We start from the raw sequence: 247580 nt of genomic DNA on the forward strand, positions 1-247580 counted from the left end.
TCTCATGGGTAAGGATGCCAAGGGCCAGAGAGGTCGAGTACCTGGCCCAGGGTCACACAGCTTCAAAAGACCAGAGCAGGAATTGGAACCCAAATTCAAAGTTTCTATGACTTTTACGTCCAGTATTCCTCTGCAGTTGGTTCAATACCAAGATATATGCATTGCTGCAGAAAGCATTCCTTGAGGCTTTTGTGACTCTGGCTTTTCCTATTCATGATGTATTGATTGGAGGCTGAGAAACAACCATTTGCAAACGTATTTAGGAATAAAAAATAAGTCCCATGGTGTCGCTGGGGACACTTAGGCAATCAGAAATTACACGGAAGACTCACTGTTGCTTTGGGTAGAACGTGGACCCTTAGTTATGGAATCAATTGATGGTGACAACACTATAATGAGGCCATTGAATGGGCTCCCACAGCCTCATTCTGACCCTTGTGTATGTGGAGAAGCCAGATGTTCCATTTGAGCTCAACATCATCAAGTCCCATTGTCTCCCCAGCTCAAAGTTATTAAACGCCTGGGGTTGATGTAATTTTTAGAGGGTGAGATGGTAACTGTTGCATTTAATGGGGTAGAATTTGCAATTCTCGTTAAGCCTCGGGTAACTGGACAGACCCATGCAGAAACCCCAGCTCCGCCTCCTCCAAGCAGCATTGCTCAGGGAGAATGTTTCACTTCTCCAGCTAAGGCTCTATCCACTTGTCATCTCGACGGGATAAGGGTAGTGTCTACAACATAGCAGCACTGTGTACGGAGGCCTGCCCGGTGCCTCCTGGGTTCGTAGCAAGCCATCAGTAAACATTCACCGCTGTTATTATTTTTGTTGCCAAAGGTAGTGGCCGTGTGCATGTGTAAATGTGTGGGTGCACGTGCATGTCTTTTAAGGCCATGAGAATGGCTAGAGATTAGGAATGGGATCTCGGGGACCTGAGTTCTCATTTCCATGCGGCTCACTGGTGATTCTAAAATCCTGGGCAAGTTATCTTCTTTGGGCTTCCCCTTCTATGAAACGAACTTAACCTAGATTATCTGTAAATTTCCTGTCTATATAAGACATTCTTAGAGTCTGTAATTCTTGTTTCAATTCATACAGATGGCAAAACCTCACCGGTGGGGAAGGAGCTGGTCACAAACACAGATAGGCTGGGAGGGGAGACAATAGGGAGTGGTGGGGATTGTGGTGAACTGGGGAGGGTGAGTCCCATTCGAAGGGGTCACTGCAACTCAGGAACAGCTGCCTGCTGCCACATGGGAGAGTGGGCTCCTCACAGCCAGATTTCCCTGTTTGTTCAAGACAAACCAGAACAGAGATTTTAATACAGAACTTCGCAATTCTTAAGTGCTGACAGCTAATTAAAAAGAAAATGCAAATACCCGACATCCCAAACAAAAGTGTCTGAATGTCAGATTCAAACTTGGCCCACGTTTGTGGCCTCTGAACCAGCCATACCTCCAGGCCAGCATAATTCCCAGGCAAGATCACCCTGGGGACTGGGTGATCTTTTATTCTAACATTTTCTTTTAACATTAAGACCCATATTATAGTCTCGCTAGCACCAAGAAGGAGACAGAAAAAGGTCCCTGTTCTGGAAATGGTTCCTCTGTTTTTAGCCCTCTGGGCTCAACGTGGTTGATTACCTCATCCTGCGGGACTGCTCTTCTGGCAGAGAGCTTCAGGGGAACACACTAAATCTTCCTCACCCACCTCGATTTCCACCATTAGCGCTGGAGACCCTGACCTCCTTGGACCCACACAGAGTCTCCCAGTCTGTTACCAGACATTTTTCCATAGTACAGATGAGTTTGAGTTCTTTGGGGTGTTTTTTTTTAAATTTATATAAATAAAAATATAAATTATATAGATAAAAATATGCATATCCTAAAATTGACCATTTTCATCATTTTTAAGTGTCCAGTTCTATAGCATCAAGTGCATTCACATTGTGCAACCATCACCACCAACCATCTGCAGACTTTTTTTTCACTTGCAAAACTGAAACTCTTGTCACTATGAAATGATATGTCTCTATGAATTTGACTACTTTAAGTACCTCATATGAGTGGAATCATGTAGTGTCTGTCTTTTGCGTCTGGCTTATTTCACTTAGCATGATGTCTTCAAGGTTCACCCATGCTGCAGCCTGTGTCAGAACTTCCTTCTTTTTAAAGGCTGTATAACATTCCATTGTATGTACATATATGCCACATTTTGCTTATTCATTCATCCATTGATGGACTCTTGGGTTGTTCTTTTGGCTGTTGTGAATAATGTTGCTATGCACGGGGGTGTGTAAACATCAGTTCATGTTCAGTACTTTTGGATATATACCCAGAAGTGGAATTGCTGGATCATGTAGTAATTCTGTGTTTAATTTTTTGAGGAACCTTTATACTGTTTTTCCAAAGCAGTTGCAACACTTTACATGATTCCCAGCAGTGCACAAGGTTTCCAATTTCTCCACATCCTCACCAACACTTGTTATTTTCTGTTTTTTGGCTTTAAAAAAATAATAGCCATGCTAATGGGTGTGATGGGTGGCTTTTTTAAGGGCTCAAGATAAGGGGAAGAGGATGATAGCACGAGGGACCTGGGAGATAGAAAGTCCTTGAGAGGAAACAGTATAAACGGCTCCATCACATGCAGCAAGTGCTCCAGAGCTGTGCTGTCCAATAAATGCAACCAAAAGTCCAGTTTCTCTATTGCAGGTGCACGTTTCAAGTGCTCGGAGGCACATGTAGCGGCTGGTGGCTGCCAGGTTGGACAGTGCAGATCTAGAGCACTCCATCATCACAGAAGGTTTTACTGGCTAGAGCTGCTACAAAGTTCACAAAATGCATGTACACAAATACGTCTCATTTTGATGTTTGGGACTCCAATGTTGGCCCTGCTGGTGACTTGATCTATGTCATGCAGCCTCTGGGTGGCAGAATCAAAAGGGGAGTCCCTCAGATTCCTGATCTAGTGTCCCATGTTCCCTTCCTCTTACCCTAAGTTCACGCAGAGCATGGAGGGTGGTTGGGGGGGGAAAGGGGGAGGGAGTTGATTATAAAGGATGCTGGTCCCACAGCATTTCCCAGGATTTGTTTTTAAAGATGAGTAGGCTGTGCTAATATTTCTTATTTAGTGGTTTATTAAAAGTAATGCACCAGATGCTCCAAAGATTATATCACCCTCATGGCCTGGTGGCTCTGACAGCCCTTAATCAGCTTCCTGACTGCAGCAGGCTCAGGAGATTCCATGACCTTGTGTAGCCAATTCTCTCTTCTTCCACACTAATATGTCAGCTGGGCACGTGGCCATGCAGAGCAAAGACTACATTTCCCAGCCTCCCTTGCAGCTAGGTATGGTCATGTGACCAAGTTTTGCCAATCGGATGTCAGTGGAGGGTCAAACTGGCAGCATCTGGGGATCTATTTTAAGAGATGGCTGGCAGGCATGTGCCCTCTGCCCCTCCCTTTCCCCCTTATCCCTTTTTCCATTCTGCCATCTGCAGCTGTCACTTTGGTTCCTGAGGACAAGGTTGAATGTGAGGGATGGAGGAGAGGAGCAGAGCCACCATGCAGCCCTGAACTGCTAACGTTTGGCCTTTTATGTGAACATGAACCAAGCTGCTGTCTGGGTTAATTTTTGGTCAATGTTATTTTTGGTCACTGTTATTTTTGGTCAGTGCTACTTGCAGGCAAACCCAGTTTTAACTGATGAGCTAGGTGATAACAGTGGCTAACTATAGGTCAGGCCCTCCCTATAAACCCTTAACCCTCAGAACAGCCTTAGTAAAGTAGGGATTCTCATCTGGGGATGGTTTTGTCCCGGAGGGGACATTAGGCAATGTCTGGAGACATTTTTGATGGTCCTGACTGTGTGTGGGTGTGGAGTGCTACTGATATCTCCTGGGTCAAGGCCAGGAATGCCGCTTGACATCCTACAATGCACAGAACAGTCCACCCCACAAGAATGATCCGGTTCCAAATGTCAATAGTACTGAGGTTGTATGCTCTGCTTTATGTTTTGTTTTGTTACATATAAGAAAACTGAAGCCAAAGGGCATAAATTACTTGCCTGTGGTGACAGAGCTTGTAAGTGGCAGAGTCGGGACTCAAACCCAGGCAGTTTCAGTGCAGAGGTGAGGGTTGGCATGTACCATGGGGCAAGGTGTGGGATGCACCGAACATGCCCCCCCCAAACACCCTGCACAGTCCCACCTTGTCTCCAGGAGTCTGGCAGCTCCTGGCTTTGCCACTCACTGAAAGAATGACCTTGAGCTGGTCACCTCCCCTCTGGGTGCCCCAGTTCCCTCTACGATAGGGGTGGGGGATGGTAAAGCCCAAGTGCCTGTTGCGTGTATTGGTGAGCCCAATGCAACACCTGTACAGCGGCTCTCTGACCAATCAGAATGGACTTAAGCTCAATGCAGCACCTCTACAGTGGCCCCTGGCCAATCAGAATGGACTTGAGCTTAGATCCCAGAGGCCCCAACTGTGCAGAGCCAGCCCGTTAGTTGCCAGACCACGGGGGAAGCCGAGGAGGGGGGTGGATCTTGGAGGCTGGAGTTGGGGGGAGGCACTTGAGCATGTGCTGTTTGCTAATTGGTATGGAAAGATTTCAACACTTCAACAACCTGTACAGTTAATTCTGGTACCATCGGCCACATGTCAGCATGAGTAGGAGATGTAGAAATCGTTCAGGTCGGGAGGGAACCTGGCCTCGTTTGGAAGAATGAATCTGAAGAGCTGGTCTCCTTTAACCTCCAAATTATCCCACCCATCTTGGGTTTAAAGAAATTAAAACACACCCACCATTCAAATGAAAGGTTAGGGGTGAGAGGGGACTGCCCGATGAGCTCTACCTAAGACCAGGAGCTTTGCTATCATTTAATTCATTTCATTCCCACAGCTGTCCTGGGAAGCGGTGTGTTTATTATTTCCTCCCATTTTACAGATGAGGAAACTGAGGCCCAGAGAGACTTAGTACCACTTCTAGGATTTTGTAGCTGCTAAGCAAACTCAGGAGTTTGTTTACACAACCACCCAGTTAGAAGGCAAGAGGTGGGATTTGGGGGCCTGTGGCCATCTCTGATTTGTGCGGATGGGCAACTTTTTTTTTTTTTAAAGGATATTTATTTTAATTTTTTTTTTAAAGGATTTCCTTTATTTTTATTTCTTATTTATTTATTTATTTACTTTTGGCTGTGTTGGGTCTTCGTTTCTGTGCGAGGGCTTTCTCCATTGGCGGCAAGTGGGGGCCACTCTTCATCGCGGTGCGCGGGCCTCTCACTATCGCGGCCTCTCTTGTTGCAGAGCACAGGCTCCAGACGCGCAGGCTCAGTAGTTGTGGCTCACGGGCCTAGTTGCTCCGCGGCATGTGGGATCTTCCCAGGCCAGGGCTCGAACCCGTGTCCCCTGCATTGGCAGGCAGATTCTCAACCACTGCGCCACCAGGGAAGCCCAGATGGGCAACTTTTAACACTCAGAAAGAAATAGGGAAAGGACTGGCCTCAAAGGGCATTTGGCTTGCTGAGTTTGCTCAGTTGGGCTCAGCACCTAAGTTCACCAGGGCAGAAACTGACGCATTCCATTTCCATTTCCTGCCACCTGCCTCACCTTGACCCCTAGGACCCGCCTACCCCATTTGCACTCCCTGACTGGTGCCCTGTCAGCACCAGCCCAGGGTCTCCATGCCCCTCCTCCACACTCCCTGGCAGGTTTGAGCCACCTCTGGATTAAGGAGGCGCAAATGATTTGATATCTCAGCCTGGGATTTAACTGACCTCTTAGCTCAGTTGGAAAAATTTCCTCTCTCAAATAGCTGTTTTATCTTCCGCCCCTGCCACCACTTTAATTATAGTAACTCCTCATCAGATGCCTCAAACGAGAGGGAAAAAAAAAGGCAAGAAGACAAGACACTGGGACAGGCTGAGTTTCCTTTCTAGACCATTTGGAACACAATTGCTTGTTATCACCCTCTGAATCACCAGCTTTCACCTGGAGATTAAAAGGCATCCCTTGAGACCACTTGAAATGAACAATAAGGCATGCAGAAGCTTAATCTTCTCAATGGTCATGAAACCTGGGTTTTATGGGACATTGCCTCCCCCAGCCTCCAGTTTCCCATCTCAGGCCATCAGTTCCCTGGGCAAAAATGGTGCCCTGGGAAAATTCACACCTCCACAAAGTGGTTAATGGCGCATGAGACCATTTCACAATGTAACTAGAATGACATGTTTCCAACCTTAAGTTAACCTTCAGTGGAAGGACACCACTGACTAGACTTGGAACTTTTGAGTTCCAGAAGCTTCCGGGGTGAATGCTTTGCTTTGCTCTTTTCCTCCCTCCCTCCCTCCCTCCCTCCCTTCCTTCCTTCTTTCCTCCCTTCCTTTCTTTCAATAAAATTGAAGACTTCTATTTAAATTTTTTGCTTTAACATAAATTATAAATCTTAAGCCTTACTATCAACTTGCCTTTCACAAAATTGGAAAAACCACAAGTTGAAACAACATATTGATACTAATATATAATTCAAGAACAGTTTCAAGAGAGAACGCATTTTTAATACAACTATTTTATAATCGGTGTGGTGTCACAGAACCCAGGCATCCGAATGCAGTTTCTTAGGGTTCAGAGGGATGTAATAGGGCTTGACCTTCTGAGGGCTGATACAACTTAGCTGTATGAGTTCTGGAATAAGAAACGTTAAGTGCTAATCAAATGTTCATCTTTAGCAGTCAGTATTTACCAGTGTGAATGGGTTTTGATGAAAGGTGATAGACCCAGGTTGAGAAAACGTGACAATGGCCTCAGCAATTACAACTCACATCTATACAGCACCCATAACCCAGGAACTGTGCTAACTGCTTTCCAGGCATTATTTTACTTGATCCTCCCCACAACTCAGTGTAAGAGATGTTATTACTGCCCCATTTTACAGATGAGGACATTGAGGTTCGAGGGGCGGACAACTTGCCCATGAATATGCATGCTGCTATTACGTTGCTTTGTGACCTTGGACCATTCGTTAGTGGAGTTCTTTTATGTCTCTAAAAATGTAGGTCAGATTCTGACCTTGGCAGCTCGCAGCCAGGGTATAGCCTGTAGGAGTGTTTTGGGTTGGCCCTCAGAGTGTTATTAAAACTATGTGAATAAAGTGGAATTTGGAACAAACACTTTGGGAAACTGGCAGTTTCTACTAAAGTGAATTCATGCCTACCCTAGAACCCAGTAATTCCACTCCTAGCTCTTTCCTGAAGACGGTAAATACTCTTGCCAACCAAAAGACACAGACCAGAAGAGTGTCCACGGCAGCTCCATTTGGAGTAGCCCAAACGTAGAACCACTCACATGCCCATCAACATGGATAAATTGATTACTCCATTGTCGTACAATGGAAAACTCTACGCCAGAGAAGGTGACCGACCCACTGCTGTGTGTCAACATGAATCTCACAAGTACCGTTGGGTGAAAGAAGCCAGGCATGAACGAATGCACACTGAATAATTCCATTCATAGAAAGGACTAGAAAGGCAAAACTAGACTAGTCTAGTAGAAGTCAGAATCGTGGTTACCTTTTAAGAATGAGAGGAGAATGCAGTCGTGTAGTGAATGAGATAGAGCGTGGGAAGGCGTCTGAGATGCTGGCAGGGTTCCCCAACTCCTCTGAGTGGCGGTTACGTGAGTCCAATTGCTTTGTGGAAATTCATCAAGCTCAATACTCTTTTTTTTTTTTTAATATCCCTATCATTTTTTGGAACAGCTTTATTTGAGATATAACTCACATATCTAAAATCCACCCACGTAGAGTGTAAAATTCAGTGGTTTTTAGTATATTCACAGAATTGTGCAACCACATCTAATTTTGGAACATTTTCATCTCCTCAAAAAGAAAATTGGTACCTGCTAGCAGTCATTCCCTCTGTACCCGCATCTCTTGGCCCAGGGCAACCACTAACCTACCATATGAGTTATATACTCTTTTTTTTTTTTTTGGCTATTATTATTATTTTTTTAACTTGTCTTCCAATCTTTATTTTTTAATTTTTTTTATACAGCAGCTTAATACTTATCTATTTTGTACATATTAGTGTATATATGTCGATCCCAATCTCCCACTTCATCCCATCACTGCTCTTATTTTTTTTTAATTGAAGTATAGTTGATTTATAATGTTGTGTTAGTTTCAGGTGTACAGAAAAATCATTCAGTTATATATGTGTATATATAATATATATATATTCCTTTTCAGTTTCTTTTCCTTTATAGGTTATTATAAGAGATTGAATATAGTTCCCTGTGTTATACAGTAGGTCCTTGTTGGTTATCTATTTTTTACATGGTAGTGCGTACCTATTAATCCCAAACTTCTGATTTATCCCCCCCCCTTTCCCCTTTGGTAACCATAAGTTTGTTTTCTGTGTCTGTGAGTCTGTTTCTGTTCTGTAAATAAGTTCATTTGTATCACTTTTTTTAGATTCCACAGATAAGTGATATCATATGCTATTTGTCTTTCTCTGTCTGACTGACTTCACTTAATATGATAATCTCTAGGTCCATCCATGTTGCTGCAAATGGCATTATTTCATTGTTTTTATGGCTGAGTAACATTCCATTGTATCCATGTATCATATCTTCTTTATCCATTCATCTGTCAGTGGACATTTAGGTTGCTTCCATGTCTTGGCTATTGTGAATAGTGCTGCTATGAACATTCGGGTACGTGTATCTTTTCAAATTAGAGTTTTTGTCTTTTCTGGATATATGCCCAAGAGTGGGGTTGCTGGATCATATGGTAGCTCTGTTTTTAGTTTTTTAAAGAACCTCCATACTGTTCTCCGTAGTGGCTGCACCAATTTAGAATCCCACCAACAGTGTAGGAGGGTTCCCTTTTCTCCACACCCTCTCCAGCATTTATTATTTGTAGAGAGTTATACACTCTTAAGTGTGTATGTAGTTATATTTAAATGAAAAAGTTACTGAATAGCCAGTGTACCTGGTAGGAATTGCACTGAGCTCCTAATTCCTGTGGTCTTACACTTGCTTGTCTTGTACATTTACATCACCTGCCTGGGTTCCCCAGGCGTTCAAATCTGTGACTTTGGGAATAAACAATCTTGAGAGTGTTTTCCTACTGGAGTATCTCTTGTTTCTGGTTTCTTTTGCCTGGGAGCAGGTCTGGGTCAAATCATCCCTTAATTTAGACAACACAGTGGAGATATATTTGACAGCCAGATGTTGAAGTGGGTCAGGTTCCTTCTGTACCCACGTCACAGCTCTCCCTGGAGAGTGGACACCCATCTGGAGGGAGTCATTTCTCTGACTCCTTCACTGCCCCTGGGACCTGCTGCTCTGGGTGAGTGGGAGATGGCCCTCCCCGATGTGCCTGGCCAGTACGACTGGAGCCCAGCACCAGGCTGGTCTCAGAAGGACAAGGTAGGGGAGGAAGCAGAGAGTTGTATGTCTGGGCAACTTGAGGATATGAGAGTGGCCTGGCCTTGGGTCACAGTGGATGGGGGAGAAAAGTCGAAGGGAAGAGTTGTTCCCTTGGCTGATCCAAAATTAAAAACTGGCAACCAATCACTGACCGTCTTCCTTAATTTCTCACAACAAACATGGAAGGTAAAAATTGCTCTCCCCATTTTTCAGATGGGGAAACTGAGGCTGAAAGATGAACCAGGCCAGGGACTTAAAACAGCAATGATTTGTGATTTTCCCACAATCCCATGCATTGGCTGGGGCTCTACTGATGGTTCTGGCTGGTCTCCCCTGAGCCCAGTCCTGCAGCCGGGAGCTTGGCAGGGAGCTCGGCTGGGGCTGGAATGTCCAAGGTGGCCTCATTTGCTGGGGCATCTCTCCATAGAACCCCTCCTTGGGAGGTAGTCCAGCCTGGACCTCTTCAGAGCGTGGCAGCCAGGCTCCAAGAGATGTTAGGGGCTATGCTCGGAGTGCCAGCTGGGTGGGAGCTCAGACAGCAGGCAATAAACCTGGACTGGGGATAGACAGAGGGCTTTCTTGAGGATGTGGGACCTCCTCTTGCGTGGCTCCTTAGAGAAATGGTTAAGAGGAAGACTCTGCAGTCAGACTGCCTGGGTTCAAATCCTGATTTCAATTGCCAAGAGCTTGGACCAGACACTTGAGCTCTCTGCCTCAATTTCCTCATCTATGAAATGGGCATAACAATCATCCTTGCTTCATAACCCAACAGGATGTTCCTGTAAAACACTTAGCACTGTGTCCACACATAGTAAGTTCTCAAATTTAGCTGCCGTTGCTATTATTGTGGTTAACATCATGATGATGATGTGATATTGACAATGCAGAGGATTATCCAGACTAAGGGGGATAGGAAAGAGGGTCCTAAGCAGAGGGAACAGCCTCTGCTCCAGCCAGGAGCTGAGAGAACCTGATGCCCAGAAAGAATTGAAAGGAAGCCTATATAGCAGACGGGCAGAGTTTGGGGGGATGGTAGTCACAGGCTGGAGAGGTAGGTGGGGGTAAACCAGAAAGCCTTTGTGAGGTGAGGAAAGGATTGGGGATTTTATTCTAAGGGTAGCAGAGGCCCATAGGACCGGGGGCCTGCTGGAGCCAGTTTAATACTCTATTGCGGTCCTGTTGGCTGCAGTGGGAGTGGGCGGAGGGAGCAGGGATGGGGGTGGGGCAGTGAGTGCGGGGGCCTCTGCCTCATCCATGGTAGAGGGAAGGGGCCTGGGAGCTGGCGGTTGCAGAGGGTAATAGGCCAGGAGAGCTTGAAGGCTGCAGGAGCAGGAGTTGCTGACACTTGGCGTTTGATGGGATGAGAAGGATGGAGGAGAGGGCAGTGTCCTGGATGCCTCCTGAGTCTGTGGTCTGGGGTACGGGGTGGATCCTTTAAGAACATGGACAATACAGAAGGACCAGTTTTGGCCGGAGGTGATGATGGCTTCAGTTGTGAAGACACTGTGTTTGAGGGACCAGCGCTTCCATTCCCTGACAAGTGAGCTTCTAGAAGGAAGGACATGCCATAGGTGGAGAGAAGGGAAGCGTATGTGCTGGGTCAATAGCACGTATGGGGCTTGGAGGCCTGAGGGAGAAGGATCTGTCCTCAGACCAGAAAGGAATTTCGTATGATGGCAGCACAGGGGGTTTAAGCGACAGGGGCAAGAGGAGGATGAGAAACGAGACTGGAGGCTTGTGCCAGGACCACGATGTGAAGGACTTTGAGTGCCCTGGAATTTGCACCTGTCCTGTGAGTCACACATTGCTTCCTGAGGTTTTTAAGCAGGGAAGCGATGTGAGCAAATCTTTTTTTGTTGGGAAGGAGGCCAGAGCGCAGAGGGACCCCACTGGTGGCAGGAGAAGTTAATGCTAATGCTTTGAACCGGGATTATCAAGCCCTGTGATAAAGCTGCTAAGTCAGTAGTTGGGCGTGGGTGGGGAATTCATTAAATATAGATATTTGCTGATGAGTTAAGATGATTATGGAGTCTGGTTCCAAGGATTAGAGGTGCAAACAGCCTGTTGACTTCTGTCACTTGGCAACAAAAGTCCTCATCAGAAAGGTGTAGAGCAGCCGGGCCCCCTTCAAACACAGATGGGAAGTATTTAGCATCAGCAGTATCTAGCCAGCTTAGTCTGGCAGCCACCTCATGAAGATTTTACATCTATCCTTCCTTCCATCCATCTACTCATCTTCTACTCACCCATCCATCATTCTATCCATTCCTCCTCCTATCTTTCCTTCTACCTATATCCTTTCATTCACCTATCCTCCCATCAGCCCATCCTTTCTTCTACCCACTCATCCATCCATCCATCCATCCACCCATCCTTCCAACCATCTATCCTTCCATTCATCAACCTTTCAAGTTTCCCTTTCCTTTACCAGTTTTCCACCCACCCATCCTTCCATCCAACCATCTACCCATGCTTCCATCTTTCCTTCCATCTCTCCATCAATCCATTTTCCCACTCACCATCCTTTAGTCTTTCTTTCATCCACCAGTCTTCAATCCATCCCTCCTTCCATCCACCCATCCATCCATCCATCCATCCATCCATCCATCCATCCACGCATCCTTCCCTTTACCCATTCATCATCCTGTCCATTCATCCTTCCATCTTCCCTCCCATCCACCTATCCTTCCCACCCAAACGGATTTTTTCATCCACCCAGCAATCCTTCCATCTACCCATTCTTCCAACCACCTATCTTTCCGTTCATCAACCCTTGCATTTTTTTCTTCCATTTACCAGTTTTCCACCCATCCATCCTTCCATCCAACCATCTACCCATGCTTCCATCTTTCTTTCCATCTCTACATCCATCCATTTTCCCACCCACCATCCTTTTGTCTTTCTTTCATCCAACAGTCTTCAATCCATCCATCCATTTATCTCCATCCATAAGTATTTGAATGCCTACTTATTTCAGGTTCTGTTCTAGGCACTGGGGAGTGACCAGCACGCAAGATAGACAAGGTCTCTTCTCTCGTGGAGCTGACCTTCTTAAGCAGGAGACAGGCAGTAAACAAGAAGATAGGAGAGTGATGGATGCTGGAGAGACAATTGAAATAGGGCAATGAGATTGACTGGGTGACTGCTTTTGCTAGAGTAGTTGGGAAGACCCCTCTCTCAGGGGGTGACATTTGAGCTGACACCTAAATGGTAAGGGTACAGACATGCACACTTTTTTTGGTGGTGGGACGAGAGCATTCTAGATGGAGGGAATAGCAAGTGAAAAGTCTTGGTCCAGGAGTGAGTTCGGTGCGTTTGAGGCACAGCACGGCCAGTGGGGCTGGGAAGGGAGAGGCGGGGAGAGAGCAGAGGGTGATGATCTGCAGGAGGATGGAGCCAGGTCTGAGGACGCTAAAAGTCAGCTAAGAAATACATAGAGTGATCACCACCAGATCAGGAGTGTGACCTGATCTGACCATATGAGTGTCTCCAACCCCATCTTTCCTGCCTTAGTCCTGTATTATTTTCTTAGTGTTGCTATAACATTTTACTGCAAATTTAGTGGCTTAAAACAACACAAATTTAATATCTTCCCGTTCTGGAGGTCATGAATCTGAAGAGGGTTTTACTGAGTTAAAACCAAGTTGTCGCAAGGCTGGTTCCTTCTGGAGCCTCTAAGGGAGAAGCTGTTTCTTTGTCTTTTCAGGTTTCCAGAGGCACCTGCATCCCTTGGCTCGTGGCCCCTTCCTCCTTCTTAAAGCCAACAGTACAGCATCTTGACATCTCTCTCTCTCTGCTTTCATTGTCACACCTTCTTCTCTGACACTGACCCCCACCCCTGCCTCCCTCTTATAAGGACCCTTATGATTACACTGGGCTCACCCAGATAATCCAGAATAATCTCCCCATCTCAAGATACTTAGCTGAACCGAATCTGCAAAGTCCCTCTTGCCACGTAAGGTCACACATACTCACAGGTTCTGGGAATCAGGATGCAGATGTCTTTGGGGGGTCTTTATTCTGTCAAGCACAGTCGGGGGGGGGGTCCCATCCTCACAGCCTTTTGCCATCACACTCTTGTCCTTTCTCCACAGAGTTATCAGAAGAGATTTTCTGGGAAATAGAATGGTATAGATGAACTTGTTTGCAAAGCAGAAATAGAGACACAGCCATAGAGAACAAATTGGACACCAAGGGGGCGGGGGTAGGATGGATTGGGAGATTGGAATTGACATATATACACTATTGATACTATGTATAAAATAGATAACTAATGAGAACAGACTGTACAGCACAGGGAACTCTACTCAATGCTCTGTGGTGACCTAAATGGGAAGGAAATCCAAAAAAGAAGGGATATATGTATAATGATAGCTGATTCACTTTGCTGTATAGCAGAAACTAACCCAAGAGTGTAAAGCAACTATACTCCAATTAAAAAAATAAATAAATAAAAACTAAATTCCTTTAAGGGCTTCCCCTTGACCTCAGGATAAGGTTCCAGATCCTGAGCACATGCCCGAACCCAAAGTTCAAGTCCTCGCCCATTTTCCTGTTACCCCCGTGACCCTGGTAAACTGATGGAAACCCCCCAAGCCATGGTCTCTGTACTAGATGTTCTGCCCTCCAGAAGCCCCTCACGACTAAAGGACTTAGTCCCCCAGCTACACGGAACGCTGCTGGCAGCACACGGCACTTAGCTACCAGCCCTCTGGAAAAGTCCTTCGCTGATGTTATGGTTTGAATTGTGTCCTTTCTCCTCCCCCACCCCCAGCAGCAACAACAAAATGATACGTTGAAGTTCTGACTTCCCGTACCTGTGAATGTGACCTTACTTAGAAATTGGGTTGTTGCACATGTAATTAGTTAAGATGAGGTCATATTGGATGGAGTAGGGTGGACCCCCTGTCCAATATGACTGATGTCTCATGAGAAGAGACACAGACCCACAGGGAGGAGGCCATGTGAGGACAGAAGCAGAGTTGGGAGTGATGTGTCTACAAGCCCAGGAACATCAAGGATGCCGGCCATCGCCAGAAGCTGGGACAGATGCATGGTACAGATTCTCCCCCAGAGCCCTCAGAAGGAACCAACCCTACCGGCATCTTGATTACAGGCTTCTGGCCTCCACAACTATGAGAGAACAAAATAGCCTCTATCCTGTGACTGGTCAATGGGAAAGGGGTCCCCCTGCTCTACCCCAGGACACCTCTGAGGGCCATCCCAGGTTCAGGGCTCCAGTGGGGTGGGCTGAGGCTTTTGTGGAGACTGCACCTCCACCAACGTGCCCCTCTGCCCAGCTGGGCTCCTACCTTCCCTTCATGGGAGTGGTTCCTCCCAGCTTTCCTGCTGAACCTCGGGCTGCAAGGCTCCATCAGAGTCTACTTCCTGGGAGCCTGACCCAGAACTGCTTCTTTCTAGGGACTTGACTACAGCTTTCCCAGTTTTTGTTTCTTTGTTCACAAAACAGAACTAACAGAACCTCCAGTGTCAGGGTTAAATGAGATACTGCATAAGCCCGCAAGATCAAATGCCCTTTACTCCACAAATGGCCTGTTAGTGGTAGGGCAGCGGTCAAACACTCCTGTAAATCTTGGTTACATGTCTCCTTCCCCTGCCAGACCAGAATCCCCTTGGGGTCAGTAACCACTTCATCCTTAATTCATTCATTCATTCATTCATCCGTACCCTCTCTCATTCATTCATCCCATTCCATTTCATTTGTTCATCCTGGTGCATGCACTGGATCCCATCATCCCCCTCCCCCATTCACACCAGCCCACTTTGCTTCATTTTGGACATCCCGCTCCATTTCATTCATTCACTCCCCGTATTCCACTAGTTCATTTTCAGCTCTTACTATGTGACTGTGATGTGAACATTTGCCCTCTCTCCATTCATCATGTTTTACGATGATACACAATGCAGTGATGGGCTCTCTTAAACACGCATCTTTCCCAATTTGTCTTTATTGCTCTTTGCTTAGCAAATCAGGCAGAGGGAATAAAGTCAAACCAGTTACTCTTCCTTTTTTTTAATTTTAACATCTTTATTGGAGTATAATTGCTTTACAATGTTGTGTTAGTTTCTGCTGTATAACAAAGTGAATCAGCTCTACGTATACATATATCCCCATATCCCCTCCCTCTTGCATCTCCCTCCCACTCTCCCTATCCCACCCCTCTAGATGGTCACAAAGCACCGAGCTGATCTCCCTGTGCTATGCGGCTGCTTCCCACTAGCTATCTATTTTACATTTGGTAGTGTATATATGTCTATGCCACTCTCTCACTTCATCCCAGCTTACCCTTCCCACTCTACTGTGTCCTCAAGTCCATTCTCTACATCTGCGCCTTTATTCCTGTCCTGCCCCTAGATTCATCAGAACCACTTTTTTTTTAGATTCCATATATATGCATTAGCATACGGTACTTGTTTTTCTCTTTCTGACTTACTTCACTCTGTATGACAGACTCTAGGTCCATCCACCTCACTACAAATAACTCAATTTCGTTTCTTTTTATGGCTAAGTAATATTTCATTGTGTATATGTGCCGCATCTTCTTTATCCATTCCTCTGTCGATGGACACTTAGGTTGCTTCCATGGCCTGGCTATTGTAAATAGTGCTACAATGAACATTGTGGTACATGACTCTTTTTGAATTATGGTTTTCTCAGAGTATATGCCCAGGAGTGGGATTGCTGGATCATATGGTAGCTCTATTTTTAGTTTTTAAGGAACGTCCATACTGTTCTCCATAGTGGCTGTATCAATTTACGTTCCCACCAACAGTGCAAGTGGGTTCCCTTTTCTCCTTTCCCCAGCAGCGGCAGGCTGCTTCCAGCAGGGGGTGTCGTGACCCAGTCCTACACCCATCCTTGACACCTGGTACCCACTTCATAATTAATGGTAGGTTTCAGTCCCCCGCTGAATACTGCCTGGGGCCGTCCCTAGCTTTCTCAGAGTTTGTTGGCAACTCTGAAATCTGCTGTAGATTTTATATGTCTCCCTCCGTCCCTCCCTTCCTTCCATGTCTCTTTCTTTCTCTTATTCTTTCTGAAGATTCAATTGTGCTCACTTCCTCTACCCATCTTGCACCAGTTTTCCTAGACTTCTGTTAGACACATTTATCAAGAATCGGAGATGTCGCTCCTTGATCGCTAGAGGGCTAGGACAAGCTGGAAAAGTACATGGGGGCTGGTTTTTTGTTACTAAGAGTGACCCAAAAAAGTCTTGAAAATTTTATCAATTTTATCTAGGGGTGGGAAGGAGAAACTGAGATGCAAGCATGAAGGGGCATTGCTGGAAGCAAATTGCTTGCTGCTTGCTGCCGCAGGGTCCTTGCTCAGTGAGCAGACGACGTTGGAGGTGGGGAGTAGCAAAGATGCTCTGGTTGAAGAAAGGGGGGTTCACGGCTCCCGGTGGGGCTGAGAGCCTCATCCATTTGTTCTCCAAGGAGCTGCCACCTCTGCCTTTCCCCAACCCCGAGAGGTTTGGGCTCTGACACTGAGTAGTAAGATTTAGCTAGAAGCAGGGAAGGACATTTGGGGAGGAGGGAAGGGCGCCAGCGAAGGCGCATTGCCGTGCGTGTACCTGGGCTGCTTGGGCATGGCACACGTAACACACGGAGGCTTCACCACTGAGAAGATGCTCAGGGAGGGTCCAAATTCCTGTGCAGTCCCCGGGGAGCCGAGCAGGGTGTGTGGACATTTCTGCCAGTTCTCAGCTGGGCCAGGCTGGGCCAGGCTGACCCCAGGGTGCAGGAGCTGGGTATTGTGTTGAAGTGGAATCCTTGGGTCAGGGAAGCTGGGGCCCCTGTGACTACAGGTACTTGTGTGGGGTGGGGGGTGTAAGGGGAATCCATGTCTTGGGCCATCAGGTGACTTGGGACTCATCTCCATGGTGACATGTCAGGGCAGCAAATGGCAGAGCCCCGGGCGACAGTGTTCCGATTATAATGGAGCCATCCCAGCCCTTGACGGGCTCGGTGACCCTGGACAAGCTACCTCCGAGCCCCAGCTTCCCTGTCAGTGACATAAGGCTTATGACAGTACCTGCCTCACAGAGTTATCATATGCACTGAGCATGTGAAGTTCTCAGCTTACAGTAAGACTATTTAAGTGTGATTATTGTTATTTTTATTATTAGGATTAGTTATTATTACAGCTGTCATTGTCCTATGCCCTGCCCCAGACCATGTACACAAAATTCACAAGTTCCGCATCTGAGGGGGTGAAACTGCTAGGAATAAGGTGTGTGGGTAGCAGTCGGTGGGGTTTTCACAGGTCCTCTGTCACGCCTGGAAGCCTACAGGATCCCAGCTGCTGCCTACACCCCCCCAGTTGGGGTGGGTGTCAGGCACCCTCTGAACAGCCCCCTTCACGTCGAAAGCTTTCAGCTTTGGCCAGGAGTGCGGCTGGTGCCTTTGACACTGACACACGTCTTTGTGTCCCAGGCATGCGCATCGTTCATTCACTCCCGTCCGATTTCCAGTCCTCTGGCTGATCCACGGGCATGAGATCATTCCCCAGCTTTTTATTTTTTCCAGTACTTTTTGCAGTGTCACTTTGTGGTGCCCCCAAATCACAAGCACCATGAAAGTTAGTTATTTACAGTGACTTTCCAATTTTCTGTAATGAGATCACCATGATAAACACGTAAAGAAGCACTGACTACGTGCTATGTTCTATACAAAGTATTTTTTATGTTTTTTTTTTTAAATTTGCACAACAGTCCTATGGGCCAGGTGCCACTATTGTGCCTTTTTTTTTTTAAAGATTTATTTTTAAAAAATTTTTACTTTTGGCTGCCTTAGGTCTTCATTGCTGTGCCTGGGCTTTCTCTAGTGGCGAGTAGGGGCTACTCTTCGTTGCGGTGCACGGGCTTCTCATTGCGGTGGCTTCTCTTGTTGCGGAGCACGGGCTCTGGGCGCACGGGCTTCAGTAGTTGTGTGTGGGCTTCAGTAGTTGTGGCTCGCGGGCTCTAGTCGCGCGGGCTTAGTTGCTCCAACGCATGTGGGATCTTCCCAGACCAGGGCTCGAACCTGTGTCCCCTGCAGTGGCAGGTGGATTCTTAACCACTGCGCCACCAGGGAAGTCCCTATTGGGCCATTTTTGATGGGGCAGCATGTGAGGCTCAGAGAACGTATGCATTTCTGCCCCAGGGGACATTTCTGGGAAGTGGCAGAGCTGGGATTTGAGCCCAGGGCCATGCTCTGAGTAATAGGCGATCATTGTAGGCAAATTGGAAACTATATATTAGTAATAATGGAGCTAAAATTAAACCCACCCAAATTCTACCATCCAGAGAAAGCCACCATGAGCATTTTGGATGGGAGGTCCAAGGCTATGAATGGTGTCCGCTGTGCATCCTGGCTTGGGGCCTTCCTCCTGCCCACTAATGTGTCACAGGTCGCTGTGGCTGGTAAAGTTGGGTGCCCCCAACACCACAGCTCTCCAACCCACCCTCTATCTATCTGCATTTGTTAATATGCTTGGGAAGGCTTTGCTATTTAGGTTCAAAGAAGAGGAACAAGAGTCTTTGGGAGGAAGAGCTGCCCCAGAGGACAAAGAGCCTGAGGCGCCTGGGGCGTCGAGGAGGGACAAGCCTGGTGTGTGGTCCCCGGGAGCCTCCAACTAGCCCCCCGTCCAAGAGAGCTCGGAACTAGATACGAGCTTGGAGTTTGCCCAGCTGGACAAGATTTCATAACAAATTGTCCTGATGTGCAGGGTGGAGCCAGGAGATCCCACATAGCACGGCTGAGAAGCTGTTGCTTGGTTTTGCACTGCTGATTCGAGACCCTTTGGCATGTCGATTACATTATGATTCTTACAACAAGCCAAGCTGGTTCTCACCTCAGGGCCTTTGCACCTGCTTTGCCCCTTGCCTGGGAAATGCCTTGACCTTCTCTCCATACAGGTGATTCCTTCTCATCACTCTCATCTTGGCTAGGATGTCACCTGTTCAGAGAGGCCTTCCCTGCCCACCACCCTACCCATCTCATTCTCCCTGCTCATGGCTGTTTTATTTTCTTCACAGTACCCACCACCCTGAGATTATCTTGTTCATTCATTTGTTTCTTGTTCTGATACAGGGAGCAACTCTCCCCATTCCCCCTATTAGCATGCAGGCTCCCCAGGCCTACAGTAATACCTGGCACATAGTAGGTGCTCAGTAAATATGTTTAACAAATGAATGGGAAATTTCTGCCATTGTTGCTTGGGTTCTATCAGCTTTTGATCCAGTTAGAGGATGGAAAAGAGGAGGAAGGGAAGGGAGAAAATGAAGCAGTCACCGTGTGTGTGTGTGTGTGTGTGTGTGTGTGTAAGGGGTGGGGGTTGTTTTGCAGTGACTGCCTGTCTACCTGTGCTGGGCCTAGGCCTGTTTGCTCCTAGATCCACCCTCCTCTCCTGCTCTGGGGGATTTTACAAGGGGACTGATTCCGGTGCGCAGCTTGTCCCCAGCTCTTGTGTCACTGGGTTCAGCCAATGGGAGACCCTGATGGAGGGTGGGAGGGCACGAGGCAGAAGCCAGGGGGTTCTCCCCATCTCTGCGCCTGGGGCAGGGCCCCGAGCAGTGGCCATGTCTCCTCTGTGGTTCCAGCATCACCAGGCATCATCTTCCTGTGGTTCAGCTTCTTCCAGGTGACCCCAGATCCTGGGCCTGAGAAACACCACCCCATCTCTTTGTCCCCTGCCCTGGGGATGGGGCAGCACTGAATTGCTGTTGTTTATCTCCGGGTCACCTCACTGTCCCATGCTTGATTTCTCAGCCCTTCTGTAGCCTGTGTAACCAAGTCCCTGCGTTAATCTGTCTGCTTTAAATGCCCATCATTATTTCCGTTTTCTTGTGATACAAAATCTGTGCCTCTATAATAAGAAAAAAAGATAAATAAAAGCCAGAAAAGTGGTTGGGGGCTGGTTTTTGAGGAATGGGTGAGGGGGAGGGTAGGACAGGGGCCCGAGAAGAGCTGCCACCTTTCCCGCCCACCTGCCAGGGCTGGGACCCTGCACGCCCAGCCAGGCAGAAATCGCTTTCTGAATTTATGCGCCCATCACACCGTGATTTATGAAGGGACAGCTTGTCTTTGCCAAGTGATAGATTTATGTGCCCCAGGCACTGCATAATAAGGGTCAGAGATTCTTTCTTTCTCTTCTTTTTTTAAACTCATGTCAAGCTAAAGCGTTCTTCAAGATCCCTGCGGGGAAGGGGTGTCCTGCTGTACCTGGTGACCACTCCCAGTCAAGTGGCCCGAATCACTGACCCCCAGGAAGGGAGAAGGCAGAAGGAGGAAGGAGCGGTTTGTGTGGAAGCATCATGTGGGTTTTGACAGTGGTGTCCCCGTGGTCGAATGGAGCCCAATCAGGCTCCCATTCTCTCTCGGGGGGCTCCTGGCTCTCGGGGGCTGCTGGCCGTCGGGCAGATCAGCGTCCTCGGCTCTTGGGAGATGCTGGATGTCTGCAGAAAACCCTGGCTCAGCCCAAGCTGAGGCTCCTCCCCTGCCAGGGCAGCGCCATCATGCCTCCAGGAAGCAGGCTGTGGCCAAGTGCCCAGGCAGACCTGGGTTCACATCCTGCTCCCACCACTTGGAATCAGGCAAGTGTCTTCAGCTCACAGCCTCAGTTTCCTCTTCTGCTAAGCGGGGTAACATTATAGGAACCACCTCAAAGGGCTGGTCTGAGGATAAAGGAGAAGCCTATGTAAAGTGCCTAGTACAAAGCACGGCACATAGTAGGTGCTCAAGAAATGTGAGTCCCTACTGTCGTTCTCCTTTAGCTTCTTTCTCCTTTAGCTTCTGCTTTCGTACATGCTCATCAGTCAGGTTGGACGCAACGCAAACTTGGTTTGTATCAGTTGGGATGTATTTGGCGGTCAGTAAGAAAAAGCTCCAACTCTCCCCGCTTAACCCTAAGGAAGATTAGTTTGTCCTTGTAATAACAAGCCCAGAGGTAGGACGGCTCCAAGACTGACTAAATTCAACAGCTCAGCAATGTTCCCAGGAATTCAGGTTTTTTGTTTTGTTTTTTTTTCCCATGCGGCCATTTCAGCGTTGGCCTCACTGTCCGATCAGCTCCCCTCATTGTGGCAAAGTGGCTGCTGCAGATCCTGGCATTGCATCCTGACTGTGTAAAGTCCAGACGCACAAAAGAACCACCACTTTCCTGCAGGTCTCTGGGGTGAGGACCACTTTCCCAGAAGCACCTCCCCTGATTTCCCCTCACACCTCATTGGCCCAGATCAGATGACAGACCCATTCCTGAGCCAATCACCAGTAGGTGGTGGGTGGGAATACATGATTGGCTTCAGCCAGTCATCCGGGTGGTTAGGGCTACAGGGGGATCAGCCAACCTCATCACTAGGTGACTGCTCTTTGAAATCCTGCTCCCACCACCCTGTTCTCCAATTCCTCCCTCATCTCTGGATACAGCTAGAGCCTTCTTCTTACCCCTTAAGACCCTCATGACTTTACAGTCCAGCAGAATTGGAGCCAGAGGCAGGTGGCCCCTGCCTGGAAGATTCTTCCCACCTCCCATCCCAGACGTGCAGCTCCTTCCCATCTCTGGGTTTAGGCGTCACCCCCTGGACGCCGCTCCTCCCCACCCAATCTAAAGGGGGTTCCCCATGCCACACGGCACCCCAGAGTCACTTCCTCAGACTTTTGTGTCATTTCAGCACTTAGCATAATTTACCTGCTTTCTTGGTCTGTGTCTCCCCACTGGACCGTCCTCTTCGTGACAGAGGGGATCTCCCCCATTTTATCCAGGTCCTACTGTGTCACAGGACACAGAGATCCTGGGTACCCCAGGAAAACACAAGATGAGCCTGGTGTGTATGAACGTGGGAAGCATTTGCTTCCCTGGAAAGTTAAGCGTTTCCTCCGGGAAAGGATTGTGGAATCTCCAGCTCACCTCCCAGCCATGTATCAGCAGAGGGGAATGGTCTGATGTCCAACTTATCTGGAGTCAGAGGGTTTTTTTTTCATTTTTTGAAAATGTCATCCTTGGCATTTAAACAACATCTTGGATGGTTTCACCTGGCTTAGGTTTTGTGGAGCCCACATTAGCAGCATCCTGGATTGTCTGACCTTGACCCGCATGAGGTTGACCCGGCCGAGCGATTGGCCAAAAGAAACAGCTACATCATGCTTGTCTTGGTGGTTGAGCTGAGTTCTTGGTGATATTGCTGAGCTGTTGAATTTAGCTACTCCTTTGCCCTGGTGTAGGATATGGGCACAGATAACTGGAATCTGTTTCTGCCCTAGTCCTTTTTTTTTTTTTCTTTTTTCTGGCCGTGCCCCGTGGCTTGTGGGATCTTACTTCCCATGCAGGGGCTCAAGTTTGTCCAACCAGGCCAAGGAACTTGGTGCCAGGCGGTCAGCGACTCGGATCGCTGGCTGGCATTAGGATGGCCCATCAAAGCCAGCTGGGCAGGAGCCCTGGGTGAGGAGTGTGGGAGCATTAGCCGATCCGTGAGTATTTGCTGGGCCCCTACTATGTGCCGGGTGCACAGTACGTGAGAAAGAATAAACCAAAAACAATAAAGACGCTGTCCCTGCTCTTAGGGTGCTTTCTGTCTATCAGGAAAGTCAGGCATGGTAAGAAAGAATTGTCACTTCCACCATCGGGTTGTGTGAGCCCTGCCAAGCAGAGGTACACGGGGCCGTGAAAGCCTGTTCTAGCAGAACTGAGCTACTCTGGAGATCAGGGAATGTTTCTGGGATGAAGGGACTAACTGTTTTGCCAAGAGCTGAGATATGAAGAAGACTTAACAAGTTTACTCAACAAAGAAAACAGGGAAGAGTGTTGGGAAGTGGGAACAGCATATGCAAAGGCACTGTGGCTAAGGCACATGGTGAGAGTGTGTAGGGGCCAGTCCAGCACACGGCAGCAGGGAGAAGCAGGAGGGAACGTGTAAGGACATGTGGCCCCAGAGGTCAGGGTGGGGGCCAGTGGGGGAGAGGCCAACTTTATCAGGGCTCCTGGCCCTGGCAGTTCATTAGAATCAGCTGGGGAGGGACTTCCCTGGTGGCGCAGTGGTTAAGAATCTGCCTGCCAATGTAGGGGACATGGGTTCGAGCCCTGATCTGGGAAGATTCCACATGCCATGGAGCAACTAAGCCCGTGCACCACAACTACTGAGCCTGCACTCTAGAGCCTGCAAGCACAACTACTGAGCCCACGTGCCACAACTACTGAAGCCCGCGTGCCTAGAGCCCGTGCTCCGCAACAAGAGAAGCCACCAGAATGAAAAGCCCACGCACCGCAACGAAGAGTAGCCCCCGCTCGCCACAACTAGAGAAAGCCCACGCGCAGCAACGAAAACCCAATGCAGCCATAAATGAATGAATGAATGAATAAATAAATAAATTTATTTATTAAAAAAAAAAAGAATCAGCTGGGGAACTTTGGAAACCACCAGTTCTGATTTCCCTGATCGGGGTTCTGATTCACTTGGTCTGTGCTGGACCTGGGTATGGGTGTGATTGAAACCCCCTCCCATGCGTGATGCTTCCGCGCGGCCAGGTGGAGAAAGGCCGGGCCAGACCAGCAAGGCCCGTGGGGCGTGCATTTTTATCCGTATCCCAACAGGGCCATGGCAAGGTCTTCAACTTCGGAGGTGGGATGGGGAGGAGTTTCACGATCATATGTGCTTTGGGGGAGAAACAAAAACAAGCAGCTGAGAAATAAACCATGCTTTGGGGGTGGGTCCAGGTCCTGCAGAAAAAACCAAGAGAAGCCTGTTAGCGACCTGGCCTGGCAGCTAGAGAGGGGCTGAGCCTGCTGATGGAATTGGTACCAGCCTCGGCTGCGGGAAGAAGGGGGCCGTGAGCCAGCCAGCCTGCCCGCCGGACCTTTCCATCCATGTCCGTTGGCTTCGTGGCTTCCTACTGCTTGAAAGGGGACCTTGTACTGCAGCAATCCCGAAAGGCAAAAGGAAGCGAGGCAGGTCACATTGGCCAGAGAAGAGGGGTCAGTTCCGGGTCGGCGGGGGCGGTCTGGCCCTGGACCAGTCACTCTGGGGAGCAGGCGGAGGGAAGCTGGGAGTTTCCCGGCTGGGAGGGCATCCGCTGTGAATTAAGTGGGGAGAGGGACACTCAGCGGAGGTCAGGGACAGGGTAGCGGGGTGAAGTGAGGTCAGGGTCTGGCTGTCCAAGAACGGTTGGCCCAGGGGACATCTGCTTTCATTCCCGGGCTGGAGCAGAGCTGGGCGGGGCGGTTCTGCAGGCTGAGTGTGCAACTCCAGGGCCTTTCCCAGCGGTCCCCCCTGCTCTTGCAGAGGACGCTGCCGAGAACCAGGCACCTCCTACAGAGGCTTACCTGTCCTCTCTGTTTAATCTTGGCCCAGAGGGTGCAGAGGCTTACCCGACGTCACACAGCACTATTTGGAACCAGGGCCATCTTCAGGCATACGTCCCAGGGCCCACAAGACTTTTAGGGGCCCAGGAAAGTGTTTTAAATTCTCTTAAAATTAGAGGAAATAAAAAGAATATATTCCAGGTTGGATTATATTTGTCCTTTTATCAATGCAGTCATAATAGATCATCGTTAATTTTTTTTTTTTTTTCCTGATAGAGGAAAGGGCCCAGGAAGGCAAAAGCACCAAGGGCTCATGGAATAACATGTCTCTGTTTGGATGGTGACACCCCCTCGCCACTCAGGTAAGGCTGAGGCTCTCCTCCTGCCTCGCTCTCCTCCTGGGCATCGGTCTGCATCTCAAGCCCGTTCTCTGTCCAGCCTCGTCCTTCACTTCTCAGATGTGTGGCCACTTCGCCAGGGGACCTCTGCTGGCTTCTGTGACTAGGTCACTCCCCCTCCCCCCATATGCCCTTGTTGCAGCTTGGTCCTGTGGACACACGGTGCAATAGTTTTGAGCCCAGCCAGACTCTGAAAGCGAATGTCTGGGTTGCAATCCCAGCTCTGCCAATTATCAACCATACATAGCTGGGCAGGTTGTTCATTTCTCTGACCCTCAGTTTCCCTGTCTGTAAAATGGGGATAGTAAGAGTATCTACCTAACGGGGTTTTGATGGATTAGATGAGTGATTTTTTTTTAAAAGTATTTGTTTATTTATTTATTTATGGCTGTGTTGGGTCTTCGTTTCTGTGCGAGGGCTTTCTCAAGTTGCGGCAAGCGGGGGCCACTCTTCATCGCGGTGCGCGGGCCTCTCTTGTTGCGGAGCACAGGCTCCAGACGCGCAGGCTCAGTAGTTGTGGCTCACGGGCCCAGCTGCTCCGCGGCATGTGGGATCTCCCCAGACCAGGGCTCGAACCCGTGTCCACTGCATTGGCAGGCAGATTCTCAACCACTGCGCCACCAGGGAAGCCCGTGAATATTTTTAAAGCACTCCATTGTCAATCTGAGACTCAGTCTCATCTATGAAATGGGATGATGATAGTAACTATCTGGTAGAGTTGTGATAGATTACATTAGTATTTTTGAAGCCCTTGAAACCACGCCTGGAGCCAGAAAGTGTCATCTAAGTGTTTATTAAAAACACTGATTATTATCTGACTCCTCTACTTGTTACGCCCCATAAAGGCAGGGGCTAGGCCTGGTTTTACTCTCCCCGGCATCCCCAGGCCTGGCACAGAGTAGATATTCAAAGGTCTGAAGGAATGAATGTTTTCTGCTCCTCCTTGTATGCCTCTGTGTCTCTTTCTGCCGGAAGTCACTCACACTTTAGTATAAAGTATGAATGAATGCCACCCTGTGCCCTTTCCTAGAGCACTTATTGGCCTGACCTGATCACTGTGGAAGAAATGTTCTGCCTCTTTGGGGAAGGAATGTGGTGCCTCAGTGATCAGGTGGGGGAGTTTCATGGGGGTTGGAAGGGCAGGATTTCTTCCTAGACCCTGGCACCACGAGCCACGTCCTCTGCTCCATGGAGGGAGGCCCTGAGCACTTGCACCCTTTGTATTTTCTTTTTTTTTTGGCTGCGTTGGGTTTTCGTTGCTGCCCATGGGCTTTCTCTAGTTGCGGCGAGCGGGGGCTACTCTTCGTTGTGGTGCGCGGGCTTCTCATTGCGGTGGCTTCTCTTGTTGCGGAGCACAGGCTCTAGGCGCACAGGCTTCAGTAGTTGTGGCTCGTGGGCTCTACAGCGCAGGCTCAGTAGCTGTGGTGCAAGGGCTTCATTGGTCCGCGGCATGTGGGATCTTCCCGGACCAGGGCTTGAACCGGTGTCCCTTGCATTGGCAGGCGAATTCTCAACCACTGCGCGCCCAGGGAAGTCCCACCCTTTGTATTTCTAAAGGAGATATTTTCCTCCCTTTCTGGAGGGAGCAAAGCTGTCAGCAGGCAGCGGCTGTCAGACCCCTGTGGGCAGGCCTCGCTAGCTGGCCTCTGGCAGCAGAGGAGTTGAAAAGCCTTGCCAGCTCCAAGGCTTTCCCAGAGGAAACCCCGCCCACGGATCTGCAGGAAGTCACACTCAGGCTTGATGAATCCCAGGAGTGCAGCCCACGTAGCTTGGGATCAAATCCAGTTCTCCAGAGCTCAGATAAACCAGAAGGACCTCCGCCACTTGGAACATAAAGTTTTGAGGCTTGGCAGGAACTGGGGAGGAGTTGCCCGCCCTGACATCATGAGGGGCCCCAGGCCCTGGCCAGCCCCCTCGGCCCCAGCTGGGAGCGTGCAGGCTGGCTGTCAGGCCAGGTTCCTGCCTCGTCCTGATCAAAGGAAAGCGGCTGCTTTCCTGGGTAGATTTGTACCATGTTTATTTCTCGACTCAGAGCCTTTTCTCCTTCCACATGAAACCCGGAGGGCAGCCGTGTTCCCAGAATAGTCACCCCTGGTCTTGAAGACTTGGGAAGACCATTTTTATAAGTTAATGTTTTCAAGAAATTAACTGATGGCACACAGCTCGGTGCCTTGGGTCCCTATGGTCTGAATACAGCTGAGGAACTGATAGCGCAATTGAAGAACATTTATTGAGCACCTACTGTGGCCAAGCCCTGTGCCATGTCCTGAGGAAAGCGCCTGGGAGGTCAGTCATGAATGGGGGCTTTGGGAAACACGCCTGACTTTTGTGACCATCTCGTAGTCCGTAGACCAGGGATACGCCTTTGTGTCATGATGATGACGTTTATTCTGTGCATTGGGCCAGTGCCTACTGAGCGCTGTGCAAGGCACAGGGGTGCAAGCAGTAAGAGAGACATGGGTACCTGACCTTGAGAGCCTACAACCTGCTGCAGGGTGTAGCAGCTTCCCTCTGCCGCTGTAGTGAATGACCACAAACTCAGTGTCTCAGATGAGAGAAGTGAGGAACAGCGAGCGTCCCACAGACACAGAGGCTGAGCTGGGACTCAGCCCAGGGGCTCTAAATCCAGAGCTCGGGTCCCTTCTGCTTTGCTTGGTAGCGTGTCACAGCGATCAGATGGGGCTTGGGTTGAGCCCCAGCTCTGCTACTACTGCCTGACTTCAGGCAAGTATTGTACCTCTATTTCCCCATCTGTAAAATGGACATCAAAGCAGTGCCTGTCTTGAGGTTGCTGAGAACAGGCGATAGAGTGTAGAGTTTGTGAAATATGGATCCTTGTATAAAACACACGCAAGCCAACATTTATAGCACACTTATGACGTCTGTGAAGCGCTTTACATACACAATTGCATAGAACTCTCCCAAGAAACACACGATGTGAGTAACTGTCCACACACCCACATTAGAGCGGAGGTCACCGGGGTTCAAGGACGCTCTTCCCACGGTGATGCGCTCCCCTGGTCCCCGTTCGGCAACAAGTCTTCCAAAGAAGCTTTTGTGGGCAGAAGAGTTTGTCAGACCAGCTCAAAACTTGGACAAAGTAGCAGCCAGAAGCCCCCAACCCATTCCCTGCGTGCCCACCCCACCCCCCAGAGCCAGCACACCTCCTGGGGAGGGGACCGCCCAGCCTGCAAGGAAGTGCTCCTTATCCCAGTGTGACAAGGCCACTCCCGGCCACATCTCCAAGCAGCGTGACACCCCCGCCTGCTGCCGCTGCCTTCTGAGCTGCCTGGGCTGCAGACGTCTGGCTTGGAGTCTCCGGGCCAGATGCAATAGGGCAAGCTAAAAATAACCCGGTGGGCGGCCCCCATCGGGAGTGCGGGTCGGTGAGGGGGGGCCTGGGCTGGGCGCGGACACATGATCCCCGGGACCCGGCCGAGTGGAGCTGAGACCGTCCGGCAGACCGTGCACACTTCTGCTCCACACTTCCAGGACCCCCCCGCCCCGGCCAGAGGGCCCCTCTCCTCTGACCATCTGGGAGGAAATGCCTTTGACCAGCTGCAGGTTGGGCAGCGGCCGGAGGAGGGTCAGCTGGGCTCTGTGCTTCCTGCTGCTGCTTCTCGAAGCCAGTTCTGCCAAGAATATCTGGAAACGGGCGTTGCACGCGAGGCTGGCGGAGAGGTCCCGTGTAAGTGCCCGGGCTGGGGGGGGGGCGCGCTGGGAGGAGATGGGTGACCCCCGCACCGTACGGCGTACAAGCGCCCCACCCAGACGTGGGCAGGACAGGGCAGGCGTCCTGCTTTCTTTATCCGAGTTGTACCAAAGTCGGGTGGGGAGCCGATGGAACTCACAGCCCTCAAAAGACTCTGAGCCTGGGAGTAAAGAAGCCAGGGGCCCCTAAAAATGCACAGGGGGACCGTGACGTGCTTTTGCCTACCCACGTTTACTTTCTCCTGACAAATAGCACCTGATTTTAGAGTCCAAGGGCTTAAAACTGAGTGTTTGTCTCAACAGTCAATAACCAAATGTCGATAGTCGATAGGATGCAATTATGCTTCCGTGCCGTTCCTGACTTATTCGGTAAACATTTAGTGGAAACTGCTCCAGGCCGGGTGCTCTGTGCGTTCCCGTAGGTACAACGTGGAGACACCAGCTCCCACCCTGCAGGGTGGTCGAGTGGGGGAGGCAGTCAGGTGACATGTGACAGCAGTACAAAGGGTTGGCACGCCGTGGTGAGAGGCGAGGAGCATGCGCCCAGCAGCCCTAAGTCTGCATCCAAGCTCTGCTACTCACAGGCTGTGTGGCTTCAGGAAAGTTGTTTGACATCTGTGAGCACCGGTGATCTCATCTGAAAAAGACAGATCGATGTGTTCCTTTCATCAAATATGTATGTTTGATCGCCACTGTTTACCTAGGTCACTGTTGCCCTAGGCCGTGGGGATACAGACTTATATGTCCCCAAGCCTTGGGGGACTCGTGTTACCCCACAGGGCTGGGCTTGCAGAGAATGAATGAGACGTGAAAGGAAAATGTATACAGGCACACCTGATCTTATTGTGCTTTACAGATACTGTGTTTTTACAAATTGCCGGTTTGTGGCAACCCTGCCTTGAGCAAGTCTCTCGGCGCCTTTTGTCCAACAGTGTTTGCTCATTTCGTGTCTCTGTGTCACATTTTGGTAACTCTCCCACTACTTCCAACTTTTTCATTTTTACTCTGTTTCTTATGTTGATCTGTGGTCAGTGATCTTTGATGTGACTATTGGGAAAAGATCACGACTTACTGAAGGCGCAGAGGATGCTTAGCGTTGCTCAGCAACAGGCTGTTTTTTTTTTTTATTATTATAAGTATATGTTTTGTTTTGTTTTTTCACACACACACACTGTATTTTATTTTTACAAGAGATAAATAGACTGACACCAAGCATTGTACATGGATGACCACAACAAAAGCAACAATGATTGCAATTACCAAACATGAAACACACTCATACTATGTCATAATATTGACATGCAGTCCAGTAATCCTCCACTGTAACAGCTCCTTTACTTTGCAGTGAAAATTGATTTGTATATTCTTTGCCTCTGAGTCCTTGTGGGATTTTTTTTTTTTAATTCAGACAGAAAGTCACAAAAATTATACTCATCCTCATCAGTTCACTCAGTCCCATGTAATTAATTTTTTTTTTCATCTTGATCTTTTGTTAGCACTTTTATGAGTTCATCAGTTTTTCATTAGAGTTCTGAAAATGCTTATTCATTCAGTTCAGCAGTACAGTCAGTTACCAGAAACCTGTACTTGTCAGAGTCTTTTCCATGAATTTCTTGAAGATGAAACCCTTTTATAGGAACATATTTGCAAAAGCATCAGAGTACACCCAGAACTGTAACAGGCTGTTTTCTAAATTAAGGTGTGTACGTTGAGTTTTTTAGACATAATGCTATTACACACTTAATATGCTACCGTATAATGTGAACCTAACTTGTAGATGCGCTGGGAAACCAAAATATTCATGTGACTCGCTTTCTTGCAGTGGTCTGGAACCAAACCCACAGTATCTCCAAGGCGTGCCGGTACTGTATTTGGTGACAAGTGTTGAGAAGGGAAATAAAGCAGGAAGGGGACTAGGAGAGAGAGTGGAGGTGGGAAGGGTGTCACTTTAGGTCCCCCACCCCAAAAGGGAGCACAGAGGCATAGAAGGTTCAGGAAGACAATACCAGCACTCTCAGCATATGGGTGAGGAGTGTAAATGACTCCATATCTGTCAAACACAGTGCACAGCGAGTGGTCCTTGCGTCTTGGTGACTTTTACTCAAATATTAGGAAATTGGTTGGTGTTTGCCTCCCCAGGTGGAATGTAGGTTCCTCACAGTAGGGCCTGATTCTGTCTCCCTCAGTGCAGTGTTCCTGGCACCTGCCATGAAGTAGGCGCCCCATACATTCTTGTGGGTAAATTATGGGCAAGTGCAATGGAAGCACAGAAGAGTGTGTGCAGCTCTGCCCCAAGAGAGTCAGGGAGGGTTTTCCAGGATCGGGGACATTCATCCCAGGGCTTTGAAGGATGAATAGGAGTTTCCCAGGTGGAGAAGAGGGAGAAGGGAATGTTTAATGACCCCAGGCACCATGTGAAATGAAACTGTATTGAGGCTAATCTCAGCCTCCAGGGCTCACACTCTATAGGTCAGGCAGGAGGCCACACGGGTGTAGAAAAGCATAGTAGCAAGTGAAATGGTGGTAGGTATTTGGAGGGAGAAGAGAGACCCTTGTCAGGTTGGACTCCCCCGTGCTCTTCGCTGTTCCAACAGGACGATTTCGGCCTCAAAGTATCCAGCACTTTGGTTCTAGGACCACAGAGAGATTTCCAATACATCATCTGGCCTTATCGCCACCTTGTCCTGGAGCGTCACAGGGGCTGATGCCGTGACATCTCTCTAGGAGGAACGAGGAGGCTAGGAGGTTGGGGACGATACGCACTGGGGGTCAGGGGGAGTCTCTTTAAAAACACAGGCCTGGGTGGGCTTCAGGAACCAAATTACTTCTAGCCACCGTTTGTCAGAATGCAAGCACTTTGAGTTTGTACTCATTGGACTGGAGCTCTTCCCTGCTATCAACAGACATCAGCTTCCCTCTCCGGTGCCCAGACACGGGAGAGGTTTGTGCCAAGATTGTGCCTCACAGAGAGCCCCTGGGGAAAGACAGGCTGTCGACTGGTGGCTCAGAGGATAAGGAGGTTGGGCGGGGTGCCAGGCCTAGGAGTTTTTCAGTGACATCTCTAATGAGCTGTGCAGCCTCAGGCTGCTTGCTGCCCCTCTCTGGACCTCAGGTCATTACCTGGGAAATGAAGACAAAGGACCAGATGACCTCCAGGGCCCTTTCAGTTCTGATTCTAACATCCATGCAAATGTCCAACAGGGAATCTAGGAGTAATAGGAAGCAGCTCCGCATGTTCAGGGGCAAGACTTCTTAGGTGGCCCCCATTGCCCACCCCAAGCTGGGTCAGCTCTTCAGCCTTGGCCCTGGACCCCATGGGGCAGGTCACGGCGAGGAGAGGCCAGGTGTCCAGGATTATGCTGAAGCCAGCTCATACCCACTCCAGAGAGTTAAACAGAGCCCTTATTAAAAATGAAGTCATATAAACTTATATAATTTACATGAAAAAGGAAGGAAGGAAATCCTCCTTATCAGAAACATATCACTTCCTAATTATTTTGGTTGCATTCTTACCATTCTCCCTGCTCTCGAGGTCATTCATGTCTGTGGCATCTGCATGGTAGAAACACCATCTATCGAGGAGCTATTACACTTCTCTTCCCAGCTCCTCATTCAGTGGCCTCACATTGGTAGCTTGAAATCAGCCCCAGTGAGGGTATTTACACCATGGAAATCGGCAAAGGCTGCACATGGAGAACTGGGTGTTAAACCCGGACCCGCACGAGGCTGCCTGCCTCTTGGCTCCTCCCCTTCTCAAAGCCCCGCCCCTTGACAAAGTGGGCAGAGGGGGCTGAGGGGGTCTGGGGAATTTCCTGGATGCTGTGTGAATTTTCCTGCCCAAGAGACAGTGCCTGAGAGGAAGACACGGGAGGCCCTTTAGGGAGGCTTGTAAGGAGAAGAAGACTTGTCCTCCGTGAGCCTCCGTTTCCTTGTCTGCCGCGTGGGAGACGGCAGCGCTACTTTGCAATCCAGTGGAAAGACCACGAGAGCCTTCAGCTTGCTGCCGGGCCAGGGAACACCTCTCTCTGTGTACTAATAAAAACAAAACAAAGACAGATATTTACGAGGCTAGATAAGACGGAAAGGAACAGGCTAGGAAGAGGGATGTTTTGTCAGTAGCCCAAGAGGCTTTCTGGGGAGCTCAGGGTCCGTTCTGTGGAGCTGGTGTTTGGGGATTTGCTTTCCTGCCATTTGATGGAAGTTATAAGAACAGTTCTTTGCTGAGTGGTCCTGTGCGTCAGGCCAGGCTATCTCAGGATCCGCTGAACAAACCTACCAGGTGGGACTTATTGTAGCCGCCATGTCGGCTTGGGGACTGGGTAGCCCCATGGTCCCCATGTGTCACTGTGGCTATGTGTCTGTTTTGTACCCTAAGCTCCCATTCAGGGCAGCTGGAAATGGCTAGGCAGTTTGCACCCTGCCCAAAGGTGCCTGCCCAGCGGAGGGGCAGTGTGGGGCTGCAGCAGCCCAGAGCGAGGATGTCATGCATCCTGCCGGACGGGGCACCCCTTTGCAACTGGCCTGCCCAGAGCAGCAGCTTCTGGTGACGAGCACAGAGGCCCTGTGCGAGGCGCGTTCCCCAGTCTCCCCAGGCTGGTCCTCCTTTCCCTCGTTACTTCTGTGAGCTCGAGAGCTTTCTGGCGCATCTTTTATTTTTTGCTAAGTTAGCAAGAGTGGGAGAGGCAGGTGGCCTGGAGCTGTGGGTGCCTCCCCTCCGCTCTCGTCATTCCCTGAATCCTGAATCCTCACCTTCATCCTGGAAGCTCTGTCCTCGGAACACGCTCGGCCGACACACGGGACGGGCCAAAGTGCTCGGGTCCATACCGTGGGAGCAAACGGAGCTGAAGGACCACGGCCTGGCTTCCTCAGCCCAGGCTGGGACCCCTCCGAAGAGTGATCTGGACAGTTTCTCAGAGGTTGCCCTTGGGTTTGAGCTCCAGGTGCCCAGGGCAGTCACCTGGGCATTGACGGTCCCCAGATGGCACCCCCTTCCCTGTCTCACGTGCCCCCTCCCCTGCTAGAGCTGCCTGGGACCCTCTTGCAAATATACCATCTGCACTAAAACCCTAGTCTCAGGGTTTAATTTTGTCTCCCCTACCCCCAAAAAGATCTGTTCAAGTCCTAAACCCTGGTGCCTGTGAATTTGACTTTATTTGGAAATAGGGTCATTGTAGTGTAATTAATTAAGATGAGGACATCTTGAAATTAGGTAGGCCCTTAATCCAACGTGGCTGGTGAGCTCAGAAGAAGACAAGAGAGCCAGAGACACACAGGGAGACGGTCACGTGGAGACAGAGGCAGAGATCAGAGTGACGCGTCTCAAGCCAAGGAACTCCAAGGATTGCCAGGAGAGAAACATGGACCAGATGCTCCCTCACAGCCTCAGAAGGAACCAACCCTGCCGACACCTTGATTTTGAACGTCGGGCCTCCAGAGCCGTGAGAGAACACAGCTCCATTGTTTTCAGGCCCCCAGTCTGTGGTGTTTGTTACAGCAGCCCTAGCACACTCACACGGTCAGCCTCTGGGAACCAACGTAGTCAGTTCTGCTGCTTGCAACCAGCAACCCCAATGGCCGACTCTTCCCAGATGAGGGCATTCCGGCCAGAGCAGAGAGTGACTCACCCCACACCATTCTGGCCGTGGACTGGGGAAGCTATCACTGTGCCCTCAGAGCCCTGGAGGCTCTCCTTGCTCCGTGAAAGATGTGAGATTGATTGCACCCCTGCAGGACCCCGTCATCAGCACCACTAGGGTGCATCCTTCTGGAGGGGAGGGGCTGCTCAGTGGGCCCTGGAGCGTTCATGGTCAAGACCCCGCAGGTCCTCCCTGGGGGCTGGAGAGAGGCGATGTGACGTACCGCGGTGAAGTGCCCCACTGTAGGCTCGGCCATCCCCGAGGGCCTAACGCAGAGCCTGACCCGTCACAGACGCTCAGAAACATTTTAAGAACGACGGGGAGGAGCTGGATGGATGGGCGGGTAGATGGAAGGAAGGAAAAATAAATGAATAGTGTGACTTTGGGGGTGACTTCCTCCTCTCTGAATCTGGCTTCCGTACCTGAGGTTTCAGTCCTGAAATTGATTCCAGGTGGAAACGAGCAAGGGGAAAAGTATCCAAGAACCGTGTGGTTGTAATCTGGGACCCTGCAGGCAAGGAGGCAGGAAAGCAGAGGGAAACTTACCTGTCATGGTGGCACTAGTCGCGGTAACCAAAGTGGAAACAGCCCAGACGTCCATAAGCTCAGATTGGATCAACAAAACGGGGTCCATCCACACAATGGAATATTATTCAGCCATAAAAAGGAATGAAGCACTGAGACACGCTCCAGCATGGATGAGCCCTGGAAACATGCTCAGTGAAAGATGCCAGTCAGAAAAGGCCACATAGCCTGTGATCTCTCTGTATGAGATGTCCAGAAAAGGCACATTCATAGGGACAGAAAGTAGATTAGACGTTGCCAGGGGCTGAGGGGGTGGGGATGAGGAGGGACTGCTTAATGAGAATAGAAGTTTTCCAGAAACGAACACAACATTGTAAATCAACTATACTTCAGTTAGAAAAAAAAAAAGAATTTGTTTGGGGTGATGTAAATATTTTAGAAATAGATAAGAGGCAGTTGTTGCACAATATTGTGAATTTAATCAGTGCCATAGAATTGTACACTTAAAAATGGGGAAAATGGCAAATTTTATGTTATATTGAGTTGGCCAAAAAGTTCGTTTGGTTAGTGAATATATTGTTCAATAAAATTCTTGGTGAAAACGAAAAATGTGTCTTTTATTTTTGCCTAAAACCAAACAAACTTTTTGGCCAACCCAATGTATTTTACCACGATAAGATTTTTAAAAAGCAGCGGGAACCTAAGGTACATCTTAGGGATTCTGTGAGGGTCTCCTGGTCAGGCTTGTCTTAGCTTCATGGTCCCCTGCTCAGAGGCCCGTTCCCTGATCCCCTATTTAGGTCTCTCTTAAAAGTTTTCTTAACTTCTCGACTTCTTCTTCCTAACATTTAGCTCCCTTATTATGATCTGCATGATTTTTTTTTTTATTCTGGCTTTGTTTCATTTTACATTACCTACTTTCACAGATAAACAAAAAGAAAGCAATTCGTTTGCTTTCTGTGTGGTGTTGGGTTGGTGTTTGTCACATGTCCTGGAGCTGAGCCACGCGTGAAGGCAGGGCCAGTGTCTTCTGGTTTAGGTCCACTCTCCTCGCGTTCAGCCAGTGCCTGGCACGTGGTAGGCCTGGGAACTATGAATTTACTGTGAAATGAATGACTAAATTACATTAAAACCTTCTAGAGCAGAAGAGAAGGGATGGAAAGTTCTAGAAGACTCTCAGGTGCACAGCAGGGCTCAGTGGACACCAGCCGGAGGAGCTGGCCAAGTTTGCACTCTTGCCCTCGACATGCACTGAGATGGCTTGTCCTGGTGTGAGATCCTGGGTTTTTGAGTACCTCTCTGAGGAAGTCCCGTTAGCCACGCACCAAACTCTGCTCTCGGAGCCCAGCGCGTCCTGAAGGTCTCAGGGCGTCAGGAAATGGCATTCAATGCACACTGAACTCTAAGCCCTCTGTTCCAGGGAGAGACATATTTTTAGATCTTTGACATCCGAATTCCAGAGGAAGAGTAAGTAAAGCTTAGAAGAAAATTGGCTTTCTTCCTGCACCAAGCAAACCAGTCCTGGGGTGCATATTTGTTGGTCAGGCCGTTAACTCTCTGGAACATTCCAAAGAAGGGTAAAGCTCTTGCAGGGGAATGAAGGGGGTGGAGTGCTGAGGGAGGGATGCGGGCAAACTGGGGCAGCTTTGGAGACTGAATTCTTTCTCCTTAAATGGAAATGGTTTCAAATTTTTTCCTGATTATAAAAACAATGATGTTTACTCTGCAAGACATTCAGACAATACAGAAAGTCACAAACAAGTAAAAATATTCTAAATTCTCCGAGACACAAGCTCTGTTGACATTTTGGTACGTGTGAGTGCCTAGACTTACTCGTGAAGCAGTTATGCTCGGCACACGTTGTTTTCTTAATGGTATTTTGCTCATATTGTTTAAAATTTTTTTACTGAGATGAAATTCACATACTGTACAATTAACCACGTTACAGTGGATAGTTCAGTGGCATTTAGTGCATTGACAGTGTTGTGCAACCACCACCTCTATCTAGTTCCAAAACATTCCCATCACCCCGAAAGGAAAACCCAGACCCTTTAAGCAGCTGCTCCCCACTCCCCTTCCCACACTTGCCCCCTGGCAACCACCAATCTGCTTCCTGTCTCCATAAATTTCCCTATTCTGGACGTTTCATATAAACGCGATCATACAGTACGTGGAATTTGTGTCTGGCTTATTATTCAAATTGTTTTGTACCATGCACTTTTCATTGAACGATATATGGTGACTATGTTAATATGATAGATCCGTGTCCTCTTTTCAGAGACTTCTGTGGTTTCCAAGGTACGGATGTGCAGTTGTTTATTTATCCAGCCTCCTTTCGTTGGGCATCCAGGCATTTGCTTCAGTGGACTCTGGATTTGGACTAGTGGAATCGGGCTTCCCACTGAAGCAGCCCAGAATTGCCATTTCCCTACCTGCTTCCTGAAGATATCAGAAGAAGAATGGCTTTGCAAATCTATAGAGGCTTCCAAAAATATCCCCCCAGGGTATGAAAAAAAAAAAAATAGCCACCAGGTCGAAACCCTAAGGGAAACCATCTTTATCCAAGTAAGGCATGCAGCGCTGGGACATTCTTGTCCGAGCTGTACCGTAAATGTATGTTCAGGAGCTACTTTGAAGCAGACTTGCTGTACCATCCTTTCACAGGGATGAAAATGAAAGATGGAGATCATGGGTTGTCTGGGATGTTCGTGAAGGATGTTGTCAGTCTGGGGTGAGCTGGGATTTGATATGCTGTTGTTTTATTTTCAGCTGAGTGGCAACGGAGGGCTAGGGCTGGCTGGGGCTGGCTGGGGCTGCAGAGAGCGGGGGCCAGGACGAGTTCTTTCTAGAATGTATCCCTGGGGGAGGCAGTTACATGACTACATTCAGAGCTGGGGCTGGTCCAGAGGCGGGCAGGAGGCAGGGGCGTGTGAGAGAGGGGTACCCCGAGCCGACAAAGCGGGAAGAATCTCACAGGTAAGACTGGGAAGCAGCTCCCCAGATCCAGGCTCCCGGGACAGGAAATTGCCGGAGTCAGACAGACCCAGGTTTGAATCCTGCCTCTGCCGCTGGCCAACTGTGTGACCTGGGCAAGTGCCTTTAATATTTCTGTGTCTCAGTTTCCTCGTCAGTAAAGTGGGTTAATAATAGCAGTGAGGGTTATGCTGAGAATTCCGTGAAATTCAGTATGTGAGGACCTAGCACAGCGTTGGCACACAGTGGGAGCTTAATAAATGCTGCCTGCCCTGCAGTGATTATGAGTCAGCCTGCCCAGGTTCTGAGCCTGGCGCTTCCCCATATGGTGAGTATGCGCCTCAGTTTCCTCACCTGTACAATGGGGTCAGCAGGTGTAACTACAGGGGAGCGATGGATGCTACCTCAGGGGACCCTCAGGGAGCAGTGCTGGGGGGCTGCTTCCTCTTCAGAACTCTGCCAGTTGTTTGCCCCCATCCCCTCCACCGCCCCCCCCCCCTAGAAATGATGGCACTGCTGCGGGAGGGTTTCTTGCTTGCGCGTCTTTAGACCCCAGTTAGATCCTGAACTCCTTGGGGGCAGGGACCGGCTCATAGGTTTCTTTTGCATCTGCCTCAGCATCACATCTAAAGCATCATCAGTGTGTGAGTGAACTGAGGGCGGGAAGGAGGGAGGAAGCAGGAAAGACCAAAACTAAAAGTAATGATAAAACCAACCGATCAGCATCGCTGAGCAGAGCACCCACAGATGTGATCTCATCTGCTCCCTCCACAAATCCCTGCAGCGGGCGCTTACTTCCGGGCCCATTTTGCAGATGAGGAAAACGGAGGCTCAGAGAGGTCATTTTCCTGTATAATGACACAGCTACAGGGGTCCAAGCCAGACTCATCTAATTCCCACACCTGAGCTCAAATCCCTGACTGTTGAGGAAGTCACGGCCTCAGCGCCGTCCATCTTGGTACACTTGAAGGTGGGATGTAACTCCTAAGTTCTTGCCCCAAAGGAAGAGGAGGCATTAGCTGGGCAAGGACAGGGAAGAGTTCTGAGTGCAAGGAACAGTGTGCAGAAGGCCCCAAGGCCAGGAGGAGTTTGGGGTCCCAGCAAACCTTCAAGCACTGACCCCAGACTTATATTCTGGATGCATTATTCTGGCTTCAGGAGGGAGGAGTGTAATATGACCCTTCTCCGCCGGTGGCCTTGGGCAAACCTTTAATTCTCTGAGCCTCGGGGGGGCCTCATCTTTAGAGTGTGGATAAAATAGGACCTGCCCCTCCTGGACTCACATGACCAAAGGCGTGTGCAGATGCTGGGGGAAAGGTACAGCATTAAACAAACACGAAGGGACAGCTCCACATCAGTGCAGGCCACCTGGCCTGCGGAGCCACCTTCACAGGGACAGTGTGCAGGTTATTAAACGCCTAGAAGGATGAAGGATGCCTGGCACGTGGTGAACCGCCAGTAAGTGCTGCCCGTCACCGTCACGCCTCCATCATTCTCATCATCACAGCTTTCAATCAACCACAACAAAAAGGAACTGAACACCTGCTCTACACCAGGCACGGTCGTAGGTGCTGGGGACACAGGTGGGAAGGAGACCGAGTCCCTAGGAGGACACGTTGTGGGGGGAGAGAAACAGTAAACCGAACAGCGAACCAATACACGGTCCTCCCAAGGTTGATCAGAGGTTGGAGCTATGTAAGGCAGGCAGAGGGGAGCGGGCAGCGCCAGCTACGAGCACATGTGAGCAGAGGCCTGGACCAAGTGAGGGCTGGAACCAGCCGGGCATCTCAGGAGGGAGACACAGCCCGTGCAAAGGCCCAGAGGTGGGACCTCAAAGAGGCCAGGGCGCTGGCCAGGAATGAGCAAGGGGAGAGCGGTGGGACGACAGGAGGGAGGCCAGAGAAGTGGAGGGGCAGGGGCACGGGGCCAGCTGGGGTCTGACCTTTAGCCCGAGGACTTTGGCCTTTAACCTTTAACCCCCGTGGGCTGGGAAGGTGATCTATTTATTTCGTTTATAAAAGTCCGTTCTTTCTCAGAACACCAGGAAACATCCTTTGTTTAGGACCCTCTGTGAGCATCACCTTGCATGACATGAAATATTTTTCAAAACATTTAATCCTCTAATCTGGGCCCCTCCGTGAAATCGGTTCTTTATCACCCAGGACCATCTGTTGTTCCGGCAGCACCATAAATCACTGGGGCGATTTGACTTCTAAGGCGCTTATCTCTTTTGTTTTCTCCAAATTCTGAGAACAGACATTTGAATTTTCCCAGGAGAGCGCCCCTTTTGGGGGCTGCCCTTAGGAAGTCACCCACCTGGGAGGCGCTGGAGGTGGGTGGAAAGCGTTTCCTGTCTGATCTCCAGGTTCTGTTAAATTTCATAAATGAGGCTTGATGTGAAAACAGGCTGGGCGGAAAAACCAGCCATCCCTTCCCAGCCACGCCCAGGCATCCTACCTCACCCTCCGAAGGAGGCCAGGGCAGCTGTCACCTCCGATTAGGATTCAAATGGCGGGGCCCCAATGTGGGTCCGATGTTGCTAATTCTTAAGAAAATGAACTGAGTTAATGGTGCGGGATTATGTGCCCTGCCTGCACCTTGGAAATTATTTCTGAGGATACAGGAATTTAGGGCACCCAGCCGAGCAGAGGATGGCAAAAAGGCTGAACCAGGAGTTACAAGGTTGCCCCTTTATTTTGGCTTCGTTTCCGCCAAATGTTGGCTTTGTATTCATTTTTGCTTTTCACAAATTAAATGATTTATATAAGGGAGAAAAGATGAATTCTCTAGGTACAAACTACTATACACAAAATAGATAAGCAACAAGGGTCTACTGTAAAGCACAGGGAATTATATTCAATATCTTGGAATAACCTCTAATGGAAAATAATCTGAAAAAATATATATGTATAACTGAATCACTTTGCTGCACACCTGAAATTAACACAATATCGGAAATCAACTCTGCTTCTATTAAAAAAAAAAAAAGAAAAGAATTCTCTGGCTGAAGCAGGGACGGCCAGGAGTCCCACCCTCCCCAGACTGCACCCCTCCCCCGCTCCACTTGGTCACGGTTTCCTCCCCCCCCCCACCCCCACCGCCCAGTCTTAGCCCCTTCGGGAGGGTCCCTGGGAGGTAGTTTGAGAACCACTCGTCCTTGTGATTGCGCGCGTTGGCAGATGCGTCTGGTCGGGACCTGTTCTCGGTGACCCGACGCCCCCTACTGGGCACTGGGAGCAGCGCGTGGAGTTTCCGCAATAGCTGTGGCGGAAGGACGTTCATGCATCCTTGACCTTTGAGGGCATATATCATTGTGTAGCTTGCCTTTTATTTATTTATTTACTAACATATAAGGCTTTCCCTGTCATTAATCATTCTTCTTAAGTACTTCTACCTTTTAAGTTTTTTAATTGTCTTCTTTAAATTGAAAAAAAATCAATGTGTTCATGGCAATATATATATATTGGAACCTGTGCAAAAGAGCATGCAATAAGGGGAAAAAAGTGTACAATAAGGAGAACTCTCCCTTGGCTTCAGAACCTAACTCTTCTCTCCAGAGGCAATCTTTGACCAACGGCTGCTGTGTATTCTTGTATATCCTTTCAAGAATGTTCTAGGCCTGTTAAACATATGCATATTACATGTGTGTGCATATGAATATTTGGAAACATAGGTGACGAGCAGACAAACTGTTCTGTATCTTAATTGTCTTCATGAACCACCATCTCTTGGGGATCTCTCATCAGCAGGTTTTAGTGGCTGCGTGCTACTCCAGTCTGCAGACGTGCATTATTTACTTGGACAGTACAAGGTGCAGGATTTTGGAATACATATATGTTGGGGGAGATCGGGGAATCAGTAGGTAAAGCATTTTAGATGGGCGGGGCAGTTCAGGCATGAGCCGGAGGCGGGGCAAGCCAGGGTGGTTTTTCCCCCAAAGAACCTACTCTGTATCTAACTCTGTGCATGAGTGTGCGTGCGTGTGTGCGCACACCCGTGTAGGGATGTGTAAGACCTGCCCTCCATACACCCCACCTTCATATCCAGAAGCAGAACAGTGTTCCTGGCACAGGTGGGGTCTGGTGTGACTTCAACTCTCCCAACCCCACCTCTAAAATTCTTCTTTTATTGGTAATGCGTCCACACTTCCTATATGTTAAATAGGATATCATATTTTTAACTCTTTCTGGAAACATAGTACCAAAAAGTGTGAAAATCCTGAGTTCAGCTCCATGAATCCCCACAAAACGAACGCACCATGGAACCAGCACCCAGATCGAGAAGCAGAACGGGGCCAGCCCCCAGGGACCCCAGACCCCCTTCAGGTCACCACCCACCAGGTGACCACGCTCCTGGTCTCACACCAGACGTCAGCTTTGCCTGTTTTTGAATGAAAACTATAGATGGATTCACACTGTATGTTCTCTCGTGAGCTGACTTCTTTTTTTTTCTCAGTGTTATGCCTGTGACGTTTATCCACGCCGTTTGCTACGTGAATTTATTCATTTTGTGTGTGATTTGTAAATTCTCAAAGCTCTATATAAACACATGAATTATAAGAAGTATATAAATATGTGTGTGTATCTATGTGTGTTTGTATACATACATATACATATATATACCCTATTTTATATGTAAATACATACATATATGTACATACATACATATAAACATCAGGATAGACGCTTAACATACAACTCTTATCCAGATTCATTTATCCTTTTTGCTGCTGATGGGCTTACAGTCATTTCAGTCTGGGGCTATTACAAAGAGAAACAGCGTCCTTTCATCCTCAGAGCAACCCGCTGGGGCTGGTTCTGCTGTGATCACGCGAGGACGCGGCGGCTCAGAGAGGCCCAGCGACTCGCCCGCGGCGCACAGCACCCGCCCCGTCCCGCTGACGCCCCCTCTTCCCGCAGGCCGAGGAGGCGGGCGGCCCCCGACAGCCCCGCGCCGACCGTTGCCCGCCGCCCCCGCGCTCGCTGCCCCCCGGCGCCTGCCAGGCGGCGCGCTGCCAGGCTGACTCTGAGTGCCCGCGGCACCGGCGCTGCTGCTACAACGGCTGCGCCTACGCCTGCCTGGAGGCCGTGCCGCCCCCGCCAGGTAGGTGCTCCAGGCCGGGGGAGACGGGGTGGGGGGCGCGGGGAACTGTCCTGCCCGGCGCTGCCCGACTGGAGGAACAGCTGGGCTTACACCTGGACCCCCTGGGCGGGCCGCCCTGTGAGATGGGAGCACAGCGCTCCAGGAGCAAGCGTCCAGCTGCATGCCCTGAGCGCCTGCTGTATGCGGGGCTCGCCACTGCCGGCGGAGAACTACAGTCCAGGGGCCGCCCGTTCCAAGGAAAATACCCCTCCTATGAAGATGGGGCAGATTTCTCATAAAAAATCCAGATTTCCAGCTTTTCCTTTAAAAAAATTTTTTTTTAAATTTTAGTTATCTTTGGCTGCGTTGGGTCTTCGTTGCTGCGCACGGGCTTCCTCTAGTTGCGGCGAGCGGGGGCTACTCTTCCTTGCTGTGCGCGGGCTTCTCACTGCGGTGGCTTCTCTTGTTGTGGAGCACGGGCTCTAGAGCGCAGGCTCAGTAGTTGTGGCACGTGGGCTTAGTTGCTCCGCCACATGTGCGATCTTCCCGGACCAGGGCTCGAACCCGTGTGCCCCGCATTGGCAGGCGGATTCTTAACCACTGCGCCACCACGGAAGTCCTCCAGCTTTTCTTCAAAATACTGGACCGCATTCCCTGGGCCACCATCTGCTGGAGCCTCAGGTGCCCCTAGACGGCAGCGGGGGCGGCCTCCAGGTTTCCAGGGACCCCACAAGGCCCACTTCACTCATGACGCCTGGCCCTGGGGGTATTTGAGATGGAGACCTGACACCTTAGCGATCCAGGTGGGCATGCAGACTCCTGGGTTCAGATCCACTGGCTAGCTGGTCACCAACTTAAACCCGCACTTGTGAAGCAGAGCTGAAAGGAGAATGGGCAGCTCACGCGGAGCGCCCCGTCCGCCTCCGGCGAGGAGGAGAGAATCAGTAGGATGTTTGTTGAATCTGAACGGGGAATCTCTTTGGCAGACGCAGTCCTCAGGGGTTCATCTGTGGAGGGAAGGAGTTTCAGATCCCTTCTGGAGAGGTTTGGGAGGGGAGGGAAGGGAGCCTGGGGGGAGTACAGGGTGGGGCTGATTATGGGCAGCTGAGTGGAGAAAAGCTGCCCTAAAAGTTTCCTCCGCTGCCAGTTCTGCTTGGGGCTGAGCCTTTGGAGGATAGCAGCCTGTTAGGACTGCACTTCCAGCCGGAGGCTGTGGTCCCCCTGGGCCCTCATTACTGAGGCCTACCCCCTCCTCCAGGCCAAGGTGAGAACGAACACACCCAGTTCTCTTTGGGGTGAGGTCACAGCGACGACAGGGGACTCGGCACCCTTAATAATGCTCATAATTACAGTCTGTGCTGCCTCTGAGTACTGCCTCATGGCCACGCTGCCTCCTACAGGGCCTTTTATGAGAAAGACAAAACGGCACCCCTTCCCGGTGGAGGAAGTACGTGAAAGTGTGCCCATCTGGTTGGACAAGTCAAAAAGGTGCCCCTTCCTTTGGACTGAGACAGGGCATAGGGACTCCAGCCTTACTTGCTGCCTAGAACAGGTGCTTCTGAGCAGTGCACAAACTGTACAACTGTCCATGACATTCCAAATGGCCTTTCCTTACACCATCTCATTTAATGCTCACACAGTCCCATGGGGTGGAGAGACCACTATCAGCCCTGTTTTACAGCTGAAGACACGCGAGCTCAGAGAAGCTGAGTACGTTGCCCAAAGTCACACAGCAGGCAGAGCTGGCATTTCAATTTCGTCTTCTGACTGTGGAGAAGTGTCCACTGCCTTAGGCTCCGAGTGTAGGGATATGGGGCCCCAGGTTCATTTGTGGATCCCTTACTGCCCAGAACATCCTTCCCCCAGCCACCCACACAGCTCACTTCCTCACCTCCTTCAGATCTCAGGCAGAGGTGGTCACTTTCTCAGAGAAGTTTCCCTCTCTAAATGGTAATCTTTCCTCTGGCCATTGCTTACTGCCTTCTGGCTTAAGCTTTCTTTATAGCCCAGTCTAGAATATTGTGTTTCATTTGTTTCCTGACCATTCCCCTAACTTGAAGGTCGGCCCCGTGAGGCAGGAAGGTTGGTTTGTTTCATTCACTGCTGTATCCCCACTACCTAAAATAGTCTCTGGACACATAAAAGGTACTCAATGAGGAATGGATGAATCAATGAAGGCCTAGCTTTGACTGGCCAACAGGAAGAGCCGACAAAATATTAGCCAGTCATAATAAGAATTATGATAATAATATCTAGAACAAGTTTCCTCACCCTTGGCACTCTTGACGTTTGGGCTTGGGTAATTCTAGTTGGGGTGGGCAGTGGGGCGCTGACCTGGGCAGCATCCCTGGCCTCTACCCACTAGATGGCAGTGGTGTCCCCATCCCACACTGGGACAACCAGAAATATCTCTAGACTTTACTGGATGTTTCCTCGGGGGGGCAAAATCGCTCCAGATTGAGAACCGCTGATCTAACATGACTTGAAATGCACCAGGCCCTGTTCTAAGCAGCTTACACACTTCCTTGCAGTCAGCATGTGGGTTCCCTCCAAAGCAGACCCCGAGATAAGGTCTTGAGTGAGGGGAGTTTATTTAGCAGGTGATCCCAGGAAGTTCTAGTTGGGGAGCAGAGAGGCGAGACCCTGGGTCTCCAGGCCTTTAGGGTCTGCATATTGATGGGAGACCTTGACCAAATTTCAGTATTCCAAAAAGTATAGCAAAATGTGTACATTTCCCTGTACAGGAAAAATTAATACATTTCCTATTTAGTAAAAAATAGCATTGAAAATACATTTTCTAACATTAAGTCCGAGGCGGTGGGGAGAAGGAGGGAAGAACCAGAAGATCGGAAATAGAGGCTCTGGAACCATGTCTCACCCCTCTCGTTTGGAAGTTGTAAACTGCTGGTTCTGTTGTTTCCATTTCCACACTGAGAGCAACCATCTTATAACCATATTGTGCTCTTTTAAAGAAAAAAGCTAACCGGTATTTTTACCAATCCCTATCTAGGTACTTTCAAACGCACTAGACAGCACAGCAATTTCTTTAATTTGGAGTCAGACTAAAGCAGAGGTCATAAACGAATGTGATCCCAGACCAGTTTTATTTAATCTCCAAAGTACTTAAAATTAAAAAAAATTATTTGCCAACATTTAAAACCAAGAGTTTACATTTTTTTAAATATAGACCTGAAGTTAAAAAAAAAAAAAAAACACCCAGAGGCTCTGGGAACACTGGGAACAGCTGGCCAGCGCTGACCAGCCGCTGACCCACTGAGGCAGGAACACCCTCCAGTTGGCCGTGATCCTACCCAGCCTGCCTTTCTCCTTTATGTTACCTATCTGTCCCCAGAGGCATTTGGGTTTTCAATCCCTATTTGGGGCTTTGAAAACCTTCCAGTCTACTACATGGTCACTCTTCCTGTTAAAAATGTATTGGTTAGAGAACAGGCCATGATGCTATAACAAAAAGACCCACAAACTCAGGGGCCCAACCTATTAGATATTTACTTCTCCCTTGGTTAAAAGGCTGGAGTCGACAGGTGGTCCATGACAGGCAGGTGTCTCTGCTCCAGTCACCCAGGGACCCAGGTTCCCTCTGTCTCGTTGCTCCACATGGTCCAAGTGGCTCCCAGTCTGCAGGAAGCGGGAAAGAGAGAGGGAGGGGACCCAACAGGTAACCATACAAGGGAAAGCTGGGATGTGGCCTCGTTACTTCTGCTCATATCCAATTGGCCAGAACTCAGTCACATGGCACACCTTGCTGCACGGGAGGCTGGGAAATGTAGTCTCCAGCTTGGCCAGCCAGTGCCTAGCTGAAACTCAAGAGTTCTGTTACTAAAAGGAAGGGATGAACTTTTGCTGGAGAACTGAGTTGTTTCTCCTGCGGGGCGGCTCTGTGTTTCATCCCGAGATGCAGGCTCCCCATCCCCAGAGGCTGGGGCATGTCTCAGCTGCCTGAGGGCCTCGATTTAACCATCTATTATCTTGTCAGTTTTAGACTGGCTAGTGCAGCCGAAACCTCGATGGCTTGGGGGCAACGGCTGGCTCCTGGATGGCCCTGAGGAGGCATTGCAAGGTACCTGCAGGGTGATGCCCAACCCGACAGCAGAGCCAGGGTCCCCCCCCTTCTCAGGTGCCCCCAGAAAACTGATAACCGGGGTCAGCCTCTGCTCCGGCAGGCTGCCTATCCTCAAATGCTTGGCCCGCTTGGACCCTCCCCACCCCGACACGGAAGGGCATGGCTGGGTCTTGGCCAGGCTCTCAGAATCCCCAGAACGGTGTGGGGTTTGACTGTCCCTGGCAATGGGGCCTCCTCCCCGGGTGGAGAATTCAGAGGGAGGGGGTTTGGGGTTTTCAGATCCCTCAAGTCACCATAAGGGGTTCACTGTTCCCTGCTGACGAGGCCTCCTCCCGGGGTGGGTGAAGAACAGTTTCTGAAAGGAATGGCAGGCAGGCCCAGGGGCCTGGAGCATTGTGGGGGTGTGGCTGTGAGGGAGCTCCTTTGTGTTTGTGCAGCTGTGCTTGTGACCCTGCATACATCCGAGTGCGAGACCGTGTCTGTCAGGGTGTGCAGCTGTGCTTGTGACCCTGCATACATCCGAGTGCGTGACCGTGTGTGTCAGGGTGTGCAGCTGTGCTTGTGACCCTGCATACATCCCAGTGCGTGACCGTGTGTGTCAGGGTGTGCAGCTGTGCTTGTGACCCTGCATACATCCGAGTGCGTGACCGTGTGTGTCAGGGTGTGCAGCTGTGCTTGTGACCCTGCATACATCTGAGTGTGTGACCGTGTCTGTCAGGGTGTGCAGCTGTGTGTGAAGCCGGCTGGCTGTGCTTGTGGCCGTGTGTCTAAGAACTTGTGCATCCCTGTTTGTGCAGATGTGTGCGACTGTAGGGGCGTGTGTGTGTGCAGGATTTGTGTGCATGTGAACGCGGGTGTGGATATGACTGTGTGTGTGTGTGTGTATACGTGTGTTAGGACTTGTGGGATGGTGAAAATGTGTGTATGTGATATGTGTGTGTATAGGATTTTGGTGGGTAAACATGTATGTACGTGTGATTATAAGCACGAGCCTATGTGTTTCATTGTGTGGGGATGAATGTACATGTACTGGGTTGGCCAAAAAGTTCGTTCGGTTTTACGTAAAAATTGACAGTTTTTCTTTTTCACAAAGAACTTTTCTTGAACAACGCATTCGCTAACCGAACGAACTTTTTGGCCAACCCAATATGCATGTCACGATGCCTGCATGCGAGGGCATGTTTGGGATCATGTGACTTTGGGCTACCCCTGTGTGCATGTGTGTGTGCAGAGACCCCAGGCACAGCGTGGAATCTGGGGTGCTGATGAGAGGCGGCCCCTCTGCCCCCATGGGGGCCGCCCCTGAGCCCCCCGCGTGTGTGTTCCCCACAGCAGAGGCCTGCAGCACCACAGAGGACGGGGCCGAGCCACTCCTCTGCCCCTCAGGCTATGAGTGCCACATCCTGAGCCCGGGTGACCTGGCTGAGGGCATCCCCAACAGCGGGCAGTGTGTCAAGCAGCGCCGGCCGGCAGGTGAGTGTGGACACCGAGCCCCACCCCACTCTCCCCGGAACCCCCCACGGGAGACCCGTCCCAAAGGAAACCCCCGGCCCCTGAGCCTGGCCACGCCCTCCTCCTGTCCCCTCTCTGCCCTGCTCCTCTCCACCTTCTCTCTCCTCATCTGAGCAGGATGCGGGCAAACCCCAGCTCGGCCACCTCCTGCCTGGCTGACCTTGGGGTCAGTTGTTTCAAATCTCTGAGCCTCGGTTTTCTTATCTGTAAAATGGGGCCACTTCATGCTGGGTTATGGGGATTAATTGAAATCATACACGTGATGCCACAGCAGAGACAAAGAGGTGCTCAGTAAAAGTTGAATAATCTATATCTATCTATCTACCCATTTTAAACTGCACAGAATTTGAATTGTCTGAGAACCCTTAACTTCTCTCTGCTAGGACTGTTCAGTGTGACTTAATTAGTATTTGTCTTTGGAGACAAGGCAATAAATAGTTCAGTGAAGGGCATGAATAGTGTGGCTTTAGTTTGCATACTTTTCCCCAGGGGGGCAAGGAGGACAGAGGAGGGACTGCTGAGGGTACCTAAAAGTCACTCCTGCCTCATGCAAGGCATAAGGTCGAGAGGTTAGGCATGGAATTTGCCAGAAATGTGTGGCAAGCAAAGAATCGGGAACTTCAGGGAGATGGAGGGGTTAAGCATGTCAAAGTTGAACTTACTGGAACTTTGAGACCATACCCTCCAGGGCCCACGTCCCCACTTCAGCATCTCTTAGTCCTAATAGCTGAGGATAGCACCTCGGTCAAAATCGGGGATAATCACAGCGACCTTACTGGCCCAAAGAACCCATCACATGCATCATCTGCCGAAGCATTTCTTTTTCCTCATTTGAGAATTTATTTCTCTGAGGTGTTTCAAGAAAGACATCGATGTTAAACCTGTTACACATTTAACATCAGCATCATTGCAAGTAATACAATTATGAGACATGGAACTGTCTCGGGAATCCTGGTTCCTGGAGTTCTGAGCTTTGAAAAAAATTACATATAAAAGGATTGGAACCAACCAGGAATCTGAGATTTCTCCTACATTCCACTTGCTATTTAGGGTTATGAGTAGGTTCTCCAGCCAGACAGCCAGGGTTTCAGTGGCCACTTGGCCCCTTGCTGCTGTGTGTGGCAAATCGCCCAACCTTTTCAGGCCTCGCTTTCCTTATCTGTAAACAGGGCTAATAGTAGTTAAGCTACTTCACGGACTCTTTGAGGAGCCACTGAGTTAATCCATGTAAATAGACCATGTCTGTAGTTTCTCAAGCACAGAACCGAATCCCTTCTGTTGGCACCACTGCTGTCTGTAGACACCACAGTGGACGGAGTACGCAGGTGGACGGGATACGCAGTCCTTCGGACATACAACCCCAAGAAACAGGCCAGCCTGTAGGAACCTGCTGGAAGGGGCAGCTTTTTCCAAAAGAGCTGGGGTTGGTGGGGGTTAGCCAGGAGTCCTCTGAACCGAAATGTCATGTTTATAACTGGAAAGGCCTGGAATCACGTGGCCTTTCTCATCTCCTGATCGTGCTCATTCAGTTACATGACCTCCAAGACCAGGGTAAGCCAGACAGGTTCAAACCCGTTCTCGAGGCACCAAACCAGTTCAAAAAGGACCCACTTCAAGGATGGAGGTAAACAAAGAGACAGTCAGGTGACTGTACCGATGACGCCCGGGGTTGACTGAGGCCCCTGTGGGTGCTCCGCTAAGCTTCAGTGCGAGCCTGCAGAGGCAGAAGTAGGACCAGGAGCAGCGTCGAGTGTGGTTAAGACTGCAGGCCACCGAAACGGGTTCAAATGCTGCGGCATTCTTCCCCGGTGACCTTGGGCAGCTAACCTAAGCTTTCTTAGCCTCAGTTTCTTCATCTGTAAAATGGGGCAACGAGGGTCACGATAGTAATTGCTTCTTGGCGTAGTGACGAAGCTTGAATGAGAGAACACTTACAAAGCGCTTAGGGCAGCGCCTGACACATAGTAGGTCCCCAACCGATGTGCGCCGCCGTCATCTGTCTTCCGCAAGAGGGAGGACTGGAGATCGGAAACGTGCCCAGACAATGCATACACCTAACAGGGAGCAGAGTGAGAATTCCAAGCCTGGCCACCTGCTCCAAAGCCCATGGGTGTGTGTCCTCCCCCACCCACAGGAATGATCGGAGCCTTCTAGATAGAAATGTAATTGAAATTTCCCCTAGCCTTGTCCCCAGAGGGCTGTCACTTAGCAATAATTATTGGTAATTGTACAGGAGTTTGGAAGCATCTTAAATTCCAACAACTTCCCTTGGAGCAACGGGCTCGGGGAGGAGAGGAGCGCTCTTGTCCCAGGGTAACCAAACAAAAAGCCTTGGATTTTAAGTTTTTAAAAAACTGCATATTTGAGGTAATTTCTTTTTTTAATTTTTAAAAAGTTTTTGGCTGCGTTGGGTCTTCGTTGTGGTGCACGGGCTTCTCATTGCGGTGGCTTCTCTTGTTGTGGAGCACGGGCTCTAGGCGCGTGGGCTTCAGTAGTTGTGGCACGTGGGCTCAGTCATTGTGGCTCACGGGCTCTAGAGCGCAGGCTCAGTAGTTGTGGCGCACGGGCTTAGTTGCTCCGCGGCATGTTGGATCTTCCCAGATCAGAGCTCGAACCCGTGTTCCCTGCGTTGGCAGGCGGATTCTTAACCACTGCACCACCAGGGAAGTCCTGAAGTAATTTCTGACTTAACAGAAAAGCGGCAAGGAGAGTCCCTTGGACCCTCCACCCTAATTCATCAATTGTTAAATACTGTTTCCTTTGTCGTGCTCTCTCTGCCTCTCTCCCAACCCTGCACTCTCTCTATATATAAATCCACATAGTTACTTTTTGGGACTATCTGAGAATAAGTTACAGGTCTCGTGCCCACGCCTAAGATGCAGGTCTCTGCTGAGAGCCGGCTGCTACAGGGGGCCGAGGGCCGCTCTGAGTTCAGCCTGGACCCTGACGTCTGAGGAGTTCATCTCTTTCTTGAGAGAAAAATGAACATCAACACAGGCAGTAGATCTGATTTCTCGGCGAGCAGGGTCAGGGTCCTCGGTGCATCTTTTTATTTTATTTTATTTTACTTTATTGAAGTATAATTGATTTACAATGTCATGTTAGTTTCAGGTGTACAACACAGTGATTCAGATACACACACACACACACACATATATATCTATATATATCTATCTGTTCCTTTTCAGGTTGTTTTCCCTTATAGGTTATTACAAAATATTGAGTAGAGTTCCCTGTGCTATACAATAGGTCCTGGTTGGTTATCTGTTTTCTACATAGTCGTGTGTACATGTCAGTCCCAACCTCCTAGTTTATCCCCACCCCGTGCATCTTCTGAGTGGGTTCCATGCTGCTCCGATACTGACCATCCAAGACTGAGATGTGGGAGATGAGCCCCCCCCGCCCCGACTCTTCCCTCTGACAAAGTGACCTCACTGGATACTGCCTGGGCAGGATAACGTGGGCGCACAGCCCAGAGCAGGGGCTCAGATCCATAGGTTTGTTTTGTCAAAGTGACACTTGTGGTAAACACACCTGGTGTGAGGAAGGGGTCCATTTCCGCACAGACCACCGTCTCCTGCCCATGGCGTCAGGGGCCAGAATTCACCCCCAGGGAGAAGGGAGGAGCAGGAATGTTTCGGAGAGCCTCCGGCCTGGAAGAATTTTGCCATTTGCTTCGGAAAATAGCTGTAAATGGAAAAATCGTTGTAAATAGTAGTCGTTGAGGTTGCTGATAAGCTCTCTGCCCGAGGGTGTGGATCAGCCGTTGGTTCTGTCGCCTTGTACAGTAAATGTCAGTGCTGGTCCTGGACACCCTGATGATTTTTAGGATAGCCACGGAAGAGAAGGAAACAAAATGCCCGCTGAGTACATAAATATGATTTTTATTGAGATATGATTGGCATATAATATTAGTTTCAAGTGCACAAACGTGATTTATTAACCTTATAGCAGTCATATGAGACTGATGCACAGAGGGGGAGGGGTGAGTTTACCGGTAGACGCATTGCCAAGTGAAACGTCTGCATGATCTGGCCAGGTTTCTCCACTCTCCCACATTAAATTTCCCCAACTCCCACCGTAAAATGTTTTACTGCTGTGACAGGGTGGGGGCTGAGGAAGGAGTTGGTTGATGACAGTCAACAGTGGGAATTGGGTCGTTCTGCTTCTGCATTTAACTGGCTGCAGTGTCACACGTCACTGTAGCTTCTGGAAAATTCCACTGTACACTTGTGAGAGAATGAGAGTGAAAAACACAAATAATTTCTTAGCATTGTTATGAAAATAGTTTTGGCCTTATAAACTCCCCGAAAGGAGTTTAATCCTCTCACTTCTTTTCCAGATGGGCGATTCTTACGACACAAATTTTACAAAGAATATCCAGGTAAGAGAAGAACCATTCTTACTTTGCAGAGAGTACTAAAAAGGGCAGTGGGCATTTCTGGGGTGAAGAAAAGAAACCCAGTGGACGGTTCTGAGAACTACAGTTTGAAGCTGCTATGAAGGAAAATGACTGTATTCTCCCTGGTTGCTTTTATGCTGTCAGATGGCATGTTGGGGGTAAGGTGCTAGGATGCCAAGATGCTTCTGTTGTGCAAGATCTCTCCTCTAGCCTGTGCGGTCCTCCACGTGGGCAGGAGCCATTCCAGGCTGCAGGCTGGGACTGAGGCCGCAGCTCAGGGATGGCTCATAGGGGACAAAATGGGAATTAGATTGGGAAATAAGGTAGAAGCCCTGTTGTCTGATGGTGGGCAAGAGGGGCTTACAGCAAACACAGCTTCATGCTGAACATCAGAACCTGGGTCTAGAAGTGCAAAAGTTCCTCCTGCTTTCATTGAGGGAATTAGAAAATATGGCTGACACCATCCCTCCAGCCAATCATCGATCCAGTTATCCATCAATCCATCCATGCACCCATCCATCCATCCATCCATCCATCCATCCATCCATCCATCCATCCATCCATTCATCCACCATATCTTTTTAAAGAATTGACAGTACATATTTATCAAAAATTACTCTTCGTGCCTTGCTGGAGGTTGCTACGTTTATGAACATGGCAGACCCAGTCCCTGCCATCCTGCAGCTGATAGCAAGCAAGAAAGTATTAATAAAAGATGAATAAGGTCCAAGTGGTTATTTAGTGCCAACAGTGATCAGGGCCATTGAGGTCACTTTCAGGACGCTGTGAAAAGGACACCTTAGACTAGGATGTCAAGGAAGGCTTCCGAGGAGGGGATATTGAAGCCCAGTATCAAGAATAAGAAATAGTGGGCAGAGGGACAGCAGATGTGGAAATCCTGAGGTGGAATCAACTCGGCCATCACAGCAGCCGGAGTGCGTCGTGAGCACGGGGCTGGAGGGGAATGGCAGGAGTTGAGGGCAGACCACACAGGCTGGGGGGAACAGCTGCAGGTGGGGACTGGGGGACCTCTTTGGGGGAGGAGAGGGGGCAGGGCCAGGGCGCCGGGCCAGGCTGAGGTGTTTGGACTTAGTTTGGCTGGTGAGCCGTGAGCATCTGAGCAGGAATCCACACACCTTCCCTGACAGAGCCCACTTATTTTCGCAGAGGGTGCCTCCAAAAATGTGGCAGAACACGGGAAAGGACAGCAGAAGCACTTTCAATAAAGCGACGGCAGCAGGTAAGTGGGAGGCGGGATGCGTCAGTGACAGCAGGTGGCTTTGGGCAGCCAGGTGTCCAAGGTAGCTTTCATCATTGAAGTTGAACAGTGGGAGGGCAAGAGTAGGGCTTTACCTGCGGGTAATTTGAAAATTCCTTTATAATTTCAAAGTGAACATACGAGAGCTTTGGGCGTGCTCAGAAGTGGAAGTTTCTATAGCCCGTGGCCCTAAATCCAAGGACCAGACTAGGTTGTAACTTACACATTCCTTTGCCTTCATGCCTCCGTGAACAGACAGACAAGCCCTCCTCTGTCCCATGAAGTTGGTCCCTCTGTCTCCCTCCCTCTGCCACGCGGTGCTATCCAGGGCCAACTCTCAGGCATGAACGTGGTGCCCAGAGGTTCAGCAGTCATTCATGGAAATCTCCAGTGTGTGCAGGCGTGGTGCTGGGGGGACGCCGTGGATAAATCAGGGCTCCTGCTCTCGGGGGCTTACATCCTAGTAGGAGACTAAACCGGGCAACCAGTAAGTCAGCAAGAAAGGCCCAGCCTGCAATAGTGTCGTGAAGGAAGCTGGACAGACAGGTGATGTGATGCGGGGTAGCCAGGCAAGGAGGGAGCTGCTTCAGATGGGGGCCAGGAAGGAAGGCCGCTGTGAGCAGGTGATATCTGAGCCAAGACCTGACACGGGCACCCAGGCAGAGGGAGCGGGAAGGGCAAAAGTCCCGAGGCAGGAAAGATCTTGCTTTGAGGAACCCCAGGGAGGCCACTGGGGTGGGAACAGAATGATGGTGGGGAAGGCTGGCATCAGAGGTGACCAGGTAAGGAAGGCACAGGCTCTGCTCTCAGATGCTCTTCAAGGTGAGATGCAGGTGGATGCAAAGGTCCAGGGGTCTTGGCCAGTAAAACCTGAACACCCACCCAGCGCTGTGAAAGCTCAAGCCTATGCATGGTAAACAAAAGCCCTTGAAAGCGGACGATTCCCCCACCCACCGCAATGCCCTTGAAAGGCAAACATCAGGTTTGAGATTCAGAATACTCAGGTGTGAGTCCTGCAGGAAAATCTAGAGTCCATGGGGATTGATGCCAACATGTCTATTACCTGCTGATGACAGGAACAGTCCTTGGAGTGGGTCTGACCCACCTGAGTCTGTGAACCTTACACAGGGACGTGCTGGGGCCAGTGGGAAAGAAGGGGACAGTGAGAGATGATTTGGGATGGCTCTTAAGAACCAGCCGGCCAGAACTGGGTTTAAATTCCTGCTCCACCACAAGGTGACCTTAGGCAAATGACTTCCACTCTCCAAGCCTCAGTCTCCTCATCTATATAATGGGAGTGATGGGGAGGGATGCGTTAGGAACTAAGTAATATGGGAGGGGAGACAAGATGGCAGAGGAGGAGAACACAGAGCCCACCTCCTCCCACGAATGCATCAAAAATACATCTCCACGTGGAGCAACGCTCACTGAAAACAAACTGGAAACCGGCAAAAAGATTCTCGTACAACCAAGGTTGTAAGAACGATCCACACAGAATCAGGTAGGAAGGGAAGAGGAAGATGGAACCTAGAGAGACTTAGCAGTGAGTTAAGAATTTAGTCTTAGTGGAAACTGGCATCTTTCTGGCGTTTCCGGTGGGCGAGGAGGAAGTGGATGACACACGCTTTTGACCCCATGTTCTTGGGTTCCTATGAACCCAAGCAGCGGTTCATATTCGTTCCCTCTTTGCTTCCCTTTCAGCCAACCTGGAAGAACATTCCTCCACTTTCTGCTAAGCCTCAGAAACCGTTGGGTAAAAAATGATTTGACCCCCAGAGGTCATGCCCAGCTCAACAGAGCATGACCCCAGAGATGCTTGGAGACAGGACCCCTGGCTCTCAACCCCTGGGTGGCCGCACCTGGCAGGGTGACTTCGTGGGAGCCACTCGCCAGCTCCGGGTCCCTGTTTTATCGTCCTGGAAATGAGGCCCGCCTAGCAGTCCCCTTGACCTTGCAGCTCCCCAGATCTCCCGTGGGAAGAAGTCACTGCCTTTGTGAGCTTTGTGAAGCCCCTTTCTAAGACAGAGGTCAGTGTCTTCGTTGGTACAGATTTCTTCCAGGTTTGACTCTTGGAGGCATGTACCCATCCCAAATGTTCTCAAGATACGTTTGCTCATCATAAATTGGACGTGAACTTACCTACTCATGCGTGATTCATAGTGTTAGCACCTGATGATCTTAAATTGGAGGTGCTGAAGCCGTAGAGTCCTGGGAGTGGGAGGGGGATGGGTGTGACTGGGGTGAGGTGTCAGCTCAGCTCTGCTTCTGGACCCCTGCGCTGTCTGGGCCACACGTGTACCGTGTCCGTGTGGGTCCCTCTGAAGCACAGGGCGGAGGATTTGATTTATTAGGAAGCGATTTATTAGGAAGGTTCCTGGGAAGAACTAGCAGAGGGGTGGGGCAGTGGGGCAGGAAGAGAAAGAGGTCCTACCAGGTGATGTAAGACGGTCCCGAGGAGGGTAACTTTGGCGAGACCCCCTGGGGGTCCCAGAGGCAGCCTGTGTCCCACCAGGACCAGCTCCAGGGGCGGCACCTATACAGGTGCTCAGAAGGGCCCCGTGCTTGGTTTAACAGAGTTGAGCAAGGGGCCCGCATGTTCATTTTGCAAATGATGTAAGTGGGTTCGAGTCCCACTGTGGCGCTGGCCCCTTCAGAAGGCAAGGGAGCCGAGCCCCGCTCAGTGGTGGGGTAAGGGCTGTCCCTCGGAGGAGCGCTTGTCAGTTCCGGGGGCAGCCCACCCCCTGCCAGGGAGGGGACCCAAGAGGACACGGGCAGAGCCCTGGGGGCATCTGTTACACAATCCAAATCTCAACAGTGACTGCATCAAAATGGACGCACACATCCAACGGCTTTTGGGGGAAGTGATTCAGTTCATTGGGCATGTAAGACAGCCCCATTGGTGACTGATATGGATCGATGACCAAACATTTGGCAGGACTTGACCTTTCAAATTCCAAGATGGGCTTGTGCGAAGACTCCTGAGTACCCGTATTTTAAAAACAAGCATCTCTCCTCACCCCTGCCCCGCCCCTCACGGCCCTCCCCCGGCCCACACATCCACACTTCTTCTCCAGATAACATCCAGACTCTCTTGGAAAACATGCCAAGTCCAATTTAAAGTGGAGATTGATGACCGATGGGCCTTTTTTTTTTTTTTTTTTTGGTCGTTTCTGAGCATCCGTGTGTTCACATTGCTCAAGAATTATTTTGATGGTTTCTTTGTTTTTGCTTTGTTTTTGTGTATGCAACATGAGAGAAGAACAGTCAAGCGATTCATGTCAAAGTTGTGTAAAGTGTGCCTTTGTCACACTGGCTGGGGGAGGTTTTGACCTTCCCGTTGATGGAAAAGGAAGACGCCTTTATCCAAGAATGGCAGGTCCGACCAGAGACAAATCTGTTTCCATCTCAGATACTGAGGTTTATGTCAATCCATGCCAGGCATGTTGTGGAATTTATACACGTGATTTCAGGGGTCACAGCGTGGGTCACCCATGAAATCCCCAGCGCCCCATCTGTCTGTGCTGGAGGGTCCATCTCACTGGTCTGGACGGGATCTGAGCCTGCAGCTGGCTGAAGCTCCCTCCCAGGGAGGTGGCGGGAATGAGCAGCCAGACCATCAGGGCTGAGGACCAGAGGTCTAAGGGACTGTCCCCTTCATGGCTGGCCATACGTGGCAGGGGTAAACAATTACAACCAGCAGAGACTTGGGTGTCAGAAATCTGAAAGGACTCACCCGAAGTCACACAGCCTGTAAGTGCCAGGGTCTGGATTCCAAACTGGTCTGACCTGCTCACAGCTCGGGCTCCAGAGACCCATCCAAGCACATTCCCTCCAGCCGTTGAGGCCCAGAAGGGGCCACTGCTGGTGTACGGATCCGCAGAGGGCCCTGGGGACAGGGCGGAGCTCACCCCCACTTCTGGGGGGCTGTCCACTAGGTGGGGTGGAGAGAGTAGAGGCTGGTCAACCTGGGTTCTGATCCTGGGCAAGGCACTTGCCCTCGCTGAGCCTCAGTTTCTTCCTCTGTGAAATGGGTGCGATAAGGGTAACTGCCTTTCAGAGTTGCCAGGGAGGATTATGAGAGATGGTGTATAGAGAGCAGTCAGCGGGTATGGTTATCATTCTTTATTATTATTACCTTGGCCCAAGAGTCCATGGGCCCCCAGCTGAGCACCTCTGTTTAAGCCCAAATACCGAGACTCTATCTCACTTCATCCATCAGTAAGTTTCATTGGTGCATTTCCCTTAGGTTCAGGGTAATTAATTAACTTTCCCACTCACTCATCGGGTACTCATTCACTCATTCATACATTCCATCTATCAAGAAATATTTACCAAGCACGAACCACCTTTTCTTGGCGAATGCAAGATGCACGTTTTTTTTCACCTTTCCACGTCCCCGAAGCTGGGAAGTGTCCTAGTCGTGACCACCAGGCGTCATTGCCTGCACGTGAGCACATTTAAATATGCAGGCTGGGTGTAAGCAACTCAGTGGAAACTTCCAGGAAAAACCAAGGAACCGCCTTCTGGGAAATTCTGCGTCATCAGAATCTTGGGGATTCAGAGGCCACGTTGGCAGAAAAACTTGGACCCTGGCAACTCTGAGTGGAAAAGTGATTCGGAAGGGTTGGATCCAAGCGAGATGACCTTCTAGGAAAGACCTTATCCCATTTATCTCACTTACATTTTCTTTCTGATGTATGTGCAAGAATGAGGCATGATTAAAATCTATGTCTAAATAAATCTGCAAGAGGTCTTTACTAAGTTTACAATAGAAAGGTGAAAGCATCATAGCAGCTTAGTTGGCAGTGCTTTGTATCTTTTAATTATATATAATGTTCTGCTTGGGTTATTATGATATATGCTGCCTGTCTTAGTTTCCATCTGAGGCACAGAGGGGAACAGCCCAGAAACGGTCCCTGCCTGCATGGCGTTTATGGTCTAGTGGGGATTGGAACCACCGCCTTCTGGCTCCAGGGCTCTGCCCCTCCATCACGCGGCCCCAGGGATGGGCTTGCAAGCCCCTTTCCTGGTGGAACCTCCACCCTGCCCTCCCCAGCTTTCCCCCTTATGTCCCTGCCCTGGGTCCTTATTCTGGAGGAAGACACACAGATGAATGGGTGATTGCAGGCACTGGGGTACGTACCCGGAGCTCAGCTGTGTTTCTTGGCTTTGAGCCCAGAGCACTGTCCCCTTGGGAGCTGGCAAAGCCCTTCCTTGGACCTGATTGATTTGGAAACCGGGTGTCAGGGCTGCTCACCTGAGCTAAAGTGTGAGCAGAGGTCCTGTGGTCCGGGACGTGAGAGACCTCTGGACTTGGAGCCGTGTTCCGGTGGTGGTCGCAGCTGTGTGCCCCTGGACACAGAGCTTAGCCTCTCTGAGACTCAGTTTCTACCACGATGGAACGGGATGACGCCTGCCACACCTGCTGCAGCATGAAGGAGATGAGAGTTGTGAAAACAGGTGGGAAACCCGGAAAGGCCTGTCCTGGGTCCTCAGGGTGAAGAGGCAGAAGGAAGGCAGACAGTGCACTGGACCGGAGTTGAAGGACCCTCAGGGGCTAGAGGTCCGCTGTGCTGCTGGCAATGACAGGATCCCGGCCGAGCAGCTGGGGCAAAGAGGGCCGCCAGGAGAGACAGGAGGCGTGGATGGGGGCACCGCTTTGGTGCTAGGCTGATGGGGTTCAAGTCCCGGCCCTGCCACTCGCTAGTGTGTGATCTTGCACAAGTAAGTCACTGTGCCTCGGTTTCCCCATCTGCAAAAGGGGGTGATGATACTCCGGGCTGTGATGAGAAGTAAAAGTGTGGAAATATGTGCAGTTCTCAGAACCATGTCTGGCTCATAGCATGGGTTCTATAAGCAATCGCTGCTATTGTTGTTATCGTCTCTAAGGCAGAAGTGAGCGGCCACAGCTTGGGAGGACAGGACCACACCTGGGCTTCAGGGACAGCGGGAACCAGGGATGGAGTCCCCCACATCTCTCCATTTTCTCTGGGCAGAGCCACTGTCTCCTCGGGACATGAGAGTGGCCCCAGGCCACTAGAGCTCCATCCAGCGCACACTCCCCGTGAATGGGACGCCTCCCCTGTGACACCCTGGGGAAGGCACCCACATCTGGGCCCATCGACTGAGGCCATGGGAAGCAGGGAGGAAGAACCGGCAGGTCCCCCATCAGCAATGGCCATGGGGGTGAGGGTGGGGATGCCGAGCCAGGAGGGGGTCCCAGGAAAACGCGCACGTGGGGCTGGGCAGACAGTCTCCTAGATTCCACCTCTCATTCCACAGGGGAGGGCAGCAAAGACCCCACAGTGTCTCGCGACTTGCCCAAGGTCACACACAGCCAGGCAGCCATGGGGGACAGTCAGTTCTTACAGGGATCTCCCTCCACTCAGCCCTTGCCCTGTATTATTTCACTGCTCTCGTGGCAACCTTAACGTGGTCGCCAGCACCTTCTGAGAGCGGATCACGTGCCAGGCGCCTCTGGAAGCCCTTTACAGAAACCAGCCACTCATCCGAGCTCTTCCAACCCATGAGGAAGAGACTCTTGACACCCATTTTACAGATGAGGGAAACTGAGGCATGGAGAAATAGTCACTTAGCAAGGATCACAGAGCCAGTAAATGGCAGAGTGAAGATACAGACCCAAGTAAACTAATTCCAGATCTGACTCCTTGGGAGGTTCGACCTTTGTCTTTTTCTTTTAAATCAGCGAGAAAAAGCCTTTAATTTGTGTGGTTTAAGAAGACATCTAGGGACTTCCCTGGTGGCGCAGTGGTTAAGAATCCGCCTGCCAGTGCAGGGGATGCAGGTTCGAGCCCTGATCTGGGAAGATCCCACATGCCGCGGAGCAACTAAGCCCGTGCGCCACAAGTACTGAGCCTGCGCTCTAGAGCCCGCGAGCCACAACTACTGAGCCCACGTGCCACAACTACGGAAGCCCGTGTGCCTAGAGCCCGTGCTCCGCAACAAGAGAAGCCACCGCAGTGAGAAGCCCACGCACCGCAACGAAGAGTAGCCGCCGCTCGCCGCAGCTAGAGAAAGCCCGCGTGCAGCAACGAAGACCCAACACAGCCAAAAATAAAATTAATTAATTAATTAAAAAGATAAAAAGAACACATCTAGGTGTTGAGTTTTGGATGAAATAGTTGACTTGATTATGACGTTCTTATATCTGCAGCCATTCAGAACAGAGAGATATTACATAGTTGTCAGTCTCCCAGGAAGTACACATTATAGGAAGACTTTCTGGAAAAGACTGTAGGAAGGAAAGAATGCGGCTGCCCTTTTTTTTTTTTTTGCCATTAGTTGTTGAGGTCAGATTCTATTTCTTACTATGGTCATCTACCTGTTTTTATTTTTCTTTTTTGAAAATAATTTTAAAACATTTTTAAGGGACTTCCCTGGCGGTCCAGCGGTTAAGACTCTGCGCTTCCATTGCAGGGGGCGTGGGTTCGATCCCTGGTTGGAGAACTAAGATCCCGCGTGCCACGCAGCACGGCAACCCCCCCAAAAATTTTAAATTTAAAATAATAGTAAATTCACAGAACATGTGAGGAAAAGTCCAGAGAGGCCCACCTCCCCCATGGTAACACCTTGTGTAACTACAGCGCAGTACTGCCACCAGGAAGCTGGCAATGGCACCATCCACAGAGCATGTGGGTTTCCTCTAGTTCCACAGAGGAACCTGGGAGGGGAGAAGCGATTCACCCAGGGTCACCTAGCTTGGAACTGGCCATTTCCCCACTCTCCCAGGAAGTGCAAGAGGCCAACCCCACTCCCCCGAATCCCCAGTCTGGAGTTTTCTCTCTTGCCACACACACAAAGCCTCCCATATTGAAGAGATCACAGAGGCCATGGCCACCTCTTTGGCTGTCTGGGGACCGTCCCACAGCTGTGGGGGGCTGAGGGGGGGGATGCCCAGCCTCTGAGAGAGCTACGTCCCTCCAGAGGGTAAGCAGGGCCCCAGGAAGCCAGGAAACAGTTGGGCAAGTCAGCCCGGCCTCCTCCAAGGTGCCTGAAAAGCAGCTGGACCCTGGGGGCACTTGGCTGAGGACAGGAATCTCACCCACAGGGGCAGCTTCTCCATAAGAACAAACTTAATTAAACAGTCTCTCTGTCCCTTGGGCTGGCTGACATAGCCACCGTCTTCCCTGGGGCCAGTTTCCATCAGAGTTGCCAGGATTAACTATCTTCCCGACCCCAGATCTTTTTGTAGACCATCTCACAGAGATCAGCAAGGCAGTGTAAAGGGAAGGCAGAGGGGCACCCTTCCAGGGGACATAGTGCCGGACAGACTTTATCTTATGACCCCAGGGAAGGCCTCTGCGTGCTTCCACCTGGGAAGAGGTGAGCAGGCCCTCAGGTGAGGCGCTGGTGGCACCCAGCTCCAGACAGACTTCTCCCTGTGGGCGCCTGCAGGCTGCTGCCTGAAATTCCACCATCCGAGAATCATCTGTTGTCGACAGCTTGGAGGTCTGTGGAGTGTGGATTCCTCTGGAAGGGGTTGGAGGGGGAGACACTGGTGTGTGGGTGATCACAGGCACGGTGGAAAGGGCTAGGATAAAGCTTATGTAGGCTCTGGGCATCTGTGCAGGCTGAGAGGTCAGGGAGGGCTTCCCAGAGGAGGGGCTTCTGAGCTAAGTTCACAAGTACGAGTTTTCTGTAACTACCATACAGATTACCATAAACAACAGAAATGTAGCCTCTCCCAGCTCTGGAGACCAGAGGTCCACGTCAGGGTGTCAGTAGGCTTGGCTCCTTCCAGAGGCTGTCCCATGCCCCTGTCCAGTTTCTGGGGGTGGCCAGTAACCTGTGCCATTCCTCATCTTACAGACCCATCACTGCCATCTGTCTTCATCGTCCCATGGCCTTCCCCTCTGTGTCTGTGTGTCCCAGATTTCCCTCTCCTTTGGTTTATAAGGACACTTATTGGATTTAGGACCCACCCTAAACCCAGGACCATCTCATCTCAAGATCCTTAATTGAAGTACAACAGCAAAGACTCTATTTCCAAATAAGGTCACATACACAGGTTCTGGAGTTAGGACGCATACAGAACTTTTTGGGGGGGAAACAATTCAACCCGCTGAGGAGCAAGTTAGCTAACTTACATTGGGGGAGAAGAGGAAAGGCATTCGAGGCAGAGGGAACGGTATGTGCAGAGGCACAGCTGGGCATGGCTGGAGAAGGGGGGCACTCTGGGAGTGGGAGGATGCGGGGTAGAAAGTTAAGCGGGTGCCAGCCAGTTGACATCTTGAGTTTGAACTTGACCGTGAAAACAATGGGAAGCCACTGAAGGGTTTACCTGGGTTATGATCTCGTTTGCTTCTCCCCAAGAAGGCCAGTCTTACGGTCTGCATTTACAGATGAAATCACTGTGGTTCAGAGAGGTGAAGTCATTCGCCCAAGAGACGACCATCAGGAAAATGGCAGAGGCAGGATTTGAACTCAGGCCTCATCTAACTCCATAAGTGGGAAGACAAACGCAGCAGGGATCTGCGTCCGTGGAAGGCTCCTCAGGAAGGAAGAAAGGAACGGAAGTGAGATCAGGTGCCAGGCTCACCGCCCCACCTGACAACGGTTCTCTAATGTTGGGCCTGGGGGTTGCCATGTTGATGCTCTGAGACCAGCCTCCTTGACCACACCTGATTGGTGGAGAAACAGGTCACCTGACTCAAGCTAAGCCTGTCAGATTCCTCCCCCCAATGCTCTTGAGTCTTTTTGACGTCGGAAGGTAGCATGGCCGTGACTAGGAGCCTAGCTCAGGAGCTTCCTCTCAGCAGCGTGGCCTCAGGTAACTTCTTGAACCCCTTGATGCTTCAGTTCCTTCTTTGGAAGTCGGAAGGATGAAAGCAGCACCTTCCCGCATGGCTGCTGTGGGATTACATGAAATCCTGGTGGTGAAGCTTTTCGCCCAACACCTGGCACACTGAAAATGCTGGGCAAACATCAGCTGGCTCTGCTAGTGGTACGGATAGGGGGATGGGGCTTGGGGCTGTGTGGAGGCCACTGCCTACCTTGTCCATGAGGAAGAGGGACGGGAGAAAGAGCCAGAGGGAGAGGAGGAGGAGGAGAAGGAAGAGGAGAGAAAGAGAGAGAGAAGCCAACAGGTTCTGGACAGCTTTCCAGGACTTGCTTCCAACTGATATGAGACTTGGCCGCCCTCCCCTTCCTGTACTGAGGTTCAAGGAAACAGCTCAGTGGTTCCCAGTCGCCAGTTGCCCCTGACTTTGCCCTGGGCTAGCACAAACGGGTTTTTAATTTTTTTTTGCAATCAAAACCAAACCAAAACCAAAACAATACAGAACACCAACCAAAACACGCCTTGATGGAGACGGTTTGGCAAGCTGAAGGCCCCATGGAAGCCACTGGAACCACCTTTGAACTGGATGCCAGGGATTTCCTGCCTCAGACCCAGTGGCTACCTAAAGAAACCCCTGGCAGGTCTAAGCCACACTGTGGGGAGGCCGTCCTGCCTGTGACCGCCCGGAAGCCTCACGTCCTGGGAACACACTCGTGGCCTCCCCACCCCACATTCCACATCCACACCGCCTGATCCCAAGTGGGCAGGCTTCTGGAAAGTTCCACGCTCAGCCCAGGAACTTGTTGAACAGGTGCCTTGAGATGAGCGAGTCCCCTGCCCATTAGGCGCTGCCCTGGCCAGGCTGGAGAATGCGCGAGAGCAGAGTAAATTGAGGGGATTGAGGTCTCATGGGTTATATGCCAAGGTGAGTGCTAACATCTAACATCCACTGTGTCCTCGACATCCAGGTTGGGAAGATGCCACCACCTGCATTGAGAGCAGAAAGAATCAAGGCTCAGATATTGCAAGTTTCTAGCTCAAGATCAAACAGTTACTAAGTGGGGAGCCAGAGCTTTCTTCCTACCTGAAATCAAAAGGCTTATCATTAACACTTTCAAATGTAAACAAGGCGTAGACAGTGGTAGAAGGAACGTCTTTGGACGACTCAGCCAGCTACCATTGCTTCATCTAGACCCTCAACTTCGTGCAGAGGTAGAATCTGGAGTATTTTAAAGTAAATCCCAGACATCGTATACATCACCTGTGAATGCTTCCGAATGCATCTCTAACAGACAAGTATGTTTTTTAACATAATCATAAGGTCATTATCACAGGGCCACCTGGACGGGAAAGTTCGAGGTGGAACCACGACACCACGTGCCCTGGGAGGGAGCACGGTCCCAGCCAAGTCCTGTTCTTCCCCGGCAGGCAAGTTCACTAGAGCAGCAGTTTCCAAAGGGGGTTCCTCAGGCCCACAGCATCAGAATTACCAGGGAACTCATTAGAAATGCAGGTTCTCAGGCCACCCCAGCCCTAACGAGTGAGGAACTCTGGGGTTGGGCCCAGCAGTCTGTGTGTGGGTTTTTTTTTTTTAATTTTATTATTTCTTATGGAAGCATAGTTGATTTACAATGTTGTGTTAATTTCTGCTGTACAGCAAAGTGATTCAGTTATACATACATATATATGTATATATATATATATACATTCTTTTTCAATATTCTTTTCTGTTATGGTTTATCACAGGATATTGAATATAGTTGCCTGTGCTATACAGTAGGACCTTGTTGTTTATCCATGCTGTATATAATAGTTTGCATCCACTAATCCCAAACTCCCACTCCATCCCTCCTTCACCCTCCTCCCCCTTGGCAACCACAAGTCTGTTCTCTATGTCTGTGAGTCTGTTTCTGTTATGTAGATAAGTTCATTTGTGTCATATTTTAGATTCCACATATAAGTGACATCATATGCTATTTGTCTTTCTCTGTCTGACTTACTTCACTTAGTATGATAATCTCTAGGTCCATCCATGTTGCTGAAAATGGCATTATTTCATTCTTTTTCATGGCTGAGTAGTATTCCACTGTATATATATATACCACATCGTCTTTATCCATTCATCTGTCAATGGACATTTCGTTTGTTTCCACGTCTTGGCTATTGTGAGTAGTGCTGCTATGAACATAGGGGTGCATGTATCTTTCTGAATTATAGTTTTCTCTGGATATATGCCCAGGAGTGGGATTGCTGGATCATATGGTAATTCTATCTTCAGTTTTTAAGGAACCTCCTTACTGTGTTCCATAGTGGCTGCACCAGCTTACCTTCCCACCAGCAGTGTAGTGGGGTTCCCTTTTCTCCACACCCTGTCCAGCATTTGTTATTTGTAGACTTTGTGATGATGGCCACACTGACTGGTGTGAAGTGATACCTCACTGTAGTTTTGATTTGCATTTCTCTACTAATTAGTGATGTTGAGCATCTTTTCGTGTGCCTATTGGCCACCTGTATGTCTTCTGTTTAGGTCTTCTGCCATTTTTCGATTGGGTTGTTTGTTTTTTTGTTGTTGAGTGGTATGAGCTGTCTGTACATTTTGGAGATTAAGCCCTTGTCAGTCCCAGCAGTCTGTGTTTCAGCATGCCCTCCCGGTGACTCTGATGCCATCTGGAACTCCAGAACTGCTGCTCCTGAGAAGGATGACGGCCCAGGGAGGTGTTTCCCTTCTTGCATTGTTGATTTCTTATTTATGCAGCTTCTGGCTCCTTCCCCAAAGGATGCTGAGGGGTTGGTCTTAAGCAGCGTTGCCTTCCAGCCGACTCAGGAGCCCAGTGAGTCCACCCGCTCCCGAGGTGACCCTGAGCCAGAGTTTCCTCCTCCATAAAATACGTGGATGACGGCACCAGCCTCCTAGTCCGGCTGTGCAGAGAAACTAGTTAAGTGCTTAGAATGGTTCCTGGTGCACAGCGGGTATTACGGAAGGACCAGCTGTTCTGACCAAACAGGGGTGGCAGAGCCAAGGGAAGTATAGCCCAACCTACACACCATCGTAAGATGCTTGCGAGTGAGCTCGAAACACGTCCACGGGAGCCTGCTTCTCACGGGCAGGGCCGGCGCGGGGGGGCCTCCCGGGAGAGAACGGGAAGGAGATTTGGGGGCTGCTGGCAAGAGCAGGGAGTGCCCCTGAGGCAGGGAGACTGCAAGACACTGCCATGGCCAGAGATGGTACGGGAGGAGCTCACGGTTGCCCAGGGCGATGGGCTCCCCAGAGTCCCGGGGGGAAGACGGGAGGGGGGGCCTCTGAGCTGCAAGAGCTGTGATGCATCTGGGAGCCTCAGGAAGGTTCCTCTCCCCCAGGGCCCCGGTGGGGAGACAGGAGGCAGGAACAGTCAAGGAGCACGGGGAGCCCTGGACACCAGGAAGGCAGGGGGTGCAGGGGGAGCAGGAGGTCGTGGCCGGGTTCCGAGCTAACACTGATGAGACAATTGCCCCAGGTTTGGTTGTCCCCAAGGCTCTGCAACTTCAGTTAAGAATTGTTCATTTAAATAGGTCACAGGCTCTCAAACCCTTGGTTTACATGAAAAATCTAACAGAGGGATAGAAACCTTGTTTCTTTTACCTGCAGGCATGGGACAGAAGAGTCATAGGTTTTAACCTTTGAGGGGATAGAGCTGCCAATCAAATAATGTGATCAGGACAAGTCATGACGTGAGACCACCATCCACCGGCAGACTTGGGAGACGGTCACAGTGTGAACTCATTTTGAAAATACACTGACATTAGCCAACCCTGCCCCCTTAAAAGTCCTAGAAAAAGTGGCCACCTCTGTAGCCTAACACACAGATTGTGGTCTTGAAATGCCATTTCCCATTTTTTTGAAAATTAAAAAAGCAGGGTTTCTCAGAGACATAGCTGATTCCAGGGCTGGAAATGTACAAGAGAAGGCTGGAATATTTTGTTTTCCCAAATGGCAAAGGAACTGTCAAAGAGAGATTCCTGGGATTATGCTAAAAGAACTCTGAAGCCAGGTTGAAAAGGCTCCCCGTGGTCAAAGACATGACCATGGGAGCTTCAGGAAGGATAATATTGCATTGGATTGAAACCCATCTACGTTTACATTCATGAGTTCACAGGGATGTTTTTAAAAACTAGTGGATCTCCTTCAGAGGATGATAGGAACTGGCTTGTTATCTTGAAACCGGTCAAGGGAGGGAATCAAGCAGTGATTCTGCCTTCCTGTTTCCATTGGTAACAAACTATGGATAGATGAGAGGAAGCGTCTCCTGATGAAAGTATCCCAACTAATACATTAAAAGGCAATTGATAGGATTGGAATATCACAGTTTTGCAACCCCCAGGGAATGAGTGGATCTGGATATTGAACATTAGTGATACTGACGTCACAAAAAGAGACCACCGGCCACAAGGAGCCTCCTGATGGAAACACACAAGACCAAAGGGTTGGAGCCTTAACCTGATCCAACCTCTGGATCCCACTGCCAGTTTGCAGGAAATTCCCAGGAAAGAGGGCCATGCAGCACTGCACCTGGAGTGTGCAACCAGCAAAATCCAGACTGTGGGGAATGCTACAGGTCAGACGGCCAGGGTGTCTCAACAGATAAAATGGAAGGGGTGGAGGGGAAAAAGATGGATGGAGCAGTGGGCAGAATAATGGCCTCTCAAAGGTATCCACGTCCTAAGCCCCAGAACCTGTAAATATATGACCTGACCTGGCAAAAGGGCCTTTGCAGGTGTGTGACTGAGTTGAGGATCTTGAGATGGGAGATGATCCTGGATGGTCCAGGTGGGCCCAGTGTGGTGACAAGGTCCTTATAAGAGGGTGGCAGGGGGGTTGAAAGCAGGGTGAAGCAGCATGAGAAAGACCCAACCAGCATTGCTGGTTTTGAAGTTGGAGAGAGGGGTCATAAGCCAAGGAATGTGGGTGGCTTCTAGAAGCTGGAAAAGATAAGAGAATGGATTCTTCCCAGCACCTCCAGAAGGAATGCAGCCCTGCAGACACTTTGAGTTTAGTTCGGTAGGGCTGTTTCAGACATCTGACCTGTAAGAGAACCCTAAGAGAATCTATTTGTGTTGCCACTACGTTTGTGACTGTCTGTCATGGCAGCCCTAGGAAACAAATGCAGATGGGAAACGTGTTGGTTAAAGAACTGTACAGGACATAGGAAGTGATGAACATATGACCGTAAGTCAGGAGAATGGGTACATCTGTGGGGAGGGGGGTGGTTGTCGTTGGAGGGGGCACATGGCGGAGCCCGGCTGGTGGTTCCAAGGGGGTTCACCTGGTAATCATTCATTAAGCAGTACCTTTGTGTTCTGTGGTCCTCTAAGACTGTTTCATTTCCGTTCAACCAGGTAAAAATCCTAACAGTTGCAAGGACGATTCCGTGGGGTACAATAGGATCTCATTCTCCAGAGCTGTTGAAGACAAAACGTTTCCTCTTCCTGATCTTGCTGACATTTCTTTCGCCAGCAGCACAGCGATTGGCACGAAGGGAAAAGAAAGGTCTGTGGAGCTCATAACTTATATTATGCAAAGGAGCGGGACAGAGCAGACTTATCAACACATGGAATATGGGGTGTGAAAATGTTTGCAGTGTACATATAAAGCCCAGGGTAGCAGACGTGGCAGTGTCTCCAGCCCCCTGACCCTCAGCATCCCCTCCTCTGCAGAAAGCTGCTTCCCACGAACACCTGACTCCCCATCGAGGGCTCTCTTTCAACTGCAGGAACACGGTCAGCCCCCATCAGGGAGGACCAGATGCCCCCCTTCCCAGCCCTGCCTCGTTCCCCTCTGCCAGCGTTTCCTGGGGTCACCTCTCAAACAACATGCGTTCAAATCTTTGGGTTTGGGAGAACCCAAGCAAGACGCTGAGAAAAACTCTAACGAAGTGGGAGGAGGTGTTTACCCTAAAACACCTGGTTACAGAGAACACCTGTAGCCTTTACCTGACACTTCCTCCCACCACCACTGCCCCGCCCCCAGCTCCTCCCACTCAGCAACCCTCTGCTGGATGGATAGATGGGTGGTCCGGGAGCCCATCCCACTCCCACTGGGGAAGTTGAGAAGGACTGGTCTCCCTCCCTCCCCTTGCATAGTCCTGGCAGACCTGACATCCTTCCACCAAATTCCCTTTCTGTTTAAAATAACCAGTCAGTTTCTGCTGCTCGCAGACGGGAGGTTGGTAACTGATACAGCCTGATAAGGTGAAGCTTAGCGTTAACTGAGCACGAAACAGAGCACAGAGGTTCCTGAGAGCTAAGACCGAAAGTTCAATGCTGGGAAAAAAGTGGACAGTTCATCAAGGGAGAAAAGCTTTTTTTTTTATAATTTTTTATAATTTTTATTTTTTTAAATTTTTATTTATTTTTTGGCTGTGTTGGGTCTTCGTTTCTGTGCGAGGGCTTTCTCTAGCTGCGGCAAGCGGGGGCCACTCTTCATCGCGGTGCGTGGGCCTCTCACTATCGTGGCCTCTCTTGTTGCGGAGCACAGGCTCCAGACGCGCAGGCTCAGTAGTTGTGGCTCACGGGCCCAGCTGCTCCGCGGCATGTGGGATCTTCCCAGACCAGGGCTCGAACCCGTGTCCCCTGCATTGGCAGGCAGATTCTCAACCACTGCGCCACCAGGGAAGCCCAAAAGCTTTTTTGTTGTTGGTTTTCGTTTGTTTGTTTGTTTGTTTTGGTAAGTTACCATATCCCATGATGCTCGCCAGGCTCTGAAGAGTAAATAGAATTTTTTTTTTTTAATTAAAACAAGCGTATGAAAGATTTAAAACCTTAACAAAACATAGAGATTGATACAATAACCTCGGGAAGGTGGGGTTTCATGGGTGCAGGGTTGTGGCTGAGAATTCGGTCTTACTTGATGGGCATGACGGTGGGCATTCTTCTCCTGTTCTGACTTGTAAGAAATGAGGTTCAGAAAGCAGGGCCATTTGTCCAGGGCTCCCGGAAGTCGATCGGAGAGTAGAAATTCGCCATGTGAATTGCTTTCCGTAAATCTCTGCGCCAACCCTTCTATGCACTGAAATCCTCCCACTTTCCCGCGCCCCATGCTCTGTCCACTGCCCGGTTTGACCCAAAGACCCAAGGAAGAGCGTGATTCTCTGGGCTCTGATGAACTGCTGTCGGCTGTGGGGATCATGTGTGGGGGTACCGAAGCCGCCTCCCCCAGGCAGTTCTCAGGGCGGGACCCCACCTGCGATAACAGCCCCCGTGGACAGCACCATTGCTAGTCCATCCGACAGCTTTGGAAGGGGCTCAAAAAGGGTGCCCACCCTCTGCCACGAGCCTCTTCAAATCTGCAGCGGTGTGACTGGCGCCCCCAGGACCTCTGCACAACCTGTGCAAGCCCACTTGGCAGCCCTGCTGATCCCAGTAAGTCTCACTCAGCACCAGATAATTCCTCCATAACCACCTGCCAGGTGTGTGCCATTTTGCCCTTTCAGAGATGAGAGAGGGTGACATACGTGGCCCAGGGAGCCTGCACCCCACACTAAGGGCTTCCCACGGGAGGGTGGGACACGGGGCCACCTCCGTGGGTATGTCCCACCACCCCCCCCCACCCAGCCAACAGCACGCTGGCTGTGATTACATGTCCTCCCTTCAGCCCGAACCAGGAGCCACAGATATTATGCAACTGCCCCTCTTCTAGACTGTCTGTCTCCACCCTCCTCCCCCGGGCCTGGCTCCTCTGTATTCCACAGTCCTGGCTCTACATCACCTCCTTGGGAGTCTTCCCGGAGTCATCCAGGTAGACTGACATTTGCCCCCACTGGGTCCTGCACGCAGTGACGTTGTGACACATGCCATGCAGTTTGCTCCTTCTCCACGGGACCCAGAGCTCCTGGAGGGCAGGGACCACGTCTAGCTCATCTCTCTCCCAATATCCAGCATGGTGCAGGTACACAATAGCCCCTAAATGCTGGATTATTGAATCGGTGCCTGATCAAATGGGTGAGGTTGGGTCTGCCTTCCTAAGTAGGCTGAGAACTTCTGAGAAGCAGCCTGAGAATCCTACTTGCCCTCCATCAGCTAAGAGCCTGGCAGTAGGGGATGGTCTGAACAGGTTTGTGAAGGGATGAATGAGCCCCTCCTCGGAGACAGTGCAGCGTGATGGTCAGACGTGCAGGTTCCGGCGTCAGAGTCCAGTAGTAGAACTTCTGGCTCACCCTCTTAGCTGTGTGGCTGGGGCCAAGTTCCTCAAGCACTCTCTGCCTCCGATTCTGTCCCAGGTCGGGTTCCCCAGAAGCAGAGCCCGAGGCAAGACTCATGGTTTACTAAGGATGTCTTTCCAGCAGAAACTGGTAAGGGAATGGGAGGGGCAAGGTTTCAGGCTAGGTCCCAGGTTCAGCCTGGCCCCTGGGGAGCTGTGGAGTTGTCCCCCTCGGGGGGCACAGAGTGGGCTTTCTGCCGGTCCTCATCGAGGGAAACCTGGGGAAGCACATTTCCAGGCACTGCGGCTGCTGGATGTCAGAGCGGGGAGCCCACAGACGGGAAAAGGGATGCCAGGGCATCTGGGTGGAGGACCCCATCGTCCGCTAGAGTCCCTCTTCTGTGAAAGGGTGGGTGCGGGCAGTGCTCACAGCAAATCAGGCACGTGTTATGAGGATTAAGTTGAGGGCACAGCTCTGAGCGCAGAGCCTGGCACCGCAGGAGAAGTGCTGTTCACCGGCGGTATTGTCAGCCGGCCGCAGCAGCCTTCTTCCTCTGCCGGCTCTCAAATATTTGTGGAATGAATGAACCAGCTTGCCTACTGGTTAAACCGGGTCCACCGTGGCTGCCCAGGCTGGTTATCAGAAGTCTCTTTGTGTCCTGGCTGCCTGCTACAAATGGCCCAAAGCAAGGATTCGGGGGGCGGGGGGGAGGGGGGAGGGGAACAGGGTGACAGAGTGGGATGCTATTTCTCTTACTTTTTAAACTCTTCATTTTGAAATAATTACAGCTTGACAGGAAGCTACAAAAATTACACAGCGAGGCCCTTCACTCAGACTCCCCCAGTGTCACATCTTGTGCAACCACAGTGCCATACTGAAGCCGGGAAATTGACACGGTACGGTACGGGGGGTGTGGTCTCCGAGTCACTGGATCTCAGGTACAGATTCGTGTAAGTACCAGCTCCATCAAGAGACAGAACTGCTCCGTCACCACATAGGTCTCCTTCTCACTGCCTTTGTAGCCACACCATCCCTAACCCCCGCCAGCCACTAATCTGCCCTCCATCTCTATAATTTTGTCATGTCAAGAATGTTCTGTAAGTGGAATCATACACTGTGTGACCTTTTCAGATTTGCGTATATTCTTCCCAGATTACCCAAGTCTTTGTGCAGGCTCCCCCCCCACTTTCTTGCTTCCCCTGCCTTCTTTACCCCTAAGAACCTCAGGGTACCCTTCCACAAGGGACATTCTCTTCTATAACTAGAGAACAATGATCCAAATCAGAAGTTCACATCAGTACAATACCATTATCTCCAGACCTCACTCAAATTCACCACTTGTCCCACTAACGTCCTTTATAGCAAATGGTAAAGACATTTTTCCCAGCCCCAAGATCCGACCCAGGATTATATTTGCATTTGATTATTATGACTCTTTAGTCTCTCTGGAACATCCCATGGCCTTTCCTGACATTTCTGAAGAGGGTGAGCCAGTTGTTTCCTAGGCTGCTCTCCAATGGGAGGGCTGCTTCCTCATGATGGGACTTGCGTTCAGCACTTTGCCAGGAATCCCCCGAAGTGAAGCCGTGTTTCCTTGGTGCACCGTATCCAAGGCGCACGATGTCATTTGTCCCATCGGTGGTCCTGGTGACCCTGATCCCTGGGTCCAGCTGGGGTCTGCCAGATTTCTCCAACTAAAGTGACTGTTTCCCTTTGTAATTCATAACTATCCTGTGGGGACCCACTTAAGATGGTGTAAATGTCTTGTTTCTCATTCAACTTTCATCTGCTTCCTTTTTGAAACGTTAGCAGAATTTCTTTTTATTGAAGTATAGATGATTTACAATGTTGTGCTAATCTCTGCTGTACAGCAAAGTGGCTCAGTTATACACATATAGACATTCTTTTTTTATATTCTTTTCCAGTATGGTTTATCCCAGGAGGTTGGATATAGTTCCCAGTGCTAAATAGTAGGACCTTTTTTTTTTTTAAATCTGTTCTAAACTTAATAGTTTGCATCTACCAACCTCAGACTCCCAGCCCATCCCTCCCCCTCCCCCTCTCCCCCTTGGCAACCACAAGTCTGTTCTCTATTTAACAGAATCTTTTATTGCGACAAAATTTACCTACCGAAAAGTACACACAATGCAAGTTCCGCTCCATGAGTTATTACAAAGTGGACACCCGGACACTGAAGTCTAGGCCTGAAGGCAGGGAGTTTGGGGTCCTATGAGGAGCTGGAGGAGAACACACCTGGCAGAGGGACCTGTGAAGTTCAAAGGTGGGGAGGCTGGGCTGAGCTCAGCTTGTTTGACAAACAGCCAGGAGGCCGAGGTGGGTGGGGTGCTGGGACGGAGGCGCCCGGGGTTGACAGAGGGGCCATTCTAATAGCCACTTAACTGAGAACTAGCCCCACCCCTTCAGCAGCACCTAACAGGGGGACACTGGGGCTCTCTGAACTTTCAGAGGGGAGGCACTGAGAACTTTGAGCTCTTTACTATATCGAAAAGCCAACAGAAATTGGACAGTTACATTTTCAAATGTCCAACTCTATGACATTCTGGAAAAGGCAAAACTATAGCGACAGCAGTAAAAGGATCAGTGGTTGCCAGGGGTTTGGGGTGAGGGAGGGATGAATACGTGGGGACCAGGGAATTTTTAGGCATTGAAGATCTTCCATGCGATACTGTAATGGTAGCTAGATGACATTCTACATTTGTCAAAACCCACAGACTATAGAACACCAAGAGTAAACCCTCATGTAAATGATAGATTTCACATATGGAGATCCTCAGCTATACCACCACCTTCTAGAAGGTTCTATAACGGCCCCCACCCAAGGTCATTCCCTCCTCTTCTGAAAATCTTTCGGTAAACAGGTTTATTCATGTGCCAGGCCTAAACAATTGTTGGTAGCTACTTAAAGTTGACAAGTAAAAGGATTCCCGAGCCTGTCCCAGCCAACGGGGAAATGTCACCTCTGAGATTGACACGTGATGTCTGCCATGGGTGCAGGAGGTAGGATGGGTGGCATCCGTGCGAGGTGTTTACCTCTCGGGATTTAGCAAGTCCCAAGGCACGTTCACTTGGCACCTGGCCTCAAGTTCCACAGGGCTGGGCCTTGCTCGCCTGGTGGAGTTAAGCCCCTTGGAAACCCAGAGATGCCCTCAGCTGCAGAAGGTTCTCAGCCAGTGTTTCCCCATCACTCAGCAAACAATGACTGTGGAAGAACTGACAAAGGGCATGACGTGAAGAGTGCCTGGAATAAGGCTCTGTGTGGGCGTGGGGTGAGCGTGGCCAGAGTTTGGGTGCAAATGTGTGAGTCATTTCACATAAGCAGGTCTCACGATGGTGACACGAGCTAAGCACACTTTCACCTGGGGCCTTGGTCCCGTCCCTTCCCTCTGCTTGGAATACTGCCCCCCCACCAAGATATCCACAAGCGTCACTTCTCACCTCATTCAGGCCTCTGCTTGAATGTCACCTCTCCTGACTGCTCAAGCGACTCTCCGGTCCCCACTCTCCATCCTTGTCTTCATAGCGTTGCTCACTCTGCTAGTTTCCTGGGGCGGCCACAACAAATGACCACAAACCAGGTGGCTTGAAGCAACATGAATTCTCCCACAGTCTGGAAGCCAGAAGTCTGAAATCAAGGTGTTGGTAGAGCCATGCTCCCTCGGAAGTCTCTGGGGAGGGGTGGGGGGGATCCTTCCTTACCTCTTCCGGCTTTGGGTGGCTCCGGGTGGTCCTTGGCTTGTGGCCGCATGCCTCCCATCTGTGCCGCCATCTTCATGTAGCCTCTCCTCTATGTCTGTGTCTCTCCTCTTCTGTCTCTTAGAAGGACACCAGTCCTTGGATTTAGGGCTCACCCAGCTAATCCAGGATGATCTTGAGATCCTTAATTATGTCTTCAAAGATTATTTTCCCAAATAAGGTTACATTACACAGCTTCTGGGGATTCGGACATGGACGAATGCTTTTGGGGGGCCCATTACTCAACCCACTACATTCACTGCCTGACACTGCATTACAGGTGGATTTGTTTGCACCTTATCACACCCACTAGGAGATAAGATACAAGACAGGGGGAATAGAGTCTGTTGTAGCAGGGGCTGGTCTCCACGGCCACATGGCAGGTGCTTAAAAATATTTGCTGAAGGAATGAAAGTGGCTTTACTTCTCTAATTTCTTCATCTGTAAAATGATTATATTATCATTTGTATGCTCAGCCATTAAAAAACAAACAATTGAGGGTCTAGGTAAGGCGTGACAACTTCAAACTAAGTCCTAAAACTTATATATATATATCTCCTTTGTATTCTATACCCCTTCTGAAAAGGATGTTTTCAAATTCCAACCTTGTAATTTGCCAGTGAGGTTTATTAGCAAGTACATTTCAGGTGCCTGGGGATTGCATTGAGGCTTCCCAACAGGGTGTGTTTTGGGGAGGTAACTTATGGTTCATGAAATGACACCACTTTCATACAGAGAGTGAATGGGCCTTGAAGAGTGTGACCTCATTGTTCAAGATGCCCAGAACCGATACTTCAGGAAAGGCTGGATGCTTTGGGCTGAGTCGTGCCCTTGACTCTCAAGGTCAGGCCAGAACATCAGGATCAATCGCTCCCAGAGCGGCCAACCTCAGAAAGTTTCCCAGCAACTGTCTTGTCTGAGTTAATTCCTTGAGAGTGGACTCGAGAATTCAACAGGCTGAAGGCAAAAGGGCAAAATGGACAGGAAAGCAATTAAACTGGGAAATTTCAAACTCTTCCTTTTCTTCCTTTATCAGATCAGGTAGTCAGAAATAAAGACATGAACAATGGAGTCATAAAGTTAGAGTGAATAAATACAGAACTAATTTACAAAGAAAGTACAGCTTACCAATACTCGTTCAAAGAATATACCAACTTGCCTTAGTGGGATTGAAATATTTACAAAAACTGCATACAAACCAGGCACAAAGTCTCAATAAATTAAGGAAAGTTAGTAGACCTGCGTGCAGGCTGCATTTTCTGATCACTATGCAGCAAAGACAAAAATTAAGCAAACTTAAGCCTAACAATGCCCATTCAGCCATCCCAGTCACAAAGCTGGTCTCTTAAACCGCTTTCGCTGTGATCCACTCCATTTTTTTTTTTTTTCATCCCAACAGGTCTGAGTGTTGCACAATATCCACTACCCAGAATTTACTTCCTGAATGCCCTGGGCATTCTCATACATGATCCACAAATTCTTGACAACTCTGAGCTGGAGCACAGGTGGGGCTTTCAAGGGAAAGGCATTTGCCCAACACATCACCCCCTGCTCACAAATAGTCTGTTTATCAAACTTTCCCCAAAGCACTCAGTGTGAGGCACCATCTGTTTTTTGCTGGGACCCTGACTCAGACGGATAGGTAGCGTCATCCCCATTTTGTGGGTGAGTAAACCGAGGTGGAAACAGGTGGTGAAAGTTGCCCGAGGTCACACATCTGAAAGGAACAGGCCTGGGATTCAAATTTGAGTCACACCAGAGTTTTGCTCTTTCCATCACTTCTGGGCCTTTGCTGGGACCAAGCAGCATGGCTTCTGCAAAGGGGGGATGAGGCAGGAGAAACAAGAAGGGTCTCTAAAACCTGTCAGCTTGAGTGGGGCTGAGGTGGCCACCCCCTGGGGGGCAGGTGGGGTAAGTGGCAAACCTTTGCTCCAAAGGGGCAGCGCAGTTTAATGGACATATACACATGCCCTGTCCTATAGTCCTTAAGTAACCCCACTCGACAGATGAGAAAACTGAGGCACAGAAGAATGGCACAGCCTTCTCTAAAGCCACCTCCCTACTAAGCGGTGGGTCTTGTTCTGGATTCCAGTCCCGCATGAAGCCAAAGCCCTTACACATTCCAATATATCCACTTGGAGGCTGGGAACTGCCTACACTGCCCATTCACCCACATACCTTGGGAGCCATTTGAGCCCAGTGACTTCCCTGTGATGATGACGAGGATAATGATGAATATGCCCCCCCACACACACTATGCCAAGCCCTGCCCTGAGCTCTTCCTACATAACACGGTCCATCAAATCCCCTCAACTTCACTGGGAAGGAAGTGCAATCGTGGTGGCCGTTTTACAGATCGGTAAACTAAGGCTCTGAACATTTTAGAAACCTGCCCCAAGCCCCACGATTAGTGAGCGCCAGGAGCCCATTCTGCAGGTGAGGAAAGAGAGCTCAGATATCACGCAGCACCAGGCGGAGCCCAGAGGGTTCCTCAAACTCTCCAGCTCCCGGGATTCACCCCCAGGGCCGAGGTGAGGTCTCAGCTTTCTCCTCCTTCAATAACAAACTGGGAACCGCGGCTCAGAGAGGCCACGTGGCTGGTCCCGAGCCTCGCAGCAGCTGCAGGAGTCTGACTCAGCTCCCGGTAACCGTGCTCCCCACACCTTAGTTGACCACACGTGGCTCCCCCTGAGAAGCACCTGGGTGCTCGGTAAAGTCCAGCTTCCCGGCCCTCTGGAGACCCAGTGACTCAGGGTAGGGAGGGGTGTGGAAATCTACATTTTAAACAAGCGTTTATCGCTCATCTCCAACCCATTCCGCACCCCCCCGCCCCCCGCCCCGCTCCAGATGCATCTCATCATCTGGCAAGTTTGGGAAACAGCCCAAGCTCTGAGGCGCCTCTGCAGCCCCCGGGCCTTCCCCGGCCGCCGCGGCCCCTAAGGGCGAGAAAGTCTCGGGCGGGCTCGCCGGGCGGGGCGGGGCCGGGTGCGCCGAGGGCGCAGCTCCGCCTCGGGGGCGGGGCCTCAGCTGCGGCGGGCAGGTAGCCGGCTACCTGGTAACCTGGGCCTGGCCCGGGAGGCTTGGGCGCGCGCAGCCAGCCCCGGCCACGCCAGAGACCGGGGGACTCAGGCAGGGGCGGCCGCCGGCGGGACGGGAGGCTGGGCGAGGGGCCTCCGCCCGCTCACCATGGTCGAGGGACGCTTCTCCAAGTTTCTGAAGAAACTCGCCTTCTCGGGCGCGGGCCACCAGTACCAGCTGCTGGAGAGGGGCGAGTTGGAAACCTTGGTGAGTCCGGGCGCGGGGCGTGAGACCCGACCCCCCCCACCCCGTCCCACCCCGTCCCACCCCAGGAGCCCGTCCGCGCGCTGCGGGCTGCGCTCCTCCAGCTCGCCCGCCTCCCCCTGGTTCTAGAAAGAAGGCGTCTTCATAGCAACGCCAGCTCGCGTTTCTGTTCTGGGCCCGGCGCTCGCCTTTTAACCCTCGCCTGCCAGCCCATTTTGCGGACTCGAAACTGAGGCCGAGACAGGGGAAATATGTCCCTTAAGGGACACGCAGCTAGCAAATGACCCAGCTAGGAACCTAACTTTGGTTTCTCTGACTCCAGAAAATTTAAATTACCGGGTTTCCACACCAGGCTGCTATCCGGATTTTTAAAAGTGACTTGAATGGGGCGGGGGGATTAGAGCGACGTAAAAAACAAAAACTGTTGTGCAAATGTTTTAGCATGAATAGTAGCAATAATGGTGGAAATCAGGGTAAGAGTGGCTATGCCTCCCACCTTTGTTTCCCACATCTCCAGAGACACTCTAAAAAAAAGCACTCAGATTTGTGTGTTGACTTTGCAGCCTCCAGGGGACCCTTTAGGATAAGCCAACAGGATTCTAGGGCCAGGGGAGTTTTTACCAGCAGAGAAACTGACAAAGCTGTCCCCAAAAGCCCTTCCTTCCATGTGGAGGACCCAGAAATAAAGCAGGGTCAAGGGGTGACCCCCAACTTTCTCCGTAGCTTGTAAGCAGAACTCACTGCGTGATACAAGAGCAGAGAGCATGGAATTTCTGCAAAAGCATCTCTGGGTCACTGCACTTTTTAAAATGTAATCGGTCATTCAAAAATAAAATTCCTGAAGTGGTCCTCTGGAGGTGCTCGTGGCCTTTCCACGGCTGAAGGGAAACCTCAAAGTTAAATTTACTTTTTAATGAAAGAGGTCAGCTGGAAAAACTTGACAACAGTCAAAACATTTTGGTTGTGTGGGTCTTAGTATTTGTGCATTTAAAAAACTAGTATTTTATAAATGGATGCTAACGTGAGAATTCTGGTGCTAGGGTGGTAGGCCACGGCGCCGTGTAACGAGCAGTTCTCAGATAATCTCTATTATTCTGAAGCGACATGTGTGTTAACCATGGATTGGATACAGAGTTCCATTATTTTGCCGAAATCCATTTCTCTCCCTATATGCCACATAATTCATTCTGTTGAAGGAGTTTGAAGTTAGTTTGCCAACATGGTTGCCTGTTCTATGTTACTTTGTCTATTTATTTTTTCTTTCCATCTTTTGATTTTTGCATCAAGCTAGGTATCTTTCAAACACTCCTGATGTAGTTGCTTACAGTCAGATTTTATGGGCTGTCCAGGTTTGCCAAGTATCCAGGTGTGCCAGGTATGGGGATGATGTATCATGAATAGAGATGCTGGGGCGAATTTGATCTCTGCACCAAAGTGGGCTTCATGCCCCCAGAGGGGCCCTCGAGAGTGGGACAGGTCTTCAACCTGTCTGTAGGTATGCGGTGGGGGGGGGGGGCTTGCCCACCTGCTGTGGTCGGGATGGTCTCAGCTGCACCCCGAAGGGTGTGTGACGACTTGGCAGTGTGGCCATAGGGCGAGACAGGAGACCCAGGCAGCCAGCCGCCAAGGCTGGCGGAGAAACAAAGTATCCTGTCTTTAAAGGCAGTTCATCAAACCCAGGAAATTGAAATAAAGGTAAATGGGGAGTGTGATGAGGGAGGAGACCGGCCGGGCCAGGTGACCTGCTTCCTGCCACCTCAGCTGACAGTCTTTGCTCTCACACTTAACATCCTCCAATTTGAACTCTTTTTTTTTTTTTTGCCTCAGAAACATTTGAAAAAGAAGCAAAGTTTGCTTACCGTGGTCATTTCCATAATAGTCGTAACTCTCTTTCCTGAGCCCTTGATGTAGGTGGTGTCTGGGCAGGCTCTGAACCTCCCCGCCACTTTGCTGAGTCACCTCAGTTATAGTACTAATTAGTATTGAGAACTTGCTGTGTCTCTTCACCCCCAGGTGAGTTGTGTTATTGTACCGGTGTGTTAGATGAGGCCGCTGAGGCTGTCAGGTCGGCCAGGTGGTAAGGATACAGTTGTATCCAAAACAGAGTTCATGGGGGAGGCTGGCAGTCAGCAGAGACGCCTGGAGAAGTTTGATTTAAGATCCAACGGTCTTAAATGGCAGAGTGACTGGGCAGGGGACGTAGGTGGTTGAGACAGGGATGGGGGAGGACCCAGCGTTAGGAGCATTCAAGGCCGAATCAGCACAGTTCTTATGGCTCCGCAGACGGTTCATTCTTGCTGCATTTCCAGTGTCATGACAAGAAAAGTGTATGGGAGACCCCCTTTCATTACTGGAAAAAAAGCTCTCTCTGCTGATCTGAGCTTTGGACAAGGAAAATGTTGGCCCAGAAATTCCTGCTTCCCAGATGACTCGGTACCAACTCAGGAAGTTATCTTTGACCCTCAGGGCTCCCGTCTCTTAACCGAGACTGGCATGGCTCCACGCTGTGCTGCCTTCCCCGTTGTGAACTGATCCGTCTTCCTGGGGCTCTGCAGGGTGAAGGCTGGGTTCCAGCAGACCTGTGTCTTGGTTATTCATTCAGCCCAGTTTCATGGAGCATCTATCCCGTGTTAGGCTGGTGCTGCACGCCAGGGATGGGGTGGAGAAAAAGATGCACACACTCCGTGCCCTCGTGGTACCCTGTCTGGTGGGCAGAGATGGGTCCCAAACTACAGGTCATAGTTGACTGTTTAATGAGAAGGGATGTTTAAGACTCATAGGAATGGCAAAGACTAGGGGGAGTGGGAAGGGCAGAGTTGATGGAGACTTCTAGGCAGAAGGGAGTGAGGTGCGAGGGTCAGTGGGAGAGGTTGAGGCTGCCGAGGTGGACCACACAGAGCCTCTGGGCCTTGTAAAGAGTTTGGGCTCCATCCATAGAGCAACAGGGAATCACCGAAAGGTTTTACGTTGGGGCACGATAGTCATTCATTTATTCAAAGATGTGCCGAACATGAGGAACGCAGTAAACAGAGCAGACACAGTCAGATTTGCGTTTTTAAGAGATCACACTTGGGTTGCAGGAAGAGGAGTTCTGAGATTTACACACACACACACACACACACACACACACACACACACACACACACACATCATTGGTGTCTCTCAAAATGTGGCAATATATGTCATCATTTTTATTTTGTTTTTATTTATTTTTATTTTTTGGCTGTATTGGGTCTTTGTTGCTGCGCGCGGGCTTTCTCTAGTTGTGGCGAGCGGGGGCTACTCTTCGGTGCGGTGCGCAGGCTTCTCAATATTCTCTTGTTGCGGAGCACAGGCTCTAGGCGCGCGGGCTTCAGTAATTGTGGCTCGCGGGCTCTAGAGCGCAGGCTCAGTAGTTGCGGCGCACGGGCTTAGTTGCTCCGCGGCATGTGGGATCTCCCCGGACCAGGGCTCGAACCCGTGTCCCTTGCATTGGCAGGCGGATTCTTAACCACTGTGCCACCAGGGAAGCCCATTATATGTCATGTTGAAGAAATGTATTGGAAGCCCCCAGTGTTGTCTTAAATTATTTGTATCAAAATGTGACTTAACTAAGTAGAAGCCTAAAATTTGCAACAAACATAGCCATGTGCTTATAACTCAATAAAAGCGAACTACGTTTATAATATTATGAAGTACACACGTAGCAACTGCATTTTGACGTGACTGGTGATGTATCGTTAAAAGTCAACCAGTGACGTCGAATGATTGTGTTCATTGTGGATTGCTGTGTAACAGGTCACTCCCAAACGCAGCAGCTGAAAACAACAAATGTTGATTCTCTCCCAGTTTCATTGGGTCGCAGATCCGGGGGATGCTCTAGGTCTCTCGTGAGGTGGCCGTCCAGCTCTCTCCAGAGCTGTGGTCTCATCTGAAGGCTCTCTGGGTGGAAGGGGAGAGAATCCCCTTCCAAGCTGCCTCTTGTGACTGTTGGCGGGTCTCTGGCCCTGGCTACATGGGCCTCTCCAAGGGGCAGCCTCGGGGTTGCCTCATGGCTCAGCAGCTCGCTTCCCCAAGGAGGAGTGATCCTTTTTATAACGCGGTCTTGGAAGTGATGTCTCCTCACTTGTGGCATGTTCTGTTCATGGGAAGGAGTCTAGGTCTAGCTGGGTCTCAAGGGATGGGGATTACACGAGGATGTCCTTAAGTGGAGGCAGGGTGATTGCGGGTGTCTTAGAGCCTGCCGACCACAGTGGTAGAAAGAAGTGGTTCCTTAAATGGCAGAACCACACCTGGCACAAAGTCTGCTGCACAGCTGTCTCCTTGTGTTAGTGTTTTTATTAGTCCTGAGGTCCAGTCTTTATTTAGACTCTCTTGAATTTTGATCTTGATAAGGCTCATACTGGGAATGTCTAATTACGTGCATATGTAGAAAATGGCATTTAAAGTGATCAAGAATGTGTTTGCTAGATTAGGACCTCCCGCATCATACTTCGCCCCAACTGCCAGCAAGCAGCCCGTGAATGCCAGTTTGAAAGGCTCTCATTTGATAACCGTAGAACTGGCTGGCTCACTTGAAGATAAGGCGAGTGCCAGGCATTGTGGAAGGGATGTTTCTTCACTGTGTGTGGTGACCATACTTGCTGCACATCACCTGTGGCAGGTAGTTGTGTGCAAAGACTGGGTTTGTGTATGGCCTCGCTTGCAACAAGACGACACTCTTCAAAAGTGAGACGTTTTAAAGCTGATGCGCCGACGTCACCACCGCCTGCTGTGCGATGGCTCCGTTCTCCTGCCGGTTCTTCTCTCTGAGCCCCTGAGAAACTTGCATCCCTTCAGTGTGTCACCTGATCGTTGGCATAGATGCACATGTGGCACTAGGGTCACATCACAGCTCTTCGTTATAAACTGGCCACCCGAAGGTCTATATTATATATTATATTAGGCTAATTATTAAAACACATATTCAAAGTTTGGAAGATCTCAGAAAACTTGTGGACTCTTGAGAATACGTCTGAAGATGCCCTGTTAGAAACCCTGCCCCAGTCCAATGTCATGAGCCTTATTATTAAGGATAACGGATCCTAGATCCCCGAGCTCCTAAGGGGAGGGGACTAGCCAGCGTGCAGACGGCCGTCTTCTCCCCGTGTCCTCACCTGGTCTTTCCTCTGTGTCCTAATCTCCTCTTCCTACAAGGACACCAGTCACACTGGATTCGAGCCCATCCTGATGACCTCATTTTAACTTAATCACCTCCTCAAAGACCCTGTCTCCAAAGACAGTCACAGTCTGAGGTGCTGGGGGTTAGGACTTCGGCAGAGGCATTTGGGGGGAACACAGTTCAGCCTGTAATACTACGTTCCTTGCAGAAAATATCTGGATGGGTATTTGGGGTGGGGGGAAAGCTGTGGGTCACATGGGGAAATATGTAACCTTCTGTGGAGGTTGCAGACACTCCTAAAGTTGTGTTGCTCAACCCCACCAGTGTGCCCCAAATCCCTGGAAATGGCCTCTGTTCTTCCAGCTCGTCTTCCCCGTGAACTTCCCGTGGGCAGGGAGCAGAGCCCAGCAGAGCACGTGTCTGACCCAACTTGAAACTCAAGTACATGCCAAGGAAGACGTGCTCAAAGTTCATGATTCTGGAGTCCCCGGGGTAAGAGAGACTTGAAACATCTAGAATAAAGTCAGGCACTACCCATAATTATTCTTTATATTTCAAACCACTGAAACCGGACTACTGAGGCCGGGCTCTGGTAGGTTCACAGCTGACACACAGCATCACCCCGTGTACATCTCAGCCTCCTCCGGCCTGTGCCTCTCCAGTAACACTGAATCTGGGGGACCTTGTGGGTGTGGGGGAAAGACTATTGGCCTAGACGATTGCTCCTAACCAGGAGGTCTTGGTTTAGGGCAGGGACTGGGGCCAGAAGCCCAGAGGTGGAGCCCAGGTTCCATCACTATGGCTACGTGAGTTTGGGCAAACTTAACTTCATCTCTCCACATCAGAATGTCTTTGTCTGATAGTGGGGGTGCGCCCACAGTGGCTTCGAGGTTCCCCGCGGGTGCCGTTCCCTGACTCTTTGTGAAGGTTAGATTAGGTGATGTATGCAGATACTCACACGAGTATGACTGTAGTAACAAAACAAGGATAAATGAGAGGGACTTCCCTGGCGGTCCAGTGGTTAAGACTCTGCGCTTCCACTGCAGGCGGCACGGGTTCCATCCCGAGTCAGGGAACTGAGATCCCGCATGCCACGAGGCACAGCCAAAAAATTTTAAAAACAAAACAGAATAAATGAGAGAATGGTTTAAAACGCTGCCCAATGCCTAGTTCAAAACGTGACGACGGGTTTTATTAGGAATCATCACTGTCTTGTTCGTTCTCTGGCCTCGGGTCGAGTGCCCAGCTCCGTGCCCAGGGAGGTGCTCAGTGATGGGGGCAGGACCAGCTACATAATTTGCAAAACGGAAGTGTGGCGTCCCGTCGTGAAAAATGACTGAGAATCTCAGGTCAGCGCCGGCAGCGCGTTGCACGCAGCACGCGCCCTCCTGAGCACATCTGCCGAGCCGGCCTGGTGGGCATCTTTGTGTGAGGTCCGTAGTCGGAGATGTCGGAAAGTTCCCGCCATCTGGTTTCCTCCTTTTCAGGCTCCGCACAGCCTTCTGACCCTCACATACTTTTGTGGCTTCTTTAGATCAGCTCTTCCTCACATGTGGTCTGGGGCCCACGAGTCTGAGTTGTAACCAGCCCTCGGGTGGTTCTGATGTTCAGTGAGTTTGAGAACCACTGCTTCGCCATCCCTGTGACATCTGTCCTCCTGAGGCCAGACCCCTTCAGTGAGTAAAACACCCGTCTACTGAGTGGAGCTTATAGTCTGGTGGGTAAGTCATCAAGTAATTATATAGTGAGCATATAATTACAAAGTGAGATAGGTCCCATGAAGGAAAGCAGTGCATGTAAGAAAGGAGTTGGATACAGCCTGTGTATGCCTGTCACCTGTGGGGACGCTACTGCTGCAATCCAGGGAGACTTCCTGGAGGAGGTGGCAGGGACTTGGAGAAATGAGATTTGCACTCAAGCTACACGTTCTCATTTTAATTGTTTCCATGGGCCACATGTCATGCACACCCTGGAACATGGCCTCCCTCCTCTGATCTGGGAGGTGCCTCTCTGCCTGGGGGATCCTGCCTGTCGCTTATCTCATTCAGCAGCACCTCATCTCCAGTTTCAGAAATCAACCCACTGGGCTGCCCCTCCCTCTTCCCCTCCCTCCCCCAAGTACCAGCATATTGAAATTTGAGTGACACTTTCGCCTTCATTGACCACTGAATGTTAGCTGCTATTTTTCAACTGTCTTTTATGAACCAGGAACGCTGCATGTTTTTTTTTTCTTTATTTGCCTCCCTCTTTGTCCTTTGTTCTTTTCCCTTTCGAAACTTGTCTTAGTTTTTGTTTGTTTGTTTTTTCATAAACCACAGTAAAAGTTTGCAGAGTCTGAGATTCCTCCTTCACTGCCCCACTTCTTTGCTTTCACTTTCCTCCTTGGTGGGGGGAAGAAGGAGGTACCGTTTGCCAACTAATCAGTTTGCAGTAATCAGATTACCGTTTGCTTGGGCGGTCCTGGCCCCCTTTCTGTGCAGTTCTAGAGAGGCCATGGTTAGGAACACTGGCGTCTGCAGCACCAGCTACCTGGCTGCAAAGTCCAGTTCCGCAGCCAGCGGAAGATGTTAAGCAAATTTCTTAATATTTCCAGTGCCTCTGTTTTCTCTCCAGTGGGGTCAAGTGTACACACGTCAGAGATCTGTTATGGAGTGGAATGGTTCAATATGCATGGAGTACTCAGGGCAGCACCTCATCACAGTAACTACTATTATTTATATACAACAACATAAGTCTATTTTTTTTTTTTACATACATAGGGTCCTACTGCACACACCGTCAGCAGCTCCTCCACTCTCCCCACATCCCTGCAATACATCCCAATCAAACACATTCTTTTCTTTTTTAAATGTGATTGAAGTATAGTTGATTTACAATGTTGTGTTAATTTCTTCTGTACAGCAAAGTGATTCAGTTACACACTTATGTATTCTTTTTCATATTCTTTTCCATTGTGGTTTATCACAGCATATTGAATGTAGTTCCCTGTGCTCTACAGTAGGACCTTGTTGTTTATCCGTCCTATTATGTAATAGTTTGCCTCTGCTAATCCCAAACTCCCACTCCATCCCTTCTCCACCCCTCCGTCTCCCCCTCCCCTTGCCCTTGGCAACCACAAGTCTGTTCTCTATGTCTGTGAGTCTTTCTGTTTCGTAGATAGATTCATTTGTGCCATATTTTAGATTGCACATATAAGTGATATCATATGGTATTTGTCTTTCTCTGTGACTTATTTCGCTTAGTATGATAATCTCTAGGTCCATCCATGTTGCTGCAAATGACATTATTTCATTCTTTTTTTTAATTACTTATCTATTTTATACATGTTAGTGTATATATGTCAATCCCAATCTCCCAGTTCATCCCACCACCCCCTCCCCCGCTTTCCCTCCTTGGTGTCCATACATTTGTTCTCTACATCTGTGTCTCTATTTCTGCCCTGCAAACCAGTTCATCTGTACCATTTTTCTAGATTCCACATACATGTGTTAATATACGATATTTGTTTTTCTCTTTCTGACTTACTTCACTCTGTATGACAGTCTCTAGGTCCATCCACGTCTCTACAAATGACCCAATTTCATTCCTTTTTATGAGTGAGTAATATTCCATTGTGTATATGTACCAGATCTTCTTTATCCATTCATCTGTCGATGGACATTTAGGTTGTTTCCATGTCTTGGCTATTGTAAATAGCAGCACATTCTTTTCTAATGGCTGTGTAGGCATTTTTATTTAACCTCCCTCCCCAACTGATGGGCATTTAGGTAGTTTCCCATCTTTAATTTTTAGAACAATGTTCCACTGAACATCTGTGCATGCACCACATTACCTTGAATCCTTACAAAAATCCCTGCAGGAAACTGAGCCTTGGAAAGTGAAGTAACTTGCCCAGGCCCACGCAGCTTGCCCAGGAATTCGGACCTGGGTCTGCCTGATTTCTGTGCTTGAATTCTCCACTCCTACTGGCCAGGTTTCTCTTCTGTAAAGTTACTGTTTCCCCATTGTAATCAATTGGTATTTTATGACGAGTCGCGTTAAGGCTTTGTCAATAGCCTGTTTCTCATTTTCTGTTGGTGATCCTTGACTGAATCCATTACTTTTATTTATTTATTTTTAAAATTTTTATCGGAGTAGAGTTGCTTTACAATGTTGTGTTAGTTTCTACTGTACGGCAAAGCAAATCAGCTATAATTATACATATATCCCCTCTTTTTTGGATTTCCTTCCCTTTTAGGTCACCACAGAGCACTGAGTAGAGTTCCCTGTGCTATACAGTAGGTTTGCATTAGTTATCTATTTTATACATAGTATCAATAGTGTATATGTGTCAATCCCAATCTCCCAATTCATCCCACCCCCTTTTCCCCCTTGATATCTGTATGTTTGTTCTCTCCTTCTGTGGCTCTGTTTCTGCTTTGTAAATAAGATCGTCTATACCATTTTTTTCAGATTCCACATATATGCATTATTACACAATATTTGTTTTTCTCTTTCTGACTTACTTCATTCTGTATGACAGTCTCAAGGTCCATCCACGTCTCTACAAATGACCCAATTTCGTTCCTTTTTATGGTTGAGTAATATTCCATTGTATACATGTACCACATCTTCTTTATCCATTCTTCTGTTGATGGACATTTAAGTTGTTTCCATGTCCTGGCTATTGTAAATAGTGCTGCAGTGAACATTGGGGTGCATGTGACTTTTTGAATGATGGTTTTCTCTAGGTATATGCCCAGTAGTGGGATTGCTGGGTCACATGGTAGTTCTGTTTTTAGTTTTTAAGGACCCTCCATACTGTTCTCCATAGTGGCTGTATCAATTTACATTCCCACCAGCAGTGCAAGGGGGTTCCCTTTTCTCCACACCCTCTCCAGCACTTATTGTTTGTAGATTTTGTGAGGATGGCCATACTGACCGGTGTGAGGTGGTACCTCATTGTAGTTTTGATTTGCATTTTCCTAACAATTAGTGGTATTGAGCATTTTTTCATGTGTTTGTTGGCCATCTTCCATTACTTTTATAATGTTTGCTAAACAGAAATTTTCCAATTTCATCATTCCTCCCTCATTTATTACCTGTGTTCTGATATCAGGAAGAGCTGCCCCTTTCCCCTCTTCATGTAGTTGTTTGTGTATTCATTCATATATCGTTATGAGCTCACAAATTCCTATTCTATTAGGTGGGTTAAAATTGGTTACCATCAATTTTTTTTTTATTGTGATGCCCAGATTGCCCAGATTTGGCCAGCAGAAGCCTTTTCTCATGGTGACTTTTGCATCCTCTGGACATTTTTCCATCATTCTTTGAGCACTTGCCTACTCTCTGGCATCCCAAGAAATTCCAGACTCATTTGGTACCTTCCCTGCCCCAGCCCTGGAATCAGCCATTTCTCCCAGGAGTCTTGGCTCTCTTTTCACTGGAAGAATGGTATTTAGAAATCAAGATCTGGTATGATGTGTTCTCATGCTCTCGCGGTATTACGGCCTCTGGGCCCTCTCAGAGCAGGTGTGTGTGTACGTGTACACTGTTAGAGCCATATTTAGTTTTATACCTGTGTGTATGTGTATACATACATATTTGTAATATATTTGATCACAGAGTTCAATGCAATAAATACCACAGGGCTGGTGCCAGCTCTTTATATATTTGTAACTCCCTTCACCAGCAGTGAGAGTGCCAGCTCCCATGATCTTTGGTAAATTTACTTATTGGCAATCTCCCTGTGTGTAACCAGGCTCCGCACCTTGCCAACCACCTACTGGTCCCCAGTCCATTGGCCACCTCCTAGCTGGACTGTCTTCTCTCTTGGCCCCTTGACTGAACTGCACCCCACCCCCCAACAACATATGTTTTCTTGAGTATCTCATGTCCTATTGGCAGTTCTTTGCTGTCTGGGGTCACACCACCGTTACACACGCACAGACCACAAACACTACCTAGATGTGATTTCAGGGACTGGAAAACACCTCTGAAACCCATCTTGACCTGAGGCCGGACTTTAAGAACCCCCGCCTCAGCAATGCTCCGTGTGTGGTATCGTTATTCCCATTTTACAGAGGAGAAAACTGAGACTCAGGGAAGTCAAGGGAGTTGCTGAGAGTTGCACAGCTGGTAGCTGGGGGAACTAGAATCAGAGCCCAGATCAGTGAGACGTGGGCCTCCACCCAAGTTCTGCAGTTAGGGTCCCCCCCCCACCCCGCACCGCCCCACAAGTATTAAAAAGTACTAAGGGGAAAAAAAGAGAGGGAAATAAAAAGAAAGTAGTGGGCCGGCCCTTTGAGTTCATTACATCACTCTTGCCCCAGGATCTGAGCCTCCTGTTGCTCTGTGCGCCCAGCCCTACTGGCCTCCTTATGGGTCCCTCTGGTCACAGCCTCTGCCCCTCCTTCCCAAGTTAGCACTGGCCCAGTCTGATTCTCCAAGCATCCCTGTCCCCAGGTAGCCCCTCCCCTCCTGCACCAGCTCTGCCCCCCGGCTTGGTCGGGACTGGTTTCTCCCCCTTGGAATCAGCAATTCTTACGCATGGTTCAAGATTCAAGAAGATACAAAAGGGGGTCCAGTAGGAGTCTGTCACTGCCTCGGTTTTCCACCACCCTGTTCCCAGCCCCAAAGGCGACCCAGCCCCCGGTCTCTGTGGCTTCTGCTGGAGGTGTGCCCTGATTATACTAGCAAATCCATCCTCTTCTCCTTTTGGTTATACATAGGCTAGCGTGTTGCTCAAGATATGCTGCACCTTTTTTTTTTTCTTCTCAAACTATTGCTAATGGTACCACTGCTTGGGAAAACTGTTGGGCAGTGTCTCCTGTCACTAAAAGCACGTAAACCCACCCTGTGACCCCGCAGTCCACTTCTAGGTCTGTGCCCAGGAGAAGTGGGGGCTTCTATCTGCTAAAAGACGTGCGCACGGTGGTCCCAGCAGTGTTATGTATAAAAGGGCAAACTGGGCACAGCCTAAATGCCCAACCACGTGCAAAGAATTACATGCATCGTGCATATCCATGCAATGGCATCCTGGAAATACTACACAGCAACAAAAGACAGTGACTTACAAATCATGGAACAAGCTGGATGAATCTTGCTAAGCAGCCGGATGCAGGAGTACATGTGTACGATTTCCTTTATATGGAGTTCCCAAACGGGCAGAACAAATCCATGGTGATAGAAGCTCCAGTGTTGGTCATCTTCTGGGGTGCTGTCAACTGGGAGAGGGCACGAGGGGGCCTTTTGGGAGCTGGAGAGGTTCCACATGGCACCTGGCGGGGTTACCCTATTGTACACACGCGCAAAAGTGCGTCCAGGCACACGCAGGATTTGTGTACAGGACTGTATGTAAGTTATACTGCCATATATATTTAACGTTTTCCGTATAGGTAAAAAAAAAAGTTTGTGCTCTTATTTTGGTGGCAGCAAAGGGTTTCATGTTATGGTGCTACCGTAATTAATTTAACCAATCCTTTATTAGCAGCACGTGGGTTGTTTCTAGTACTTAGTTATTATAAACAATATTGCAGTGGATGACTTTGAACAGAAACCATTCTGCAGTAAATAAATCTGCAAAAGATATGAGTAGAACAGGTCCATTTTCAACTTTGGTGCTGCCAACTGCCTTCCACTGGGGCTCATCTGGATTTACTTGCCCCTCCCGGCCCCAGATGAGAGGCTCCATCCCCACCCGCTGTCGCCAGCTCTCCTGTTACAAATTTCTGGAACCTTACCTATCAGACAGGTGGCGGAGGGTGTACTGGAGTCTCTTGAATGCGAATCTCTGATTTTAAATGAGTTTGATGATCTTTTCCTGTTTCAAAGTTATTCATCATTATTCCCTTTCTGTGAACTCTTAGTTTATGTCCTTTGCCCGTTTTTGAAAAACATGAGCTGCTAGTCTTTTCCCTTCTTCATAAGTGAGAGCCCTTCACTTGTTTGGGGAATTGTTTTTCATCGGTGTTATAAGCTACAGATATTTTCCACAGTGTGGTTTTTACCTTTGGACTTTGCACGTGGTGCTTCTTGCAGAAGACAACCGGTTTTATGTAGTGAATTTATCAACCTTTTCCTTCCTGGCTTCTGGCTTCATCTGCCACTCAGAACATCCTTTCTTACTCTGAGACGTTTTTGAAATGTAGTCCGTGGTTTCTTCTGGTACTTCAGTGGTTTCTTTAGTTCCTACTTGTCCTAAAATTTATTTTATTGAAGTATAGTTGAGTTACAATGTTGTGTTAATTTCTACTGTACAGCAAAATGATTCAGTTATATATATATATATATGTGTGTGTGTGTATATATATACACACACACACATATATATATATACACACACACATTCTTTTTCATATTCTTTTCCATTATGGCTTATCATAGGATATTTAAAAAAAATTTTAAGTGTGTAATTCAGTGGTTTTTAATATAATCACAGATATATGCAACCATCACCACAGTCAATTTTAGAACATTTTCATCACCTCAGAAAGAAACCCTGTACTCTTTAGCTATCACAACCCACTCCCCATCTTTCCCAGACCTAAGCAACCACTAATTTCTCTATCTCTATGTTTTCCTGTTCTGGACATTTCATCTAAATATCACAGGATATTGAATATAGTTCCCTGTGCTATACAGCAAGGTCCTATTGTCCTAATATTCTTTTAAATGAACTTGCTTGTGTAGGTTCTCAAGGCAGGGTAGGCACTGCCTCTGCTTTCCCGAGGCACCAGGCAGAGCTTCTTGCACACAGGGAGGAAGTTGGGGAATGGACAAGTGAACCAACACAGGGTCGTTTGGTGAGAGAAGACCCTTAGAGGACTTGGGCCAGCGGCACTGGCCACAGCACTGCTCAGCTGTCACCACGGGAAGCAGTGTACGTTAAGAAGCGCTGTGCTCCGTAACCCATGACTGCACCTTCCAGAGGCGGTGCCCTTGGGCTGTCTGTGCCTCTCATTGCCCCTGGCAACCACCTGCCACTGCCGCCCCCTCCAGCCCTGGCCTGACTCCCAGCACCCGCGGGCATCGAGACCTTCCAGGCAGCTCAGCACCGTCCCCCACCTTCCCTCCCTATCTCCCCTCCCACGAACTCTTTTGAGTGCTTTCTTCTGCCAAGCACTGAGCGGCGCGCCTGGCTCTAAGTTGGATAGGACCAGCCACTGCCCGGGGAGGCTCATGGTCCAATGCTGGAGGCAAACAAGTGGGTCAGCAGTGTGCTGGGCACAGGAGGACTGGGAGTCTGGGAGCTCAGAGAGCTGGGTTCCTTCTGGGACTGATGGTGGATGGATGGATGGATGGATGGATGGATGGATGGATGGATGGATGGGTGGATGGTGTGCAGTTTCCTCGGGCTGCCGTAACAAATCACCACAGGCTTGATGGCTTGAAACACACAAATGTATTCTCTTACAGTCCTGGAGGTCAGATGTCTGACACAGGTCTCACTGGGTTAAAATCAAAAGGTCAGCAGGACTGCTTTCCTTCTGGGAGCTCTGGGGGAGAATCTGTTTCCCTGCCTTTTATGCAGCTTCTGCAGGCTGATTACATTCCTTGGCTTGTAGCCCCTTCTTCTGTCTTCAAAGCCAGGAATCACATCCCTCCAGCCTCTGCTTCGGTCCTCACATCTCCTTCTCTGACCCTCCTGCCTCCCATTATAAGGACCCTTGTGATGACATGGGGCCACCGCGATAACCCAGATGGTTTCCCCAACTCAAGATTGTCAACTTAATCTCATCTGCAAAGTCCTTTTCACCAGGTCAGGTCACATATGCACAGATTCCAGGGATTAGGACGTGGCCATCTTTGGGGGGCTCAGCTTTCCCTGTTCCCACCATCCTTTCCCTCTTCTCCACTTGGAAGATCCAGAAAGTCATGTTTTTCTATCTGTTTTCTCCCACTTGCACAGCACAATGCCCACCATGAAGTTTTCTCGTGTTTTTATAGAGCAGAGACTAAAAGTGCTGTCTTGGGAGTTGACCAAGTCATCCATTTCTTCATCTGTAAGATGGGGATAAAAAAATTGCATCCACCCCCAGGGGCTGCCGTGATGTTTAGATGAGCTCGTATATGTCCAATGCTGGGTAAGATGTCTAATATCAACATGTTAGCTATTTATCTGCTGTACCATGAGTGTCGATTGTTGCAGCTACAGTTGTTTTATTGTCATCATGAGCTGTTAGCTGTTGTCTGCCTCTGCTTCACTGGCCATCTCCTTTCCTTGTCCGCCCGACTTCTAGGAGGACTTGGGGCACCTGCTGCCTCAGGACCTCACCCCCATTCCTCCTCCAGGAAGCAGAAGGATGCTTCCTGCTTGGACTTCCACAGCTCTCCTGGGGCCCCTGACACTTGTCACCTGGTGCTTGGTTGGCCATGGGTCACAGCCTTGTCTCTCCTCCAAGATGGCGGCGCCTTAAAAACAGGACCCATGAGGTTGCTCTTTGGAAAGGCTTTTATTTTTATTTATTTATTTATATTATTTTTTTTGGCTGCACAGTACATAGGATCTTAGTTCCCTGACCAAGAATCGAACCCATGCCCCCTGCAGTGGAAGCATGGAGTCTTAACCACTGAACCACCAGGGAAGTCCTGGGGTTGCTCTTTGAATGCATCTCCCAGCCAGGCATCCTCAGCTCAGCTCTGGCTGCCTATCAGAATCACCTGGGGCTCTTAGGAATCCTGGTGGCTGGGACGCCCCCCGCTCCTCAGTTGACCTGGGTATAGGCCACGGCAGGTGTATTCTTACACGATCCTAGTGGTTCCCCAGCTTTGAAGTGCATCAGAATCCCCTGGAGAACGTGTTAAAACACAGATCGCAGGGCCCACCCCCAGGGCTTCTGACCCATTAGATCCAGGATGGGGCCCAAGAAAATGCATTTCTAGGGAGCTCCAGATGATGCTGGGCTGAGGACCATACATTGAGAACCACCAGACTAAGGTAAAACTGGATACCTCACAGATACGCGCCTTGGGAGAGACTGGGCAGGAAGTCTTAGAGAGAAGGAAGCATTTGCCCTGAGTGAGGCTCGTTCGCCCCTCGTTCCAAACATCACCTCCTTAGTGACCCCTGGCCAATTGTTCTTGGGTGGCCGTGACCCTTACATCGTTCCCCTCCCCTTGCATTGATCCCAAGAACTGCATCCACCCATTTTATGGCCTTCTCGATAAGTCAGGGCTGTGTGGTTCACCAGGCCCCTGGCTTGCTCTCTGGCCCCGTCCCTCCCTCCGAAACCCTCCAGGGCCGCGAACTCTCTCCCCAACTCAGGGAGCTCGGAGCTCCCCAGGTGGGCCACTTGCTGGCTCTTCCTGGTGACCTTTCCACCTGAAGGCCCCCTCTGCTCCGGGGGAGCTCACTCCTGTACCTTCTTCAAGGCTGTTTTCTCGCAGTTCCTGAGCGCCCGCACTCTGAACCGGGGCCCCGTGGCTCCTTCGCAGGGCGAGGTGTCCCCGTCACGGTACTGCCACACGGGTCACGGGCGTCTCTTGGCTCGTTCCTTCCTGGTGTTGCCAGATCCCCAGGGGACGTCCAGCTGCACTTGACTTTCAGATAAACAGCGAATCACTTTTTAGTATACGTGCGTTCTATGCAATGTTTGCCAAGTACATATACTGAAAGATGATTCATTGTTTACCTGGAGTTCGGAAGTAACTGGACATCCTGCACTTTTTGTTTTTGCTTATTCTGGCAGCCGTATTAGGAGCCCCCTCCCCTACCGTGTTCTTGGAGCCGCTGGAGGATGAGGATATCCCCCCCCCCGCTCTGTTGTCCCTGTTCATCACCCCCATAGCTTAGGTTCGCTTATGCTTCCCGGGTGCCAGGCCCTGAACTCGGGGCTCCGAGTCGCTGGTTTCCTGCTACCTCACGGCAGCTTATGGAACCCCTGCTATTATAACCCCCACTTTGCAGAGGGGGAAATCGAGGCACGGGGGAGGTTTTGGGCAAATATGTTGCAGAAATAAATGTTTGCATGAACCCTTTAAAGAGGGAAGCGATCATCGGGGTCTAACTCGGTTTGAGGTGAAGCGAGTTTCCAGAGCTGGCTGGGACGCAGAGAAGCCGGACTCTGCTCCGAGGAGACGGTTCACCCGCAGGTGCCGCGTGGTCGCTTGCTCTGCCGTGAGCTCACAGCTCCTCTTCCAGCGATGCTGTTTGCGTCTGCGGTTCCCTCAGAAGCCTCCGCCGGGTAGCTTCGGCACTGGGCCGTCTTGCTTGCTGAAAATGCCCTAAGAAGTCCATACGTTCCAGACTATTTCCTCGGGTCTCGGGAAGACCCCATTCACCATCACCAGTGTGGGTCTGTCCTCTGGGAGCAAATGATCTTTCGCGGGGTCACAGAGGAGGCACAGAAGGTCACATATTATATGATTCTATTCATATGCAATATGCAGAATCGGTAAATCTGTGGAGACAGACGGCAGATGGGAGGTTGCCAGGAGCTGGGGGTGGGGGGGGGGTGTGTGTGTGACTGATGATGGTACAAGGTCTCCTTTTGGGGTGACGGAAGTGTCTTACCACTAGGTAGATGGGGTGATTGCACAACACTGAGAATGTTCTGAATGTCCCTGAATTGTTCACTCTAAGACGGGCCATTTTATGTTATGTGAATTTCACCTTAGTGAAAAAGAACTTTGTAAAAAAAAAAAAAAAAAAGAGAGACACAAAGGAGAAGGGAGGGGTGGTGCCCCCCACATCAGGCTGGACAGGAAGGGAGAATCAGGGGTGCCCCAGAGGGTGCCTGACCTGAGTCAGGATGGGCCACTCTTTACAGAAGGAAAACGCCGCGTTCAAACCCGGCAGAATCCACGAAGCACGTGTCCTTAAGGGGTAGAGGGGGCCGCACAAGAACACCCACGTGCCGCTGGGGACAGGGACCACATTCCAGTCCCATCTGAGGGCTCTGCTTTCTGAGAATGGCAGCCCTGCAGTAAGGCGGGCTGAGCCCCTGCGGACGCCCTGTCCTAGCAGCCTGGGAGCACAGGACGGACCTGGGACCCCGGCTGAAGTGGGCTGGGAAGTGGATGGGCGTTAACAAAGCAGAGACAGCGAGTGTAGACGGCTTCTTCCCAAGCTCGATCGTGGGGAAGGAGAGGAGTGAGAGTGTGGTCTCCAGCGTGAAGCCCAGAACGGAGGTTAGGGGTACAGGGGAAAACCACACGGAAATGCGGCGGAGGGATTGGAGGAGACCCTCAGGGGTGGGGCGGAGGTCTGAGACCTGATGCAGTTGGGGCCCAGGAGCGAGTTGGGGACACAGGTCAAGGTTTTGGAGGGAGTTCCCGTCTAAGTGGCTTTTTATTTTTTTATTTTTTAAAGAAGGAATATTTTCTTTTTTAAATTTAATTTACTTACTTATTTTTGGCTGCGTTTTGTCTTCATTGCTGCACGCGGGCTTTCTCTAGTTGGGGCGAGCGGGGGCTACTCTTCGTTGCGGTGCGCGGGCTTCTCATTGAGGTGGCTTCTCTTGTTGCGGAGCACGGGCTCTAGGCGTGTGGGCTTCAGTAGTTGTGGCTCGCGGGCTCTAGAGCGCAGGCTCAGTAGTTGTGGCGCACGGGCTTAGTTGCTCCGCGGCATGTGGGATCTTCCTGGACCAGGGCTCAAACGCATGTCCCCTGCATTGGCAGGCAGATTCTTAACCACTGCGCCACCAGGGAAGTCCCCAAGTGGCTTTTTAAAATTTCTTTTTTGAAAAATAAAATTTATTGAGGTGAAATTCACATAACATAAAACTCCCCGCATTAAAGTGACCAATTCAATGGCACCGAGTGCATCCCTAATGTCATGTGACCCCTGCTTCTAGTGGAACCCCCAGTGGAGGGCTCCAAACATTTTGGCCACCCCTAAAAGAAACGTCACACCCATAGCAGCTGCTCTCCAGTCATGCCCTTGCCTCCGGTACCTGGCAACCATGCATCTACTTTCTGTCTCTGTGGATTTACCTATTCTGGACATTCCCTCAAAACAGAATCAGGTGATACGTGGCTTTTGTGTTTGGCTTCCTTCACTCAACACAGAGTTTTCGAGGTTCATCCGTGTTGGAGAATGTCGTCGTTTCCTAGGGCTCCTGAGACAAAGCACCCAAAATTATGGTGGCTTCAAACAACAGAAATTTATTCTCTCACGGTTCTGGAGGCCAGACGTCCAAGATGACGGTGTTGGCAGGGCCTGGCTCTCTGTAACGGCTGCAGTGGGGAGCCTGTCCCATGCCTTTCTCTTCACTTCCGGCACTGCTGGTGATCCCTGATGTCCTGGGCTTGCAGGGGCATCGCTCCTCGCTGTGTCTGCACATCGTCCTCCCGCCATGTGGGTCTGTCTCTGTGTCCAGAGCACTCCTTCTTATGAGAACATCAGGCATATTCGATTAGGGCCCACCCTAGTGACCTCATTCTCACTTGGTTACCCCTTTAAAGACCCTATTTCTAAATGAGGTCGCATTCTGAGGTTCTGGGGGTTATGACTTGAAGGTAGCTTCTTTTTCATTCCAGATTTATTTTTTTTAAGATTTGTTTATTATTTATTTATTTATTTTATTATTTTTGGCTGTGTTGGTCTTAGTTGCGGCCTGCGGGATCTTCGTAGAGCCACGTGGGATCTTGCGTTGTGGTGCGCGGGCTCTGCGTTGTGGTGTGTGGGCTTCTCTGTAGTTGTGCCATGCGGGTTTTCTCTCTCTAGTTGTGGTGCACAGGCTCCAGGGTGCATGGGCTCTGTAGTTGTGGCGCGTGGGCTCCAGAGCGCGTGGGCTCTATAGTTTGCGGCAAGCAGGCTCTCTGGTTGAGGCGCGCGAGCTCAGTAGTTGTGGCACACGGGCTTAGTTGCCCCGAGGCATGTGGGATCTTATTTCCCTGACCAATGTGGGATCTTAGATCCTGGACCAGGGATCGAACCCGTGTCCCCTGCATTGTAAGGCCGATTCTTTACCACTGGACCACCAGGGAAGTCCCTCCTTCCAGATTTATTGAGATATAATTGACATACAGCACTAAGTTTAAGGTGTACAACAGAATGATTTGACTTACATGCGTCAAGAAATGATTATCACAGTAAGTTTAGCAAACATCCATCTCATATTTTTTCCTTGTGATGAGAACTCTTAGGACTTACCCTGTTAACACTTTTGTATATAACGTACAGCACTGTTATTTATATTTATCACGTTGTACGTTATATGCCTAGTACTTATTTATCTTATAACTAGAAATTTGAACCTTTTGACTACCTTCATCCAATTCACCCTCCCCACCTCTGGTAACCATAAATCTGATCTCTTTTTCTATGAGATCAAATTTTGTTTTTTGAAGTTTAATTGACCTACGACACTATGTTAGTTCCTGGTGTACAGCATAGTGATTCAGTATTTCTATGTATTTCAAAATGATCACCAGGATGTCTAGTAACAATCTGTCACCATGCGAAGATATTACTTAATAATTGCATGTGTCCCTCACACTGTCGATTTCATACCTGTGACACGTTTATTTTGCAACTGGAAGTTTGTACCTCTTAATCTCCCTCACCTATTTCTCTCCTCCCACCACCCCTCTTCCCTCTGACAACCACTTGTTTGTTTTCAGCATCTATAACTCTGTTTCTGTTTTTGTTATGTTTGTTCATTTGTTTTTTAGAGTCCGCATATAAGTGATATCCTACAGTATGTGTCTTTCTCTGTCTGACTTATTTCACTGAGCATGATACCCTCTAGGTCCATCCATGCTGTTGCAAATGGCAAGGTTTCATTCTTTTTTATGGTTGAGTAATATTCCATTTGTGTGTGCGCGTGTGTGCGTATACATACATACATATATATACACACACACACATATACACCGCATCTTCTTCATTCATCTATTAATGGGCACTTAGGCTGCTTCCATATCAAGGTATCTTTTTTGAAGGGACACAGTTCAACCCAGAGCATAGCATGCATCAGCACTTCATTCCTTTTTGAGGCTGAATAATTTTCCATTGTGTGGAGAGAGCACATCTTGTTCATCCATCATCCGTTGACGGGCCTTTGAGCTGCTGTGAATTGTGCTACTGTGAACGTCCACGAACATGTAGTTATTTGAGTCCCTATTTTCTGTTCTCTTGTTCACATACCTGGGAGTATGTCAATGGCTTTCACTCAGAGAACACAGTTGGAGGCCAGGTGCCCTCCCACTTTGGGCTCAGACTCTGTCCCCACAGTCATGGTCACAGTACACAGCTGGAATGTGGACCCTCCCCCTCCAGGCTGCCTTCCTGGCCCCTCCCCTTACACACCCAAGCCTCTTTCAGCTACTTGCCTGGTTCCCAGGGACACGCGCTCGGACAAACTGGGAGTTCCTGAGAAATGGTGGGAACTCCTGCTAATCTTGACCCACAAAGGCAGAGGGAGTGGATTCCTTTGATCCTTTTTTTTTTTTTTTCTTGTTGTGGATTTTGTGTGTGTGGTAAAATGTACATAACATTTACCATCTTAACTGTTTTAAGTGCATGATTCAGTGGCATTAAGTACATTCACATGGTCCTCCAATCATCACCACCGTCCGTCTCCAGAACTTTTTCAACTTCTCCCACTGAAACTCTGTCCCCATTAAACACTAGCTTCCGGGACTTCCCTGGCAGTCCAGTGGTTAGGACTTGGCGCTTTCACCGCCGTGGCCCAGATTCAATCCCTGGTCAGGGAACTGAGATCCCGCAAGCTGAGCGACGTGGCCAAAAACAAAACCAAACAAACAAACAAAAAACCCACTAATTCCTCCGTCTCTCCTTCCCCAGCTGCTGGAAACCACCATTCTACCTCCTGTCTCTCTGAATTTCTCTCTTCTGGGTACCACACGTAAGTGGTATGATTACCGTATTTGTCCTTTTGTAACTGGCGTATTTCACTTAGCATAATGTCCTCAAGCTTCATCCATGATGTGGCAGGTGTCAGAATTCCCTTCCTTTTTAAGGTTGAATAATACTCCATTGTGTGGCTAGACCACACTTTGCTTCCCCATTTATCTCTTGATGGATCTTCTTTTTTTTTTTTTCTGAAACATTTATATTAACATATTTCCATACAAATAACCCAAAGAAAGTTTAGTATTAGTTTTTTTGTTTTTTTTTTAATTTTTGAATTTTATTCCATTTATTTTTTTATACAGCATGTTCTTATTAGTCATCCATTTTATTCACATCAGTGTATACATGTCAATCCCAGTCGCCCAATTCATCCCACCACCACCCCCACCCCCCTGCTGCTTTCCCCCCTTGGTGTCCATACCTTTGTTCTCTACATCTGGGTCTCAATTTCTGCCCTGCAAACCGGTTCATCTGTACCATTTTTCTAGATTCCACATACATGCATTAATATACGATATTTGTTTTTCTCTTTCTGACTTACTTCACTCTGTATGACAGTCTCTAGATCCATCTGCGTCTCAACAAATGACCCAATTTCGTTCCTTTTTATGGCTGAGTAATATTCCATTGCATATATGTACCACATCTTCTTTATCCATTCGTCTGTCGATGGGCATTTAGGGTGCTTCCATGACCTGGCTATTGTAAATAGTGCTGCAATGAACATTGGGGTGCATGCGTCTTTTTGAATTATGGTTTTCTCAGGGTATATGCCCAGTAGTCGGATTGCTGGATCATATGGTGATTCTATTTTTAGTTTTTTAAGGAACCTCCATACTGTTCTCCATAGTGGCTGTATCAATTTACATTCCCACCAACAGTGCAAGAGGGTTCCCTTTTCTTCACACCCTCTCCAGCATTTGTTGTTTGTAGGTTTTCTGATGATGCCCATTCTAACTGGCGTGAGGTGATACCTCATTGTAGTTTTGATTTGCATTTCTCTAATAATTAGTGATGTTGAGCAACTTTTCATGTGCCTCTTGGCCATCTGTATGTCTTCTTTGGAGAAATGTCTATTTAGGTCTTCTGCCCATTTTTGGATTGGGGTGTTGGTTTCTTTAATATTGAGCTGCATGAGCTGTTTATATATTTTGGAGGTTAATCCTTTGTCCATTGATTCGTCTGCAAATATTTTCTCCCATTCTGAGGGTTGTCTTTTCGTCTTGTTTATGGTTTTCTTTGCTGTGCAAAAGCTTTGAAGTTTCATTAGGTCCCATTTGTTTATTTTTGTTTTTATTTCCATTTCTCTAGGAGGTGGATCAAAAAAGATCTTGCTGTGATTTATGTCAAAGAGTGTTCTTCCTATGTTTTCCTCTAAGAGTTTTATAGTGTCCAGTCTTACATTTAGGTCTTGAATCCATTTTGAGTTTATTTTTGTGTATGGTGTTAGGGAGTGTTCTAATTTCATTCTTTTACATGTAGCTGTCCAGTTTTCCCAGCACCACTTATTGAAGAGACTGTCTTTTCTCCATTGTATACCCTTGCCTCCTTTGTCATAGATTAGTTGACCATAGGTGCGTGGGTTTATCTCTGGGCTTTCTATCTTGTTCCATTGATCTATGTTTCTGTTTTTGTGCCAGTACCATATTGTCTTGATTACTGTAGCTTTGTAGTAGAGTCTGAAGTCAGGGAGTCTGATTCCTCCAGCTCCGTTTTTTTTCCTCAAGACTGCTTTGGCTATTCGGGGTCTTTTGTGTCTCCATACAAATTTTAAGATTTTTTGTTCTAGTTCTGTAAAAAAATGCCATTCGTAATTTGATAGGGATTGCATTGAATCTGTAGATTGCTTTGGGTAGTATAGTCATTTTCACAATATTGATTCTCCCAATCCAAGAACATGGTATATCTCTCCATCTGTTGGTATCATCTTTAATTTCTTTCATTAGTGTCTTATACTTTTCTGCATACAGGGCTTTTGTCTCCCTAGTAGGTTTATTCCTAGGTATTTTATTCTTTTTGTTGCAGTGGTAAATGGGAGTGTTTCCTTAGTTTCTCTTTCAGATTTTTCATCATTAGTGTATAGGAATGCTAGAGATTTCTGTGCATTAATTTTGTATCCTGCAACTTTACCAAATTCATTGATTAACTCTAGCAGTTTTCTGGTGGCATCTTTAGGATTCTCTATGTATAGTATCATGTCATCTGCAAACAGTGACAGTTTTACTTCTTGTTTTCCAATTTGTATTCCTTTTATTTCTTTTTCTTCTCTGATTGCTGTGACTAGGACTTCCAAAACTATGTTGAATAATAGTGGTGAGAGTGGACATCCTTGTCTTGTTCCTGATCTTAGAGGAAATGCTTTCAGTTTTTCACCATTGAGAATGATGTTTGCTGTGGGTTTGTCGTATATGGCCTTTATTATGTTGAGGTAGGGTCCCTCTGTGCCCACTTTCTGGAGAGTTTTTAATCATAAATGGGTGTTGAATTTTCTCGGAAGCTTTTTCTGCATCTATTGAGATGATCATATGGTTTTTCTTCTTCAGTTTGTTAATATGGTGTATCACATTGATTGATTTGCATATATTGAAGAATCCTTGCATTCCTGGAATAAACCCCACTTGATCATGGTATATGATCCTTTTAATGTGTTGTTGGATTCTGTTTGCTAGTATTTTGTTGAGAATTTTTGTATCTATATTCATCAGTGATATTGATCTGTAATTTTCTTCTTTTGTAGTATCTTTGTCTGGTTTTGGTATCAGGGTGATGGTGGCCTCATAGAATGAGTTTGGGAGTGTTCCTTCCTCTGCAATTTTTTGGAAGAGTTTGAGAAGGATGGGTGTTAGCTCTTCTCTAAATGTTTGATAGAATTCACCTGTGAAGCCATCTGGTCCTGGACTTTTGTTTGTTGGAAGATTTTTAATCACAGTTTCAATTTCATTATTTGTGATTTGTCTGTTCATATTTTCTATTTCTTCCTGGTTCAGTCTTGGAAGGTTGTACCTTTCTAAGAAATTTGTCCATTTCTTCCAGGTTGTCCATTTTATTGGCATACAGTTGCTTGTAGTAGTCTCTTAGGATGCTTTGTATTTCTGCGGTGTCTGTTGTAACTTCTCCCTTTTCGTTTCTAATTTTATTGATTTGAGTCCTCTCCCTCTTTTTCTTGATGAGTCTGGCTAATGGTTTATCAATTTTGTTTATCTTCTCAAAGAACCAGCTTTTAGTTTCATTGATCTGTGGTATTGTTTTCTTTGTTTCTATTTCATTTACTTCTGCTCTGATCTTATGATTTCTTTCCTTCTGCTAACTTTGGGTTTTGTTTGTTCTTCTTTCTCTAGTTCCTTTAGGTGTAAGATTAGATTGTTTATTTGAGATTTTTCTTGTTTCTTGAGGTAGGCTTGTATAGCTATAAACTTCCCTCTTAGAACTGCTTTTGCTGCATCCCATAGGTTTTGGGTCGTCGTGTTTTCATTGTCATTTGTCTCTAGGTATTTTTTAATTTCCTCTTTGATTTCTTCAGTGATCTCTTGGTTATTTAGTAATGTATTGTTTAGCCTCCATGTGTTTGTGATTTTTACTTTTTTTTCCCTGTGATTCATTTCTAATCTCACAGCGTTGTGGTCAGAAAAGATGCTTGATATGATTTTAGTTTTCTTAAATTTACTGACGCTTGATTTGTGACCCAAGATGTGACCTATCCTGGAGAATGTTCCATGCGCAATTGAGAAGAAAGTGTAATCTGCTGTTTTTGGATGGGATGTCCTATAAATATCAATTAAATCTATCGGGTCTATTGTGTCATTTAAAGCTTCTGTTTCCATATTTATTTTCATTTTGGATGATCTGTCCAGTGGTGTAAGTGAGGTGTTAAAGACCCCACTATTATTGTGTTACTGTCAATTTCCTCTTTTATAGCTGTTAGCAGTTGCCTTATATATTGAGGTGCTCCTATGTTGGGTGCATATATATTTATAATCGTTATATTTTCTTCTTGGATTGATTCCTTGATCATTATGTAGTGTCCTTTTTTGTCTCTTGTAACATTCTTTATTTTAAAGTCTATTTTATCTGATATGAGTATTGCTACTCCAGCTTTCTTTTGATTTCCATTTGCATGGAACATCTTTTTCCATCCCCTCACTTTCAGTCTGTATGTGTTCCTAGGTCTGAAGTGGGTCTCTTGTAGGCAGCATATAGATGGGTCTTGTTTTTGTATCCATTCAGCAAGCCTGTGTCTTTTGGTTGGAGCATTTAATCCATTCACGTTTAAGGTAATTATTGATATGTATGTTCCTATGACCATTTTCTTAATTGTTTTGGGTTTGTTTTTGTAGGTCCTTTTCTTCTCTTGTGTTTCCCACTTAGAGAAGTTCCTTTAGCATTTGTTGTAGAGCTGGTTTGCTGGTGCTGAATTCTCTTAGCTTTTGCTTGTCTGTAAAGCTTTTGATTTCTCCATCGAATCTGAATGAGATCCTTGCCGGGTAGACTAATCTTGGTTGTAGGTTCTTCCCTTTCATCACTTTAAGTATATCATGCCGCTCCCTTCTGGCTTGTAGAGTTTCTGCTGAGAAATCAGCTGTTAACCTTATGGGAGTTCCCTTGTATGTTATTTGTCGTTTTTCCCTTGCTGCTTTCAGTAATTTTTCTGTGTCTTTAATTTTTGCCAATTTGATTACCGTGTGTCTCGGCGTGTTTCTCCTTGGGTTTATCCTGTATGGGACTCGCTGCGCTTCCTGGACTTGGGTGGCTATTTCCCTTCCCATGTTAGGGAAGTTTTCGACTATAATGTCTTCAAATATTTTCTCTGGTCCTTTCTCTCTCCCTTCTCCTTCTGGGACCCCTATAATGCGAATGTTGTTGCATTTAATGTTGTCCCAGAGGTCTCTTAGACTGTCTTCATTTCTTTTCATTCTTTTTTCTTTATTCTGTTCTGCAGCAGTGAATTCCACCATTCTGTCTTCCAGGTCACTTATCCATTCTTCTGCCTCAGTTATTCTGCTATTGATTCCTTCTAGTGTAGTTTTCATTTCAGTTATTGTATTGTTCATCTCTGTTTGTTTGTTCTTTAATTCTTCTAGGTCTTTGTTAAACATTTCTTGCGTCTTCTCGATCTTTGCCTCCATTCTTATTCCGAGGTCCTGGATCATCTTCACTATCATTATTCTGAATTCTTTTTCTGGAAGGTTGCCTATCTCCACTTCATTTAGTTGTTTTTCTGGGGTTTTATCTTGTTCCTTCATCTGGTACATAGCCCTCTGCCTTTTCATCTTGCCTGTCTTTCTGTGAATGTGGTTTTTGTTCCACAGGCTGCAGGATTGTAGTTCTTCTTGCTTCTGCTGTCTGCCCTCTGGTGAATGCGGCTATCTAAGAGGCTTGTGTAAGTTTCCTGATCTCTTTTTTTAAAAGAATTGAAATATAGAGAAATTATTTGAGCCTAGCATCAAATGCAAATCAAAGGAGATTTTTAAAAAATAGAATTCACAATCTTCCTGCCTGTACTTTCAGTGTTGATTAAAAACACACAGATTTGGGACTTCCCTGGTGGCGCAGTGGTTGAGAATCCACCTGCCAATGCGGGGGACATGGATTCAAGCCCTGGTCCGGGAAGATCCCACATGCCGCGGAGCAACTAAGCCCGTGCACCACAACTACTGAGCCTGCGCTCTAGAGCCCGTGAGCCACAACTACTGAGCCCACGTGCCACAACTACTGAGCCCCTGCACACCACAACTACTGAGCCCCCACACACCACAACTACTGAAACCCATGCTCTGCAACAAGGGAAGCCACCTCAATGAGAAGCCCACGCGCCACAACGAAGAGTAGCCCCCGCTCTCTGCAACTAGACAAAGCCCGCACACAGCAAGGAAGACCCAACCCAGCCAAAAATAAAATAAAGCACACAGATTCAAAAAAATGAATAAAAATTTAAAAATAAAATAAAACCACACAGATTTAAGTATTTATGTATCTTCTAGAGCCACTTGTAGAAGCCTCAGCCTCTGAGAGAACATCAGGGAATATCATCCCCAACAAGACAGAGTCACAGAGAGAAGCTACTCCAGTGCTGGGGTCACCACACCTCCTAAATCCCTCTGGTTCTTTAGGCTGCTGGTCGTTTGTGAAATGTTTACTGAATGCACCTGCCACGTGCAAGGCACAATTACGGAGTTGGGTTTTCTTAAATATTCAAAACTACCTGGGACAGATTATCATCCCTGGTTACAGGGCTGGTCAGTGACAGAGGAGGATTTGAACCCAGGTCTGTGTGACTCCAACCTCCGTGCCCCTTCTGCCGCTCTATGCGTCTTCCTGCTCTTGAGTTGCCTGAACGTGGCTGAGCCACCCAAGTGATGTCACCATCATTGCCGTTCCAACCAAGTGTCGGAGGCCTGGTCCCGGAGACAGGTACCAGGCCAGCATTTACTCGGAGTTCATGGTGAGTCTGGACTCTGTCAAGCCCTGTATAGGCACGCACATGCTTGATTCCAAAAAAGCAGGACGAGGTAGCTAGCCATCATCACCCCCATTTTGCAGATGAGGAAATTATGATCAGAGAGGTCAACACTTGCCCGAGGTGACATGCTGGCAAATGGAGCTGGACTGTCTCCTGGGCACTGCTGACAATGAGGGTAAACTGGGGCTTGTGGCCGAGAGTGTGTATCCAGTCGTCCACACCGTGGCGCTAAGTGCACATGCACTTGGATTGGTGTCCTGGGCTCTGACTGACTAATGCTCGCGGAGCAGCCCCTGGGTACCAGGCACTGGTCCCGCCTTCTGGAGGGGCTGCGTCATGAGCAGATGGAGGCATTTGAGTGATAATCACTTGCTGGTCATTATGCAAGTGAAAGTTGTGTAAGTGCCGTCAAGGAGACATCCAGGGTGCCGAGAGGGTAGAGCAGGGTAACTCATCTGGCCTGGGAAGACATCAGGACAGGGCCACCACCTATTTTTTTCTTTAAAACATTTTTTTAATTTAATATTTATTTATAATTTATTGTTTATTAAATATTACTTATTATTTTAAAATGTTTATTTATTTATTTGGCTGCGCTGGGTCTTAGTTGCGGCACACAGGATCTTCGTTGCTGTGTGCGAGATCTTCCTTGCCGTGTGCAGGATCTTTTAGTTGCAGTATGCGTGCTCTTAGTTGCAGCACGCGGGATCTAGTTCCCTGACCAGGGATCGAACCCGGGCCCCCTGCATTGGGAGCGCAGAGTCTTAACCACTGGACCGCCAGGGAAGTCCCCCGTCATCTATTTCTAAAGCAGGCCTTCTCTCCCTCAGCTGTAGGGACACTTCTGTTCCAGGTCATTCCTGGTAGGATGCTTGGCAGCACATGTAGCGTCTACCCACTAGATGCCAGTAGCACCCCTGACCCCCATCATGACAGCCAAACATGTCTCCAGACCCTGGCCAAGTCCCCCAGGAGGCAAAACTGCCCTTGGTTGAGAACCCTGGATTTAAAGTTTGGTTTGGCAGTCGGGAAAATGTGCCATCTTCTGCAGGGGCACCAGAGCAGTCCACTCCTGGGGGACACAGGACTCCTCCAGTGGGCAGTGGATTTTTAGCTAGTATGCTGCTGCCCCACCCAAGACCAGGAGAGCATGGAGGGTGGATGTGAGGTAGGGTCTGCTGCAGCCATATTGGAGACAGTCAGGTACTGTCCTGTAACTGGAGTCTATCCAAATGTTTCCAGCATGGTGTGTGTGTGTGTGTGAGAGAGAGAGAGACAGACAGACAGACAGAAGGAGACAGACAGAGAGCAGAAGGTAGAGGAGGAGCTAGATTTATAGCTTCAGGGTTGCTTGAGACGCTGCATAAAAAGTGAATTGGGTGTGGTCAGGCCAGACAGAAATGGTCAGCTGGAGAACAGCCAGCCAGGCAGGTCCGGTAACCCAGGACTGTGTTCATCTGCAGTGTGAGCATGGATTGAGCACTTGATTTGGTACGACCGAACCAGGTCTTGAGAGCAGAAAAAAACATCCTGTGTCGGCTGTGATGTGCATTTCTCCGGGAAGTGGATCTTGCACAGTGAAGAAAGTAAGCTTGACTTAAGAAGAGTCTGTCGAATGATCTGTGTAATAATCATTGGTTGCTTCCTGGTCACTGGCACAGTGAGAAGCACCTCCCAGGAAGTGGGTGTGGTTAGCAGTGCATTTCTAAGCAAACAAGGCATTTGGGAGATGGGGGCGGGGGGTGGGGGATGGCAAGAAGTAAAAGAGGAATTTACCGTCTCTGTTCCAGCTGAAGGAAGAGGTTAGCCAATGCCTCTCCCCTTCCTCCTTCCCAGTGCCAGACTACCTGGTGGAAAAGGAAAAGATGATTATCATGTTCTAGGTGTCAGAATACTAGGAATAATTTTGCAAAAATACTCAGCGTTTTCCTAATTATGAGGTCTCCTCTGTGTTACCCTGTCCTCCCACACCCTTCAGGTGTTTCATGTGGCTTCTTCCCAGACCTGCTAGACACCCAGACCTTGGCCGGGTTCCCCCCTCTTCTTAGGTTATTGCAGACATCTCCTAGAACATTCTGTGATATTGCCAGTCACCATCAGGGGGCACTCTCTGTAGTATGGGGCAAACTTAACTGAGAATTCCAGACGTTCAAGGTCCAGGATTCTAAGCCTGTGAATTGTTGCCTTGTTCTGTCAGCCTTGTGAGTTCCGGTGCTTGCATCTGTAATAGCCAACAACTGGAAACAATCCGTCAGCAGTAGAACAGATAAATAAATTGTGCTGTAGTCATTTGGTGGAATATTATGCAGCCATGAAAATTAGCGAACCATCACTACACACATCATGCATGAATCTCACTAATAACCTTGAGTCAAAAGCATATATATTGCATGTTACCGTTTACACAAAGTTCAACCCCCAGCAAAACAAATCTCCTGGGGGCTGGTAATGTCTGTTTCTTGTTTTGGAGGCTGGTTATTTGGGTCAGTTTGTGAAAATTCGAGCTGTACAGTTAAGATCTGCACACTTTATCTTTGTATATTATACTTTAAAAAGACATATCAGTACAAAACCAATGTGCCTAATAGCAATCCTGCTTTTTTTCACAGATTGATGGACAAAATGAGTTGAAAGCCATCGAGAAAGAGAAGACGGTGGTCGCTCTGCCACCCAAGGAAGCAAGCAAATGCCACAGAGAGGATCTGGCCGAAGCATTTTATGTAAGAATTGAATTTGTATCTGTGGTAGGGTTTTTAGATTAAGAAGAAAGCAATACAAAGTCCTGAAAGTGGCTTTAGAGTTCTGTGCTATAGTACATTTTTATCATCACTGTTAGAAAATACTATCGCTGTTGAACCGTTCTGATTTCCCACCAGGAATGGCATCCACATTAATGGCAGTGGCCATTCCTAGCAGCCAGGATCCTCCCAGCTCTCTGTGCACCTGTTGATGGGAGACAGAGGATGTCTCAGGGGGACCCACACGGTTCCACAGCAGCACAGCCAGAGTTGAGTCCAGGTGTTTTGACATCAAAGCTCAAACCCTTCACCATCTGCTGTGCACACCCTTCATCTTTTCTAATCCATGGTGTTTCCAGTGACTGAAAACAAATCTCATCAGTTTCTCCAGCGAATTTGAATTCCTGGCCAGTACAAGACAAAACCCAAACCGAAAAACCACTTCCATTCCATGAGCCTCCCCTCTGAGGCTGAAGGACTTTGCTTGCTTTATGTTTTTAATTATCTTTACTTAGATAACTGAGCAAACATGGTGTGTGTGTGTGGGGGGGGGGTGTGTCCTCACCACATTTTGCTTATCCATTCATGCATCGGTGGACACTGAGTTGCTTCCACCTCTGGCTATTGTATGTTATGCTGCTATGAACATGGGTGGACAAATATCTCTTTGAGATGGGCTTCCAGTTCTCTTGGTATATACACCCAGAAGTGGAACTGCTGGATTATATGGTGGTTCTGTTTTTAATTTTTTGAGGTACTTCCATAACGTTTCCTATGGCCGCTGCACCATTTTACATTCCCAGGCCCGCCCATTTTTCTAAAGATGAAGCGTAAGTGTACCTGCATCTCCAGGTGTCCATACTACAATTGCACTCCTTGAGATGTAGGCCCAAGGCTGTCTTTTCTGCAGTATCTGGAGGGCAGAGTGCGGTCTAACTGAAAGAGAATTGGACTGTGGGTTTCCTCCTCTCTCTGCCCCTCTTTGCTCGGTGTCTTTGAACTGGTGCCCTCTCCTCTGTGGACAGCCCGTTTTCCTTGATCATCATGGAAGCGGCTGGCTTCCGGAGCGGGAATCTTGTGACTTGGGCTCCTTAATCCTTACTTGCCCGTCCTTCTCCCTCCAGGTGGATTTACAGAACGGGCTGTCAGAGTTCTCGGTGACACAGCGCAGGCTGGTCCATGGCTGGAATGAGTTTGTTGCTGATAACACAGAACCCGTGTGGAAGAAATATCTCGATCAGGTAGGACTGTAGGTGTCGTTCCGTGAATGAACTAGTGTAAGCCTGGGGGGTAGGGGTGGGGGACAGCCATTCACTGTTTAAGTATGGATTGAGGGCGTCCGTGGGTAAGTCCCAGGGTGTGGAGCAGCTGTACTACAGAGTTAAACAAGGCTCTCCGCATTGAGGCTGCTCTTAGCCGGCAGGGGGGCTCACTAACTACCCCAGCAGCCATGGCCGTGAACAGTAGTTGTTTCATTCATGGAGGGTGTACCATGTGCCAGGCACATGCTAACTGAGTAAGTAAGTAAGCATCGACTTACTTAATCTCCCTCCTAATCCCCACTTCGAGATGAGGAGGGTAAAGTACAGAGAAGTGGAAATATTTCCCAAGGCTGTGTAGGGTTGCCAGATTTAGCCAATAAAGTTACAGGATGCCCTGTTACATTTGAATTTCACATACATGAAAAAACTGTTCTTTTTTTATCTCTGTCCCAAATGTTGCATGGGACCTACTTATACTTAAAAAAAAAGTTCCTTGTTTATCTGAAATTCACATTTAACTGGGTGACCTGTAGTTTATCTGGCAACCAGGGCCCAGAGTCACGCAGTAGTTAGTGGCAGTGCTGGGAAGTGAAGCCAGGCATCTGGCTCCAGAGCCCCGGCCCTCTTAGCCTCTGCCGTTGGTGCTGAATGCATGGTGCATGAGTCAAATGCCTGGAAGCCATTGGGAAGGGGGGAAAAAATGGAAATAGACACGGCTGCAAGTTCCCGTCTAGAAATCAACCCCCCCACCCCCCAGTACCAGCTCTGAAAGCTCCAGTTAACAGGCAGAACTTCCCATGAAGCCATGGGAACCTGAAGCCATGCAGATTGCCTCAGTTTCCCCTCTGGCCTTTTGCACCCTCTCCCAGCCCTGACACCTCCCTCTTAGCCTAACTCAGGGCTGCCCGGCTTCAGCTGCCTTCCCCTGGCTCACATTTAGGGCTTTCTTGATTGGTCAGTTCAGGGACCAATCACGGCCCTCCTTGCAGCATCTTCACCCTCCATTCTCCTCCAGTCCCCACCCTGCTCATTGGTCGGTTCTCAGTGCCCTAGGGAGGTCATTCATTGACGCATTTTGGCACCAAAATAGGCTTCTAGGTATGCAGGTGACTCTGGCCAACCCAGAAACTTCCTGGAATCCCAGTGTTGGGAAGAGGCAGCAGAGGCTCCTGGAAGGTGAAGTTCAGGGAAGGGGGCAGACACACAGGCTGTGAGGGGGGACCTTCTCCCTTCTGGAGTGGGGCCTCTTGGTCAGTTCTGCCCTGCCTGCCTCTTCCACTAGGACCTGCTCACCTGGCCTCTACCTCACACCAAGGGCTCTCCTCCAGCCTCCAGCCAGGACCTTTCCAGGAATGAAATCTCTTCAGTTTCTAAGAGCAGGAAACGTGCTTATTCTTCTTAACCTCATCAGTTCAGGAATCCATCTCAGGGAATCCTCGCGGGATTGGAAGGCAGCTCCCGATGGCCGTGTTTTCCCGCCCTTGATGGGCACACAGGAAGCCCGTGTGCTCTCACTTATTCATTCTTTATGTTCATTGAGCATCTGCTACATGCCAGGTGCTGTGATTCTCCCGTCTGTCACCTGCAGTGACAGGGAGCTCACCACTTCACGAGGCAGCCCTGCTTCTCTGTCTCAGGAGACTCACCATTAGGAATTCTACCTTAGCATGACCCAGATCCCTGCCCTGGAGTCATGAAGCAAAGGCAGATTAGAGTCAGCCGGGTTCAGATCCCACTTCAGCCTTGTGACTGTCGATCCTCCTTGAGCCTCAATTGTCCCCATCTAGAAAGTAGGATTAATAAGTACCTCCTGTTCTGAGTTTTTCAAAAGAAGAAGCTTAGCCCGTATTAAGTGCTTAATAAAGCTTGCCCCAAGTCCCAGTGTCTGCCAGTTAGCCCTGGTTTGATTTGAGCGTAGCTGTTAAGAGCACAGGTTTTGGAGTTGCCTGATCTAATTAAATCCTTGGCAATTCAGTTTCTTTCAGAGCCTCAGGTTGGTCATTTATCAAGCAGGACTATTTAACAGTACCTGTGTCATGGGGTTGGGCGGAGCCAACGAAATGATGCAGGTAAAGCGCTGAGCACAGGGCATGGCATGGAGGAGGTGCTCAGGAAATGCTGGTTGTTTCGGTTGTTACTGTTTATTGTAATCAACGTCTCCGGTGTTCCACCATTTCACCGCACAGTAAGGTTTCAACAGACCGCTTTCTGCCTGTCCCCCTTTACTTGTGGGCTTAGAAGGGGCCCCATGAGCCAGAAGAGTCTGATTATCTGTGGCCAGGGCAGCACTAGTGGCACGTGGTGGGATCTTACCATTGGATCTGACACTTGTGTGCTGTGTCTCACGGTGACTCACTTGTTTTGGGTGGGAGGGGGCAGGTGCCTGGGGATGGTCTCCAGGAGGGGAGGGAGGGAGGGAGGCTGGTGGTATCAGGGTCGGCCTGGAGGGTTGCTCAGGTCCAGCCTCAGGGGGAGGGGGTGAGATGATGGACTTGGAATTGGAGTTCAGGGTGAGGCCAGCACCTGGTCCCAGCTCTCAGAGCGTCCCGGCCAGGACTGTGGACCCCTGAGCTAGCCCTGAGCCCATGGCTGGAGGGGTCCCTTGTGCAGAAACAGGCCCCCTGCTCTCTGAGTCTCCACTGGGTACAGCCTGCAGGGAGGGTGGGAGCTGCCAGACAGGGCAGGGATCCAGGCGGCATCACAGAAGTGACCTGGCCAGGAGGCCACGCAGCTGGGGCAGGACAGACCCAGTGCTGATCCCCACTCGGCTGGGTGACCGGAAGCAGGAGTTCCAACCCCACCAAGCCTCCGATTCCCCCAGCTAACAATGCGCGTTGGCTGTTCATTCATTCATTCTAGATAAACGCCTTTTGTGCTCCTGGCCTGCTCGAGGCACTGTGCATAGAGCAGTGGCCCAAGTTTCTGGTTTCGGGGAAACAGACACTCCGTGAGTGAAACAGCACCCAGTGGGCGTGGCCTGAGGAGAGGAGTCAAGACAGGAGTGAGGAGGTGCCTGCGGGGATCTGGGTGGTCAGCAGAGGCGTCTGACTGGTGCCTGGAGGGGGCAGTGTCTGAGCAGAGACCCAGTGAAGTGAGGCGAGGCGCCGTGGGAGGGTCTGGATGAATGATGCTGCAGGGGGGGACGTGCAAAGGCCCTGCGGAGAGGCCTGGTGCATGTGGGGTAACCCGGCCTTGGAAGGTGGCCTGGAGAATGCAGGCGCCTGACGGGTGTTCAGGGCGTGTTTGTGCCCCCTCCCCCCTCACTTCTGTCCAACCGGGTGGGAAGTCTGTGATGGGCTCGGGGCTGAAATGAGATCTTAGTCTTAACTCCACTGAACTGAGGGGTTCTCCTTCCCTGTGCAAGGTTGAATAGCGTCCCCTCAAAATTCACATCCACCTGGAACCTCAGACTATGGCCTTATTTGGAAATAAGGTCTTTGCAGATGTGATTAGTGAGGATGAGGTCGTACTGGGTTAGGGTGGGCCCGTATCCAGTGACTGGTGTCCTTAGAAGAGACTCAGACACACGCAGAGGGGAGAAGGCGCTACGACAGCAGAGGTGGAGAGATGTGTCTACAAGCCAAGCAGTGCTGGCAATACCAGGATCTGGAAGAGTCAGGAAACGGTCCTCCCCTAGGAGGCCCTCGGGCCTCCAGAGAGAGCACGGCCCTGCCGACACCTTGCTTCTGGACTTCCGGCCTCCAGCACTGTGAGAGAATAAGTCTCTTGATTTAAGCCCCCCAAGTTGTCATTTATCACCGCATCCCCAGGACACTAATATACTCTTAACTGGCCTGCCCTTTTATCTGGCCCTTCATCCTCCCTGGACTTCCGCAGAAAGGGCGTGTCCCTCTCCGGGGTGGTGGTGTTTGGCCATGGCTGTGAGCTCTGCTGGGCAGCTCTGAGCCCAGCCCAAGGACTCTCGGCAGCCACTTCCCTCCGCAAACTGCCCCCAATCCCCTTCCCCCCATCTCAGTGCTTCCAGGAGCTCTCAGGACCAAAACTGGAACTCCTCTGACCAAAACCTTTTATTAGGGAATATTTCAAAAATATCCATTAGGAGGGAGAATAAGATAATAAACCCCATATATCCACCATCTAGCTTTACTAATTATCAACCCATTTTGCCCCATTTTTTATCCCCCTTTTTTCGCTGCAGCATTTTAAAGCAAATTCTAGATACTGAATCATTTTACCATCTATACTTTGGTGTGTATGTCTGCCCTGGAGGACATTGTTCTTCCTCTCTCTCTCTCTTTTATTTTTTATTTATTTATTTATTTATTCATTTATTTTTTTAATATATATATATTGTTTTATAAATTTACTTATTTATTTTTGGCTGTGTTGGGTCTTCGTTTCTGTGCGAGGGCTTTCTCTAGTTGCGGTAAGCGAGGGCCACTCTTCATCACGGTGCGCGGGCCTTTCACTATCGCGGCCTCTCTTGTTGCGGAGCACAGGCTCCAGACGCGCAGGCTCAGTAGTTGTGGCTCACGGGCCTAGTTGCTCCGCGGCACGTGGGATCCTCCCAGACCCGGGCTCGAACCCGTATCCCCTGCATCGGCAGGCGGACTCTCAACCACTGCGCCACCAGGGAAGCCTTTATTTATTTATCTTTGGCCGCCCTGCGCAGCACGCAGGATCTTAGCTCCCCGACCAGGGATCGAACCCATGCCCCCTGCAGTGGAAGCTCGGAGCCCCAACCACTGGACCGCCAGGGAAGACTGTCTTTTTGTTTGTTTGTTTGTTTTTAACCATAACAACAATACTATTATTATCCCACTAAGACCATGAGCACTTCGTTCACATCGTCCAGTGCCTGGTCCAGAGCTGGTTTTCCCCACATGCCTCAAAGGCACCCCTTCACAGTTGACTTGTTAGACTCGGGGATCTAAACAAAGCCCACCCTTTGCTTTTCGATGGCGTGCCCTTTAAATCTAATCCCTTTTCCTAATCTGTGAACTCGTGCCCATGGAATGGCTTATGAGATCCGTAAAATGGATGGATAGTTTATTTACATGCTGAAGACATCACCCTTGGGAAGAAGCCTGTAGCTAACTGAATAAGGTCCATCTCAGAAACTTTGATGCGGGTTTCAGGTTTTTGTGGGAAGCTCTTTCGTGGGTCTCCCGGGGTTGACTCCTACCACTGTGTCTCAGACCGGAGCACCGGGGCTCCCAGGCAAGCTGGCTTTGAGGTGTGGTTCTCTCTGAACGTGTGATGACCCCCCCTACCCCAGCCCAGCCCAGCCCTGGCGAGGACCGATGGGAGAGCTTCCCTGAGGGCCAGCTATTGGATCAAGAGCCCTGATAAGAGGGACCGTTTTCTGGAGCTCAGGCAGCCACGATTCCTGCCTTTGACTAGTGTTTATCCAGTGCCTTTTGTAATCAGTCTTGGTCCTTCTGGCTCCCATGTACTGAGCACCTACTGTGTGCCACCCACTGGGCAGGTCACTCTACCCTCCTTATGCCCTTTAGTCCTCCCATCAGCCGAGAGAGAGAGAGAGGCTGGAGAAGTCAGAGGCTTGCTCGAGGTCTGTCAGTGAGGTCATGGTGGAGACAGAGCTGGAATTCTATCAGATTCCTGAGCTCTTGCCTGACTCCCCATGTGCTCAGATCCCCTTCTGGGTCCTGGAAGGATTGGGGACCCCAGGATGGGTATGGCCTGTGTGCTTAGGAAGGTTACATTCTAGCAGAGAATAGAGACAAATAATTTGATACAGTCGCAGAAAAATTGTAGCTAAGAAGGTGAAATACATTCGAGTTGCTCAGTCTTGAGGATTCACAATAGATGCGGTGGCTAACACCATAACACCAGGTGGCCCGTGAGCTGACCGCAAAGTGCCCTGTCCCTCATTCAGAGGAGTTAAAGCACAGCAGTTCTGGGGTGAGAGGCATTAAATCCCTTCATGTACCACACTGGCATGATGCTGATGTGCTTCTTTCCGTCAGCAGTAGGAATCACACATCTGATCACATTTCCCTTTTTGCCTTTGCTGCTGGGAAGCTCAGAGCCAAAGGTACAGCCCCAATTTAAACCACCATGATTTGCTTATTGATATTTTGACTCCCACCCTGATCCTGATCTTTGGTGTACTCTCTCTGATCCTGTTTTTATATGTTTGTGTTTATGCTTCCTTTCACTTGTCTGTAACAATTGAAATGTATGTGTGAAATGAGACAGATACAGTAGTCCCCCCTTACCTGTGGGGGATACGTGCCAAGACCCCAAAGGATGCCTGAAACAGTTGATAGTACCAAACCCTATATATACTATGTTTTTTCCTGTACATACATATCTATGATACAGTTTAATTAATAAATTAGGCACAGTAAGAGATTAACAGCAGTAATAATAAAATAGAACCATTATAACAATATACTGTAATCAAAGCCTTGTGAATTAATCTCTCTCTCTCTCTCAAAATATCTCATCATACTGTACTTACCTTTCTTTTTCTTGTGATGATGTGAGACGGTACAATGCCTACGTGAAGAGCTGAAGTGACGGGAGTGACGCAGGCATTGTGACATAGAAGGAGGCTTATCTGCTTCATGTTATCCTGGATCATTGAGCCACGAGGGTGTCAGTGGTTGGATGCCAGGAGCAGAGGATGTGTTTGGTTGGGGATCCCAGGCAGGATGGAATGGGATAGCACAGACTTCATTATGCTACTCAGAATGGCACAGAATTTTAAACTTACGAATTATTTATTTCTGGAATTTTCCATTTAATATCTTGGGACCGCAGTTGACCGCAGGTCACTGAGACTGTGGAAAGCAAAACCACAGATAAGAGAAGACCACTGTACATAAAATAATAAAGTAAAAATCCTTTGGGAAGTTTCTGGAACACCTTTTCTCAGGAGGGACGTCACTGGAGCTCCCAGAGGCAGTTACAGGAGTGGGTTGTTGTGATTGGGACACACTGGATTGCAGGCCTGGTGTGGTGAGAGGGGACCCCTTGGCCATGCTGGACCAGGGCTGGCGTCCCACCAGAGGGGAAGATTCTGACCTGGAGCATCGTGGAGATGTGGCAAAGCAAGACCAAGAACTCAGAGGCAGGGCCAGGGCTGGCGTCTTGACAGGGACAGTGTCAGGATGACCCCAGGAAGCCGATGTCAGTGAAGCTGCAGTGGTGGGTCTTCAGGCGGAGGAGAACCGTCGCGTGTTGGTGGTCCTCCTCTCCTAGCCCTCGGATCACTGTCGGGTGGGCCTGGAAGCGAGCTGTGAGTGTAGAGCTGACATTGCTACACGGGAGAAAGCCCACTCTCTGATCTCTGTGAGCCTAGAAAAGATCTCCCTGCCCTGTGTTCATTTTTCAGTTTAAGAACCCCCTGATCCTGCTGCTTCTGGCCTCTGCCTTGGTGAGCGTCCTGACGAAGAATTACGAGGATGCCATCAGCATCGCCATGGTGAGTGCACCCCGTGGGGGGCAGTGCCCCGATCCCAGACCCGGCTGGCTGCCGAGGGGCTTGCTGCGTCTGTGCTTGTCTTTGTTATGCAAGGAGAAAAGAGTTTGGCGGTAGTTTTTTTTAGAAAAAGAAAACACAACAGAAAGAAAGGACAGGAAAATCCACATCCTTCTCTACCCCCAAGTGGGGTGTCCTGGTTCCTTGGCCGTCGCTCTCTTGGTGGTTACGCTGGTGGCTTCTAGTTCTTTGCCGTCGGGATCAATGTTGTAATGAACTCCTCCCCTGTGACCCCTGGGTGGCATTGCTGGATCCTGGCTGTGTGCGCAGTACAAAGAATGATTGCTCGGGGACTTCCCCGGCGGTCCACTGGTTAAGACTCTGCGCTTCCGCTACAGGGGGCGTGGGTTCGATCCTTGGTCAGGGAACTAAGATCCCACATGCCGTGTGGTGCGTCCAAAAAAACGAAAACAAAACAAAACAAGAATCATTGTTCGTAATCATTACACAGAGAGAACCGTTGTGCACCTTTTAAAAAAATGTTTTTTTTAATTTAAAAAATTAGCCGTTTTAAAGTGAATAATTCAGGGACATTTACTTCATTCACAATGTTGTGCCACCACCACCTCTATCTAGTTCCAAAATGTTTTCCTCACCCTAAAAGATACCCCGTTCCCATTACACAGACGCTCTCTTTCCCCACCCCCCACCACCAGCCCCTTGAAACCACCATCGCTTTCTGTCCCCACGGATTTACCTATTCTGGGTAGTTCCTATAAATGGACTCATACAGTATGTGACCTTTTAAATGTGGCTCTGAACACATTTTGATGACTTTCGTTCCTGCTTCCTTCTATCTGTCAAGTGCCGTCTTTTAAAATACAAAACCAGACTCCTTCCGTGCAGTGGAATTCGATGCTTCTGTTCGAAAGCCTGAGGCTAGGTTCGCATCTTCTGATGTGGACTAATGTTTGTTAGCTGCTGTTGAGATATAAACGATTATCTCTGTACTAGATGATCCTGTGTTGTAAGTGTATCTATGCTGAAAAATCTAGAAGGATAACCCCCAGATGTGAACCTCTAGGTGGCAGAGTTGGAGGTGCTTTTCTGGCTCGTCTGTTTTCTAAATTTCTGCACAGTGCTCTTATTTTGCAAGAAGAAAGGAAATAATATTTTGCAAGACAATGCCCTCTCCTTGCCTCCCCTGGGCTCGTTCACCTGCTCTTTGGGCAGCTGGGTGTTAAGGTCCCCTCCCGTTTGCCCCCTAGGCCGTGCTGATCGTGGTCACCGTCGCCTTCATCCAGGTGTGTAATGTGTGTCCTGAGGTCCTGGGCGGGGTCACCCGGGCTGATGGGAGCTTTGTGGAGGCCTCCCTCTTAAACACCACGTTTCACATGCTTCCTGCCAGGAGTACAGGTCGGAGAAATCTCTGGAAGAGCTGACCAAGCTGGTACCTCCCGAATGTAACTGGTAAGTCAGAGACCCCCCCTAGGACTTTTTGGTTCATCAGAGGAGCCAGTGGGCTGGTGAGTTTGACAAAAGTTTGGCAATATTTATATCCTTTGTAATGTGATATGGGAGAAGCATGTCTTACTGGGGGTTAGGAAACCTGGTCTCTGCCCTGCCAGCCGATTGCTACATGTCCTTGGGTGTGTCATTCAACCTCTCTGGGCCTCCACTCTGTCACTGGTGTGTAATCAGGGTGCCCAGCCTGGGGGCCACGGGTGACGGGAATGGCTTTGGGGAGAGGGTGGCCCACAAAATCTATCATAAAGTGTGCAAAACTGTGTGCGTTTTTCCTAGGGAGGTATTCGGAATTTTCACTGGATTCTCAAAGGGGGTCTCGGAAGAGGCTGAGAGGCGGGGCTTGAACAAGCTGAGGCATCAGAACTCTGTCTGAAGGGGGTAGACAACTCAGTAATGAACTCCGGCCATTTGCTCAGCTGCCCGCCAGCCTCTTTCCTACCTGGACATTCCAGCTTTGCCATTTGGGTATCACACAGCCCTCCCCAAAGACATTTAAAAAGGAAAAAAGAAAGACGAAAATGTCTCCCCATTCCTCCTGGGCCTGTGTGCTTAGCGCAGTGCTGTGCCATAGGACTTTCTGGAATGTTCTATCATGTGTGCTGCCCGGGACGGCACCACTAGTCCCATATGGCTACTGAGGACTTCACCCGAGGAACTGAAGTCTTCATTTTATTTAACTTGAGTTCACATAGCCTCACAGGGTAGTGGTTGCAGTGTCGGACAGCTCAGCGTAGAGGATGTGCAGGGGCTGCCGCCATGGGTAAAGGGGGCCACAGAGGCAGAAGGGAGGAGGTTTGTTTTTGTTTTTGTTTTTAAATTTATTTATTTAATTTATTTATTTTTGGCTGCATTGGGTCTTCGTTGCTGCGCGTGGGCTTTCTCTAGTTGCGGCGAGCGGGAGCTTCTCTTTGTTGTGGTGCGCAGGCTTCTCATTGCGGTGTCTTGTTGCAGAGCACAGGCTCTAGGTGCACGGGCTCCAGTAGTTGTGGCACGCGGGCTCAGTAGTTGTGGCTCATGGGCTCTAGAGCGCAGGCTCAGTAGTTGTGGCGCACGGGCTTAGTTGCTCCACGGCATGTGGGATCTTCCTGGACCAGGGCTCGAACCCGTTTCCCCTGCATTGGCAGGCAGGTTCTTAACCACTGAGCCACCAGGGAAGCCCCGGCAGAATGTTTTAGGCTTGATTTTTTTTGTCCATTTAATTTTTTAGTGTATCAGTAATCCCTATGTTATTTTCCCTGTAAAAATGAAACTCTTTCAGAAAAGGCCCAGATCTTCTCCCTTACCCCTGCTAGCGTCAGTTGAGGTTGTTTTAAAGTCACGTGTCTTTCCCAAATAGACGTTGTTGCTCAAAAGAAAGTAACTGAAAGTATCTTGTGATCTGAGGTACTTTGGAAGGATTTAAACATACAGTAACTCTCTATTACCCGAAGGATAATTTGGGGGAAAGAACCTTAACGTGTATTTGGCAAAATGGAGCATAGGGCTGGGGGATCGAAAGATCTAGTGAGACAGAGTTCCACCTCTCATGGAAACAGCAAGCAAAGAGTGTGTGCATGTGTGTGTGAGAACAGGCAGAGAATAATGAGTAACAAAATAGAGACCAAAAGAGCACGATGTGAAAGCATGAGAGAGGATGAGTCAATTCTAGAAGGTTCATCGGGGGGTGGTAAAAACGTCTGGGCCTAACGATTAGATGAACAAGGCTGTCAGAAATCCAGACGTGTGACGTGTGACGTAATCCTATAAGCAGACGGAAGCATCTATGATTTAAGTGGCTTGATGAGCTGATCTTAAGTTTAAATATCAAGTCTTGGCCTTTTGGGTGAATAGTCTGCATTATTGATGTCCCTGGAAGTCACTTCTGAAAGATAATTTTTTTTGCAAGAGCAGCGGAGGCGGACAGACTGGTAGAGTTGAAAGAGCACTGAAGGGACACAGCCTCACTCCCCGAGTCCCTGAGACCCGTGTCACAAGTCGGGAACGGCATCTGCCCTGCAGACCCTTCCTGCATTACCTCCATCCTTTATGCATTCACTAAATACTTACTAAGCACCTACTGTGTGCAGGGAGACATTGTTCCAGGCGAAGCGATGGGAAGGCCCTGGCCTTTGGGGCGCTCACATTTCTAACAGGGGAGGCAGATGATGAAGTGAAGGATGAGATGATTTTGGAATGTGGCAGGTGCATTAAAGCCAAAAAGACCCCCTGAAACCCAAAGCCACACAAAAATTAAAAGAAAGAGAACCTCACGGAGATGCGGTAGTGACCAGGGGAGGTGTGGGAACGACCTTAAATAGCTGGCTGGCAGGCCACCCTGATCTGACATTTAAGGAGGAGCTGACCTTTAGGTTGAGGCCTGAGAAACAGCAGGAGCCAGCCATGGGAAGAGCTGAGGGAAGAGCAGATGTATATCTGATAGGTGCTCTTGGATACAAAACCCAGAAAATTCAGCTGTGCAAACCACAAGGAAATTGTGTTGTCTTATGGTAAGGGATCTGAGGTGGGGGGGGACAGTGGGGTTAGTTAATTCAAGATGGCACCAAGGACCTGGTGCCTTTTATTTCTTTACTCTGCCATCCTCAGCTTGTTAGCTTTGTTCTTGGGCCAGCTTCCCTCATGATCCCAAAATGGCTGCCACAGCTCCGGGCATCACAGCCAGGTATAAAAAGGTCCAACAGAAGAAGAGGCCATCTGTGTGTGTGTGTGTGTGTACAGAGTGAAAAAAACTTTCTCTCAAGCCCCCAGCAAATATCCACTCCTGTCTCTTAGGCCAGTGTTGTAGATCATGCCTGTCCCTATGCCGGTCATGGCAGGTGCTGGGATCACCCTGATGGTCTCAGCCACTCAGGACCCACCCACTAGAGCACTGGGCTGTGGGGAGAAGGGCAGTACCTGAATAAGATTGAATTCTGTTAACAGGGAAGAGGGGAATGTCTGCTCCAGCATTCAAGGTCAGCAAAGACCTTGAGACTAGAAGGAGCTGGGTGCGTTCGGGGGCGGGGTGGGGCGGCGCCGGTGGGGGGGGGGCGGTGGCAGGAGGCAGGGCCGCTGGGTTTGACTCCAAGGTCACTGGAGAGGGTTGGAGTAGGAGGAAGTTGTGATCCGATTTTGTGCTTTAAGAGCTCTCTGGTTGCCACATACAGGATGAATTGAAGGAGGTCGGGGGGGTGGGCACAGGTCCGTCTGGGAGGCTCCTGCCATGTCGGGCAAGGGGCAGTGTGTGGTGGGATTCCAGTGGGAGCCCGTGCACAGAAGCACATCCGTGTCTAACGGCAGACGTCAGATGGCCGTGAGGAACGGTCCAGGCCCTGTGGGAGGGGGTGTCCCCAGCTTCTCGAGCACTTAAGATGATCCTCCCAGCTTTGACAAGCCTCTGCCATCCCTGAGGTCCCGAGCCGGGCTCTGCACACCAGAATGCTGTGTCCTCTGAGGATAAAAGTGCCGCTAGCTGCCAGCTTCATTAAGGAATCACTTCCCTAGATCAGCAGAAGCTTCTGGAGGCCGTTGTGGCCCAGTGTTGTTTCCAGGCAGAGTGAACAGTAGTCACCCCACTTTTCAAATGAGGCTCAGGGTCTCCTAGAAGCCATACACTTTCCCAAAAGTCTTTTAGGATAGGTGAATTTAAAAAATAATAAAACCGTAAAGGCACAAGGGTTTGTCCATAAGGGAAAGAGAAAGTATGTTTCTGTAATCTTTGCTCAAGTTTATCAACGTGCCTAAAAATGAGATGTCAACATGGGTGCTTTTGCTGTTTCCCATTTCAAACGCAGCATAAGAGAAGGGAAGCTCCAGCATCTTCTTGCTCGAGACCTGGTGCCTGGAGACATCGTGTCTCTCTCCATCGGAGACCGGATCCCCGCAGACATCCGTCTCACAGAGGTGAGGGGCCCCAGACCCCGGTCCAGTGGCCATGCAGACACTTAGCTTCTCGGAGGCAGGCGTTCTCTCTGTCTCGTGCACACGTGTGCACAGACACAGGCATGTGTGCACACAAACAGGAAGTTAGCAAGCAAGCTAATTTTAAGCACAAAGCTCCTCCAATGGCATTTCACAAATTATTTATTCTCATTTAAGTATAAGCCTAATAAATTGTGGTTATGTGATTTTTCTAGTTTATAGCAAACTGCAGTGGCAGATTAAACCAGGGTGGGGCTGAGGAATGAGGGAAAAGTTGCTTCTAGAAACGGCCACACTGATGTCAGAGAGAAACGCTGTCTGACTGCTTAATCACGAGGATGGGAACAGCCAGTACAGCCATAAACAGTAGCGCAAGCTTTTACAAGAGCACAGCTGGGGACGTCGGGTATGGGGCAAGCTCTATCCCCAAGCTTTGTGGGTCTCAGGGTGTCACAGCTTCACAGAACATTTCCAGAGGCTCTCCGAGATAAATTTGATACTCGAGAAAAGGTTAAATCAAGTTCAGAGGGATCCGTTGATGGGAGTAATCTATTTTATGATCCCGGGAATACTTAAGAATTGTTCAAAGCTTTTAGTGATAAAGGGTTAAACCCAGGTTATCAGCCTGATTTATTTATTAAGGAGGACATGTTCTCAGGATCGATAGCAGGCTGTTTGAAGGGTGGCCTGGAGTGGGGGGATGGAGAGAGGCAAAGAGGCTGGGAGCTAACCCCTGGGAGCTGTGTTTACAGCATCCTGAGCCAGACTTTGAAGTAGAGGCAGGGGCCAGAGGGCACCCAGGCTTTCAAGGCCCTCTGCCCCTGGCTTTCAGATCTCCAGGCAGGGCAGGAGCAAGGGTGAGCAGGGTGGGACAGGGTGAGCAGGAGGTGCCCCGCACCAAAGTGGATTCCTCCCCGTCCGCTTCTCCCCCTGCCAGCATCCGGCCTCCGACTCCACGTCCAGGGCAGGTGGGTCCCATTAGAGGAACCATTGTCCAGTGGCCAAGCCCCACCTGCGGGAAGGCTGGGGAAGCCAATGTGACGCTGTCCACGCCTCCCCTAGGGGTGGGCTCTGCCCCACAATGTGAGGGAGTCCCCAGGTACGGGGTGGGGAGTCCACCTGCCGATAGGGAGGATACGCATATACTACAGGCTCTACAGAGAGGCAGTGTGGCCGAGTGGTTAGTGCCCTGGGGCTGGGCATTAGCCGGATCCTGTCATTCATAAGCTGTGTGACCTGGAGCAAGTTGCTTACCCTCTCTTTGCCTCGGTTTCCTCATCTGTCAAAGCGGTTAATGTTTATTCCCACCTCGTGGGGTTCTCCTGAAGCTGAAACGCTAAGACCTGCTGCCTGCTTGTGCAGCACCTGATGGGGGGACAAAGTCACAAATATCTGCAATTGATTTTACTGTTGATCAGTACCAGGCTCTACAACAGTTCTTTGAAACAATTTTTTAAACCCCAAATGGCTCCTTTCCTACTTCAGCTGGTTTTCTTCCTGCCCCGCTTCTGTCAAATTAAATTGTACCTGGTCATTGCCACCACGAGGACTTTTTTCAAGGCTGCCAGCCGCCAACACTCTACACATTTCCTTTTTTGTCCTTTTGCAACTCCACTGAACAATCAGTAGCTTTGTTTACTCACAGTGGAATATTCTTATCCGCTATTAAGCTCTTAATTGGTTCCAATTAACCAATTAAGCTATTAATTGGTTCCCTTGCATTTTTCAGCCTCCGGAGGCCGCCTGCATTCCTGGGCTTGTGGCCTCAAATTGCTCCAACCGCTGCTTCTGTCTTTGTATTTCCTTCTCTCAGACACTTCTCTGATCCTCCTCTTACAAGGACCCTTGTGATGACATTTAGGCCCTCTCAGGATCATCCAGGGTAATCTCCGCATCGCAAGGTCATTAATTCAGTCACATCTGCAAAGGCTCTTTTGCCATTAAGGTAACACTTTCACACGTTCCAAGGATTAGGACTTGGGTGTCTTTGGGGGATCGGATGGTCAGGGGCTATTATTCAGCCCAGCACACTCAAAGCCCTCCTCTGCCCTCCCTCCCTGCCTCAGGGCACCCCTCCCCATATCCTCATCACTCATTCAGTTAACAAATATTTCTTGAGCACCTACTATGTGCCAGGAACTGTGCTGGGTGCTGAGGAGGCAGTGGAGAAAACAGACGAGATCTCTGTGCTCATGGGTTTATTGCCCAGAGTGACAGACAAACCACATCTACTCATGACAGGTAATGATTGCTGCAGGGGCTTGAGGGAAAAGCACCGGGAACTCTGGGTTTCCCAAACAGGACAGACTTGCCTGGCCCAACGCAGTCACAGAGGGCTTCCTGGAGGCAGTGGCTTTTGAGCCGTCCTGGAATGGACATGAATCAGCTGTTCTAGGCAGAGGAGGCCCAAGCATTATGCCCAGCCCTGACTTAGAAGCCAGGCGCATTGATGCTTTCAACTGCCCGCAGTGCGTCTTCACGCAGGAGGGCCATTTCTGCCGCCAGAACCCACTTTCCGCCAGCATGACTTAGGCCTTCTCATTCCTGAGGTCTCAGCTCACTGACCCCTTCTCACTGGCCTCCCCTGAGGCATCACCCCGCCCCCCCGGCCCTGTGTACCTGCTGTTCTTTCCAATGTCTGTTTACTTTCATGTTTATTGCCAGTCCCTCCACAAAGGCAGGGAGTTTGTCTCGGCCCTGCTGGATTGCCAGGGCCCAGAAGAATGCCTGGCCCCTCGTAGGAGATGGATGGACAGATGGACAGATTGCCCACCTCCATTCCAATACATCCAAACCCACACCCACCTCCGCACCTGCGTCCCCTTCCCTTCCCAGCCCCGCGCCCCGTTCTTCCTGCTTCTCTGGCCATCTGCCTTCAGAGAGGCACCTGTGTCTCATCTCTCTCTTCCTTTCCTCTTTTTAAGAAAAACAGACTTTATTTTTTAGAGCCATTTTAGATTTACAGAAAAATTGAGAAGATAGTTGAGAGGATTCCCATAGATCCCACACCCTTTCCTCTAATGTCAACATCATAAATTAGTAGGGTACCTTTGTTACAATTAATGAACCAATCGAGGCACGTTATTATTAACTAAGGTCCATACTTTTACCAGATTGCCTTAGTTTTTCCCTAATGCTCTTTTTTTGTTGTTGTTCCAGGGTTCCATGTTAACATTTAATCATCATGTCTCTTTAGGCTCCTCTGGGCTGTGACAGTTGCTCAGACTTGCCTTGTTTTTGATGACCTTGACAGTTTTGAGGAGGGCTGGTCAGGTATTTTGTAGAATGTGCCTCAATCGGGACTTGTCTGATTAGGCTTTTTTCATGCTTAGACTTGGGTTTGTGGGAAGAAGACCCTAGAGATACCGGGGTCTTTTCACGTCCCATCAAGGGTGCATGCTGTCGCCATGACCCATCACTGCCGGTGTTGACCTTGATCAGCTGGCTGAGGTCTGTTTCCTCAGGTTCTAATGTGTTGCCAATTAATGGGGTTCTTTCTGTGAAAGATCCTCATGCTTGGGCAACCGCTGCTGTCACTCCAGCTGGAACCTCCCCCCATCGTATCCATCCAGCATCCCCTCATAGGGTCCTCTCCCCAGGCTCTGTGTTCATGGGCCTCCTACTGCCCTGGAAGCTGCAGTGGCCCCCACGCCACGTGGCTCAAGACTAAACTCCGCCCTCTGACTCTTCACAGCCTGGCCTGCCCCACTGCCCCATCCCAAACTCTGCTGAGAGAACGGAAGCCTGAGCTAAGAAAATGCACTAGAATTCATCTCTGACACAACCTAGCCTTTGGGACCTTGGGCAAGTTTCTTAAGCTCTCAGAGCCTCAGTTTTCTCATCTGTGAAGTGGGATCAGAGCAGCATCTTTTCCATGGGATAATTGTGAATGTTTCATGAGAAAATACAAGCACTCAGCAAACGTTTATTAGCATTAGCATACCATCAACAGCAGTATTTCTTCTCTGAATTTCTCTTGTACTGTAACTTAGCACCATCCTATTTAGCACTTAATCACCCTCTGTTTGTTTCAAGAACTTGATTTCCAAACTTCTTGGAATAGAGTCTGACTTAAAATTCTTTGGGTGTATAATAGGCATCCACTAAAGTCTTGTTGACTTGACCAATTGAGAAACTGGGCAAGCAGGTTATATTCTAATTGGTGTTTCTTTAACCAGCAAAAACCGATGGTTAAAATGAGTTCTGCTTATGAGGTTCTCTGTGTGTTTGGAGGGGTTAGGGTTGGAATGAGAAGAGACTTGGCGATCTTCCAGCCCAGTGTCTCCCAAAACTTACCCCACAAGATGATCCACATACTATCTCCCCCATTTGGAGAGTCTCAGCACCTATTTGCATAGTAAAGGCCCTGAAAAGTCCTGCTGGCTTTAACTCCATGTTTCCCAAAATGTTTTTCACCATGGAACCCTTTCTCCATAGCGCACCAATTAACTCCCTGTGAAAGAGGGTTCCCCAAGACACAAGTGGGAAAATGATGTTCTAACAACTCACTCATCCATTGTATAAACGGAAAAACTAAAGCTTCCCAAATCACAGATATGCAAATATGATTTAAAAAAAAAATAACTTTAAGAAGTCTCTAGCCCTCGTGGGTCCACTGGGAAACCAGAATGGAGGTACAGGGGGGCTCTTGGGCATGCAGTTAGCATTCAGATAGTCTTGTACAAGTGTAAAGACTGGAATTAAAAACAGAACAAATAAACCTGTCTGCTTAGTTCCACTTGCTGCCCGTTGTCTCCTTGTTCTTTCTGTCTGGCTCTTCTGTCCATGCCCACTCCCGCCGCCTCGTTGAGAGCCCTGCTATGCTTCACTTGGCCTTTATTCCTTGGACTGTATGCTTCCCCTCCCAATGCAACTGGCCTGCCTCTTCCAACGTCTAACATCGTTTTTTTATATCTCCCCCATGTCCATCCTTCTCTGCTCAAGACTTTTCATGGCTCCTCATTCCTTACAAGGTAATTATACAAATTTCTTAACCAATGCCAAACACAGCTGGGTTCCAACCACACCTTCCATACATCCTTGCTTCAGTCACGCTGGTCCCCACACGGGTCCCCAGGTGGACCAAACCTCCTGTCTCTTTGCCTGTGCCCTCTTCCAATCAGTGCCCCTGGAGAGCAGGGCCAGCTCTCCTTCCCACTGTGGCTTCAGCACCTGGGACAGTGCCCACCTCTGTCTACTCCCAAGAACCTGTCCCCAGAGGGGGTGAATTGGCACCAGTGCTCAGCGCGCTGGGCTTCTGTCCTTTTAGTGCTGGTGGGTTGCTGGGAAATGAGCGGTCTTTTCTTTACCTCCCCGCATCTCTCCATTGCTCTGATGAAGCTTGTTATTACTCAGTTCACCCACCGGCAGTTCTCCAACCTGCCTTCTTTTCCATCCCTAAAGACCTGCCTGATTCTCCCACCAAATGTCTGCTCATCCTTCAAGGCCTGTTTCACGTCCCAGACCCTCCAGGAAGCTCTCCAGCTCATCCTCCGCACGCACACCAGCCACTCCGCCCTCTTGTTTCCCAAACCTTCTGCGGCAGATTAGATCTGATTAGGACGGCAGGCTGTTCTAACTACGTCTCTCAAACTCAGCCAGTGGAGGGGTTCCCTTCCAATGTTGTCTATTATTTTTATTACAGTGTTACTTAAATCTAACAAACATCAAGTTAGGTACAAATTCCTTGTGCTTCAAGGTAAGTAAGTTACAACTTATTCCTGTTGTTATCATGTCCCATTAGACAGTGCCTTGGAAATTAAATCTCTGCTTGCCATGGAGATGTGCCAGTTTCTGCTGCCTGGGGCCTGTGGAGTCAGCAGCGGGTGGTGCTGGGTGACTCACTTCTCCCATTTCTTCTTTCATTGTGGGTTAGGAGCTGCCCCACGAGCTCATTTGATGTCCTGGGGATAAAAAACACAAACACACAAACTCTAGATCAGTTTGTAGTTGTGTTTGTGGTAACAGATTAAGATAGATAGATGGGCTTGAACGGGGATTTATTCCTCGCTCACATGATGCGAGCCCGGAAGTGGAGTGTCCAGAGACAGTAAGGCAGCTCCACCATGGAACGAAGGACCTGGGTTTCTCCCAGCCCCCCAACTCTGCGCTCTTGGGGTGTGGTCATCCTTTTAATGCTTGTAAGCGAGCTTCTGGAGCTCCAGCCATGAAAACGATGGCCCAGGCGGAGAGAAGGAGAAAGGTGAGGGAGGGCAAAGAGGGCCTGTCAGCCCAGCCACCTTCAGAGATCTTCCCCAAGACCACTCATCCCATTGTCCAGACGGGGAGACACCGTGAGCTGCCAGGGAAGCTGGGAAACAGGGTTGGGGGTGCGCTGGGGGGCACATCATCGCTCCCAGCACCATGGGGTTCTGTTAGGAAGGGGGACGGGGAGATGGGCATTGCTAGGCAGGTGGTGGCCCCTGTCAACCTTGGGGACTGGGGTCCCGTGGCAGTGTGACTACTTTTTAAAGACTGTTATTGAATTGTAAAATTTGGAAATTACAGAGAACTCACAGACCCCTATTTGACAAACACTGATCTAACTGTTCTCTTGTGAGTTTGCAGAAAGATGGCTTCTCTCTCTCAGTTGCTCTTTTTTGCTTAAATGAGAAGGTCCTTAGGGGCAGAGCCCACCCTGATGCCTTGCATGTCCTCCGTGGTACCTGGCACAGTTCTGGCCACAGGAGACTCACCTCTTGAATGATACCTACTGGGCCTGTGGTCAGTTTTGCAAGGTGGTTAAGAGTGCAGTTTCTGGAGCCATCGCCTTGGTTCAGACCTCTGCTCTGCCACTAACTAGCTGTGTCAACTTGAGCACATTTCTTAATCACTCCATGCCTCAGTTCCCCCAGATGTAGAGAGGAGAAAATAATAGCATCTTTCATGGAGGCTGTGAGGATTGAGAGATAAGCCTTGTGTGGGACTTCCCTGGTGGCACAGTGATTAAGAATCCGCCTGCCGATGCAGGGGACACGGGTTTGAGCCCTGGTCCGGGAAGATCCCACATGCCGCAGAGCGGCTGGGCCTGTACGCCACAACTACCGAGCTTGTGAGCCACAATGACTGAGCCCGCGTGCCGCAACTACCGAAGCCCGCGCGCCTAGAGCCCATGCTCTGCAACAAGAGAAGCCACCGCGATGAGAAGCCCGTGCACCGCAACGAAGAGTAGCCCCCGCTCGCTGCAACTAGAGAAAGCCTGCACGCAACAACAAAGACCCAGTGCGGCCAAAGATAAAAATAAATTTTAAAAAAAGAGATAAGCCTTGTGAAGTGTTCTGCGCTGGGGCCTGGCGCATGGTAGGTGCTCTGAAAGTGTCACCCTGGAAACGTCTGGGTGTGTGTGCGTATCTGTGCCCGCATATGTGTTTTGGGTGTTGACATGACCTTAGGCGGTCACTGCGTAAGCCGGCTCACTGCTGCTCAGACTACACAGATTGTACGGGACCTTCCAAGGTGGGTGGGATGTGGAGTGTTAGGGGAAAGACAGGATGCTCTGAAAGGGATGTTCTAATTTAACCATTGCCTAAGTTTTTAAAAAATATTTTATTAAAATTTAAAATAATGTTAAAATAGGATACGAGACCTTTATGCTTTCTGAAAGGGGCCGTACATTCAAAGCTTTTCTGTTTCCTGGAGGCATCTGAGGCTGTGTTCTGATACTCGCTTCCTGCTTTCAGCACGTTCCTGTTTGCTGTCTGTTGGTAATGACGCTAAGGTGCTAGACACCATTCTGGGCTTTGAAAACCAGCTCACAGATGGGAGAGCGGATGCCACGCCTTCTCACTTTGCTCCCCCAGGTCACAGACCTCCTGGTGGACGAGTCCAGTTTCACGGGAGAAGCCGAGCCGAGCAGTAAGACGGACACCCCGCTGACGGGCGCGGGCGACCTCACCACCCTGAGCAACATTGTCTTCATGGGGACCCTGGTGCAGTACGGGAAGGGACAGGTAAGCCCCGGGTGCCTGGGGACCCTGGCCTCCCTCACCTGCAGGCTTTCAGCCTCAGAACTCAGGCTTCTCTCTCCTAAACACAGGGCGTCGTGATCGGAACAGGAGAAAGATCCCAGTTCGGAGAAGTGTTTAAGATGATGCAGGCTGAAGAGGTGAGGGCAGTGGGGCTTTGGGTTTTTGTAAGCTGGGGTTTGAGATGATTCTCAGCTGGTGACACCAGCCCCGCCTACTCCTTGGGAATAAGGATGATATGATTAATGTGAGTACACTTTTTCAAAATTTTTATTTTAAAACATTTATTCGGATCTTTGTCAAGATATAACTTACGGTGACATGCACAGATCTGAAATGTAGCAGTAAGTGAATTTTTATATATGTGTCCTTGTGTAATCATCACTCAGCCTAAGACATTAAAAAATCCAGGCAGAAGCCGGGGGACACTGCTGGGATCTCATCTAACAAACCCATTGTTCTCATCCTTTCAGACGCCTAAAACTCCTCTACAAAAAAGCATGGACAAACTGGGGAAGCAATTGACACTTTTCTCATTCGGCATAATTGGTGGGTGAAGCAGTTTCTGCACGGGGTCCCAGAGGGGTTGGGGTGTGTGGAGGGAGCCGTCCTGCGCACCCACAGCTGTTTCTCAAATACCCTGCTACTCACCTGGGTGAGAATTGGGGTTTGGGATCAGAGGTTCTTGGACAGTAACAAGAGGTTTCTCTATCAGAACAAGCTAATGGCTGTAACAAGCAGCCCCCGCGTTTTAATGGTCTAACATGGTCAAAATCTATTTCTTGCCCACACCACAGTCCATGGGCATGTTCCTGGTGAAATGGCTTTCCTGGATGGCTCACCTCCAAACACTGACTCGGGGGCCCAGGCCCCTACCGTATTGTTGCTCTGCCTTCCTGCAGGTCCTGGGAGGTGGGTCATAATTCTATGTAGCCAGCAGGTAGGGAAAGAGAGAATATGGAGGCTTGTGGGGGGAGGTTTTTAAGGCAGGGACCAGGAAGTGATGTCATCAATTTTGCCTATTCTCGATTGGCTGGAGTGAAGTCACATGGCCTACCTAACTGCAGAGGAGACTGGGAAATGTAGTCTGGTGGTGCACCCAGCCATGTTTCTATTCTACTAAACAGGTTGTGCCTGGGCTTGTGCGTCCTGGCCTTTGGCAACAGATCAAACAGCATCCACAGGATGCTGCAGAGCTAAATTCAGGTCTTACACCTGAAGATCCCCATGGGGCTGCCCTGGTCCCTTCACCTGCTCCTTCCTGCTGTCTCCAGCTCTGGTTTTGAGTCTGTGTCCTTTGATCCCAGCTTTCAGGATCAACTAGTGCCTGGGCCACTGTAGATTCTCAATAAATGTTGGTTGAATGAACGAGTGAATAAAGGAACAAACCAACCAACCACTGCTCATAGCACGAGCAGTGATGGGAGGAAGTACTAGAGAATCTGGCTAAACTGCAAAGCCGATAAAGTTCTTGGAGAAACTTCTGTCCCTCCTAGCAGCAGTTTTGTTGTGCTTCTGGGCATCTAGATGCATTCATTCATTTAGTGAGTATCTTATGACATGCTAGACCCTATGATAGGTTCTGGGGCCACCAAGATGAGTCAAACACAGCTTCTGCCCTTTGAAGGACCCCAAGGAAATAGGAGAGAGACACCTGAACAAATACGAAATGTGAAGGCAGCAGTTAATTTTGCATGGGAGAGTTGGGAAGGCTCCCAGGAGGAGGTGACATTAAGTTGGGTCTTGCAGGATGGGTAGGAGTTTGCCAAGTGAAAAAAAAGAGATTGGGAATTCCAGACAGAGGAAAGGGTAGATTCAAAGGCATGGAAGGTATCTCCCACTCCTTCACAACTTGTAAGAGGTGGTAAATTTAGCAAAGTGTTAAGAGGATATGGTCTGAAGTCAAAGCTCTCAATTCTGTCATGTTGGGGACAGACCTGCCCACCCTTTCCTCCCTGGCCACCCCATCCCAACCTTCTAGTATCTAGTCTCCTGTCCAAATGTCAACTTTGGATTTAGTACTCAGACTTTGCTCAGTCAGTAGTTTTACTGTTTTCAAGTAGCTCTATGTCCTCTTCCCTCCTCTCCACCCTATTTTGTCCTGGAGCAGTTATGGAAAATGGGTTTTATCTTTACCTGCCAAGTCTGATCACAGCTAAGGGGGCTCTGTGCTTGTGAGAGGATTTGGAGGCCATGCTCAGGCTTGGTGGCAGAGAACTGTGATGGATTAGTGATGTCTGCCATGGACGCAGGAGGGGAAAGTGGCTCTGCATCGCCGTTCACCTGCCATCCTCGGGGTTACATTGATCAGGCTTCTGGGGTAGAATGGATGCCCACGCGGCCCCAGCTGGCCAGAGGACCCTTTTACACTCTGGAGCAGGGGATGGAAACTGTGACTCCCAGGCCAAATCGGGTTTGCCACCTGTTTTTATGTGGCTCACAAGCCAAGAATTTTTTTTACATTTTTAAATGACTGAAAAAAATAGAAAGAAGAAGAATATGTTATGACACTAAAGTTATATGAAATTCAAATTTCAGTGTTCACAAATCTGTTTTATGGGCACACGGCCACACCCATTCACGTATTATCTATAGCTGCTTGCACACTGCAACGGCCAAGTTGAGTTGTAACAGACCATATGGCCCATAAAGCCAATGCGATTTACTATCTGATCTGTTATATGAAAAGCTTTCCACCACCTGCTCTACACATTGGGGTTGCCAGAAGGAGACTGGGCCGTAATAATGGCCCCAAGAGCAAATACCAAGTAGATGTGCTTCAAGGCACATTGTCAAATAGATGCTCTTAGCAGGCCTTTCCACAAGATGAAATTTGTTTTAAAAAAAAAAAAAATCCAAGTCAGAGGTCCTGCAAGGTCATTGCCTCGTATAAGCCATTATTCCTCAAGTTAAATTAGAAAGTAAATTAGCATGTCCATGGCCAGGCCCATGACACCATTCAGACGTTTTTTCTTTTTAATGAATATTTTAAGAATTGCTCTGGCAGAGTGGGAATTTTGAATCCTCAGAGGGTCCAAGGAGGAGATTCAGGGGAACAGCGGGCTCCAGCGGAAAGCGGTGTTTGCCACTTTCCATGGTGTCAATACTCACAGCCGCCCATTTCAAGCTGCCAGTGCAAAGTTACTGAACGTGGGTTTGGGAAGAAATGAGCACGGTCAGCTCTTGTGAGCCCCAGTGAACAAGCTCATCCTCCTGCTGCAGGGAGGCCCCCAGGGTAGGGGCGGGTCCTGGTGGGTGCGGCCCTGCCCCTATTTTTAATAGAGTTCCCTCCCCAGCCCCCAGTCTTTTGCATCTGGGTTCATTTGGATTGCAGCTAAGATTTTATTTGACTACTGAATCCTGTTGCTAATCATAGTATGAAAATAGGGACTTCCCTGGTGGTGCAGCGGTTAAGAATTTGCCTGCCAATGCAGGGGACACGGGTTGAAGCCCTGGTCCGGGAAGATCCCACATGCCACAGAGCAACTAAGCCCGTGCGCCACAACTACTGAGCCTGCGCTCTAGAGCGCGCGAGCCACAGCTACTGAAGCCCACGTGCCTAGAGCCTGTGCTCCGCAACAAGAGAAGCCACCTCAATGAAAGCCACAGCACTGCAACGAAGACCCAACGCAGCCAAAAATTAATTAATTAATTAATTAGAAAGATACATAGTATGAAAATAGCCCCTAATAAATCAGATCTTCTGACCCCCCTACTCCCAACACACACGCACACACGCACACTGCTACTACTCAGCAGAAAACTTGCCCCGGCTCCCCTTTCCCTGCAAAACAAAGCTGATGCTTTTCAGCAAGTCTCCCAGGACATGTCAACAGGCGACTCCTCTCACCTCACACATTTTTCCCTTCACCTGTCCGGTAACCGTGGCCCCAGCAGTTCACGGCTGGGTGTTACTGTGGGCCAGGAGCCGTGCTAAGCACTCCAAGTGCATTGTCACATCTTACATCCTGAAACAAGTCCTCGAGGAAGACGTGGTCATTGTCCCCACTTTACAGGTGAGGAAACCGAGGCCACGCCTGGCGGCCCCTGAACTTTCCCCCATTGTCAGAACATCTCAGCATCTTCACGGGTCCCAGCGTGACTCATGCCACTCCTGTGCCTGGAGGGTCGATCTCTGACTGACTGTGTGTCCCATGCATAGCACAGTGCCCGGCGTTTAGGAAATGTTGGGTCAACGATTGACGAAGGAGAAAAATGAAAAAAGGAATGTATTTAATCATGAACACGCAGGATAAAGTCAGTCGAGAGACAGCGGCCCATCTGTGCGTCATGGGAGCACTGCAGACACCTTGGGGCAAGTCCTGGGGGCGTGCAGCCCATGGGAACTTGTGGAATAATACAGAAATGTTGCCAACGGCCCCAAATAAACTGGTTGGCTGTTTCTTTCTTTTACTTGAGCTGGCTTGATCCTCTCCTGAAAAAGTAAAACCATCCTCTTTCTCGTAGGCAGGGGAGTTTCTTTCTTAAAAAGAAAAAGGGGAGAGGTGGCACGTGTTTGAGGTTATTCATAATCGTCCTATGTCTATATTACTGGAAACTCTTTAAGGAAATGAGTTTGGAATGCCTTCGTCCTTTGGAGGACATACTCGTGCGTGTGTGTATGTGTGTGTGTGTGTGTGTGTGTGTGTGCGTGTGTTTATATATACATACATACATGTATGTTTTTATCTCCTCCCAGGCCTGATCATGTTCACGGGCTGGCTTCAAGGGAAGCACCTCCTCAGCATGTTCACCATCGGGGTCAGGTAAGGGCGCTGGGCCATCCCCCCTCGTCTGTGCACAAGAGAAGGTGGGGAGATTGGGGGGCAGGAGTGGCGTGGGGCAGATGCAGCCCTTCCCCCTAAGCCACAGTCTCCCCGTAGCACGTTGTCTGGCAGGTGGGTGTCCAGCGAATGTCTGCAGAAGGGATGAAAGCTGACGATTTGGAGTCCCTGCCCCTCTGGCCCGTGGGTCTGGGTCTTCCTGGCTGAGCGCGGACTCCAGAGCCAGCCCACCCGGGTTTAGATTCTGCCTTTGCCACTTGCTAGCCATGCGACCCCGGCCCAGCGTCTTCATTTACTGGTCCTCCTTTTCCTCCTCTGTAAACGGGTGTGATGTCAGCCCTCCGAGGGGTGCGGTGAGGATGCCCTGGGTGCCCTGCGCAGGCGCCTGCAGCCACGCGGAGCGCACGGTGGGTGCGTGTTCTCGTTACACATTGGGAACTCGGCCCTTGATTTATGGAGGCGGCTGCAGGAGAGGACAGAGAACTTGTAGCCGAGGCCACATGGCTGACTGCAGGGCTGGGGATCGGGGCCTTGACTTTAAGCCCAGGGAACCTGCCCTTCCCCCACCTGGTGATGCCCATAAGCGACCGCCCCACCCTGGGTCCCAGTGGAGAAGCAGAGGCAGGCAGGAGAAGGCCGGCTCTATGCAGGGGCGTGAGGTTGCCACAGCTTTTCCGCGGCTGCTCGGGGACACGGGGTGCTAGGGATTGTCCCTAATGGGGCACGTCCCAGCGGAAGGGCAGCTGGTAATCGGGGACGTGGAGGAGCCACGTCAGGCCCCTCACGGTTTCCTCACGGTGACCCCGTCCTTGTGTTGTTGTCTGTAAAATGGTTCAGGTGTTACGTGGAAGATTAATGTCGGTGAGCAAAAATATATACTTAGTACATCAAACCCACAATGTAAACAAACTTAGATGCCCGTCAAGTAGTGAACAGATAAACAGCATACAGTGGAGCATTATTCAGCCACAAGAAGGAGTGAAGCCAGTGGGGGGAGGGAAGCTGGGGCAAAGTGAGAGAGTGGCATGGACATATATACACTACCAAATGGAAAATAGATAGCTAGTGGGAAGCAGCCGCATAGCACAGGGAGATCAGCTCCGTGCTTTGCGATGACCTAGAGGGGTGGGATAGGGAGGGTGGGAGGGAGGCGCAAGAGGGAGGGGATATGGGGATGTATGTATATGTACAGCTGACTCACTTTGTTGTACAGCAGAAACTAACACAACATTGTAAAGAAATTATATTCCAATAAAGATATTAAAAAAAAAGAATGAAGCACTGACACATGCTACAGTGTGGATGCCGTAGAAACATGAGGCTACGAGAAGGAAACCAGACACAAATGGCCACATACCATATGACTTTGTTTCTATGAAATGCCCCAAATAGGCAAATCCATACAGACAGAACATAGATTAGTGGCTGCCAGGGGCTGGAGTCGGGGAACGAGGAGGGACCCCAACAGCTATGGGGTTTCTTCTGGGGGTGATGAAAAGGCTCTAAAAGTGATTGTAGTGATAGTTATACAACTCTGAATATAAAACCACTGAATTATATACTTTAAAATGGCGAATTTTATGGTGCGTGAATTACATCTCAATAAAGAAAACAAAGCAGGTAATTAGGAAAGCTGTTATTACAAGGATCCTTGGAAGCTTTCTAATTTATATATAAAAAGTAAACTGTTTGCAAACAGCCACATTGTAACTGTCATTACAGTAAATTACAGTGACGCACCTCACAGTGGATCCCAGTGTGGGACGGAGGCTGTGGGGTGCTGCTTCCCCCAGCGCCGGCCAGTGTGGGCAAGAGAACCTTGCTTTAGGGGGTTGAGTGTACACGTCTCTGGTACAGAGTCAAGTCTGTCTGTGTAAAAATGAGTGGACACCATTACCTAACAATTAGCAACAGAAGAAATTCAAATGCAGGTCTTTTAAAATTCCAAATGCCTCACTTTTTTAAATTGAAGTATAGTTGATTTACAATGTTGTGTTAATTTTTGCTGTACAGCAAAGTGATTCAGTTATACATATATATATATATATATATATATATATATATATATACATTCTTTCAAATGCCTCATTTTTTAATCACACTGCCCTGTGTGCATTGAGAGGCAGGCCAGCAAAATCCACCTGTGGGCAGGTGTGTATCCTATTATAATAGTATTCAGTGACTATTTTGTGAATGAATGGAAGCTGGAAAAGTCTGTGTCTGGTTTTAGAAGCTTTGCCATTCCTTAACAAACAAAATCTCATTAATGCCAAATCCTGGGGACATGAAAAAGGAAAAGTTGGTTTAAAGAATATTATGCAGTTAGAATATTATGTGACAAAAACCATAAAAGCAAAATACAAATGGCAAACATTTGGAAAACGCCATCTCAGACTAATTCTGAGTATAAAAAGAAAAGGTACCCTAACAGCAATTGTCTTTAGGTTTTCACCTTAAATAAGCTATAAATAAATGGATTGATACCAGGGCTTGGGTTTTCCCCCCGAACTCTTTGGAACCATGAAAATCAGGCCATTGTGCTGTACAGATGTTCCTGCTGGATTTCAGGCCTTTTCCCTGAAACACACCCAGATCATCATCGTCACATTTGGGTGGTGGCCACAGCAGACGGCTTGCAGAGCTCTAGATACAGAGCCCAAGGTGTTCTTTTGAGTGGACGAGGTCATGATCTCAAGTCGAGTGGGGTTTCCTGACTTTATATCCTGAGCTACGTGCCGTGAATGGTATAAAAGAAAATAGAACCCGGAGCTTTCGATGGCCGTTTATCCCTCCGTGTCAGTGTCGGAGTGTTGACCAGCTAGGTGAGGCGGTTCTAGGATCTTCGAGAAAGTGAAGGGGGCGTAGCCAGGGTCTGTTGCTGCCGTGTGGAGGAGGGGGGAGGGCTCGGGAGGAGCACGTGACCTCGTGCATCGAGGCACAGCTCCGTGAGGCAGGCCGGTCTCCATTTCACAGATGGAGAAGCTGAGGGTTAGGCCGACACATTTGCCTGTAGTTACAGGATCAGGGAGTGGAGGAGACAGACTGCAAACCCCATGCATTCTGATGCAAAGCCAGGGTCCGGCTCAGTGCCCCTGGCCACCTCCCGGGCAGGGCAGGGACTCTCCTCCCTCTCCCTACCCTCCCCGGCCATGGCACTTGGTTTGCTTATTTGCCCCACACATGTTTCTTGGGCAACTGTTTACTATGTACTTGCATCGTCCAGTGCTGATGGAGCTGGACCACGGAGTCTGCAGGCTGGTGGGGAAAGTAAACGTGAACAATTTAAGTGAATGTTAGCAAAATAATCACAACTTACGATCAACGCTACAAAGGAAACGATGGTTGAGAGACAGATTAAAAGGGAGGCGGGAAGGGATGTGGCCGGAAAAGGTGGCTGGGGAAGGTTTCTCTGAGGAGTTGAAGCTGGAGAGATGCTGCTGAGGGGGGGCAGGGCGTTCAGGCAGGGGAGTGGCGGGGGCAAAGGCGTGGAGGCGGAGCGAGCCCAGCGCATCTGCGGAAGCCGGGGGGGGGGGGGGGGGGGTGGGGGGGCGGGAGGCTGTGGTCGGGCTGGGTGATAAGACCAGACGGTGGGGTAGATTAGGGGGCTGATCACGCGGAAACTCACGGGCCCCTTTTTCTCTGAATTCTAATCAATCACATCCTCAGAACCCTTCTCAACACGCCGTGCCAGGCCATCTCTACTATTCTTCTGGAGCAGAGAGATGAAAAGTGTTGGCCATTCTTGGGATAGTGATGGGAGGTGTGAACCCTGGCTTGTTCTGAGGAGTGGGAAGAGGGAGCAGGGGAGTGGGCAGCTGGCTGCGCTGTGGGCGGTGGAGTTTGAGGTGAGGGCGGGGCCTCCTGCAAGAGGAGGACGCCGTAGAGCAGGGGGTCTTGGACTTGACCGTAGCTAACCTCACCATACAAGGGTCCCTGGGAGAGCCTGTCCCACGCAGATTGCCGGGGCTCTGACTCAGTGGGTCTGGGGGGTGGGGGGCCCGAGATTCTGCATTCCTAACATGCTCCACAGGGACGTTGATGCTGCCGCTTCAGGAAGCATCACTCTGAGCAGGGAGGCCATGGCTACAATTACCCTGGTCGGGGCTCCAGCAAGAGGCGGGGCTAGGGAAGAAGGTGGAGCCCCGGAAAGAAGGCTCAGGTGACTAGGTCTTCAGAGGTAGGGGTGGTGGCCGAGGGTGGAGCCTCAGCCACGAGGCGCTCCCCGAAAAAGCAGAGCTCTCAGAGGCCGTGATGCATGAGCACCTCCCCCAAACAAGGATGCGTTCCATCCCATCTTGTAAACCACAGAAAGTTCCATGAGGCAAAAAGACGGTGACATATTTCCAGGTCAGTAAGAGAAAAGGCTCCTGTGTCCACCGCATCCCTGCTTCCCCAAGGTCGTTTCTGATTTCTTGTCTAACAGCCCCTTTCATCTCTCTCATCCCACTCGGTCCATGGGAAACTTGCAATGGAAAGAAAACTGAGTCTGGTCATTTCACTTGTGACTTTGAAAGGATGGGATTCTTCAGTTTTTAGCAGAAGAAAATCACTCAAAACCTCTCAGTCATAAGGTAGAAACGGCAGGAAAGCTGGTGAGGAAGAGATTCTCCAAAATAAATAGCATGAGAATCATTCTTTTAAAAACTTGATCCTACTTCCCTCTGCCTTGAGCGACATTCAAGTTGACCCAAGGTCTACTTGCTTTTCCTGGTCTATTGTAATCTTTATTAGTTTGCCAATTAATTTTTTATTATTATGAAAGCCTCCAGGCACACACAATGCCCTTCTCATGCCATGTAGGAGGAAAGTGCCCGTGAGAACCCTTTGCAAATGTTTGCTTAGCTGGCCTTGTCAGCCTGTGCCATAAAACCAAGGAAGCCTTCTTGCTGTCACTGTAGAAACCGGGCACAGTCCCTTGACCAAATTCCGTCACCTTGGTTTATATAACTCACCCCTGAATGCTCCAGGGTCTCCAGGTGAAAGGCCGCCATTCATATACCGTATTTCTTTGATTCTGAGACACACATTCTTTTTCACCTTCTACCTTCCCTGAAGTCAGACTGCTTCTCACAAGTGAGGTGATAAGAAAGCATCCCGGCACCGTTAATGGGCAGCATGTTTTTCCTTTCTGAGAGGTGCACAGGATAATGGTGCCCTTCCCAATGAGCAGCGCCTTAGATCTGATGAAATACGGTAGCCGTGTGTGGCTTCGGTTGAATGGTCATCCTCGGTGGCGGGGCTTTCTGATTAGTAACCAACCTATGTAGAGCGCTCACTATGTGCTAGGCCAGGGTGGGTCCAGGCTCTTGCACTTGCCATGTATTCACTCATTGCTGTGTGTTCACTCAGCAAATATTTACTGACTACCTGCGGGACCGTGCTGTGCAAAGGGTGAACCATGGTGGGGCGTGGCGTGGTAATGCTCACCCCACAGCTCCGCACAGTCTGCCCCCCACTCTCCAGCCTCCCCCATCGGCCTGAGGTCACTGGCAAGACACAGACCCTGCCCACAGGAAGGGGATCCTGTGCTCAGTCCCAATGCAGATTCCCAAGGGAGAAGCTCATTGGTTCAGCTCGAGTCACATGTTCTCCTCTAACCCAATCAACCTTGGCTGTGGGAGGGCGGGGCCGCGTGGTACAGAAAGAGTTGGGGGGGGGTTCCTAAGCAGATGAGCAGACAGCACAACAACCTGCTTAGGCAAAGGCGTCGCCGTGCCACTTCACCTCCCCCAACTTTCATTTCCTTGTCTGGTTTTCTCACAGGAAGTGTCTAAACCATTAGACCAATTTAAAGGAAAATTCAGGAGACCCAGGGAGGACCCTCTGAACCTAGTAATTCCACTTCCCACTTAGTGCCTGATTCCAGAAATTGCTTTCATAGGGCCCAAGACTTTTGTCTCTAATAGCTGACAACAATTTAAATGCAAAAGCACTTAAATAGGCAAAACGACAGACTAATTCACACTAAAGTGTGGATGTCTGGTAGGAAAGCAGGGTTTTGCAGGGGGAAAGCTCAGAGCAATGGATGCTGAAGAAGGAGGCAGGTGTGTCATGGGACTGGGAGCGCAGAATAGAACAGAGAAGGTGGGGAAACCACGGACAAGCTTCACCGGGTAAACACGTTGCCAACGCCAGTTGGGATTCACGTCATCGTTAAGTGCGTGCTAGAGGTGATCCGCCTGGCCTTTTCGATCCAGCCTGGCTGTGGCCGCCATTCCCGAGGGTCTGCCCATCGTCGTCACAGTTACGCTGGTCCTGGGAGTGCTGCGGATGGCCAGGAAGCGGGTCATTGTGAAGAAGCTGCCGATCGTGGAGACTTTAGGTGAGGGAATCCAGCTGGTTGGATTCTTACAAATTGGACTGCATGGGCATTTTAGTGCCGTGATAATTCAACCTGGGTGTTTCCTAAGCCTGAGAGCTGGTGGTGACGACTTCTTGTTCCTATAAACTCTGGTGTCTTCTTGTGCCAGGTTGCTGCAACGTCATCTGTTCCGATAAGACGGGAACTCTGACTGCCAATGAAATGACTGTCACCCAACTTGTGACGTCTGACGGGCTCCATGCTGAGGTGAGCCCGTGTGAATTTATAAGGTTCAGGTCCAGGTTGTGCCCTGCCAGACCCCTTCCTTCCCAGGGAAAGCACACGGAGTCTTCCAGAGGACAGTAAGGAAGAAACCAATATGGGTTATTGGACTGTCTCCTTGCTCCAAATAGCAGCGAGTAACGTGACGGATGGAAGGCACCACCCTCTGGTTGGCACGATGCTACACCCTTGTGTTTTCACGTTGTCCGTGTTTCCTGTCATGTCACAGCCACAGAGTAATCGCAGCAGAGATTACTGCAAAGGCTACGATATTTGCCATCGGCTCTACAAAAAAGAGCTTGCCCGCCCCGGTTCTAGAACATAAGCACCCTTGTATGCTAATACTTGGTTTTCATAACCATAATTATTACTGGCTGAAGAATGCCCTGTTGCAATTTACTGAAGCATGGCACTTGGTGAGGTATCTGATTAATACGTCATCCTGCAGGGGGCATTTCATGCTTGGAGACGTGTTCGTGGTGGGACCATGTCCTTGGGGATGGATCCCCAGGAAGGGATATGGGTCAACCGGGGAAGCGTCTTTTTGCCTCCTAGTGACACCCCGTTTTTTGCCTTTGCCCTGTAGGTCAGCGGAGTTGGCTACAACGGCCAAGGGACTGTCTGTCTTTTACCCTCAAAGGAAGTCATTAAGCAGTTTTCCAACGTCTCAGTGGGGAAATTAGTGGAGGTAAGTGTCAAAAGCACCACTGTGGAATTAAACATGCATTTAAAACAGAGCTAATGGGGATTCACTCCGGAAAGAGAGACAGCAGTTGGACCAGCTGGTTCTTGGTGATGACCGGGCCACACCCCAGGGGTCAGGTTGTCACGGCGGCCCAGATACAGATGGAAATATGGGACGTAAGGGAAGAGCTGGGAGCCCCTTCCTCCCCCCTTGCTTGCTGGACAGGGAAGGGGCTCCGTGAATGTTGGGAAACAAGCACGGGCTGAACGCTGCCTGTTGTGACCATCAGTACTTGTAATGTGAGCCATACCCATCCTCGCAGGAGCTCACGTCCCCTCCCCACGGGAAGTTTGACCACCATCCCCTCCGCGCAGGTCCCACCTCCACGGTGACAATTAACACAGCCCTGAGAGGGCCGTCCCATTATCTCAGTTGTGCAGATTAAGAAACGGGAGCTCGGGACTTCCCTGGCGGTCCAGTGGTTAAGACGCCGCGCTCCCAATGCAGGGGGCACAGGTTCGGTCCCTGCTTGGAGAACTAAGATACAGCATGCCGGCATGCACAGCGCCGGCCAAAGAAAAAAAAGGAACGGGGGCTCAGAGAGGTAGCATGAGTGCCCAAGGTCCCCCAGTGAGTGGGAGGGAGCCGGGATTCACCCCCGTGCTCTTTTTGTCCATTTGTTTCTACTTCTCTTTTTTCAGTTATTATTTTAAATTGAGATGTAGGTCGCACACCACAGAATTCACCCTTTTAAAGTGTACAGTTCAGTGGGTTTTAGTATACTCACAAGGTTGTGCAGCCATCACCGCTATCTAATTCCAGGACGCTCCGTCGCCCCAATCAGAAACCCCGTCCCCACTAGCGGGCACTGGCCGTCACCCCACACGCGTGACCCCCCAAGTCTGCCTGCCTTCCCACTGTAGTTCCTCATAACAGCTTTGTGACGACCAACATTCAGCAGAGTCAGTAAATGTTAATCGTGTGGATTTTGAAGATCGGGGACTGATGTATTTTGAAGAGTAAACTTGTCCCTGGCCCCCATGCCAGCCCCAGCTCAGAAAATGGGTCCAGCGTTCAGGGCTGCACCTTTTCACGTGCCTGAGTAAGCCCGGGACCCCGGCGGGTGCAGCTCCAAATACTAACAAACGACCTTCTGAAACCTCTCCTTCCAGGCAGGCTGTGTCGCCAACAACGCCATCATCAGAAAAAAGGCCACGATGGGGCAGCCCACGGAGGGCGCCTTGATGGGGCAGCCCACGGAGGGTGCCTTGATGGCCCTGGCCATGAAGGTAGGAGGTCTGTGATGTCTGCGTGGGGAATTCTTTCACTCGGAGCTACACTGGCAGCAGAATTCGAGGTCCTGTCTGCGTGAGGGAGGTCCTCACGTGGCCTTGTCCTCTTCTTAGAAGGACACCGGTCATACCGGCGTGGGCTCCCCCTCACCACCTCATCTGAACTTCGTTACACCTCCAGAGACCCTATTTCCAAATCAGATCCTGTTCGCAGGCACTGGGGAATTACACCTTCCATATGTCTTTGAGGGACACAGTACAACCGATGACACTCCCCTAAGGAGACTTTTTAGATGTTTTTTTCCCTAATCACTCCCCCCATGAGATTTTAATACCGCAGATATTACGGAAAGACCCAAACGAACTTTTTTGTCAGCCCAATAGTATGCATCTGTTCCTGTACTGTATGGGTGTCTGTGCTTTATACATAAAAGGAGTAGATTTTTTTTCACCCCCTAAGAACCCATTTTCACGAACCCTTGCGGGGCGATGGGTTGCACGGGTTAGGATTGGTTTACAACTGGGGAAACCAAGGCTCAGAGCTGTCAAGGAACTGGCCTGAAAGCCATCAAAGAGCGAGTGAATGTGAGGCCTGGCAGGGACCCCAGGTGGTGACCGCAGGCACCCCACTTCCCAGGGCTCCTTTTGCCGCCTCTTCAAGTCTGAAACATTCGTCCCGGCAGAAACCCCACAGGTTCCAGCTAGAAGCTGTGGCAGAGGCCATCAGGCTCTGCCCCTGGGACAAGAGAAAAGAGAGATTTCTTTTCAGGTGGGACGTTTGAAAGCAAATGGCTTTTCTCTGTGAGCTGAACGCTTGGATTTCTCATCTGCCTGAGGTGGTTTGAATAATGAATAATTTAAATGGACTGAGCTTTGCATAGAGATTGGTTTAGGATGACTCACTGAAAACGTCCCATTTTATTTTCCTAGATGGGCTTAAGTGATATTAAAGATTCATACATGCGAAAAAAAGAGATTCCATTCAGTTCGGAGCAGAAGTGGATGGCGGTCCAATGCAGCCCCAAGAATGAAGTGAGTGCGCCTCTCTGCCCCCTTCCAGCAAAGCGAAGTGCAGACATCAGAAGAGTTTAAAGTTCCTGGCTACTTCTCTGAGCTTCCAAATATGTGAAAATACAGCTGATGGCAGTTAAACCTTTGATTACCTTGGGTCCTCTTCTGAGATCGCCATCTGAACCTCTGGTTCTCAAAGTGGGGTCCCTGAACCCGCAGGAGCATCACCTTGGAATTTGTTTGAAATGCAGATTCTCAGGCTCCACCCCCCCAGACCCACTGAATCAGAAATTCCAGGGCTGGGACCCGGTCATCTGTGTCTGCTGGGGATTCTGATGCAAGTTCACGTGCGAGACTCCCTGGCCTACAGCACAATGACTGAGTAATTACTACCGGAGGGACCGCGTGTTCCTACCTATGACACTGACCCCGTTGCTAACTTAGGGTCCTTTTTTCGCATCCCTGTGCTGAGTTCTTTACACATATGATCTCATGTAACTGTCACCACGGGGGAACGAGCCGTCATCCCGAAGGGGGATCCAGGACACACACCCCAGCATCCACCGTAGACGGTGTAGACAGTGAGCTTGCACGTGCGCACACACAGGTTCTAGGCCGCCAGGGAAACAGGTACCAAATTCTTACCGGCTGTGCCTGGGTGGGGACTCAGCCCACGTTTTCCCCCCACTTTTTTCTTTTTAAATTTTCTGTAGCTTTTCAGATTTTCTACAATGAAAAAACTTTTTTTTTTTTTTAAGAGATTTTTATTGCCTTCTACCTTTTTCTCCAAACTTTCTGCTCTTTCTGGAAGCTGTCACGTCTTGCCCATGCTGAGATTTCCCATCTCATTCACAGTGGCGGATAGCTCGGCCAGCTTATCCCAGGTCTTTGCCATGAGTGGACAGGCATATAAATTCCGGGTGCTTAAGAGGGGTTTTGGAATTTTTTTTTTAATGTTTTAATACCTTCAAATCTTATTTTCCCCCCAAAGGCAATGGTAATATATTTTCATTGAAAAAAATTATAGAAGTGTAACTTCAAAAATGGAAGTGCCCAACAATTCTGTCCCTCTTTTCTCCCTACCCACTCCCCACCCACACTAACACCCCTTCGCAGTCAGAGATAGAGTGTTCCAGATTCTACATGTGCAAATGCAACATGTGGGGTGGTAGTTTCAAAAGAAGGTCATGCCGTATACAGTGTGTGTAATTTGCTCTTTTCCCTTAAATGATGTCTTGGCCAGCTTTCCGTGTCAGTTTGCACACGTTCATTCACTGCCCACTGTGAGCAGGAAGGCGCTGTGCTCGTGCCGGGGATTATAGCGTGACCCCACACTGACGAGGCACCTGGAGCTTACGGTCTAGGGGAGACGGAGCTTAACAAATACACAGGAAACGGGTCGGCTGCTCATTTGAGTTCATGAGCCAAGTTCACGGTGCCTGCCTTGCTTGGAAGTCTCCCTGAAACAGACATCTAGTGGTCAGTCGCACACTTAAAGGCACAGCGCTGGCTGGGATGTGACCAGTTGGTGAAACGTGCGGACGCTCTGAGACATTAACCAGGGAGCCCGATGTAGGGCAGGCCTGCTTTGGGTCAGAGATCGGCCTCACCCCTCTCTGGGCTGCAAGGTATTCCATCACGTGGATTTCCTGTAACTTCTCTAACCTGTCCTGTATTGGTGAGCAGTGACGGTCCGGGATAAATAAACCCCGCCGTAAACATCTCTGTGTGGATGAGGTGACGGTCACCAAGAGCTGAGGCAGCCAGTGTCAGCTGATTTTTTCCCTCTTGTCTTTTCCAAGGAGCAGGAAGACATCTACTTCATGAAGGGGGCCTTTGAGGAAGTGATTCGTTACTGTACCACGTACAACCATGGGGGTATCCCCCTGCCGCTGACGCCCCAGCAGCGAGCCTTCTGCCAGCAGGAGGAGAAGAGGATGGGGTCTCTCGGCCTGCGGGGTCAGTGCCTGTGGTCTCAGCCCCAAGCTCTAAGTTTGCACATAACACTGACTTCTCAGGTGTATTAACGCAGGGTCCCGAGTCAACGCAGTGATGGTCAGAGTGGTGTCAGGCAGGGTGCTAATGCAGGCAAAGCCAGGGTGGGCTCTCTTGGGCAGATGAAAGATAGGGCGCCCCCCACCCATCCCAGCCGCCAGATGACACCCGTTATCCCAGACGCCGCTCACGTGTGCAAGAAGAGGTTCCGAGTTTTCTAAGACAGGTGAACGGGCCGCCCCTGAAACGATGATTTTCCCGATTGGTTGTCTTGCTCACGGCTCGCTGTCAGCAAAACCCAAAGCTCTTGTAAATTAATACGGACTTTTCATTCCGTGGCCATTTCCAATTTTCTGCACCAGGGCCAACGCCTTCCCCAATGGGCTGAACATTAAACCTCATGTTTCCCGTAGTGTCATATGTCAGCCTGTCCGTTTTCAGAGAAAATGTCTAAAAACACTCTGGAACACGTGTATTCCCTCAGGGGAAAGTGAGAAGCGTTGGCTTGCTGTATTGGTTTCAATTGCCCTAGTTTTCCCCTTCAGGGGACAGTAATTATAAACTGACCAGCCTGTAAGGTGAGGACATGTCAGGACAGAGCTGAGCTTAGCTGAGCAGGGCAGGGAGGGTCGCTTTGAGAAAGGGGGGAATGGTACCCGCATCGCTGGCACACCCCCCTGCGTCACTGGTACAGTGTCATGACTGAGGGGTCACAGCTGGAATTTGGCCATAGCTCCCCTCCAGTATCAGTAAGGTGACAAAGTAAGGTCAGTTCCCACACCACCCCCTCTCAGAGCACCTGTCCCAGAGAGCCGGGTCTGGCTTCTGTGCCACTGACACAGAGCCCTCTGACCCGTGCTGCCTCCTGCACATTCTTCTTGACCTTGGTGGCTGTTGCCCCGAGTCTGCTGGCAATGACAGAGGAGGGCAGAGCAATGAGAGATAGGCCGTCAGAAATGCGCCCTTATGTGCCAGCCCGCAGGTGTTCTCGTGGCCACTCCCCTCGGGGGCTGCACCACCAGTGGACGGAGGCCCGTCTCCCGCTGGGCAAGTTGTTGCTGCTTGCCCTGCTCTCCATCGTGGGTGAGCCGTCGAGAGCCGCTGCCCTGCACGGGCCTGACGACCACCGGGAAGATCGTCCCTTCCCTTTGCGGTCCAGGGACTTAGTGCCCAAGCCCCTCGCGGACAGAAGAGGGTCTGGGACACGGCGGGGCTGGGGCTGACTGGGGACGAACATCTTCTGAACCTTCTGTGGGTCTTGCTCTGTCCGCAGTGCTGGCCCTGGCTTCTGGGCCCGAGCTGGGGAAGCTGACGTTCCTGGGTCTCATCGGAATCATCGACCCTCCGAGGGCCGGCGTGGAGGAGGCGGTCCACGTTCTCTCTGATTCGGGCTTGTCCGTGAAAATGATAACGGGAGACGCTCTGGAGACGGCCTTGGCGATAGGTAACCAGGGAGTGGGGTGGAGGGTGAGGGTCGCCACCCGTGCTTACTCCTCGAGGGACCTGGTCAGGAGCGCTCGCACCTTCCTTCCACGTGCTTGGAAGAGATTCTGAGGTCCGAGGACCAGCATCCCACCTTCCGAGTGGGTGTTTGTCTCTAAGATGTTGGCAGGTTCTCCTAACGAGGAAGAGACCTCATGTGCACCGAGAACATTCTCTGCCCTGGGGCTTCCGTCCATGATCTCGCCTCATCTCCACAGGCAGCGTCATTGCCAGTGCACACTTCCAGCCTGGCTTCTGCCAGTAGCGGCGTGCCCTTGGCAAGTCATTGAGCCACTCTGACCCTCGGGCTTTTCATCAGCAGAGGGCTAGCAACCTTCCTCCTCCTCCTCTTTTTATTACTGTTAGCAGGGTTGCCACACCTTGGTTTTCTTTCCCCCCTCTGTCTTGAGGCAGCCTGGCACCATGGAAAGATCACAGACTCTGGAATCAGACAGAAAGAACCATGTCAGGTCCAGTATTAGCACTTACTAGCCCTGTGGCCTTGGGAAAGTCACCGCTCTCTCAGTTTCCTCATCTTTAGAGTGGGGATAAGAGGCCTTTGTTGCCAGTTCATTCTGTGGATGGAATTAAGGTCAGATACCATAGCAGGTGCTCTCTAATTGGGGCCACCGTGGTTTTGTTTTTCCCTGTGGCCAAGGCGGGGCCTGATGTCAGGTAGGTGAAGTGAGGGGCAAGTGCAGGGACCACAGTGTCAGGCCCTCAGAGGGGACTGTCCGCACCTTGCAGGAAGAAACATCGGCCTGTGCAACGGGAAGCTGAGCGCCATGTCCGGGGAAGAGGTGGAAAGCGCCGAGCAGGGCGCGCTGGCCGAGCGCGTCGGGAAGGTGGGGTCCTCCCGAGGCTTGCCGCCGAGGGGCGTGGGGTGAAGGTGCCGCCTCCTCATTCACTGATGCTCGGCCCTCTCCCGTCTCCATATCCAGGTGTCTGTCTTCTTCAGGACCAGCCCAAAGCACAAACTCAAAATCATCAAGGTCAGTTGTGTGCCTCTCTGGTCCCTCAGGGCACAGCCCAGGGCGGTGGCAGCTCTGCTCACAAGGTGGTCCAGGGCCCGGCGGTGGCCGCCGCCTCTGCACTGGCCTCTGGGGAGGGGAGAACTGGGGGCCCCGTGCCACATATACCAAAAGCGGGGAGCGGGAATTGGGTGGTGCCAAGGGAGAAACGCAGAGGCCAGCCTTCGTTAGTCAGGTGCTCCTTGGCGTATTCCTGTTATTTAACTCCAGGCCTTAGTTTCCTCATCTGTAAAATGGGGATAATGTGAATGACAGAATGACACCAGCTAATTCTCAAGGCAGGAGAGGATGAAACAAAGCCGGGGGACTTCCCTGGCGGTCCAGTGGTTAAGGCTCCACACTTCCAATGCAGCGGGTGTGGGTTCAATCCCTGGTCGGGGAACTAAGATCCCACATGCTGCATGGCGTGGCCAAAAAAAAGAAAGAAAGAAACGAACCTGGGCCTGTGAAGCCCTTGGCAACCGCCTGGCCCACCGCAGGTGCCTTCTGATGGTGCATCAAAAACGAAGTGCTAGAAAGAGAGACTCCTGTGTGGTTTTCCTGCACATGGATGCTTTGAAAAGTTGCTCTTTAACACTTGTGTTTTTTCTTTTGTGTCATTTTGGGGTTTTTTAGTTCTACAGAGTAAATCTCTGTGCCAGTCATTCCTCAAAGAAAATATTAACAGTTATTGGGTACCACATGGATTCAGGGGACGAGTTGATTATTATTTGTTAATGGTTGTTGACTGAAAAAAAAGCACACCATGAGAGTTGTGAGTTAAGTTTTACTGGGGGCAAAATGAGAACTACAGCTGGGGAGACAGCATCTCAGTTAGCTCTGAGGGGCCACTCCGAAGAGGTGGGGGTGGGGTGTGTATGTGACTTCCGTGAAGGGGGTACTGCAGTTATGCACACATTTTGGCAGAAGGTTGCCCCTGGCCACGAGGAGCAGATGTCTCCGTTAGTGACTTTAGTGCTTTTCTAGGTATGAAAAGTTGTAAGAATCTGGGCTCATAAAATCTGCTCCTGAAAACAGCTAACTATCTGAAGGCTTGTCCTGCCAGTTTTTCCTTCATTCCTGATCTCCGCCCTGAACTCCTTTCAGGGGGTGTGGAAGGTCAGCGGCTGCAGTGGCCAATGACTTCATCCTTGTAGAACCAGATGGCAAGCGACAGTTTTTAGGTGGCATGGTGACGGATAACACATTCATGCCTTCGCTCTGGGCCGGGCACTGTCCCCTCTGTGTTCTTAGTTTAGGGCTCACAACAGCCCTGATAAGGAGGGACCGTGTTCCCACTTTGCAGATAGAGAAGCTGAGGTTAGGTTCAGGGCTTGCCCAGTGCCCACAGCTCATATGGGGGCAACTGGGATTCAGACCCAGGCCAGCTGACCCCAGTGCCCTCTAGAGAGGGGCCTTTGCCGTGGACCACTCAGTGTGAGAGGCGGGGCAGGAGGAGGGAAGGATCTGGAAGGAAGGTCCTCAGGCTGCAGGCCTCCACTGGCCTCCTCTTTCCAAAGGCTTTGCAGGAGTCGGGGGCGATCGTGGCCATGACGGGGGACGGGGTGAACGACGCGGTCGCCCTGAAGTCAGCGGACATCGGGATTGCCATGGGGCAGACAGGGACGGACGTCAGCAAGGAGGCCGCCAACATGATCCTGGTGGACGATGACTTCTCAGCCATCATGTAAGCTGCTCTTTAGGTGTTTTTTTAGTGGCAAAAATGCCTGGGGTGGCAGCCCCCTGCTCTGCTGTGGTGGATATACACGGTGTCCCCAGGCCCACCCCCCCCTCATGGAAAGCAGGGCCACGGGGGCCCCTTCTCCTTGCTGGATCACTGAGGGGCAGGAGGCACTTCGGGAGCCTTGGGTGAGGGCTGGGGTCCCAGGGCTCGGATGACAGAATGGTCTACAGTCTTTAGACAGAAGGGCAATCGTGGCTTGGGGACCAGTCCCCAGCGGCTGATGGCACCTGTTAGGACATCAGCACCCTCTACTGGTGATTCCCCGAGAATGCCAGCAAGGAGGAACGTGACCTCTGGTGACACCGTCGCTTCCTTTAGCAGGTGACGGAGCTGGCTGACCCTTCTCGTCCGGCCCTCTTTGTGAATAAATGCTTTCTCCTCTCTTGCAGGAATGCAGTGGAGGAAGGCAAGGGGATTTTTCATAACATCAAGAACTTTGTCCGATTTCAGCTAAGCACGTAAGTCGAGGCCAGCATCCCCCCGTGTGCCAGGTCTGGGAGCAGCTGGTGACAGTGCCCTGTGTGTGCCCTGCAGGAGCATCTCGGCCTTGAGCCTCATCACTCTGTCCACCGTGTGCAACCTGCCCAGCCCCCTCAACGCCATGCAGATCCTGTGGATCAACATCATCATGGATGGGCCGCCAGCACAGAGGTAAGGCAGCGGGCTGGCGGGAGCGTGCAGGGGAGACGGCGAGGGGAATGCACGAGGCGCGGGAGGAGGCGTCTGGTGGGCGGGCAGGGGGATGACGAACTTTATGCTCCTCTGCCTGGAATGCTCTCCCTGAGCTACCTGCATGGCTCGAGCCCTCTCTTCATTTGGGTCACTGCCTCCGAGAAGTCCTCCCTGATTTCTCTAGCAGCAGCCTCCTCCTTCGCAGTCACCTTACCCTGCTTTATTTTTGCCTAGAGGGGAACATATTTCCTTGTTTATCTGATCGGAATCCATCTCCCCTTTAGAATGTCAGCTTCCTGGGGGCAAGGTTTTTGTTTTGTTCCCTGCAGGATCCCCAACTCCTACAATGGTGCCTGGCACACACTAGGTGCCCAGGACGTTATTGGCTGGATGAATGAGGAGGGAGCGTGAGGCTAACGGAATGAATGATGCAGGAGGAAGGATGGGCTCTGGAGGCAGGGAGGCTGGTGTGCGCAAGCGAGGCACTTCCGTGTGTGTGAGCACATAGTGGGTGTTGCTCTCGGTGCAGCTGAATTGTTAGTTATTAATCTAATCACCACCGGCTTTGCTCCCCGCCACGCCCAGCGAGAGGGCCACCTCTTATACGTGCTCTCCCTGGGAACGGGGCCGCGAGCAAAGCTGGACCCCAGCCGTATCTGCCCAGCGTGGGCCTCCCCAGCCTGCTCCCTCCTTGGTGCCCCACACCATCCACTGCGGGCCTGGCCCCGATCGCGCTGCCTTGGAGTTGGCTGAAGGCAGGTCCCCTCAGTTGCTGGGGGCTCTTCAGTGGGCGGGGCCTGGATCCCGTTTCTCCAGGCCAGCTGGGACGAGGCCAGGCCCGACCTGGGGGCGGGGGTCTCTGAGGTGATGGGGAACGACCGGGCACCATTCAGGACCACGTGGTCGGCCACAGGCATGGTCTTCTGTCACCGCACTCATGGCTGGGGATGCGGGAGGGCGGCGGAGCTGCCGGGCTGCCGGTGGGGTCCAGGCTGTGGCGGCGGGCCCCCGGGAAGGAGCAGAGGACGTGAGGCAGGAGGGGCCGGGGACAACCTGGAGGCACTGCCCACGCCCGTCCAGGCCTTCGATGTGGACCCTTGTGCGTCACTTCGCCGGGTGGCCTCGCGCATTTAACCACTGCACGTCTCTTCAGTGGTTTATTTCAAAGCGTCTGGGTTTTTTTTGTTCCGAGCAGCTTGGGGGTAGAGCCGGTCGACAGGGACACCCTCAGACAGCCACCGCGGAACATCAAGGACGTGATACTCGGCAGAGCCCTCGTCCTGAAGATCCTCCTGTCGGCCGCCGCCATCATCAGCGGGACCCTCTTCATCTTCTGGAAAGAGGTGGGGGAGTCCTCACGGGCTCGGCCAGCGGGTCTGTGTGGTGGCAGACGCGGGGCAGGGGTGTGGTCCCGGCCCCCAGGGGCGCAGGCGCCGTGGCTGGGGGAGACACACATCCACGTGTAGGGGAGGGGGCAGCAGAGGGCGGGGAGTGACTGGGAGATGACGCTGCAGAGGTGGGACCGGGCGGAGGGGACGTGAGGCCTCACAGGCAGAGAAAAAGCGGCACATTCCTTCCTAAATGGGACACAGTGCCTCTCCTGCTATTATCCCCAGGAAACAATGTGACATCTACTAAAAAACTCCTGTCTTATTCCCAGGAGGTGACTATTTGGGAGATTTTTTATTTAATTTTTATTTTATATTGGGGTAGAGTTGATTTACAATGTTGTGTTAGTTTCAGGTGTACAGCCAAGTGATTCAGGTATACATATACATGTATCCATTCTTTTTCAGAATCTTTTTCCTTATAGGTTATTACAGAATACTGAGTTCCCTGTGCTACACAGTAGGTCCTTGTTGATTATTTACATGTAGTAGTAGTGTGTATAAATTAATCCCAAACTCCCAATCTATCTTCCCTGCCAGCGATTCCCCTTTAGTAACCGTAAGTTTGTTTTCAAAGTCTGTGAGTCTGTTTCTGTTTTGTAAATAAGTTCATTTGTATCATTTTTTTAGAGTCCACATATAAGTGATATCATATGATATTTGTCTTTGTCGGGCTTACTTCACGTAGTATGATAATCTCTAGTTGCATCCATGTTGCTGCAAATAGCATTATTTCATTCTTTTTTATGGCTAATATTCCATTGTATATATGTACATCTTCTTTATCCATTCATCTGTTGATGGACATTTAGGTTGCTTCCATGTCTTGGCTTTTGTGAGTAGTGCTGCTGTGAACATAGGGGTGCAGATATCTTTTAGAATTATAGCTTTGTCTGGGTAAATCTATTTTTAGTTTTTTAAGGAACCTCCGTACTGTTCTCCATAGTGGCTGTATCAATTTACATTCCCACCAACAGTGCAAGAGGGTTCCCTTTTCTCCACACCCTCTCCAGCATTTATTGTTTGCAGATTTTCTGATGATGCCCATTCTAACTGGTGTGAGGTGGTACCTCATTGTAGTTTTGATTTGCATTTGTCTGATAATTAGTGACGTTGAGCATCTTTTTATGCGTTTTGGCCATCTGTATGTCGTCTTTGGAGAAATGTCTATTTAGGTCTTCTGCCCATTTTCTGACTGGGTTGATTTGCTGATATTGAGCTGCAGGAGCTGTTTGTATATTTTGGAGATAAAGCCCTTGTCAGTTGCCTCATTTGCAAATATTTTCTGCCATTCTGTGGGTTGTCTTTGTTTTTATTTTCATTACTCTAGGAGGTGGATCAAAGAAGATATTTCTCTGATTTATGTCAGAGTGTTCTGCCTATGTTTTCCTCTAGGGGTTTGATAGTGTCTGGCCTTACATTTAGGTCTTTAATCCATCTGGAGTTTATTTTTGTGGATGGCGTTAGGGAGTGTTCTAATTTCGTTCTTTTCCATGTAGCTGTCCAGTTTTCCCAGCACCCCTTATTGAAGAGGCCGTCTGTTCTCACTGTGGGGGATCTTATTATGGGTCACCTTTCCATGGCCTGCAGGTTCAGGCAGCCCCTGTGCTGAGACGGCCAGTGAGCTGGAGAGAGAATTAGGCAGGTGACCGTCGAGGCGTTTAAACCCCAGCTCGCCCATGTGCGGGAGGGGGGATGGGGCGCCGGACACCCCCGCGGAGCAGCTGGGCTCTTTCTTGCATCCTCAACGGCCCAGAAGGTGGGAGAGGCACAGATCTGTCTGTTCTGACACAGGGGTCCTGAGGGTGGGGTCCCCGCCCCCCCTGCACCTTCTCACCCGGTGCGCTCGTGTTCCAGATGCCCGAAGACAAGGCAAGCACCCCGCGCACCACGACCATGACCTTCACCTGTTTCGTGCTCTTCGACCTCTTCAACGCCTTGACCTGCCGCTCCCAGGTGAGGCCCCGCTGCCCCCGGCAGCACTGGCTCATGCTTTCCCGGCCCTAGTCTCGGGGCGGCTCCTGTGCCCCAACTGTGCCCTTCTCCGCAGACCAAGCTGATATTCGAGATCGGCTTCCTCAGGAACCGCACGTTCCTCTACTCCGTGCTCGGGTCTGTTCTGGGGCAGCTGGCGGTGATATACCTGCCGCCCCTGCAGAAGGTCTTCCAGACAGAGAACCTGGGGGCGCTCGGTGAGTGGGAGGGGTCACCCGGGACCGCAGCCGTCCTCGCCGCACGCGCGGGGCAGCTGCAGACCTTTCCGGGGCGTGAAGTCCCCGCATGGGGCCATCCTGTCTGCAAAGGACTGGGCTCATTCCTGGACATCTGCACGGGGTAGGAGGGGGCGACGTGATGGGGGGAGTGGAGAAGGCGGGAAACACGGGCGTACCTGCTAGGAGTCAGGGGAGGGCACAGGGGTCCCAACGTCCCGGCCCACCCCCTCCCTGCCCCAGAGCGGGAGGCTCAGAGCAGGTACGGTGAGGCCCAGGGGCGGCGCCAGGATCGACCACAGTCTGGGCTCAGCCTGTGATGTGCTGCCCCAGCTTAGGAGTGAGTTTACCCGGTTGGGGGTTTTAACAGGGCCTGTGTTACTGGGACCCCACTTACCTGGAGGTAGGAGTGGGCCAGCTGGCAGTTCCTACTGAAAGGGCCACACGCCATGACCACAGCTCTCTGGGCCCCAAGCACACATGCCATGTGGGGGACCCCGGGGACTCCCCTGCGTCTTCAGCAGGCTTCTGGCAGCTCCACGGTCTCTCTTTGGAAGCTGCGCCGGGTGGCTTGGCCTCCTGTGCCTGAAACGGTGGTGACAGGAACCGAAGTGGGAGGAGGCGGCCTGGAGAGCTGCAGGGAGGGCACCAGGGTGACCGCCAACCCAGCTCTCCATCGGCAATCCCACACCCCACCGGGGAGCCGAGGGTAAGGGGGCTGGTGAGGCGGCCCCCAGGGCAGAGCACAGGGTGGGGCGCACCCCAGGATCGTGAAACGGTCAGCAGCATCCGAGGTGGTGGAGACAAGGGCACTGAAACCCTTTGGGCAGGACTGGGAACCCTCAGCTTTTTCTTCCCCAAAATCTAAAGAGCAGGGTCCCTGTGGGTACGGAGAAAAGAAAAAAACCTAAAAATGTTTTCTTACAGATGTTTCCATCCACCGGGAATTCAGGAAGCTTACCGAGTCTAAAGGAAGTGCAGGGCCTGCGCCGGGCACCATGTCTGTCACGAATCGTTGACAGCAGGGAGCCAAGAAAAGGCTCAGGGGGAGAATTCAGGGGTCAGCCCTCCAGAACGAGCCGGAGGGGGGCCGGACTCGGAGCCCGAGCCGTGGTCGGGGGCGTCCGCCCCAGGAAGGGTCTCCTTACAGCGGAAGCTTGCATCATGCCCGCCCCCCAGCTCTGAGCCGCCTGCAAAGACCAGCTGGTCCTTGTGGAGCTGGCGCTGCAGGGTTCTGGCTGCTGGGCTGGGGAAATCTCTGCCCCATCAGGGGAGTGGAAAGTCTGGTCCTCAGCTCCCGGGTCCTGGCCCCTCACCTCCGTAAACTCAGAACGAGCCAAGCACGGGCAACAGCACGCCGCGGCCCCCTGGGCTCCAGTGCCGGGCAGCACGGGGCTGGGGACCAGAGGGGCCAGCTCGCGCTCTCTGACCTTTTTCTCTCTTCCCCTGTTGGCAGATCTATTGCTTTTAACCGGATTGGCCTCCTCCGTGTTCGTTTTGTCAGAGCTCTTCAAACTATGTGAAAAATTCTGCTCCAGAGCCGAGAAAGCCCAGATCCACCAGGAAGATGCGTAGTGGACCCCGACCCATGGAAAATCCCCTAAATCCGTATTTTTATGTGACTGCGGCCCCTCCCCCCGCCCCGCCTCTCCCGAGAGGTGGCGTCAGGTCACTCACCTGGCCCTTCCCGGGAAACCGGCGGGGAGCTGGGGCCCGGCCTTGCATCCGCCCACCGCTCTGTCCCGCCGGGCGCTGGGACAGACAGACAGTGAAGCACCTGCACACAAACCCCTCGCTATTTATTAAATCACAATGATTTTTATTAACCGCGTCTGGCTACGTATTTGTGCCCTAGCTTGGTGCCCTGCAGCCCCTGGTAGGGTGGGAAGACGGGGGTGGGGGAGAGGGCAGGACCCAGGCTTCTGGTCACACTGCCCACCTGAGGCCCCGTCTCCTCATCCATAAGGGGGGCTTTGGGTACTTTTAAGTGCGGTGCCTGGGGCCTGATGAGCATTTTGATGGATTTAATCAGCCCTTTCCTACACGTGGCCAGGTGGGAAACGCACAACCTCACGTTCATGACCACGTATGTGGCGAGAGGCAGTCACATCCTGAACAGCCTAAACAAAGGCCTCGGCTTTTGAGGCTGAACAGGACGTGGCCTTTCCCTCCAGAATCAGGAACCGGAATATGTCCCCCCAGCCTGAGGCTTGTTTCCCACTGGCCCCAAGACTGTTCTTAGCACGTGTCCGCCCTTCCAGCTGAAAGATGGCAGAGCAGGGAGGTCTGCGGCCAGGCAAAAACAACCACGGAGAACCAGAAATGCAACTCCGTCTTCCAGAAATGAGGCCACAGCTATAACCCCCCCCGACGCAGGGTTTTCCAGAGAAATCGAACCAACAGGATGGAGAGGAGAGAAAGAGAAGGACGTTTGTGTTAAGGAGTTGGCTTACGTGATTGTCGGGGCCAGGGAGTCCGACATTTCTAGGGCTGGCCGACAGGCTGGAGACTCAGGAAGGAGTTGGTACTGCAGGGCTCGGGTCTGGGTTCCTTTCTTCTCGGGGACCTCAGCCTTCTAGCCTTCAACTGATTGGACGAGGCCCATCCACATGATGAAGGTCATCTGCTTCTTTCAGAGTCTACTAGTTTAAATGTTAATCACATCTAAAAAATCCCAGAGACATCTAGGCACCATGGCCTAGCCAAACCAACACACAAAAGTGAATCATTACACCCAGCCACAGGAGCTGTGAGACAGGCTGCCCCAGGTGGTAACACCAGGCCAGACAGGGCGAAGAAGGTCAAAGTGGACCCGTGAAGCTCCCAGGCAAAGCCCACATTCCTCCAAAGTAAGATTCACAGCCTCACTAGGCTTCTTGGCCCCAAGTGACACCAGAGCTAAATGAGAAGACACACACATAAGCCATCCCCACAAGAAGAGGGAGGGGGCTGGCTGGAGAAGACCCCTTTGGGGCAGGGGTGATACCTGCCCACAGCTACCAACCTTTAGCAACTGCCTAGACGTAAAGGCCAAATCACATCACACACACACAGCCTGCTACGGGGCTTCTCTCTGAGTCAGGGACACTCCCTGCTGCTCCCTCCCTTTTCAGGATTCTTCAGCAAATTGCTGGCCCAAGCAATAGGTTTCTCATTAAAAAAATAATAATAATAAAAATAACTGGGGTCGGGTCGATTGATACTTGCAATAGAAACAACAAAAAAGTATTCTTAACCCTTACTTATACCATACAGAACAAGCCAGGATAAACTGCAAATGTAAAAGGTAAAACAGTAAAGCTTTTGGAAGAAAAAATAGGGATAGGTAAATTTTTACCAAATAAGACACAAAGAGCTAGCCACTAAGTGTTATATATACTGGATCGATTGGACTACATGCAAGTGAAGACCCTCTTCTCATCAAGGATATAATAGAACAGGACCGTTAAGCAGCTTAGCTCCATTTATTTTTATAGAACTCCACCCATCAACAGCAGGGGGCCGTTCACCAAAAAAAAAAAACAGTAAAGAAAGAGCAGAGGGGCTTCCCTGGTGGCGCAGTGGTTGAGAGTCTGCCTGCCAATGCAGGGGACACGGGTTCGAGCCTTGGTCTGGGAGGATCCCACGTGCCGCAGAGCAACTAGGCCCGTGAGCCACAACTACTGAGCCTGCGCGTCTGGAGCCTGTGCTCCGCAACAGGAGAGGCCGCGATAGTGAGAGGCCCGCGCACCGCAATGAAGAGTGGCCCCCGCTTGCCACAACGGGAGAAGGCCCTCGCACAGAAACGAAGACCCAACACAGCCAAAAATAAATAAATAAATAAACAAAGTAAACAATGCGTTAAAAAAAAGAAAAAACAATGAAGTCAAAGGCAAAAATAGAAAAGAAAAAAAAAAAGCCAGTTCTTTGAAAAAAATCAATGAAAGTGTCAGTCTTGCTAGAGGTTCATCAAAGGAAAAAGAAGATACAAACTACCAATATTAGGAATGAGAGATGGTACATCATAGAGATCCCTCAAGATACTCCAAAAATGAGCACTAAGAACAGCTTTATGCACTTAAACCCAACAAGTCAGATGAACTAAACCAATTCCTTGAAAACCACAAACTACTAAAACTCACTGAAGGTGAAATAATACATAATCTGAGTAGTTGTATAACTAACAAAGACACTGAAGTTATCATTAAAACCATCCCCCAAAAAGGAAATCACCAAAGCCAGATGGTTTCACTGGTAAATTTTACTACACGTTTAAAGAAGTAACAATCCCGGCACAATCCCTTCCAGGAAATAAGAGGAGGGAACACTTCTCAACTCATTTTGTGAAGCCAACATTACCCTGATATCAAAACCATACGAACACAGTACCATAGACCAACATCCCTCATGAGCACGGAGACAAGAATCCTCAATGAAATATTAGCAAATTGGATCCAGCCATATATAAGGAGTACAAGACATCATGAGCAAGTGGGGTTAATCCAAGGATGAAAAGCTAGGTCAATATTCAATAATCGATGCAATCCACCATATTAATAGTCTAGAGAAGGAAAATGACATGGTCATATCAATTGAAGCAAGAAAAGCATTCATAACATTCAAACCCCATTCAGGATAAAAACTCAATGAACTAGGAATAGAAGGAAACTTCTTGAACCAAATGAAAAGTATCTAGAAAAAATAAAAAACAAAAAACCCTGTAGTCAACATCATACTTAATGATGAAAGACTGAATGCTTTCCCCATAACATTAAGAGCAAAGCAAAGATGTCCAGCCTCACCACTCCTATTCAGCATAATACTGGAATTCCTAGTCAGTGCAATATGGCAAGAAAAGAAAATTAAAAGGCACTGGAAAAGAGATTTAAAAGGGGAAAATAAAACTGTCCCTATTCACATGACACTGTGTATGTAGAAACTCGCAAGGAATCTAAACACAAAAACCTTTCCAGAACCAGTGAGTCTAGGGAAGCCACAGATACAAGGTTAACAAACAAAAAAATCACTGGTATTTCTATATACTAGCATGAACAATTGGAAACTGAAATTTTAAACATAATACACCATTTACAATGAAGCAAATTGAAATACTTAAACTAACAAAACATGTTTAGGATCTGTTTGTGTGCTGCAAACTACAAAATGCCAATGAGAGAAATCAGAGAAAACCTAAAAAAATGGGGAGACATACTGTGTTCATGCCTTGGAAGGCTCAATATAGTAAAGATATCAGTTCTCCCTAAATTGGTCTATAGATTTAACACAATTGCTATCAAAATCTCAGCAGGATCTTTTTTTAAGACATAGACAATCTTATTCTAAAATTTATATGAAAAGACAAAGGAACTATAAAATAGCTAAAACATTCTGAAAAAGAGGCAAAAAGTTGGAAGAAACATACTTCCTGGTTTTAAGACTTACTATATAGCTACAGTAATCAAGACAAGGCAATACTGGTAAAGTAATAGATGCACAGATCAATGTCAGAATAGTGTCCAGAAACAGTCCCACAGAAGTATAGCCAATTTATTTTTGACAAAAAGCCAACAGCAATTCAAGGGAGAAAAAATATTCATTTCAACAAATGGTGCTGGAACAACTGGACATCCATAGCAAAAAAGAACCTCTTACACTTTCTACAAAAATTAACCGAAAATGGGCAATAGACCAAACCATAGAAGAAACCAAAAGAGAAAATCTTTGGAATTGAGGATTAGGCAAAGAATTCTTAGACATGACACCAAAAGTACTATCTGTAAAAGAAAAGAAAAATTGATAAATTGAATCTCACAAATTTAAAAAATTTTACTCATGAAAGTTAAGAGAATTTTTTAGAACCTACACACTGAAAGAAAAACATTTTCAAATCACATATCTAACAAAGGACTTGGAGCCAGAATATTTTTTAAATCTCAAAACTTAACAGTTAAATTTTAGAAAAAGGGCAGAAATCTTGAACTGAGTCTTCACCAAAGAGGACACACCCATGGTAAATAAGCACAAGAAAAGATGTTCAACATCATTAACCAGTAGGGAAAGGCAACCTTAACCCACAATGAGATACACTACACACCTATTAAAGTGGCTAAAATAAAATACTGACAATACTAAGTGATGACAAGGATGCAAAGCATCTGGAACTCTTACATGTTCCTGATGGGGATGTAAATGCTACAGCCTCTCTGGAGAACTTGGCAACATCCTGTAAACTTTAACATACACCTAGCACATGACCCGTCAATCCTACTCCCAGGTATTGATCCTAAAGATGACTTATCACACAAAAATCTGTGCATGAAAGTTCATGGCAGGTTTATTTACAAGAGCCAAATCTTAGAAATAACCCAAATGTCCTTAAGAGGGTGAATAGATAAAGAAACTGGTACAACCATACACTGGAATTCTCCCCAGCAATGAGAAGGAACATACACAGAACAACTTGGATGGATCTCATGGGTATTATGCTGAGTGACACTATCCAGTCTTAAAAGGTTACATACTAAATGGTTCCATTTACATAGATCCCCAAGGTGACAAAATTATAACGATGGAAAATGGATTTGAGGTTGCTAAGGGTAGGATTAAGAGGGTGTGACTGTCGAGGGAGAACCTGAAGGAGTTTGGGGGTGACGGGACAGTTCTGTATCCCAATTGTAGTGGTGGTTTCACTGATCTACACGTGTAATAAAATTTCATATAACTTGTGGCAGGGGTCCCCAAGACTACCCTCAGGCTCAGTGATTCTCTAGAAGGACTCACAGGAAGAGGACAACCAGAGGCTCTGTGTTTTGAACCCTCCCAGATTCTTCCCTTTGGTTCTCATTTGTATCCTTTCCCTGTAATAAATATGACCATCAGCATGATAGGTTTCCATGAGTTGTTTTTTTTTTTTTAAGCAAATTATCCAACCTGAGGGTGGTTTGGGGAATTCCCTGAACTTGCAATTGGTTTCAAAAGTCTTGGGTAGACTTTGCCATCTGGAGGACTGTGCCCTTAACCTCAAGTAGGCCTCAAATCAGGTACTATGGAAAAACTGGTGAAATTCACATAAGGTTTGAGCTGTTTGGTTCATAGTATTGCATTAACTCTGATTTCCTGGTTTTGATTATTTGGTCTGTGGTTATTGAAGATGTTTTCATTGGGGGAAGCTGGGTGCCATCACAGGAACTCTCTGCACTATTTTTACAACTTCTATGTCAATCTAAAATTATTTCAAAATAAAGTTCAAGGAAAAAAAAAGACTCAAAAAAATTGAGCAAAAATGTACCAGGCAAATGCAGACAACAACTCACGCAACAGGGGTGACACTACTAATGTCAGATGAGATTTTAAAAATCCAGGCCAAAAGCATTCAGTGAGACAAAGAAGGGAATTTAATAAGACATAACCACCACCGAAAACCTAACAGGCCTGGGTATGTACCAACACAACATCCAAATTCATAGAGCACAGTAGAGGAAATTTAGGAAAAACACAGAAACTTCACTAGGAGACTCTTAACTGACCACAAGCAAGGAAATTGATCTCAAAAAGTAGATACAGGTGACCTCGCTCATCACTAACCTGCCATATAAGGACACCACTGAAACCTCGATTGATTCCAGGAAGTACATGTGATACAGTCGACCTCTCTAATCACTGTTCAACAAAACCACAAAAGAAGCTGTGGAGGGGGCTTCCCTGGTGGCGCAGTGGTTGAGAATCGGCCTGCCAATGCAGGGGACACGGGTTCGAGCCCTGGTCTGGGAAGATCCCACATGCCTCGGAGCAACAAGACCCGTGAGCCACAACTACTGAGCCTGCGCGACTGGAGCCTGTGCTCCACAACAAGAGAGGCCGCGATAGTGAGAGGCCCGTGCACTGCGATGAAGAGTGGCCCGCGCTTGCCACAACTAGAGAAAGCCCTTGCACAGAAACGAAGACCCAACACAGCCAAAAATGAATGAATGAATGAATGAATGAATGAATGAAGCTGTGGAGAAATTCTCTAGCATACCAAAATTGTAAAACTCGTGGGCCCAAGAGAAAATCAAAATGGAACCACAGAAAACCTGGAAGCTCATCACTCACATGCCAATCAGAATCTGTAAATGCAATGATCACGCCGCAATGTAAAGCAGAGCTCACAGAAAAAAAGTAGTAGCCCCATATATTCTCATTTACTCTCTCTTTTTATTTAGTCATTTAATAATCAACTCAAAAAAATGAAAATGAAAAATAAACATAAAAAAGCAGCAAAAATAATATAAAAACAATATTAACTACAAAACAAAATTGGTAGAACCTAATCTAGGAAAAAAAATGAAAGGAAAACACAGAAAAAAATCTACAACTACAAAAAATTTCAAATATTTCAGTCAATCTATGTAAATTAATTTGAAGACTTAAATGATGTGGAAAATTTACTAAGAAATATAAAAAATCAACAAAACTGATCCGAGCAGAGATTTCAGACAACCCAAATGATTAAAAAAAAAAAAAAAGGATAAGGTTATCAATAGTTAACCCCTTCCCCCCACCACCAAACCAAGAAATACCAGATGAATTCTACCCAAATTTTAAGGAACTCCTTTCATTTGTATTTTCTAGAACCCGGAAGAAAGAAAGATTCTAAATTATTTTTGTAAGGCCAGCACAATTTTAAAGCGTGACTTACATAAAATCTGACCAAAACAAAACAAGAAACCACAGACCAACTCATTTATATACACTGCCACAAAAACACTAAACATGGGCCAACTGAATGAACACATTAAGAGTGACAGTTTCAGGCACAAAGATGGGGACTTCCCTGGTGGCACAGTGGTTAATAATCCACCTGCCAATGCAGGGGGCACGGGTTCAAGCCCTGGTCCAGGAAGATCCCACATGCCACAGAGCAACTAAGCCCGTGCACCACAACTACTGAGCCTGCGTGCCACAACTACTGAAGCCCATCCTCTGCAACAAGAGAAGCCACCACAATGAGAAGTCTGCACACCATAACTAAGAGTAGCCCCCGCTCACTGCAACTAGAGAAAGCCCACGCACAGCAATGAAGACCCAATGCAGCCATAAATTAATTAATTAATTAATTAAATTTAAAAAAAAATTTTTTTTAAAAAGCACAAAGATGGCTCAGTATTTGGAACCTTAATATTTGGAAGAATTTGGTATTTCTTATTAATAACTCTGAAGAAAAACATGGATGCTAAAAAAACAGCTTTTTATAAAATTGAACATCTACTCTTGACACCGTTAATAACAAATATAAATGGGTACTTTCTTTGCATGAAAAGTGTATACTTATATATATACGAAACATCTCAAAACAAAAGCCAGCATCACACTTACTGTATAAAAGACTAAATGCATTTCCATTCAAGTCAGGAATAAGAAGGATGCATCGTTATTGTTAAAATTCAGAAAGTATTTGCTGATACAATTAATCAAGAGGAAGAAATGAAAGGTCTAGAAATCAGGTAGGGAAATTATCCTTATTTCCAGGTATGCCATCATAATAGCTGCAATCAACACAGTGTACATCTTAAACTATACAATCTTATGTGTCAATTATATCTCAATAAAGCTGGGGGGGGGAAAAAATCACACAAGCCAAAACGTAACAGAAAGATGCTTTAAAGTACCAGGGGGAAAATGTCAAAATATCTTAAAAAAAAAAAAAAAAAAAAAAGCAAAAACAATCCTTCAAAAATAAAGGCAAGGACTTCCCTGGTGGCGCAGTGCTTAAGAACCCACCTGACAATGCAAGGGACACGGGTTTGATCCCCGGTCCGGGAAGATCCCACATGTCACAGAGCAACTAAGCCCATGTGCCACAACTACTGAGCCCACGCGTCGCAACTACTGAAGCCCATGTGCCCTAGAGCCCGCATGCCTAGAGCCCATGCTCCACAACAAGAGAAGCCGTTGCAATGAGAAGCCCACATCAAACAGTAGCCCCCACTTGCAGCAACTAGAGAAAGCCGTGTGCAGCAACGAAAACCCAATGTAGCCAAAAAAAAAAAAAAAAGGCAAAAATTTTTTTTCAGACAAAAAGAATTGTAATAGCTGCAAACTCCCAGAGAATTCATAGATAATCAGAAACAATGAACAGCAGTGGTTCTGTGTGAGGTCCCCAGACCAGCCACAGCAGCATCACCTGGGAATTTATAAGCAATGTAAATTCTCTAGTCCCTCCCCAGAACTACTGAATCAAACTCTGGGAGTGGAGGTCCCCAGTCTGTACTTTAAGAAGCCCTCTAGGTGATTCTGATGCGGGCTCAAGGTCGAGAACCACTGGATAAAAGAATTCAGCAAGGTAACAGGGTACAACACTATGCAGAAAAATCAAGAGCTTTCCAATGTTCAAAGAATCATCAGTTGGTGTTGGGGCGGGGGGGCAGGGAGTCCACTCACAGTGCCAGCAATGACAACAAAAATTTACATAGCAAACTGAGATGTTCCTGTTCTTGGATAGGAAGAATCAGCATTAGCCAATGTCAGTTCTGCCTACGTTCATCGATATTTAATGCCATCTTGAAAATACTATCAAAAAAAAAAGAAGAAAAAGAAAATACTATCAAACTTCTTAGAAGTAGGCAAAGATCAGACAAAATAAGCAGGCAAGCATTTGAAGGAAAAACAAAACAAAACAAACAAAAAAACCCAGTAGTAATAAAGGAATAGCTCTTACATCTTTTTATCATAAAACTCTGATAATTAAAACATGAGACAGAGACCTTCAGTGAGAAAGTAGCATTTTAAGTCAGTGGGAAAGAGACACACCATTTAATACAAAATGTACTGGAATTTATTTAGGGGTAAGATAGAGGTTTATTTTAAAATACAGTTTGAGCCAAAGCAATCTTGATAAAGAAAAACAGAACTGGAGGAATCAGGCCCCATGACTTCAGACTATACTTCAAAGCTACAGTAATCAAAACAGTATGGTACTGGCACAAAAAACAGAAATGTAGATCAATGGAACAGGATAGAAAGCCCACGCATCTATGGTCAACTAATCTATGACAAAGGAGGCAAGACTATACAATGGAGAAAAGACAGTCTCTTCAATAAGTGGTGCTGGGAAAACTGGACAGCTACATGTAAAAGAATGAAATTAGAACATTCTCTAACACCATACACAAAAATAAACTCAAAATGGATTAAAGACCCAAATGTAATACCGGATACTATAAAACTCTTAGAGGAAAACATAGGCAGGACACTCTTTGACATAAATTGCAGCAATATCTTTTTTGATCTGTCTCCTAGAGTAATAGAAATAAAAACAAAAATAAACAAATGGGACCTAATTAAACTCAAAAGCTTTTGCACAGCAAAGGAAACTATGAACAAAATGAAAAGACAACCCACAGAATGGGAGAAAATATTTGCAAACGAAGTAACCAACAAGGGCTTAATCTCCAAAACATACAAACAGCTCATGAAGCTCAATATCAAAAAAATGAACAACCCAATCAAAAAATGGGCAGAAGACCTAAATAGACATTTCTCCGAAGAAGACAGACAGATGGGCAACAGGCACATGAAAAGATGCTCAACATCGCTAATTATTAGAGAAATGCAAATCAAAACTACAATGAGGTACCACCTCACACAGGTCAGAATGGCCACCATCAAAAAGCCTACAAACAATAAATGCTGGAGAGGGTGTGGAGAAAAGGGAACCTTCCTACACTGTTGGTGGGAATGTAAACTGGTACAGCCACTATGGAGAACAGTATGGAGGTTCCTTAAAAAACTAAAAATAGACTTGCTATATGATCCAACAATCCCACTATTGGGCATACATCGGGGATAACCATGGTTCGGAAGGATACACGCACCCCAATGTTCACTGCAGCACTATTTACAGAAGCCAAGACATGGAAGCAACCTAAATGTCCATCGACAGAGGAATGGATAAAGAAGATGTGGTACATATATACTATGGAATATTACTCAGCCATTAAAAAAATGAAATAATGCCATTTGGAGCAACATGGATGGACCTGGAGACTATCATACTAAGTGAAGTAAGCCAGACAGAGAAAGACAAATATCATATGATATCACTTATATGAGGACTCTTTAAAAAATGATACAAATGAATTTATTTACAAAACAGAAACACACTCACGGACTTTGAAAACAAACTTATGGTTGCCAAAGGGGAAAGGCAGTGGGGGGGATAAACTGGAAGTTTGGAATTGACATGTACACACTACTATATGTAAAATAGATAACCAACAAGGACCTACTGTATAGCATAGGGAACTCTACTCAATATTCTATAATAACATAAATGTGAAAAGAAGCTGGAAAAGAACAGATATATGTATATGTATAACCAAATCACTTTGTTGTACACCTGAAACTAACACAACATTGTAAATCAACTATAGTTCAATATAAAATAAAAAAATTTTAAAAAGAGAATCAAAAAAACAAATAAAAAATTAAAATACATTTTGAATGGATCAAAGATTCAGAAGTATAAGTGCAAAGCACAGTAGAAGAAAACATGGTATTTCTTTTTGTTTAATCTCAGAGTGGAGAAAAACTTCCTAAGCAAACCACAGATCTCAGAAGCTGGCAAATATGATGACATCAAATGCAAAATTTATGTACGGAAAAATAAAGGCAGACAAACCGGAAAAAAACATTTACCACACGCGGCCAATGCCATTTTGCTTAATTCAAAAGAGCATCTTGGGATTCCCTGGTGGCGCAGTGGTTCAGAATCCACCTGCCAATGCAGGGGACACGGGTTCGAGCCCTGGTCTGGGAAGATCCCACATGCTGTGGCGCAACTAAGCCCGTGCACCACAACTACTGAGCCTGTGCTCTAGAGCCCGCGAGCCACAACTACACAGCCCGCGTGCCACAACTACTGAAGCCCGCATGCCTAGAGCCCATGCTCCACAACAAGAGAAGCCACCGCAACGAGAAGCCCACGCACTGCAACGAAGAGTAGCCCCCGCTCACCACAACTAGAGAAAGCCTGCGTGTGCAGCAATGAAGACCCAACGCAGCCAAAAATAAATAAGTAAATAAATAAAATTTATTAAAAAAAAAAATGAGCACTCTTGCAAACCAATAATACCCACACCCTAGGAAACCAGGTGAGGGATAGGACACACACCGTTCTTGAGAAATGAAGCTCTTCACTGTCATTCATAAGAGAAATAGAAAAAAAAATTACAGTTTTCAAGCATCAGGTAAACAAAAACTAAATTTTAATATAGTATTGGTGAGAACATGGCAAACAGGCATTCCAGGTCTCAAAAGTATAAATCTAGCTTGAAAGAGGTTCATTTATTAATATCCAAATAAAAAAGCATGTACCTTTTGATCCAGCAATTCAGCTTCGAAGAGTTTATCCGCCAGACAAAACCACACCAAGATGTATATAAACGATATTCATTCCAGTAACAATTAGCTACAAACAGACCGTTCCCCAGCCGGGGATGGCTGAACACCAGAAAGGATGGGGCACGCATCTCATGGGAAATTACACAGACAGTGAGAATAAATGGGTAGATACAGAGCAATTTCCACCCAAAAAAACGTGAGGGACAGACCAGTGTGTACAACACATTACCTCTTGGGAACAAAATGCTAGGGTGGAGGCAGGAGGAAAACTAAGCTTTCAAGTTACATCCTTTTGTACTTTGACCCTTTTTGCTGTGTATGCATAAGCTAATTTTTTAATTTTAAAAAAATATGGTGGGTCTATCAACAGATGAATGGATAAAGAATATGTGGTGTGCATATATATACACACATATGAATATGTGGTGTGTGTGTACACATATATATATAATGGAATATTACTCAGCCATAAAAAAGAATGAAATTTTGCCATTTGCAGCAACATGGATGGACTTGGAGGGCATTATGCTAAATGAAATAAGTCAGACAGAGAAAGACAAATACTGTCTGATATCGCTTATATGTGAAACCTAAAAAATACAACAAACTAGTGAATAAAACAAAAAAGAAGCAGACTCACAAATACAGAGACCAAACTAGTCGTTACCAGTGGGGAGGGGCACTATGGGAGCGGGGGCGGAAATTATGGGATTATATAAGATCATGTGTGTGAAACCTTTTAAAATTGTAAAGCACTGGAGAATTTAAAGACTCTTTCATTCAATAAAAGAAAAAAATTTCCAGAAAAAAACATAGTGGGGAAAAAAGTAACCGCCATGCTGTACCATGAACAGTGCTTTTTCACCCCTTCCTTCCAGCGCCTATCAGGGGCCCTTATGTGTCTTCACCTCCAGGGAGACCACTAGTCCTTACAACCTGAATTCTTATTCCCATTTTATCAAAGAACAAACCCATCACATGTTAAGACTAGCATCATGGGTTTCTCAGGCCCAGGAGGAGCGTGGTTCCTCGGGTCCTGTGGCCCAGGGCACGGCTGACACCCAACTGGTCTGTGTGCTCCGGACCACACGTGCTGGGGAATCCCACGGCTGCCCCACACCCCCTGCGAGGGCCGAACACCCCAGGTTACCAAGTGCCTGGGCTGGGCGCCCAGCTCCCCTCGTGGAGGTGTGCTGTCTTAGGAAACCATCAGGTACCCAGGTATGACCTGCACTCTTGTTAGAAGAGGCACGAGGCAGAAAACAGGCCGGCAGACACATCCAGTCTCTGTGACAGCCACAGAGAGAGGCGGCAGTAAGCGGTCTTCAACGGACCTTTTATTAGTGAGGTATTATTTCACTGCATTTTTCTAAAAAAATATTCTGTAACACACTGAAGACTCGGGGCCTAATTCTTCAGATTACGGTAAGGATATCTGAGGATCCTAATATCCTGATCTGCTTCCCATCAATTAAGAAGTCACAAAATGTACCTGAGAAGCTAGAAAATGCAGAACCTGTGAAATGCAAACAGCTCGGTTTACTATGGCTTATATAATTGGGGGCAACTCAATAACAAGGCAGCATTTTCGTCAGATCTGCAGAAGGGCAATGTATAGCAAAGGAGAAAGTTCCGCTGAGCGGCATTCTCAGTGTGTCCGGAGATTCTTCAGGCCGCCTCCGCCTCCGAGGGACGCAGGGACTGCAAGGGACACGGCAGCTCTGCCTGAGGTCCAGCCCACCAACATCTTTGCTAGCACTTCAGGATCACCGTTCGTTTAAAGCAAGTCCACGCTGTCAAAGTACCCAACATCCCCTCGGGAAGCAGCACGGGGTGGGTGATGCTGGGAGGTCAGGAGCCCGGGCCAGTCCTCTCAAGTTACTCACCACTAGTTCCTGCGACAGGCCATACGTGTATTAACAGGACTCTTAGCCTCAGGGCTCCGAATGTCCCCACGTTTAAATCAGTAAGAGAACCACAACTTTGCTTCTCTGTAGACCTCCTGGTTTTCCCATTTGCTCACAGCAGAGATTCACTTAACTCATCACTGACCGGGGGATTTTTGCAGAAACTAACGCCTGTGGATGGCGATTTGTTATGTAAATGAATATTGAAACGTCTCCGGTCAATGATGTTTGGGTAACAAAAGACGTATTAATACGCCTCTGGTCAGTAATGCGTTAAAAACAGCTGAGAAAGGCAGATACTGAACCTTCCTGAAGACCCATGTCACTGTTGTCTTCAAAATCTCCAGCTATTACCCCCGTTAGTACACTCTTGTGCTTTTTTTCTTTTTTTCCCCCAAATACAGAAATTCCACGTCAGAGGAAGCTGTTCCCCAAAGCGTCGAGATCCCCATCCGAGCACCTATGCCCTTTACCAGTCGAAATGGGACATCGAGGCTTTTAACTGGGAGGCCTGAGCAGAGGCCAAGTGACCCTCAGTGAGTGGACCCCCCCCCCACCCCACAGCAAGAACTCAAATCTCCAACCACTGCTAATTCCAGCCGGCTTCAAACGTCTCAGCATCGTCTTTGGATTTCATCTGTACAAAACGAGCAAAGTCTAAGAATCGAGTTGGTAACTGGACACTCAGGATTTCGGGGGAGACACACCCAGCAATCGACATAGGGCATCAGAGGAAGGGTACTCTGTTTCAATTAGGCACCTCCAGGACCCCCTAGACGTGACCAGCACGCTCTGGGCTAAAGTAAAGCACAGTCTGCAGGCCGTGCTCCAGCTCCAGGAAGGCCCGTGCTGGGGGCTTCTCCTCACTGGTCATCAGGCACCTCCCGGAGCCCTTCGCTGTGGCGAGTCCGCCCACTGACTTCCAGCAGGGCCCGGGCCGCGGGGTCCACGTCCAGAACGCTCTTGGTGTTCTTGGCCTTGGGAAGAAGGGAAGGATGGGTGTGTACAGTGACCAAACCAGGCAGTGACGTCCTGCTGCTGTCAAGTTTATCAGAGGGGAATTTCCTACTGTTGCCACAAGGGAAATGTGGTAGAGGCTCTCACCTGAGCCCCACTGAGTCCCCCCGCCCCGGGATGCCATCGTTGGGAGGTGATGAGGCGCAGGGGCCCCAATGGCGACTCATCGTCGAACCCTAGAACTAGAAGGAACCCCAGACCCTCCTCATCTTGCAGACAAGCCCCCACCCCCCCGGGATCCCACCTCCCTGGGGTGGTTCTCTCTACTAAACCTCCACAGACCCCAGACAGGATCCTCTGCTCTGCTGTGCACCCCCTGGCATCCCTCTGGCCAGCAACGGCTGCTGGAAACAAACTGGAATAAACCACCTCCAGATGGAGGAGTAAAAGGGACAAAGCCGAGAAAGGGGAGAAACGCCCCCATGCTCACCAGCTGTGTCACCGAAGCATCTCCCACTGCCCACACCTCCATCTTCTCGAACCGGAAGTCCTCCTGGGCCGAGAGCTGAGGGCTGTTGTATGTGGTGCACGTGGGCTTGGCCTTGCTGTGTCCTTTCCCGAAATCAACATCGATCCACAGGCCAAAATAATTGTGCTGCCCTCCCATGCCCTGCGGAGGGAGGGGCATAGCACTGCCTCGGTCTGGAGAATCAGATACCTGAAGCCCACCCTAGCCATCACGCCACCAGGGCGTATGAGAAGTGAATGCAATTTTCTTCCTTTTTTTTTTTTTTTTTAACTGTGAAATACATATTCACAGACTGATACAATTTAAGTATCCCATGACAAGTTCCTAGAACACTCATCAAGGTGTCCTGACTCCTACCCCATGGCCCTTTCTCCCGCGGCTGCACTGGCAGGAAACACAAGTGACAATAGAGGACAAAAGAATACAGGCCATCAGGCCTAGAGACCCCAATCGGTAAAATAAGGGGAGAGGTCTACACAGCGCTTCCCAGACAGGGATGTTAATCCTCACCTGGCCCAGGGCCGGGTGCTCAAGCAGGAAGGCCGCCGTTCACTCAGCACAGCAGGGGGGGAAAGGAGGAAGCAGCCCCGGGAAGGCGGGAACCACTCGGCACACCGCCGGCTCTGAGCTAGCGGCCGATGGGAACAGACTGCTGTTCAACCTCTCTGATCCCCTTCTCTAGGTGCCCTCTCCACCAGTGCCTCCCCCGCCCCCCACCCTGGGCCAGGGGAGCCTGGAGCTAACGCTGAGCAAGAGACCAGGGCAGGAAACGCAGCTAACCTCGGGGCTGCTTCTCCCCTCGGGCCGATTACTGACCACCACCGGGACCCCCTGGGGGCTGCTCCTGAGGCCAAGGCCCTCGCCCCTGTCATCACCAAACTGTCCTTTCTGAAAGGCGTCCGGGGTCATCAGGTGGCCCCCTGGGAGCCTCCGAGTGAGCCTGGGAAGGAGCAGGGGGCCCTCTCCACACCGACAAGATGCACCAGCCTCCCCGGCCCTTGGCTTTGCAGACACAGGGCTGGAATTTCCCGAGAGGGGCTTTTTGTTACGAAGCAGGGGAAAGAAGTTGGCTAGTGCTGCCAGGAGACACATTTCTCACCCAAGCTAAGCATCTGTGCGGGCGCCCGTCCCCGCGCCTCACCCCAGCCCTGTCCCCACCACCGCCCCTGGCCTTCCCCCGCGTCCTCTTCTTCCTGTGGCCGAGTCCCGGCTGGAGCACAGAGCAGACAACCCCCAATGGGTCCAAAGGGTCTGGGGAGCCCAGCCCCGGCCCTGCGCCCGGGTCGTGCCCCAGGCAGGGCAGCATCTCCAGCCACGAAGGCCACAGACCAACCCTCTGATGACCAGGAAAACCGGCCGACTCCGTCATTTGCACACAAACCCCGGAAATGCCCCAACAGGGGCCCCTTTTCTCCACGAGAGAAATTCTGTCCTCGTTGTCGCTCATCGCATCACCACCGAGACTCGGGCAGAACGAACTGACCGCGTACGGCTGCCCTGACGCAGGGCGGAGTGTCCCCGGGCACGTCGGGGTCAGTGCCATTGGGATGGACATCACCACGGGGGGGACGTGCCCTGCCCTCCCAAGTCCTTACCAGTCCATTCGGGATGGTCTGCTGCCCTTGATTCAGGTACATGTAGTGGTCGTTGTAGCCCGTGCAGGTGTACAAGGCCATGCGGGGGCAGATGGAGAACAGGAAGCACCTGTCATCCCCTGAAATTGATCAGAGCAAAAAGAAGCAAGATCACCCATCGGAGCTGGGCGCAGGGAGAAGCAGGAAACGGAAACGGAAACGGGCCCTGGCTCAGCTGGCTGAGCAGGAAGAGCCTCACTCGGGTCCTCAGCGTGCGCGGGGCTCCTGCGCATCGGGGGCGGGGCCGGCGGACCAGCGGGCGGATCCCGGACCCCGCGGCCGCCCGGGACCGTGGGATGAGCTGCGGGTGCAGGGTGAGAGTGACCGTTAGAAAGGAATGTGACATCTGCTTGCTGGGGACACCTGTTAGCGCTCGCCCGGGGAGATGGGAGCCCTGCCCCACCGCCCCAGAGTCAGAAAGAGCAGCCTCGTCTCAACTGAGGAGCAAGGGGCCAGCGGTCACTCCAGGCACTGGCTGGGCACTCACACGGCCTCAAGTAGGCACATCATCCAGAGGGGAGGGGGCAGGGTACCTGCAGACACAGCTGCCCACAGGGAGGGGAGGGGACACACAGGGAAAGGTGACCCTCTACCTTTGCCCGGGCACAGGAGTGGGCATGCCACCACTCAGAGAAGGTACCGGTCAAAATCCTGGAAATGAACGGCTTCCTCCATCTCAGAGACCCCTCCCCGCCCTGATGCACTCACTAGGCAGGGGACGGAGGCTGCGCCTCACCAAGGGAGCTCCCGGCTAGGCGAGAGCCAAACCAGGGACGCTCCCCACAGCTGAGACCGTGGCCGGAAGGACTGCCCCTTCATGGTGACAGCGTGAGGGCACCCGACACAGGACCGAGCTCAGGTACCTGGGGGTCGGGCCATTCCTCAGGTGGGAAGGAAGCTCCAGGAAGCAGACAGGGAGCCCGAATGTGGAGGGCGCACAGGAAGGGGGCTTTGAGCCCCAGAGGGGCCTTGGGGAGAAGAGCCCGCGGCCACAGATGGGCCTGAGACCTGCAGAGTCAGGACCAGTGACGCTCGGGCCTCTGATCAAGATGGATGCCAGGGGGGCCTCTGCGGGGACTTCGCTCCCCCGAAGTCGGGAAGGACGTCCTGAGGTGGAGACGGCTGGGTGAGAGCCACTCCACGGAGGAGGGACCCCGCGGGGACACGGCAGGGCATGGGGGGAACAGCAGGGCCCTCGGCTGTAGCGCAGGGTGTGAGCCCCGGTGGGGGAAGGGGGAGGTGAGCCCGGGGAGGTCACCGGGACCAGGTGGCACAGGGCTCCCCTCCAGGCTAAAGACTCCGGCTTGAGTCTATGTGCCTCAGAAGGTTGGGTTTAGCCTCAAGGAATTGCCTGGTCCCACCTGTGGCCCCGGGCACTGGGCCTAAGCATCACTTCGCCTTGCCATCCGAAGGCTGCCTTCCAACCAACATTTACTGCGTCCCGGATGCTAAGTGAGGTGATGGGGCCACAGAGCGGGGGCCCCTTGGCTACAGCGGACCCCACTCTAGTCCATCCCGGGGTCTGTGCCCAGAGAGAAGGGCCCCGTGGGGAAGATGGCCCTCGAGGGTGCAGGGCAAGGACCAAGGAGTCACATGACCCGTAAAAGCATCAGCCCCACAGAGCGGCTCCTCACCCAGCTCTCACAGTGACACCACCACGCAGCGCCCAGTGGGTTACAAGCTGCCATTCCTGTGGTTCTGGAGAACGGAGGCCCAGCGACGGTAAGCAACTTGCCCAGGACAGAGCCGGACTCAGCCCGGAGCTGCGGGCCTGCAGCTGCCCCACGGAGGACAGAGGCGAAAACGAAGTGACCCAGCGGCTGCCACATCATCTCGAGGCTCAAATACTCGAAGTGACTGTTTCCCGGGACAAATGGACAGGAACGCCCTGAACTTGACTGGAATCTGTGATGCTAGGCCGCCCCCTGCTGGAATTCCGTCCTCACGCTTCAGAACAGAATGAGTTCAAGTTTGAAAACTTGGTAATCGCATTTTTCCACCTTTCTTCAAGAAGATGAATTCTGCTTGTTAATAAAACATGAAGACACAGCAGAGCTGACCTGGAGTTAATACTGAAGGAGCTGGAAGAAGCGGAAGTTCCGTCTATAATAATGATTCTCAGGGTTTTTCCACATCCTCCAACCACACAGAGACCCAGCCCGTCACCCCCCCAGAGCCCCTCCCCGTGACACCGCGACAGAGAGACGTGGGTGTGTGGAAGCCCAGGCCTGAGCCTGGGGTCCCCAGAAGGGCCGCCTCCCAAGGTCGGCCCTCAGCCGGCGTCTGGGAAGGTGGATTTGGGGAGGGTCCCCCACTCCCAGGACTGATGAGCGGCTCCCTGCGCCTAAGCCGTGTGAACAGACAGGGGGGTTGGGGCCGGACGCCTGCGTCCTCCTGCGAGTCTGGGGTTTGGGTGCGTGTCAGGCAGAGGATGCTCGTGTGAACGGCCCCCCGAATAAAGACCCCGCGCGCCGAAGCTCTAACGCGTCCCTGACGGACAGCACTGCACACGTGCTGTCACAGCTCGCGGCTGCGGGAACTCAGCGCGTCCTGTGCGACCCCACGAGAGAGGACGCTGGAGCCTGGTCCCCCTGGACTTCAGCCCCCAACCCCTACCCAGTCCCTGGGCTGATCGTGCTCTGCAGCCCCTCACTGTAATAGACCAGCTGTGACGACAGCTCTGTGCTGAGCCCCCGAGTCCTCCCAGCGACCCACTGACACGTGGGTGGTCTTAGGGACCCTGACACGGTGGGGAAGGGCTGGTAGCAAGAGCTGGATTAAAGATCTAGAACAATCTAAAACCTAGAGAAAACCAAATCCTGGAAACAACGGGATCTCGGGGATGGAAGCACCCAGCCTTCACACCATGATCCCTTCCACCCACCCCAGACAGGGGCCACCCCACCACTGCTAAAACCTCTCCCGTAATGGCACCTCTGCACCTGGACACGGCTCCCCAACCAGCAGAAGCTTCCCTGGTGCAAGGAAGATGGGAACAATTCCAGAAGCGTGCAGTCCCATAGAGGACCGCAGGGAGTAGCTGGCACTCGTGTGGTCGGGAAGGCTTCCTGAAGGAGGTGACCCTGGACTGAGTCCCGACAAGGAGCTGACTGTGCCAACAGGTGGAAGAGGGAGAAAAAACAGCATGTGCCACGTCCTGAGATGAGAGCGCAGCCTGTTCTGGAAACTTTGGGTAATTCAGTGAGATGGAGCCCAGAGCACAGGGCACAGTAGAGGTCGTGAGGCTGGAGATAAAGGATTCACCATTCTGAGTGCACTGGGGGTCTGTCCAAGGGTCTCCAGGGGACAAGCACCACGGCAGGTGGGCTGGGATGTGGCAAATGAACTGGACGGGTGAGACCAGGAGCCGAGGGCCAGGCAGAAGGCACCTGCAGCGACGCAGGTGAGAGTGGGGTGGAGAGAAGGGGGAGCGGGGACGCAGGCGGCGTGGATGCAGCTGACAGCTGTCTGGCTACGATGTGCAGCCCCCATCCCACAGGAGCACATGGCCTTTTCTCCCCCATATCTCGCATCTCAGGACCCTGGGTTCTCCCTTCCACTGACCCAGCCAGGGAGGGTGTTAGCCTCGCCCCCTCACTGGGAGGGACCCTCCCCGGAACTGCGTCGGCCAGGCTGCCCCGTTTAGCTGACGGGAGTGAGGACAGGCCTGTATCTGGCTGCTCAGAGCCACTAGGAAAAGCCCTCCATCTCACAGCTGTTGGCCCCCAGGAGACCTTCTGAGAACACAGACTCGGGCAGCCCGGGGCAGGTCCCAGGGGACACACAGTGACATCAATCCTGGGAAGACAGGTTCACCTCTGAGTACGAGAACAGCCCACTGCCAGGAGATGAGCGTTTTCAAAAAGAGTCCTTTAAGAGCGTTTATCAGAGCAGTTCTTTGAGGAGGGGAAGTATTTCATCAGGGCCTCTCATCCAGGGCATTCAAGGTCTAGCAAAGAGCTTCCAATCTCCAGCAAAATCACAAAACCGAAAAACTACGGGCAGAAGCAGCAAAGCAGACCCACACAGGGGGTTCCAGGAAAGGAAGACGGTCCCCCGAGAAAACACACCCCACCTGCAAGAGCCGGTATCTCCCAGTCCCCTACGCAGCACCTACGGCCCAGCCTCGCCCGTGGTCAGGACCTGGCATCGCTTAACGATGCTGATCCGCTGTTTCCTCACCTGAAATCCAGGGGTGAGGACAGCGGTCCTGCTTACCTGACCTGCAGCCAGAATCTATAAAGAAATCCATGAAGTTAAACCATCGTAAAGAAACACCACGTTTCACTCTCCTCCCAAACACGTCTAGCAAAACACTCGCGGGAGGAGATGGAAGAAACCCGCACAGCCGCTGGCGGGGCTCGGAGGTCTCCACACAGCAGCCGTCCGACCAGAACTTGTAACGAGCACTGGTGCTACCACGTGGGGTTGTGGTGGCCAAGACTTACCTTGAAACTGAGGTTTGACCTCCCAGGAGCAGGAAGCAAAGCCACCGAACACGTGGCCGTCACGGTCCTCGAGCAGCACCACGCAGGGCCCCCAGTGTGCGATGCGCCCACAGAGCTGCGCGAAGCTGTGCCCGTGGAGCTCGGATGAGAAGAGCAGGCGCCAGCGGTGCCGCTGCTCCCTGGGCAGGTGGGAGTTGATGTAGATGACGGACAGGACATCCAGGACGCTCGCAAACTCCCGCTCCTGGTCGACTTGGCGCTCGGGGACCAGGGTGGCCAGATCGAGGGACGAGCACAGGAGGAGAAAGCCTTGCTGGATGACCACGCTCAGGAACGTGGTCACGAGGGGGGCCCTGAACACCCAGTCCTCAACCGTGGTTCGGTCACAGTCTAGCTGCTGAGGCCCCAGAAGCTTCTCACCGTCTAGCGGAGGAGAAAACGGTATTAGTGGGCGATGACGTCGCCCTTTATCTACTTACCTAAACCTGCTCTGTGTAGCGGGGGAGCCACGCGCGGTTCATCTGCATCGAGATGCACAGTAAGTGTAAAATGCACACCCCATTTCAAAGGCTTGGCGTGAAAAAGAAAAAGAACGTAAAATATCTCACTTTTTTTTACATTGATTGCCAATGTTAAAGTATATTTTGGACAAATTCTTAAAATTAATTTTGCTTGTTCCTTTTCAGTATTTCCATGTGGTTACTGAAATATGTAAAATTTCACATGTGGTTGGCTTTGGAGTTCACGTTCTGTCTCTGTCGGACAGGGCTCATCTAAACAATTCAACATCGACACTCTTATCTTTTCTCTCTGCTCCAAGCTGCATTTCAGAGACACAGGAGACAGCTACACCCTCACCCCAGGGCCCCAAGACTCCCCAGCAATCCCTCCTGAGAGGGCTACACCAAAAGCCACTAGTCCTAACAAAATCATTTGGAAAGGATTTAGAAAGTGTGCTGTCCTCCAGCTATGGCAGGGTAGTGGTTGGTTACTTCCTGGGCACCCCTCTAGTTTATCTGGGGAGAACGGGTTTCATTAACTACAAATTATACTTAATTGTTTCCGACCAGCAGCCATCATTCTGATTTCCGTCTCTTACCTACTAAGAACAGAGGTGACATGGAGGTGATACCAAAAGACAAGCTATCGGTACTTCATTCATATATAGAGATATACATATATATACACACATACATATATGTGTATATATATATGTATATCTATATATACGTATATACATATATATAAAAAACAGTATTATACAGTATGTCATTATTCTTTCCAAGTTCCAAATACCTCACTTAATTTTTCAAACTGTGTTTAAAAATCCAGCTTTATAATAAAACAGTAACACTTTTATAAAACAAATCTACTTTGCAAAGAGATTCACCACAAGGTATTTTTAAATCCCAAGTAAATTTAATTATATACTGTTTCTCAGCCAACAATAGCAGAATATATATTCTTCTCAAGTGTACCTGGAATATTCTCCAGAACAGACCATATGTTAGGCCATAAAACATGCCTCAATAAATTGAAAAGAACTGAAATCATGTAATGTATGTTCTTCAACCACAATGTAATGAAATTACAAGTCAGTAACAAGGCAATTTGGGAATCTCACAAACACATAGAAATTAAAGAACATACCTCTAAACAACCAACAGGCCAAAGAAGAAATCACGAGGGAAGTTAGAAAAATACTGAGATGGGGACTTCCCTGGTGGCACAGTGGATAAGACTCCACACTCCCAATGCAGGGGACATGGGTTCGATCCCTGGTCAGGGAACTAGATCCCACATGCATGCCACAACTAAGGAGCCGGCGAGCCGCAACTAAGGAGCCCGCCTGCCACAACTAACACCTGGAACGACCACATAAATAAATAAATAAATATTTTTTTGAAAGAAACTACTGAGATGAATGAAAACAAAAACACAATATACCAAAACTTATGGGATTCAGCTAAAGCAGTGCTTAGAGGGATATTTATAGTCATAAATGCCTATATGAAAAAGAAGAGAGATCTCAAATCAATAACCTAACCTTCTAACTTGAGAAACGAGAAAAAGAAAATCAAACTAGCGATCAGAATCAAGATGGTCAGTAGTAGGACGTGGAACTCACCTCTTCCCACAGAAACATCAGGAATACATCTATGAATGGAACAATGCTCTCAGACAACTAGCAGAAGACCTCAAACACCTCAAAGGACAAGAAAGATCTCCATGTAACTGGGTAGGACAAAGGAAAAAAAAAAATAAAGGAAGTGGGACGAGACCTGTGCCCCTAGGGGGGTGGAGCTGAAGGAAAGGAGAGGTTCCCACACCCAGGGAAGCCTCACCAGTGGGGAGATCAGCCGGGACAGAAAGGGAGCTTCAGAGGCTTGGAGGAGAGCACAGCAACCAGTTAGTGGCAGGCAGGACAGAGAGAGACCTACACGGACGGTTGTGCCACTGCCCTGTGTGCCCCAGCCTGAGACGCGCGTCCACTGGTATGGGTGGGGGCTGGGTGCTGTAACACGGGGTTTAGAGGACAGACCCAGGGAGAGGACTGCTGTTGGCTGTGCGGAGACAGCCTGAAGGGGCTGGAGTGTGGGGCGCAGCAACCAGGAGTGTTTGCAGAAGAACCCCGGGCCGCCATGGAAGCGAAGCGCCATTGTTAAGCGGCATGCCAAGGTAGAGGCGGAGCTGCCATCGCAGCCTCTTTCCCCACCCGCCAGCTCCTGCCTATGCAGCCTCCAGGACAGGCTCGCGCCCAGGCAGGCTCACACACCCCGGCCACCCCGGTCCCCTCCTGCCTGGGCAGGCTCGTGTGCCCCAGCCACTGCCCTGGTGCCCCCAGAAGCAGACACCAGTGGGTTGCCCATGCGCAGAGGTGGGGCTGAAATCACAGCTGAGGCCCACAGGCCGTGTGACTTAGGAAGCAGAGCTGAAATCTCTCCCCACGGCTGCGTGAACCTTGGATTTATACCTCCATGGCCGACTTTGTAAATTCAGTGCCTGTGGAACATCCAAACGGACAACTGGTGCTCTCGCAGCTGGGACGAGTCTGGCCTTAGCAGTTGTGGGCTTTGTGGGCGCGTACATGCAGGGGCTGGGCTGGGCCAGGGTCTGAGCTTCATCCATGGCTCCCACAGTGGGTCCAGGTGTGTAACTACTGCAGTCCTGGGACCTGACTTCAGTGGATCTGCGCTGGTGGCTTGTGAAAACAAAGCCTGAGAGGCCCCAGGGCTGACTGCCGGCACACCCACAGTTGAGGTGGGGCTGAGGGCAGTGCCAACAACGGTGCACTTTGTGAGCCTGCACAGCGGGTGAAAGGTGACACACTCACAGGTGAACAGCTCCAGCAGAGTAATACTCAGTGGCTCCTCTCCCAGTGGGAGCGCTCCAATCCCGCCTATTCTTGCACTGCAGATCAGAAATGCAGCTCCGAAACAGAGCTAGGGGCTTCTACACCAACAACTAGAGAGCAGACCCTGCCCTGGACAGAGCAGTGACAACCACAGAGGGAAGAGGGGTCCCCACTCACTGTCCAGTGCAGGCTCTGGTCACCGCAACACCAGTTGCACCTCCCGTCAAGGGGATAACAGCCAGCACACACTGAGGAAAGAGCCGACAGGCATCCGTACTGAAAACAGCCCTCGCACCAAAAAAATATTAAACCCATGCAGGCTACACAGGGACACTCCCACATATGAATAGCCCTCCAAGAACACAGTAGATAATTGTTTCTCCTAAACTCACAGAGCAAGAGAAATATAAGTAAAATGAAGAAGCAGAGGGCCCGCTCCCAATTAAAATATCGAGAGAATTCCCCTGAAAGAACAAACATGAAATAGGCCTCTTCAGTCTAATAGATACCAAGTCCAAAAAGGAGATAATGAAAATACTGAAGGAATTAAGAAAGGCTATCGATAGAAATGCAGATTACTGTAAAAAGGAACTAGAAACTATAATGAGGAGTCAAGAAACATTCGAAGATTCATTTGCTGAGACGAAAGCTGAACCAAAGGCTATGAATAGCAGAATAAATAATGCAGAAGAACGAATAAGTGATCTGGACTATAGAGTAAAGGAAATCACCCAATCAGGACATCAGACAGAACGTCAAGTGAAAAAAATGAAAGCAATATAAGAGACCTATGGGAGAATATAAAGCATGCCAATCTACACATAATAGGTATCCCAGAAGGAGAAGAAAGAGAAAAGGGGATTGAAAATGTATTTGAAGAAATGATGGCTTAAAACTTCCCAAAGCTAAAGAAGGAAACAGATATCCAGATACGGGAAACACAGAGGGTCCTGAATAAGATAAACCCAAAAAGACCTACACCAAGACATATTATAATAAAAATGTCAAAAGTTAAACATAAAAAGAGGATTCTAAAGGTAGCAAGAGAAAAACACAGAGTTAATGACAAGGGAACCCCCATAAGGCTATCAGCTGATTTCTCTACAGAAACACTGCAAGCCAGAAGGGAGTGGCAAGATATATTCAAAGTCCTGAAAGGGAAGTATCTGCAACCTAGGACACTCTACCTGGCAAGATTATCATTTAGAATAGAAGGAGAAAAAAAGAATTTCTCAGACAAGCAAAAACTAAAAAAATACAGCAATATTAAACCTATCCTAAAAGAAATATTGAAAGGTCTTCTCTAAATAGAAAAGTAGTAAGAATCTATAGGAAAGAGAAGATCACAATTATTTTTCTAGAATGTGTTTGAGCCTAAGTGACTACCAGTCTAAAGCAAGTAGATAAAGGAAGGGGTTAACATACTTGAAAAACAGGGTAGCCACAAATCAAAAACATACAATAGATTCACAAAAATCAAAAAGAAAAAACTATAAGCATAATACAAAAGAAAAGCATCAAACCACAAAAGGAAAAACAAAAAGAAAAAGGGACAAAAGAATATAAAATCAACAGGAAAACAAGGTTTAAAATGGCAATAAATATATATCTATCAAAAATTACCTTAATGTCAATGGACTAAACGCTCCCATCAAAAGACACAGAGTGGTAGATTGGATAAAAAAACAAGAGTCTACAATATGCTGCCTACAAGAGACCCACTTTAGGGCAAAGGACACACATGTATTAAAAGTGAGGGGATGGAGAAAGATACTGCATGCAAACAGAAATGAAAAGAAAGCAGGGGTCGCAATACTCATATCAGACAAAACAGACTTTAAAACAAAGGCTATAAAGAAAGATAAAGAAGGACACTATATAATAATAAAAGGATCAATACAAGGAGAGGATATTACATTTGTCAACATATATGCACCCAATATAGGAGCACTCAAATACAGAAAACAAATACTAACAGACATAAAGGGAGAAATTGACAGGAATATAGTAATAGTAGGAGACTTTAACACCCCTCTCACATCAATGAACAGAGCTTTGAGACTGAAAATCAATAAGGCAACAGAGGTCCCAAATGATACATTAGAACAGTTAGACTTAATTGATATCTTCAGGACATCACATCTAAAAAAAAATACATTCTTTTCAAGTGAACACAGAACATTTTCTAGGATTGACCACACACTTGGGCACAAAACAAGCCTCAACAAATTTAAGAGTATAGAAATTATTTCAAGCATCTTTTCTGACCACAACAGCATGAAACTAAAAATCAACCACAGAAAAAGAAATGAGAAAAAAACAATTACATAGAGACTAAACATGCTACTAAAAAACCAATGGGTCAGGCTTCCCTGGTGGTGCAGTGGTTAAGAATCCGCCTGCCAATGCAGGGGACACGGGTTCGAGCCCTGGTCCAGGAAGATCCCACATGCTGCAGAGCAGCTAAGCCCGTGCACCACAACTACTGAGCCTGCACTCTAGAGCCCACAAGCCACAACTACTGAGCCCACGTGCCACAACTGAAGCCCACGAGCCTAGAGCCCTGCTCCACAACAAGAGAAGCCACCATAATGAGAAGCCCACACACCGCAACGAAGAGTAGCCCCCACTCACCGCAACTAGAGAAAACCCACACGCAGCAACGAAGACCCAACACAGCCAAAAATAAAAATAAAAAAATAATAATAAAAAAAAACCAATGGGTCAATGATGAAATCAAAGAAGAAATTAAAAAATACCTTGAGCAAATGACAATGAAAACACAACCATACAAGAACTATGGGATGTAGCAAAAGCAGTTCTTAGAGGGTAGTTCATAGTGATTCAGGCCTTCTTTAAGAAACAAATATCTCAAACAACCTAACACACTACCTAAAAAAATTAGAAACAAGAACAAACAAAACCTAAAGGAAAAGATAATAAAGCAAAGGAAAGATAATAAAGATCAGAAAGGAAATAAATAAAAGAGAGATTAAAAAACAAACAAAAAAATCAATAAAACAAGAGCTGTTTCTTTGAAAGGGTAAACAAAATTGACAAATCTTTGGCCAGGCTTACCAAAAAGAAAAGAGAGAAGACCCAAATAAACAAAATAAGAAATGAAAGAAGAGAAATCACACAGATACCACAGAAATACAAAAAACCATGAGAAAATACTATGAACAATTATATGCCAACAAATTTGACAACCTCCAAGAAATGGACAACTTCCTAGAAACATACAGCCCACCAAAACTGAATCATGAAAAAAGAGACAACTTAAACAGACCAATCACTAGAAAAGAAATCAAACCTGTTAAAAAAACAAACAAAAAAAAAAAAAAACAGCAAACAAAACAAAACCTACCTAAAATAAAATTCCAGGACCATATGGCTTCACAGGCAAATTCTACCAAACATACAAAGAAGAAATTATACTGATCTTTCTCAAATTCTTCCAAAAGACTGAAGAGGAAGGAACACTCCCAAAGACATTCTATGAAGACACCATCACCCTATTACCAAAAGCAGACAAAGACACTACCAAAAAAGATAATTACAGGCCAATATTTTTGATGAATATAGATGTAAAAATTTTCAACGAATTATTAGCAAACCAAATCCAACAACACATAAAAAAGGTCATACACCACAACCAAGATGGATTCATCCCAAGATCACCAGGATGGTTCAACATATTCAAATCAATCTACATGATATACCACATCAACAAAAGAAAGGACAAAAACGACATGATCATCTTAATAGATGCATAAAAAGCATATGATGAAATTCAACACCCATTCATGATAAAAGCCCTTACAAAATTGGGTATAGAGGGAACATATCTCAACATAATAAAAGCTATTTATGACAAACCCACAGCCAACATAACACTCAACGGTGAAAAGCCAAAAGCCTTCCTGCTAAAATCTGGAACAAGACAAGGGTGCCCACTCTCATCACTTCTCTTCAACATAGCACTGGAAATCCTAGCCACAGCAATCAGACAAGAAATAGAAATAAAAGGTGTTCAACTTGGTAGGGCAGAGGTAAAATTATCATTATACACAGAAGACATGATAATATATATAGAAAACCCTCAAGACTCCACACAAAAACTACTAGAACTGATAAACGAATTCAACAAGGTAGCAGGATACAAGATTAACATACAGAAATCAATTGCATTTCTTTACACTAACAATGAAATACCAGAAAGGGAATGTAAACAAATAATCCCTTTTAAAATCACACCCAAAAAAAAAAATACTTAGGAATAAACCTCACCAAGGAGGTGAAAGACTTATATGCTGAGAACTATAAAACATTAATAAAGGAAATTAAAGACGATTTAAAGAGGACTTCCCTGGTGGCACAGTGGTTAAGAATCCGCCTGCCAATGCAGGGGACATGGGTTCGAGCCCTGGTCCAGGAAGATCCCACATGCCGCAGAGCAACTAAGCCCGTGTGCCACAACTACTGAGCCTGCGCTCTAGAGCCCACAAGCCACAACTACTGAGCCCGCAGGCCACAACTACTGAGCCCACGTGCCTAGAGCCTGTGCTCTGCAACAAGAGAAGCCACCACAATGAGAAGCCCATGCACCACAATGAAGAGCAGCCCCTGCTTGCCGCAACTAGAGAAAGACCGTGTGCAGCAACAAAGGCCCAACACAGCCATAAATTAATTAATTAATTAATTATTTTTAAAAAGATGATTCAAAGAAATGGAAAGATATCCCATGCTCTTGGATTGGAAGAATATTGTTTAAATGGCCATACTACCCAAAGCAATCTATAGGTATAATGCAATACCTATGAAATTACCCATGACATTTTGCACAGAAATAGAACAAATAATAATAAAATTTATATGGAATCATAAAAGACCCAGAATTGTCAAAGCAAGCCTGAGGAAAAAGAGCAAAGCTGGAGACCTAACCCTCCCAGACTTCAGACAATATTACCAAGTTATAGTAATCAAAACAGCATGATATTGGCACAAAAACAGGCATATAGATCAATGGAACAGAAGAGAGAGCCCAGAAATAAACCCACACACCTATGGTCAATTAATCTTCAACAAAGGAGGCAAGAATATACAATGGAGAAAAGAGAGTCTCTTCAGCAAGTGGTGTTGGGAAAGCTGGACAGCTGCATTTTAAATCAATGAATTTAGAATACACCCTCTCACCATACACAAAAATAAACTCAAAATTACTTAAAGACCTAAATATAAGACAAGACACCATAAAACTCCTAGAAGAGAACATAGGCAAAACATTCTGTGACATAAATCATACCAATGTTTTCTTAGGTCAGGCTCCCAGGGCGATAGAAATAAAAGCCAAAATAAACAAATGGTACCTAATCAAACTTAAAAGCTTTTGCACAGCAAAGGAAACCATAAACAAAACAAAAAGACAACCTACAGACTGGGAGAAAATATTTGCAAATGATGTGACCAACAAGGGCTTAATTTCCAAAATATACAGATGGCTCATACAACTCAACAACAACAACAAAAAAACAAACAACCCAATCCAAAAATGGGCAGAAGACATAAGTAGACATTTCTCCAAAGAAGACATACAGATGGCCAAGAGGCACATGAAGAGATGCTCAAGATCCCTGGTGGTCCAGTGGTTAAGAATCCGTCTTGCAATGCAAGGACTCTGGTTCAATCCCTGGTCAGGGAACTAAGAACCCACATGCCATGGGGCAACTAAGCCCACGTGCCACAACTACTGAGCCCATGTGCCACAACTAGAGAGAAGCCCACACACTGCAATGAAAGATCCTGCGTGCTGCAATTAAGACCTGATGCAGCCAAAAATATATAAATATTTTTTAAAAAAGAGTAAGAATGTATATATTCATATATATATACAACTGAGTCACTTTGCTGTACAGCAGAAATTGACACAGCATTGTAAATCAACTATACTTCAATAATTTTTTTTTTAAAAAAAGGAAAGAAAACCAAACTAAATCTAAAAGAAGCAGAAGAAAGGAAATAAAAGACTTGGATGAAGATAAATGAAACAGAGATTAGACAACAGAGAAAACCCATAAAACCAAAAGTTGGCTCTTTGAAAATAACAAAAAGTGAACAAACCATTAGCTAGACTGACCAAGAAAAAAGGAGAAGAACCAAATGGCTAACATCAGAAATGAAAGTGGGGACATCACCACTGACCCTGCAGAAATAAGGATTATAAGGAAATACTATGAATGATTGCCCACGATTAAATAATCTAAATCGTCCTCCAAAGTTGGAAGACTCACATTTGCTGGTTTCAAAACTTTAGTACAAGCCTACAGTCATGGAGATGGCGTGGTACCACTCTACAAGGCCAAGGTCTAAGGACTAAGGCAGGGCACTTGCCTTGAAGCTTCATCTCGGAGCACAGCTGAGCAGCCAGCACCTGCACCCTGGAAAGGGAGCCTGGGGCTTGCTTCTGAGTCCAGCCTCTCAGCTCCTGTCTGTAGTTTAGCACGTGTGCCACAGAGCCAACCAGATCCTCTGTAAACTTGAAGACCACAATTTTACCATTAATCGCATTTCTGTTGTGACCTATGACCGACATCATATCAACATGGGGAAGGGCGTCTCATCTCTTTAAGGCCAACTGTGATGGACCACAATATGGAACAGATCATGTAACTTGGGTAGTTACTCATTTTTCTAATGATACCTTTGGCTGGTCTAGATTGCCAGTGCCTTTTTGTCCAGGAGTTCTGACCTCAACCAGTGACGTGGTCTAGGTACCCACCCCCCGCCAGGGTGGACTTGTGCACAGTGCCTCCATCAGCTGCTTAATCGTCCTAGGTCCCCCACCAAAGGACACCAAGGCTGCTTGGGATGGCTGCGAAGGGCCTGGTAGCCTCTTACCTTTTGGACCTCTCTTGCTTTCACGGGACCTTCTGTGGCAGAAATCATTTTCCAGATCACGAGACTCTTCTCCTCGGCATTTCCTTTCAACAGGTGGGACATGGACACCGTGAACTGCTCCTGGGAGATGCGCTCACTGGGCCCCTTGGTCTTCCCGGTCACGTCCACCCTCCGCATGCCCTCAAAGAGCCTGGTGACCATCTCTGCGGGAAGAGCTTCCCCCACGTGGCTCTGCGGGGACAGGTAGGTGAAAAGGTCAGACAGGGTGCCAGTCAAATGAGGCAGGATGATGGAAAAACAGCTAAGGGAGAAAGACCAACCACTGCCACCAGCACATAACCTTCCTAGATCCCCAAATGCACCATCTCTCCCCGCCTAAGGGCATCATGACACCCCAGGACCCACACACCTGACACGTCCTGGCTTGTGGCTCAGCTTGGCCGTCAGACTCTTCCATCGTCTGTTCCCATCCTGCCCTCCAGACTTCCCAGTCTCCCCAGACTGGCCGTGTCATTCCTGCCTCTGGCCATCGTCTGCTCTTCACTCTGCTTACAACATCTCCTCAATTCTAGATTCTAGTAGCTGTCATTTGCATGTCTAACTTTATTTCCATATGGAACATACGGTCTGTGTAGTGCTAAATTGGTCTCCTCTATATTATGGACTTCCGAATATATTAGCTAGCTTTATCAATCCGAGTTCTTTGTGCTCAATATGCATTGGAAAGGGGGGGGGAGGATAAATTGGGAGATTGGGAGTGACATATACATACTACCATATATAAAATAGATAACTAATAAGGTCCTACTGTATAGCACAGGGAACTCTACTCAATACTCTGTAATGACCTATATGGGAATAGAAGCTAAAAAAGAGTGGATATATGTATATGTATAACTGATTCACTTTGCTGTACAGCAGAAACTAACACAACACTGTAAATCAACTACACTCCAATAAAAATTTTAAAAAATTAATAAAATCTAGTTCTTGGGACTTCCCTGGTGGTCCAGTGGTTAAGACTCCACGCTGCCAATGCAGGGGGCATGGGTTCAATCTCTGGTCAGGGAACTAAGATCCCACATGCCACGCGGCATGGCCAAAAGATTTTAAAAAAAAATCTAGTTCTTAATTGTCTTGACAGTAACATTCTGTAAATATCCTTTTCTTTTTTTTTTTTTTAATTTTTTATTTAATTTTATCTTTAGCTGCATTGGGTCTTCGTTGCTGCATGCAGGCTTTCTCTAGTTGTGGGTGAGCGGGAGCCACTCTTCGTTGCGGTGCGTGGGCTCCTCATCGCGGTGGCTTCTCTTGTTGTGGAGCATGGGCTCTAAGCGCGCGGGCTTCAGTAGTTGTGGCACGCGGGCTTGGTAGTTGTGGAGCATGGGCTTAGTTGCTCCGTGGCATGTGGGATCCTCCCAGACCAGGGCCCGAACCTGAGTTCCCTGCATTGGCAGGCAGATTCCCAACCACTGCACCACCAGGGAAGCCCTATCCTTTTCTCTTTGACTCCAACATCAAATCTGATTTGGTCCAGGGATCACAAATACAGGGGGAGAGAAAGCAAACCATGAACTAAATCAGTGGGGTCTGAAAACTGAACTCTCCTGAAACAACTTCCTGTGTCTACACGGTCTGCGACAACATTGATATTCTGCATTTCTTATAAAGGAGTTTCCCACCCTCATTGCTCAAAAAGAGTATTCCTATTTCTGTCAGTGTTTCCAAAGTTCTACTGGAAGAGAAACCTCTAATTCGTTCCCAAAGGAACCTTTATTTGCTTGCCAAGGTTTTCTGATCAACTTTTCACCCTATTTATCTTTTTTTTTTTTTTTTGCTGCATTGGGTCTTCGTTGCTGTGCGCAGGCTTTCTCTAGTTGTGGCGAGCGGGGGCTACTCTTCATTGCGGTGCACGGGTCTCTCATTGTGGTGGCTTCTCTGGTGGAGCACAGGCTCTAGGCATGCAGGCTTCAGTAGTTGTGGCATGCGGGCTCAGTAGTTGTGGCTCGTGAGCTGTAGAACGCAGGCTCACTAGTTGTGGCACATGGGCTTAGCTGCTCTACGGCATGTGGGATCTTCCCGGAGCAGGGCTCAAACCCGTGTCCTTTTCACTGGCAGGTGGATTCTTTTTTTTTTTTTAAATACTTAGATATACTTTTTTTTTTTTTAATAATTCTTTATTTTATTTATTTATTTTTGGCTGTGTTGGGTCTTCGTTTCTGTGTGAGGGCTTTCTCCAGTTGCGGCAAGCGGGGGCCACTCTTCATCGCAGTGCGCGGGCCTCTCACTATCGTGGCCTCTCTTGTTGCGGAGCACAGGCTCCAGACGCGCAGGCTCAGTAGTTGTGGCTCACGGGCCTAGTTGCTCCACGGCATGTGGGATCTTCCCAGGCCAGGGCTCGAACCCGTGTCCCCTGCATTGGCAGGTGGATTCTTAACCACTGCGCCACCAGGAAAGCCCGTGGCAGGTGGATTCTTAACCACTGCACCACCAGGGAAGCCCCACCCTATTTATCTTGATAAACACCTGTGAACGTTGTCACCAACTCAGCAGTTAAGTCCCTAAAGTGGCCTGTCTTGTTCTGTCTACTCCAGCTTATTGGGCGACCCAGTAGACTGGGGTGCTTTTGGTCTAGTGGAGATACACACATGATACACACACACACACACACACACACACACACACACACACACAAGCTGTGACCCCAATCCTCCCTGGCCAGTTTCCTCAACTATAAGGTGAGTATGTTGGGGGATCCCCAATGCCATCAGGTCCCATTCTGCATGTTCTAAAAGAGGCGGCTCTCCTCAGAAAACTAAAAACAGAGCTACCATATGATCCCACACTCCCATTCCTGGGCATACATCCAGACAAAACTATAACTCAAAAAGATACCTGCACCCTTATGTTCACAGCAGCACTACTCACAATAGCCAAGACATGGAAACAACCTAAGTGTTCATCGACAGAGGAATGGATAAAGAAGATGTGGTACATATACACAATGGAATATTACTCAGCCATAAAAAAGAATGAAATAATGCCATTTTTGCAGCAACATGGATGGACCTAGAGATTATCATACTAAGTGAAGTAAGTCAGACAGAGAAAGACAGATACTATACGATGTCACTTATATGTGGAATCTAAAATATGGCACAAAAAAGAACCTATCTACAAAACAGAAACAGACTCACAGACATATGGAACAGACCTGTGGTTGCCAGGGGGAGGGGGAGGGGGTGTCAGGGAGGGATGGACTGGGAGTTTGCGGTTAGCAGATGTAAACTATTATACATAGGATGGATAAACAATGAGGTCCTGCTGTATAGCACAGGGAACCTATATTCAATATCCTGGGAGAAACCATAATGGAAAAGAGTATAAAAAAGAACGTATATATGTGTATAGCTGAGTCACTTTGCTGTACAGCAGAAGTTAATGCTACGTTGTAAATCAACTATAGTTCGATAAAAAACTAGATTTAAAAGAGGAGGCTCTGAAATGTCGTCACACGTGGCACCGCCTCCCCCCTGCCCAGGGCGTGGGCCGATGAGGTCTCTTCGCTGCTGTCTCGCTCTGAGCACCCAAATCGCCCAAACGCGTGGCTAAGAGCCCCATGGAACGGGGCCAACAGACGGGTAAATGGGCAGTTCTCACTCGCTGTCAGGTGGACCTTGACTCTGAAACTTCGTTGTTTTGTTAGGAAAACCACAAAACTCCTAGGACGTCAAATACTTACGAATCCTAAAGGCCAAGGTGGACTTGAAACTTTGCAGTTATCGGACCCACAAATACAGCTAAGGGCAGCCTGTCACTCGTCCGGAGGGAAACCGGGGACAGTGGTTCAAGAGACAGCAAGAGGCCAGCCCCTCTAGTCAACCTCAAGCGGGAAAAGTCCCCAAAACACTGTGACACGAAGGCTGAGCAGAGCAGCTGCAACACGGACCACAGAAGCCACAAAGCTGAAAATAGGTACTATCTGTCCCTTTCCAGAAGACACATCCCTCAGTGTTCCCACACCTGTCCTACAGGAACAGACAGCCAGTTTTGGCCTGACCCCTCTCCAAACTGAACACGGACTTCTGACTGTTACTCTTGCCTTCAGTGCCTGCAGAGAGAAGGATCTGGGCGAGGTACTGGAGCCGAGTTCCTCTGACGACAGAGAATCAAACAATCTGTCAACCTCGGCCTGCTCCTCAGGAAGAAACCGCGAGGAGAAACTCTGCCCCGGGTGGCTCTTGCTATTCCCCATCTGTCCTTGTAGCTGGCGGGATTCTCTGCAGAAGGAAAGTTCACACCCAGTTAGGAGGGAAATCAAAATGTAATAATCATACAAAATAAACATCGATAATTACATGGTCAAGGTAATCAATATTGACCTACTTGCAAAATGCAGCTACAACACATCAGAGCTATGTAATGTTGTTTCAGTGTGGTAGAAATTAATGGTCGACACAAATAAAGTAGGAAAACCCAATTCTAATTCCTCTGACTGCCTGAGGCCTGCTCGTAACTGCCAACCAACAGTCTGGATTTCTTTATTCGAAAACAGTTTCTAAGCTAATGTAACTAAAATGTAGAAAAATCAGGATTTCAATCTAAATATTCATTTTTTAAAAGTCTGAGTTGAAAAAATCATCTAGCTTTTGCTTGTCTGAAAAGCTTTTGATTTCTCCCTTGAATCTGAATGAGATCCTTGCTGGGTAATCTTGGTTGTAGGTTTTTCTCTTTCGTCACTTTAAGTATATCCTGCCACTCCCTTCTGGTGTGCAGAGTTTCTGCTGAAAAATCAGCTGATAACGTTATGGGAGTTCCTTTGTATGTTATTTATTGTTTAATAAATTAATTCTATTTATTTGTTTTTGGCTGGATGATCACACATGTTTAAATAAAATCAACACCCTGCGAATATCACCTACACAGCAGACGTGCTCTTAGACAGGTTTTTCCCTTTGTGATCCTGGCTCCACCTGGCTGGCTGTATGGTCTTGGGCAAGCAACCAAAACTCTCTGTGCCCCAGTTTCCTCGTTTGTAAAATGGGAATAATCACAGCCCAACCTCAGACGGCTGTGATCATGGTTGGCCAAAGCTGTGAGATCAGGACTTCCCTGGTGGCGCATTGGTTAAGAATCCGCCTGCCAATGCAGGGGACACAGGTTCGAGCCCTGGTCCGGGAAGATCCCACATGCCGCCGAGCAACTAAGACCATGCGCCACAACTACTGAGCCTGCGCTCTAGAGCCCACGAGCCACAACTACTGAGCCCGCATGCCACAACGACTGAAGCCTGTGCACCTAGAGCCCGTGCTCCACAAACAGAGAAGCCACCACAATGAGAAGCCCGCGCACCACAACGAACAGCAGCCCCCGCTCGCCGCTACTGGAGAAAGCCCACATGCAGCGACGAAGACCCAATGCAGCCAAAAATAAATAAATAAAATTAATCTATTAAAAAATAAATAAATAAATAACATACAAAGGAATTCCCATAACGTTATCAGCTGATTTTTCGGCAGAAACTCTGCATGCCAGAAGGGAGTGGCAGGATATACTTAAAGTGATGAAAGAGAAAAACCTACAACCAAGATTACCCAGCAAGGATCTCATTCAGATTCAAGGGAGAAATCAAAAGCTTTTCAGACAAGCAAAAGCTAAGAGAATTCAGCACCACCAAACCAGCTTTACAACAAATGCTAAAGAAACGTCTGTAGGCGGGAAACACAAGAGAAGAAAAAGATCTACAAAAACAAACCCAAAACAATTAAGAAAATGGTACTAGGAACATACATATCGATAATAACCTTGAGTGTAAACGGATTAAATGCCCCAACCAAAAGATACAGACTGGCTGAATGGATACAAAAATAAGACCCAAATATATGCTGTCTACAACAGAGGCATTCAGACTTAGCGACATATACAGACTGAAGGTGAAGGGATGGAAAAGGATATTCCTTGCAAATGGAAATCAAAAGAAAGCTGGAGAAGCAATACTCGTATCCAATAAAATAGACTTTAAAATAAAGACTGTTACAAGAGATAAGGATGGACACGACATAATGATCAAAGGATCAATCCAAGAAGAAGATATAACAATTATAAACGTTTATGCACCCAACACAGGAGCACCTCAATACATAAGGCAAATGCTAACAACCATGAAAGCAGAAATCAGCAGTAACACAATAATAGTAGGGGACTTTAACATGCCACTTACACCAATGGACAGATCATCCAAACAGAAAATAAATAAGGAAACACAGGCTTTAAATGACACAACAGACCAGATAGATTTAATTGATATTTATAGAACATTCTACCCAAAAGTGGCAGAATACACTTTCTTCTCAAGTGCACATGGAACATTCTCCAGGATAGATCACATCTTGGGTCACAAATCAAGCCTCAGAAAATTTAAGAAAATTGAAATCGTATCAAGCATCTTTCCTGACCACAACGCTATGAGACTGGAAATCAATTACAGGAAAAAAACTGTAAAAAACACAAATACATGGAGACTAAACAGTGCGCTACTAAATAACCAAGAGATCACTGAAGAAATCAAAGAAGAAATAAAAAAATACATAGAAACAAATGACAATGAAAACACGATGACCCAAAACCTATGGGACACAACAAAACCAGTTCTAAGACGGAAGTCTATAGCAATTCAATCTCACCTAAAGAAACAAGAAAAATGTCAAATAAACAATCTAACCCTACACGTAAAACAACTAGAGAAAGAAGAACAAAGAAAACCCAAAGTCAGTAGAAGGAAAGAAATCATAAAAATCAGAGGAGAAATAAATGAAATAGAAACAAAGAAAACAATAGCAAAGATCAATAAAACTAAAAGCTGGTTCTTTGAGAAGGTAAACAAAATTGATAAACTCTTAGCCAGACTCATCAAGAAAAAAAGGGAGAGGATGCAAATCAATAAAATTAGAAATGAAAAAGTAGAAATCACAATTGATACTGCAGAAATACAAAAGATTATAAGAGATTACTACAAAGAACTATATGCCAATAAAATGGACAACCACTAAGAAATGGACAAATTCTTGGAAAGGTACAATTTTCCAAGACTGAACCAGGAAGAATTAGAAAATATATCCTAAAAAGTATAAATATTTTTTGATAAAAAATATACCTATCACAAGAAATGAAATTGAAACTGTAATTAAAAATCTTCCAACAAACAAAAGTCCAGGACCAGATGGCTTCAGAGGCAAATTCTATCAAACATTTAGAGAAGAGCTAACACCTAATCCTTCTCAAACTCTTCCAAAAAATTGCAGAGGGAGAAATACTCCCAAATTCATTCTATGAAGCCACCTTCACCCTGATACCAAAACTAGGAAAAGATATCACAAAAAAAGAAAATTATAGACCAATATCACTGATGAACATAGATGCAAAAATCCTGAACAAAATACTAGCAAACAGAATCCAACAACACATTAAAATGATCATACACTATGATTAAGTGGGATTTATCCCAGAGATGCAAAGGTTCTTCAATATATGCAAATCAATCAATGTGATACACCACATTAACAAATTATGGAATAAAAACCATATGATAATCTCAACATATGCAGAAAAGGTTTTTGACAAAATTCAACACACACTTATGATAAAAACTCTCCAGAAAATGGGCATAGAGGGAACCTACCTCAACATAATAAAGGCCATATATGATAGACCCACAGCAAGCATCATACTCAATGATGAAAAACTGAAAGCATTTCCTCTAAGATCAGGAACAAGACAAGGATGTCCACTCTCTCCACTACTCTTATTCAACATAGTTTTGGAAGTCCTAGCCACAGCAATCAGAGAAGAAAAAGAAATAAAAGGAATACAAATAGGAAAAGAAGAAGTAAAACTGTCACTCTTTGCCGATGACATGATACTACACATAGAAAATCCTAAAGATGCCACCAGAAAACTACTAGAAATAATCAATGAATTTGGTAAGGTTGCAAGATACAAAATTAATGCACAGAAATCTCTGGCATTCCTATACACCAACAACAAAAAATCAGAAAGAGAAATTAAGGAAACAATCCCATTTACCATCTCAACAAAAAGAATAAAATACCTCGGAATAAACCTGCCTAAAGAGGCGAAAGATTTGTACTCAGAAAACTATAAAACACTGATGAAAGAAATCAAAGATGATGTAAACAGATGGAGAAATATACCATGTTCTTGGATTGAAAGAATCAATATTGTGAAAATGAGTATACTACCCAAAGCAATCTACAGATTCAACGCAATCCTTATCAAACTACCAATGGCGTTATTCGCAGAATTAGAATGCCATTACAATTCATATGGAAACACAAAAGACCCCGAATAGGGCTTCCCTGGTGGCACAGTGGTTGAGAATCTGCCTGCTAATGCAGGGGACACGGGTTTGAGCCCTGGTCTGGGAGGATCCCACATGCCGCGGAGCAACTGGGCCCATGAGCCACAATTACTGAGCCTGCGCGTCTGAAGCCTGTGCTCCGCAACAAGAGAGGCCACGATAGTGAGAGGCCCGCGCACCGCGATGAAGAGTGGCCCCTGCTCGCCACAACAAGAGAAAGCCCTCGCACAGAAATGAAGACCCAACATAGCAATCAATCAATCAATCAATCAATCTTTAAAAAAAAAAAGACTCCGAAGAGCCAAAGCAATATTGAGAAAGAAAAATGGAGTTGGAAGGATCAGGCTCCCCAACTTCAAACTATACCATAAAACTACGGTGATCAAGACAGTATGGTACTGGCACAAAAAGAGAAATATAGATCAATGGTACAGGATAGAATGCCCAGAGATAAACCCACGCACATATGGGCACCTAATTTACGACAAAGGAGGCAAGAACATACAATGGAGAAAAGACAGCCTCTTCAATAAGTGGTGCAGGGAAAACTGGACAGCTACATGTAAAAGAATGAAATACACTCCCTACCACCATACACAAAAATAAACTCCAAATGGATTAAAGACCTAAATGTAAGGCCAGACACTATAAAACTCTTAGAGGAAAACATAGGAAAAACACTCTTTGACATAAACCACAGCAAGATCATTTTTGACCCACCTCCTAGTGAAACGGAAATAAAAACAAAAACAAATGGGACTTAATTAAACTTAAAAGCTTTTACACAGCAAAGGAAACCATAAACAAGACAAAAAGACAACCCTCAGAATGGGAGAAAATATTTACAAATGAAACAACAAAGGATTAATCTCCAAATATACAAACAGCTCATGGAGCTCAATATCAAAAAAACAAACAATCCAATTAAAAAATGGACGGAAGACCTAAATAGACATTTCACCAGAGAAGACATACAGACGGCCAAGAGGCACATGAAAAGATGCTCAACATCACTAATTATTACAGAAATGCAAATCAAAACTACAATGAGGTATCACCTCACGCCGGTCAGAATGGCTATTAACAAAAAATTTAGAAACAATAAATGCTGGAAAAGGTTTGTTGAAAAGGGAACCCTCCTGCACTGTTGGTGGGAACGTAAATTGATACAACCACTATGGAAAACAGTACGGAGGTTCCTTAAAAAACTAAAAATCGAACTACCATATGACCCAGCAATCCCACTACTGGGCATATATCCTGAGAAAACCATGATTCAAAAAGAGACATGTACCACAATGTTCATTGCAGCACTATTTTTAATAGCCAGGACATGGAAGCAACCTAAGTGTCCATCGACAGATGAATGGATAAAGAAGATGTGGCACATAGATACAATGCAATATTAGCCATAAAAAGAAACGAAATTGAGATATTTGTAGTGAGGTGGATGGACCTAAAGTGTAGTAAGAAAGAGAAAAAGAGACCTAGAGTGTAGTAAGAAAGAGAAAAACAAATACTGTATTCGAATGCATATATATGGAATCTAAAAAAAAAAAAATGGTACTGATGAACCTAGTTGCGTGGTAGGAATAAAGAGGTAGACATAGAGAATGGACTTGAGGACACAGGGTGGGAGAGGGAAGCTGGGGCAAAGTGAGAGTAGCACTGACATATATACACTACCGAATGTAAAATAGTTAGCTAGTGGGAAGCAGCCGCAAAGCACAGGGAGATCAACTCGGTGCTTTGCGATGACCTAGAGGGGTGGGATAGGGAGGATGGGAGGGAGGCTCAAGAGGGAGGCGATATGGGGACATATGTATGCATATGGCTGATCCACTTTGGTGTACAACAGAAACTAACACAGTATTGTGAAGCAATTTTACTCCAATAAAGATCTATTTATAAAAACAAAAGATAAAAAAAATAAACTCCAGGTACCAAAAAAAAAAAAAAAAAGAAAAGTGAACAATTCAGTGGCATTTGGGACATTCACAACATTGTGAGACCACCACCTTTATCTAGTTCTAAAACATTTCCATCACCCCAAAAGACACCCCACACCCGTTAGCGGTTATTCCCCATCCCCGATCCCTCAGCCCCTGGCAACCACTAATGTGCTTTCTCTGTGGATTTGCCTATTTCGAACATTTCACGTAAATGAAATCATCCAGTACATGGTCTTTGGGGTCTGGCTTTTTTCAGTCAGCATAATGTTTTAAATTTTCATCTGCATGGTAGAAATGATCAGTACTTCATTCCTTTTTATGGGTGAATAACATTTATGGTAGATGGAGATACCGTCTTTGGTTTATCCATCCATCTGGTGATGGACATTTGGGCTGCTTCTATCCTCTGGGTGTTGTGAACAGTGCTGCTGTGAACATATGTGTATACGTACTTGTTTGAGCCCCTGCTTTCAAATTTGGGGGCGGCAGGTGCTATACCTAGGAATGGAATTGCTGGGTTGTATAATCTGATGTTCACTTTTTGAGGAATTGCCAAACTATTTTCTGTTTTACAATCCCAGCAGGAAAGCATGAGGGTTCCAATTTCTCCATATCCTCTCTGACATTCCTGCTATTTTTCCATCTTTTTAATCCAGCCATTCTGGCAGGGGTGCCCATCTGCCCCCAACAGGAAGCCTCCAGCAGACGGCTCCTTGGACGGGAGCTGTAGCGCGCTTGCAAAGGCTGCTGGAAACGGGTGCTTGTGCAGCCGAGTTTGGGGCTATCACTCACGGGCCACCTGATCTAAATGCTTCCAATTCTCAAGTGTTTCAGCAGCGTAAGAGCCAAGAAGGAAAACTTCCGGCCCTGGGCTCAAGGTCCAGCCTGCGTGAGGCTTTCTTCATGTCTAAGATACAGCGAGCGGCACCAGAGGGTGCCTGGTCCCCTCCAGGGGGCACAGCCCAGGCGGCCATGCCAAGGCAGACCCGTCCTGTTCGTCAACTTTTCTAAGAGCCCCAAGAAACAACCTGATCACGTAGGACTTGATGAGGAGACGAGCCATCATCATTTGATTTTTAAATACCCGCCACTTCCGGAAGAGAGTAGGAAAGAGTGCCAAGCAAAGGCAGAAAGAAGGTACCAACATCACTGACTCTGCAGTTAACTTAATATATTCTGCCAACTGCAAAGCAGTGCTCTTAGTATTAAGTGTCTGAAAGCAAGGCCTAAGAGAAATCACAATAGAAAATAGGTCGATGCCCCCTGGCTAAAGACAAGCAGGAGTGCGCGTGTGGTCAGAGCTGCATTTCCAACCCAAGGCAGCGAGGAAGCATGGGGGGCTTGGTGAGAGTGTGAAGGGGGATGCTTTCTTGGAAGGCTCAAAGAAGGGGTTGGTGCCATTCAATGACTGGGTAGCTTAATCCTTTTCATCGAGGATGCAGGAGGAACAGAGAAGGGCTAGGGTAATAATTAAGAAGGACGCTGCATTGTTCTGTTGACCAGAAAGCAGGCTGCAGGTTATTTTGGGACCCCGCACAGTGACCTGATCTCTCTACACAGCGTGACTTTGCTTTCACTTGGTTCCACCCCAGCTTTACTTCCATTAGCGATAAATCACGATAGCTTTAGTCAAAAGTATCTTTAGATTCATACCTTTCCAACCAGGGAAATTCAAGATTCTCTCAAAATCTGTGTTAATTTATCAAGTCACCAAAAGACCTGTCACACAACTCTCCCTGTGTCCCTACCTTGTTATCCTGCTGAAATCCTGGAAATGGTAAATGAATTAAAATGAACCCTAGTGAAATCTATTTCGTTCTCAGGGTCTTCCTAGCAAAGATCACCACGCTTTTTCACTTCATCTAGAAAACCTTACGGTTTGTGACATGAGAAGGCCCGACTCACCTAAACTCTGGAAGAGATGATGGCCTTCTGAACACCTGGGGGGAAAGGTTTTTGAGATGTCAGCACAGCTTCATGTCAGAGCTGGACCCTCCAGGCCAGCTGACAGCCGTGCCCACCCAGGTGGGCTCCCAAGGCCGACCTGGCGGATGCGTGTGGTCCCCTCGTAACGTCAGACACCAGTCTCTGTGGACAGTTCCCTTCTGCCCGTTGTCTGACTCAGAGGACCCTCACGTCTACCTCTGCACCCCTCACCATCTACTCAGCCTCAGGTTCCAAGACTACCCGGCATTCTTGACTTTCCTAGAACCGACTGCTGCCTTACCTGACATGGACACAGGTCCCTCCTTACTCACTCTGCTTGCGCTGCAGCCACACCTGCATGCCTGACTCACCCACCGTAGAATCTGAATGCCATTAAAGAGACTGCCGCGCGGCCACCTGGCCAGCACCTGAGCCAGCCTGGCACACGCAGGCACGGGGACGCGCCGGTCCAACGGCCGTGTTGTTCCCCAGCCACCCCTCGGGTGGACGGCCTGTTCTCTCACCACCTCGTGAGATCCCGTGTGCTAACTCCAGGAGGTCGGCCTTGCCTGGGCCCCTCACGTTCGGGCCCCACGGGACTCACTCCCAGACCCCAGGCACTCAGGGCCCCTTGGATCAGTGCCACTCACTCCACCACCTGTGACCAGTCCCCTGCCCACCTCTGTACCCCATGGCCCACCAGGCCTGGGCCACCAGGGAGAGCTGACAGCAAGGACGGGGGTCCATCTAAATGCCGCACCTCAACCTTCCCACATCCTGGGAAAGCATCCTTCCTTCTCAAAACCAAGGAATCGCTCTACGGGGGGATACCAGCCTCTTTCAGGGGGACATCTGGGGCTAAAAGGCTGCCAACATGTAAAACGCCTCTCCTCAGACATTCTCAGATGTTCCATGACTGAGCAATCAGTGCGGCCACCGGCAGTGCCACTGAGAGGTCACGGGGCCTGCCCCCTCCAGCACACTGGCCTTCCTGACATCAGCACACGCATCTAATTCCTTCAACAGATAACTAACTCAGCGTCTCCTAGGCCAGGCCCCGTCAGAGGGAGAGGAGACAGAAGCCTCAGAAAGGCCCAGGGCCTGCAGGAGCGTCCGGCCCAGCAAATGCTGCGGGGATCGGCAGGGATGGGGCGAGAGTGGAAAATGTCCCAAAGGACATGTTCCGGCTGGGTTTTCCGGCACCCACAGGTGGTTCGCCCAGGAAGCAGGGACGGTGCACACAAAGGTGCAGGGTGAAACCGACATCGTCCAGGCGAGGTCTGGTGTGCGGAGGGGGCCAGAGGGGGCTACAGAGCAAGGTGGCCTCGTCTGCCTCCACCCAGCCCCTCACTTCCAGCCCATCCCAGCCCCCTCCTCTGTCCCACCGGAAACAGGCTCCTGCACTGTTGTCTGGAAACAGCAGCCTGGCCTCCTCAGGGTCCAAATGCCTGCGAGAAAGGACCAGAGCTGGGCGAGGCGCCCACAGGGAGGAGCGGAGGGCAGAAACGCACAGGAGAGGTGCGGCCCATGGGCATGCGGTAGGCTCAGGGCGGCACCTGGAAGAGATGCCAGGGAAGGCCCAGAAGCAGGGCAGCTGGCAACACTGGTTTTTCTTCTGGGAGGAGGGAGAACTGCTACACCCTCAAGCAGTAGCCACAGGCCTGGAGTCAACAAGAGGTGGAAGGAAGGGCAGCCCCTCACACCATGCCCCGGGCCCCTGGCCCACCATTCTCGGTGTCTGCAGGGCACTGGTAAGAGGACACATCTTTAGACAGCTCCAAGGACACCCCGCTCCTGTTAAAGAGCTCCCACAAGGCAGGAGGACGTGATGGCAGCGGTACAGCGTCCCCAGGTTCATCCAGCCTGGACTCCATCGTTTAATCAGGCCTGAAATCTCTTTAATCAACTTTGGGGAGGAACTGAAGGCCTTTGATGCGTCCTTACTTCTCCCCAGATGCATATTCTTGAACTTTCTTTCAGTCCCTGGCAATGGTTTCCTCACGGGACTGTCCTGGGTGCACCTCGATATGTGCCACAGGCTTTTTTTTCCGGGCAAGCTGTGCATAAAACAACCCAACGCTGGCCTGAGTCTCCTGCAGGTTTACGTATATCACGTTCTCTTTCAAGAGGACGCGCCTCAGTGATCCTTTAAGATTGCTAACCCCAGTAGTTCTCAACTGGGGGCGGTTTTGTCTGCCGGGGGACAGCTGGCAATGATGTCTGGTTGTCACAACCAGGGAGAGCGGTGCTGCTGGCATCTAGTGGATTCCAACCAGGGGTGCTGCTAATACCCTACAACACACAGGACAGCCCCCCTGAACAAAGAGGTCCCTGGCCCCAAACGTCAGTAGGACTGAGAATGAGAAACTGGCTTCCAAAGATGCAGGGCCGTGGGGCAGAGCGGGAGGGTGTGCACTGAAGTGCGCTGGTACCCAGATGGCGTAAGCAAAAGATGCACAGATTCGAGTTCAAGTTCTGACACTGGTTGGTGCTACGACTGAGGGCAAGTTATGAAGCCTTTTCCAACCCTAGTAAAACAGGGAAAGTGCCACCAGCCCTGTAATGAGGGGGAAAGGATTAAATGAGGCCACATAGGGCATTTATCAATAATTCGGCTTTCTAGAGGCCAGAGAAGGAGACACATGAGCCCAAGGCAACAGAAGGTTTCTTGCCTTGGAACAAGACAAACAGCCCAGCTTGGAAGGAACAAATTCCCCAGTGCTAGGGAGGGAGCCAGGAGCTGTTTTTCTGCCGAATGGGCCGCAGTTCCTGCTGGCATCCTAGCATGGCTCAGGGACCTCTTTTCAGAGCCTCTCTGAGCCTCTCTGACGGCTCCTGTCCTCGAGGGACACCCTGGACTCTCCACCTCCAAGGGGCCACTGTCCTGGGAGAAGCAATCTGGCCCTCAGTACGCCCCTTCTGGGAAGACTCCCACCGCCTCATCTGCTTCAAGCTTTGTTTACATCCCAGAACCGGCAGCCCTTCTGCGAAGGGTCAGCTTGAGCCTGGGCCAGCCGCCAGCTGTGCTGGCCAGAAGGGGACCTGTCTCGCTCCTGCCCTATGCTGGCTTCCCTCCCTCCAGGTAGCCCCACTGGCTCATCTGCAGGGTGTTAGCCTAGGAGCACTTTCTTCTCTCCCCTCTGCCCTGAATTTAGCCATCAGCTCCACTCTCCGGGGACAAAGTGAGTAGACAGTGGTCAGAATAGAGACCGCCCCAGCCCGGCACACACTCCAGTACAGCGCCCACGCCTCGCCTCCTCCCGCCGATGCTCCCAGTTCTTCCTGCTTCTCTACATCTCTCTCTCTTCTCTCTTCTCTCTTCTCTCTTCTCTCTTCTCTCTCTCTCTCGCTTTCCCTTCCGACAGCTGGCCTCCACCCTGAGAAGCCTCGGGTAAGAATCTGCCGGAACCCTCTGATCTCAACCACACGGGAAGCAGAATGTGAGGAGTGATTCTGTGCTCCAACTGACCACGCGGGGAGACTCTTCCTCCCTCGCAGCTGTCCCCCCACCACTCCCCACCCCGCCGCAGGGCAGAGAGGCACGGGCTGCCAGGGAGGGGCAGGGCCCCGGTCCACTCTGGCACCAGCCGCTCCCAGGACCAGGGTCATCGCCTCCATCAGGCTGCTCCCCCAGGCCTCCTGACCAACGACCTTCCCCCTCCCACACCCCCACCCTTCCGCTCACCGAGGCCCTCGCCCTCCGCCCCAGAGCCGACCCCCGACCTGCCTTTCCGCTTGCAGTCCACAAGTTTTCCTCTAGAGCAGCCCACCCCGTTGCCAGGCGACGGCGCTGACGGACGGCTACTTGCCCCAATCGCAGAAGCGGAAGCCTAGGGGGCGGAGCCTTATAACGCATTCAGCCAATGGATATGCACCTCATGGGGAGCGGGCCGGCGCAGGCGGGTGAGGGCGGGGCCGTGGGCAGAGCCGGCTGCAGGAAGGAAGGAGGCGGGATTCCTGGGGCGCCGCTGGGGGAGGAGCTGGAAAAGACGCTGGAGGCGGACCTGGGAAAGAGGGTGGCTGAGGATTCACGGGAGGAGCCAGGGAGGAGCACCTGGGGAGGGAGGGGTTGTCTGGCCTCGGGTAAACTAGCTGGGCCTTGGGAGCACGGGGTGTGGCCGGGATGAGGACGGAGCTGGGACAGAGGAGAGCGGGCCTAAGGGAGACCCAGCGAGAGACGAGAGAGGCAGGTAACCCAGCCGCGGGACCCTCCACTACTGAGGCCTCCATGGATTAAGACCCAGGCCACCTTCCTCTGGCACCCCTCTCCCTCCCCCTCCCCCAACTAATCTGGGCGCAGCCTCGCATCCCAGGGCCCGGGCTCCTGCCTACCCCCGACCCCCGCTTCTGCCCCTCCGCAGCCCAGCCCCTCTCTCTTCCTGGGAGCCCTCACTTCTGTCTACGTTCTCTGACTCCCAGTCCTTTCCAGTGGCGTTTGAACGTTCTTAAGTCTGTCTAGTCTTGATAAATACTCACCTTGACCCTCAGGCCTTCTCCAGCTTCTCCCACCCCATCGCCAATCCCTCGGCCCCAGCTTCACTCCACAATGTCTCAGGACTGTTGTCCGGATTTATTCACCTTTCATTCGTTCCCCAAACCACTGAAACCTGGCCCCAGGGCCTCTGTCACTAAATCCATGGGGCACTTTCAGTCCTTGCATGCAGGGGTTCGCAGTCAGCATTCCTGCCTTATTAAAACTCTCCTTCCTGGGCATCTAGGTCACTCAGCCCTGGCTTTTCTCCCCTCCCTCCCTGGTAGTTTTCACTCTACACATCCTCCCTGAGATTAATTCCTTCCTCCTGACTGTCTTCCCGGTGACTTCACTTCCCACCTGTCTGCTCTGCTGACCCCCAAACCTGCACGTCCAGCTGGTGGTCTAGACTGCACTCTGACCTCTAATGCCCATCAGGCTGCATCTCAAACTCAGCCCAGCCAAACCCAAACTCTTCCCTCCAAAACTGCATCTCCTATTTACTTCCTTCCTGAGAGCCGGGCCACCACCTTCCAGGCCCAAGTCAGAGAACTGGAACCATCCTGGATGCTTCCTCCTCCTTTTCTCTCCATGTTCCATTACTTACTAAATCTGTTTTACCTCCAAGATCTGGCCTGCATCCACCCACTTCCCTCCATGTCCCCAGGGCCCCCTGTCTGGGCCAGACCCCAATAGCCTCTTTCCCTCCTCCAACGCATCTCCCAGCCAGAGCCAATGGAACAGTTAGCACAGAAATCCTTAACCTGCCCCCAAGACTGAGAAATGGCATCACAGGATCAAGCAGAGTAACAGACACAGATAAAACCAGCTGCTCGGTTTTGCTGTCCTCAAGTTCACGAGGAACAACAGTTCTCAAGGACACTCAGCTGCAGCTGTAAAGTGTCCTAACAACCCCCTTTTTTGTGTAGTGACTGTTTTACTCAAAAAGAATTCTGAACTGTAAAATCACAGATGAGCAGAAACTTCACTGTTTGAAATTCTATCACTCAGAATGAAACTTCCTGCTCCCGCCTGAGAATTTAAGTCAACTTTGACGGAGAAGCAGCCTGGATTTCCAACCCAGGTGCAGATCCAGATAAGTGGTTTCTGGACATGATGGTCCACTTGCCCTCCTAACTTTGTGGTTCCCAAGGGAACGGGAACCGAGTCCACACTGCAGCCCAGACCGTTTGCTGGCCGCTTCCCACACAGCCCTGTTTTGCCCTGAGCCTGTTGAAACGCTGCTTCTTTTAAGTTTCACCCAAAAACCCCACCTTTCCACAAAGTCCTATGAAAACTCTCTTTGCCTTTGTCAGTTTGAGCTGCCCAGGGTTCCCAGTGCACTGGGTGAAGAGGCCTGATTTGTCAGACCGCAGGGTTGATCTTGGTAGTCTTGGGCCTGTGGGGCTAGGACAGCTGTAAGGTCCAAAGGGCAAGGGCAGTGCTGGTCACAGGTCCCCAGATAGTAATGAGCACCTACTACATACATGCCAGGCGTGGTGATACAGCAGTGAGCATTACAGTCTCTGCCCTCAGTCCTCTAGTCCTTTATCATTCGGTTCCACCTGCTGAATGAGTGGGGAGGAGCATGATTAAATTGAGGGGAGGGGATGGTTGGGGGGTTTCTGGCTGTGGAGGAGAGACTGGGGAAGGTAAGAGGGAGAAAAACCAGGACGGTGAGAAGCTATGGTGGGAAAATAGATGGGATATTAAAAAATACACAGAGACTTCAAGGCTTAAAAGGAATTCAGAGCTGGAGAACAGTATGGAGGTTCCTTAAAAAACTAAAAATAGAGTTGCCATGTGATCCAGCAATCCCACTCCTGGGCATATATCCATAGAAGACTATAATTCGAGAAGATACATGCATGCCTACGTTCATAACGGCGCTATTTACAATAGCCAAGACATGGAAGCAACCTAAGTGTCCATCAACAGAGGAATGGATAAAGAAGATGTAGTGTATATATATATACATATACATACATATACAATGGAATTTACTAAGCCACAAAAAAGAATGAAATAATGCCATTTGCAGCAACATGGATGGACCTAGAGATTATCATACTAAGTGAAGTAAGCCAGACAGAGAAAGACAAATATCATATGACATTGCTTATATGTGGAATCTAAAAAAAAAAAAAAAAAAAAAAAAAGTACAAATGAACTTATTTACAAAACAGAAATAGACACACAGACATAGAAAACAAACTTATGGTTACCAAAGGGGAAGGGAGGGGAGGGATAAATTAGGAGTTTGGGATTAACAGATATATACCACTATATATAAAATAGAAAACCAACAAGGACCTACTATATAGCACAGGGAACTATACTCAATATTTTGTAATAATCTATAAGGGAAAAGAATCTGAAAAAGAATATATATATATATATATATATATATATAACTGAATCACTTTGTTGTATACCTGAAACTAACATGACATTTTAATCAACTGTACTTCAATTAAAAAAAAAAAAAAAGAACTCAGAGGCCATCTGAACATTTTCCTTTTTCATGTCAAGGGACTACTGCCTTCCAGACTCTTTCTCTTCACCCTCATCCCCGCCCTTCCTGCCAATCGGGTGCTTCCTGGCCAGAGTCCCTTCTTGCCTGCTGCCTGGGGCCTGCCTGGACGCTTCCGGCCCACAGGTCACAGGCCCTTGTGGAGAGATGGGTCTGAGCACCGAGGCTGTCCCGTGGCAGCAAAGAGCTCCGCAGCCCAGGTTCCCTCACCCTCCTGGACACGAGGGAGTAACCCCAGCTCTTCGTCTCCGCTCGCTCAGGTTTCTGCCGCCTGCAGCCAAGGGGGTGGAAGGATTAGATCCCCTGTACTTAGGCGCGCAAACCTCTTGAGTATACTTTCAGGAATGTCCAAGGTGGTGGCATTCTGTGCAAAAAGGCAATTTCCCAGAGGCCGAAGCACGCCCAGGGCAGGGGGCCAGGGGGCTATGGTGGTCCCAGGTGCAGGCAGTGGGGGGCATCGGGGGCCCCCCGGCTGTAGAGATACCGACAATAAAACCAACTAAAAGTCGGTCTGCTTTTTATCCCCATGCGCCAGCAATTCTAAGCAACATCAAGTGATATCATTCTCCTCCGTGAAAAAGCCTTTTATTGGGCTAAGCACGAAACCAGGGGTTGGCAGACTTTTTTCTGTCAAGGGCCCGACAGTAAATATTTTTGATTTTTCAAGCCATACCATCTCTGTCACAGCTACTCACAGCTCTTGTGGCACCAAAACAGCCACAGGCAATAGAAAACCAGTTGGACATGGCTGTTTATGTCACACATTTATGGACACAGAAATGTGAACTTCACATAACTTTCACACATCATAAAATATTATTCTTCTGATTTTGTTTCCAACTGTTTAAAACTGCAAAAGTCATTCTTAGCTCACTGGCTGTATAAAAGCAGACAGTGGGGCTTCCCTGGTGGCGCAGTGGTTGAGAATCTGCCTGCCAATGCAGGGGACACGGGTTCGAGCCCTGGTCTGGGAAGATCCCACATGCCGCAGAGCAACTAAGCCTGTGTGCCACAACTGCTGAGCCTGCGCGTCTGGAGCCTGTGCTCTGCAACGGGAGAGGCCGCGACAGTGAGAGGCCCGGGCACCGCGATGAGGAGTGGCCCCCGCTTGCCACAACTAGAGAAAGCCCTCGCACAGAAACGAAGACCTAACACAGCCAAAATAATTAATTAATTAATTAATTAATTAAAAAAAAAAAAAAAAGGCAGACAGTGGCCGGACTGCAGTTACTGTTATGGTTTTTTGTTTGTTTGTTTGTTTGTTTTTTACTAGCATGATGAATACTTAGAATTAAAAAAAAAAAAAACTTTACCCGAAGAAGGTGTTTGCTACTTCAAATGTGCCAGCAGGGGAGCAACTCATCAAGCCTGAAGAGCCACAATAACATCGTATCACAAAAGGAAAACGACAAGTCTCCAGAAACCAAACATAAAGTCAAGGAATACTATGATCTAACTGATAGAGAATTCAACACAGCTGTCATAAAGAAACTCAAAGAGCTACAAGAGAACTCACAAAGGCAGTTCAATGAGCTCAGGACTAAACTTAAGGAACAGAAGAAATACTTTAGTAAAGATACTGAACTCTAAAAAAGAACAAAATAAATTCTGGAGCTGAAGAACTCAAGGAGATGAAAAATGCATTAAAAAGCATTGGAAATAGAGCAGACCATATGGAAGAGAGAATTAGCTCGAAGAAGCTTATGTTTTAATAATATTTATATTTTTTATTTATATATTTTCATGTATATTTATAATATTTATATAAGCTTCAAACTGTACATTTTTATGACATTTCTTTAAAAACTGAGTTTACCAATCCTGTTTAAAATTGCGTCAAAAAAAATAATAAAATACCTAGGAATAAACCTAACCAATGAGATGAAAGACCTACATGCTGAGAACTATAAAACACTGATAAAGGAGACAGAAGATGATTCAAAGAAGTGGAAAGATAACCCATGCTCTTGGATCGGAAGAACTAATATTGTTAAAATGGTGTACTACCCAAAGCAATCTATAGATATAATGCAATCCCTATCAAATTACCCATGACATTTTTCACAGAACTAGAACAAATAATCCTAAAATTGACATGGAACCACAGAAGACCCAGAACTGCCAAAGCCATCCTGAAGAAAAAGAACGAAGCCAGAGGCATAACCCTCCCAGACTTCAGACAATACTACAGTAATCAAAACAGTGTGGTGGGGCTTCCCTGGTGGCGCAGTGGTTGAGAATCTGCCTGCCAATGCAGGGCACACGGGTTCAAGCCCTGGTCTGGGAAGATCCCGCATGCCGCGGAGCAACTAGGCCCGTGAGCCACAGCTACTGAGCCTGCGCGTCTGGAGCCTGTGCTCCGCAACAAGAGAGGCCGCGATAGTGAGAGGCCCGCGTACCGCGATGAAGAGTGGCCCCCGCTTGCCACAACTGGAGAAAGCCCTCGCACAGAAACGAAGACCCAACACAGCCAAAAATAAATTAATTAATTAATTAATTTTAAAAAAACAGTAAAAAAAAAAAAATAAAGGGCTAACTGGCAAAAAATTTTAAAAAAAAATTAAAAAAAAAAACTAAAAATAGAGTTGCCATATGATCCAGCACTCCCACTCCTGGGCATATACCCAGACAAAACTATAATTCAAAAAGATACATGCACCTCTATGTTCATAGCAGCACTATTTACAATAGCCAAGACACGGAAGGAACCTAAGTGCCCATCAACAGATGAATGGATAAAGAAGATGTGGGACATATATACAATGGAATATTACTCAGCCATAAAAAAGAATGAAAGAATGCCATTTGCAGCAACATGGATGGATCTAGAGATTATCATATCAAGTGAAGTAAGTCAGACAAAGACAAATATTATATGATATCACTTATATGTGGAATCTTTAAAAAATGATACAAATGAACTTATTTACAAAACAGACTCACAGACAAGGAAAACAAATTTATGGTTACCAAAGGGGAAAAGAGGGTCATGGGATTAGCAGATACACACCACCATGTATAAAATAAACAAGGACCTACTGTATAGCACAGGGAACTATATTCAATATGTTGTAATAACCTATAATGGAAAAGAATCTGAAAAAACACATATACACGTATATATATAAAAGCCAATCACTTTACAACTGAAACTAACACAATATTGTAAATCAACTATACTTCAATAAAAAATAGACTTTTTAAAAACACTGGCTTTATTTGGAGAATACCCAGTTATAGATCTGGCCCCAACACACATGGATACAGCTACAGGCATTCAACTCAAAAGCAAGTTGGAAATACCCGGAATTTTCTGAGGTCACTCGGGGTGCAGTTTGGGTCTCCAGCCCCTCCTGTGGGACATATTCCTGCGTTGAAAGAGCAGATTTGAAATAAACACCATAAACACAGAGATGCGCATGACCAAGAAACAGGCCTTGGGCTACTTCAGTGCTGACATGCTACACGACCACTTGGACTTTTTGTGGTTAAAAATTCTCAACTACAGAACAATCCAAAAGCCTTTAGAATAAATCCCAAAGGAACCGAGGCATAAATGGTTTTTCAGTTCCTGGACTGTAGTGTGTAATGCAATTTGTGTGAATCTCTGTCGAACACAGCCTTAGGCTTAAGGCTTTCCCTACTCATACAGCTGTTGCTTCATGAAAGCAATCTAGAAAGCAAAGCTGATAAAACTTGTTCATATATATGTGATGGATTAAATAAATGTGGGAGAGAAGGCCAATCTCCCTTTCCAAAGAACCCCAGGAATTTATGCAGATGATCCCAAGGGGAGGACGCGGAGCGTGCATGACTTCCTCTCCCTAGGCCTGCGCTGCACGCGGTGACTTCCCTCCAGAGAGACCAGGATGGAAATGGAGATGGGAGTGAACCACACAGAGCAGTAAGCTGACCAGGCTGCTGCATGCAGAGGATCACGGCTGACATCAACAGTCATAAATGACGTGGATACAGTGGGCCCTTCTGACCAGAGGGTCCCTCTGTGACCTTGGTTTGGGGAGCCCTCAGCTCATCACGGACCCAGCGAAGGCAGCTTGTTCACTCTATCAAGCTGGCCTGCAGGCCGGGGACCCGCAACCCCCTGGTCCCCTGTGTATTTCCGCTTTCTCTGGAAAGTTCCGCCCAGTCCCCATCTCTCCCAGCCTCACCGGGCTGTTCTTCCACGGTTCCTCCCGCTGCCTGGCATGCCTTCTGTCTTCCCTCCCGTGAGCTCACATCTCCACTGCAGGGAGGGTCAACCCCTCGCAGGAGGAAGGTGTAAAAGGGTCAAGGTCATGGAGATGAGGGGAGATCTGGGGAGAGACTTGTTGGCGGGCCGAGTCTGTTTCCCCAGGAGGAGAGGGGGGAGCCTGCCTCCGACCTCAGGGCCTGGGGGTTTGGGGCTACAGTGCCCCTCCGAGAGCTCCAGCCCATGGCCACGTCACACATGCCACAGCTGAGGTGTGAGGGCAGCAGAGCGGGGTCTGCTCCTGGCGGTGCCCACCCTGCCACCCAGCAGCCCGTCAGAGGAGCAGGATCTGGGACAGGATTCAGGACACACCCTGGGCGCAGCCGCCTGGAATCACAGTGAGTCTCCCCAGGGCCCCACGGCGACAGGCTGCAGGGCACCAGCCAGCCCAGGGCAGGCAGTGCCCAGTCAGGGGAGCTGCAGCGGCCAAGGAGGCCTCCCCAGGATGCGCAGAGGTGACCATGAGATCAAAGTCAGCTCAAAACATGCGCCAGGCCCAGATGACCTGAAGCCAGCGTGCTTCCCGTGGGACGCCAAACAGCAGCCCCCAAAGACGTCCAGGTCCTAATTCCCAGAACCTGCGGGGATACGTGACCTGACATGGCAAAGGGAACTTTGCAGATATGATTAAATTAAGGATCTTCAGATGGGAGATGATCCTGGATTATCCAGGTGGGCCCAGTGTCATCACAGGTCCTTATAAGAGAGAGCAGGAGGGGACTTCCCTGGTGGCGCAGTGGTTAAGAATCTGCCTTTCAATGCAGGGGACATGGGTTCAATCTCTGGTCTGGGAAGATCCCACATGCCGCGGAGCAACTAAGCCCATGTGCCACAACTACTGAGCCTGCACTCTAGAGCCCGTGGGCCACAACTACTGAGCCCATGTGCCACAACTACTGAAGCCTGTGCGCCTAGAGCCCGTGCTCCGCAACAAGAGAAGCCACCGCAATGAGAAGCCCATGCACAGCGACGAAGAGTAGCCCCCGCTTTCCACAACTAGAGAAAGCCCGCGTGCAGCAACAAAGACCCAACGCAGCCAAAAATAAATAAATAAAATTTATTTTTTAAAAAAAAGAGAGTGGGGGCTTCCCTGGTGGCGCAGAGGTTGAGAATCCGCCTGCCAATGCAGGGGACATGGGTTCGAGCCCTGGTCTGGGAAGATCCCACATGCCGCGATAGTGAAGAGGCCCGCGCACCGCGATGAAGAGTGGCCCCCGCTCGCCGCAACTAGAGAAAGCCCTCGCACAGAAACGAAGACCAACACAGCTAAAAATAAATAAATAAATAAATTTATAAAAAAAAAAGAGAGCGGGAGTGTCAGAGTCAGACAAAGAGATGTGATGATGCGGGGGAGGGGAGAAGAAGGAAGGAGGGAGGGAGGGATTGGAAGATGCTATGCCTACTGGTTTGAAGATGAAGAATTTCTAAAATCTGGAAAAAGCAATGGAAGGAATTCTTGATTTCTGACTTCCTGAACTGTAGGAGAATAAATGAATGTCTTGAGCCACTAAATTTGTGGTAATTTGCTCCAGCAGCAATGGCAAATGAATAAACTGTCATCCGTCAAGTAAAAACTTTCTGCCTACCTACCACCTCTCCTCCCTCCGCCACGAGCCTGGAGGGGACAGAAATAGGATGGACAGACGTAGCAAATAAAGATACAAGACGCCCCGTTAATTTTGAATTTCAGATAAACAATGAATAGTTTTTTAGTATGGATAGTACCAAATATTGCATGGGACATACTTATACTGACAAGAAATGATCTGTTTTTCATCTGAAATACAAATTTAACTGGATATTGTGGCTGTATCTGGCAACCCTAGCCAGAAACAGCAGCTATAGGGGGAAAAAAAGAGCAAAGAAGAGGAAAACTGTCCTCTCCCTGATTCCCACGGCAAGTGCTCCAGGGGAGAAGAGAGATTTAATATTAAATCAAGCCCCAAACTTTATTAGCTGGGACTGGACAGTTTTAATTCATGAATTGGGACCACTTTCAATCTAAAGTGACCCCGGGACCTAATTTCCTAAGAATGGAGAGAAAAAAATCACAGGGAAGGTCTGGACTTCTCATCCAAGGATGAGAAGGTGGCTCTCTCCCTCCATCACACTGAGAAGGTTGGAGGGAAATAAAGCTGCTGCACCTGCCGGCCTGGCTTGGACCAGTGACAATGGGATAGATCAGCTCCGTCTCCCGCCCAAGGTAAAGGTGCAAATAGATGCTGGCTGCGATGAGGAGTGCTGTGTTTGCTTTGCACGTTCCCCACTGGGTGTGGAGCCAGTGCAGGGCCGGAAGCAGGCCTATCCCATTCCCCAAGCCCAGCCTGTGCCCCTGCGTTTCTGAGGAGACCCGACACAGCTAATATAGCCGTGTGCCCACAAGGTGGCGCTCATGACCACTGCAAAACAATTTGCTCCGGTCATTGTGGTCACAAAAAAATATTTTAGAATAGTTTTAGATTTACAAGCTCGTTAAGAATAGGATACAAAGAGCTCCTGTGTGTCCCAGACCGAGCTTCCCCTGTGATTAACGTCTTACATTAGTGTAGAACATTTGTCAGCATTGATGAACCAATACTGATCCCACATTACATTTAGTCATCCTATCTCTTTAGGCATTTCTGGGCTATGACAGTTTCTCAGACTTTCCTGGTTATTGATGACCTGGATAGGTGTTTTGTAAGGTGCCTCTCTAATGGGATTTGTCTGAGGTTTTTCTCATGATTAGACTGGGGTTGGGATTTGGGGGATGAGGACCCCAGAGGTCCAGTGCCCTCTCATCACGGCGTATCAAGGGCACACGCGGGCCCCAAGACTCCTCACTGCTGGTGCTGGCCTTGATCACCTGGCTGAGGTCAGTCCCATCCAGCTTCTCCTCTCTACACTTGCTCCCCTTTTCCATAATGAGCTCCTTGGATCATGTGTTTTTAAGTTTCCTTTTTTTTTTTTGTATGCACAGCTTGCAGGATCTCAGTTCCCCTGACCAGGGATTTCTACAGCAGTGAAAGCCTGGAATCCTAACCACTAGGCCACCAGGGAACTCCCAGAGGTTTCCTTTTTTAAATCATTTCCTGTCACCCTGGTTCAGTTAGGACAGTGGGGGTGGGTGTGAGAAGAGGGGGGCAGGGGGTGCCCCTCACATGGCGTGAGAAGTAAGTGGAGACATGCAACCCAGGGTGTACAAGGGTTGGAGCCTAGGACAGTTACTTGGGGTTCTTGCCTCTTCCCACCTCGCCGATGATCCAAGTAAACCTCCATCAGTGTCCCTGAAGGGGTCACAGGAAGGACAGCACGGGAGAGGGCGGCCAGGGAGAGCGGTGGGAGAGGGGACCCTGTCACGCTGCCCTGGGAACAGCGCGAGGATGCAGCGTCCCAGGAGGGCGGCATCGCGCATGCGCCCCACACACCCACCGGCGCCGCAGGAGGTGCTCAGCATGGAGACTGGTGCCCCCAACCCGCCCCCCGCTCCACTCCGCCCAGGCCGGCCTCCCTGTAGCTCAGTGAGTTTCCATCAGTTAAGTCAGATCACACCTCTCTGCTTACAAACCCTTGTGTGACCTCCCCCGGTCCCAGGCAGACCCTGCGGCCTCCACACCCTGGGCCTGGACATCTCTCCACCTATCGGGTCAGGGGCACACCGACTCCCCAGCTCAGGGCCTTCGTAAGGGCCCTTCCACTCTGCCCAGGACAGGTGCCCCACTTTCTCCACTCCCTCACCTTCAGGCCTCGGCTCAGATCCCAGAGACCTTCCTGCCTCCACCCCCATCCCTACCCCAGATGCCTCGATGAAGTGGAGCAGAGAGGGTGATGTCCCCTGAAGACAGAACAGGGTTCAAGGACCGTGTGGGAAAAGCTAACCTGGCCAGCAGGGAAGGCCCCAAGGATAAGCCCTGAGGCTCCAGAGGGAGCATGGGGGTTTACACCCCCTCAGCCAATGACCAACCCCCCACGGGGCTTAAATTCTGCAGGTGATTCCAGTGGCCGCCTCCTGCCACCCCGGGGGCACACACAGCCTCCTTCTCGGTATCTTGTGAGCCAGGCGCTCTGCTCTGAGGGGTTATTTACATTCTGGTTTTGCAATAGGTGTCTGGGAGGTCAACCCAGCATTTCTCACCACGATAAAGCTCTGTTTTTCTGCTTTTGTGGTGCACGGTCTTTTTCTTCTTCTCTAAAACCATAAAAGATGTCAAATCACCCCCCCCCCTGCCCCCATTGCTGAGATCCTGCGGTGCACACCCTCAGCTAGGAGCGCCTTGTGGGCTGGGCTGAGCAAGGGCCCTGCAGCGGCCTGCCCACCCCTGCTCACCTGGGCGTCGAGGGGTTGCCTTATAAGGTGAAAAGCAGCTGCCCGCCCCGCCCGCTGCGGGTTCAGCCCAGGGCTCAGAAAGGAAGTCCTCAGTTTCGCAAGAAGCTTTGCACGGATCTTTGCAGGTCTGGCCTCCAAGCCCCCAGCCAGCTTGCTACAGGGTATCTCCGGGTATCTGTTAACAACCAGGAGTTAGGTACCAGAGACGCACGGGGACGTGGTCCTACTTCCTTCTCAGCAGTTAAAACCAGAAGAGATGCTTGGGCATTCATTGCCTGGGGAGGCCAGCGGCTAGCAGACAGAGGCAGGAGGGCATTATAACGTTAGGGGAACCAGATGAAGCTGCAGTTTGGGGTTTCGAATATGACAATACTAGTAAATGTCGGCTCTAGTGAACCATGGGCCAGGCCTGAACCAAGTGCCCGACACACAGTATCTCATTTAACACTCACAACAGCTGGGTGGGATAAGTACCACTATTCGTCCCACTTTGCAGATAAGGAAAACTGAGGCTCAGAGGAAGGCAGTAACTTATCTAAGGTACGATAAGTAACTTTTCTACCAGACAACCAGCAAGCGGGAGAGACTGAAGAGGCCTCCAGGAATCCCCCCTCTGAGAAGGATCGCTGTTCAATGCAGCAGCCACAGGCCACATGTGGCTACCCAGCCTTTGAACTGGTCCCAGCTGCGATGTGCTGTGAGTGTGGAACACACACCAGAGTTCAGAGACTTGGTTGCATCTTTAAATTTTAAGTTAAAAAAATTTGAACTGTAAAATATCTCCAGAATTTTCAGCTTCATTTTGAAATCATTATAGATTCATGGGAAGTTGCAAAGATAGTACCCAGAGGTCCCTTCACTCAGTTTCATATGGTGAACATCTTATGTAATTATCATAATTATTGTACAGTATCAAAACCAGGAAACTGACGTGTGTGCATAATTCTACGTCCTTTCATCGCATGTGGGCATTCGTGTAACCACCGCCATGATCAAGATACAGTAATTATAAAATAGAGATGGCATGTTGAAATATTATCTTGGCTGTGTTGGGTTAAACAAAATATATCATTAGGGTTCATGCCGCCCATTTCTTTCCGCTTTGAAAATGCGCCACTAGAACATTTAGAATCGCGTACGGGGCTTGCCTGTTTCCACTGGACAGCGCTGGCCTGGAAGTTCAGACCCAGCTCGGCGGTTAGGACAGGTCACTTGACCTCCCCGAGCCTGGCTCCTCTGGAGTAGACCAGGCCTTCAGAGCAAGTGCACAACTGCTCATTCATTCAGTGCATTTACTGAGTGCCTGTCGTGTGCTGGGCATTACGCTAAGGGCTGGGGACACAGAAGCAAGGACTGTGGCTCAAAAACACGAATTGTCCCTGGCCCCCAGAGCAGGTAAATCCAGCAGGGGAATCCTAGAATCCCATCCCCTTCCTGACACCTCCCAGAACTCAGCGAGAGGCACAGGGAAGGAAGTGACAGGGGTAGAAAAACAAAGTGCTGACACACAGAGGACCCTGATGTATACAGCTACTGCTCCCACTCAGAGAACTCAGGAGCCAGCCCTGGAACCCAAGGCCCGCCTCCCAAGTGGCCCGCATCCCCCACCTGTCCTTCCATCTGCCTCAGCCTAACAGACTCGTGGTTGCCAAGGGGGAGGGGGAGGGGAGGGGGGGAGAGGTGGAACGGGAGGCTGGGGTGAGCAGATGTAAGCTTTTACGTAGAGAATGGACACACAACAAGGTCCTACTGTAGAGCACAGGGAACTATCTTCAATATCCTATGAGAAACCAGAATGGTAAAGAACAGTAAAGAAAAGAATGTGTGTGTGTGTGCATATATATGTATATAACTGAGTCACTTTGCTGTAGAGCAGAAATTAACACAACATTGTAAATCAACTATACCTCAATTTTAAAAAACAAAAAAAATACCAGACCAACAGTCACACACACAAAAAGAGAAATTTCTAACATGAGGAAAAGCAGGGTAATAAAACAAACCTTACCCCACCACCTAGCTTTAACCATGATCAACATTTTGCCCTATTTCCTATTGTTCATGGGAGTATTTGAAAGAAAATGATAGTCACCCTAACATTTTAGCCTTAAATATATCCGTCTGCATCTCTGTAAAAAATGACACCTTCTTACCCAACCATGATGCCATTAACAATATTTCCTTAATATAACCCGGTCTTCACTCTTTGGATGCTGATTAGAAATGCTGAGTCCTGGGCCTTGCCCCAGGCCTTCTCAATCAGGTTCTGCATCTCCATAAGGTCCCGAAGACTTCGTGTGCCCATTAGTTTGAGAAACAAACTTTACATCCAGTCTGTTACTAAACTGTCTCCCTCAAAAGCCATACGTTGAAGTCCTAACCCCCAGGACCTCGGACTATGACCTTATTTGGAAATAGGGTCATTGCAGACGTAATTCGTTCAGATGAGGTCAGACTGGCATAGGGTGGCCCCTAGTCCAATATGACTGGTGTCTTTATTTTAAAAATTAGAGACAGACCTGCATAAAGGGAGGGTGATGTGAAGAGACAGTATAAAAAAGAATGAAATAATGCCATTTGCAGCAATATGACCTAGAGATTATCATACTAAGACAGAGAAAGACTATTTGTCACATGATATATATGTCACATGATATCACTTATATGTGGAATCTAAAAAAATGATGCAAATGAATTTATTTACAAAACAGACACACAGACTTAGAAAAAAAGTTTATGGTTACCAAAGGGGAGAGGTGGGGGGAGGGATAAATTAGGAGTTTGGGATGAACATATACACACTACCATATATAAAACAGATAACCAACAAGGACCTACTGTACAGCACAGGGAACTCTACTCAATATCCTGTAATAACCTATATGGGAAATAGACTCTGAAAAAGAGTAGATACATGTTTATGCATAACTAAATCACTTTGCTGTACACCTGAAACTAACACAACATTGTAAATCAACTATACCCCAATATAAAATTTTAAAAAATTTTTTTAAAGAGAGAGAGAGAGTAGACAGCCGTCTCCAAGCCAAAGAGAGAGGCCTGGACCAGACCCATTCCCCACGGCTCAGGGGTGGGCGTTTGTAACGCTCCTGAGGGGTTCCCAGCTGTAGCAGGGCTGGAATCACTGCTCTGCTTCCCCAGTTAACCATCAGCCAGCGAATCATCTGCTGCCTACTGCTTTGTGGCGAAGGGCTAGCAAGTTGTCTGGGGAGAGAAATACCCAACGCCAGGAGCCCTCAAAGCAGGGGTCCTGGACCAGTAGTTCGGCACCAGCTGGGAGCTCGTTGGAAATTCAGATGCTCATGCCCCAGGCAGACCTGCTTCAGAGACTCTGGGGTGGGGCCCGGAAAGCTGTGTTTGAAAGAGCCCCCCCTCGTGATTCCCATGCACCTCAAGTTTGAGAACAAGCCTCAGAGAGGTGCGGGCCCCGAGCTCGGTGTGCATTTAACAGCCTCCATCCGAACCAGTCGGTGGGAATTTTAAGAACCACCAGCGTAAAGAAGCAAAATCCATCACTAGCCACAAACCAGATATTTTCTTCCTGACCTCCTAACCAACATCCCCCTCTAACTCTGGTTCCCAATGTCTTTGTTAATTAACTTGTTGGTTGAAATAGTAACACACCAACACAGTAACGATCTCAAACAGTCCAAGAGAGGAAGGAAATCTCACCATAGTTCCGTCCTGCTCCCCAGAGGCCACCATGGCCAGAAGCTTCTTGTGGATTTTCCCAGAGCTCTGCTATGAATCCACCTTCACAGCCATCCATTTCCCTTAAACCCACACTCCGGCAGCCGACTGCAGTTTCATGCCTCTCCTTCCTCTACTTAATCATGGAGCCACACAAGCCTCTGTTTTCATTACGTGCCACTGTCTGAGAACAATGTCTGAGCGGATTTAAGCCAATCCGCTGTGGATGAGCATTTCTGTTGCTCCCCAACTTTTAGTTCTACGTGTGATGTTACGTTTAACACCCTTGTGCATATACCTTATACCAACGGCCGAACGCTAAGGTCTCCAGATTTGTGGATTTCACAGATGAATTAAAAACACCAAGGGGCTGATACGAGGCTGCCTGCCTGCTTCTTATTTACCAACAAGGATGTTTTTTAAAAAAAGTAATGCCATTTATCATCACCTCTGTTCCATAAAGTAAAACCACTTTAACACCGAAATCTTAGCAAGACAAGATTTTTTTAAGAGGCAAAAAAACCCGACATGCTTTGCTTCGTAGAAGATTCGTGTTTCTCAGTTACTACAGACCTGCAGTAACTTCCTCCTGGAATGGTTTTCAACACGATCCTTCGAGGGAAGAAGGGATCCAGGATTGCCCATGTGCACTCACCCACCAACATCCCCAAGGGCGTCGTTTTGTAAAGAGAGGCTCCAGCAGGTGCCCCCATCCTGCTCTCAGCGCTGCTGCCCTGCTGTCCCAGGTGTCTCTAGTGCAGAATGAGCCTTCTGTCCTCATGAGGAAGGGCCAAGTGAGTTGCTCGGGGAAGTTATTCCAAGCACGTGCCTGATGAGATTTTTGAGACAGCTGGATTTCATTCTCAAAGAAATCCTTTGGCAGGTGCTCGTTCACTCAGCTCTAGCGGATGAAGCCAACTGCTCCGTAATTCAATTGCCTGGTCTCTGCTATCCAGGTGTTAAAATGGCTGGAAAACAGGATGGCGGTCTGACCCCCACCCCCACCTCCCCGAGAGCACGCCGTCGCACACCTTCTATGCGTGTTTGCAGAGGGATCCTGCGGATGTCTCCTAAACTGGGCCCATCGATGCCTGGTCTGAGGGCAGCAGAAAGCATCACCTAGCAGCCAGAACCCAAGTTTCACCAGGTGACTCGCAGGCACCGGAAAGCTTGAGAAGGGCTTCCCAAGCTGAGCTCTGCAGAGACCCAGAAAGGCATGCAGTCAGACAGCGTGAATTTGGGGGCAGTGAACTGTCAGACAGCTGGCTGCGCATCCCACTCTGCCGCCGCGTCTGTCTGTGGACACTGAGTAAGATGCCTCTCTCTCTCTGGGCCTCAGTTTCACCATCTGTAAAATGGGGGTAAGAATAAGAGCTGCCTCCCAGGAGTTGTTCTGAGGATTAAATATGCTAATGAATGAAGGCATTTTGTCACAGGGCTTGGCACACAATAGGAGCTCAAAAAACAGGGATGCTTTTTCCTGACCCCAATAAAGGGACTCTGGCTCCCTCAGGGCCACTGTCTCCCCAGCCCTGACCAGCCCCAGAAACCCACACGGTCCTGGGCACCTTAAATTCAGTGGTTGTAAGGCTGTCCTGGGGAGGTGGTTAAACACGCAGATGCGGTGCGTGGTCCCAGAGAGGCTGACTCTGCGGGTCAGGAGTGGGGGCCTGGGACGTCTCCATCCTTCCTCAGCATCCAGGTGTCCCTGGCACACGTGGTCCCGGGAGCACTCACAGACCCACTATCCTAAGGCCTCGCTGCCCGGGGTGGTCCTCGGACCTGCAGCATCACCTGGGAGCCTGTCAGAAATGCAGGACCTCAGGCCGCCCCCAACTATTAACTCAGGATCTGCATTTTAACAAGACCCCCGGGAGACCCAGCATCGCCCAGGTTCAACCTGGTTCACTAAAGGCAAAACGCAAGGACACGGTCAATGTGGTGGCCTCCCGGCTTTGGGCCTCCCAGGCCTCCAAGCCCACCTACCCTTCATAGGAAAGGTGTTAGCTATCATCCTCCAGTGTTCAAGCTTGATTTTCCTGGAATGGGTCTTGTAAATACTACTTCCTGGAGCTGCTCTAATGAAGCACCACAAACTGTGGGGCTTAAAACAATAGAAATGTATTCTCTCACAGTCCCAGAGCTCAGCATCCAAAATCAAGGTGTCGGCAGGGTGGGTTCCCTCCGGGGCTCTGAGGGACAGTCTGTCCCAGGCCTCTCCTAGCTTCCAGTGGCTGCCAGCAATCCTGGGCATTAGGGACCCTGTAGACGCGTCAGTGCAGTCTCCGCCTGCGTCACCACACGGCCTTGCTGCGGCTGTGACTTCTGTCTCTCATCAGGACACCCGTCATTAGATTCAGGGCCCACCCTAATCCAGGATGAGCTCCTCTCCAGAGCCTTAATTATATCTGCAAAGACCCTACTTCCAAACAAGGTCACGTGCCCAGGGGCCAGGTATGAGGGCCGGGACCTGGCTGTTAAGGGGGGCTGCCATTCAGCCCCCCAAAGGTCTGCTCTGTGGCTTACACCTCTGAGTATTTCAGCCCCTCTTCTCCGGAGGTTTTATGTTTAAGTCTCCACTCTCATCTGGGAGGAAGAAAGGCTGCATCTTCCTTTAAGAGATTTCAGTCTCCGAGAGCTAATGGCGGAGGCTGCCTTCATCCCAGACAGGTGCCACCAGCCTCAATGACAGTGGCAACAGCGGCTATTGACACCCGCCAGGAAACTGAGGCTGGAGAGGGACTGCCATCTGGCACTCCTCCCCCAGGGGTGGGGGCGTGGTCTTGAGACAGGGCCCCACCCACCAACCAGCAAATTTCACAAAATAAACTGGGGCACCGACACCCAGGAGAGGCCACCAGGGAACCATCCGGCCCTAAATAAGAGGATTTTCATCTGGCGGTGCTTTTTGAGACACCTAACACCCGACACCGAAGGATCTGGGAGTTGCTTTGATGAGACCCACTGACTGTAAGTGTCCCCAGGCCTCGGGGCTCAGGTGCTGGAGTTTACCTGAGCTGGGCCACGTGTGACACACACACACTTGGACAGCACAGGCTGTTGGATCCAGAGCGTAGCTGAGTCGAAAGATCCAACTTCCCGTTGCTCTTGGTGTAGACCAGCGGCTCTCAGCCTGGGACCCTCCTCATCTTCTAACCTGGTCCTGCAGCGGACTTTTGCCTCCAGAACCCACCCTCTTCGGGGCTACTCTGTCTGTGCTCCTGGATTTGTGGTGGCCATGGGGGTGCACTGCTCAGATCTCTCTCCAAGAGAGAACTCAGCAGCCTCCCTGCCCCCAGCCAAGGACAGACCTGGAGGAATGGGTCATTCCGGACTCTCGGGGGGCTCCTGCATCACCTCATCTTCTCTCTGGGGCTCCCCATCAGCCGGACCAGGACTCCCTCTGTGCTGCCCTGCAGGCCGAGCCTCTTCCTTCTCCTTTCCCAGGTGTCAGACCCACACCCGTGGGTCTCCCCTCCTGCTCTCTCCCCACCGATCCATCACAGGCTTCCCACCCAATCAGTCTCCTGCACGTCTAATTCCAACCAGGCATCTGAATTGGCACAGAGTTCAGCTTGGCTTCTAGCTCAGGACCCAGCAGGTGGGTGGGTCCCCACATCCAGGAATGGGATTCGAGACACACGTGGCCACAACCTGACAAGTGTCCTCTGTGCGCATCTCTCTCCCCAAAGTCCCACCCCAAGCAGCAGCCGACTCTATCTCTCCCTCCCCAACACCCTTGCTCTCTCCTCTCTCCCATCCTTCTCTCCCTTTTAAACACCTGGTCTCCTCTTCCCTGCATCTTTCCGCTGTGCCCTTTCTCATAGAAACATAACCCATTTCCCTGATCAGAGCTATAAAGATCTGAGAGATGCCAATCAGGCAATCCTGCCATCAGTCCCACTTGGAAGCGCATAGAAGGATGTGCATACTTTTTGTTAATATTTTCCCCATCCCATGGACACCAACTTAATCATTACAGTAACTTAATAACTCGTTTTTTGAGTTACTGCTAAGCATCCCTTACATCAAGATGAAAGTTCAGGGAATTGCTGACCATTTGCCCAGCAGAACCTAAGAAAGGCCCCTCCTGACCAGCCAGTGGTCCCCAGACCACACTTTCAGGAGCTCTGTCTTAGGGGTGCCCCCATCGCCCCTCTCCCCAGCCCGACCTTGGAACTGACAGCACCCCACTCCCCACCCCACAAGCCTTGTGTGCAGAGAAGCACCTCAGCCCCAGGCTTGGGGAGGGCTCCGCCTCTCCTGCTAACCCCAAACTCCCTCCTGGTCTCCCTGCAGCCGCGTGGCCCCAGGGCTCTGCCTCCACCTTTTGTTCATCCGCACCGGCCAAGCTAAGTGCCTAAGCAGATTCCATGCAAATCGCCCTCAGAAAGCACAATCCGCCTGTGCCAGCCCCGCCAGTACAAGAGGCTGCCCCGACCTTCCATAACCTCCAGCTCCGCAAAGCCACGGGACACCCAGAGCGGGGGCGAGTGGCCCCAGCACATTCGCGGCAGAGGCCGAGGCCTCGGAGAACTTCGGGTGCGTTGCCTCTTTGGTCAGGACTGAAGAGTTCCCGATGCTCTTCTAAGGCCCACCAACCCCACCGTGGAGATGACGAGCCCAGCCCCTCGGCAGCCCACAAGGTGGGAAACGGGGAGACAGAGGCTGCGCCATCAATGACCCAGAGGCTTTCCAGCGGTGCACGCGCCAGGCTCAGAGAAGCACGATTCTCCCTCTGAAGTTGTATTTGCCCGTGTGAATCTCAGATCGTTGGTTCCAAGGAAGACCCTCAGGTTCAGTCCCTTGCTCTCTAGACCCAGTATTTCTCTGACTGCTCAGAGGAATCTTGTGGGGAGGACGACCCCCGATTTTGCAGGTGGGAGAAATGCTGCTCAGAAAGGTCTAGGAACTTGCCCAATGTCACACAGCTGGAAAGGGCAGCTTGTCTGGCCACCCAGGAACCGACCAAAAGAATCTTCCAACAGAGCTCTGTTCTTTGAGCAAACATAGGTTTGTTGTTATTTTAAAATGTAACAACACCAAGCACAGGTATCGTGCTCACAACCTGCCAGGTGCTGCTCTGAGCCCTTCACCGGCACTGTTTCGTTTGATCATCTCGGAGGCAGGTTCAGGCATTAGCCAAGTATTACAGCTGAGGGAACCGAGGCACAGAAAGGTTAACGGACTCCCTCAAAATCACACAGGGAGGTCGGAGCTGGGATTTACACTCGGGCATGTGGTTCGGAATCAATGAGCTTTAATTGCTGCCCTCTGCCACAGAGGAAAGAAAGGAAACACAAAGAAAAGAGAAGTGGGTTTGGCTCATGAACAGGATCAAAACTCACTGAATTTAAGGGCAGATATCCCCTTGGCCTTTAGCATCGAACAGCTTTTGTGATGAACCCACCGTCAAACAGAGACGGCAGAGCCTCCGGGTAAAGAGAGGCGGCCCAGGAACCAAGCTCTGCAGATTCCCTAGCTGTGTGACCTGCGCCTGCACTTTAGCTGGCCTCAGTTTCCCCATCTTTAAAATGTACATAATCAGTCGATCACAAGTGTTGTGAAGGATAATACAACAGGACCAGGAGAAAGGGTCACAGAAGAATGCGACCTGGGCTTCCCTGGTGGCGCAGTGGTTAAGAATCCGCCTGCCAATGCAGGGGACACGGGTTCGAGCCCTGGTCTGGGAAGATCCCACATGCCGTGGAGCAACTAAGCCCGTGCACCACAACTACTGAGCCTGTGCTCTAGAGCCCGCGAGCCACAACTACTGAGCCCGTGTGCCACAACTACTGAAGCCCACACGCCTAGAGCCCATGCTCCACAACAAGAGAAGCCACCACAATGAGAAGCCCGTGCACCGCAACGAAGAGCAGCCCCCGCTCACCGCAACTGGAGAAAGCCCGCGTGCAGCAACAAAGACCCAACGCAGCCAAAAATAAAATAAATAAATTAGAAAAAAAAAAAGAAGAATGCGACCTGGTCAGGGAGGGTGGGAGCTTAGGAGATAGACAGTAGGGAGAGAGGACAAATCAGGCCAGGCTGCAGGAAAGTGTGGTAATGCTCCAGCAGCACCAGTGAGGTCTGAGGGTCTGTTAGAAATGCAGGATCTCAGCCCCAACCCCCAGACCTGCCAAACCAGAATCTACATTTTAGCAAGATCCTCCAGGGAATGTGTATGCACGTTAAATTCTGAAAAGTCCTGCCCTGCCTCAGAGGATTCTTGTTTGGAGTCAATAAAATCTAAAGTTCCTGGTACCTTATTGGCTTCCATAAAGGTCATCTCCTTCCCCCGCTCCACCCTCCCCCAGCCAGTGATCACGATGACCCTGGGGAGCCAGCGGTGAACAACAGTTGCCCGATGCCTGCACTTCACATACACAATTTCATTTCATCCTCGGCGTCCCTCAGGTGAAGTAGAAACTACTGTCACCATGGTACAGATGAGGAAACAGACGCTCAGAGAGGTCCCTTGACTTGCCCCCGTTCCCTGGGGCCGAGGCAGGAGGGGAACCAAGTCTGTCTGAGGCCCCAGCCCTTGTCCTAACCACTGCGCTCTCTTGCCGTGTCACTCAGCCTGCACCGTTTGGAACCCTGGGCTTGCGCACTGCGTTTCTAAGAGCCACCCCAGGGCCCGCTCTCCCTCCCTCCTCCATCCTCGGCTTCCAGGAGCCGGGAGAGGCGGCATCTCCTGGTGTGAACACGGCCCCCCGGGGGACCAGTTGGGAAACTCTGGACAAACGCGCTGTCCAAGCAGACAAGCCAGAACAGGAACAAAGAAACACAACAATGTTACCGACTTGCAAACTTAGAAGCACTCTGGACTCTGCCGGGTTTGCATTTTTGGCACAGAGACCTTTTGCCCACTCTGCTGGCTGAAATCACTCTGTTCTGATTCTCTCATTCGGGGGCGCAACCAGGACAGTCACTGGGACAGTGAAGGGGACGCAAGCGGTGACCTTTTCAGCAAAGAATGGCCAGTGGCCTCTGCGTTCCTGAGAGGAATTCCCCAGGAGCGACTGAGGACCTCGGAACCAGTTCTGGAAGCATGCTCCTCCACTGCTTACATCTCCTTCTCTCCTTGGGAGTTCTGGCTTCTGGCTGCAGGCACATACTTGGTTTCCCTTCCAGGGGCGAGGCCCTGCTCCGGGATACCCCGGCAGTTTCCTGGCTTCAGTGGCAGGAGGAGAGGCGGGCGTGGGTTCCGACCATCTCCTCCTCATCCGAGGGATGTCAGAGCCAAGGGCCAGGAGTGGGAAGGAAGCCACCAGGCTGAGCGGCTGCTGGAAACAGTCAATGTGATGCTGCACCGAGAATGTGACCTTGTTGCTGAAATAACATCGTGGCTGCGCACTCGTTCGACACAATCTTAAAGCATATTTATGTGTTCCTTGTGAAAGGAATATAACTACCTTCCAGAAACAAAAAGCAAGAAATCACACACACCCACTGCGGCGAGGGTTCCCAAACCGCACCCACATTCAGAGACTCGCTGGAAGAAGTCACGAGTTTCAGCACAGAGTCATTTCCACGGCAAAGATGTACTTACAGCAGCGGAGTCAGGATACACAGCCAGATCAGAAGGCGAAGACCCACAGCTGGATGTTATCGCCTGAATGTTTGTGTCGCCTCGAAGTTCGCATGTTGAAGCCTTAACCCCCAAATGTGACAGCAGCTGGGGATGGGGCTTTGGGGGTGTAGATGGGAAGGGAATACTTGAACCCACAAAGGAGAATGAGAAGAGGATTCAGTTAATTCCTCAGTTAATTAAACATAGCAGCAGACACCGAGAGAGGGGATGTGCACCTGCATTACTGAGAGGTGCCCATGGTGCTTTGCGGCCCCGCTCTCCGCACTGCTGATGGGGCCCCCCCCTCCGCTGCACTGGGCGAAGGGAAGGTTCTCTTTGCTCTGATCTGATCCAGACTCCCCCTCTTCACTGTCATACACTGTGGTGGCCCCGTTTGGGGTCCTCAGGCTGCACTGCTCTGCCCTCGGCGCGTTCCTCCCCCAGACCTCGGGCTGTGTCTGCACTTGCCCGGCAGCAGGGAATTTAAAGGAGTTTGCTCCCAGCTCCCATCCCACCCCAAGGTTCCCTGCTAGATGTCTTTTCCTTCATTTTATTCCTGGACTCTGTTCTGTCCATTCTGGTTTCCTGGCCTGTGGCTGCGCTCTTTGATGCAGTTCTGGGAAGAATTTTGAAATACCTTTTGTTCAGGTGGGAAGACCACCTTTCCGGCCGGGTCTGTCTGTCTAGCTCAAGACTCTTTGGGTTGCAGGTAACACGAGCCCAGGGCCGGCTCCCAGGGGCCCACAGCCTGCATAGTCACAGGGCCTGGCTTAGAAGGGTCCGCACTTGCTTTCACGCTCTGCTGTCACCAGCTTGAAATTCTTAATAATGTTTGCACAAGGGGCCCTACGGTTTCCTTTTACACTAAGCCCCCAGCATTATGTGGCTGGTCCTGCATAAAGCCATTCTAGAAACTTGAATTACCAAAGGAGATTTAGTGGAAGGTCAGGGGGTGTCTCAGAGAACCCAGAGGCACGCATGTGGTTAGGTCTCACAGTGCTGGAAGCACTATCTATCTATCTCCCCCGCCCCTGCCTCCCCCTTGAGCTCCCCCTTCTGCACCCCTGCTTATTCTCTCTCTGAGCAAGACACACAGGGCTGCCAGCCCCACCCAGGATTTCATCTCCTCTGTTCCAGAATCAGTCCTGACGGCGTTTCAAGGGGCAGAGACGCTGACTGGCCCAGCGCGGATCAGGTGTCCAGCCTCCGTGCAATCAGTTCTGGCCCAGGGGGCAGGGTCCAGCAGAAAACAGAGTCAGCAGTTGGCAAGAGACAAATCTGCCTTGAAGCTTCCCGTGACACTTGGTCAACAGACCCCTGGCTGCCGCCACCCGGAATTTACGGCTTAAGCACCTGGCGCTCACTCTCCCATGAACTTCACTTCTGGGCCGGAGCTTCTCAAAGCCTATTTGGTGATTGATTAGCTGACCTCTGACCTTAAGTCCATTTCCAGCTGAGCTACTGATTGGGGCAAACCGTCTCCCCTCTTGTCATTTTCTTTCTCCTCCCATTTAAAAACAAACCAAACTGAAATAAAGAAACAAAACTTCTCACAGAGGCCGGAAGGGTGAACAATACAGAGATCTGTGAAATGGCTGGTCTGGAAAGAAGCTACACACACACACACACACACACACACACAATAGAACGCGTATTTTCTAAGACACTGTAAGCAAGTTATATATCTTTGGCCCTTCAAAGTCTGACCAATACTAACTCATCGCAAAGCATTCCCTGGCGGGCATTCAGAGTTCTGCGCGACAGATAGCGGCCGCCCCAAAAGGAAGTTGATTAGACTCTGGGAGATAAATCTTGTTTGCTTCCTTCCTCTCTGAGACGATTACAAGCCGGGAACAAAGGCCCTGTGTCCCGAGAGGCGCCTCCACCCGACCCCTCATGCATTATGAATCGCGACCTCATCGTCACTTCATGAAGCTTTCCGCACCCCGAAGTGGCTTCTGCCCATCCACGGGCCACACACGGCAGAGCCCCCTTGGCCCCTTCAGGCTGCTGGCCCCCCACTGCCCCACGCCAGCCCCCGGGGACTAACCCCTGGCCACAAGTGCCAGCCAGGCTTTCTGCTGCTGCCACTCTGGCCGCCACCCGCCGTCAGAAGGCCCCTTCTCCACGAGGCTCTTCCGCTTCCCCTGACAAGCTGGCCCTCCCTGCCTGAGGGGGTCCAGACCGGCAGGGAGGCCGGGTGCCCTAAGGGGGTAACAAGCACAGGCTTTGGGGGCAGAAACAGCAGCCTTCAAACCTGCCCAACGCCCACTTCCCAGCTACTGCTCGCGAGGGTTCCTTCCACGCGCCCTGCCTTCGGCTCCTTGTCTGCAGAAGGGGGCTGATGACAGTCACGCTGACCTCACAAGGGCCGTGAGAGGTTAAATGTGATCACGTGTGTCAAGTACTTGGGCAGAAGGGCTTGGCCGCGGGGAGCAGGGGATGAACTCCAGCCAGGGCCGCTGCGGAATCTGTGGGCCCAGGCGCAGGGAAAATGTGCAGCCCTTGTTCAAAAGGCAGAAAAAAACCTTTTCCTCTTCTTCATCTTTCCCTTTTCTTCTTTCTCTCTCTCAAACTGTCATGGTGTTTTTCGTTTGTTATTTAATGACAGGCTCCCTCAGACAGAGGATGCTGGTGGGACAAGTGGGTGGAGACCAGCAGCGGTTACTGGGAGGCGGGGAGGGAGGGAGGGAGGGAGGGAGCTGGTGGCTGAAATTCATTCTGGGAAGCAGGGAGGTGGCAGCAGGCAGGCCTGTCAAGCTCCCAGCGCATGCTCCATTATCCCATCACACATCACTTACAAAACACAGATATAAAGTTATTTAGGATTTCAAGAAGGCTCCCGCAGAGCATTAAATCCCAAGCCCAGGCCCGTCCGAGCGCAGGGCCATTTCCCCGGGAGGCCAGCCCTGACTGCAGTGATGACTTCGATTTATCCATCACCCTGATTCTTGGATTCCAAAAGTCATTCATGGAATAAACACTTTCTAACCATTTGGGAGTACTGGCTAAAGCTGCACATAGACATAACGGTATAAACCAGAAATTCCACTCCTCCGTATACACCCAATGGGAGCACCTACATGTGCAAGCACTTGTACTACAATGTTCTCTGCAGCCCTGCTCACAAGAGCCCTACACTGGAAATGCAATACCCAAGTGCCCATCAAGAATTCTTAAACAAATGCGGTCTTTCCAGGTGACAGGACCCACACAGAAGAATGACTTACAAATACAAACGACAACAGGGCTGGATCTCACAGATAACTGTGGGCATGATTTAGGGGGTTAAGGAGCTGACTTGGGCCCCTCCCCCCCCCAGGGCAGCCCCCCAAGTCCTAGGTTTCCTTTGCCTTCTGCCTATCTCCTTACACTGAATGTGATTTTGTGGCATTCAGACGGTCTCCTGGAGGACAACGGTGATGAGAGAGAAGAGATGGGTTCAACGTCATCCAATACAGTGCCGAGGCGCCCTCCTGGTTTTATTTATGGACCCTACTTGAGTCCAACTAACATTGGATGCGCACCTACTATGTGCCTGGTATTAGGGACACAAGGATGAGGCTGTCCCCCGCTCTCAAAGAGCTCAGAATCTGTGACAGAGAAAATCCCAGGGCTCAGGATCAGCTGGGTCTCAATCTACGATGGGCGTATTGATATGCCAATATCAGCATCTTGTCATTCCTTGGAATTTCTATTTATGGTACGGAAATAGTCACATGAGAGCCAAGCTTAGCCACAAGGCTGTCCATCGCAACGCCGTGAAAACGGTGAAAAAATTAAACACGGTCCTACTGTATAACACAGGGAACTATATTCAATATCACGTGATAAATCATCATGGAAAAGAATATGAAAAAGAATGTATACATACGTACAACTGAATCACTTTGTTGTACAGCAGAAATTAACAACATTGTAACATTTTTAAAAAGGTTAAAATAGTGAACAAATGAAAAATAACCTGTTTCCAATGATGAGAGATTGGTCCAGAGAGGGATAGAAAAGCAAAATGAGGGACCACGGCACAGCCACTGGAAATCATGCTGGAGGAGACTGTGGAGTGGCTCTCAAGGCCTGTGATGAGCAGAGATTGTACCTAACGTGCAAGCCCACAGGTGAGCCTGCCGCAGTTTCACAGCTGCTGCAGGAGACACGAGACACGAGACTCCTGGATCAGAGACAAAGGACTTGATCACTTGCACACAGCAGGAGGCAGGAGCATCAGGTCTGCAGCGGGCCCCCTGGCCCAGGTTCCCCAGGGCGACACGAGGGGGCCCCGGCAGGATGCCACTCACACCGCGTGTTCTCCCCTGCTGAGGAACCCTGAGCTTAGGGCACCCAGATCTCTTCTGCTGGGCAGGCAGCCTGCCTGACCTTGTCCTGGAGGGAGAGTCTGTATTATATTGAGCAGAAAACAACCCTGGCCTTTACTTGAAGAGAAGCACCATGTCTAACCACCACTACACAAACATCCTTGAACAGAGGGTCCATGTTTTCCATTGAAAACATGCAGAAACCTAAGAGGCCCACGGACAACAGCCCCCAACAATGACAGAGAGAGAAATTTGGGGTCACCGAGAAACACGTTACCAAACAACCGCTATGTTGCGATCTTGAGTTATGGGTAGCTAAGCATGCATATTACATAAGCACTGATACTGGACTGGCAAAATACACCCATAAATGTTCACAGGGGGTCTCTCTCTGAGTATTCGAATGTTTCTGTAATGAACAAGTATTGGTTTTATATGCAGAAAAATGCACATAAAAAATAGTTCTTGTAGCTAAGAATAAATAGCTAGCCCTTGCTATACATTTACGAAATGCCAAACCCTGTTCTAAGCACATGACATGTATCACCTCATTCAATCCTCACAATAAACCATGAGGTAAACACTGTTTATTGTCCCCATTTTCCAGATACAGCAAACTGAGGCCTGGAGAGGGCACGCAGTGGGGAATCAGTACAACCAGGATTCTGAACCCGAGTAGTGTGGCCGCAGACTTCATGCTCTTATAACCACTTTCCTATGCGCCTGGAATAAAGCCTCATTATTAAAAGAGAAAAAGCTCTCTTACCAGCAGCACTTTTATTTATAGATGTAACGATAAATCTAATAACAGAGACAGGAATTGTTTTCTCTCCTCCCAGAAAATTAAATGAATCTAAAACCAACCACAGTTGGATAGGAAGACCATGTAATAACATGCAAATGCTTATGATTGAATCAAAAAGGCAGAATATATAATTTATGCAGCACAATATTGCACATTTGTAAGAAAAAAAAAAATACATATATCCACAGGGGGAAAAAAGCACTAGAACACAAAGTATACAAAGATACTACCATGTTTGTTTTAGGGGGATGAACTCTCAGGGATACTTTTTACTTTTCTCCTTTTTCTGAATTTTCTATAACATGGTTATAGCTCTTTTATGATGACAAATGTTAAAAAATTTAAGAAGCAAGACAAAACACCAATGAAGCTAATTGTAGACTATGAGGGCTAATTCATACTGTCAAGTTCAACCCAGCCTATAGTTTATGAACTGGCTTCCAGCAGGCCTAATCTGCCTGAAGAATGTTTTACTTGGCTGAATCCCTGTTTAAACAAATATTCATTGCTTTCTGTCACTATAAAGCAGGGAGATTTCAGAGCAAATTCATCTTTCTCTGAATGTGTATCTTCCTATGAGCCAGCAATTCCACCCCTGGAATGAATTCGATAGAAATGTGTTCGTCTCTACATCAACAGGCACATGCTAAGACGCTCACAGCAGCTCTCTTATTATTGGGCTCACACACGGAACCACCCAAATGCCCATCACAGTAAAATGACTAAACCAAAAGTTGAGAGTGAATGGTTTACAAGCGCGCCCCAAATTTGTCTGACTCTCAGACAATGTGGGGGAAAGAAGCCAGCCTCAGAAGTACACCCTGGATGTAAAGTGTTGATACAAACCAGCAAAGCTGATGTCCGGTGTTAGAGGCTGGAACAGTGGTCACCTCTGGGTATGGGAAGCCACCAAGGCAGTGATGGTGAGGGTTGGGGGAAGGTGGGATTTCGGGGCAGCTGTGCTCTGTTTCTTGATGCGGATGCTGAACTGTGTTCAGTTCTCAAAAATCCATCTTGCTGGACACGTTGGATCTGAACACCTTTTTGGGGCATGAATGTTGTATGTTAATTAAAAACTTTAAAATGACAAAAGTGTGATAAAAATCTTCAAAGGAAAAAAAAAGCCAACGTTCTAGTTTCTCTTGAAAAATCAGCAGCTCTAGAAACCCAAGCCCTCATTCCCACGTAGTAAGGGCAGGGGTCTCCCAGGCTCACTTAGCCCGGGCACCACCTCCCTATCTGCTTCACCCATGCCCTGGCCCCTGTAGGCACCTGAGTCTAAGCGTCTCTCACTTTTGAGCAGAGGAAGCTGAGACTCAGAGGAAGTGGCCTGAGGCCACACACCGAGGTGGGCAGCAGAGCGGTAGCTGGAACCCAGGTTTATGGGGCCCTCAGGACATCACCCGTGCAGGACAGGTTAATTTCACCTGGGCTGGAAGGAGGCAACGTCACTTTCGAGGTTAAAGCTACATTCTTGCTATGACTGCAGTGAACAGAAGCCCGGGACCCTTCCCCTCTGGATTCTAACTCCACTGACAGCCCCGAAGAATACATTGCTTCAAACCCCGCAGCTCTCGATTTTTCTCTCCTTTTTAAAGCAACTGGGACCCACTGAGAAAGGGGAACTGACTCCTTTGCGAGGCGTAAGCCGAGGGGTGACTTTGCTGGGAACAGGAGCATCAGGTACCCTCCCCAAGATTTGGGGGACCCTGGGCATCAATGCAGGCAGGTGTCCCATGGGCCAGTAAATCACAGTGACATAGAAATGGAAAATCTTGGGTTCAGATCCTTCCCCAACCCGTATCCTTTTACTGCCACCAATTCCATGGGGAAACTTCCGGGAGCACGGAAAGTGGAGCTTAAAATCTTCTCCGCAACCTGAAGCCTGAAATTCCAGCACGAAAGCCTCCATCCCTGTCATCCTTTCTCTTCCCCTGGAAGGGCACTGCTTTGCTACTATCAGTTCTTGGTCCTTACCATGGAGGAAAGAGCCGAGAACAAGGGTTCCAAGGTGGGGGGCAGACACCTGCGATCTGGGGGTGGGGAAGACACTGGTCCCCTCCACAAACCCAACTGAGCACTTCCTGTGTTAGGGGAGGTCCTCGTCCTCCAGAGAGGGCACCGGATGAATGGAGAATTATCATAGAGTAGCAGACAAATCTCCCGGCATATACAGGACAGAGCAAATCACACAGGTGGGAACAAGGCTCTAGTGGCTTAGCCTCACTAAGCCTCCGTTCCCTTATCTGCAAAGTGCGGCTAACACGAGTGTCCTCTGAGGATGACTGGCATGAAGACGGGATGAGAAAGTCAGGTCAAGCACTAAGCACGGTGCCTGGCAGGCAGTAGGTGCTCAATACATGCCAGGTGGGGAGGAGGGGCTGACCCTGGCCTGGGGAGTCTCACCAGCTAAGTATGAAACCGAGTCCCCCTAAAACTGAATTCCCTTAACCGAGTTTATGATTAATCTCTCTAACGGAAACTTTATTCCCTTTCTTGTCCCCTTTGACCTTAATTCTGGGCTAACTGAACACTAATCAGCCAGAATCAGATGACTAAGACTGCTGTTGTAGATAACATCGTTAATGTACTAAAATCGCCATTCTAGATGTCATCATTCATGTACGAACTCGGGTCGTTCCTCCGGGGCAACACGAGCTCACAGAGCCGCCAGCCATGGACCACCTGGCCAGAGAATCGTAAACCAGAGACATTCCGACTCCCAAAACTATGATTAAGAAAATGTCACAGAAATGTCACAAGACCATGATTAACCCCCAGCTTCTTTGTTCTTTGCCTTTAAAACACCCCCAACTCAAAGACCAAGTTCAAGTGGATCTGAGGCTGGTCTCCCACTCCCTTGCTTGGTGCCCTGCTGCAAACTCCCGCTGCCAGAGTTTGGCTTTCTGAGCCTCGTGCATGTAAGCCCTTTGCTGGGTTACAAGTATTACGGGTCTAAACGCTGGCAGCTGGCTTCGCCCTCATCCCTAAATGGTGGAATCAATTCCCTGGCCTGTAACATGGGCGGGAACTTTGTTGTTTATCTCCCCAGTGTGTCCCCAGCACCTAGAAGAGTGTCTGCACACAGCTGACACTCAGTAAGTATTTGGTGACCGAATGAATGAATGAATGAATGAATGAACGCACCTTTTAAGGCTAATTCAAATACCTGTCCTCTCTGAAGCCTCTGATAGGTCCCGGCCCTGGGCCCCTGCACCCCTCACCAGAGTGGTCTGGCAGCATCATGAAAGCATGTTTTCTCATCGGTCAACACTTTCAGGAATGAACACATGAATGGAATGGGTTACCAGAGTGAAGGAGGAGGTGAGCGATTAGCTGATAAACCCACGCGCTAAGCCTCTGGCTCCCTCCCCGCCCCTCCCGGACTCCCTTCCTGGCTCTCCACCTACTTTAGGATTCAGAGAAAACACGCAGGCAGGTCCTCCCTGCCCCTCGGCTTGGTGGGGATTATTCCAGCTCAGAGGGACCTTCTAAAAAGCGGACAGGTCGAGCTCTTTCCTCTCCTGGGCCCAAACAGGCGAGGCACCCCTGGGGGAGAAAGGCCGATAGGATATCGGCAAAGGATTCATTATCTTTATGCAAGAAGCTATCTGAGGCCTCCATTCCTGAACTTCAGGCTGCGGGTAGGGTCCTTGCAAGGGGTCTACAATCCACTAGTGAACAGAATTTTAAAATGGCTCCAATATATATTCACTATTTCACAAATTTATGTAAATGGAATTTTAAGGAATAAAACACATGCTCCCTTACCATCGGCGTCTTAAATCTGCAGTGGCTTTTTGTCCTTAGGCATTTTCTGCATCACCAGACGATGAAAAGCACAGGTAGGGTCTCCATCCTCGAGCCCACCCACCCCACGTCCCCACAACTCTGCTCCGCAAGCCCCTCGGGCGGCTCGAACCCTTGCGGCCATATTTGCACCTTGAAAGTCAGCTGCTCTGGCTGTTGGTGATTGGACGATGGGTGGTCACCTGACTCAATCTGGGCCAATCAGGTTCTTCCCCTGAGCCTATGCCTTATCATACTGTGTCCTGGATTTGTGATTCATAACTTTAGGTGCTGGGGGCAGCTCTCTGCCACGTGGGTAGAGGCGAGTAAGTAGACTGGCAGAGAGAGAAGATGGAGGAGGGATACTACCAGGGTCTCTGATGGCCTTCCATCTGGTTCTTACTCCCTAGGAGTCAACCGTGCGTCTTCCAATAAATTCCTCTCGTTTCCTCTTAAGTTCGCCCAGGTGGCGCCCAGCAACTCTGACAGCTGCGCTCACACTTTCCATGTTCGCATGAGGCAGGGGGCTTGTGTTTGAAAGGGTTCAAAACTAATGGTCTCAGCTGCATAGAAACCCAAACTTCTGTCATTAAAATAATTGTGTGCTAAAGCAACATCAGAGGAGATCTGGCTTCTCTCCATAATAGGATTCTTGAAAAATAAACTAGGAAAGTGCACACTTATCCTTCCTTCTAAAGACAATGTTTTATTAGCTTCCTTGTTTTGGAAAAAAAAAAAAAAAAAGTCAACCAGCAACTTCCTTTAATTGGGCAGATTTCTCTAATAAAACCTCAAGAGCAGCTGTGTCCTTGACCCTTCCCATTTGCCAAAGGATCTTGTTACTTGTCCGTGGTGCTTGTGTTCGAGAAGAATCTCAGACCCTGTCATAGAAATCTTGGAAGGGGTGGTGAGGCGGAAGAGGGTGGGGGCCAAACAGATGTAGGGATGGATGAACTATGGTGGTTCACGGTTTTGCTTTGGGGCCCTGGAGAGGATTCTCAGTCTTGGGCCTCTTTTGTGAAATGAGGGGCTAGACTCGGAGGTACTCAGCTCCCTTCCCATGGGGTTCTGTAGACCCAGCGAGGGCCATCCTCACCCACGGGCTCCCTCGTGGGCACCCACAGGCGGCCCTGACCCCCCTTCACAGGCAGCCTGGAGGACCAAAGGGCAAAGAACAAAGAGCTCTGCCCTGGGTCCTGCCCCCTTGGTGCCTCTTGCACACCAAAGCAATGACTTCTGACCACTTATGGGGGAAGCTGTCCCCATCACTCCCTAGACATACCTAGAGCTTTTAAAATGTGGATTATTTCCAAACAATTAAAATTGAGAAATTTCACATAAAATCTAGATTCCTGACTCTTCTTGAAATGTTAGATGATCTGGCAGAACTGAGCCGCACTCCCAGCACGGTGAAGTTCGCTGAGCTAGGTGGGATTGTCACTTCAGAGGGAGCATCTGCTCTGCATGGTCCCACAGTCCCCACGAGGCAGAAGGTAGGGAGACCAATCATTCTGAATTGCCTAGGACGTGGGCCTTCCAGTTTTAAAACTGGATGATCCTGGGGCAAATCGGGGCAGTTGGTCACCCTGGTCCCCACCCAGACCATTTGCTCACTTTGGTCCCTCTGGCCCCGGAGTCACAGTTTGGGACCTTATTAATGATAAGTTAATTACATGTTAATCACATCCCCCCCCCAATCTCTTTTGCCACTCTAGCCCCAGCTCCCCTTTGCCTTTATCCTGTGATGTCCCCACCTGCCCTTGACCGCCAGCACCTGCATTTCTCTGCCTGGCAGCTCTCTTTGGCCAGGACCCACTTTATCCACCTGTGAGGCTGGCCCACCAGGAGCCAATGCCTGACCTCGGGTGGGAAGACACTCAGGTGCATCCTGCAAGTGTCCTGTGGCAGTCACAACCCCTCCCGTTACTGGCTCCTTCCCCTCCCTGTCTCACCCCCACTCCCCTCCTCACTATCCAAGGCCACCTCCAAAATAAACCCCTTGCACTTGAATCCTTGCCTCCAGTTCTTTTGGTTTGGGAACCCAAAATAAACCAACCGCGAAATCCCCAGTGCAGAGTCCAGCAGCAGGGGCACTCAGAAACCATTTCCTGAGCAAACCACGGAAGAAGCAGTTTTCCCGGGGTGTGTGAAGGCTTCCTGCTGAGTGAGAGGCAGTTCATCGTGGCCTAAGAGCTGGGCTTTGGAGTCCGACCTGGATTCCAGTCACATTTGTGTCTGCTTACCAGAGTCAGTTACTACCCCTCTGAGCCTCAGGACCCTCATCTGTGAAATGGGAATAATCACCACTCACCCCAAAGGGTGCTTGTAAGGATGAGCGGGGCAAGGCAGGAAGGCTCATGGCAGGGTCTGCATGGGGGGGTGAGTGCTCCCAAAATGTTTACTGTGTGTGGTTCCCATTAACATCACTGGTGTCTCGATCTACCCCAACCTGCAGGACCCCCAGGAGTCCCATAATGAGATTGTCCGCACCCTGGGGGACAGATTCCTAGGCACCCGGGCTCATGCTACCTCAGGACACAAGAGGCCGAAACGTATCCGCCAGAAAGAGCCAGATTCCTCTACAGCGAGACATGCCTGGTGGACAAGCCGTCTGAAACTGACTCAGTGTAAACAGCTTCCGGCGGCCAGTGCAGAAGCAGAGATCTAAGAGGAGCCCAAGGATCATCGCAGCACAGATTCCGGATCTCAGGGGTAGAGCTAGGCAGAGGAGCGAAGGATTCAGGTTCAACAGCCCAGCTTTGGAGGCCCACATTACCCATCTCCAGCAGGGGACAGCTGCCAGGGAAACCAGACGTCCGGGTGTGGATGAGCCCCCATCATGGTCAGTGGTGGAGACACTGTCCCTGTGTCTCCATGGCTGGCAGCCCCCTACCCCCCATCATTCTCTATGTCCCAGCTACACTGGCTTTAGTGACGCTCCAAGCGCATAATGTGACTTTCCTACCACAGGGCCTTTGCACTTGTGGTGGTTTCCCATTGCTGCACACAAGGCTTGGGAATCCCAAGACCACCTCACTTCCGACACCAACTGTACGTGGGGGTCCCCAAGACCACCCTTCAGTTTGATGATTCACTGGAAGGACTCACAGAATTCAGAAAAGCCATTATACTCGTGAGTACAGTTTACTACAGTGAAAGGATACAGATTAAAGTCAGCAAAGGGCAATGATGCAAAGGGTGGAGTCCGGGAAGGACCAAACACAAGCACCTAGTTGCTTCCTCCCCAGGGAGTCGTGTGGACAGCACTTATTTCTCCCATCAGTGATGTGAAAACATGCTCAGAATATGGCCAGACAGAGAAGCTCACCCAGCCTTGATGTCCAGAGTCTTTATCAGGGCTCAGTCACATGGATTTGGCCGACCACCCACATGGTCGACCTTAACCTGCAGCCCCTCCAGAGGTTGAGTCCAAGGCCGCCACCATACATCACATTGTCGGCATAGACTATACAGTGTGGCCCAAGGCTCCAGGTTAAAAAAAAAAAACTCTTAGGCAGGATATTCCAACCTCCCAGAACTCAGGTCAAATCAGGCAAGGTTAATCCTTTACTGCTCACTGTTGTAACAAATCATCACAAAGGCAGTGGCTTAAAATAATACAAATGATTCTGTTACAGTTCAACAGGTCAGAATTCTGAAATGAGTGTCACTGGGCTAAAAATCAAGGTGTCAATGGGGTGGGTTCCCTCCTGGAGCCTCCAGGGGAGAATCCATTCCTTGCCTCTCCCGCCCCCAGAGGCGCTCACATTCCTGGGCTCCCAGCCCATCACTCCAATCTCCTGCTTCCATCACCACACCTGCTTCTGTAATCAAACATCCCCCTGCCTCCCTCTCCTAGAGGCAAGTGTGTGATCACATAGGCCCACCTGGATAATCCAGGATCTGCACCTGTGTCAAGAGTCTTAATCTCCCCCACAGAGTCCCTTAGGCCCTATGAAGTAATATTGGCAGGTTCCAGGGATTAAAACCTGAATACCTTAGGAGGCTCTTATGCAACCCACCACCCATTCTCCCCAACACACTCAGATCTCCCATGGACCACGCCTCCTCAGCCTTCCAATTTCAGCTTAAGCCTCACCATCCAGAAAGGCTTTTTGGGATCACCCTGCTTGAAAGGGGATCTGGCACCTCTCCCACCCACGGCTACGCTCTTAGCAAACCCTCTTGCTTCTTTCCTTCGTGGCATGGCACTAGCTTTAATGATGTGGAGTATTTACTTTTTTTTTTTTTTTTAACTGTCTGAGTCTGTATCGTTGGCTTCTGCTAGCCCAGCACACGGCACAAAGCCTGGCACATAGTACGAGCACAGTAACTGTTTGCTACATGAATACATGAGTTGGCATTCTGTCTTTGAACGGACTCACAAAGCTCTGAGTTGATTTGCGAGGCGCTCTGACAGCACAGGCGACGGATAGGAATTTGAGACTGGACTGTCCCGAGTTTGACTTCTGGATTTCTCTGTTACTTCTTTATTCTTAGCCTTCCCCCAAGCTTCAGTCGGCAGACGGTCCTTATCGTGTAACATATGCAGTGAACACCCACGATCTACGCAGCACATCTGAGGTGTGCAGTCAACACTGGTCCTGGTCCCACGAGAGCACGTGGCATCCCAGAGACCTTCATTCAAGGCCACCTTGACAGATTTCCCCACATCCAGGCACAGATGTACGGTGGATTTTTTAAATCTTGTTTTCTATTTACATATTGATAAGACTTTGAAGGACTGGGCATAGATCCAAATTTTAGGACAAGTTCAAGCTGGCATCACTGTTTAAAATTCAAAGCCTTGGGACTTCCCTGGTGGTCCAGAGGTTAAGACTCCTCGCTCCCAAAGCAGGGGACCCAGGTTCGATCCCTGGTCAAGGAACTAGATCCCGCGTGCTGCAACTAAGACCCGGTGCAGCCAAATAGATAAATATTAAAAATAAAAAAAAAAAATTCAAAGCCATAACGTGCATCTCAGAAACATCTAGAAACATCGTCTGAACACATTAATCCCCAAGAGTCCCCTGCTTGTCACCTGGTATGACCCTCTACCACAGTGGAAGTGCTTTGGAATCTTTTCTCCAAAGGAGGGCACACCTTTTCCTTATAAATAAACCCAGGAAAGCTCATCTGAGCTAACTCTGTCGTCTGCAACACAGCAGCACTATTATTCAGTTCATATTTTTAAAAAAATCAACCTACTGTGGTTTTTCTTTTCTTAGCCATACCCTAGGCAACATCCATGAAATCAGGGTTTTGATGAGCTGCATAATTCAGTGATTAACAACACAGACAGTGAGGGACTTCCCTGGTGGCGCAGTGGTTAAGAATCCGCCTGCCAATGCAGGGGACACGGGTTCGAGCCCTGGTCTGGGAAGATCCCACATGCCTCGGAGCAACTAAGCCCGTGAGCCACAAGAACTGAGCCCGTGTGCCACAACTACTGAAGCCCATACTCCTAGAGCCCACGCTCCACAACAAGAGAAGCCACCACAGTGAGAAGTCTGCTCACCACAACGAAGAGTAGCCCCCGCTCGCCGCAACTAGAGAAAGCCTGTGCGCAGCAACGAAGACCCAACGCAGCCAAAAATAAATAAATAAAAATTTTAAAAAAACAAAAAAACACAGACTGTGAATCCAGAATGTTTAGGCTGAAAAGCCCTCGTGAGCTGTGTAATCTTGGGCAAGTTACTTAAACTTCCTGGGCCTCTGTTTCCACATCTGTAGAGTGGGAATAACAATAGCATGTACTGCCTTGGGTGGTTGAAAGGATGCAATGAGTTAATACATGTGCAGTGGTTAGAACAGCTCTGGGCAGGCAGTGGTATGCTGGGAGCTTTAACAACTGGCTCTGAGGGGAGCCCTGATTTGCAGCGTTTACGGATTTCCAATTTCCCTGGTGTAAATATTTCCATCACGGTCGATTTCAAGTTACAGATGTGAGGTCAGCAAACGTGGTGTTAGGAGGAATGAGCCCCCGGTCAAGCCGGCTCCAGCACACCGCTGAGCACATTGCACCCGGCAAGTATCCTGCTGGTCAGTGGTTCTCAAAGTGGGGTCCCCCAACCCAAAGCATCAGCACCACCTGGGGGCTAGAAAGGCAGATTCTTGGGCACTACCCAGACCCTCTGGGTCAGAAATGCTAGGGGTGGTCCTGGGGATATTTAACACACCCTCCAGGGGGTTCTGTGCAGGCCCAAGTGTCAGAACTTCTGGGGGAAATGTTAGCTCCCTTTGTCGCATGTTTTAATACATTCCAATTATTACATGGCAATCAACATAATGACTGTTCCTCTGTGTGCCCTGAAATCACCACGCAAATTGCCAGTCTCATATCTGGCAACTCTGGGGGAGACCGACCTAATCCCAGGGACACTGAGAGCCATGGAAGCAAAGGGACGGTCCCAGGGCCACACAGCTTGTCCCCAGCACAACCAGAGTCAGAGCCAGGACCCCACACTGCCAACCCTCCCTTCTCTGCCCAGGGCCCCTCTCAGTGACACACGGGGTTGAGCAGATGCCTTTGGCCTTTCAACTTCTCTTGTTTTGGTGGACGTGTTGATTCTCAAAATTCCGCTGGGTGAAGGGAACACGATTTCATGTGAGAAAGCGCAGGTTTGGGAGTCAGAGAGACAGCCTTTCAAGTGCCGGCTCCATGACCCTGGGCGGGCAGAATCCCATTCCCAGCACAGCAGATGGGGTCACTGGGCCAACACCTGGCACCCGAAGGCCAAGGGGCCCAGGGTCATCCAAGCGTTGAAATCAACACTGAAACCAGAGCTCAGAAGCAGCGTGTCAGGGGGAACCTGAGGACCCCATGACCGTGGCATCTGGCATTTTCTTTTTTTTTTTTTTTTTTTAACTGAAATAAAGCGTGAATCATGAATAATTAAATAGCTGTCTTGCCCCATCCTTAGGATAGATCCCCAGAAGTTCCCACAGCATTTGGTGATGTGGGGATGCATGTTGTCTCCCTCCTGACCTGGAGCCCTCACCCCTGCGTCCCCGACCCTCTCCTTACAGGCTTTTTTTTTTTTGGCTGCGTTGGGTCTTCGTTGCTGCGCGCGGGCTTTCTCTAGTTGTGGCGAGTGGGGGCTACTCTTCGTTGTGGTGTGCAGACTTCTCACTGCAGTGGCTGCTCTTGTTGCGGAGCACGGGCTCTAGGCATGCGGGCTTCAGTAGTTGTGGCACGTGGGCTTCAGTAGTTGTGGCGTGTGGGCTTCAGTAGTTGTGGCGCATGGGCTTCAGTAGTTGTGGCTCGCAGGCTCTAGAGTGCAGGCTCAGTAGTTGTGGTGCACGGGCTTAGTTGCTCGGTGGCACGTGGGATCTTCCCGGACCAGGGCTCGAACTCGTGTCCCCTGCGTTGTACCACCAGGGAAGTCCCTTTCAGGTTTATTAAAGATTCTTCTGACTTCAGTACAAATAACTAGTGAAGTCACAAGTCTGGCCTTTGGAGAAATCGATACACAGACCATCTCAATCATCCCCGGTTTTTATGTCACAAAAGCCTCCTCAGCACAAGGTGTAGAAAAGTTTCCCACATTCCCTCCCCAGTCCTTGTCACACTGCTGGTATTTTAGGGCGAAGACAGTAACCCCGTTTACTGAGCGTCCACTGTGGCCCAGGTGCCCTCCTAGGTGCTGGGAAGGGAGAAGTGAAGGAGCAGATGGTCCAAGCCTGGACCCACTGGGTGCCACGTGGCACCCGCCACCCTTCTAGTCAAGATCACCAAAAATGTCTCCAGACATTGCCCAGCATCTACTAGGGGGGCAAAGTCACTTGTGGTTGAGAATCCCCGGTCTGACCTCAAGTCAAGGGCACGAAAACAAGGTGAAATAAGGTGGAACAATGTGAAACAAGGTCATAGAACTGTAGGCATCTTCTTAAACCTCCTAAGCGATTTATCCATGTAGCTAGGGTTCCAGATAGATATGCATACAGACACAGATATATATAAAGTAGAAATACAGATATGGAAACAGCTATAGATGCAGATGGACATATAGATGCCGACATGGATGCAGAGATAGATCTGTTCTGGTGTAGGTGGTGATTAGCGCTCTGAAGAAAAGTAAGTAAGGCCCAGGGCCTAGAGAAGGACGCAGGGTGCTGTTTTAAAACAGGGGTCAGGGCGGGCCTCTCTGAAAGGTGACAATGGGCAGAGAGCTGTGTGAATGAGGGATCCAGCACAGGAATGTCAGGGTAAGCAAGCTTCAGGCACAGGGAGGGGAGGGAGTCGTGCAAAGGCCCTGAGGCTCACTGTGCCACAAAAGCATGAAGCACAGTGAGAAGGCTAGTGTGCCTGGACCAGAGGTGGTGATGCAGGGGCAAGTAGTGAGGTTGGTGAGACATTGGGGTCCCAGTCACATTTGGCCTTGGTGCTGTTGTAATCACTTTGGGTTTTGCTCTGTGTGAACGGGGACCTATACCGGATCTGAGCAGGGGAGGGACGTGATCTGACTTAGATCTTGAAAACCAGGCAAAAAGGGGAGTCAGGAGACTGTGGCCATGGTCCACGCAAAGGACTGTGGCAGCTTGGACCACCCCCGTCTGTTAGGCTTGAGAGGCCGGTGGAATATCCAACCTGGAGTATAAAAGACCATAGGATGGATGGTTCTGTAGGGGATGGGGAAGGAGAGGGGGAGGGAGGGACAAAAGGAAAAAGAGAGAGGGAAGGAAGGAGGTAGAGGGGGAGCAAGGGAGGGAGAGAAAGATATCAGGGTGCACTTTCGAGCCAGCAGACTTGGGTTGAAATGCCAGCTCCACCACTTTCTAGCTTTGTGACCTTAGGCAAGTAGCTTGACCTCTCTGAGCCTCAAGTTCCACATCTGTAAAATGGCTTAATAGTATTTCATTCCGCCTAGATGACAATGAGGTAGGCTTGTCACATAGTAGGCCCTCAATTAAAAGGGTCTTCCTTCAAGGGAGGGCTTCTTGCTCCCCTCCCCCGACCCACCCCACCAATTTCTCCTCCGAGCACAGAGGTTTTAGTGGTGGGCTCCGCAGGAAGCCCAGAGCTAATGCCTTCCCACGTGGAAATGAAACCTGAGATCTTAAGTGACAGCAGATCTTGGGGCCTAATGGCTATTGTGAACAGCAGCCTTTTTTTTTTTTTTTTTT

At 49.2% G+C, this 247580-nt stretch overlaps 3 protein-coding genes and 2 long non-coding RNA genes across 17 annotated transcripts; 3 read left to right on the top strand and 2 right to left on the bottom strand.

Annotated features, from left to right (window-relative positions):
• The first annotated feature begins 28405 nt into the window (after nucleotides 1–28405).
• On the top strand, nucleotides 28406–56437 carry WFDC1 (WAP four-disulfide core domain 1). Its single transcript, XM_082438452.1, has 7 exons — nucleotides 28406–28807; nucleotides 42884–43067; nucleotides 47041–47124; nucleotides 48460–48600; nucleotides 52982–53023; nucleotides 54209–54281; nucleotides 56001–56437. The coding sequence occupies exons 1-6, from the start codon at nucleotides 28664–28666 to the stop codon at nucleotides 54265–54267; spliced, it is 654 nt and encodes a 217-aa protein (XP_082294578.1). The 5' UTR covers nucleotides 28406–28663; the 3' UTR covers nucleotides 54268–54281; nucleotides 56001–56437.
• On the bottom strand, nucleotides 54288–67195 carry LOC309649026. 3 transcript variants are annotated; one of them, XR_014256911.1, is made up of 5 exons: nucleotides 63601–67195; nucleotides 59557–59721; nucleotides 56439–58740; nucleotides 54523–54770; nucleotides 54288–54394 (listed from the first exon to the last, which is right to left on the bottom strand). It is a non-coding gene; the product is annotated as an uncharacterized lncRNA (long non-coding RNA). The 3 variants fall into 3 exon arrangements; XR_014256912.1 differs by having other exon boundaries at nucleotides 59557–59724; XR_014256913.1 differs by lacking the exons at nucleotides 59557–59721; nucleotides 63601–67195 and having other exon boundaries at nucleotides 56439–59541.
• LOC309649029 lies at nucleotides 64021–70855 on the top strand. Its single transcript, XR_014256916.1, has 2 exons — nucleotides 64021–64089; nucleotides 69472–70855. It is a non-coding gene; the product is annotated as an uncharacterized lncRNA (long non-coding RNA).
• An 8179-nt stretch (nucleotides 70856–79034) lies between these two features.
• On the top strand, nucleotides 79035–165273 carry ATP2C2 (ATPase secretory pathway Ca2+ transporting 2; the record flags this gene model as incomplete). 9 transcript variants are annotated; one of them, XM_082438432.1, is made up of 28 exons in its annotated part: nucleotides 79035–79310; nucleotides 110315–110425; nucleotides 111568–111684; nucleotides 119030–119119; nucleotides 120385–120420; nucleotides 120525–120586; nucleotides 124414–124522; nucleotides 132340–132489; nucleotides 132576–132644; nucleotides 132978–133053; nucleotides 137204–137270; nucleotides 143486–143610; nucleotides 143759–143856; nucleotides 144458–144559; nucleotides 145729–145845; nucleotides 146779–146880; nucleotides 148662–148818; nucleotides 150128–150298; nucleotides 151084–151181; nucleotides 151278–151328; nucleotides 152867–153033; nucleotides 153480–153548; nucleotides 153625–153741; nucleotides 154958–155105; nucleotides 155559–155610; nucleotides 157008–157106; nucleotides 157201–157342; nucleotides 164071–164218. In XM_082438432.1, the coding sequence occupies exons 1-28, from the start codon at nucleotides 79212–79214 to the stop codon at nucleotides 164099–164101; spliced, it is 2832 nt and encodes a 943-aa protein (XP_082294558.1). In that variant the 5' UTR covers nucleotides 79035–79211. The 9 variants fall into 9 exon arrangements, with proteins under 9 accessions (XP_082294558.1, XP_082294556.1, XP_082294552.1 ...); XM_082438430.1 differs by lacking the exon at nucleotides 164071–164218 and adding an exon at nucleotides 158288–158953; XM_082438429.1 differs by lacking the exon at nucleotides 164071–164218 and adding an exon at nucleotides 158817–158991 and having other exon boundaries at nucleotides 79036–79310.
• A 7703-nt stretch (nucleotides 165274–172976) lies between these two features.
• Nucleotides 172977–206453, bottom strand: MEAK7 (MTOR associated protein, eak-7 homolog). 3 transcript variants are annotated; one of them, XM_082438438.1, is made up of 8 exons: nucleotides 206387–206453; nucleotides 194549–194726; nucleotides 190447–190677; nucleotides 189940–190084; nucleotides 180195–180617; nucleotides 175708–175826; nucleotides 174074–174253; nucleotides 172977–173603 (listed from the first exon to the last, which is right to left on the bottom strand). In XM_082438438.1, exons 2-8 carry the CDS (start codon nucleotides 194699–194701, stop codon nucleotides 173490–173492), a joined length of 1365 nt encoding a protein of 454 aa, XP_082294564.1. In that variant the 5' UTR covers nucleotides 194702–194726; nucleotides 206387–206453; the 3' UTR covers nucleotides 172977–173489. The 3 variants fall into 3 exon arrangements, with proteins under 3 accessions (XP_082294564.1, XP_082294563.1, XP_082294565.1); XM_082438437.1 differs by having other exon boundaries at nucleotides 194543–194726; XM_082438439.1 differs by lacking the exons at nucleotides 194549–194726; nucleotides 206387–206453 and adding an exon at nucleotides 190856–191562.
• Nucleotides 206454–247580: the final 41127 nt, after the last annotated feature.

This window comes from Balaenoptera physalus (assembly GCF_965194825.1).
Source record: "Balaenoptera physalus genome assembly, chromosome: 19".
Taxonomy (NCBI): domain Eukaryota; kingdom Metazoa; phylum Chordata; class Mammalia; order Artiodactyla; family Balaenopteridae; genus Balaenoptera; species Balaenoptera physalus.

Bases quoted from the DNA above. Each gene is read 5' to 3' on its own strand.
- WFDC1 (XM_082438452.1), top strand. From the start codon at position 28,664: ATGCCTTTGACCAGCTGCAGGTTGGGCAGCGGCCGGAGGAGGGTCAGC. The intron at 43,068-47,040 runs GTAGGTGCTCCA...TTATCTTGTCAG, and splicing joins GGCCGTGCCGCCCCCGCCAG to TTTTAGACTGGCTAGTGCAG. The intron at 48,601-52,981 runs GTGAGTGTGGAC...CTTCTTTTCCAG, and splicing joins CAAGCAGCGCCGGCCGGCAG to ATGGGCGATTCTTACGACAC.
- MEAK7 (XM_082438437.1), bottom strand. From the start codon at position 194,701: ATGGGGAATAGCAAGAGCCACCCGGGGCAGAGTTTCTCCTCGCGGTTT. The intron at 180,618-189,939 runs GCAAGTGCCCTG...CTCCTCCGCTAG, and splicing joins CTCCGAGATGAAGCTTCAAG to ACGGTGAGAAGCTTCTGGGG. The intron at 174,254-175,707 runs GTAAGGACTTGG...CTCCCTCCGCAG, and splicing joins AGACCATCCCGAATGGACTG to GGCATGGGAGGGCAGCACAA.